Below are 225,399 nucleotides of genomic sequence, written 5' to 3'. Positions count from 1 at the left end.
AATCTCACTGTGGGGTTTGAACCCCCTGCCCCCCCTTCCCAAATTCACCCCCTCCCCAAAATTGCCCCAAATCCCAAAAATCGGCCCCAAATCTCCCCCTGGAGCCCCCAAACCCCTCAGTTTATCCCCAAATCCCCCCGCCCCTCCCAAATTGCCCCAAATCCCTTAAATTAGCCCCAAATCTCCCCCTGGAGCCCCCACCCCCTCCCCATATTCCTCCTGTCCCCACATTGCCCCAAAATCCCTTAAATTGTCCCCAGATACCCCCAACCCCCCTCCAAATTGCCCCAAAATCCCTTAAATTAGCCCCAAATCTCCCCACGTGGTTGCACCCAGGCGTTTATTGCAAGCTCCGCCCCCGCCCCCCCAGTCCAGCTCCCTATTGGTCGGGAGTGAGAGGTGCTCAGCTCCAATTGGTCGGGGGGCGTGAAGGGGGCGGGGTCAGGGCTGGCTATGGGGCAGGGTGGGGGGCAGCCGTGGGGCTGGCCGTGGGGCAGGGTGGGGGGCAGGTGTGGGTCCAGCCGTGGGTCAGGTCTGGCTGTGGGGCAGCCGTGGGGCAGCCGTGGGGCAGATCTCTCCATGGGTCTGTCCGTGGGGCAGCTGTGGGGCTGGCTATGGGGCAGGGCAGGGGGCAGGTGTGGGGCTGGCCGTGGGTCAGGTCTGTCCGTGGGGCAGCCGTGGGTCAATCTGTGGGTCAGCTATGGGGCAGCTGTGGGTCAGATGTGTCCGTGGGTCTGTCCGTGGGTCACCTATGGGGCAGCTGTGGGTCAGGTCTGTCCGTGGGTCTGTCCGTGGGGCATCTATGGGGCAGCTGTGGGTCAGGTCTGTCCGTGGGTCTGTCCGTGGGGCATCTATGGGGCAGCTGTGGGTCAGATGTGTCCGTGGGTCTGTCCGTGGGGCACCTATGGGGCAGCCGTGGGGCAGATCTGTCCGTGGGTCTGTCTGTTGGTCCCTCCGTGGGTCAATCTGTGGGGCTGTCCGTGGGGCTGTCCATAACTTTGTCCGTGGGTCCGTCCGTGGGGCATCCATGGGGCGGCCGTGGGTCAGGTCCGTCCGTGGGTCCGTCCGTGGGTCCGTCCGCGCCCCCCCCCCCTCACGCCCCCCCTCGCACCACGCCCGGGCGTTGCAGAACATCCTCAGCCACGGGGCCGGGGCGCCCCCCCCGCCCCCGATTTTCGGGGTCCCCCCCCCACGCCGGGGGCCCCCAGGGCCACTGCCAGGCGCGCACCCCCGCTCGGGGTGGGGCATGACGGCGAGGTGGCGGCCGCAGGGGGAGCAGAGCGCCGCCGCGCCCCCCCCCGAGCCGTTGGGGTTCAGGGGGTACTCGGCCGTGGGGCGCCCCGCGTCGTCCACGTAGCGCAGGGGGACCAGGCCCCCCCCAGCGCCGCCGACAGCCCCCCGGGTCGCGGAACTGGAAGCGGCCTTTGGGGGGGGGGAGAAAAAAGGGGGGGGAAGAAAGGAGGGGGTGGAAAGGGGGGTAGAAAAAAAGGGGGAGAAAAAAAGGGGGGAAGAAAAAAGGTGGGGGGAGAAAAAAAGGGGGGGAAAGGGGGGAAGAAATGGGGGGGGAAGGGAAGGGGGGAAGAAGGGGGGAAGGGGAGGGGAGAAAAAAAGGGGGGAAAGAAAGGGGGTGGAAAGGGGGGGAAAGGGGGGGAGAAAAAAAGGGGAGGGGAAAAGGGGGGAAGGGGGGAGAAAAAAAGGGGGGGAAGGGGAAGAAGGGGGGAAGGGGAGGGGAGAAAAAAGGGGGGGGGGGGGGAAGAAGGGGGGTGGGAAGGGGAGGGGAGAAAAAAGGGGGGGGAGAAAAAAGGGGGGGGGGAAGAAATGGGGGGAAAGGGAAGGGGGGGAAGAAGGGGGGAAGGGGAGGGGAGAAAAAAGGGGAGGGGAAAAGGGGGGGGAAAGGGGGGGAAGGAGAGGGGAGAAAAAAAGGGGGGGAGAAAAAAAGGGAGGGGAAAAAAGGGGGGGAAGGGGGGGAAAATGGGGGTAGAAAGGGGGGTGGAAAGGGGAGGGAGAAAAAAAGGGGGGAGAGAAAAGGGGGAGAAAAATGGGGGGAGAAAGAAAGGGGAGGGGGACAGAAAAAGGGGGGATAATGGGGGGGGAGAATGGGGGGGAAGGGAGTGTTAGAACAGACCCCCAAATCCCCCAAAGGGCACCCGGTGCTCCCAGTGCCCCCCCCCAGTGCTCCCAGTGCCCCCTTAACCCCAGTGCCCCCATAGCCCCCAGCCCACCAAAACCCCCACCCCTCCCAGTGTCCCCCAGTCTTCCCAGTGCCCCCATAACCCCCAAAACCCCCCCGCCCCCCACCCCCCATGACCCCCCCACCCCCTATAACCCCCCGTGCCCCCCCCCGCCCCACGGCCCCCCACCTTCCCCGTGGGCCCCCCACAACCCCCCATAACCCCCCTACCCCAATCCCCCCATAACCCCCCATAACCCCATTGCCCCCCACCCCCCCATGACCCCCCCGACCCCCCCGTGCCCCCCCCCCCCCCCATGACCCCCCCCCACCTTCCCCGTGGGCCACCCAGCGCCCCCCACAACCCCATAACCCCCCATAACCCCCTACCCCAATCCCCCCATAACCCCCCATAACCCCCCGCCCCCCACCCCCCCATGCCCCCCCCCCCCCCCGCGCCCCCCCCGCCCCGGGGCCCCCCACCTTCCCCGTGGGCCACCCAGACGCCCAGCACGGCGCCCTCCATCCCGCGCAGCATCAGCGCCGGCCCCGGCTCCACGCGCACGGCCACGAAGCGCGACTCGAAGCGCCCCGAGGCGTTGGGGGCCAGCACCACCGCGGGGGGGCCGCCCCCTCCGCCCCCTCTGCGGGACCCCCCAATGTCAGCGTGGGGGGGAGATCCCGCGGGGAACACCCCTGCCCCATAGGAGCCTGCCCCACCCCATAGCACCCCCACCCCCCCAAAGGACCCCCCACCCCACCCCCACCCCATAAGCCCCCCCACCCCATAATACCCCCCCCAAAGGATCCCCCCCATAAACCCCCCCCCAAAGGACCCCCCCACCCCATAATACCCCCCAAAGGATCCCCCCATAAGACCCCCCCAAAGGATCCCCCCCATAAGACCCCCCACCCCATAATACCCCCCCCAAAGGATCCCCCCATAAACCCCCAAAGGACCTCCCCACCCCATAATACCCCCCCCAAAGGACCCCCCACCCGATAATACCCCCCAAAGGATCCCCCCAAAGGACCCCCACCCCACAAACCCCCCCCAAAGGACCCCCCCATAAGACCCCCACCCCATAATACCCCCCCAAAGGATCCCCCCCATAAACCCCCCCAAAGGACCCCCCACCCCATAATACCCCCCCAAAAGATCCCCCCCATAAACCCCCCCAAAGGACCCCCCCCCATAAACCCCCCCCCAAAGGACCCCCCCCCATAAGAACCCCCCACCCCATAATACCCCCCCAAAGGACCCCCACCCGATAATACCCCCCAAAGGATCCCCCCAAAGGACCCCCCACCCCATAATACCCCCCATAAGACCCCCCCACCCCATAATACCCCCCCCACAGGACCCCACTCATAAGACCCCTCCCCCAAAGGCCCCCCCCCCACATAAGACCCCCCCCATAGGAACCCCCATCCCATAATGTCCCCCCACAGGACACCCCCAAACCCTTAAGACCCCCCCACCCCCTAAGACTACCCCCATATAGGAACCCCCACCCCATAGGACCCCCCTACCCATAAGACCCCCACCAAAGGACCCCCCTGCCCATAAGACCCCTTCCATAGAACCCCCCAACCCATAGGACCCCCCCCCAACCATAAGACCCCCCCGTAGGAACCCCCATCCCATAATGCCCCCCCATAGGACCCTCCCTACCCTTAAGATCCCCCCATAGGAACCCCCACCCCATAAGAACCCCCCATCCATGAGAACCCCCCAAAGGAACCCCCTTACCCATAATACCCCCCATAGGACACCCCCAACCCACAGGACCCCCCCCCATAAAACACCCCCCATAGGACACCCCACCCCATAGAAACCCCCCCCCAACCCGTAAGACCCCCACCCATCCCAGCAACTCCAGCAGCTGGCACCATAACCCCCCCCATAACCCCATAACCCACCCCATAACCCCCCAATGACCCCCCAATGCCTTACCGGAGCACCCATGGGTGGCCCCCACCCACCCCAGCAGCTGGCACCCGTTGCAGACACCCCACAACCCCCTCACCCTATAACCCCCCTATAACCCCATAACCAACCACATAACCCCCCCCATAACCCCCCAATAACCCCCGTGCCCCCCCCCATTAGCGGAGCACCCATGGGTGGCCCCCACCCACCCCAGCAGTGCCAGCAGCTGGCACCCGTTGCAGACACCCCACAACCCCCTCACCCTATAACCCCCCTATAACCCCATAACCAACCCCATAACCCCATAACCCACCCCATAACCCCCCAATAACAGCCCCCAAGGCCCCCCCACCTTACCGGAGCACCCATGGGTGGCCCCCACCCACCCCAGCAGCGCCAGCAGCTGGCACCCGTTGCAGACGCCCAGGCTGAAGGTGTCGGGGCGCCGGCGGAAGCCCTCCAGGGCCGCCCGCACCCGGGGGTTGAAGCGGGCGGAGGCCGCCCAGCCTGGGGGGTGGGGGACGACACAAATTAGGGGGGGGGTCAGGGGTAATATGGGGAATCCCCAAGTTGGGGGGAACCCCAAAATTGGGGGGAAACCAAAAATTGGGGGGGGAACCAAAAATTGGGGGAGGAACCAAAAATTGGGTGGGAAACCCCCAAACTGGATGGGAAATCCTAAACTTGGAGGGGAAATCCCCCGGATTGGATGGGAAACCCCAAGACTTGTATGGGAAAACCCCAAAATTGGGTGGGAAATCCCAAAACTCGATTGGGAACACCCCAAAATTGGATGGAAAAACAAACAAAAAAAAAAACAACAAAAAAAATTGGATGGAGAATCCTAAACTTGGAGGGGAAACCCCAAATTTGGATGGGAAACCCACAAAAATCAGATGGGAAACCCATAAAATTGGATGGGAAATACCAAAATTAGATGGGAAATCCCAAACTTGGGTGGGGAATCCCAAAACTTGTGTGGGCAACCCCAAAACTTGGGTGGGAACACCACAAAATTATATGGGAACACCCCAAAATTGGATGGGAAATCCCAAACTTGGAGGGGAAACCCAACATCGGGTGGAAAACCCCCATAATTGGAGGGGAAACCCCAAAATTGGATGGGAAATCCCAAACTTGGGTGGGAACACCCCAAAACTTGGAGGGGAAACCCCCAAAACCGGATGTGAAATCCCAAAACTTGAACGGGAACACCCCAAAATTGGATGGGAAATCCCAAAGTTGGGTGGGAACACCCCAAAACTTGGAGGGGAAACCCCCAAAACCGGATGTGAAATCCCAAAACTTGAATGGAAACACCCCAAAATTGGATGGGAAAGCCCAAAATTGGAGGAAATGCCAAAATTATATGGGAAAACCCAGAATTTGAATGGGAAACCCCAAAACTTGAATGGGAACCCCCAAATTGGATGGCAAACCCCAAAATTTATATGGGAACACCCCAAAACTTACATGGGAAATACCTAAATTGGATGGGAACACCCCAAAATTAATGGGAAATCCTCAGCTTGGAGAGAAAACCCCAAAACTTAAATGGGAAACCCCCAAATTGGATGGGAAACCCCCATACTTATATGGGAACACCCCAAAACTTACATGGGAAATACCCAAATTGGATGGGAAACCCCAAAACTTTTATGGGAAACCCCAAAATTGGATGGGAACACCCCCAAATTGGATGGGAAACTCCCATACTTATATGGGAACACCCCAAAACTTACATGGGAAATACCCAAATTGGATGGGAAACCCCAAAACTTTTATGGGAAACCCCAAAATTGGATGGGAACACCCCCAAATTGGATGGGAACACCCCCAAACTTATATGGGAACACCCCAAAACTTTTATGGGAAACACCCAAATTGGATGGGAAGCCCCAAAATTTATATGGGAACACCCCAAAACTTACATGGGAAATACCCAAATTGGATGGGAAGCCCCAAAATTTACATGGGAACACCCCAAAACTTACATGGGAAATACCCAAATTGGATGGGAAACCCCAAAACTTATATGGGAACACCCCAAAACTTACATGGGAAATACCCAAATTGGATGGGAAACCCCAAAACTTTTATGGGAACACCCCAAAACTTTTATGGGAACACCCCAAAACTTCCATGGGAAATACCCAAATTGGATGGGAAACACCCAAATTGGATGGGAAACCCCCAAATTGGATGGGAAACCCCCATACTTATATGGGAACACCCCAATACTTTTATGGGAAACACCCAAGTTGGATGGGAAACCCCAAAACTTTTATGGGAAACCCCAAAATTGGATGGGAACACCCCAAAATTAGATGGGAAGCCCCAAAACTTTTATGGGAAAACCCCAAAATTTGGGGTGGGAACACCCCAAGATCGGAGAGGGAACCCCAAAACCTTGTGACACCCCCAAACCCAGCACCAACAAGCCCCCCCCCCAACACCCCCATATCAGGACAGGGGACCCCCAAACTTCCCCATATCGGGGGGGGGGGGAACCTCTATGGGGTTACCCCAAAAATTTGGGGGGGGGGGGGGGGGTCTCACCCCTGGCAGACCCCAGGACGTCGCCGTAGCTGAACCCCCACGAAGACGAGCCCCCGAAAAGCGTCGAGGGTGGCGGTGCCGGCGCACAGGTCCTGGGTGGTGACGTCCCAAACCTGGGGGGGACAGCGGGTGCGTGGGGACCCCCCCCACCCCATAATGGGGAGGGGTCCTTAGGGTGCTGGGGGGGGGGGGGGGGTGCGGATTTTGGAGTGGGGGGGGTCCCCTCACCTGGAAGCCGGCCATGACGAAGGCAGCCGCCATCTCCCGGTCCCCGTTGCTGCCCTCCTCCCGCAGCACGGCCACACGGGGGCCCGGCAGGTCTGGGGGGGGCAGGGGTGTCACCCCCCCCCGTGTCACCCCCCCTAAAGAGGCCTTGACCCCCCCCCCGGCACCATCCCAGGGACCCCTCAGACCCCAATGTCCTCCTAAAGATCCCACATCCCACAGAACCCCATAACCCCCCCATAACCCCCCCATAACCCCATAACCCCCCTATAACCCCCCAGACCCCAATAACCCCCCCCCCAACCCCAATAACCCCCCCGGACCCCCATAACCCCCCGAGACCCCAATAACCCCAGGACCCCCCATTCCCCTATGCCCACCTCATAACCCCCATGGTCCCCCCATGACCACCACGGCCCCCCCAGATGCCCCCAGACCCCCATTACCCCATACCCCCCATATCCCCCATACCCCTACGCCCACCCCACAACCACCATGACCCCCCAGATGCCCCCAGACCCACATACACCCCATATCCCCTCATACCCCCCATGTCCCCCATACCCCTACGCCCACCCCATGACCACCATGGCCCCCCAGAAGCCCCCAGACCCCCATATTCCCCCCGAACCCCCATACCCCTACATCCACCCCAAGACCACCATGGCCCCCCAGATGCCCCCAGACCCCCTATTCCCCCATTACCCCATATCCCCCATACCCCTACACCCACCCCATAACCACCATGGCTCCCCAGAAGCCCCCAGACCCCCATTTTCCCCCATACCCCCCATGTCCCCCATACCCCTACGCCCACCCCACGACCATCATGGCCCCCCAGATGCCCCCAGACCCCCATTACCCCATACCCCCCATGTCCCCCCTACCCCTATGCCCACCCCATGACCACCATGACCCCCCAGAAGCTCCCAGACCCCCATTACCCCGTACCCTCCATGTCCCCCATACCCCTACGCCCACCCCACGACCACCATGACCCCCCAGCTCCTCCCCAGACCCCCCCCCGCGACCCCCTCGGGCCCCCCTCCCCGACCCTCACCCAGGTGTTTCAGCAGCGACGGCTCCTCCAGGGGGTCGAAGGGGGCGCTGAAGGTGGGCCCCCAGCGGCGGCGCAGCCCGGCCTCCTCCTGCGCCACGCAGCTGCCGGTGGCCTGCTCGCGCTCCAGCCGGAAGCTGGTCTCCTCCCACAGCCCCCGCAGGTCCCCACGGGCTCGGCCAGCACCTCCTCGCCCGCCACCGTCACCCGCACCTGGAGGGGCGGGGGCGTGGGGACGTCGGGGACGAGCAACGTCGTGGGTGCCACCAAGGTCGACATCGTGGCCAACGCCGTGGCCAACGTCGTGGTTGACATCAAGGTCGACGTCACGGCCAACATCATGGCCAAACGACATCATGGCCAACAACATGATTGACATCATGGCCAACGTCGTGACCAATGTCATGGTCAACATCATGGCCAACGTCATGGTCGACATCATGGTCAACATCATGGTTGATGTCATGGTCGATGTCATGGTCGACATTATGGCCAACGTCATGGTCAACGTCATGACCAATGCCGTGGCCAACACCATGGTTGACATGATGGCCAATGTCATGGTCAATGCCGTGGCCAACGTCATGGTGGACATCATGGTCAACGTCATGGCCAATGGCATGGTCAACATCATGGCCAACGTCATGGTTGACATCATGGCTGATGTCATGGTCGACATTATGGCCAACGTCATGGTCAACGTCATGACCAATGCCGTGGCCAACACCATGGCTGACATCATGGCCAATGTCATGGTCAATGCCATGGCCAACGTCATGGTGGACATCATGGTCAACGTCATGGCCAACGTCATGGTCGACATCATGGCTGATGTCATGGTCGACATTATGGCCAACGTCACGGTCAACGTCATGACCAATGCCGTGGCCAACACCATGGTTGACATCATGGCCAACGTCATGGTCAATGCCATGGCCAACGTCATGGCCAACATCATGGCCAATGGCATGGTCAATGCCATGGTGGACGTCATGGCCAACGTCATGACCAATGCCGTAGCCAACATTATGGTTGACATCACGGCCAACGTCATGGTCAATGCCATGGCCAACATCATGATGGATATCGTGGTCAACATCATGGCCAATGTCATGGTCAATGTCATGGACAATGCCACGGCCAACGCCACCAGCACTGCCACGTGAAGGGGACAGGGGACACAGGACATGGGGACGTGCCCATGGCCACCTCCCGTCCCACCCAGCCCCCGGGGCCACCCAGGGCCACCTCCGCCCCATCCCCCCGTCCCCTCACCATGGCATCGGGCCCGTAGGGGCCGCTGTGGCCGATGGGGACGCAGCGCACACCGGCCTCCTGGTAGCGGCGGCACACGGCCACGCTGCCGCCCACCGGCACCTCCAGCACCAGCCCCGGCTCCTCGGCAAACAGCACGGCCAGCGCTGCGGGGACAGGGGACACAGGGACGGGGGGACGTGGGGATGTGGGACATGGCGATATAGGATATGGAGATATAGGGCATGGGGATATAGGACGTGACGACATGGTGATATGGAACGTGGGGATGTGGGGGTATGGGACATGGGGAAATGGGACGTGGGGACACGGTGATATAGGACATGGGGGCATGGGGATATGGGGTGTGGAGATATGGGGCATGGGGACATGGGGCATGGGGACGTGGAACATGGGGACATGGTCATATAGGACACGGGGACATGGGATGTGGGGACATGAGGATATGGGACACGGAGATATAGGACGGGGACACGGTGATACAGGACAGGGGGACATGGGATGTGGGGACGTGGGGATATGGGACGTGGGGCGGGAAACAGCATCAGGTGTGGGGCGTGGGACGGGGACGTGAGACACGGGGACATCATGGGGACATCGTGGGGACATCGTGGGGCCACGGAGCGTCAGACATGGGGTGTAGGACACGGGGACAGTGGGGATATAGGACGTGGGGACGTGGGGCATCGGGTGTAGGATGTGGGATGAGGATAGGGGACACGGGGACACAAAACAGGGGCTCCCCAAGCTGGGGATGTCCCGAGGGGGTTCCCTGGGGTGGGGACATCCCGGGGGGCGTCTTGGGGGGGGAGGGACGACACTCACGGGCGGTGCCGGGGGTCGGGGGCGATGTCCAGCTGGAGGCCACAGTTGCCCGCGAAGGCCATCTCCAGCGCGCAGCCCAGCAGCCCCCCGTCGCTGACGTCGTGCCCCGCGCTCAGCGCCCCTTCTGGGGGGCAGCGTCAGTCCTGAGCCCCCCCAGACTCCTCCCACCCCGTGGGACCTCCCCCCCCCCCCCCCAAATATCTCCCCATGCGCTCCCCCAGACCCCAAAGGGGGTGCCCAAAGCCCTGCACCCAGCCCAAAATTTCCCCCATCTGAAATAAGTGCCCCCCCCCCCCCCCGCCATGGGGTACCCTGAAATTCTTCATGGCCCCAAATTGACCTGCACACCCCAAATCCCTGCTGGAACTCCCCCAAATCTCCTTCATTCCCCCCAAACTTCCCCCATCCACCCCAAATCCCCCTCTTCAACCCCAAATCCCCGTCTTCCACCCCCAATTTCCCCCACCCACCCCAAATCCCTGTCTTCCACCCCAAAATTCCCCCACCCACCCCAAATCCCCCTCTTCCACCCCAAATCTCCTTCATCTACCCCCCAAACTCCCCCCACACCCCAAATCCCTCCATCCACCCCAAACTTTCCCCACTCCCCCCAAATCTCCTTTTTCCACCCCAAATCCCCTCCGCCCCCCAAATCCCACCCCCCGCCCGCCCCAAACTGCCCGTCCCCCCATAAATCCCTTATAAGCCCCCCACACACACCAGCACCCACCTTCCAGGAGCTTCTGGGTGACCCCAAAAGCGGCCCCCAGGACCCCCGGCTCGTCCAGGTCGGGGCAGGCGTCCCCCAGCTGCGAGAAGACCTGGGCCAAGGCGCTGCCCCCAAGCGGTGCCGCCCGGGGCTCAGCTGCACCCACAGCAGCACCCCTGGGTGACCCCGACACCCCGTGAGTCCGGGGAGCACCCTTGGGGTCTCCACACCCCCTCCAGGGCACCCAACGGGGGTCACGGGCACCCCAATGGGCTCCCCCTGGGGGGTAAAAGGTGTCCCCGGGCACCCCGAAGACCTCGTGGGGGGGAGTTGGCCTCCAAAGCCACCCCAAAGCCTCCATGGAGGAGGTCCCGGCCTCCAAGGCCACCCAAAAACCCCACAGAGGAGATGGAGGAGGTCCTGGCCTCATTGAGGCCACCCCAAAGCCTCCATGGAGGAGGTCCCAGCCCCCAAAGCCACCCCAAAGCCTCCATAGAGGAGATGGAGGAGGTCCCAGCCTCATTGAGGCCACCCCAAAGCCTCCATGGAGGAGGTCCCGGCCTCCAAAGCCACCCTAAAGCTTCCATAGAGGAGATGGAGGAGGTCCCAGCCTCATTGAGGACACCCCAAAGCCTCCATGGAGGAGGTCCCGGCCTCCAAAGCCACCCCAAAGCCTCCATAGAGGAGATGGAGGAGGTCGCGGCCTCTTTAAGGCCACGTAAAAGCCCCATAGAGGAGGTCCCGACCTCCTTGAGGCCACCCAAAAACCCCATAAAGGAGGTCCTGGCCTCCTTGAGGCCACCTCAAAGCCTCCATGAAGGAGAGCCCGGCCTCCAAAGCCACCCCAAAGCCCCATGGGGGAAATGGAGGAGGTCCTGGCCTCCATGAGGCCACCCCAAAGCCCCCATGGGTGGGGTCCAGCCCCCACGGGACACCCCACGACCCCCGAGCCACTGACCTTTGCCATCGGGACACTTGAGGTCAGGGGTGACGGTGGCCGTGATGTCGGGGCAGACGGCATAGGCGGAGATCACCAGGGTGCCTGGTCAAGGGTCAAGGGGTCACAGAGGTCAGAGGTCAGGGAGAGGGGTCACGGTGCCATGGTGATGGCACCCTGTGGCCCGTCACGAGGGTGGTGGCACCCATGGGTCCTGGAGTTGTGGCACCCATAAGCCATCCTCATGGACCCATCATGGTGGTGGCGCCCATAACCCACCATCATGGTGATGACACCCATGGGTCCTGGTGCCATGACACCCAAAACCCATCATCATGGACCCACTGTGGTGGTGACACCCATGGGTACTGGTTTCATGACACCCATAACCCATCCTCATGGACCCATCATGGTGGTGGCACCCATAAACCACCATCATGGTGATGACACCCATGGGTCCTGGTGCCGTGACAACCAAAACCCAACATCATGGACCCCTCACAGGGGTGACACCCATCGGTCCCGACCCCATGACACCCATAACCCAACATCACGGACCCATCATGATGGTGGCACCCATAACCCACCATCACGATGATGACACCCACGGGTCCTGGTGTCATGACACACATAACCCAGCCTCACTGACCCATCACGATGGTGGCACCCATGGGTCCTGGTGCTGTTGACACCCAAAACCCAACCTCATGGACCCATCATGATGGTGGCACCCATAACCCACCATCATGGTGATGACACCCATGGGTCCCAGCCCCACGACACCCACAACCCACCACCACATCTCCATCACGGAGGTGACCCCCACCACCCCTCACCCCCTCCGCAGCCCCCCGGTGCCCCCGCGCCCCCACCCCGCGCCGGGACTCACCGGGCGCCATGACGGTGTCGGTGCCCACGCGGGCGGCCATGCTGAGCGAGTCCTTGCCCCCGTCGATGGCCACCCCCAGGCGGTGCAGGAGCTCCACCAGCCCCTCGCACGCCGCCACCAGGGCCCCCCCTCGGCCCCCGTCTTCGCGCCCCACATCCAGTTGCCCGAGCACTTCACGTCCTGGGGGACACGGGGACACGGCGGGGTTAGGGGGGACATGGGGACCATCGCTCCCGTGGCCATGCCGCGACCACGTCATCATTCCTGCGGCCACGTCGTGACCAAGTCATGATCCCTTGGCCACGTCATGACCATGTCATGGAGCCCCTGACCACGTCACGACCACGTCATTGCTCCCGTGACCACGCCATTACTCCCGTGACCATGCTGTGATGACGTCATTGCTCCCGTGGCCAAGTCACGACTATGTCCTTGTTCCCATGACCATGCCATTGCTCCAATGACCACGTCATGGCCATGCCCTTGCTCCCACGACCATGCCTGTGCTCCCATGACCATGTCATTGCTTCGATGACCATGTCATGGCCACGCCACTGCTCCCATGACCATGCCGTGATGATGTCATTGCTCCCGTGGCCATGTCACGACCATGCCATTACTCCCATGACCATACCATGATGACGTCATTGCTCCTGTGGCCACGTGGTCATGGCCACGCCATCGCTCCCTTGACCATGCCCTTCCTCCCATGACCACGTCATGACCATGGCATTGCTCCCATGACCACGTCATGACCATATCCTTGCTCCCATGACCATGCCCTTGCTCCCATGACCACGGCATTGCTCCCGTGACCACGCCATGACCATGCCCTTCCTCCCATGACCATGCCATGACCATATCCTTGCTCCCATGACCATATCCTTGCTCCCATGACCATGCCCTTGCTCCCATGACCACCTCATGACCACGCCATCACTCCCGTGACCATCCCACGACCATACCCTTGCTCCAACGACCACGTCACGACCACGCCATCGCTCCCTTGACCATGCCACGACCGTGCCCTTGCTCCCATGACCACACCACGACCACACCACCTCTCCCACGGCCACGCCGTGACCACGCCACTCCTGCCGTCACCGCGCCATGGCCGTGCTCACCTTCAGCTCGGTGATGCGGGCGAAGACGAGGTTGGTGAGCGCCTCGGTGAGCGCCAGGCGGGCGCCGGCGGCCGGGTCCAGCAGCCCCTTGATGGGCTGCTCGCCCAGCGCCGTGGCCGCCCCCACGGTGTCGAAGTGGGACAGGGCCACCACGGCCACGTCGGCCAGCGGCGTGTGCAGGGGGCCCACGCACTGCTGCTGGGCCACCAGCCCCGTCACCGAGCGGTCCACCTGGGGACCGGGACAGGAGTCAGAGGGTGGGACGTGGACGTGGGGACACGGTGGGGACACGGTGGGGACACGGTGGGGACACGGTGGGGACAGGGGTTGGGGTGTGTCGTGGGGGACGTGGAGGGGGACGTGGAGGGGATGGGGACACACTGGGGGGACGTTGGTTGGGGCACGTCATGGGGGACATGGAGGGGACACGCTGGGGACATGGACACACCCGGGGACATTGGTTGGGACACGTCATTGGGAAGGGGGACACGGGGACATGGACACACGTGGGGGGACGTCAGCTGGGACACGTCATGGGGGACGTGGGGGGGACACGTTGGGGACGGGGACACACTAGGGGACATCGGCTGGGACACGTCATGGGGGACATGGAAGGGGACATGTGGGGGACAAGGGACATGGGGGGGGGCTATCAGCTGTGACATGACAGGGGGTGACACATGGGGACACACTGGGGACACGTTGGGGACATTTCGGGGACACACTGGGGCCACGTTGGGGACATTTTGGGGCTACCAAAGACCCGCCTGCAGGGGGGACCTGGCTCACCACCACCAGCTGGGGGGGACGTGGGGGACACGGAGGGGACCCTGGCCATGGGGGGAGGTGACACGGAGGTGACACAAAGAAAGGGGGGACACACGGGGGGGACACACGGGCACCTTGTTGGTGAGGTAGCGCTTGCTGGCCACCGCCGGGAGCCGCAGCACCCGCTCCAGCGCCTGGCGCACCCCCAGCCCCAGGGGGAGCTCCAGGGGGCGCAGGGTGGGGGTCACCCGCTGCAGCACAAACTCCTGGGGGGGGGGGGGGGAACATAAAAAAAAAAGGGGGGGGGGACAGGGTCACATCCTGACACCCCCAGGGGGCCCCCAATGTGCCAGGGGGTCCCTGATGTCACCGCCTGGGGAGGGGACCCAGGTTCTCGGGGGGTTCCAGCAATAAAATTAGGGGGGGGGTGTCACTTATGGGGTGTCCCTGAATATTGGGGGGGGGGGTACTCAATGTGGGGGGGGGTCACAGGGTCACCTGGGGGCGCCCAAAGTCCCCCAGGGGGTCCCCGATGTCACCGCCTGGGGAGGGGTCCCCGGTTCCTGGGGGCTTCCAGGAACAAAATTAAGGGGGGGGGGGACACACTTATGGGGTGTCCCCAAATACTGGGGGGGGGTCCTCAGTGTAGTGGGGGGCCATGGGTGTGAAGGGGGGGGGGTCACTCCATCAAGGGTGCCCCATTTTTTGGGGGGGGGGGGCTCCTGATGTCACCCCAAATCTGGGGATCGCCAGCCCCAAGGGACTGGGGGGCAGGGTCCTGATGTCACCCTGGGGGGGGGGGGGTCCCCATTTTGCCCCACCCCCTCACCTTTTGGGGCATCTTGCCCAGCACCCACTCCAGCTCCAGGTTGACGGGGGTGGGCAGCCCCTCGTGGGACCCCCTCGGGCACCGGCGCCTCCAGGTCATCGACCAGCACGATCTGGGGGGGACGACACACAAAGGGGGGTCAGCAGGGAGGGGGCACCCCAAAAACATCCCCGCCCCCTTCCCCTGTCCCCCTGGACACATTCCCAGCCCTTGGGGACCCCAAAGCCCCCCTCCCTGCCTCCAAGGTGACCCCAAAGCCCCCCACATGCCCCCCCCTTGCCCCCCCCCATACCCACCCGTCCCCAATGACACTCCCCAACGTCCCCATGTCCCCCCCACCCCTTCATCCCCAATCCCCCTGCCCCCAACACAACCCCAAATCCCCCCCAACCCTGTGCCCCCGCAATGTCCCCAAGCCCCCCCATGTCCCCGTGCCACCCCCATGCCCCCCCCATGCCCCCCCGTCCCCGCTGACGCTCCCCATCGTCCCCATGTCCCCCCACATCCCTCCGTCCCCAATCCCCCTGCCCCCCCCATGCCCCCAACCCCACCCCCACCCCCCATAACCCCCGTCCCTCCCCCCAGGGCCCCCCCATGCCCCCCCTTCCCCCCCGTGCCCCTCCATCCCCACTAACCCCTCCCCAATGTCCCCATGACCCCCCCCCCGCCACGTCCCCGTGTCCCCCCCACGGCCCCATATCCCCCCATCCCTCCGCCCCCCCCCCGTCCCCAAATCCCTCCCCACCCCTCCACCCCCATACCCTTATGTCCCGCCCCGTGTCCCCGTGCCCCCCCCCCGTGCCCCCCCCATCCCCACTAACCCTCCCCAATGTCCCCACGTCCCCCCACATCCCTACGTCCCCGTGTCCCCCCCGATGGCCCCGTATCCCCCCATCCCTCCGCCCCCGATCCCCCCATGCCCCCCCCCCTACCCCCCCCAACTCTGTGCCCCCCCCCCGTGCCCCCCCCCCCGTACCCGCCCGTCCCCGCTGATGCTCCCCACGACGCTGAGGGGACAGCGCTCGCGCTGGGCCAGGCTCCGCAGCAGCCCCAGGTGGGGGGGGGGGCGCAGCAGCAGCGCGTTGGACTCCTGGTACTCGGCCCCCCACAGCTCCAGCACGCTCAGGGTGGGGTCCCCCCGCTGCGCCCCCAAAAGGCCCTATAGCACCTTGTGACCCCATGGGGGGGTTGGGGGGGCTAGGGGGGCTGGGGGGTACGGGAAGGGGGGTGGAGGGGATTGGGGGGGCTCTGGGGGTTGGGGGAGGGCTCTGGGGGGTGGTTGGGGGGTTGGGGGTCCCCCACTGCGCCCCCTGCAGCACCCCGTGACCCCATGGGGGAGTGGGGGGGGCTGGGGGGGCTGGGGCGGGTACGAGGAAGGGGGTGGAGGGGATTGGGGGGGGGCTCTGGGGGTTGGGGGGGATCTAGGGGGTGGTTGGGGGTTGGGGGTCCCCCGCTGCGCCCCCAAAACGGCCCTACAGCACCCCGTGACCCCATGGGGGAGTGGGGGGGCTGGGGGGGTACGGGAAGGGGGGTGGAGGGGATTGGGGGGGGCCCTGGGGGTTGGGGGGAACTAGGGGGTGGTTGGGGGTTGGGGTCCCCCCGCTGCACCCCCAGAAACGGCCCTATAACACCTTGCGACCCCATGGGGGGTTGGGGGGGCTGGGGGGTCAGGGGAGGGAGGGGCAAGGGATTAGGGGAGGAGGGGGGCCCCTGGGGGTTGGGGGGCTCTAGGGGGTGGTTGGGGGTTGGGGGTCCCCCCGCTGCACCCCCAAAAACGGCCCTACAGCACCCCGTGATCCCATGGGGAGGTTGGGGGGGCAGGTGGGGGGTCGGGGGAGGGAGGGGCAAGGGATGGGGGAGGAGGGGGGGACTCTGGGGGGTGTTTGTGGGGTTGGGGGTCCCCCCTGCACCCCAAAAATAGCCCTACAGCTCCCTGCAATCCCACGGGGGGGGGCAGCGGGGCTGGGGGGGGCTGGGGGGGGCACAGGAAGGGGGGAGGGATTGGGGGGATCTTTGGGGGGGGGAACTGGGGGTCTCTGTGGGGTTGGGGGTACCCGGGGGTGTTTGTGGGGTCAGGGGGCACCCAGGGGTCTCCATGGCAGTGGGGGGCACCCAAGGGGGTCCCCTATGGGGCTGGGGGGGCACCCAGGGGGTTCCCATCCCCATGGAGCACCCAGGGGGGTCCCTGTGGGGCTGGGGGGACACCCAGGGGGCCCTTATGGGGCTGGGGGGGCACCCAGGGGGTTCCCATCCCCATGAAGCACCCGGGGGGGTCCCTGTGGGGTTGGGGGGCACCCAGGGGGTCCTTATGGGGTTGAGGGGTACCACCCCACTTAAGGGGCACAAAAGGGGACGAGCCCACGGGGGGGGGGGGCACCCATGGGTGTCACCGGGGGCGGGGGGGGGGCGGTACCTGGAAGCGGCTGGCGTAGATGACGGCCCCCGCCGGCTCGCTCAGCTCCTTCAGCACGTTCCCTGGGGACGGGGGGGGGGGGACAGGGGGTCACCGTGTGACCCCCGTGTCACCCCAAATGTCCCCCTCCTGTCCCTGTGTGACCCCCTCATGTCCCTGGGTGACCCCTGTGTCCCCAGGTGACCCCACATGCCCCCCTCGTGTCCCCATGTGACCCCACATGCCCCCCTCCTGTCCCCATGTCCCCGCGTGACCCCCCGTGTCCCCATGTGACCCCATGCATCCCCCTTGTGTCCCCGTGTGACTCCACACGCCCTCCTCCTGTCCCCATGTGACCCCACACGTCCCCATGTCCCCGTGTGACCCCACGTGTCCCCCTCATGTCCCCGTGTGACCCCATGTGTCCCCGTGTGACCCCATGCATCCCCCTTGTGTCCCCATGTCCCCGTGTGACCCGTGTCCCCCTCATGTCCCCATGTCACCCCACATGCCCCCCTCACGTCCCCATGTCCTCGTGTGACCCCACGAATTCCCCTTGTGTCCCTACGTGACCCCTCCGTGTCCATGTCCCCGTGTGACCCCCGTGTCCCCATGTGACCCCACATGTCCCCCTCCTGTCCCCATGTCCCCGTGTGACCCCACGTGTCCCCGTGTGACCCCATGCATCCCCCTTGTGTCCCCATGTCCCCGTGTCACCCCACATGCCCCCCTCACATCCCCATGTCCCTGTGTGACCCCACACGTCCCCCTCCTATCCCCGTGTCCCCATGTGACCCCCATGCCCCCAGGTGACCCCCGTGCCCCCTACCGTTGCCCCCCGCCCCCTGGTCATGGATGCTGCAGATGGGGTTGTGCTCGCCGCTCTCCACGCAGCCCCGCAGCACCCGGTTCATCTTCTGCTCCATCTCGGGGTCCCCCCGCTGCACCGCCCCCAGGTCCCGCTCCTCCGCGTTGTCCCCCTGCACCTGGGGGGGGGCACAGGGGACACCGTGGGGACACCGCAGGGATACCCAAGGGCACCCTGGGGACACCCAGAGACACCCTGGGAACACCTAGGGGGCACTTGGGGACATCCTGTAGGCACTCGGGGACACCCAGGAACACCCTGGGGACACCTGGGGCACCCTGAGGACACTCGGGGACACCCTCGGGACACCTAAGGGACACCCAAGAATGCTATAGGGACACTTGGGGACACCCTGGGGACACCTGGGGACATGATGGGGATACTTGGGGACACCCAGGGGACACCACGGGGTCCCCCGCTGCACCGCCCCCAGGTCCCACTCCTCTGTGTTGTCCCCCTGCACCCGGTGGGGACAGGGGACACCGTGGGGACACTGGGGCGACACCGCGGGGACACCCAGGGGCACCCTGGGGATGCCCAGAGACACCCTGGGGGCACATAGGGGGCACTTGGGGACATCCAGGAACACCCTGGAGACACCCGGGGGCACCCAGGGACACTGTGGGGACACCTAAGGGACACTTGGGGGCACCCTGGGGACACCCAGGGACACTATAGGGACACCCAAGAATGCTATAGGTACACTTGGGGACACATGAGGAAACCCAGGGACACCCTGGGGACACCCTGGGGACACCCAGGGACACCCCAGAACACGCTGAGGACACCCAGGGACACTGTGGGGACCACCTGGGGACACCCTGGGGCCACCACAGGGACCCTATGGGGTCCCCCCCCGCAAGGCACCCCGGGGTTGGGGACACCCCGGGGAAGGGCCACCGAGGGGCCAGGGTGGCCCCGAAGCGGGGATGAGGACACGAAGGGACCCTTGGGGACCCCCTGGGGACATTGGGGACCCCCTTACCTGGATGGAGGAGGCGGCGCCGCCCCCGACCCCGATGCGGTACACGGGGCCCCCCACCTTCACCACCAGCATCCCTGGGGGTGGGGGGACACGGGTAAGACCCCTTGCCCCCCCCGGGGGATTTGGGGTCCCGGAGGAGGTTTGGGGTCCCATGGGGGGGATTTGGGGGTCCCAGGGGTGGTTTGGGGGGGGTAGGGGGGGATTTGGGTCTCATGGAGGGATTTGGGGATCCATAGGGGGGCTTCGGGGTCCTGGGGGTGGTTTGGGGGGTGTAGGAGAGGGATTTTGGGGGTCCCGGGGTGGGATTTTGGGGGTCCCATAGGGGTTTGGGGTCCCACGGGGGATTTCGGATTCCCGTAGGGGTTTGGGGGTCCCAGGGTAGGATATGGGGGCCTTGGGGGGGGGATTTGGGGTTCCCGTGGGGGCTTTGGGGGTCCCACACGGTTTTGGGGTCCCCATAGGGGTTTGGGGTTTCCATAGGGGTTTGGGGTCCTGTAGTGGATTTGGGGGTCCCGAGGGGGGGGGTTTGGGGTTCCCATACGGTTTTGGGGTCCCGTGGGGGATTTGGGGTTTCCGTATGGGATTTGGGGGTCCCGGGGGGATTTAGAGTTCCCATATGGTTTTGGGGTCCCGAGGGGGGGATTTGGGGTTTCCGTAGGGATTTGGGGTTCTATAGGAGATTTGGGGGTCCGGGGTGGGATTTGGGGTTCCCAGGGGGGGATATGGGGTTCCCACAGGGGTTTGGGGGTCCCGGGGGGGGATTTAGAGTTCCCATATGGTTTTGGGGTCCCGGGGGGGGGGGATTTGGGGTTTCCATAGGGGTTCGTGGTCCTGTAGGGGATTTGGGGGTCTCGGGTGGGGTGGGGGGGATTTTGGATTCCCATAGGGGTTCGGGGGTCCCAGGGTAGGATTTGCGGGGGGGGGGTGTCGTCTCTCACCGGGCTCGGGGGGCTCCTTGCGCACATGGCGTCCTCGATGGCGCCCAGCCCCCCGCTGAACATGATGGGCTTCACCCACTCGCGCCGCTCCCCCCCCGGCAGCACCTGCCCGAAGGAGCGGGCGAACCCTGGGGGGGGGGCACCTGGCGTCACCCGGCATCACCCGGTGTCACCCGGACCCCCCCCCAACGCCCCCCGCCACCACCGGGGTCCCTGAGGCTGGTGGTGACCCCAAACGTCCCCCCCCAATTGCCCCCAAGATATGCAGGGCACCCAAGGGTGCTCGAGGGACCCCAAAATGTCCCCAAGGGTCCCCAACGTCATTAAGGGTGCCCAAATGTCCCCAAATGTCCCCAGGGGTCCCCAAATGTCCCCAGGGGTCCCCAACCTCCCGCAAAGGTCCCCAAACGTCCCTAAATGTCCTCAAATGACCCCTAGGGTCCCCAAATATCCCCGTCCCCAAGGGTGCCCAAGGGACCCCAAATGTCCCCAAGGGTGCCCAAGGGTCCTGAGGGGTCCCCAAGTGTCCCAAGGGGGTCCCCAAATGCCCCAAGGGGGTCCCCAAATGTCACAAGAAGGTCCCCAAGTGTCCCAAGGGGTCCCCAAAAATCCCAAGGGAGACCCCAAAAGTCCAAAGGGGTCCCCAAAATGTCCCAAGAGGGTCCCCAAGCGTCCCAGTGGGGTTCCCAAGCGTCCCAAAGGGTCCCCAAAAGTCCCAAAGGGTCCCCAAGCGTCCCAATAGGGCCCCCAAAAGCCCCAGTGGGGTCCCCCAAAGTCCCAATGCGGTCCCCAAGCGTCCCAAAGGGGTCCCCAACACCATGGGGACCTTTGGGTGCCCCTTGAGGGTCTGCAAATGTCCCAAGGGGTCCCCAAGGCCACGAAGGTCCCTGCAGACCCCCAGAGGGTCCCTGATGTCCCCAAATCCCCCCAGGCCCCCCCTCACCGGCCAGGACGGGCTCCCCAAATTTGTTCCCGTAGTCGCTGGCGCCGTCGCTGGCCCCGATGGCCACCTCGAGGGGGTGGGCGAAGGATTTGGGGTACGGCAGCGTCCCGTCCTCCCAGGGCAGGGGGTAATCTGGGGGGGGGATAGGGGGGTCACGGGGGTCTTGGAAGAGTCAGGGGGGTCTGGGGGGTCTTGGGGTGGTCCCAGCCAGGAGGATTTGGGGGTCCCAGGGGAGGTTTGGGGGATCACAGGGGAATTTAGGGGTCCTAGAGGAGGTTTGGGGGGGCCCTAAGAAGGATTTTTGGGGGGTCTGGGGGGGGTTGGGGGGTCCCGGGGTGATTTGGGGGTCCCGTCCTCCCAGGGCAGGGGTAGTCTGAGGGGGGATACTGGGGTCGGGGGTGTCCTGGGGTCTTGGGGTGATCCCCGCCAGGAGGATTTGGGGGTCCTGGGGAAGGTTTGGAGGTCCTGGGGTGGGATTTTGGGGTCCCAGGAGGGATTTGGGGGATCCCAAGGGGGATTCGGGGGTCCCGGCGTCAGATTTGGGGGTCCTGCGGTGCGATTTGGGGGTTCCATTGGGGATCTGGGGGTCCCAGGGTAGGATTTGGGGTCCCAGGGTAGGATGTTGGGGTCCTAGGGGTGATTCTGGGAGTCCCGGAGTGGGGATCTGGGGGTCCCACGGTAGGATTTGGGGGATCCCTGGGGGAACCGGGGGTCCCGGCGCGTAATTTCGGGGGGTCCCGGGGGGATTCGGGGTCTCACCAGGCAGCAGCAGGTTGCCGAAGCTGTACCCGGCGGTGCCGGCGATGACGTGGGCCCCGCGCCCGGTGCACTGCACGTCCCGGATGCGGCCCCCGGTGCCCGTGGTGGCCCCGCTGAAGGGGGCGACGGCTGGGGGGAGGGGCCACGTCAGGCCACGCCCTTCCCCCAGGCCACGCCCACGTGGCCACACCCAAAATAGACCCCGCCCCCAGCCCTACACCCACCCATTGCCATAACCCCTATGGGGGCCAACCAGGACGTGGCTGGCCACGCCCCCAAATTTAAGCCACACCCACAAGTTTAGACCACGCCCCCAACCGTAAGACCACGCCCATGCGACCACACCCAAATCAGGCCCCGCCCCCAACCCTACACACACCCACGGCCATATCCCCTACAGGGGCCGACCAAGACCAGGTGGGCCACACCCCCATTTTAAAGCCACGCCCCCGACTTTAGGCCACGCCTCCCATCCCAGGCCACGCCCCCCCAAGATGGCCGACCGGTGGGGAAGTTGTGCGTCTCGGCGGTGAAGATGACGTGCCGGGTGGTCGTCCTCTTCTCGAAGGGGCTCGGCCGGGCCGGGTCCTGCGGCCACAGCGCCGTCACCGGCACGCCCCGGATGGCGCTGAGGGGACACGGGTGTCACCCATGGGTGCTGGGACACCGCGACCCCCTTGGCGTGGTCACCCGTGGGTGGTGGGACACCTCAACCTCCTTGTCATGGTCACCCATGGGTGACAGGACCCCATAACCACCATGCCGTGGCCACCCATGGGTGATGGGACCCCATAACCACCAGGCCATGGCCACCCATGGGTGACGGGACCCCCATAACCACCAGGCCATGGCCACCCATGGGTGACGGGACCCCATAACCACCATGCCATGGTCACCCAACTGTTGACGGGACCCCACAACCACCATATAATCACTGCCCAACGGTTGACGGGACCCCATAACCACCACACCATGAGCACCCACGGGTGACAGAACCCCACAATGACCTTGCCATGAGCACCCATGGGTGATGGGACCCCATGACCTCAATGTGATCGTCACCCAACGGTTGATAGGACCCCATAACCACCACATTATCACCACCCATGGGTGTCAGGACCCCATAACCTCCACGTGATGGTCACCCATGGGTGACGGGACCCCATAACCACCATGTCATGGTCACCCATGGGTGACGGGACCCCATAACCACCACGTCATGGTCACCCAACTGTTGATGGGACCCCACATCCACCACACCATGACCACCCACGGGTGAGGGGACCTCATGACTTCCTTGCCATGAGCACCCATGGGTGACAGGACCCCATAACCACCATGCTGTGGTCACCCAACAGTTGATAGGACCTACAACCACCATATGACCTCAATGTGATCGTCACCCAACGGTTGATAGACCCCACAACCACCATATAACCACCACCCATGGGTGACAGGACCCAAGAACCACCACACCATGAGCACCCATGGGTGAGGGGACCCCACAACGACCTTGCCGTTAGCACCCATGGGTGACGGGACCCCATAACCACCACGTCATGGTCACCCAACAGTCAATAGGACCCTACAACCACCATATAATCACCGCCCAACGGTTGACGGGACCCCAAAACCACCCTGCCGTGACCCCCCCACGGGTGATGGGACCCCACGACCACCTCGCAGGGGCCACCCATGGGTGCCGTGGGCCCACCTGCTGTTGTCACAGAACTTGATGACGTTGTTGGGGTTGCTGGAGCGCTGCGTCCCCACCAGGCTCTGCAGCAGCGACTGCGGCACCTCGCGGCCGTCCACCACCAGGCGGCCCCGGAAGAACCAGTGGCGGCTGTGCTCGCTGGGGACATGGGGACAGGGGACACGGGGACACCCTCATGGGTGGTGGCATTCATGGGGGACACGGGGACATGGGCAGGTGGGGACATGGGGACACGGTCACGGGGGGACACGGGGACAGGGGACACGGTCACGGGGGGACACGGGGACATGAGGACAGGGGGCATGGTCATGGGGGGACAGGGGACACGAGGACATGGGGACATCCTCATGGGTGGTGGCATTCATGGGGGACACGGGGACATAGGGATGTGGGGACAGGGTCAAGTGGGGACATGGGGACAGGGGACACGGTCACAGGGGGACACGGGGACATGAGGACAGGGGACATGGGGACAGGGGACACGAGGACACGGGGACACCCTCATGGGTGGTGGCATTCATGGGGGACATGGGAACATGGGGACAGGGTCAGGTGGGGACATGGGGACATGAGGACAGGGGACATCCTCATGGGTGGTGGCATTCATGGGGGACACGGGGACACATAGGGACACGGGGACAGGGTCAGGTGGGGACATGGGACACAGTCACGGGGGGACATGGGGACAGGGGACACGGTCACGGGGGGACACGGGGACATGAGGACAGGGGACATGGTCACAGGGGGACACGGGGACACGAGGAAATGGGGACATCCTCATGGGTGGTGGCATTTATGGGGGACACGGGGACATAGGGACATGGGGACAGGGTCAGGTGGGGACACAGGGACACGGTCACGGGGGGACATGGGGACAGGGGACATGGAATATGGGGACACAGGGACATGGGGACATGAGGACAGGGGACATCCTCATGGGTGGTGGCATTCATGGGGGACACGGGGACACATAGGGACACGGGGACAGGGTCAGGTGGGGACATGGGACACAGTCACGGGGGGACATGGGGACAGGGGACACGGTCACGGGGGGACACGGGGACATGAGGACAGGGGACATGGTCACAGGGGGACACGGGGACACGAGGAAATGGGGACATCCTCATGGGTGGTGGCATTTATGGGGGACACGGGGACATAGGGACATGGGGACAGGGTCAGGTGGGGACACAGGGACACGGTCACGGGGGGACATGGGGACAGGGGACATGGGAATATGGGGACACAGGGACATGGGGACACAGTCACGGGGACATCCTCATGGGTGGTGGCATTCATGGGGGACATGGGGGCACAGGGACACGGGGACACGGTCACGGGGGGACAGGGGACATGGGGACATGGGGACATCCTCATGGGTGGTGACATCCACGGGGGACATGGGGACACGCTCAGGAGGGGACATGAGGACAAGTTCCTGGGTGGTGGCACCCCCGGGGGACACGGGGACATGGAGACACAGGGGCATGGGGACACGGTCAGGTGGGGACACAGGGGGACATAGGGACACGGGGGGGGGGACATAGGGACACGGGGGGGATGTGGGGACACGGGGGGGACGTGGGGACACGGGGGGGGGACACGAGAGCGGGATGGCATCGGGGACGTCGGCATGGGACAGGGAGGATATGGGGACACGGGAAGGAATGGGGGGGGGCCATGGGGACGTGGGGGGGATTTGGGGACACGGGGGGGGACCCGGGGGTGTCACCTGTTGGACTGGGCCAGGTCGAAGCACTCCACGGTGGTGGGGTTGCGGCCGGCGGCGCGGAAGAGCCGGGTGTAGTACTGCACGTCCCAGGGGTCGAAGGCCAGCCCTGGGGGGGGACGCGGGGGTCCCCAAATGTCCCCAGGTGTCCCCAAGGACCCCCCCCACCTCCCCAAGTGTCCCCAAGGACCCCCGCTGACACCCCCCCCGGTGTCCTCACAGCGTCCCCGTGTCGCGCCGCGCTCCCGGGTTCCCGGTCTCCCCCGTGTCCCGTACCCATGTCCCCTTGTCCCCAATGTCCCCCACGTCCCCAACCCCCCCCCATGTCCCCAAATCCCCCCCCATCCCCAAATCCTCCCCAAACCCCCCATCCCCAAATCCCCCCCAAATCCCCCCCCACGTCCCCAAATCCCCCCCAACCCCCCCATGTCCCCTCCCCGTGTCCCCAAATCCCCCCCCACGTCCCCAAGATCCCCCCCCGCGTCCCCAAGATCCCCCCCCACATCCCAAATCCCCCCCAAATCCTCCCCAACAACCCCCCGATCCCCCCAAATCCCCCCCCATCCCCAAATCCCCCCCCCCGTCCCCAAATCCCCCCCCAGGTCCCCAAGATCCTCCCCCCCGCGTCCCCAAGATCCCCCCCAAATCCCCCCCCACATCCCCAAATCCCCCCCCAAATCCTCCCCAACAACCCCCCGATCCCCCCAAATCCCCCCCCCCACGTCCCCAAACCTCCCCCGTCCCCCCCCACGTCCCCAAATCCCCCCCAAATCCCCCCCCACGTCCCCAAATCCCCCCCAACCCCCTCCAATCCCCCCCCCACGTCCCCAAATCCCCCCCCCGTGTCCCCAGATCCCCCCCCCCGCATCCCCAAATCCCCCCCCACGTCCCCAAATCCCCCCCCCGCATCCCCAAATCCCCCCCAACCCCCTCCAATCCCCCCCCCCCCCCGTCCCCAAATCCCCCCCCCCGCGTCCCCAAATCCCCCCCCAAATCCCCCCCCCGCCGTACCCAGCTCTCGATCCGCCTCCTCCAGGGCCCGGGCGCCCCCCCCGAGGACGTCGATGGCGGTGACGGGGGGGGGCCGCGCGGGGACCTCGAAGGAGCGCAGGGGGTGGGGGTAGCGCTGCTCTGTCAGGGGGTCCCCCAGCGCCCGCAGCAGCCGCCCCGACGCCCCCGCCGGGGGCTCGCCCTCGAACTGGGGGGGGGGGACAGGGGGGTGTCACCGGGGGGGGGGACACCCGGGGGGTGGGGGACGCTATGGGGTGTATGGGGACTGGGGGGTGGAGGGGACTGGGGGGGGTATGGGGACTTGGGGGGGCACCCTGGGGACATGGGTGGGTGTCATCGGGGGGGGGCACCCGGGGGGGGGTTGGGGACACCCTGGGGACATGGGGGTGTCACCGGGTGGGGGGCACCCGGGGGGTGGGGGACACTATGGGGTGTATGGGACTGGGGGGGGTATGGGGACTTGGGGGGGGGGCATCCTGGGGTGGGGGTGGGGCACCCTGGGGACATGGGGGTGTCACCGGGGGGGGGGCATCGCGGGTGGGGACACCCAGGGGGGTGGGGACATGGGTGGCACCAAGGGGGGGGGACATCGGGGGGGTGGGGACACTATGGGGTGTATGGGGACTGGGGGGTGGAGGGGACTGGGGGGGGGTATGGGGACATGGGTGTCATCGGGGGGGGGACACCCGGGGGGGGTGGGGGGCACCCTGGGGACACGGGGGTGTCACCAGGGGTGGGGGGAGGACATTGGGGGGGGGGACACGTTGGGGGGGATGTAGGGGACTGGGGGGTGTGGGGGGACTGGAGGACATTTGGGGATGTGGGGGTATGGGGTGTGGATGGGGGACACTTGGGGACACCACGGGGACAGGGGGAGGGGACGGGGGGACCCTGGGACGTTTGGGGACGTGGGGAGGGGACGGGGGGGACATCTGGGGACACAGGGAGGGGACCCTGTCACCAGTGACCCCAATGTCCCCCATGCCCCCGATGTCCCCAACGCCCCGATGTCCCCAACACCCCCATGTCCCCCCCGGTGCCTCCGATGTCCCCAACACCCCCCTGTCCCCCCCGGTGTCCCCGCTGTCACCTGCAGCAGCAGCCGGCGGGACAGCTCGAGGCGCTGGACGCGGCGCAGCCCGGCCGCGTGGCACAGCGACACCGCGTTGGTGGAGGCGGCCGTCGAGAAGTTCAGCCTGGGCACCCACGGGACCCTCAGGGCACCCATGGGACTCCCACGACACCCATGGGACCCCCCCCCCGGCAACCATAACCCCCACGACCCCCATAGGACCCCAATGGGACCCCAGAACCCAAAGGACCCCCCCATGGCACCCATGAGGCCACAGCACCCCAGGGCACCCATGGGACCCCCAGGACCTCCATAGGACCCCCCTGGCACCCATGGGACCCCCAGGAACCCCATAGGGCCCCACAGGACCCCCCCATGGGATCCCAGAACCCGCAAGACCCCCATAGCACCCATGAGGCCACAGCACCCAGGGCACCCATGGGACCCCTCCAGCACCCATGGGACCCCCACAGCACCCATAACCCCCACAACCCACATAGGACCCCCAGGGGACCCTCCAATGGGACCCCAGAATCCAAAGGACCCCCCCATGGCACCCGTGAGGCCACAGCACCCCAGGGCACCCATGGGAACTTCCCAGCACCCATGGGACCCCCCGGCACCCATGGGACCCCCCCCGGCACCCATAACCCCCACGACCCCCATAGGACCCCCAGGGGACCCCAGAACCCAAAGGACCCCCCCATGGCACCCATGAGGCCACAGCACCCCAGGGCACCCATGGGAACCTCCCAGCACCCATGGGACCCCCTGGCACCCATGGGACCCCCAGGAAACCCATGGGACCCACAAACCCCATAGGACCCCCATGGTACCCATAAGACCACAGCACCCCAGGGCACCCATGGGACCCCCACGGCACCCATGGGACCCCCGGACCCCCCCATGGGATCCCAGAACCCGCAAGACCCCCATAGCACCCATGAGACCACAGCACCCCAGGGCACCCATGGGACCCCTCCAGCACCCATGGGACCCCCACAGCACCCATGGCACCCCCACAGCACCCATGGCACCCCAGAGGACCCCCCAATGGGATCCCAGCATCCGCGGGAACCCCATAGCACCCATGAGGCCACAGCACCCCTGTAACACCCATGGGACCCCTGTAACACCCATGGGACCCCCCCAGCACCCATGGGACCCCCAGGACCCCCCCCGAACCTCTCCCAGCACCCATAGGACCCCCAGAGGACCCCCAGGATCCCCCTAGGACCCCTCCCAGCACCCATAGGACTCCCTAAGGACCACCCCCCTGCACCCATGGCCCCCCCCCAGCACCCACAGGCCCCCCCCAGGACCCCCCCAAGCCCCCCCCCAGCGTCCATGGGCCCCCCCCAGCACCCACAAGACCCCCAGAACCACCCCCCCGAACCCCCCTCCAGCACCCATAAGACCTCCCAGGACCCCTCCTAGGACCCCTCCCAGCACCCAGAGGACCCCCCGGACCCCCCTCAAGCCACGCCCCCCACACCCATGCCCTCCCCCCCCAGGACCCCACCCAGCACCCACAGGACCCCCCCAGGATCCCCCCCAGCACCCATAGCCCCCCCCCAGCAACCATAGGACCCCCAAGACCTCCCCAGGACCCCCCCCCAGCACCCATAGGACCCCCAGGAACCCCCCAAGCCACCCACCAGCACCCATAGCCCCCCCCAGCAACCGTAGGACCCCCCCAAGGACCACCTCTAGCACCCATGCCCCCCCCAGCACCCATAGGGCCCCCCCAGGATCCCCCCCAGCACCCGTAGGACCCCCAAAACCCCCCCAGGACCCCCCCCCAATACCCATAAAACCCCCCCAGGATACCCCCCCAGCACCCATAAGACCCCAGGATCCCCCCCCAGGACCCTCCCCAGCACCCATAGGACCCCCAAGACCCCCCCGCAGGACCCCCCCCAGCACCCATAGGACCCCCAGGACCCCCCTAGGACCCCTCCCAGCACCCATAGGCTCCCCCCCAGCACCCATAGGACCCCCAAGACCCCCCCCAGGACGTCCCCCAGCACCCAAAGGACCACCCCAGCACCCATAGGACCCCCAGGATCCCCCCCAGCACCCATAGGACCCTCAAAAGCCCCCCAAGACACCCCCCCCAGTACCCATAAGACCCCCCTAGGACCCCCCCAGCACCCATAGGACCCCCAAGACCCCCCCAGGACCCCTCCCAGCACCCATAGGGCCCCCAGGAACCCCCTTAGGACTCCTCCCAATACCCATAGGCTCCCCCCCAGCACCCATAGGACCCCCAGGATCCCCCCCCAGCACCCATAGAACCCCCAGGAACCCCCCAAGCCACCCCCAGCACCCATAGCCCCCCCCAGCACCCATAGGGCCCCCCCAGGATCCCCCCCAGCACCCATAGGGCCCCCCAGGATCCCCCCCAGCACCCATAGGGCCCCCCCAGGATCCCCCCCCGCAGGACCCCCCCACAGCACCCATAGGACCCCCAGGACCCCCCTAGGACCCCTCCCAGCACCCATAGGCTCCCCCCCAGCACCCATAGGACCCCCAGGACCCCCCCAGGACCCCCCCCAGCACCCATAGGACCCCCAAACCCCCCCCAGGACCCCCCCCAATACCCATAAGACCCCCCCAGGATCCCCTCCCAGCACCCATAAGACCCCCAGGACCCCCCCAGGACCCCTCCAGCACCCATAGGCTCCCCCGCAGCACCCATAGGACCCCAAGACCCCCCCCAGGACCTCCCCCAGCACCCATAGGCCCCCCCCAGCACCCATAGGACACCCCCCCCAGTACCTGGGCCCGATCTCCAGCAGCAGCTGGTGGGCGCGGGGGCGCAGGAAGCTCTGGGGGGCCACGTCCGCGCCCCCCCCGAAGGAGCTCCCGAAAAGCCAGTGCAGGACCCGTGTCTCCTCGGGGCCGGGGGGGGCAGCGCCTGCGGGACCCCCCCCCCCCCCAAATTAGCCAGGGGCCCCCCAAAATTCTCTGTGCGCCCCCCCCCCAAGCACCTCATTCCCCCCAAAACCTATTCAGGACCCCCCCAAGTTACTTGGACCCCCCCCCCAAATTACCCGGGACCCCCCCCAAATTAGCCAGGGATCCCCCAAAACTCTCTGTACCCCCCCCGGAGACCCCCAAAACCTACTCGGGACCCCCCCCCAAATTACCCGGGACCCCCCCCCCCAAATTAGCCAAGGGTCCCCCAAAATTCTCTGTGCCCCCCCCCAAGACTCCCCATGTTCCCCTAAAACCTACTCAGGACCCCCCCAAAATTAGTTGGGACCCCCCCAAGCCCCCATATCCCTGCGCCCCCCCCATGTCCCCATGCCCCCCCCTGTGCCCCCCCATCCCCATGACCCCCCAAGCCCCCACTTCCCTGCACCCCCCCACATCCCCGTGCCCCCCCCATGTCCCTGTGCCCCCCCCCGTGCCCCCCTGGGCCCCCCCATGTCCCCATCCCCCCCCCTTCCCACGTCCCCCCCCCCCCATATCCCTGCCCCCCCGCCACGTCCCCGTGCCCCCCCTCCCCACGCCCCCTGTAGCCCCCCCGTCCCCATGTCCCCCCCCACCCCCATATCCCTGTGCCCCCCCATGTCCCCATGCCCCCCCTGCGCCCCCCCCATCCCCATGACCCCCCCAAGCCCCCATTTCCCTGCACCCCCCCACATCCCCGTGCCCCCCCCTTGCCCCTATACCCCCCTGTGCCCCCCGAGCCCCCCCATGTCCCTATGCCCCCCCCCCCACGCCCGTAGCCCACCCCGTCCCCATGTCCCCCCCTACCCCCATATCCCCGTGCCCCCCCCCATGTCCCCATGCCCCCCCCTTGCTCTTACGCCCCCCCCCCGCCCCGTGCCCCCCCCCGCACCCCCCCCGTACCGTCCCAGGCCACGTTGTAGCACAGCTCCGTGGTCACCGCCGTCACCCCCGGCTCCGCCGCCCGGGCTGCCCGCAGGGGGGGAGCGCGGCCCCCCCCCGACGGGGGGGGCTTCAGGCTCCTGCCCCCCCCCCCAACATCCTTGGGGTCCCCCCCCGGCCCCGCCGCCGTCTCGGGGGGGCCCGGCCGCACGTAGAAGTGGAGCACCTGCATGTCTTGGGGGGGGGGGGGGGTGGGGTCAAAATTTTAGGGACCCCCCCTCAGAGAGACCAAAGCCCCCCCCCCCCGGCGGACCCCCAAAACCCCTGGGGACTCCAATCCCCCCCCGTAGCCCCCCCAAACCCTAAAGCCCCCCCCCCGAGATCCTCAACCCCCCCCCCAAGACCCCCTGACCCCCCCCAGCTACCCTCAAAGCCCCACCCCCCCCCGCAGGGACCCCCAAACCCCAGGACCCCCCCAGGACCCCCCAAAACCCCAAGGACTCCGCCAGGGACCCCCCCAGGGATCCACAACCCCCCCCACAGGGACTCCGCAGGACCCCCCAGGGACCCTCAAACCCCCCCAAAGACCCCAAAGACGCCCCCCAGGACCCCAACCCCCCAAGACCCCAAGGACCCCCCCAAGGACCCCTCAGGACCCCTAAACCCCAAGGATCCCCCCAAGGTCCCCCCCAGGCCCCCCCCCAGGACCCTCAACCCCCCCCCAGGGACCCCCCAGGATCCCAAAACCCCCAGGACCCCCCCAGGGCCCCCCCAGAAAACCCAAGGACCCCCAGGACCCCCAAAAAATCCCAAGGATCCCCCCAGGGACCCCCCAGGACACCAAACCCCGCCCAAAACCCCAAGGGCCCCCCAGACCCCCCCCAGGACCCTCAAACCCCCCCAAAAACCCCATGGACCCCCCCAGGGGCCCCCCAGAAAACACAAGGACCCCCCCAGGGACCCCCCAGGATCCCAAAACCCCCAGGACCCCCCCAGGGCCCCCCCAGAAAACCCCAAGGGCCCCCCCAGGGACCCCCCAGGACCCCCAAAACCCCCCAAAACCCCAGGGCCCCCCCCAGGGCCCCCCCAAAAACCCAAGGACCCCCCCAGGGCCCCCCCAGGGCCCCCCCCAGGGACCCTCAACCCCCCCCCTAAGGACCCCCCCCGGGACCCCCGAGCCCCCCCCACCCCCCCGCCCCCCTCCATCACTCCCACGTGCCCCTACCGGCACGTGGTACCCCCCCCCCGTTACTTCACGCCAGCAAGAGGGGGATCCCCGCGTGCAGCCCCCCCCCAACATCCCTCCTACGTCACGGGGGGGACCCCGATGACGTCACGCGCGCGCCCCCCCCCCCCCCCTTACCGCGCGCCGCCGCCGCCTCTGCCCCCGCCGCCGCCGCGGAGCCGGGACCAGACGGGAGGGGGCGGGGCTACGGGGAGGGGGCGTGGTCACGGCAAGCCACGCCCCCTCCGGTTCTAAGCGCGGGAAATTGGCCACGCCCACAATGGGCCGTAACGGGGCGAGGGGAGGGCAAAGGGGGGGAGCAATGGGGGGGGGGGGGGCGCAAATGGGGGGGGTCCCAAGGGGGAGGTGGGGGGGGGGCCCCCAGGGGGGGATGGGGGGGGGTCCCAAAGGGGGGGGGCAATGGGGGAGGGGGTCCAAGGGGGGGGGGGTCCCAATGGGGGGTGAGGAGGGGGGGTGGAGGTGGGGTCCAAAGGGGGGGGGTGTCTCAAAGGCGGGGGGGGGGGTTCAATAGGGGTGGGTCTCAATAGGGGGTCCCAAGGGGGGGGGGGGAGGGGGGTCAATGCGGGAGGGTCCAAGGGGGGGGTCCCAAGGGAGGGGGGTGGAGAGGGGGGAGGTCCCAAGGAGGAGGTCAATGGGGGGGGTCCCAAGGGGGGGTGGAGGTGGGGTCAAAGGGGGGGGCATCTCAATGGGGGGGGGGTTCAATAGGGGGGGTTCCAAGGTGGGGGGGGCTTCAAGGGGGAGGGTCAATGGGGGGGCTTTTAGGAGGGGGGTCCCAAAGAGGGGGATGGGGGGGGTCAATGGAGGGGGCTTCGGGGGGGGGATTCAAGGGGAGAGATCCCAAAGAGGGGGGGCCAAAAAGGGGAGGGGTCCCCGGGGGGGGGGGGCAGGGAGCGAGGGTCTAAGGGGGGGGGGGTCTAAGAGGGGGTCCCAATGGGGGGGGGTCCAAGGGGGGGTGGGTCAATGGGGGGGGTCCCACGGGGGGGGTCCCAAGGGGGATGAGGGGTCACTGGGGGGGGGGGTCCAAGGGGGGTGGGGAAGTGGGGGTCCCAAGGGGGGGGGGGCAAAAGGGGGGGGAGTCAAGGTGGGGGCTCCAAGGGGGGGGAGGGGCGCCGTGCCCCCCCTCCCCCCCCCTTGTAGGGGGGGCGGGTTACCCAGAAGCCTTTGCGGCGCCACCTCCCCCCCACACCCCCCAAGGCCGGGGGGCGGGGAAGGTCACGCGTGACGTCAGCGGTGACGTCAGGGTCACCGCGGGGCCCGGTGGCCTTGGGGCGGGCGGCGGCCCCTCCCCTCCGCGCTTGCCCCCGGCGGACCCCGGAAGTCTCCGCCCACGGGGCGGGGTTATGCAAATGAAAACCATATATGGTATAGATCGGGGGCGTGGTTTGGCCCATTGGGACACGCCCCCGTTGCCATGCGCACTGCGCGTGCGCGCTCATGTCCACCTCCCCTCGTGGGCTTCCCCCCGCCCCCCCCCCCCCCGCTGCGCATGCGCAGTGGGGCCGGGGCCCGGCCGCCATTCCGCGGCTCCGTGGGCCCGATCCTGGTGGCCCCCGTGTCCCCAAATCCTGGTGGCCCTAAATACCCGTGTCCCCAAATCCTTGGTGTCCCCATATCCCCAAATTCTGGCGGCCGTACGTCCCTGTGTCCCAAATCCCCAGTGGTCCCAGGTTCCCGTGTCCCAAATCCCTGGTTGTCCTGTGTCGCCAAATTCTGGTGGCCCTGGTGGCCCTAAATACCTGTGTCCCCAAATTCTGGTGAACCCATGTCCCCAAATCCTTGGTGTCCCCGTGTCCCCAAATCCCTGGTGGCCCTAGGTACCTGTGTCCCCAAATCCTGGTGACCCCCAGGTTCCCGTGTCCCCAGTCCCTGGTGGCCTCCCAGGTCACCATGTCCCCAATCTCTGGTGGTCCCATGTCCCCAAATCCTGGTGGCCCTAAGTACCCGTGTCGCCAAATCCTGGTGGTCCCAGGTCCCCATGTCCCCAGATCCTGGTGGCCCTATGTCCCTGTGTCCCCAAATCCCTGGTAGCCAGCCCCGTAGTGACCCTCTCCCCACATTTGTCACCCCAAATAAACACACACAACCCTGCAGGCCACGTGTCCCAGTGTCCCCAAAGCCACTGTGTCCCCATAGCCACATTCCTCAGCCCCCGGTGTCCCCGAAGCCACCGTGTCCCTTGTCCCCATGTCCCATCACAAAGCACGCAGGGGTTGAGCAGGAGCCACCTTTATTCCATGGGACAGGGGACAATGGGGGCAAGAGACAGGGGACAATGGAGACAAGGGACAGGGGACAATGGGGACAGGGGACAATGGGGACACACACAGGGGAAACCAAGGAAGGAGCTGGATGGGGACAAGAGGGGACACAGGGAGGGGGGACGAGGTTGGGGGTGGTGGGGACAGGAGGAGGAGGGGATGGAGATGATGGGGATGAACCGGGAACGGGGGGACACCTGGGGGTGTTGGTGACACTTGGGGACACTTGGGGTCACCTGGGGATGAGAGGAGATGGGGGACACCCAGGGACGTTGGGGACACCTGGGAATTTGGGGACATCTGGGGATCTGGGGACACCTGGGGATCTGGGGACTCCTGCGGGTGTTGGGAGACACCTGGAGATATCGGGGACACCTGGGGACATGCGGGGACGTTGGGGATACCCAGGAATTTGGGAACACATGGGGATTTGGGGACACCAGGGGATGTTAAGGGACATGTGGGGACACGGAGATGTTGGGGACACCTGGGGATTTGGGAACACCTGGGGATTTGGGGATGTGGAGACTCCTGGGGGTTCTGGGGACACTTGGGGACATTGGGGACACGCGGGGATGTTGGGGACACACGGGGGATTTGGGAATACCATGGGATGGTGACGGACACCTGGGAACACCCGGAGACATTGGGGGGACATGTGGGGATTTGGGGACACCTGGGGAGGTCGCGAGACACCAGGGGACTTTGGGGACACAGGGAGACGTTGGGGACACCCGGGGACACCGGGGGACACCTGGGGACACCAGGGGACATGCGGGAACATTGGGAACATGCGGGGCCGTTTGGGAAACACGGGGTCATCGGAGACACCAGGGGATGTCGGGGAACGCCTGGGGATTTGGGGGTCTCTTGGGGATGTTGGGAGACACCTGGGGACTTTGGGGACACCTGGGGACATTGGGGACATTGGGAACACATTGGGGCCGACGTCGCTCAGATGGCGATACTGTTCTCGATGGCGGCGGGGTCGAGGTAGGGGTAGGGCAGGGGCAGGGCGGCGTTGCGGCGCTGGACGCGCCGGGAGATGCGGGCCAGGCGGCGCTGGAAGGCGCCCAGCAGGCGCCGCGGGGCCTCCTCCGTGAAGTGCTCCTCGGGGTACGAGCCCAGCGGGCGCTGCGGGCACCGGCATCCATGGGTGGGGTGGGGAGGGGTCCCAGGGGGAATGGGGAGGGGTCCCGGGGGGGGAATGGGAGAGGCGTTGGGGAAGGGAGAGGTCCCTCGGGGTCTCTTCGGGCTCAAGGGGCCCCGTGGGGTCCCTTGGGGAATGGGGAGGTCCCTTGGGGTTGCTTGGGGAATGGGGAGGTCCCTTGGGGTCTCTTTGGGGTATGGGGGTCCCTTGAGGTCCCTCGGGGATGTAGGGGTCCCTTGGGGTCCCTTAGGAACATGGGTGTCCCTTTAGGGTCTCTTGGGGTCCCTTGGGGTCCCTTGGGGAATGAGGAAGTTCCTTGGGGTCCCTGGGGGATGTGGGGTTCCCTTGGGATCTCTTGAGGCCATGGGGGTCCCTTGGGGTCTCTTGGGGATGTTTGGGGTCCCTTGGGAACATGGGGGTCCTTTGGGGTCCCTCAGGCAGTGGGGAGGTCCCTTGGGGTCCCTCGGGGATGTGGGGGTTCCCTTGGGGTCCCTGGGAGATGGGGGCATCCCTTGGGGTCTCTTGGGGATGTTTAGGGTCCCATGGGGAAGGTTGGGGACCCCTGGGGATGTTGGGGACCCTTGGGGGACATTGGGGACAGTTGGAGTCCCTTGGGGGCGAGGGGGGGCTCCCACCCCGGCTCACCCGCTCGCCGGCCTCGTAGCTGACGACGCTGAGCAGGGCGAGGAGGGCGCCGGTGGCCGCGGGGGACGGGAGGGTGGCCAGGAAGCTCTCGGCGGTGGCCCCGGCCTTGCTCCGCGGCGGGGGGCACCGCATGGTCCCCGGCGAGTTGGGCATCCAGGCGTAGAAGTCGTACTGGGGGCGGGGGCAACCACGGGTCCTTCCGGGGCCACCTGGGGCCTCGTCCCCTCCCGTGGCCACCGTGGGGTCCCCCAGGGCCACCTGGGTCCTTGTCCTGTCCCGTGGCCACCCCATAGACACCCCCAGGGCCACCTGGGGCCCTGTCCTCTTCTATGGACCCCATGAGTTCCGTGGCCACCAAATGGTCCCCCAGGGCCACCTGGTTCCTCGTCCTGTCCCGTGGCTACCAAATGGTTCCTCCGGGGCCACCTGGGGCCCTGTCCTGTCCCACGGCCACCACAGGGTCCCCCAGGGCCACTGAGTCCCTGTCCTCTTCTATGGACCCCATGAGTCCCAGGGCCACCTGGGTCCTCGTCTGGTCCCATGGCCACCAAATTGACCCCCAGGACCACGTGGGGCCTTGTCCTGTCCTGTGGCCACCATGGGGTCCCCCAGGGCCACCTGAATCCCTGTCATCTTCTGTGGACCCCGTGAGCCCTGTGGCCACCACATGGTCCTCCTATGGCCACCTGGGTCCTCACCCTGTCCCCTGGTGTCCCCGCCACATCCCCAGGTGTCCCCACCACGTCCCCAAGCGTCCCCCGCGTCCCCAGGTGTCCCCCCCACGTCCCCAGGTGTCCCCCACGCCCCCAGGTGTCCCCACCACGTCCCCAGGTGTCCCCCATGCCCCCAGGTGTCCCCGCCACGTCCCCCCCTATCGCTACCTGCCCGCTGTTGACGGCGGCGTGCTGCGCGGAGCAGCGGAAGATGATCATGGTGAGGAACTTCACCAGCTCGGGGCGGCTGCAGAGCTTCGCCGGGAAACCTGGGGGTGGCACCGCCGGGTCACCCCATGACGTCACCGGTGACGTCATCGCCACGGGTGGCTCGTGTCCTCCCACCGCCCCCAGTGGCCGTGGCCGTGACGGTGGCACCTTGGCCGTGACCCCATCTTCATGGCCTTTGTTGTCACCGTCGCTGTGAGGTGACCGTGGCCGTAGTGTCACCGTGGCCATCGCCATTGTTGTCACCGTGGCCGTGACCGTGGCCAGGATTGTCACCGTCAACAAGGCCATCATGATGGGGCCACGGTGATGGCCGTGATGGTCACCACGTCACCCAGACTGTCACCACGATGGGATCGTGACCGTGGTGGCCGTGACGTGACCGTGACCATGGCCTTGAGCATCACCATGGCCATCACCGTGATGTGAGCATGACTGTGACCATGGCCACAACCATCCTCATAACTGTCACCATGGCCATGGCCACCACCACGATCGTCACCGTGATGTGACCATGACCATGGCCATGGCTGTGGCCTTCATCATGATCAGGATCATGGCCTGAGCATCACCAGGATGCGACCATGACAGTGACCGTGGCCACGATCATCATTATGACCATCACCATGATATCGCCATGACCATGACCATGGCCATCACCACGACCCCGACCGTCACCAGCCTCGTACCCGACTTCTCGTTGCCCAGCACGGCGTAGGTGAAGATCTCGCCCACCCAATCCTGGAGCTCGGGGTCATCGACCACGTCACTGTCCTCGTGGTAGTAGAGACCCACGATGCCCTCCACGAAGCTTTAGGACACACAGGGATGCCGGTGGGACATGGGGACGGGGCCATGCTCGCCATCCCCGTGTCCCCACCCCATATCCCCATCCTGGTGGTCCTCATCCCCATGGCCCCATCCCTGTAGGTCCTCATCCCCATAGTCCTCTCCCTGTTGTCCCCATGACTGATGTCCCCAGCCCCATGTCCCCATCCCCAACGTCCACATCCCCATGTCCCCATCCCCAACGTCCACATCCCCACATCCCCATCCCCAATGTCCCCATCCCCAATGTCCCCATCCCCACACCACCATCCTGATGCCCCCATCCCCATGACCCCATCACAATGTCCCCAGCCCCAATGTCCCCATCCCTGTGCCCCCTCCCCGTTGTCCCCTTGCCCCCCACCTCTCGATGGCCCCCCAGATCTCGAGGGCGTCGTCCCGATAGTGGTAGTTGGGGACGTCGGCGACGCCGCGCCGCTCGATGTCATCGGGGACGCACAGCTCCGCGTAGGTCAGGGCCGCCGTGGCGCGGGCCACCAGCTCCAGCGCCCCCTCCCTCCCAATGGCCGAGGCCTGGGGGACGTCACCCGTCATCTCCTGGTGTCCCCACCCCGGGGACCCGTTGTCCCCATGTCCCCCAGACCCGGCTGACCTGGTCGATGATGCCCCCGGGGTTGAGGAGTTTGTCCCTGGCCAAGATGTTGATGTGGAAGGTGTAGCGGCTGTGGGGCAGCAGGAGCTGGGGGCAGGGGGACAGGGGGACATGGGGACATCAGAGGTGGGACGTGGGACGTGGAATATGGGGATGTGGGGACATGGGGATATGGGGACATGGGGACATCAGACGTGGGACGTGGGACATGGAATATGGGGACGTGGGGACATGGGGACATCAGAAGTGGGACACAGGACATGTGGACATCAGATGTGGGATATTTCTGGGTTCAGGTTTGGGGTGCAGGTTTTGGGGTGCATTTTTTTGGGGTGCAGGTTTTTAGGTTGAGGTTTTAGGGTTCAGGTTTGGGATTCAGGTTTTTGGGTGCAGGTTTTTGGGGTTCATTTTTTTGGGTGCAGGTTTTTAGGTTGAGGTTTTAGGGTTCAGGTTTGGGATACAGGTTTTGGGGTTCAGCTTTTTGGGCGCAGGGTTTTAGATGCAGGTTTTGGGGTTCATTTTTTTGGGTGCAGGTTTTTAGGTTGAGGTTTTGGGGTTCAGCTTTTTGGGTGCAGGTTTTTGGATTCAGTTTTTTGGGTGCAGGTTTTTGGGTGCAGGTTTTGCGGTTCAGTTTTTTGGGTGCAGGTTTTGGGGTTCAGTTTTTTGGGTGCAGGTTTTTAGGTTGAGGTTTTTGGATTCAGTTTTTTGGGTGCAGCTTTTTGGGTGCAGGTTTTTAGGTTGAGGTTTTAGGGTTCAGGTTTGGGATACAGGTTTTGGGGTTCAGCTTTTTGGGTGCAGGTTTTTGGGTGCAGGTTTTTGGGTTCAGGTTTGGGATACAGGTTTTGGGGTTCAGCTTTTTGGGTGCAGGTTTTTGGATTCAGGTTTTTGGGTGCAGGTTTTTGGGTGCAGGTTTTGGGATTCAGTTTTTTGGGTGCAGGTTTTGGGATTCAGTTTTTTGGGTGCAGGTTTTTAGGTTGAGGTTTTAGGGTTAAGGTTTGGAATACAGGTTTTGGGGTTCAGCTTTTTGGGTGCAGGTTTTTGGATTCAGTTTTTTGGGTGCAGGTTTTTGGATTCAGTTTTTTGGGTGCAGGTTTTTGGGTGCAGGTTTTTGGGTGCAGGTTTTGGGATTCAGTTTTTTGGGTGCAGGTTTTTAGGTTCAGGTTTTAGGGTTCAAGTTTTTGGGTTCAGCTTTTTGGGTGCAGGTTTTTGGACTCTTTTTTTTCGGTGCAGGTTTTTGGGTGCAGGTTCTTGGGTGCGGGTTTTGGGGTGCGGGTTTTGGGGTGCAGGTTTTCAGGTGCGGGTTTCAGGGCCCACCTTGTACAGCGGGTGGCAGGCGGGCAGGTGCATGGTGGCGATGGCGAAGACCTCGGCCAGGAAGTGGGTGAGCAGCAGGTGGATGACCACCTCGTGCAGCTGCACGTGGGCGCTGCGCACCCACAGCTTGGCCAGCTCCCAGCTCCACGGCGCGTCCGTGGGCACGAACACCGGCGCCTCCGGACCGGGGTGCTGCGACAGCTGGGGGGGGGACACGGGGACAACGGGGTGGGGGGCGTGGGGACATGGAGATATGGGACAAGGGGACATTGGGGTGGAGGACATGGAGACATGGGATGGGGGGACGTGGGGACATGGGGACATTGGGGTGGGGAACGTGGGATGTGGAGATATGGGACAGAGGGACGTGGAGATATGGGACACGGGGACATGGGGATATGGGACATGGGGACATCGGGGTGGGGGGTGTGGGGACATGGGGACATTGGGGTGAGGGGTGTGGGAACGTGGGGACATCAGGTTGGGGACATGGGGATATGGGGACATTGGGTTGGGGACGTGGGGATGTGGAGATATGGGACATGGGGACATCAGGGTGGGGGGCGTGGGGACATGGGATGTGGCAATGTGGGGCATGGGGATGTGGGATGGGGGAAAGTGGGGACATGGGGACATGGAGATATGGGACATGGGGACGTGGGATGGGGGGAATTGGGGACATGGGGACGTGGAGATAGGGGACATGGGGACATCGGGGTGGGGGATGTGGGGACATGGGACAGGAGGACACAGGGACGTGGAGATGTGGGACATGAGAACATGGGATGAGGGGAAATGGGGACATGGGGACGTGGGGACATGGGGACATTGGGGTGGGGGACGTGGGGACATCAGGGTGGGGGACATCGGGGTGGAGGACGTGGGGTCATGGAGATATGGGACAGGGAGACATGGGGATATGGGGACATGGAGATGTGGAGATAGGGGACATCGGGACATGGAGATATGGGACATGGGGATGTGGGGACATGGGGACGTGGAGATATGGGACATGGGGACGTGGGGACATGGGGATGTGGGGACATGGGGACGTGGAGATATGGGACATGGGGACGTGAGACGTGGGGAATTGAGGACAATGGGAACATGGGACAGGGGGAATAGGACATGGGGACATGGGATAGGGGGGTCACCATGGGGATATGGGACGTGGGGACGTGGGGCCACGGGGCCGTACCTGGATGGCGAGGGGCAGCAGCCTCCCCGCGGGGCTCAGCCACAGCAGGCAGAGGGGGGCGGCGGTGAACTGGGGCTCGTCCCCGATGCGCCCCGTGGGCAGCCCCTCCAGCAGCGCGTAGTCCGCCACGAACACGCGCCCCCCCTGCGCGGCCACCGTCGGACCCCCGCACCAGGACCCCCGGCCCGGGACCCCAGTGCTTGGCACGTCCCCCCCCCCCGCCAGTGATTGGGACCCCAACCCTTGGGAACCCCCATTTCTGGGACCCCAACCCCTGGGATCCCAATCCCTGGGGACCCCCAATGTCTGGGACCCCCAATCCCTGGGACACCCAATTAATGGGACCCCAGTCCCCACCCCCCAATTCCTAGGACCTCAATCCCTGCCCACCCCCAAATCCTAGGACCCCCAATCCCTGGGACCCCAATCCCTGGGGACCCCAAATGTCTGGGACCCCCAATCCCTGGGACCCCCAATCTCTGGGACCCCCAATCTCTGGGACCCCCAATTCCTGGAACCCCCAATCCCTGGGACCCCCAATCTCTGGGATCCCCAATTAATGGGACCCCAGTCCCCACCCCCCAATTCCTAGGACCTCAATCCCTGCCCCCACCAAATCCTAGGACCCCCAATCCCTTGGAACCCAATCCCTGAGCCCCCCAATTTCTGGGACCCCAATCCCTTGGACCCCTAATTTCTGGGGACCCAATCCCTGGGACTCCCAATCCCTGGGACCCCCCCAATCCCTGGGACCCCCCAGTCCCTGGGACCCCCCAGTCCCTGGGACCCCAACCTCTGGGACCCCCAATTCCTAGGACCCCCAATCCCTGGGACCCCAACCCCTGCCCTCCCCAATCCCTGGGACCCCAATTCCTGAGACCCCAATCCCTGACCAATTCCTGGGACCCCCAATCCCTCTTCCCCCCCCCCCCCCCCCCCAATTCCTGGGACCCCAACCCCTGGGATCCCCAACCCAAAGGAACACCCAAACCAAGAGCCCCCAATCCCTGGGACCCCAATCCCTGGGACCCCAATTCCTAGGACCCCAAATCTTGCCCCCCCAACTCCTGCCCCCCCCCGTGCCCCCCCAAAACCCCCCCAGTGCCCCCACCTCCATCTCCCGCTGCAGGCAGGTGTCGGGGCCCAGGCTGGGCGCCACCATGGCGGGGGTGACAGCGAAGTTGGGGGGCAGGCGGGGGCAGCGGCGCAGCAGGACGGGGTTCACCCCGCTCAGGTACTGCTCCCCGAAAAAGGCGTCGTCCCGCCAGTGCCGCACCACGTACTCTGCGGGACCGGCACCGGGTCCCCCACGGCCCCACAGCGGGGACCCCAAAACCCCACGGGGAGGGACCCCAAAACCCCCGATAATAGGGGACCCCAAAACCCCTCAGCAGGAAACCCCCAAACCCCACAGCAGGGACCCCAAAACCCCACAGCAGGAGACCCCAAACCCCTGATAATAGGGAACCCCAAAACCCCCCAGCAGGAGAACCCAAAACCAGGATGTGGGGGCCCCAAAACCCCTGATAATAGGGGACCCCAAAACCCCACGGCAGGAGACCCCAAAACCTGGCCGTGGGGGGCCCTAAAAGCCCTGATGATAGGGGACCCCGAAACCCCACAGCGGGGGCCCCAAAACCTCACAGTGGGGAAACCTCAAAACCCCCGATAATAGGGGACCCCAAAACCCAACAGCAGGGGACCCCAAAAGCCCTGACACCAAGGGAACCACAAAACCTGGACCCTGGGGGACCCCAAAACCCATAACACCGGGGGAACCCCAGTTCCCAGCTAGTGGGGGACCCCAGAACCTCACACTGGGGGTCCCCAAACCCCAGACATTTGGGGTTCCCCAAGCCCCAAACATTTGGGGTCCCTCAAACCTTGACACTGGGATCCCCCCCAAACCCCACATCCCAAACACTGGGGGGACCCCAAAACTCAGCCACAGGGCCTACCCTGCCGGGGGGGGGGTGGGTTATCAGGGGGTTTGGGGTGCTAGGGGGTTTTTGGGGTGCTAGGGGGTTTTTGGGGCACGGGGGGGGCACACACCGCTGGTGGGGGTCCCCGGGCACCCCAAAGCCTCGTGGAGGTCATCGAAGCTGCGCCAGGAGCCCCCCCCGTGAAGACCCCGGAGCCGCACCCGGACCTGGCTGGGGACAGGGGATTATAGAGTTATGGGGTCGTGGGGGGTATATGGGGTTATGGGGACACGGGGACAGGGGTTGTGGGGTCGTGGGGACACAGGGATATGGGGTTGTGAGGTTACGGGTTCGTGGGGTTATGGGGTTAATGGGGTTGTGGGGTTATGGGGTCGTGGGGTTATGGGGTCGTGGGGACATGGGGACGGGGATATGGGGTTGTGGGGACAGGGGGATATGGGGATATGGGGTTGTGGGGTTATGGGGACAGGGGTATGGGGGGTTAGGGGGTTATCAGGACAGGGGGACGGGGGGTTATGGGGTTGTGGGGTTATGGGGACATGGGGACAGGGGGATATGGGGTTGTGGGGACAGGGGGATATGGGGTTGTGGGGTTATGGAGGTGTATGGGGATATGGAGACATGGGGTCGTGGGGTTGTGGGGTTATGGGGATATATCGGGATATGGGGTTATGGGGTTGTGGGGATGGGAATATGGGGTTATGGAGTTATGGGGTCATGGGATTATGGGGTCATGGGGTTATGAGGACAGGGGGATATGGGGTTATGGGGACATGGGGGACATGGGGACATTGGGGACACAGGGTTATGGGGACACAGGGACACGGGGATATGGGGTTATGGGGTCAGGGGGACACAGGGATGTGTGGATATGGGGTTATGGGGACACGGGGCCATTTGGGGGCCTTTGGGGCCATTTGGGGCCTTTTGGGGCCACTCACGCGGCGGCGATGCGGGCGGCCACGGTGGCGCGGTGTCCCAGGGGGAAGGCCAGGCCGGGGGACAGCGGGGGGGGGCCGGGGGGGCCGGGGGGGGGGCCCGGGCACAGGAGGGGGGGCAGCGCCCGCAGGCACCACGGCCACCCCGGGGCGAAGGGCTCCCACCTGGGGGCGCGGGGCCCAGTAAGACCAGTAAGACCGGTAACGCCCTGCCAGCGCCCCCAGTAATGCCCCCCCGGTGCCCCCCAGTTCTCCCAGTGCCCCCCCAGTTCTCCCAGTAACACCCCAGTGCCTCCCAGTGGCGCCAGAAACCACCTTAGTGTCCTCCCAGTGCTCCCCAGTAAGACCAGTAACCCCCTCAGCGCCCTCCCGGTGCCCCCCAGTTCTCCCAGTGCCTCCCAGTGACTCCCCCAGTCCCCTCCCAGTCCCCCCCAGTCCATCCCAATCCCCTCCCAGTCCATCCCAATCCCCTCCCAGTCCCCTCCCAGTCCATCCCAATCCCCTCCCAGTCCCTCCCAGTCCCTCCCAATCCCCTCCCAGTCCCTCCCAATCCCCTCCCACTCCCCCCCAGTCCCTTCCCTGTTCCCTCCCAGTCCATCCCAATCACCTCCCAGTCCCCTCCCAGTCCCCCCCATTCCCCTCCTAGTCCATGCCAGTCCCCTCCCAGTGTCCCCCATTCCCCTCCCAGTCCCCTCCAGCCCTCTCCCCAGCCCCCCCCAGCCCCTCCCAGTGCTCCCAGTCCCATACTGGAAGGCCTCCCTGCGCTCCCGCAGCTCCTCCAGGCGGTGCTGCAGCAGCAGCGGCTCCGAGGCGTCCTCCCGGGGCGTGCGGGCTGGGGACAGGGACAGGGACATGGGGACATCGGGGGGACATTGGGGGGACATGGGGACATCGGGGGGACAGGGGGACATTGGGGACATGGGGGACATTGGGGGGACAGGGGGACATTGGGGGGACATTGGGGGGACATTGGGGGGACATTGGGGGGACGGGGACATGGGGACGTGGGGACAGGGACATGGGGACATTGGGGGGACATGGGGACATCGGGGGGACATGGGGACAGGGACATGGGCATATGGGGACAGGGACGATCCCCACGGTGTCCCCATGTCCCTGTGGTGTCCCCATGTCCCACGTCCCCATGGTGTCCCCATGGTGTCCCCACCGTGTCCCCAAGGTGTCCCCGTGCCCCCCCCCATGTCTCTACAGTGTCCCCACAGTGTCCCCATGCCCCCCCACCCCCATGTCCCCACGGTGTCCCCGTGTTCCCCCAATGTCCCCATGTCCCATGCACCCCACAGTGTCCCCATGTCCCCAAGGTGTCCCCACGCCCCCCCCCCCCTTACCCCGCCGTGTCCCCAAAGTGTCCCCCCGCCCCCCCATGTCCCCACGGTGTCCCCGTGTCCCACATCTCCTTGGTGCCCCCACACCCCCACAATGTCCCCACGCCCCCCCCACGTCCCCACAGTGTCCCCAAGGTGTCCCCACGCCCCCCCATGTCCGCCCCCCCCGTGTCCCCACGGTGTCCCCATATCCCCACGGTGTCCCCCTGCCCCCACGATGTCCCCACGCCCCCCCCACGTCCCCACAGTGTCCCCAAGGTGTCCCCACACCCCCCCACTTGCCCCCCCCCCCCCCCGTACCGGTGCCCTCGCGCAGCTCCAGGCAGCCGCTCTCCAGCCAGCGGTAACAGGGGAAGGTGGCCTCGGGGGGGGGGTCCCCGGGGGGGTCCCCGCCATCGGTGTCCCCAGGGGTGTCCCCGGGGGGGGAGGTGACGGTGACATGGGCGCAGAACCAGCGGTCGGGGACCAGGGCCCCCCCCAGGGGCTCCTTGTGCAGCCGCAGCAGCAGCAGCGACCCCAGGGGGGGCCCCGGGGGCACCTCGGCCACCACCGTCTGGGGGGGGGGGGGTCACCCCCTGCTCCCAGGGCTCCCAGTTCAGCCTAGTGCCCACCAGTGTCCCCCTCTGCCCCTTTCAGCCCCCTCAGCGCCACCCCCAGTGCTCCCAGTGCTCCCAGTATCCTCGAGCTCCCCCTCCCCAGTTCATCCCAGTCCCTCCCAGTGCCCACCAGTCTCTCCCAGTCACCCCCGGTCTCCCATAGTGCCCTTCCAATCCCTTCCCAGTCCCTCCCAGTGCCCCCCCTCTGCCCCTTTCAGCCCCCCTCAGCGCCACCCCCAGTGCTCCCAGTACCCTCCAGCTCCCCCTCCCCACTGCTCCCAGTCCCTCCCACTCCCTCCCAGTGCCCCCAGACCCCTCCAGCTTCCCCTCCCCAGTGCTCTAAGTCCCTCCCAGTGTTCCCCAGTGTCCCTCCCCGTGCCCTCCAGTCTCTCCCAGTCCCCTCCCAGTGCCCATCCAATTCCCTCCCAACCCCTCTCAGTGCCTCCCAGTCCCTTCCAGTCCCTCCCAGTGCCCCCAGTCCTCTTCAGCTCCTCCTCCCCAGTGCTCCCAGTCTCTTCCAGTGCCCCCCAGTCTCGCCCAGTTCCCCCCCAGTGCCCATCCAATTCCCTCCCAGTCCCTCCCAGTGCCCTCCAGTCCCCTCCAGCTCCCCCTCCCCAGTGCTCCCCAGTGTCCCTCCCCAGTCCCCCCCAACCCCCTCCCCAGTGCTCCCAGTCCCTCCCAGTGCCCCCCAGCGCACTCACGGAGCCGGGCTGCAGGCGGTGGCCGGGCCAGGCGAGGTGGCAGGGGGGGCTCTGTCCCCTCGTCCCCACCAGGGTGACGGTGACGGGCGCCAGCGTCCCCGAGCCCCACTGCGTCCCCGTCGTCACCCGCAGCCGGTACCGGGGGGGGCCCGGGGGGGCCTCGGGGGTCTCTGGGGGGGTGTTGGGGGTCTCCGGGGGGACATCGGGGGTCTCCGGGGATTCCAGTGTCACGGGGGAGCCTGGGGGTCCTGGGGGTTTTGGGGTCCTTGGGGACACCGGGGTCCTGAGGGTCCTTGCGGTCCTGGGGGTCTTGGGGGTCACCGGGTTCCTGCTGGGTCCTTGGGGTCCTGGGGGTCCTTGGGGACACGGGGGTCCCGCTAGGTCCTGGGGGCCCTTGGGGTCTTGGGGACACTGGGGTCCTGGGGTCCTCGGGGTCTTGAGGGACCTGGGGACCTATGGGTCCTGGAGGGTCCTTGGGGACAGCGGGGTCTTGGGGGTCCTTGGGGACTCTGGTGTCCCGCTAGGTCCTGGGGGGTCCTCGGGGGTCCTCAGGGACACTGGGGTCCTTGGGGGTCTTCGGGGTCCTTGGGGACTCTGGTGTCCCGCTAGGTCCTGGGTGTCCTTGGGGTCCTGGGGGGTCCTCAGGGACACTGGGGTCCTTGGGGACACTGGGGTCTTGAGGGTCCTGGGGTCCTATGGGTCCTGGAGGGTCCTTGGGGACAGTGGGGTCCTGGTGGTCTTGGGGTCCTTTGGGCACACCGGGGTCCCGCTGAGTCCTTGGGGTCCTGGGGGACACCGGGGTCCTGGGGGTCTTGGGGTTCTCGGGGTCAGCGGGGTCCTGCTGGGTCCTGGGGGTCCTCAAGGACACCAGGGTCCCACTGGGTTCTGGAGGTCCTTGGGGTCAGGGGGGTCCTTCTGGGTTCTTGGGGTCCGGGGGGTCCTTGGGGTCCCTGGGGACACCGGGATCCCTCCACGCTCCCGGTCCTCCTCCGCTTCCCTGTGCCGCTCCCCCAGTTCCCAGCCTTGTCCCAGTCCCTCCCAGTCCCTCCCAGTGCCCACCGCACCGACCAGTCCGAGCGGTCCCTGGCCCCCCCATCCCAGTCCCCACCCACCCACAGACCCCAGTCCCACCCAGTTCCTCCCAGTGCCACCTAGTTCCGCAGACCCCAGTCCCTCCCAGTAAGACCAGTTCCGGCCCTGATTTCATCAATGGCCTTTCACCCAGTTCCACCCAGTTCCACCCCAGTTAAACCCCAGTCCCACCCCAGTTAAACCCCAGTCCCACCAGTAAGCCTCGCACCCTTTCCCACCCCTCTTACACCACTGGGCCCAGTAAGACCAGTTCCAAACCAGTTCCAAACCAGTTCCAGCCCAGTTTGGGCCACCAGGACCAAGCCCCATCCCAGTCACGCCCCAGTTCCGACCCCAGTTCCCACCACTGGGCTGGGCCCATATCCCAGTTTGGCCCAGTTTGACCCAGTAGGGCTGGGGCCCAGCCCAATGCTCCCCTGTTACACCATTGCACCAGTATGACCAGTTCCAGCTGAGCCATCTAGGTTCTTACTGGCCCATACTGGTGCACATTGTGCCATTTAGGTTCTTACTGGTCCATACTGGTGTACATTGGACCACTTAGGTTCTTACTGGTCCATACTGGTGCACACTGGCCCATTACACGTCACAAGCCCCACACATGTGTTCCCATCCCCACACGCGTGTGCCCATCCCCTTACATGTGTTATGATCACCGTACGTACATGCCCACCTTGCACACGCGTGTCCCCATCCCCTCACACGCGTGTCCCCATCCCCACACGCGTGTCCCCATCCCCACACGTTACGATCCCTGACCACGCGTGTGCCCACCCCCTTACACGCGTGTCCCTCCCCACACACGTGTGCCAATCTTCTTACACGTGTTATGATCCCACACACACGTGTTACCATCCCCACACACGTCCATCCCCTTGTGATCCCCACACACACGTGTCCATCCCCTTACACATTACAATCCCCGCACACACGTGTTCCCACCCCTGCACACGCGTGTTCCCAACCCCACATGCACACATCCGTGTCCATTCCCACATATTTTTAATGCCTGCAGACGCGTGTGCCCATCCCCTTACATGTCATGATCCCCACACACGTGTGCCCATCCCCACACACGCGTGTCCCCATGTCCACATGTGTGTTCCCAACCCTTTACATGTCATGATCCCCACACACGTGTCCAACCCCGCACACGTGTGCCCATCCCTGTACACATGTCCCCAACCCCCCCACATGTCCCCATCCCCACACACGTGTCCCCACCCCCTTACATGTTACGATCCCTGCACACGCATGTGCATCCCCACATGCATGTTCCGACCCACGCACACGCACCCAACTCCTTTATTAGCCACCTGGGTGCCACCAGGGTTGGGGACACTGGGGGACATGGGGGGGGAGGGGCACCTGGGGGTGTTGGGGCCACCTGGGGACAGGTGGGGACATGGGGGGGGGGGGCACCTGGGGACTTTGGGGGACACCTGGGGATTTGGGGACACCAGGGGCGTTGGGGACATGGGGGGGGACATGTAGGGACTTTGGGGGACCCGGGGACATGTGGGAAGATGGGGGACACCTGGGGGACGTTGGGGACACCCGGAGCCGTTGGGGACACATGGAAATGGGGGACACCCAGGGGTGCTGGGGATCTGGGGGACACCAGGGATTTGGGGGTCTCTTGGGGATGTTGGGAGACACCTGGGGACACCGAGGACACGTGGAAATGGGGGGACACCTGGGGACGTTGGGGATGTGGGAGACACCAGGGGATTTAGGGACACCTGGGGGTCTTGGGGACACGCAGGGATGTTGGGGACATTGGAGACACCTGGGGATTTGGGGACACCTGGGGACATGGGAGACACCTGGGATTTGGGGACACCTGAGGAATCTGGCGATGTGGGGACGCCTGCGGTTGTTGGGGATATGGGGAACACTTGGGGATTTGGGGACACCAAGGGATATGGGGACTCCTGAGGGTCTTGGGGACACCTGGGGACACCAGGGGACATTGGGGACGATGGGGCCGAAGTCGCTCAGATGGCGATGCCGTTCTCGATGGCGGCGGGGTCGAGGTAGGGGTAGGGCAGCGCTGGGGACATTGGGAACACCTGGGGATTTGGGGACGTGGGAGACACCTGGGGGGTCTTGGGGACACCGGTGGACTTTGGGGACGTTGGGGCCGACGTCGCTCAGATGGCGATGCTGTTCTCGATGGCGGCGGGGTCGAGGTAGGGGTAGGGCAGGGGCAGGGCGGCGTTGCGGCGCTGGACGCGCCGGGAGATGCGGGCCAGGCGGCGCTGGAAGGCGCCCAGCAGGCGCCGCGGGGCCTCCTCCGTGAAGTGCTCCTCGGGGTACGAGCCCAGCGGGCGCTGCGGGCACCGGCACCCATGGGTGGGGGGCACGGGGTGGGGCGGGGACGTAGGGGGGTCCCTTGGGGGATGTGGGGTCCCAGGGGGTGCCTTGGGGTGAGGTTGGTGTCCCTGGGGATCCCTTGGGGTGAGGTTGGGGCCATGGGGATCCCTTGGGGCCATGGGGGTCCCTTGGGGTCCCAGGAGGATGTAGGGGTCCCTTGGGGTGAGGTTGGGGTCCCAGGGTGTCCCTTGGGGGATGTGGGGTCCCAGGGGGTCCCTTGGGGTAAGGTTGGGGCCATGGGGTTCCCTTGGGGCCGGGGGGGTCCCTTGGTGTGAGGTTGGGGTCCCTGGGGGTCCCTTGGGGCCATGGGGTCCCTTGGGTCCCAGGAGGATGTGGGGGTCCCTTGGGGTGAGGTTGGGGCCCCAGAGGGTCCCTTGGTGCCATGGGGGTCCCTTGGGGTCCCAGGAGGATGTGGGGGTCCCTTGGGGTGAGGTTGGGGTCCCAGGGGTCCCTTGGGGGAGGTTGGGGCCATGGGGGTCCCTTGGGGATGTGAGGGTCCTTTGGGGTGAGGTTGGGGTCCCTTGTGGATGTGGGGGGTCCCTTGGGGTGAGGTTGGGGTCCTTTGGAAATGTGGGGGTCCCTGGGGGTCCCTTGGGGGATGTTGGGGCCACGGGGGTCCCTTGGGGGTCCCAGGGGCATCTCTTAGGGCCATGGGGGTCCCTTGGGAGAGGTCGGGGTCCCTTGGGAACATGGGGATCCCTGGGGGTCCCTTGGGAGATTTTGAGGTCCCGGGGGGGGGTCCGGGGGGGTCCTGGGGGGGGCTCACCATGTCGAGGGGCTCGTTGCGCAGCACCCAGAGGACCCCGAGGGTGATGCAGGTGGTGTTGACGGCGGGCAGCGCACCCAGGAAGTCGGCCTCGCTCAGCGGCGCCTTGCTCCGGGGGGGCGGCCTCCGCATGGCCGCCGGCAGGTTGGGCATGAAGGCACCCAGCTCGAACTGCGCCGGCACGGGCACCCATGGGACACCGGCACCCCAGGGGACCCCCAGCACCCATGGGTCCCGCGCACTCGTGGGACTCCCAGCACCCATTGGACTCCCAGCACCCATTGGACCCATGGCGCCCATAGCACCCGTGGGAGTCCCAGCACCCATGGGACCCGTGGCGCTCATAACACCCGTAGCACCCATGGGATCCCCAGCACCCACTGGATTCCCAGCACTCGTGGGACCTGCGGCGCTCATAGCACCCATAGCGCCCGTGGGATCCCAAGCACCCACAGAGCACATGGGATCCCCAGCACCCGTGGGACCCACAGCACTCATAGCACCCATGGGATCCCCAGCACCCGTGGGACCCGCAGTGCCCAGACTCCCAGCACCCACGGGACCCATGGCACTCATAGCACCCATGGGACCCACAGCGCTCATAGCACCCATAGTGCCCATGGGATCCCCAGCACCCATGGGACTCCCAGCACCCGTGGGACCCGTGGTGCCTGTCAGGCTCCCAGCACCCGTGGGACCCACAGCATTCACAGCACCCATGGGATCCCCAGCACCCACAGCACCCAATGGAGTCACGGTGCCCATAGTGCCCACGGCACCCACAGCTCCCATGGGACCACCCCCCCAGCACCCATAGGGCCTGCAGCACCCACAGCGCCCGTGGTACCTGCAGCCGCTGCAGCACCCGCAGCACCTCAGAGCACCCGCAGCACCCACGGCACCCGCGGTCCCTGCAGCATCCGTGGGGCTCAGAGCACCCGCAGCACCCACGGCACCCCACAGCTCCCATAGCGCCCCCCCAGCACCCCATAGCACCCCCACCACCCCCTCCACACCCCATAGTGCCCCACATTGCCCCCAATACCCCCCCATAGCACCCCATATCGCCCCCCACACACCCCATAGTGCCCCATACTGCCCCCCAACACCCCATAGCACCCCCCAGCACCCCCCCACCCCATAGCACACCATAGCGCCCCCCAGCACCCCATAGAACCCCATAGTGCTCCCCACACACCCCATAGCAGCCCCCCAACATTCCCCCCACACCCCATAGCATGCCACAGAGCCCCCGAGCACCCCATAGCACCCCCAACACCCCATAACACCCCCCCAACACCCCCCATATTGACCCCCCCCACCCCATAGTGCCCTTCCCACATCCCCTCCTACACCCCATAATGCCCCCCAACACCCCATGGCACCCCCAACACCCCCTTCCACACCCCACATTGTTCTCCCCATAGCACCCCATAGCAGCCCCCCACACCCCATAATGCCCCATAGCAGCCCCCCAACACCCCATAGCGCCCCCAACACACCCCGTAAAACCCCTCCAACACCCCCATAGCACCCCCAACACGCCTCAGAACTCCCCATATCGCTCTCCCCACACCCCATAGCGCCCCCCCGCCCCATAGCAGCCCCCCAACACCCCACCCCCCCACCCCATAGCACGCCATAGCATCCCCCCAACACCTCATAGCACCCCTCACACACCCCATAGTGCCCCATAACAGCCCCCCAACACCCCATATCACCCCCCTAACACCCCCCCCACCCCATATTCCCCCCCCGAACACCCCATAGCACCCCCCCCACCCCATAGCCCCCCACGGCCCCCCACCTGGCCGCTGTTGGTGGCAGCGTGGTACGCGGAGCAGGTGTAGATGATCATGGTGACGAAGGTGACGAGCTCCCGCAGGGTGCGCAGTGACGAGGGCACGCCTGGGGGGGGGGTTCGAAGCTTGCACGAGGGCCCCCCGGGACCCTTGCACGCGCGCGTGCGACACGCGGGGCCCTACCGGAGCGGCGGCGGCCGAGGAAAGCCTTGTGGAAGATCTCGACCACCCAGGCCTGCAGCTCGGGGTCGTCGCGCACGGCCGCGTCGCACGGGTAGTAGAGGCGCACCATGCCGTCCACGAAGCTGGGGGGGGGCAGGGGGGGGGGCGTGAGAGGGCACGAGGGGGCACAGGGGGGACACACAAGGGGGCACAAGGACCAACGAGAGTGCACGAGGAGGCATGAGGACGAACGAGGACAAATTAGGGGGCACAAGGGGGATGCACAAGGAGGCACGAGGGTAAATGAGGGGGCACGAGGACAAATGAGGGGGCACAAAAGGGCACAAGGGGGATGCACGAGGGGGCACAAGGGGGCACAAGGACACGCGAGGACAAATCACGGGGCATGAGGATGAACGAGGGGGCACAAAAGGGTACGAGGGGGACGCACAGGTACAAATTAAGGGGCATGAGGATGAATGAGGTGCACGAGGAGGCACAAGGACAAATGAGGATGCACGAGAGCGCACAAGAGGGATGCACGAGGACACACAAGGAGACGGGAGGACGCGTGGGAGCACATGAGGACGCGGGAGAAAGACATGAGGACGCACAGGGAAGACACGGGGACAGACAAGGGCACACAGGGAGGACACGAGGATACACAAGGACTCACGAGGATGACACAAGGATGCACGGGGAGGACATGAAGACACAGGGGGAGGCACAGGGAGGCCACGAGGAGGCACGAGGATGCACAGGGATGCATGGGGAGGAAACAAGGATGCACGGGGAGGACACGAGGACAAACAGGGAGGACACGAAGAGGCATGAGGAGGCATAAGGGCAACCTGAGGAGGCACAAGGAGGACACGAGGGGACACAAGGATGCACGAGGACACACGGGGAGGACGTGAAGAGGCACAAGGATGACGCGAGGACGCACAGGGAGGACACGAGGAGGCACGAGGACACACAGGGAGGACACAAGGATGCACGGGGGGGTGGCCCCCACCTGCGGATGGCGGCCCAGAGGCGCCGGGCGTCCTGCCCGTAGTGGTAGCCGCGGGTGCGGGTGACGCCGCGGCGCCGGAGGTCGCGGGGCAGCACCAGGTCCCCGTAGCGCAGCCTCCGCAGCCCCCGCGCCACCACGCGCAGCAGCCCCCGGCGCCCCAGGGCGATGGCCTGGGGAGGGGGGAATGGGGAGGGGGGGATCAGCAGAAGCCCCCCAGCTGCCCCCTCCAGTCACCCCAATTCAGCCCCAAATTGCCCCAACGTGGCCTCAAATCGCCCCAATCTGGCCCCAAAGCATCCCCAATTGCCCTGTTGTGGCCCCAAGTCTCCCCAATTCAGCTCCAGTTCAGCCCCAAGTCACCTCAATTCAGCCCCAAATTGCCCCAATGTGGCCCTAAATTGCCCCAATTCATCCCCAAATCATCCCCAATGACCCCAATTCAGACTCAAATCGCTCCAATGTGGCCCCAAATTGCCCCAGTCACCCCAGCACAGCCCCAAATCATCCCCAGTTGCCCCAATCCATCCCCAAATTGTCCCAAATCACCTCAAATTGCCCCAAGTCACTCCAATTTACCCCCCAATACCCCCAAATTGCCCCAACTCACCCCCAAAAGCCCCAAATCACCCCCCAGGCCCCCTCCTGTCTCCCCCCTAAATCCTCCCAAGACCCCACCACTCTCCCCCCAGACACACCTCAGAGCTCCCCCTTGCCCTCTTGGGGACCCACCCAAGCATGCCCCCCCCCCCCCCAAGGGTGCCCCCCACCCATGGAACCCCCCCCCCGGACCCACCCGGTCGAAGACACCGCCGGGGTTGAGCAGGAAGCGTCGCGCCAGCACCGCGATGTGCACCGTGTACCGTGTGTGGGGCAGCAGCAGCTGGGGGGGGGGGGGACAAGGGGGGGGGCTTTGTGCCAGTTGGCTGGGGAACCACCCCACCCAAAAAAATGGGAACTCCTCCTGATACCTGGGACCCCCTCTCAAAAAATGAGAGGCCCCAACCTGGTCCCGTCCCCCACCCGAAACACCTGGAACCCCGCATCTGGGACCCCCCCCAATACCTGGGACCCCCCTCCCCAATTTCTCCATGACCCCCATGGGACAGGTGCCCCCCACGTCCCCCCTGTGTGCCCCCATGTCCACGTGTCCCCCCCCCCATGTCCCCACACCCCCCCCATTCCTCCCATTTCCCCATTACCCCCCACACCCTTCCCCATTTCCCCAAAGTCTCCCCCATTTCCTCACGCCCCCCCATTCCCCCAATGTCCCCCCCCAATTTCCCTGATGCCCCTCATGCCCCCACATTCCCCCAATACCACAGCATCCCCCCCATTTCCCCAAAGTCCCCCGTTCCCCCAATACCCCCCACACTCCCCCAATGCCCCCTCACTTTTTCTGATGGCCCCCCCACGTCCCCAATGCTCCCCCATTCCCCCAATACCCCCCCATTCCCCCCATTTCCCCAATACCCCCCCACGCCCCCCCATTTCCCCAAAGTCCCCCCCTTACCCCAAAGTCCTCCCCATGTCCCCAATGCCCCCCATTCGCCCTATTTCCCCCCCCATTCCCCCAATTTCCCCCCAAATTTCCCCAATGGCCCCCATTCCCCCAATTTCCCCCCAAATTTCCCTGATGCCCCCCCCCCACCCACCTTATGCAGGGGGTGGCGGGGCGCCAGCTGCCGCCGGGTGGCCAGGGCGAAGACCTCCCCCAGGAGGTGGGCGCGGAGGAGGTGGGAGACGGCCTCGTGGACGTGGAACTCGGCGCTGCGCACCCACGCCTTGGCCAGCGCCCACAGCCACGGGGGGTCCCGCGGCAGGAACACGGGGCCCGGCTGCTGCGATAGCTGGGGGGCAGGGCCCTGACGTCACGAGCCGCGGGGGGGGGGGGGCGGGGGAGAGGGCGCCCCCCACCCCACCCCCACCCCCACCCCGCGCCGGCGGCGAAAAGCGGCGCCGTTCGTAAAAAAAAGAGCGGCGCCATTCATAAAGAGGCAGGTTCCATTCATAAAACGGGAGGCTCCATTCATAAAAACCCGCCGCGCCATTCATAAAAGCGGACGCGCCATTCATAAAAAAAAAAAAGCGGGGCCGTTCCTGAACAGAGACGCACCGCCCACGCAAAAGCCGCGCCCACGCCCATTCACAAAAAATGCCGCGCCCGGGGAGGCACGCCCTCCCCTCCCGCCCCGCCATTCATAAATCCCACGCCCCCGGAGCCCCCCCCCCCTCCCCCCGCTGGGTGAATGGGGAATAGGGGGGAACCCCCACAGCCCCAAATTCCCCCTTTCTGCCCTAAAACCGTGCCCACCCCAGTCTTTTGTGTCCCCCCCCGACCCCATTTACACCCCCCCGACCCTTGTGCCCCCCCCCCCAGACCCCATTTCCCACCCCGAAACCCCCGTGTCCACCCCCCAACCCCTTGACCCCCCTCCCAGACCCAATTTACCCCCCCATCAGACCCCATTCCCCACCCTGAGACCCCTGTGTAGCCCCCCCAGACCCTAGCCCCCCCCCCGGACCCCATTTCTCCCCTAGCCCCCCCTAGCCCTCATTCCCTCCCCCACACGCCCGTGTCCTGCCCAGCCTCCCCCTTCTGCCCTAACCCCCCACCCCCCCAGCCCCCATTTCCCCCCAGCCCCCCATAACCCCTTCTACCCCCCCATCCCCATTTCCCAGTGCCCCCCCCCAGCTCCCATGACCCCCCCCCAACCCCCCCGTGCCCCCCTCCCCACCTGGATGGCGAGGGGCAGCAGCTTCCCGTCGGGGCGCTGGTGCAGGAGGCAGAGGGGGGCGCAGACGAACGTGGGGCTCCCGTCGATGAGCACCCCGGGGATCCCGTCCAGCACCGAGTAGTCGGCCAGGTACACGTCCCCCTTCTGGGGGGGGGGGGGGTGTCACCACGGGGCAACACCCCCCCCCCCCCCACCGCCCCTTAACCCCTCCCCCAGGGGGCCCCAAGTCCCCTCCTGGACACCCCCCAGTATCCCCGTCCTGTAGGGGGCTTTTTGGGGTGCTGAGGTCACTGTATCGCCCCCCCCAAGGATTCTTCCCATGGGTTTCAGGGGCCCTGTCCCCCCCAGGACCCCCAAATCCCCTCCTGGAGCCCCAAATTCCCCCCCAGGTCCCCATCCCCTCCTGGACCCCCAAATCCCCCCCCCAGGTCCCCATCCTTCCCTCAGACCCCCAAATCCCTCCCCAAGTCCCCATCCCCAAACCCCCAGGTGTTGTGTCGTCCCCCCCCCCCCCCCCCCCAAGGTCCCCATCCCCTTGTGGACCCCCAAGACCCCCCTCCTGTACCTCCAACCCCCCCCACAGGTCCCTGTCCTGTCCCCCCAAATCCCTCCCCCTAAGTCCCTGTCCCTTCCTGGACCCCCAAATCCCCTCCCAGACCCCCAAGTCCCCCCCCCCCCCCCCCAGGTCTCTGTCCCCTTCCTGGACCCCCAAATCCTCCCCCAAGTCCCCCTCCTCTTCCTGGACCCCCAGACCCCCCCAGAGCCCCCCCAGTGCCCCCACCTCCATCTCCCGCTGCAGGCAGGTGTCGGGGCCCAGGCTGGGCGCCACCATGGGGGGGGTGACGGCGAAGTTGGGGGGCAGGCGGGGGCAGCGGCGCAGCAGGACGGGGTTCACCCCGCTCAGGTACTGCTCCCCGAAAAAGGCGTCGTCCCGCCAGTGCCGCACCACGTACTCTGCGGGACCGGCACCGTGTCCCCCATGGCCCCACAGCGGGGACCCCAAAACCCCACAGGGGGGACCCCAAAACCTGGATATGGGGGCCCCAAAACCCCTGACACTGGGGGAACCCTAAAAGCCCTGATAACAGGGGACCCCAAGCTCTCTGATAATAGGGGACCCCAAAACCCCACAGCAGGAATCCCCCAAACCCCTGGTAATAAGGGATCCCAAAATCCACCAGCAGAGGACCCCAAAAATCGATTGCAGGGATCCCTAAAACCCCTGAGACCAGGGGATCCCAAAACCCCACAGCGGGGACCCCAAAACCCCTAACACCAGGGGGACCCCAAAAGCCCTGATGCACAGAGTCCCCAAAACCAGGATGCGGGGGGTCCCCAAAACCCCTGACACCAGGGGTCCTCTGGTGTCTGGGCACTGTGGGGACCCCAAAACCCTGACAATGGGGTCTCCCAAAACCTGGCCACCAGGAGGAGGTGCCGCCGGTCACGCGTGTGCCGTGGCAGCGGGCGGGGTGCACACGCGTGTCCCCGTGTCCCTGTACCGGTCACACGTGTCCCCATCCTCCCGTACTCCACACGCGTGTCCCTGTGTCTCCATACCACACACACGTGTCCCCGTGTCCCCATACCGCACACGCGTGTCCCCGTGTCCCCATACCGGTGACGGGCGTGCGGTAGAAGCAGAAGACGCGCGTGATGGCCTCGATGCTCTCCCAGGACATCGGGCGGTCCAGGAAGCCCTTGAGCTTCGTCTCCAGGTTCCTGGGGACACAGGGACACATGGCACGGGGGCACACGGACATGGGGACAAAGGGACGCATGGACATGTAGCACGGGGACACGGGGATAAAGGGACGTGGGGCACGGGGACACGTAGTTTTGGGGCTCATGGGCGTGGGGACATGGGGACAAAGGGACATGAGGCACGTGGCATGGGGACAAAGGGACACGGGGACAAAGGGACACGGGGACAAAGGGACACGGGGACAAAGGGACACGGGGACAAAGGGACACGGGGACAAAGGGACACAGTTTTGGGGCTTGGGGACATGCGGACACGTGGCACAGGGACACGAGGATAAAGGGACATGGGACGTGGTGACATGGGGATAAAGGGACACACGGACACGGGGACAAAGGGACATGGGGACATTGGGATAAAGGGACATGTGGCACGGGGACACTTGGCCATGGGGCTTGGGGACATGAGACCATGGGGACAAACAGGCACAGGGACACGAGGATAAAGGGACATGGGGACACGTGGCATGGGGACATGGGAAAAGGGGGACACGTGGCCGTCAGGCATGGGGACACGGGGATAAGGGGACATATGGGACATGGGGACACCGGGATGTGAGGACACGTGGCTGTGGGACATGGGGACGTGTGGCCATGGGGTATGGGGACACGTGGGGACATCGGGATTTGGGGGACATGTGGCCATGGGGTATGGGGACATGGGGATTTGGGGACACGGGGACAAAGGGACACGGGGACACGTGGGGCCATTGGGATTCAGGGACACGAGGCCATAAAGCCACGTGGGGCCAAACGGCCACGGGGCCACGATGCCCAGGCAGACACATGGAAGGGGCGTGGCTGGGCTGCTGGGGTCAGAGGTCAGGGATCACTGGGGGTCAGATGTCAGGGGTCACACGGGGTCAGAGGTCACTCACACGGCCCCCGCCCGCAGGTAGAAGGCGGCCGCCTTGGGCAGGGAGAAGTCGAGGTCGGGGTCGGGCGCCGAGCCCAGGGGCAGCGCCCAGGGGAGGCCGGGGGCGAAGGGGGCCAGCCTGGGGGGGGGCGGGGGGGGGGAGGTGAGTGACCCCCACCCCCCCCGGGGGTGAGAGCCCCCCCCCCCGAAACACAGCCCCCCCATAAGATCGCCTATAGAGCCCCCGGAACGGAGACCCCCCCCACCCCCATAAACCCCCCCATAAGCAACCCTAAAACAAGGGCTCCCCCCGTAGCCTCCCCCAAAATAAAGCCCCCCCATAGCCCTCCCAAAATAAAGCCCCCCCCATAACTCCCCCTAAAGACCCCTCCCCCAAACACAGCCCCCCCATAAGCTCCCCTATAGAGCCCCCCAAAATGGAGACCCCCATAAGCACCCCTAAAACACGGCCTCCCCCCGTAGCCCCCCCAAATAAAGACCCCCCCCATAACCCCCCCAAAGACCCCCCCAAAACACAGCCACCCCATAAGATCCCCTATAGAGCCACCCCAAAACAGAACCCCCCCCATAAAGCCCCCCATAGGCACTCCTAAAACACGGCCTCCCCCCATAGCCCGCCCCCCCCAAAATAAAGCCCCCCGTAGCCCCCCTGAAATAAAGACCCCCCCCCCACCACCACCAATAATGTCCCCAAGGGGACCCCAACACCCCCCGGAGGGGGGGGGGGATACAGTAAAGGGGGGGGCACAAGGACATGGGGGGGGACACAAGGGACAGGAGGGGGGGGGACAGGAGGGGACTTTTTTGGGGGGGGGGGGGGGGGGGGACAGAAGGTGGCATTTTGGGGGACAATTGGGGGGGGGCAGGAGGGGACCCAGAGGACATTTTGGGGGGGAGTGTGTGGGGGGGGGACGACACAGGACAGGACATTGAGGGGGGGACAGGAGGGACACTTGGGGGGGGGCAGGAGGGGACATTTTTTTGGGGGGGGGGGACAGGACCCAGGGGACATCTGGGGGGACACCAGGAGCCCACAGGGGTCCTGGGGACAGGAATGGGGGGCACAAAGGGGACAAGGGGGGCTGGACGACACAGGTGACAAAATGGGGGGGGGGACACACGGGGGGGGGGGGGGGGGCACACACTCACCGGTACCGCCGCTGCTGCTGGGCGAGGGCACGGCGCCGGTGACGCCGCAGCAGGGGGTGACACTCCTGGGTGGGGGTCTTGGCTGGGGGGGGGGGGGACACGAGGTGACAATTTGGGGACAAAGGGGGGGGGGACAAAGGGGGGGGGGGGGTGACAAAGGCCACCGGGCCCCACCTGAGCCCTCGGGCAGCTCCCAGGTGCCAAAACCCCGCAGCCAGCGGTAGCAGGGGAAGGAGTAGCACGGGGCCACCTCCTCGGTGTCCCCAATGTCCCCCGCGGCGTAGGCGGCCTCGAGGTCATCGCCGGGGTCATCGGGGTCATCGTAGGGGTCGTCGGGGTCACAGGGGTCGTCAGGGTCGCAGGCGGCCCCAAGGTTTTCGGGGTCGGAGGGGGCGTCGGGGTCAGCGAGCTCCTCGTCGGTGTCACTCGCGTCACCGATCTCGTCCTCGGTGTCGTCGTCGTCCTCGGTGTCATCGTCACCGTCGGTGTCCTCGTCCTCCGTGTCCCCATCTTTTGGGTCCTCGTCCCCGTTTTTTGGGTTCTTATTCCCATTTTTGGAGGCCTCGTCCTCATTTTTTGGGCCCTCGTCCCCATCTTTTGGATTCTTGTCCCCAACTTTCAGGTTCTTGTCCCCATTTTTGGGGACCTCGTCCTCATTCTTCATGTTCTTATCCTCATTTTTTGGGTCTTCACCCCCATTTTTTGGGTTCTCATTCCCATTTTTGGGTCCTTGTCTCCATCTTTTGGTTCTTGTCCCCACTTTTTGGGTCCTCGTCCTCATTTTCGGGTTCTTGCCCCCAGCGTCCCCAGCTTTCGGGTCCTCATCCCGGGGGTCCTCGGGGTCCCCCTTGCCCCCACGTCCCCTCGGGCCACACGCGGAGCCCCTCAAGGAACCAGGAGCTCTGGGGCAGGCGCCCGTAGGGCTCCTTGTGCACCCGCACCAGCAGCAGCGGCCCCAGCGCCCGCGGGGCCACCACGCGGTACTCGCGCTCCTGCGGGGACATTTGGGGACATTGGGGACATCGGGGACACCGGGATCCCCACGCCCCCCCCGTCCCCTCCCAGAGTCAGGGTGGCCCCACGGGATCCCGAATCCCCCTTCGCTGGTAAATTGGGGTGGTCCCAGTGGCACCCCGCTGTCCCCAAGTGTCCTCAGCCACCCGATGGCCTCCTCCCCCCCCAATGTCCTCCCCCCCAGTGTCCCCAGGGTGGCCCCAATAGGGACCAGGGGGTCCTCAGTCCCTCCGTGTCCCCCAAAACCCAGAGACTGGGGTGTCCCCAGCCCCCAGAGTCCCCCCGACAGGGAGCGGGGTGTCCCCAACCCCCCTGGCATCCCCCCCACTGTCCCCAGGTGTCCCCAGCCCCAGGTGTCCCCCAAAACCCAACAGGGACAGGGGTGTCCCCAGCCCCCCAATGTCCCCAAAGTCCCCCCAATAACAACCGGGGTGCCCCCAGCCCCCCAGTGTCCCCAAGTGTCCCTCATGTCCCCCAACAGGAATTGGGGTGCCCCCAGCCCCCCAACATCCCTTCACATCCCCATGTCCCCAGATCCTCCAATGTCCCCCAAGAACCTACAAGGACCGGGGTGCGCCCAGCCCCCTGGGTGCCCCCAGCCCCCCAATGTCACCCAATGTTCCCATGTCCCTCAAGACCCTACAAGGACCAGGGTGCCCCCAGCTCCCCAATGTCCCCATGTCCCCCAATGTCCCCCAAGACCCTAGAAGAGCTGGGGTGCCCCCAGCCCCCCGATGTCCCCCAATATTCCCATGTCCCCCAAGACCCTACAAGGACCGGGGTGCCCCCAGCCCCCCAATGTCCCCATGTCCCCCAATGTCTCCCAAGACCCTACAAGAGTTGTGGTGCCCCCAGCCCCCCAACACCCCTGGGTGCCCCCAGCTCCCCGATGTCCCCTAACATCCCCATGTCCCCCAGAACCCTACAAGGACCGGGGTGCCCCCAGACCCCAGCCCCCCCCCCTCACCGTCCCACAGCAGAAGTCCGGCCCCCAGCCGTCCAGGCGGGTCTTGGGGCTGGCCCCCCGGGTCCCCACCAGGGTCACGGCGATGGAGTCGGCGGTGCCAGACCCGGGCTGGCTCCCAGTGTGCACCCGCACCCGGTATGAAGCCATAGCTGCCCGCCCCCGGCCCGCCGCGGCTTTAGGATGCCCCGAGACCCCGCCCCCTTAAAGCCCCGCCCCCTTAAAGCCCCGCCCATTTGAGTCACACCCGCTCGAGGCCCCGCCCCTTGAAACACCTACCCCTTGGAACACTGCCCCCAGTTGAGAAACCAACCCCTGGAGCCCCGCCCCATGAAGCCCCGCCCCCTTGAGCCCCGCCCCCCGAGGCCCCGCCCCTCCAGGCCCCGCCCCCTTGAGGCTCCACCCATTGGAACGCTGCCCCATTGGAACAGTGCCCATTGAGAAACCAACCCCTGGAGCCCCGCCCACCGAGGCCACGCCCACTGAGACCACGCCCCCGGGAATCCCGCCCTCGAAGCCCCGCCCGCTGGAGCCCCGCCCCTCGAGGCCCCACCCCTTGGAACGCTGCCCCATTGGAACACCGCCCATTGAGAAACCACCCCCTGGAGCCCCGCCCACTAAGGCCACGCCCCTCCGAGGCCACGCCCCCCGAAGTCACACCCACCTGAGGCCCCTCCCCCTGAAGCCCCGCCCCTTGAAACCGCTCCCCCACAGAACACCGCCCATTGAGAAAACAACCCCCGAGACCCCGCCCCCTTAAACCCCGCCCCCTTAAACCCCGCCCCCTCCAATCCCCGCCCCCTTTAAGCCACGCCCCCAAGACCCCGCCCACTCGGGTTCCCGCACCACGAGGCCCCGCCCCCCTTGAGGCCCCGCCCCCTTGAGACAGCGCCCCTCCCTCCCCTCCCCTCCTGGCTGCGGGCGTTGCTAGGGGCGTGGCCACGGGCGCGGCCCTCTCCGCCAAGCGCCGTGACGTCACTCCTCCCGGCCTCACCCTCCCCTACGCGCATGCGCGGGGCGGGGAGGGGTTGAGAGGGGAGGTGCTTCCGGGTTGGCCGCGGCGTCACTTCCGGCCCCGGCGCTTCCGGGCGCGATGGACCCGGAGTTCGACGACGTCGTGTCCGTGGAGGACCTGATGGTGAGGCCCCGCCGCCCGAGGCCCCGCCCACTCAGGCCACGCCCCCGGGCCTGACCACGCCCCCTCGGACCCCACGAGCCCGCTCCCCCGCTGCCCCCGGCCCCCCACGGGGCGCCGCGCCCCCTCCCCCTTCACTAGCCACGCCCCCGTGCTGACCACGCCCACCGCGACCACGCCCCCGCTTCCCCAAGCCACGCCCCCGGGGTCGCGCGTGGCCCCGCCCCCACTTGGCTCCGCCCCCAGCCCCACCAGCCCCGCCCGTTGGGTAGTGCTTAGCTCCGCCCCCACAGCTTAGGCCACGCCCCCTCACAGGACACGCCCCCTCCCAGAGCCCCGCCCCTCCTCGGGGTTCCCGGACCAGCCAAGCCCCTCCCTTAGCCACGCCCCCGGGGCTTGGCCCCGCCCCCAGCTCAGCTGCACAGGAGCCAAACCCCGCCTGGGCTCGACCACGCCCCTGGCCACGCCCCACCCGTGACCACGCCCCCTTCTGGCCACGCCCTCTTCTGGCCACGCCTCCTTTGCCCACCCCTCCCTACCCCACCCCCTCCCTGTGCCCAGCCCCACCCTGCCCCTTTCAAGCCCCGCCCTTCCTTAGCCACGCCCGCTTCTGACCACACCCCATCATTGACCACGCCCCCTCCGGCCACGCCCCTCCCGGCCACGCCCCTCCCCGTGCCCACTCCTCCCCATGCCCACCCCCAGACCCCACCCCCTCCCTGACCTCACCCCTCCTTGACCACGCCCTTCATTGACCACGCCCCCCGGCTACGCCCCCTCTGGCCCCGCCCCCTCCTCTGGCCCCGCCCCCAGGCCCTGGAGCGCCGCTACGCGGCCGAGAGCCGCTCGGGGGCCCCGTCCCGGGCCTGCACCTTCGAGTACGCCTGGGGGCTGCTGCGCAGCCCCTACGGGGCCGACGTGGCCAAGGGGCTGGCGCTGCTGCGAGGTACGGGGGGCTGTGGGGTCGGGGGGGTTTATAGGGTCGGGGGGTCGTGGGGGTGTTGTGGGGTCTGGGGGTTTTGGGGGGATGGGGGGTGTGGGGTTATGGGGGGGTTATGGGGGGATGGGGGGATGGGGGCTGGCGCTGCTGTGAGGTACGGGGGGGTTATAGGGTCGGGGGGTTTATAGGGTCGGGGGGTCGGGGGGGTTGTGGGGTCTGGGGGTTATGGGATTATGGGATTATGGGGGGGTTATGGGGTTATTGGGGGTTATGAGAGTATGGGGGGCTGGCGCTGCTGCAAGGTAAGGGGGGGCTGTGGGGTCGGGGGGTTATAGGGTCAGGGAGGTTGGGGGGTTATGGGGGGGTTATGGGGTTTTGGGGGAGTTATGGGGTCTGGGGGGCTGGTGCGCAGCCCCTACGGGGCCGACGTGGCCAAGGGGCTGGCGCTGCTGCGAGGTGCGGGGGGTTGTGGGGTCGGGGGGTGGTTATGGGGTCAGGGGGGTTGTGGGGGGGTTGTGGGGTCTGGGGAGTTATGGGGCAATTATGTGGTTTGGGGGGGTTATGGCGTTATGGGGGCTGGCGCTGCTGCGAGGTACGGGGGGTTGTGGGGTCGGGGGGTTATGGGGTTGGGGGGGTTATAGGGTCGGGGGGTTGGGGGGGTTATGGGGTCTGGGGGTTTTGGGGGGATGGGGGGGTATGGGGTTATGGGGGGTATTGGGGGGCTGGCACTGCTGTGAGGTATGGGGGGGTTATGGGGTTTGGGGGGCGTTTATAGGGTCTGGGGGGTTGTGGGGGGGTTATGGGGGTCTGGGGGGTTATGGGGGGTTATGGGGGGCTGGTGCTGCTGTGAGGTACGGGGGGTACGAGGGCGTTATGGGGTTTTGGGGGGTTGTGGGGTTGGGGGGGGCATGGGGAGTTATTGGGGGGATATGGGGGTCTGGGGGTTATGGGGTTATTGGGGGGTGTGGGGGATTCAGGGGATAGGGGGATATGGGGGAATGGGGGGGTTATTGGGGTCTGGGGGGTTATGGGGGGGGGTATGGGGGGGCTAGCACTGCTGCGAGGTGCGGGGGGGCACGGGGGGCTTGTGGGGTTTCGGGGGGTTATGGGGTTTCTGTTTGGGGTTATGGGGTCAGGGGGGTTGTGGGGGCATGGGGGGTTATTGGGGGGATAGGAGGTGTGGGGGGTTATGGGGGTATGGGGGGCTGGCACTGCTGCAAGGTTCCGGGGGGGGTTTTGGGGTTTTGGGGGGGGGTGGTTATGGGGTTTCTGTTTGGGTTTATGGGGTCAGGGGGTTGGGGGGTTATGGGGGGGGTTATGGGTCGTACGGAGGGATAGGGGGCTATGGGGTAGTATGGGGGGGGATAAGGGGCAGTATGGGGGCCCGGGGGGCCCCACACGCCCCGGTGTCCCCCGATGTCCCCGACGCCCCGCTGTGCCCCCCCCCAGAGCTGATGGCGGACGGGACGCCGGAGGAGAAGCGCGACTACGTGTACTACCTGGCCCTGGGCAACTACCGCCTGAAGGTGGGGACACGGGGACACAGGGACAGCGGGGACAGCGGGGGCATTGGGGACATTAGGGACATCGGGGGCATCGGGGGCATTGGGGGCATCGGGGTCATGGGGGGTGTTGGGGACATTGGGGACATTGGGGCCAAGGGGGGCGCTGGGGACACTGGGGACACGGGGACAGGGATGGGGACATCGGGGGGACACGGGGACATGGGGATCGGGGGCATCGGGGACATTGGGGACATGGCGGGCATCGGGGTCATGGGGGGTGTTGGGGACATCGGGGTCATGGGGACACTGGGGACGTGGGGGGCGTTGGGGACACGGCTGGGGGCTTTTGGGGCCACCCAGGACTGGCCCTCACAGTGTCCCCTCCCCTTTGTCCCCCCCGTGTCCCCCCCCATGTCCCCCACCATCACCCATGTCCCCTGTCCCCCTGTGTCCCCCCCATGTCCCCCATGTCCTCCCGTCCCCCCATGTCCCCCTCACGTCCCCTGACCCCCCATGTCCCCCCCATGTCCCCCCCATGTCCCCCCCATGTCCCCCCATGTCCCCCCCACGTCCCCATGTCCCCCCCATGTCCCCCCCATGTCCCCCCTGTGTCCCCCCCCCATGTCCCCATGTCTTCCTGTCCCCCCTATGACCCCCCCCCCGTGTTCCTCCATGTCCCCTGACCCCTGTGTCCCCCCCCATGACCCCCCCGGCCCCCCCATGTCCACCCGTGTCCCCCTGTCCCCCACATGTCCCCCCATGTCCCCCCCGTGTGTCCCTTGTCCCCCCCATGTTCCCCCCATGTCCCCCACGTCTTCGTGTCCCCCCCATGTCCCCTGACCCCCCCGTCCCCCTTATGTCCCCTGTCCCTCCTGTGTCCCTTGTCCCCCCCTCGTCCCCCCCATGTCCCCCTGTGTCCCCCCTGTGTCCCCCCCATGTCCCCCCCATGTCCCCATGTCCTCCTGTCCCCCCCATGACCCCCCCGTGTCCCTTCATGTCCCCTGACCCCCCCGTCCCCCCCATGTCCTTTGTCCCCCCCATATCCCCCCATGCCCCCCTGTGTCCCCTGACCCCGTGTCCCCCCCATGTCCCCCCATGTGTCCCCCATGTGTCCCCCATGTCCTCCTGTCCCCCCCATGTCCCCCCCATGTCCCCCCCATGTCCCTGTCCCCCCCGCCCCCCCCAGGAGTACGAGCGGGCCCTGGGCTACGTGGGGGCCCTGCTCCAGGCTGAGCCCCAGAACTCCCAGGGGCTGCGGCTGCAGCGCCACATCCGCGCCCGCATGCACCGAGGTGAGCGCCCGCAGCGCCCTATAGCGCTCTATAGCACCCTATAGCGCCCTATAGCGCCCGCAGCGCCCCCACAGCGCCCCAGAGCACCCTATAGCACCCCACAGTGCCCTATAGCACCCTATAGTGCCCCACAGCACCCTAGAGCACCCCACAGCACCCCACAGTGTCCTATAGTGCCCCACAGCGCCCTATAGCGCCCTATAGCACCCCACAGCGCCCTATAGCACCCCACAGCACCCTATAACACCCCACAGTGCCCCACAGCGCCCTATAGCACCCTATAGGGCCCCACAGCGCCCTATAGCACCCTGTAGGGCCCCACAGCGCCCTATAGCACCCTATAGCACGCCACAGTGCCCCATAGCGCCCCACAGCACCCCACAGCGCCCCACAGTGCCCTATAGCACCCTATAGTGACCCATAGTAACTCATAGCACCCTATAGCACCCCACAGCGCCCCACAGCACCCTATAGCACCCCACAGCACCCTATAGCACCCCATAGTGCCTGCACAGCACACCCACAGTGCCCCCACAGCACCCTATAGCGACCCACAGCATCCTATAGCACGCCCACAGTGCCCCACAGTGCCCCATCATGACCCACAGTGCCCCATGGTGCCCTATAGTGCCCTATAGCACCCCCACAGCGCCCCCTAGTGCCCTATAGCACCCCCACAGCCCTCCATAGTGACCCATAGCACCCCCACAGTGACCCCATAGTGCCCTACAGCACCCCCACAGTGACCCCATAGTGCCCCATAGCACCCCCACAGCACCCTCTAGTGCTCTATAGCACCCCTGTAACACCCCACAGCACCCCACAGCGCCCCCCAGCACCCAGGGGTGGTGGCGCGCCCCCACGCATGACGCGTCCTCACGTGTGTGTCCTGTGTCCCCTGTGTGTCCCCCAATGTCCCCGTGTCCCCCCCCCATTGTCCCCATGTGTCCCCAATGTCCCCATATCCCCCCCATGTCCCCCCAATGTCCATTTGTCCCCATGTCCCCCCCATGACCCCAAATGTCCCCATGTCCCCCCAATGTCCCCATGTCCCTACCATGTCCCCGTGTCCTCCCCTGTCCCCACCATGTCCTTGTGTCCCCCCCATGATCCCAAATGTCCCCATGTCCCCCCAATGTCCCCCTGTCCCCCCAGACGGGCTGCTGGGCGCGGCCATCGTGGGGGCGTGGCGCTGGGCGTGGCCGGCCTGGCCGGGCTGCTGGGATTGGCCATCTCCCGCGCCCGTCACTGACGTCACCGCGTCCCCAACGTCCCCGTGGGATCCCCAGATTGTCCCCAGTGTCCCCATGTCCCTGATGACCCCGATGTCCCCAACCCATCCCCAATGTCCCCAACCTGTCCTCGTGTCCCCAACGTCCCCAACCCGTCCTCAATGTCCCCAACCCGTCCCCAATGTCCCCAATGTCCCCAACCTGTCCTCGTGTCCCCAACGTCCCCAACCCATCCCCAATGTCCCCAACCTGTCCTCGTGTCCCCAACGTCCCCACCCCATCCCCAATGTCCCCAATGTCCCCAACCTGTCCTCGTGTCCCCAACGTCCCCAACCCGTCCTGTCCCCAATGTCCCCAACCTGTCCTCGTGTCCCCAACGTCCCCAACCCATCCCCAATGTCCCCAACCTGTCCTCGTGTCCCCAACGTCCCCACCCCATCCCCAATGTCCCCAATGTCCCCAACCTGTCCTCGTGTCCCCAACGTCCCCAACCCGTCCCCAATGTCCCCAACCTGTCCTCGTGTCCCCAACGTCCCCAACCCATCCCCAATGTCCCCAACCTGTCCTCGTGTCCCCAACGTCCCCACCCCATCCCCAATGTCCCCAATGTCCCCAACCTGTCCTCGTGTCCCCAATGTCCCCAACCCATCCCCAATGTCCCCAACCTGTCGTCGTGTCCCCAACGTCCCCAACCCGTCCTCAATGTCCCCAACCCGTCCCCAATGTTCCCAATGTCCCCAACTTGGCCCCAATGTCCCGAACCCACCCCCATTGTCCCCAACCTGTCCTCAATGTTCCCAATGTCCCCCACCCCATCCCCAATGTCCCCAACCCATCCCCATGTCCCCAACCCAACCCCGGTGTCCCCATTGTCCCCAACCCATCCCCAACCTGTCCCCAGCCTGTCCCCAATGTCCCCAACCTGTCTCCAATGTCCCCAACCCGTCCCCATTGTCCCCAACTTTTCCCCATGTCCCCATTGTCCCCAACCCGTCCCCAACGTCCCCAACCCATCCCCACGTCCCCAACCCCTCACTGTCCCCAAGTCCTGTGTCCCCTTGTCCCCAACACCCTCCCATTTCCCCATGTCCCCTCCCCGTGTCCCTGTCCCCCCTCCCCGGCCTCGGTGGCACAGTGACAACTTGGAGGTGGCAACGGCACGGTGACAATGCGGTGGTGATGACGATGATAAGGTGACAACGCGGTGACAACACGGAGGTGGCAATGACACGGTGGTGGCACAGTGGCAGCACAGTGAGGAAGGTGACAGTGTGGTGACAACGCGGTGGCATCACGGCTACCCTTGGGGACATCCTGGTGACATCCTGGTGACAACGCGGTGGCATCACGGCCACCCTTGGGGACATCCTGGTGACAAGACGAGGCACAGCAGTGGCACGGTGACACGGGGACGGTGGCAGAAGGACAGCGCGGTGACACGATGGTGACATGGTGGGGACAACGTGGGGGCAACGGCGACAAGCCGGGGATGACGTATGGTGACAAGCTGGGGACAACGTGGGGACAACGTGACGGCGGCAACATGGGGACAACGCGGTGGCACCGCAGGGACAAGGCGGTGACGACGGCGGCGCGGTGGCAGCGTGGTGACACGAGGGACACCGGCAGGGGACACGCGAGTCCCCCGCAGCCCCCAGTGCCTTGGGGACAGCCCCGAGGTCCCCGTGCCTTGGGGACAGCTGCGTCCCCTCCGTCCCCCCCTGTAAATAATAAAGCAGCGCGGGCTCGGGGCATGCTTGTCCTTGTCACTGTGCTTGTCCCCAAACTGTCCCTGCCCCATCCCCATCCTGTCCCTGTCCCCATCCTGTCCCCATCCCCATCCTGTCCCTGTCCTGTCCTTGTCCCCATCCCCGTCCTTGTCCCTGTCCCCATCCCCATCCTGTCCCCATCCCCATCCTGTCCTAGTCCCTGTCCTGTCCTTGTCCCCGTCCCCGTCCTTGTCCCTGTCGAATCCTGTCCCCACCCTGTCCCTGTCCCCATCCCAATCCCTGTCCCAATTTTGTCCCAATCTTGTCCCCACCCTGTCCCTGTCCCCATCCCGTTCCCATCCTGTCCTTGTCCCTATCCCTGTCCCAATCCTGTCCCCATCCTGTCCCCAGTCCCGTCTCTTGTCCCCATCCATGTCCTTGTCCCCATCCTGTCCCTGTCCCCGTCCTGTCCCTGTCCCCATCCCAATCCTGTCCCCACCCTGTCCCTGTGCCCATTCCAATCCCTGTCCCAGTTCTGTCCCCATCCTGTCCCCATCCCTGTCCCCATCCTATCCTTGTCCCCATCCCAATCTTGTCCCCATCCTGTCCCTGTCCTTGTCCCCATCCCAATCCTGTCCCCATCCATGTCCCCATCCTGTCCCTGTCCCTATCCTGTCCTTGTCCCCGTCCCAATCCTGTCCCCATCCTGTCCTTGTCCCTATCCCATCCCCATCCTGTCCCCATCCCTGTCCTTGTCCCTGTCCCCATCCTGTCCCCGTCCCCCCACCCGCGGGTGCCGGGCGCGTGCCGAGCACCCAGCCGGACGCTGCCGCTTCCGATGACGCCGCCGGTGACACCCTTGGGGACATGGCGGGGGGGGAACAGGACCCCATATACAGGGAGGACACCGGGAGGGGCCCTGTTGGGGTCCCATGGCCCCCCAGTGTCCCCGTCACTCTCCCCGTCACTGTCCCCGTCATTGTCCCCGTGTCCCCGTCACTGTCCCCGTGTCCCCGCCACCGGCGTCAACAGGAAGGGGCCGGGGGGGGCGCAGGAAGGGTGGGGGCGGACGCGGCCCCCGCAGGAAGGGGCCCGGGGGCCGGGGGCACCTCGCCCTGGGGGGGACCCACGGGGGGAGCAGGGGGAGCAGCGCCGCCAGCGCCCCGTGGAGCCCGTTGTCCTATGGGGTCATAGCCCCATTGACCCCATTGCCCTATAAACCCCATTGCCCTATGGGGTCATCCCCCATGGAGCCGTCACCCCATGGACCCCATTGTCGCATGGGGTCATCGCCCCATAGACCCCATTGTGCCATGGAGCCCATTGTCCTATAGAACCCGTTGCCCCATGGATCCTTCACCCCATAGACCCCATCCCCCATAGATCCTTCACCCCATAGACCCCATCACCCCATAGACCTGCGGCCCCATAGACCCCATCACCCCGTAGACCCCATAAACCCCATTCCCCATTAATCCATCACCCCATGGATCCTTCACCCCATAGACCCCATAGACCCCATCACCCCATAGCTCTGTCACCCCATAGATCCATCACCCCATAGCCCCCATTGCCCCATAGGCCCCATAGACCCCATCACCCCATAGATCTGTGACACCATAGGCCCCATAGACCCCATCACCCCATAGACCCCATTACCCCATAGATCTGTGGCCCCATAGACCCCATCACCCCATAAACCCCATTCCCCATGGAGCCATCACCCCATGGATCCTTCACCCCATAGATCCGTCACCCCATAAACCCCATTCCCCCAAACCCCACTCCCCACCCCCCTTTTATCCCCCCCCCCGTGTCTCCCCCTATTGTCCCCACCCCCCGCCCCCCCTTTGTCCCCACCCCTCCCCCCCCCCCCCGAGGCCACTGCCGCTGCCACCGCCGCCACGGGCGCCGTGAGTCCTCGTGTCCCCGCGCGCTGCCACCCCCTGTCCCCGACCCCGAGACCCCCTGTCCCCATCCTGTCCCCGGTGTCCCCATCCCGACCCCGAGACCCTGGCATTCCTGACCCCGGTGTCCCCAGCCCCGACCTCGGTGTCCCCAACCCCGAGACTCCGGTGTCCCCTTGAGCGTCCCCCAGCCGAGACCCCGGTGTCCCCTTGATTGTCTCCAACCCCAATCCCGGTGTCCCCTTCATTGTCCCCAACCCCGACCCTGGTGTCCCCTTGAGTGTCCCCAGCTGAGACCTCTGTGTCCCCCCAAGTGTCCCCAACCCCAGTGTGCCCTTGATTATCCCCAACCCCGAATCCGGTGTCCCCAGCTGAGACCCCGGTGTCCCCTCGAGTGTCCCCATCCCAACCCTCGGTGTCCCCAACCCCAACCCCAGTGTCCCCTCGATTGTCCCCTTGAGTGTCCCCAATCCCAGTGTCCCCAACCCTGTGACCCTCTGTGTCCCCAACCCCGGTGTCCCCTCGAGTGTCCCCAACCCCGGTGTCCCCAACCCTGAGACCCCCGGTGTCCCCAGCCGAGCCCCCAGTGTCCCCAACCCCAGTGTCCCCAACCCCCGTGTCCCCCCGAGTGTCCCCAACCCCGGTGTCCCCGACCCCGGTGTCCCCGTCCCCGATGCCCCCTGCGCCCCCGCCCTGGGCTGGGGGTGGCCCTGGGGGTGGCCGCGGGCGCCGTGGGGTGGGCGCTGCTGGTGGCCTCCCTGCCCCACGGCGCCTGGGGGTGGCGGGGGCCAGGCCACCGCCGTGGCCGCCGTCACCGTCACCCGCGGGCTCTGGAGCGACTGCGCCACCGACGCCACCGGGGTGACGTCCTGCGTGCCCCTCGTGTCCCTGCTCACCCTGCCCGGTGAGGGGTTATGGGGTTTGGGGGGGGGATATGGGGGATGTAGGGACATTGGGGACATTGAGGGGACATGGGGAAATGGGGGGATATAGGGGATATGGCATCGTGGGGGGGATATGGGAGGGATATGGGGACATGGGGTGGATACGGGGGATATGGGGTCATGGGGGATATGGGGACATTGGGGACACTGGGGGGACATGGAAGGGATATGGGGGATATAGGGACATTGGGGACATTGGGGGGACATGGGGAAATGGGGGAGATATGGGGGATATGGGGTCGTGGGGGATATGGGGACATTGGGGACATTGGGGGGACATGGGGACATGTGGGGTGTGGGGGTGTGGGGTGGCATCCTGCATGCCCCTCGTGTCCCTGCTCACCCTGCCCAGTGAGGGGTTATGGGGTTTGGGGAGGGGGGATATGGGGGATTTAGGCTCATCGGGGGGGCATGGGGCCATGGGGGGGTATGGGGTGATATGGGGGCTAAGGGGGACCATGGGGCTATGGGGGGACCATGGGCGGGTCATGGGGCGGGGGGGGGGCGCTATGGGGTCATGAAGGGGCTATGGGGTGCTATGGGGCTATGGGGGGCATGGGGCTATGGTGGGAGTATGGGGCGATATGGGGGCTATGGGAGGGCTATGGGGGGTCATGGGGCCATGGGGGTCCCTGACCCCCCCCCCCCCCCCCCAGGATACCTGCAGGGCAGCCGGGCGCTGGCTCTGGGGGCCGCGGTGCTGGGGGCCCCGGGGCCGCTGCTGCCCCTCCTGGGGGCTGCGGGGGGCAACGGCGGGGCCGGGCCGCGGGGGGGTCCTGCTGCTGCTGGCCGGTACGGGGGGGCACGGGGGGGGCACGGGGGTGCGTTGAGGGGGGTTATGGGGGGCTATGGGAGGCTATGGGGGGGCAAAGGAGCTATGGGGAAGAGTGTGGGGGGTTATGGGGGGGTTATGGGGTCTGGGGGGGGGGCATGGGGAGGGTATGGGGGGCCATGGGCGATGGGGGGGCATGGGGGGCAATGGGGGGCTCATTGGGAGGGGCATGGGGGGCTATGGGGGGTTATGGGGGGTTGTGGGGGGGGGCAAAGGGGCTGTGGGGAGGGGTGTGGGGGAGCTATGGGGGGGCTATGGGGGGGCTATGGGGGTTGGGGGGGGGCACGGGGGGGGCACAGGGGGGCACGGGGGGGCACAGGGAGCTATGGGGGGGCCATGGAGGGCTATGGGGGGGTTGCGGGGGGTTATGGGGGGACTAGGGGCAGTTTATAGGGGATTATAGGGGGCTACGGGGGGGCTCATAGGGGGCTATGGGGGGGTTACGGGGGGCTGGGGGGGGGGGTTACAAGGGGTTCGGGAGGGGGTCTGGGGCCTGCACCCATGGGTGCCCCCCCCGTGCCCCCCCCCCCCCTTCCCCAGGTCTGGGGGCGCTGGGGGCGGCCGCATGGTTCGGGGCCGCCGTCAGCCAGGAGTTCTTCGACCCCCAGCACGCGGGCGTCAGGTGGGGGGGGGGGGGGGGGGAAATTGTGGAGGGGAAGGGGGGAGGTTCATTGTGGGTTATGGGGGGGCATGGGGGGGGTCTCGTGGGGGGGCAAGGGGGTGGGGGGTCCAATGGGGGGGGGCGTGGGGGGGAGGGGGGGTTTGGGGGGGTTTGGGGGGGGCTGTGAGGGGGTATGGGGGGGTAAGGGGGTGCGGGGGGGTCTCAAGGAGGGGTCAGGGTGATTGGGGGTTCCCATGGGGGGGGGGTTGGAGGTGGGGGGGGGGGTCCGGGGAATTTGGGGGGAGGGTCAGAGTGGTCGGGGGGTCTGGAGGGGAATGGGGTGGTCCCACGGGGGACCCCGCCCCCTGAAACCCCGCCCCCTGAAACCCCGCCCCTCCAATCCCCGCCCCCTTTAAGCCCCGCCCCCAAGACCCCGCCCACTCGGGTTCCCGTACCACGAGGCCCCGCCCCCTTGAGGCCCCGCCCCCTCGAGACCGCGCCCCTCCCTCCCCTCCCCTCCTGGCTGCGGGCGTTGCTAGGGGCGTGGCTAACGCCGTTGCTATGGGCGTGGCTACGCCCGCCGCCTTACGCGTTGCTATGCGCGTTGCTAGGGGCGTGGCCACGGGCGCGGCCCTCTCCGCCAAGCGCCGTGACGTCACTCCTCCCGGCTTCACCCTCCCCTACGCGCATGCGCGGGGCGGGAAGGGGTTGAGAGGGGAGGTGCTTCCGGGTTGGCCGCGGCGTCACTTCCGGCCCCGGCGCTTCCGGTTGCGATGGATCCGGAGTTCGACTACGTCGTATCCGTGGAGGACCTGATGGTGAGGCCCCGCCCCCCGAGGCCCCCGCGCTCAGGCCGCGCCCCCGGGCCTGAGCACGTCCCCTAGGACCCCCGAGCCCCCTCCCCCGCTGCCCCCCGCCCCCCGGGAGCGCCTCGGCCCCTCCCCCTTCACTAGCCACGCCCCCTTGCTGACCACGCCCACCGCGACCACGCCCCCGCTTTCCCAAGCCACGCCCCCCGAGGTCGCGCGTGGCCCCGCCCCCACTTGGCCCCGCCCCCAGCCCCCCCAGCCCCGCCCGTTGGCTCCGTTAGCCCCGCCCCCACAGCTTAGGCCCCGCCCCCACAGGCCACGCCCCCTCACAGCCCCCAGCCCTTCCTCGGGGTTCCCGGACAAGCCCCGCCCCTCCCCTTAGCCCCGCCCCCTTGGCCCCGGCCCCGCCCCCAGCTCAGCAGCACAGGAGCCAAACCCCGCCCGGGCCCCTGGCCACGCCCCACACGTGACCGCGCCCCCTTCTGGCCACGCCCCCTTTGCCCACCCCTCCAAGTGCCCACCCCCAGACCCCGCCCCGACCACGCCCCCTTGCGACCACGCCCCTCTGTGCCCACCCCCTCCCCCTCCCCGTGCCCACCCCCCACTGTGCCCCTTCTAAGCCCCTCCCCTTCTTAGCCACACCCCGTGACCACGCCCCTTCTGACCTCGCCCCCTCATAGCCACACCCGTCGGAGGCCACGCCCCCTCCCGGCCACGCCCCTCCCCATGCCCACCCCTCCCCATGCCCACCCCCAGACCCCACGCCCCTCCCTGACCTCACCCCTCCTTGACCACGCCCCTCAATGACCACGCCCCTCCCCGACCACGCCCCCTCCGGCCACGCCCCCTCTGGCCCCGCCCCCTCCTCTGGCCCCGCCCCCAGGCCCTGGAGCGCCGCTACGCGGCCGAGAGCCGCTCGGGGGCCCCGTCCCGGGCCTGCACCTTCGAGTACGCCTGGGGGCTGGTGTGCAGCCCCTACAGGGCCAATGTGGCCAAGGGGCTGGCGCTGCTGCAAGGTGCAGGGGGGTTATGGGGTCGGGGGGTTTATAGGGTCGGGGGGGTTGGGGGGGGTTGTGGGGTCAGGGGGTATTAGGGGGATATGGGGGTCTGGGGGATTATGGGGTTATGGGGGGGTTATGGGGGGCTGGCGCTGCTGCGAGGTGCGGGGGGGTTATGAGGTGCGGGGGGTTATAGGGTCGGGGGGGTGTTATAGGGTCGGGGGGTTGTGGGGGGGTTATGGGGTCCAGGCGGTTATGGGGGGGTTATGGGGGTCTGGGGGCTGGTGCGCAGCCACTACGGGGCCGACGTGGCCAAGGGGCTGGCGCTGCTGCGAGGTACGGGGGGGTTATGGGGTCGGGGGGGTTATAGGGTCGGGGGGGTCGGGGGGGTTGTGGGGTCTGGGGGTTATGGGGTTATGGGGGCGTTATGGGGTCATTGGGGGTTATGGGAGTATGGGGGGGCTGGCGCTGCTGCGAGGTAAGGGGGGCTGTGGGGTTTCGGGAGGGTTATGGGGTCGGGGGGGGTTATAGGATCGGGGGGTTGGGGGGGTTGTGGGGTCAGGGGGGTATTGGGGGGATATGGGGGGTCTGGGGGGTTATGGGGTTATGGGGGGGTTATGGGGTTATGGGGGGGTTATGGGGTCTGGGGGCTGGTGTGCAGCCCCTACGGGGCCGACGTGGCCAAGGGGCTGGCGCTGCTGCGAGGTAAGGGGGGTTATGGGGTCAGGGGGGGGTTTATAGGGTCGGGGGGTTGGGGGGGGTTGTGGGGTCAGGGGGGGTATTGGGGGCATATGGGGGTCTGGGGGGTTATGGGGTTATGGGGGGGTTATGGGGGGCTGGCGCTGCTGCGAGGTGCGGGGGGCTGTGGGGTCCGGGGGGGTTATGGGGTCGGGGGGGGTTATAGGGTGAGGGAGGTTGGGGGGTTATGGGGGAGTTATGGGGTCCGGGGGCTGGTGCGCAGCCCCTATGGGGCCGACGTGGCCAAGGGGCTGGCGCTGCTGCGAGGTACGGGGGGTTATGGGGTCGGGGGGGGGTTTATAGGGTCGGGGGGCATTATAGGGTCAGGGGTGTTGTGGGGGTGTTGTGGGGTCTGGGGGGTTATGGGGCGATTATGGGGTTTATGGGGTTATTGGGGGGGTTATTGGGGGGGGGGGCTATGGGGTTTTGGGGGGGTTGTTGGAGTCTGGGGGTTATGGGGGGTTATGGGGGCATAGGGGAGGTTATTGGGGTCTGGGGGTTGTGGGGGCTATGGGGGAGGATACGGGGCAGTATGGGGGTCCGGGGGGCCCCACACGCCCCCGGTGTCCCCCGCTGTCCCCAACGCCCCTGCTGTGCCCCCCCCCCCCCCCCAAGAGCTGATGGCGGATGGGACACCGGAGGAGAAGCGCGACTACGTGTACTACCTGGCCCTGGGCAACTACCGCCTGAAGGTGGGGACACGGGGACACGGGGGGACACGGGGACATGGGGGACATCGGGGTCATCGGGGTCATCGGGGTCATCGGGGTCATGGGGGACATCGGGGTCATGGGGGGTGTTGGGGACATTGGGGCCACGGGGGGCGTTGGGGACATGGCCGGGGGGGCTTTTGGGGCCACCTGGGGCTGGGTGACACCGGCAGGACAAAGGGGACGCTGGCCCTCACGGTGTCCCCTCCCCTTGTCCCCCCGTGTCCCCCCATGTCCCTGTCCCCCCCGTGTCCCCCCATGTCCCTGTCCCCCCCGTGTCCCCCCCCCATATCCCCCCATGTCCCCCCATGTCCCCTGACCCCCCCGTCCACCCTCTGTCCCCTGTCCCTCCCGTGTCCCTTGTCCCCCCCATGCCCCCCATGTCCCCCCCCATGTCCCCCCGTGTCCCCCCCTTGTCCCCCCCATGTCCCCCCCGTCCCCCCCATGTCCCCTGTCCCCCCCATGTGTCCCCCATGTCCTCCTGTCCCCCCCGTCCCCCCATGTCCCTGTCCCCCCCGCCCCCCCAGGAGTACGAGCGGGCCCTGGGCTACGTGGGGGCCCTGCTCCAGGCTGAGCCCCAGAACTCCCAGGGGCTGCGGCTGCAGCGCCACATCCGCGCCCGCGTTCGCCGAGGTGAGCGCCCCGCAGCGCCCTATAGCGCCCTATAGCGCCCCACAGCGACCCCATAGTGCCCTACAGCGCCCCACAGAGCCCCATAGAGTCTCATAGCACCCCCATAGCACCCGCACAGCACCCTATAGCGCCCTATAGCACCCCCACAGCGCCCCATAGTGCCCTATAGCACCCCCACAGTGACCCCATAGCACCCTATAGCACCCCCACAGCGACCCCATAGTGCCCTACAGCACCCTACAGTGCCCCATAGAGTCTCATAGCACCCCCATAGCACCCGCACAGCACCCTATAGCGCCCTATAGCACCCCCACAGCGCCCCATAGTGCCCTATAGCACCCCCACAGTGACCCCATAGTGCCCCATAGCACCCCCACGGCGCCCTATAGTGCCCTACAGCGCCCCACAGAGCCCTACAGAGTCTCATAGCACCCCCATAGCACCCCCACAGCACCCTATAGCGCCCTATAGCACCCCAACAGCGCCCCATAGTGACCCATAGCACCCCCACAGCACCCTATAGCACCCCCACAGCACCCTATAGCGCCCTATAGCACCCCCGCAGCACCCCATAGTGCCCCACAGCACCCCCACAGCCCCCTATAGCACCCCCACAGCACCCTATAGCACCCTATAGCACCCCAACAGTGCCCCATAGTGCCCCATAGCACCCCCACAGCACCCTATAGCACCCTATAGCACCCCCGCAGCGCCCCATAGTGACCCATAGCACCCCCACGGCACCCCATAGCGCCCCCAGCACCCAGGGGTGGTGGCGCGCCCGCACGCGTGACGCGTCCTCACGTGTGTGTTCTGTGTCCCCTGTGTGTCCCCCAATGTCCCCGTGTCCCCCCCATTGTCCCCATGTGTCCCCAATGTCCCCATATCCCCCCCATGTCCCCCCAATGTCCACTTGTCCCCATGGCCCCCCATGACCCCAAATGTCCCCATGTCCCCCCCAATGTCCCCGATGTCCCCCCAATGTCCCCCCGTCCCCCCCATGTCCCTGATGTCCCCATGTCCCTACCATGTCCCCATGTCCTCCCCATGTCCCCACCATGTCCTTGTGTCCCCCCCATGACCCCAAATGTCCCCATGTCCCCCCCAATGTCCCCCTGTCCCCCCCAGACGGGCTGCTGGGCGTGGCCATCGTGGGGGGCGTGGTGCTGGGCGTGGCCGGCCTGGCCGGGCTGCTGGGATTGCTCATCTCCCGCGGCCGTCACTGATGTCACCGCGTCCGCAACGTCCCCGCGGGGGCCCCGTGGGATCCCCAGATTGTCCCCAGTGTCCCCGTGTCCCTGATGACCCCGATGTCCCCAACCCGTCCCCAATGTCCCCAACTTGTCCTCGTGTCCCCAACATCCCCAACCCGTCCTCAATGTCCCCAACCCGTCCCCAATGTCCCCAATGTCCCCAACTTGTCCTCGTGTCCCCAACGTCCCCAACCCATCCCCAATGTCCCCAACCCGTCCTCAATGTCCCCAATGTCCCCAGTGTCCCCAACCCATCCCCAATGTCCCCAGCCTGTCCTCGTATCCCCAACGTCCCCAACCCGTCCTCAATGTCCCCAACCCATCCCCAATGTCCCCAATGTCCCCAACTTGTCCTCGTGTCCCCAACGTCCCCAACCCATCCCCAACGTCCCCAACCCATCCCCAATGTCCCCAACTTGCCCCCATGTCCCCAACCCGTCCCCATTGTCCCCAACTTGTCTTCGAGTCCCCAGTGTCCCCAACCCATCCCCAACGTCCCCAACCCATCCCCAATGTCCCCAACTTGCCCCCATGTCCCCAACCCGTCCCCATTGTCCCCAACTTGTCTTCGAGTCCCCAATGTCCCCAACCCGTCCCCAACGTCCCCAACCCATCCCCAATGCCCCCAACTTGTCCCCATGTCCCCAACCCGTCCCCATTGTCCCCAACTTGTCTTCGAGTCCCCAATGTCCCCAACCCGTCCCCAACGTCCCCAACCCATCCCCAATGCCCCCAACTTGTCCCCATGTCCCCATTGTCCCCAACCCGTCCCCAAACTGTCCTCGTGTCCTCGATGTCCCCAACCCATCCCCATCCTGTCCCCAACCTGTCCCCATGTCCCCATTGTCCCCAACTTGTCCCCAACTTGTCCCCAACCCGTCCCCATGTCCCCGTTGTCCCCAATCCAACCCCAATGTCCCCAACTTGCCCCTATGTCCCCAACCCGTCCCCAACGTCCCCAACCCATCCCCACGTCCCCAACCCCTCACTGTCCCCAAGTCCTGTGTCCCCTTGTCCCCAACACCCTCCCATTTCCCCATGTCCCCTCCCCGTGTCCCTGTCCCCCCTCCCCGGCCTTGGTGGCACAGTGACAACTTGGAGGCGACGACGACACGGTGACAATGCGGTGGTGACAGCGATGATAAGGTGACAACGCGGTGACAACACGGAGGTGACAATGACACGGTGGTGGCAGCACAGTGAGGACGGTGACAGCGTGGTGACAACGCGGTGTCATCACGGCCACCCTTGGGGACATCCTGGTGACAAGACGAGGCACAGCAGTGGCACGGTGACACGGGGACGGTGGCAGAAGGACAGCGCGGTGACACGATGGTGACAAGCTGGGGACAACGTGGGGACAACGTGACGGCGACAACGTGGTGACAACGCGGTGGCACCGCAGGGACAAGGCGGTGACGACGGCGGCGCGGTGGCAGCGCGGTGACACGAGGGACACCAGCAGGGGACACGCGAGTCCCCCGCAGCCCCCCAGTGCCTTGGGGACAGCCCCGAGGTCCCCGTGCCTTGGGGACAGCCGCGTCCCCTCCGTCCCCCTGTAAATAATAAAGCAGCGCGGGCTCGGGGTGTGCTTGTCCTTGTCACTGTGCTCGTCCCCAAACTGTCCCTGCCCCATCCCCGTCCTGTCCCCGTCCCCGATCTGTCCCTGTTCCTGTCCCCAACCTCTCCTTGTCCCTGTCCCCATCCCCATCCTGTCCCCATCCCCATCCTGTCCTAGTCCCTGTCCTGTCCTTGTCCCCGTCCCCGTCCTTGTCCCTGTCCCAATCCTGCCCCACCCTGTTTGCCCCATAGACCCCCCCACATACCCCATCACCCCATAGATCTGTGACCCCCATGGATCCTTCACCCCATGGACCCCATTGCCCCGCAGACCCCAGAGACCCAATCACCCCATAAACCCCCCGTTCCCATTAATCCAGCACCCCACAGACCCCATCACCCCACAGACCCCACCACCCCACAGATCTGTGACCCCAGAGATCTGTCACCCCATAGCCCCCACAGACCCCACAGTCACCCCACAGACCCCATTCCCCCAAACCCCACACCCCATCCCCCCTATTTATCCCTCCCTCTTCCCCCCCCCTTTATCCCACCCCCTTTATCCCCCCCCTTGTCCCCACCCCTCCCCGTCCCCATAAAGCCGCCCCCCCGAGGCCACCGCCGCTGCCACCGCCGCCACGGGCGCCGTGAGTCCTCGTGTCCCCACGCGCTGCCACCCCCTGGCCCCGACCCCGAGACCCCCTGTCCCCAACCCCAACCCCCGTGTCCCCGACCCCAAGACCCCGGTGTCCCCAACCCTGACCTCGGTGTCCCCTCGAGCGTCCCTGACCCCGGTGTCCTTGACCCCGACCTCGGTGTCCCCAACTGAGACCCCGCTGTCCCCGTCCCCGGTGTCCCCATCCCGTCCCTGGTGTCCCCAACCCTGGTGTCCCCGACCCCGGTGTCCCCAACCCCATCCCCGGTGTCCCCATCCTGACCCCAGTGTCCCCAGCCGAGACCCTGGTGTCCCCAACCCCGAGACCCAGTGTCCCCATCCCGACCCCGGTGTCCCCTCGCGTGTCCCCAGCTCCAACCCTGGTGTCCCCTCAAGTGTCCCCTTGGCTGTCCCCATCCCGACCCCAGTGTCCCCAACCTTGAGACCCTCGGTGTCCCCAACCAAGCCCCCAGTGTCCCCCCGAGTGTCCCTGACCCCAAACTCAGTGTCCCCTCAATTGTCCCCAACCCCAACCCCAGTGTCGCCAGCCCCCGGTGTCCCCAACCCTGAGACCCTCGGTGTCCCCAGCTGAGCCCCGGTATCCCCCTGAGTGTCCCCATCCCAACCCCGGTGTCCCCAACCCCGAGACCCTCAGTGTCCCCAACCCCGGTGTCCCCAACCCCGAGACCCTCAGTGTCCCCAGCCCCGGTGTCCCCAACCCCGGTGTCCCCAACCCCGGTGTCCCCCGAGTGTCCCCAGCCCCGGTGTCCCCAACCCCAGTTTCCCCAACCCCGGTGTCCCCCCGAGTGTCCCCAGCCCCGGTGTCCCCAACCCCGGTGTCCCCCCGAGTGTCCCCAGCCCCGGTGTCCCCAACCCCAGTGTCCCCCGAGTGTCCCCAGCCCCGGTGTCCCCAGCCCCGGTGTCCCCAACCCCGGTGTCCCCAACCCCAGTGTCCCCCGAGTGTCCCCAACCCCAGTGTCCCCCCGACTGTCCCCAGCCCCGGTGTCCCCAACCCCGGTGTCCCCAACCCCGGTGTCCCCCGAGTGTCCCCAACCCCGGTGTCCCCGACCCCGGTGTCCCCGTCCCCGATGCCCCCTGCGCCCCCGCCCTGGGCTGGGGGGTGGCCCTGGGGGTGGCCGCGGGCGCCGTGGGGTGGGCGCTGCTGGTGGCCTCCCTGCCCCACGGCGCCTGGGGGTGGCGGGGGCCAGGCCACCGCCGTGGCCGCCGTCACCGTCACCCGCGGGCTCTGGAGCGACTGCGCCACCGACGCCACCGGGGTGACGTCCTGCGTGCCCCTCGTGTCCCTGCTCACCCCTGCCCGGTGAGGGGTTATGGGGTTTGGGGGGGGGGGGATATGGGGGATTTAGGGACATCGGGGACACTGGGGGGACATGGGGACAAGGGGGGATATGGGGGATATGGGGTCGTGGGGGGGATATGGGGACATTGGGGACACTGGGGAGGATATGGGGACGTGGGGGGGGTCTGGGGGTGTTGGGGGGACATGGGGCCTGTGGGGACACAGGGGGCTTTGGGGGGACATGGGGGGTACTTTGGGGCACACAGAGGGACATGGGGGGGACAACATGGGGGGGGCTACGGGGACATATGGGGACATGGGGAGGGGGCCACAGGGCCGGGGGGGCTATGGGGCCATGGGGGGCTCTGGGAGGACTATGGGGTCATGGAGGGGCTATGGGGGGCCATGGGGCTATGGGGGGCATGGGGCCATGGGGGGTGCTCTCGGGGGGCTCTGGGGGGTCATGGGGCTATGGGGGGGCCATGGGGCTATGGGGAGGGCATGGGGCCATGGGGGGGGGTGCTCTCGGGGGGCTCTGGGGGGTCAGGGGGCTATGGGGAGGCCGTGGGGCTATGGGGGGGCATGGGGTCCCTGACCCCCCCCCCCCCCCAGCATACCTGCAGGGCAGCCGGGCGCTGGCTCTGGGGGCCGCGGTGCTGGGGGCCCCGGGGCCGCTGCTGCCCCTCCTGGGGGCTGCGGGGGGCAACGGCGGGGCCGGGCCGCGGGGGGTCCTGCTGCTGCTGGCCGGTACGGGGGGGCACGGGGGGGGCACGGGGGGGTGCGTTGAGGGGGTTATGGGGGGCTATGGGAGGCTATGGGGGGCAAAGGAGCTATGGGGAGGAGTGTGGGGGGTTATGGGGGGGTTATGGGGTCTGGGGGGGGCATGGGGAGGGTATGGGGGGGCCATGGGCGATGGGGGGGGCATGGGGGGCAATGGGGGGCTCATTGGGAGGGGCATGGGGGGCTATGGGGGGTTATGGGGGGTTGTGGGGGGGGCAAAGGGGCTGTGGGGAGGGGTGTGGGGGAGCTATGGGGGGCTATGGGGGGGGCTATGGGGGTTGGGGGGCACGGGGGGGCACAGGGGGGCACGGGGGGGCACAGGGAGCTATGGGGGGGCCATGGAGGGCTATGGGGGGGGTTGCGGGGGGTTATGGGGGGCTAGGGGCAGTTTATAGGGGATTATAGGGGGCTACGGGGGGGCTCATAGGGGGCTATGGGGGGGTTACGGGGGCTGGGGGGGTTACAAGGGGTTCGGGAGGGGGTCTGGGGCCTGCACCCATGGGTGCCCCCCCCCCCCCATGCCCCCCCCCCCCCTTCCCCAGGTCTGGGGGCGCTGGGGGCGGCCGCATGGTTCGGGGCCGCCGTCAGCCAGGAGTTCTTCGACCCCCAGCACGCGGGCGTCAGGTGGGGGGGGGGGGGGGGGCGGGGGGGCACGGGGGGGGGGGCACGCGGGGGTCATCTGGGGGGGGGCGGGGGGGCGGGGGGGAAATTGTGGAGGGGAAGGGGGGAGGTTCATTGTGGGTTATGGGGGGGCATGGGGGGGTCTCGTGGGGGCAAGGGGGTGGGGGGTCCAATGGGGGGGGCGTGGGGGGGAGGGGGGGGGGGGGGTTTGGGGGGGGCTGTGAGGGGGTATGGGGGGGGTAAGGGGGTGCGGGGGGGGGGGTCTCAAGGAGGGGTCAGGGTGATTGGGGGGTTCCCATGGGGGGGGGTTGGAGGTGGGGGGGGGGGGGGTCCGGGGAATTTGGGGGAGGGTCAGAGTGGTCGGGGGGTCTGGAGGGGAATGGGGTGGTCCCACGGGGGACCCCGCCCCCTGAAACCCCGCCCCCTGAAACCCCGCCCCCTCCAATCCCCGCCCCCTTTAAGCCCCGCCCCCAAGACCCCGCCCACTCGGGTTCCCGTACCACGAGGCCCCGCCCCCTTGAGGCCCCGCCCCTCGAGACCGCGCCCCTCCCTCCCCTCCCCTCCTGGCTGCGGGCGTTGCTAGGGGCGTGGCTAACGCCGTTGCTATGGGCGTGGCTACGCCCGCCGCCTTACGCGTTGCTATGCGCGTTGCTAGGGGCGTGGCCACGGGCGCGGCCCTCTCCGCCAAGCGCCGTGACGTCACTCCTCCCGGCTTCACCCTCCCCTACGCGCATGCGCGGGGCGGGAAGGGGTTGAGAGGGGAGGTGCTTCCGGGTTGGCCGCGGCGTCACTTCCGGCCCCGGCGCTTCCGGTTGCGATGGATCCGGAGTTCGACAACGTCGTATCCGTGGAGGACCTGATGGTGAGGCCCCGCCCCCCGAGGCCCCCGCGCTCAGGCCGCGCCCCCGGGCCTGAGCACGTCCCCTAGGACCCCCCGAGCCCCCTCCCCGCTGCCCCCCGCCCCCCGGGAGCGCCTCGGCCCCTCCCCTTCACTAGCCACGCCCCCTTGCTGACCACGCCCACCGCGACCACGCCCCCGCTTTCCCAAGCCACGCCCCCCGAGGTCGCGCGTGGCCCCGCCCCCACTTGGCCCCGCCCCCAGCCCCCCCAGCCCCGCCCGTTGACTCCGTTAGCCCCGCCCCCACAGCTTAGGCCCCGCCCCCACAGGCCACGCCCCCTCACAGCCCCCAGCCCTTCCTCGGGGTTCCCGGACAAGCCCCGCCCCTCCCCTTAGCCCCGCCCCCTTGGCCCCGGCCCCGCCCCCAGCTCAGCAGCACAGGAGCCAAACCCCGCCCGGGCCCCTGGCCACGCCCCACACGTGACCGCGCCCCCTTCTGGCCACGCCCCCTTTGCCCACCCCTCCAAGTGCCCACCCCCAGACCCCGCCCCGACCACGCCCCCTTGCGACCACGCCCCTCTGTGCCCACCCCCTCCCCCCTCCCCGTGCCCACCCCCCACTGTGCCCCTTCTAAGCCCCTCCCCTTCTTAGCCACACCCCGTGACCACGCCCCTTCTGACCTCGCCCCCTCATAGCCACACCCGTCGGAGGCCACGCCCCCTCCCGGCCACGCCCCTCCCCATGCCCACCCCTCCCCATGCCCACCCCCAGACCCCACGCCCCTCCCTGACCTCACCCCTCCTTGACCACGCCCCTCAATGACCACGCCCCTCCCCGACCACGCCCCCTCCGGCCACGCCCCTCTGGCCCCGCCCCCTCCTCTGGCCCCGCCCCCAGGCCCTGGAGCGCCGCTACGCGGCCGAGAGCCGCTCGGGGGCCCCGTCCCGGGCCTGCACCTTCGAGTACGCCTGGGGGCTGGTGTGCAGCCCCTACAGGGCCAATGTGGCCAAGGGGCTGGCGCTGCTGCAAGGTGCAGGGGGGTTATGGGGTCGGGGGGTTTATAGGGTCGGGGGGTTGGGGGGGTTGTGGGGTCAGGGGGGTATTAGGGGGATATGGGGGTCTGGGGGATTATGGGGTTATGGGGGGGTTATGGGGGGCTGGCGCTGCTGCGAGGTGCGGGGGGTTATGAGGTGCGGGGGGGTTATAGGGTCGGGGGGTGTTATAGGGTCGGGGGGTTGTGGGGGGGTTATGGGGTCCAGGCGGTTATGGGGGGGTTATGGGGGTCTGGGGGGCTGGTGCGCAGCCACTACGGGGCCGACGTGGCCAAGGGGCCGGCGCTGCTGCGAGGTACGGGGGGGTTATGGGGTCGGGGGGGTTATAGGGTCGGGGGGTCGTGGGGGGGTTGTGGGGTCTGGGGGTTATGGGGTTATGGGGGCGTTATGGGGTCATTGGGGGTTATGGGAGTATGGGGGGGCTGGCGCTGCTGCGAGGTAAGGGGGGCTGTGGGGTTTCGGGAGGGTTATGGGGTCGGGGGGGTTATAGGATCGGGGGGTTGGGGGGGTTGTGGGGTCAGGGGGTATTGGGGGGATATGGGGGGTCTGGGGGGTTATGGGGTTATGGGGGGGTTATGGGGTTATGGGGGGGTTATGGGGTCTGGGGGCTGGTGTGCAGCCCCTACGGGGCCGACGTGGCCAAGGGGCTGGCGCTGCTGCGAGGTAAGGGGGGTTATGGGGTCGGGGGGGGGGGTTTATAGGGTCGGGGGGTTGTGGGGGGGTTGTGGGGTCAGGGGGGTATTGGGGGGATATGGGGGTCTGGGGGTTATGGGGTTATGGGGGGTTATGGGGGGCTGGCGCTGCTGCGAGGTGCGGGGGGGTTATGAGGTGCAGGGGGGTTATGGGGTCGGGGGGTGTTATAGGGTCGGGGGGTTGTGGGGTCCAGGCGGTTATGGGGCGATTATGGGGGTTGGGGGGGGTTATGGGGTTATGGGGGGCTGGCGCTGCTGCAAGGTGTGGGGGGGTTATAGGGTCGGGGGGGTTGGGGGGGGTTATGGGGTCGGGGGGGTTATAGGGTTGGGGGGGCTATGGGGGGGTTATGTGGTCCGGGGGGTTATGGAGCGATTATGGGGTTTGGGGGGTTATAGGGTTATGGGGGGGTTATGGGGGGCTGGCGCTGCTGTGAGGTACGGGGGGGTTATGGGGTGGTTACGGGGTTTTGGGGGGGTTATGGGGGGTCTGCGGGGGTTATTGGGGGGGGGTTATGGGGTTTTGGGGGGTTGTTGGGGTCTGGGGGTTATGGGGGGTTATGGGGGCATAGGGGAGGTTATTGGGGTCTGGGGGGTTGTGGGGGCTATGGGGGGAGGATACGGGGCAGTATGGGGGTCCGGGGGCCCCACACGCCCCCCGGTGTCCCCCGCTGTCCCCGACGCCCCCGCTGTGCCCCCCCCCCCCCAAGAGCTGATGGCGGACGGGACACCGGAGGAGAAGCGCGACTACGTGTACTACCTGGCCCTGGGCAACTACCGCCTGAAGGTGGGGACACGGGGACACGGGGACATGGGGGGACACGGGGACGGGGGGGGTCGGGGGCATTGGGGACATTGGGGTTATTGGGGGTGTTGGGGACATTGGGGTCATGGGGACATTGGGGACATCGGGGGCGTTGGGGACATCGGGGTCATGGGGGGTGTCGGGGACATTGGGGACAAGGGGACGGGGATGGGGACATCGGGGGGACACGGGGACGGGGGGGTCGGGGACATCGGGGACATTGGGGCCACGGGGGCGTTGGGGACATGGCCGGGGGGGCTTTTGGGGCCACCTGGGGCTGGGTGACACCGGCAGGACAAAGGGGACGCTGGCCCTCACGGTGTCCCCTCCCCTTGTCCCCCCTGTGTCCCCCCATGTCCCCCCCATGTCCCCTGACCCCCCGTCCACCCTCTGTCCCCTGTCCCTCCCGTGTCCCTTGTCCCCCCCATGCCCCCCATGCCCCCCATGTCCCCCCCCATGTCCCCCCGTGTCCCCCCTTGTCCCCCCCATGTCCCCCCCGTCCCCCCCATGTCCCCTGTCCCCCCATGTGTCCCCCATGTCCTCCTGTCCCCCCATGTCCCCCCCATGTCCCCCCCATGTCCCTGTCCCCCCCACCCCCCCCAGGAGTACGAGCGGGCCCTGGGCTACGTGGGGCCCTGCTCCAGGCTGAGCCCCAGAACTCCCAGGGGCTGCGGCTGCAGCGCCACATCCTCGCCCGCGTTCGCCGAGGTGAGCGCCCCGCAGCGCCCTATAGCGCCCTATAGCGCCCCACAGCGCCCTGTAACACCCTATAGCAGCCCCACAGTGCCCAATAGTGACCCACAGCGCCCCATAGTGCCCTATAGCACCCCCACAGTGACCCCATAGTGCCCCATAGCACCCCCACGGCGCCCTATAGTGCCCTACAGCGCCCCACAGAGCCCTACAGAGTCTCATAGCACCCCCATAGCACCCCCACAGCACCCTATAGCGCCCTATAGCACCCCAACAGCGCCCCATAGTGACCCATAGCACCCCCACAGCACCCTATAGCACCCCCACAGCACCCTATAGCGCCCTATAGCACCCCCGCAGCACCCCATAGTGCCCCACAGCACCCCCACAGCCCCCTATAGCACCCCCACAGCACCCTATAGCACCCTACAGCACCCCAACAGTGCCCCATAGTGCCCCATAGCACCCCCACAGCACCCTATAGCACCCTATAGCACCCCAACAGTGCCCCATAGTGCCCCATAGCACCCCCACAGCACCCTATAGCACCCTATAGCACCCCCGCAGCGCCCCATAGTGACCCATAGCACCCCCACGGCACCCCATAGCGCCCCCCAGCACCCAGGGGTGGTGGCGCGCCCGCACGCGTGACGCGTCCTCACGTGTGTGTTCTGTGTCCCCTGTGTGTCCCCCAATGTCCCCGTGTCCCCCCATTGTCCCCATGTGTCCCCAATGTCCCCATATCCCCCCCATGTCCCCCCAATGTCCACTTGTCCCCATGGCCCCCCCATGACCCCAAATGTCCCCATGTCCCCCCCAATGTCCCCCCGTCCCCCCATGTCCCTGATGTCCCAATGTCCCCCCAATGTCCCCATGTCCCTACCATGTCCCCATGTCCTCCCCATGTCCCCACCATGTCCTTGTGTCCCCCCCATGACCCCAAATGTCCCCATGTCCCCCCCAATGTCCCCCTGTCCCCCCCCAGACGTGCTGCTGGGCGCGGCCATCGTGGGGGGCGTGGTGCTGGGCATGGCCGGCCTGGCCGGGCTGCTGAGATTGCTCATCTCCCGCGGCCGTCACTGATGTCACCGCGTCCGCAACGTCCCCGCGGGGGCCCCGTGGGATCCCCAGATTGTCCCCAGTGTCCCCGTGTCCCTGATGACCCCGATGTCCCCAACCCGTCCCCAATGTCCCCAACCTGTCCTCGTGTCCCCAACGTCCCCAACCCGTCCCCAACGTCCCCAACCCGTCCTCAATGTCCTCAACCCATCCCCAATGTCCCCAACTTGCCCCTATGTCCCCAACCCGTCCCCAACGTCCCCAACCCATCCCCACGTCCCCAACCCCTCACTGTCCCCAAGTCCTGTGTCCCCTTGTCCCCAACACCCTCCCATTTCCCCATGTCCCCTCCCCGTGTCCCTGTCCCCCCTCCCCGGCCTTGGTGGCACAGTGACAACTTGGAGGCGACGACGACACGGTGACAATGCGGTGGTGACAGCGATGATAAGGTGACAACGCGGTGACAACACGGAGGTGACAATGACACGGTGGTGGCAGCACAGTGAGGACGGTGACAGCGTGGTGACAACGCGGTGGCATCACGGCCACCCTTGGGGACATCCTGGTGACAAGACGAGGCACAGCAGTGGCACGGTGACACGGGGACGGTGGCAGAAGGACAGCGCGGTGACACGATGGTGACAAGCTGGGGACAACGTGGGGACAACGTGACGGCGACAACGTGGTGACAACGCGGTGGCACCGCAGGGACAAGGCGGTGACGACGGCGGCGCGGTGGCAGCGCGGTGACACGAGGGACACCAGCAGGGGACACGTGAGTCCCCCCGCAGCCCCCCCAGTGCCTTGGGGACAGCCCCGAGGTCCCCGTGCCTTGGGGACAGCCGCGTCCCCTCCGTCCCCCCTGTAAATAATAAAGCAGCGCGGGCTCGGGGCGTGCTTGTCCTTGTCACTGTGCTTGTCCCCAAACTGTCCCTGCCCCACCCCCGTCCTGTCCCCGTCCCCGATCTGTCCCTGTTCCTGTCCCCAACCTCTCCTTGTCCCTGTCCCCATCCCCATCCTGTCCCCATCCCCATCCTGTCCTAGTCCCTGTCCTGTCCTTGTCCCCGTCCCCGTCCTTGTCCCTGTCCCAATCCTGTCCCCACCCTGTCCCTGTCCCCATCCCAATCCCTGTCCCAGTTTTGTCCCAATCTTGGCCCCATCCCGTCCCTGTCCCCATCCCGTTCCCATCCTGTCCTTGTCCCTATCCCTGTCCCAATCCTGTCCCCATCCTGTCCCCAGTCCCGTCTCTTGTCCCCATCCATGTCCTTGTCCCCATCCTGTCCTAGTCCCTGTCCTGTCCCTGTCCCCGTCCCCATCCTGTCCTTGTCCCTATCCCCGTCCTTGTCCCTGTCCCAATCCTGTCCCCATCCTGTCCTTGTCCCTATCCCCGTCCTTGTCCCTGTCCCAATCCTGTCCCCATCCCTGTCCTTGTCCCTGTCCCCATCCTGTCGCCGTCCCCCCCACCCGCGGGTGCCGGGCGCGTGCCGAGCCCGCGGACGGACGCTGCCGCTTCCGATGACGCCGCCGGTGACACCCTTGGGGACACGGCACGGGGGGGGGGGGGTCGAAACAGGACCCCATATCCGGGGGGACAACGGGGGGCCCTGTTGGGGTCCCACGGCCCCCCAGTGTCCCCATCACTCTCCCCGTCACTCTCCCCGTCACTGTCCCCGTCATTGTCCCCGTGTCCCCGTCACTGTCCCCGTGTCCCCGCCACCGGCGTCAACAGGAAGGGGCCGGGGGGGCGCAGGAAGGGTGGGGGCGGACGCGGCCCCCGCAGGGAAGGGGCCCGGGGGGGCCGGGGGCACCTCGCCCGGGGGGGGACCCACAGGAGGGACCCACGGGGGGAGCGGGGGGAACAGCGCCGCCGGCACCCCGCGGAGCCGTCACCCCATGGGGCCGTCACCCCACGGAGCCCATTGTCCTATGGATCCCATTGTCCTATGGACCCCATTGTCCTATGTGGCCATCACCCCGTAGACCCCATTGTCCTATGGACCTCATTGTCCTATGGGGGCCGTCACCCCATGGAGCTGTCACCCATGGACCCCCTTGTCCCATGGGGTCATCGCCCCATAGACTCCATTGTGCCATGGAGCCCATTGTCCTATAGACCCCATTGTCCTATAGACCCCATTGTCCTATGGGGCCATCACCCCCTAGACCCCATTGTCCTATAAACCCCATTGTCCTATGGGGTCATCCCCCCTCGACCCCATTGTCCTGTGGGGCCATCACCCCATGGAGCCCATTGCCCCCTCAGCCCCATTCCCCCATGGATCCTTCACCCCATGGACCCCATTGTCCCATGGAGCCATCACCCTATAGACCCCATCACCCCACAGACCCCATAACCCTATTGTTCCATCACCCCATAGACCCCCATTGCCCCATAGACCCCCCCACATACCCCATCACCCCATAGATCTGTGACCCCCATGGGTCCTTCACCCCATGGACCCCATTGCCCCGCAGACCCCAGAGACCCAATCACCCCATAAACCCCCCGTTCCCATTAATCCAGCACCCCATAGACCCCATCACCCCACAGACCCCATCACCCCACAGACCCCACCACCCCACAGATCTGTGACCCCAGAGATCTGTCACCCCATAGCCCCCACAGACCCCACAGTCACCCCACAGACCCCATTCCCCCAAACCCCACACCCCATCCCCCCTATTTATCCCTCCCTCTTCCCCCCCTTTATCCCACCCCCCTTTATCCCCCCCTTGTCCCCACCCCCGCCCCCCCCTTGTCCCCACCCCTCCCCGTCCCCATAAAGCCGCCCCCCCCCCCGAGGCCACCGCCGCTGCCACCGCCGCCACGGGCGCCGTGAGTCCTCGTGTCCCCACGCGCTGCCACCCCCTGGCCCCGACCCCGAGACCCCCTGTCCCCAACCCCGACCCCCGTGTCCCCGACCCCGAGACCCCGGTGTCCCCAACCCTGACCTCGGTGTCCCCAACTGAGACCCCGCTCTCCCCGTCCCCGGTGTCCCCATCCCGTCCCTGGTGTCCCCAACCCTGGTGTCCCCGACCCCGGTGTCCCCAACCCCATCCCCGGTGTCCCCATCCTGACCCCAGTGTCCCCAGCCGAGACCCTGGTGTCCCCAACCCCGAGACCCGGTGTCCCCATCCCGACCCCGGTGTCCCCTCGCGTGTCCCCAGCTCCAACCCTGGTGTCCCCTCAAGTGTCCCCTTGGCTGTCCCCATCCCGACCCCAGTGTCCCCAACCTTGAGACCCTCGGTGTCCCCAACCGAGCCCCCAGTGTCCCCCCGAGTGTCCCTGACCCCAAACTCAGTGTCCCCTCAATTGTCCCCAACCCCAACCCCAGTGTCGCCAGCCCCCGGTGTCCCCAACCCTGAGACCCTCGGTGTCCCCAGCTGAGCCCCCGGTATCCCCCTGAGTGTCCCCATCCCAACCCCGGTGTCCCCAACCCCGAGACCCTCAGTGTCCCCAGCCCCGGTGTCCCCAACCCCGGTGTCCCCAACCCCGGTGTCCCCCCGAGTGTCCCCAGCCCCGGTGTCCCCAACCCCAGTTTCCCCAACCCCGGTGTCCCCCCGAGTGTCCCCAGCCCCGGTGTCCCCAACCCCGGTGTCCCCCGAGTGTCCCCAGCCCCGGTGTCCCCAACCCCAGTTTCCCCAACCCCGGTGTCCCCCCGAGTGTCCCCAGCCCCGGTGTCCCCAACCCCGGTGTCCCCCCGAGTGTCCCCAGCCCCGGTGTCCCCAACCCCAGTTTCCCCAACCCCGGTGTCCCCCCGAGTGTCCCCAGCCCCGGTGTCCCCAGCCCCGGTGTCCCCAACCCCGGTGTCCCCAACCCCAGTGTCCCCCCGAGTGTCCCCAACCCCAGTGTCCCCCGAGTGTCCCCAGCCCCGGTGTCCCCAACCCCGGTGTCCCCAACCCCGGTGTCCCCCGAGTGTCCCCAACCCCGGTGTCCCCGACCCCGGTGTCCCCGTCCCCGATGCCCCCCTGCGCCCCCGCCCTGGGCTGGGGGTGGCCCTGGGGGTGGCCGCGGGCGCCGTGGGGTGGGCGCTGCTGGTGGCCTCCCTGCCCCACGGCGCCTGGGGGTGGCGGGGGCCAGGCCACCGCCGTGGCCGCCGTCACCGTCACCCGCGGGCTCTGGAGCGACTGCGCCACCGACGCCACCGGGGTGACGTCCTGCGTGCCCCTCGTGTCCCTGCTCACCCTGCCCGGTGAGGGGTTATGGGGTTTGGGGGGGGGGGATATGGGGGATTTAGGGACATCGGGGACACTGGGGGGACATGGGGACAAGGGGGGATATGGGGGATATGGGGTCGTGGGGGGATATGGGGACATTGGGGACACTGGGAGGATATGGGGACGTGGGGGGGGTCTGGGGGTGTTGGGGGGGGGACATGGGGCCTGTGGGGACACAGGGGGCTTTGGGGGGACATGGGGGTACTTTGGGGCACACAGAGGGACATGGGGGGACAACATGGGGGGGGGCTACGGGGACATATGGGGACATGGGGAGGGGGCCACAGGGCCGGGGGGGGGGCTATGGGGCCATGGGGGGCTCTGGGAGGACTATGGGGTCATGGAGGGGCTATGGGGGGGCCATGGGGCTATGGGGGGGGCATGGGGCCATGGGGGGGTGCTCTCGGGGGCTCTGGGGGTCATGGGGCTATGGGGGGGCCATGGGGCTATGGGGAGGGCATGGGGCCATGGGGGGGGGGGTGCTCTCGGGGGGCTCTGGGGGGGTCAGGGGGCTATGGGGAGGCCGTGGGGCTATGGGGGGGGCATGGGGTCCCTGACCCCCCCCCCCCCCCAGCATACCTGCAGGGCAGCCGGGCGCTGGCTCTGGGGGCCGCGGTGCTGGGGGCCCCGGGGCCGCTGCTGCCCCTCCTGGGGGCTGCGGGGGGCAACGGCGGGGCCGGGCCGCGGGGGGTCCTGCTGCTGCTGGCCGGTACGGGGGGGCACGGGGGGCACGGGGGGTGCGTTGAGGGGGGTTATGGGGGGCTATGGGAGGCTATGGGGGGGCAAAGGAGCTATGGGGAGGAGTGTGGGGGGTTATGGGGGGGTTATGGGGTCTGGGGGGGGCATGGGGAGGGTATGGGGGGGCCATGGGCGATGGGGGGGCATGGGGGGGCAATGGGGGGCTCATTGGGAGGGGCATGGGGGGCTATGGGGGGTTATGGGGGGGTTGTGGGGGGGGGCAAAGGGGCTGTGGGGAGGGGTGTGGGGGAGCTATGGGGGGGCTATGGGGGGGCTATGGGGGTTGGGGGGCACGGGGGGCACAGGGGGGCACGGGGGGGCACAGGGAGCTATGGGGGGGCCATGGAGGGCTATGGGGGGTTGCGGGGGGTTATGGGGGGCTAGGGGCAGTTTATAGGGGATTATAGGGGGCTACGGGGGGGCTCATAGGGGGCTATGGGGGGGTTACGGGGGCTGGGGGGTTACAAGGGGTTCGGGAGGGGGTCTGGGGCCTGCACCCATGGGTGCCCCCCCCCCGTGCCCCCCCTTCCCCAGGTCTGGGGGCGCTGGGGGCGGCCGCATGGTTCGGGGCCGCCGTCAGCCAGGAGTTCTTCGACCCCCAGCACGCGGGCGTCAGGTGGGGGGGGGGGGGGGGCGGGGGGGCACGGGGGGGGGGCACGCGGGGGGTCATCTGGGGGGGGCGGGGGGGCGGGGGGGAAATTGTGGAGGGGAAGGGGGGAGGTTCATTGTGGGTTATGGGGGGGGGCATGGGGGGGGGTCTCGTGGGGGGGCAAGGGGGTGGGGGGTCCAATGGGGGGGGCGTGGGGGAGGGGGAAATTTGGGGGGGTTTGGGGGGGCTGTGAGGGGGTATGGGGGGGTAAGGGGGTGCGGGGGGGTCTCAAGGAGGGGTCAGGGTGATTGGGGGGTTCCCATGGGGGGGGGTTGGAGGTGGGGGGGGGGGGTCCGGGGAATTTGGGGGAGGGTCAGAGTGGTCGGGGGGGGGGTCTGGAGGGGAATGGGGTGGTCCCACGGGGGGTTTTGGGGGTGCCGGGGGTTCGAGGTGGTTTTTTTTGGGGGGTGGGGTCACGTTCTTGTCCCCCCCCCAGGTACGAGCCGGGCCCGGGGCTGTTCCTGGCCGCGGGGGGCGGTGCTGGCCGGGGCGGGGGGGCCGTGCTCATCGCCTCGGCGCGGGGACCCCCCGGCACAGGACCCCAGGTGAGGGATCCCCTCCCCAAAACGGGACCTCCCCCCCTAAAATTTAGACCCCCCCCCAAAAAAAAACCCGCCCCCCCCCCAAAAACAACCCCCACAACTCCGCCCCTCCCCAAAATAGGAACCTCCCCCCCAAAATGGGACCCCCCCCCCCAAAATGGGACACCTCCGCCCCATCTGGGACCCCCCCCCCCTTGGTAGAATACCCCCACAAAGTGGGAGCCCCCCGAAAAAAAATGGACACCCCTCCCCCGCACAACTCGAACCCCACAGCCGTGACCCCCCCCCCATAAAAAAGGGGACCCCTCCCCAAGCATATTCCCCCCCAATGGGGGGGGGGGCAAGGTTTCCCCCCCCAGCGTGGGCCACCTCGAAAAATGGGGACCCCCCCCCAAAATGTGCCCCCCCATAGTGGGAACCCCCAAAGTGCCCCCCCAAATTATGACACCCCCCCCAGTGGGACCCCTGCCCCAAAGTGGGACCCCCCCCCCCCAAAGTGCTCCCCCCAAAGTACTCCCCCAAGTGGGATCCCCCCAGACAGGGACCCCCATAAATTGTGACCCCCCCCCCAAAACTGTGACCCCTCCCATCACTATGCCCCCCCCATATGACCCCCCCAGCAGAGAGCCCCTTTGCCCCCCCCCCCCCCCCAAAAAAAACCCTCCCTTTCCTGCTGGGGAGGGGCCGAGGTTTGGGGGTACCCCCCCATTAACCCCGTGCCCCCCCCCCAAATTTCCTGCAGCCACCCCCTCGGGGCCCCCCCGGCCCCGGGGCGCCTCCGCCGCCAGCCTGGGGGACAAATATGGGCGCAATGCCTACGTGTGACCCCCCCGCAATGGGGAGCACCACCCCCTCCCCCTCCGGGAGGACCCCCCCCCCCCCAAGGACAGTGGGACCCCCAAAGGACAATGGGGACCCCCCCCCAAAGGAAAATGGGGACCCCCTCCAAAGGAAAATGGGGACCACCCAAGACAATGGGGACCTCCCGCCCGGACTTTGGGGACTCCCCCAGGACAACGGGGACCCCCCAGGACCATGGGGACCCCCCCGAAGGATAATGGGACCCACAGGACCATGACGATACTCCCCCCTGGATGATGAGGCCCCCCCCAAAAAATGGGGATCCCCCCAGGACTCTGGGGACCCCTCCCAGACAATGGGGAACCCCTGGACAATGGAGAACCCCCCAAAAATGGGGACCCCCCATGGACTTTGGGGAACCCCCCCGAATGATGGGACCCCCCCCCCCCCGGAAAATGGGGGAGGTCTTTTTTTTTTGGGGGGGGGCTTTTGGGTGGGGTCTGTATGGGGGGGGGGGGGGGCTGTTCCTGTCAATGGTAATTACAGCGTTAATGATGAGGCGCTGCCCTAGTGCTCCCAGTATACACCAGTGCTCCCAGCGCCCCCCAGTGCTACCAGTATCCTCCCAGTATCCCCCCCAGTGCTCCCAGTGTCATCCCAGTATCCCCCCCAGTGCTCCCAGTATCCCCTCTAGTGCTCCCAGTATCCTCCCTGTGCCCCAGAGGGCTCCCAGTATCCTCCCAGTGCTCCCCCAGTATCCACCGCCCAACCTCCACCACCGGTCTCCTCGACGTTCATGACCGTGACCACGGAGCTCTGCACCCATGGCCATAGGGTAGCTCAATACCTGCACCCGTGGCCATGCCCATGCCCATGACCATGGAGCTCTACACCAATGACTGTGACCATGGAGTTCTACCACGACCATGCCCATGCCCATGAAGATCTACCCCCATGACCATGACCATGAAGCTCTGCACCCATGACCGTGACCATGCCCATGAAGCTCTACACCCATACCCTTAACCATGAAGCTCTACGCTCATGACCACGATGACCATGCCCATGAAGCTCTTCACCCTCTTCAACTCTTCATGACCATGACCATGGAGGTTCGTGCTCATGACCATGAAACTCTACCCCCATGACCGTGACAGTGAAGCTTTGCACCCATGACCGTGAAGCTCTACGCCCATGACCATGAAGTTCTACACCCATGGCTGTAACCATGAAGCTCGGCCATGACCACGACCACACTCATGAGGCTCTACACCCATGCCCATGAACCTCTACAGCCATGGCCATGAAGCTCTGCACCCATGAACATGACCATGACCGTGAAGCTCTGCACCCATGACCATGATGACCATGACCATGAATGTCTACACCCATGCCAATGCCCATGAAGCTCTACACCCATGGCCATACCCATGAAACTACACACCCACGAACATGACCGCGATCATGACCGTGACCATGAAGTTCTACACCCATGGCCATGCCCATGAAACTGCACACCCATGAACATGACCGTGATCATGACCATGACCATGGAGCTCTACACCCATGACCCGCCCCCCCCCACCCCCCCCCCCACGTCATGTGCTCCTCCCTCCCGATAAATGCGATTGTTTTCCCGGCCGAGCCTTCGCGTCCTCCTTTTACAGCCCCCCGTGGCCTCCAGCAGGGCCTCCAAGGTGATGGGGGCCGGGCCTTCATCGGCCATAAACCTCCCCAGGGCTGGCTGGCCACGTGACCGCCCTGCTCGTTATCTCGGCCCTAACGAAGGCTCAGAGATAACACCGAGGCTCGCGGGATTTCCTGGGCCTCCTTCCTGTTGGCCTCTGCTCCTGGCCCAAAAAGCGCAATTTTTGGTCAGAAAACCCCCGTTTTTTTCAGTTTTTTTTAGAATAAAAATATTTTTCAGAATTTTTATCAGCCAGTGGTGATTCACGGCAATTCCTGGAGCAGCCCACAATAATAATAATAATTATCATTTTTATTATTATAATTGCCATTGTCATTATTATTATTATTATTACTATAATAATAATATTATTATGACTATTACTATTATTACTACTATTACTTTTATTCTTACTCTTTTTCTTCTGATTATTTTTATCATTTCCTGAGTCCCTGAGTAGGTGTTCTGTCATTTCTATGCAAAAGAAGCAAATTTTGGGGGTGCCTGTGTCCTGGAGGATGGAGATTTACCCAGGGTGCCTTTATGATGCCTTTATTTAATTTTAATTTTAATTTTAATTTTAATTTTAATTTTAATTTTAATTTTAATTTTAATTTTAATTTTAATTTTAATTTCTAATTTTAAATTCTAATTTTAGTTCTAATAACCTGATTCCGTTTTAATTCTAGTTCCAATTCTAATTCTAATTCTAATTCTAATTCTAATTCTAATTCTAATTCTAATAATTCTAATTCTAATTCTAATTCTAATTCTAATTCTAATTCTAATTCTAATTCTAATTCTAATTCTAATTCTAATTCTAATTCTAATTCTAATTCTAATTCTAATAACCTGATTTCATTTTTAATCCTAATTTTAATTCTAATTTTATTTGTAGTGCCTCAATTTCATTTTAATTCTAATTTTTGTTTCTGACTTTAATGCCTTTGTTTCAGGTAATCCAGGCCTTGGGAACTGCATGCCCATGCCTCTCCCTAGTTGAATCCAGTCAGGATGTAGGAAGACTCTTGATTTTTTTGAATTTTAACTTATTTTCAGTCTTTTGGCATCCCTCTGCTTCTTGCTACCACATCTTGGCTCAGTGCCAATGGGCAATAAACTCTCAGAAATGTGTTTTTTTATTTATTTTTTATCACATAGTATTGCAAATCAGGGAAACGCCTGGCTTGGACGCTCTGCGGAATCAGCAAAACTGTAAACCTTTAAAAATAAATAAAAATAAGCCATTTACGGCAGCGTGCAGCTGCCATTGGCCAGGTTTGTTAACAAATGACGTGCCCGGCTGATAACGAGACGGAATAAAACCAGGAATTACGGCCTCAAAACCGCAGCTGGAAAGGAAGGCGGGAGGGCTGTAAGGTGCGTTACTGAATTTATTGCTTTCCTGTTTTTCTAGAAATTATGCTCCGCGGCTCCATCGTGGGAGAGCAGACGTTTAGAGCTCAAATTTCTTCATTTTTGGTGCTTCCATAATTGGCAATTAAAAAAAAAAAAGTGAATTTTATGGTTGGTTGGGAGGGCCACCTTGCGCAAAAAATTGATTTTAATAAACTTTAATATTGATATTTTACCACCCCCCATTGATTAATGCTATATTTTAGGGCTCTTTTTTAAGGCTCTTATTCAATATTTAGCCAATAAGAAAGAAAATTGAAGAGAGGAAGATTTGTATTGTTTAGTGCTTTAAATGCATTTTTTTTCTATATAACCGGAATTTCTTGGGGTGCTGGAGCATGGGAGGAGAAGAGATGTAAAAAGTTCAACCTGCTTTTTCACCAAAAAAAAAAGCTTTTTCAAAAGAATTCCCTTTGAGTTATTATTCTGAAATAGAAAAGTATTTTGGACTTATAATTTTTTATTTTTATTTTTTACAAATAAATGTGGTACTCTTTGCAAGGGCAAATCAATATCCTCCTGTAGAAAACACAAATTTTTAGTTGTTTGAAAAAATACTTTTTTCAAAAGTTTTTTTTTTTTTTGAAAACATATTTTTTTCAAAACCCGATTTTTCATTTTTGGTTCTTGAATTTCAGTAAAGATTGGCAAAAAAATCTGTAATTAGAAATAGTCAAAAATTCTGTGTTGAACATGCTTTTGCAGGAAGATGTAATGAATAACGATGTCCCCCACGTGGTTTGAATTGTTTGGAATGTGAGAATTATTGAAATTAATGCTTTTTAAAAATGCTATTTAAAAAAGATTTTCATTTTTTTTAATGCATACATTAAGGGCATAATTTAAAATAGAAATAATTGCCAGCTTTTCAAAAAAATTGTTGTTTTTTTTTGGTTTCCTCACACAACGGTGTTTCTCCATAGATGGGAAAGGCGAAATTCAGCAAATTGGAAATAATTTTTATCACCCTCTTCTGCTTGGTGGTGGCTGTGGCTTGCGTCCTCATTGGCATTTTGGCGACGAGGGAAGAGGGAACAGAAGATACCAGTAAGTGTCAATTTTGGGGAAAAAAAATCACAATCTTGGAATTTTCAGATTAGCTTGGCAAAAATCCAATAAAGAAAAACAATGGAAATTTGCAGAAATTGGATTCTGGAGCTGAATGGGAAGGATTCCTTTGGAAACTGAGGGAATTCTTGTAATGCCTGTTGTTGGGGTCTTGGAAAATGTGGGAAAGCAAGAAAATGTGCATTCTTTTCCTTGTGTTTTTGCAAAAATTTACAGCGTTCTCTTCTTGGCAAGTCTCCCATTTTAATCATTAACCAAAGGTAAACCAGAGTCACATGCTGATAGCAGGAAATAACCAAAAATGTTAATTTTTATTATTTTATTACATCAGAAATCACTCAGAAACATCCTGAAAAAAATGAAAAAATGCAGGTTTTCTCTTTTTTTTTTTTTTTTTGTCGGTCGTAAAATTTTGTATAGCTGGAGACGTGGCCGCTGTTTGGAGGGGACGTTGGTGGTTGGGTGCTCTGGGGGCGAGAACCAAAAACCAGTTACGAGGGCATGGGAATAATTTGTGTTTTGGGTAATTTAAACGGTGTGAAATGTTCGTCCATGACCCGAAATTAACCTCTGGGTTCCTTCGCCTCACAGCATTTTCCCCAACCTGCCCGAGCGTGACAGCAGCCGAGAGGATCGACTGCATCCCGGATCAAGTCGCCACCAAGGTCTGGAAATACCCAAAAAAGGCATAAAAAAACAGGTTATAGCCAAAACCCAGGGCTGAAATTACTCACATTTCATAATGCTAAAATACATTATTTATATAAAAGCATCTTTTTAAACATTTTTTCAACCTGCAAGTGCCTAATTTTTCTTGGTAGTGTGCAAATACCAATTTTAACAACCAATTTTAACAAGTTTTAACAACCAATTTTTAAACCAATGTTTAACCAATATTTAAAAGTTTTAAACCAATGTTTAAACAAATACTTAAAAATTTTAAACCTGTGTTTCACCCATATTCAAAAATTTTAAATTAAAAACTTAAATTGAAAAAACACTATTTTTTAAACCAGCAAGAAAGCCCACACCATGGGTTGGGGTTGGGAACAAAATTAGGCCCAAATGAAGCAATTTGGGAAAAATTTCCTCTAGGCTTTGCTGCAACCTGGCTTCATGGCAAATCATGATATGCCAGAAGTGCTTTTTTTTTGCTGTGATGTCAGAAACGAACTCTATAATTATTTAATAATAATTTAATTATTAAATATTGCCGGATTTGAGAAGAAGAGGGAAATCTCGTTGCCATCACATCGCCTTTTTATGGCAAGTCCCACGTTGTGCGTCATTCCTACCATTTCATATCATAGGCATTAAACATTGCAGAATTTGAGGATAAAAACAGAGAATTTGGGAATTCTTCTGCCCACAGCAGTGCAGCAAAGATTTGGTGAAATTTTATTTATTTAAATTTCACGTTGTGCATTACCCATAAGAGTCCACTGATTTTTAAGCATCGAAAATTTCTTTCCTTATTGAAGACTGTAAAGTTGATTTGATGGAATAATTGAATAATTCTATAATAAGAAACAGAAGGCAAGTTTTTGTTGCCTTTTTTTCACTATTAAGTAGATTTTTGGCTAAATGTTGGCTGGGAAATTTTCAGTGTGTGGAAGCTCGTAGAGCCAGTTAGCATACATCTTCCTTTTCTTTTTCATCCAAAATACCCAAACAAAACAAACAAACGAAAAAATGAGCTCATAAAACTAGAATTATTGAGCAGAGAGGGATGGGGAGAAAATAGCCATTTTCTAGCCAGCCACAGGACCAAGGGAAATGTGCTGGAATACGAGCTTGATGCGACTTGCGAACACGCCCTGGTATCACCTACCATGACCAGCACGCATGCTAGTTGGAGATTTCATCGTTCTTTTTCTGATAAAACCCTGCTCGATCTGGGGAATTTTACACACATACCAGCACGTGTACAGTCATGCCTTGCCTTGATCCTGGGGGCAGAGCTCAATGTTCAGCAGTTATTGCCGCTATCGAGGTTATCTCTGGATAAGCTCTTTATTTTTGGCCCTGGTGCCTCTATCGGCATTTGGGAGGTCGCTTTTATAGCCCGGAGGGCAGGGTGAACTTAAATATTTATGTAAAATTATAACTTTGATAATAGCACGGGCCCTTTCTTCGGGTGGACTCTGCTCCATCACCTGTGGTGGATGTGAACGATGTGTTCTCTACGATACGTGCTATAAAGCATACACTCTAAATTCCTACTTAAATGTGCTTATTTAAGCATTAATATTTAAATATTCTCCTCTAATATTCTTATTTAAATAGAAGGTATAATTGGAAGGTAGCAGAAAGTTGGAGAAAGAGGATGTTGGATGCCCCAGTGTGGGATAACCAGTTCACTTCTAATATTCAGTAGTTGTTTTCTGATATTTAATAGTTGTTTTCTGATATTAAATATTCATTTTAGTAATTTTCTGATATTCAATAGTTGTTTTGGCAGGCAGTTGAAATACTTTATAATCAATTTGGATACAAAGTGAATTTTGGTTTATCTTGGGTGGTTTTGTAGGCACATCTATGTTCGCTGCAAAATTGAGCCAAAATTCATAAAAATGAGCATTTCTTGGGCTTTTGCACAAAATTGGGGGAAATTGGTGTGGTTTTGAGCTGCTCCAAATCCTGCCTGGTTCTGCATTGACTGAAATGGGGAGAAATCGGCGTTGGGAAAGTCCTGGAGATCTTCACATTGGGTTGAGGACACTGGTGGACCTTTGTTCCCCATGAAATTCCCTGGGTATCATCACAACGATGCTTTGACCCCAGGAATGACGCATATTGCTAATGATAACAAAGATAATTGGATGCTTAAAGTAACAGAAGGCCCATATCTTGCTTTCAAACGTGACACTCATTCACAACGCGGGTGAACAACTTAATTCCTTCCAGAAAAGTGAAGGTATTTATTGGGCTGGAAAGTTTTATTGGTTTATTGGGCTGGAAGGGTTGCTGTCACTACTCCAACACGTGTGCTGTACATGACAGACTGAACTGCTTTTATTTTTTTATTTATTTTTATGCCTTTGCTTTAAATAAAGTCGATTTTATCTCCTTTTGAGGCTATGAGGAGCTAATTTGAAAATTTCTGGTATTTCAACATGAGGTTGGAATGATCTATGCATCAGGTGCTCCATTTGGAGACACTTATAAGCCACAAAGGAAGCAATTGATTTGTCTTTATACCAAAATTATTGCTTTTTTCATTATTTTTTAAAACACTGCTTCAATGCTAAAAATTTTAAAGCAGAAATTTTAAAAACATTCCTTCATTTGCTTTAAAACACTCCTCAGCCTACGACCTTTCTTATCCTATCTGCCATGGCAATCATTTCTTTAAAAAACATAATTTGCTTGTGGCATTAAGGAAGAACAAATGTTCCCAAATCCTCTTTATTTATTTATTTTCAGAACTAATGAGCAAATTTCTAGTTTCAATCCCCCAAAACTCTTCTTGGCACCCAACTGACCTGATAGGATGTTCGGAGATGGAGCTGGGTGGATGGAAAATACTATATAGGGTTTTTGGTGGATGTACCTCGTGTGAATTTCGTAAATTTTATGACATGGGATTTAGTTGTGGAAAAAAATCACCTTTTTTGCTTTGTTTCGGACCAGAACCTGTGCAACCTCCGTGGCTGCTGCTGGAGCCCCCAGAGCGACACCAGCGTGCCCTGGTGCTACTTCTCCTCCAACCATGGCTACAAAATGGGGGGACAAGTGCAGTCAACTCCACAGGGTGAGTTCACACACCAAGAACTGGGAACACACGGATCCCAATAAAATCAATGATTTTATAATTTGTTTATTTTAATTTCCCCACCCCAAGGGTTCCAAGTTTTGTTGAACCGGCTCTCGTCACCGTCACTTTTCGGGAATGACATCAACACCGTGCTCCTCACTGCAGAATATCAGACACAAAATCGCTTTCGGTTCAAGGTGAGTTTTTCCAAGTTTAATGTGTTTTTTTTTTTTTTTTTTTTTTTTTTTTACAAAATTTTGGCCTGGGTGGTGCACAAGGGAGATTCTACAAGATTATAAAGGAATTAATTTGATTTAGTAATGAATCCTCTTTCTTGCTCTGTGACGCCTACCAAAAATTAGCACTCCCAGTGCTTCAAATGAAAAAATTTGGACCAGGAGAAACCTTTCTTGTACCCGGAGGAGCAATGGGTACAAAATCCTTAACACGACAGCATTCATGCAGAAAAAAAATCCCCCAAAATAGTTTTTTTTTTTCTTTAATCCTACTTCCATTTTTCCCCCTTTTCATCAGAAAAGAGTTTGGGTCAAGTACTTTTATTAATTTCATTATGGCTTTAGAACATCCAAAGCACGTTGTGTAAAATTCAGTGGCCGTTGATGGATTTTGAGCCTGGGCTGGACTTCTCTTGCCCTATTTTTGTCCTTTTTAAATTTTTTTTGGGGGGGATGAAGGGCGTTTGCCACACGTTTTCCTGCCAGAAATGTGGAAGTTGGGGTGGGTTTGCTATAACCAGCCAATATAGGACGTACAGAAAGACTGGAAGTGAGATGCTGTGAAATGCCTAAAAATATTATTATGCAGAATTTGAGCATAATTAGTCATGGGAAAAATACTCTCAGATCAAGTAATGATGGGAAATGTCTAAATATATGTATGAATATATATCTGACTCCAGTCAGATCACCTCCATAACTGGTCTCTAAGGCCCCTTCCATCCACGATTCCCAGTCCATCGCAGTCAGATCTCTTCCATAACTGGTCTCATCAGATGTTAAATCTGGAAAGTGTTAAATTCATTAATGTTTAACGTCCCAGTGTTCCTTTACAGATCACTGACCCCCAAAACAAAAGGTTTGAAGTCCCCCACGAGCACGTGGGGACCTTCAGTGGATCAGCGGCCTCCAATTTAAAATACAAAGTTGATGTCCAGGACAATCCCTTTAGCATCAGGGTCACCCGAGTAAGCAACGGAGCAGTTCTGTGAGTAACTTCGGAGCTTTTTATTTACAATATCGTGACATCATCCTCTTTTTTTTGGTTGGTTTGTTTGCTTTGGTTTTGAGTTTTTTTTTTTTGGTTGATTTATTTTATTTTATTTTATTTTATTTTATTTTATTTTATTTTATTTTATTTTATTTTATTTTATTATTTTATTTTCTACTCTATTTTATTTTATTTTGAAGGTATGGTCACATTGGGTGCTCTTTCGGGCATGCCAGCTCCTCCTTTTCTTCTTTTGATGGATGAACAGCATGGAAATATTCTTTCAATGTAAAATTGGAGATATTCTTTGCAAAATTTGGGCGATGGGGAGCTCCATCTCACGGGATCTTTTGCCCTGTTGCTTCTGCATCCTCTTTTCCCCTTAATCTTGGGGAAATCTTCACAGCTACTTAGTGCCATAAATTCAGGGCAATTATTCCTCAGTTCCTCAGTCACTACAAATCCTTGGCAGCACTTAAAATCGCTATTTTTTACGCTCAATCTGCAATTGTCAACCATCAATATCAGGCCATGCCTTATGCATATGATATGGGACTTTTCCCTACCAGCCAGCAGTAAGCTATTTCTAGTGAAATAGGAATAAAATGTGAAAAGTGAAGCATTTAAATCCCTTTATTTCCTTAGGAAAATAAAAAAAAAAAACACAACACCCAAACAGGAACTAAACCTGAACCAACATTAAAAGGCGGAAGCACCTGGAGGAAATATTTATTAAACCAATTAAGAAGTGATTATCAGCCTGACCACTAGCAATTCTTCGAGTTTAATTAGCTAGGATTTGCTTTCGTCCTTCGGGCTTTATATTGTTTACTTTGTTAAAAGCCTTACTAAGGACTAATTTGCTGTTAATGACAGAGCTGGTGTTCAGGAAGCCACCTCTGATTTAACTGAGGCGTGGAGGGGTGAACACGTCATTTAATCCAGGGGGACCTGCTTGAAATAACACTCCGGAGGGTTGTTTATATTATCCTTAGTCTTTTTATTTAATTGAGAGCAAAACAAAGTTGCTTTTCATGAAAAAAAGAAGTTCACCACTAATGATTTATTGTTTAAACACACAGTATTTTTATTGTGGTATGTAAAAAAATACGGTTTTGGCCATAATATGTCGCCCAAGTGACAAAATCACTTTCTTCAAAATTCAAATTCGAACTTTTTTTTTCTTTTGAAATCAACGGCTTGGGATTTATTTATTTATTTATTTTGCATTTAGCGACACGAACGGATCTGACTTTCCCATTTTATCCCAAATTCCTCCAGGTTCGACACCTCCATCGGCCCGCTGGTGTACGCCAACCAATTCTTGCAGCTCTCCATCAAACTCCCCAGCAGCAACATCTACGGCGTGGGCGAGCACGTGCACAAGCAATTCCAGCATGATGTCAACTGGAAAACCTGGCCCATGTTCAGCCGGGACTCTGCTCCTTCAGGAGTAAGTAAATCTTATTATATTTACTTTGCGCAAATCCTGCGATCCAGACATATTGCGCAGTTGGCACCTCACCAAAATCCATTTTATTTTACTTTATCACTTATATTTTTTCTGCTGAGTGCTGCATGTGATTGCAAAATGGTATATATATAACCAAGTAAAATTGCCAGTGGAATTTCGGTCAATATTTGCAGTGATTTGGTCAATTTGTGCAGTATTGCAACATGCTGCCTATCAGCTCATGAGCATCGAAATCTTACACTTTTTTTTTGCTGATAAAAAGAATAAAAAACAGCCTGGGTGTGCATCGCCACATGCAGAACTCGGTCGGTACACCACTTTCCCTCGTAGCTCAGGAAATAATGCATTTGGCAGCTGTTGCTTTACAAAACATAATAGCTCTATCAGCTGTTTATGTATTTTTTCTACTTATTTTTTTGTTCCCCCACACATTTTTTTTTTTCCCAAAGTGGTCCAGCTTCCAAGAAGCAGATTATTACATTTTTGGTTTGGATTCCCGTACATAATATATTTTTGTTTGTTTCTTTGGGGAAAATAGTCAAATAATTATCACTATGGTTATTCATATCTTTGGGGCTTTTTGAGAAAAAGGAAATATCTGCTAGAGTGTGCTAGTCCTTGACGAGGTAATATTGCAAAAATTAAAAAAAAAAATCGAGAGAATTACATTTCTGGTGTAATTTCTGGGCGCGATAAAGTGAGATTGTTGCAGCACTGATCCTCCTGTTGAAATAGGATTCAGGAGAATGGCTCAGTGCCTGCAATTAATTAATATTTTAAAAGAAGTATATTTCATAATGTTGAAATGTTGCCTATGGGCTGCTACAACTATTTTGTTTTTTCAACCCAAAACTAAGGCAAGTTGTTTCTTAATTTTCTACAACAAAATGCATTGCAGAAATGGTTGTGTTTATTTTCTTTCCATCCATGTTCAAATTTATAATCTTCATCCTTTTAATAATTGCTAATCAGAGGTTTGAAGTCTTATCTGTATGGCTCCAAGGGAGGCAGGTTTTCCCCAAATATGGGCTTTCGGTGAATTTTGAGCAAATTTTACATTCCCATTTTGAGAAGCTTAACCTCACAGGTGGTATGTTTTTTCTCTGAGATATTGGGTTTTTAATCATCTTTTCTGTTTTCCTTCAAGAACATGGATAACTTATATGGTGTTCAGACTTTCTTCTTGTGTTTGGAAGACAAAAGTGGAGCTTCTTTCGGTGTTTTCTTGATGAACAGCAATGCGATGGGTAAGCACGCCTTCTCCACAGCTTTACTCATTGCAAAAAAAATCCCCATTTTTGGATGATCTGCAGGGCTGTTGCACTGCAAATCTGCTGAACTGGTGTCAATTTTTTAAAAAGAGTCAATTTTTCGAAAAAAGCTCTCTTAAAATGTGTAACAGCAGTCATTGCAAGGATTTACTCGTTTCCTATGCAAATAGCTCACAGTTATTCTTAAGATTTTGTTGACCACTGCCATGGGCATTTTTGTTTGGGGTCAGGGGTGTTTTTGCTAGAGAGATTAAAATCAGAACCTAATTTTAAAATAACTTTAAACAGCACTTGTAAATATATGCCCTTAATTTTCCTTCATTAAGGCAAATTGGGCTTATTTTCCTTAGTTAAGGAACATGGTGCTTATTTGGATGCTGAAGTTGAAATATTCAAGTGTCCTGAGGCTGAAAATTTAATGAGAAGAAGTTGGATTTCTCTTTTTGGACTGTAAAGGACTGTAAATATGAACATTTTAAGAAATTAAGATAATTAACATTTTTTAAAGAAGCTGAACATTTTTCGTTTTAAGCTCAAGTAACTTAGCTTTTGGGTTTACTTGATTTTTTATATCTCATATCATCATAACAGTTACTGGAGATTTAGGAAATATCCCATCCCATTTTTGTGTGTTTTTTGGCTTGCAGAGTTCGCCCTGCAACCAGCGCCAGCTGTCACTTACAGAACAATTGGCGGAATTCTGGATTTTTATGTCTTCTTAGGCGACACTCCCGAGCAAGTGGTGCAGGAGTACGTGAAGGTAGGCATCCACCCTTGGGGGCACCCAAGCCCTGGGCAGTTGGTTCTTGGTAATGCTGCTTTGGTCAGGGTTGATTTTTGGCCAGATGTTGTCCAACCTTTGGCTTTGCTCTTTGCAAATCATCGTTATTGATGTTGAGTTAATAATTGTGTTGAGTGTTGAGCGTTGAACATTGAGCGTCGAACATTGACCGTTAGAGCATTAAAGTTCTGAGGATTAAAATATTAAATAACAAATCATTAAATATTGTAATTTTTTTTAAAAAAAAGCTTATTCTTTTATGTAAGACAGCAAATAAGTGGATATAATGCCAGCAAACAGAATGAGTTGCCACTTTTAAGAATAATATAATAACTTGATGGGTAACAATTGATACGTCGTTCTTGGCAACATCTTTTTCATTTGGCTTTTTCTGGGGGGAAAAAAGCACAGAAAAATTTCACAGTTGACGGGAATCGCTTCAAATGTGGCCTCTCACGCTCCAGTTGAATCCCTTTGAGGAGTGCAAATTTAGGGAATCAGACCCAAAAAGTTCATCCCTTTTCGGTTTTAATTTCCAGCTGGTCGGATTGCCGGCGTTGCCTTCCTATTGGGCTCTCGGGTTTCAGCTTAGTCGTTATGATTATGGGTCTCTGGATGAGGTGAAGGCGGTTGTGGAGCGGAACAGAGCAGTTGGACTTCCTTACGTGAGTAAAAATGTGACTTTTCATAGAGAAGGCAGCAAAATTGAACAAACAACTAAAATATCTATTTTTCCCAATATCTGATTTTCTGATGCTCTCAGAAGCCACAGAACATCAGCATCAAGAGCCAATTTTTCCCAGTTTTGTGAAAAAAACAAGACTGGTGAATAATCATTAAAAATAGACACCTGCACCCAGTTGATTGTATCAGCTGATTTTCCAGAAATTTTAATCAAAATGCAGCACATCCCAGAGTCAAGTATTGCTTCTTTTCTTTCAGGATGTTCAATACACAGATATTGATTACATGGAAGCAAGGAAAGATTTTACTTATGACAAAGTGAAATTCACAGACCTCCCTAATTTTCAAAGGTATCTGCACGACTATGGGCAAAAATATGTTCTCATACTGGTAAGCATTTATTATTATTGGTAATAATTATAATAATATATTTTACTATGACATTACATCAAATACATAATGTTATATATTGTGTATTATTCAAAAGAAATGAATTATTTTTCCTTTTTAAATAATATCAGGATAATTGAACATTGCTACACTTGACATCCTTAGAGTTGCTGGGCTCAGTAACAATGGGTGCACATTTTCTGTAGTATTGTATTTTTCTTCCATTTTTTTAGGATCCAGCTATTAGCACTGAGCGTCTTGAGAACGATTTACCCTACCTATCCTATGACAGGGGAGAAAGCAAGAAAGTTTGGATTAACGAATCCGATGGCGTAACACCCTTAGTTGGCGCGGTAAGGAAATATTTCCATTTTTTTTTTAGCAATTTTCTGTACATTAGGTCAAAAGGAAAAGAAAGATTTTAAATGGCCAGGAGATGCCAGCAGCCAATATTGATTTATGATTATTATGATTATTTTCAATTATCACAGAGCAATTTCCCCTTTAGTGCTTTGAAAATTTCTTTAGAACAAGTTTACAAATGTATCTACTTACCGCACAATTTTGCATAACTTGATTTTGACTTAAAAAAAATGACTTTTGAGCTGAAAATTCAATACATTAACAACTTCTTTCTATGTGTAAATACTCTTTTGCAATCCATATCTCAAAAGTCTTCTCCTGATGCCTGTATCAACACTGTCCTGCAAAAATAATATTTCTCAGTTTTAATACCCAGAATGTTTTGTTTTTTTCCATAACACCATCAAAAGTTTTATTTTTTCAATTAATATATTTTTTTTTTATTTAGGTGTGGCCAGGCAGAACCGTCTTCCCAGATTTCACCAGTCCCACCTGCACCAGCTGGTGGGTGTCAGAGTGTCAAGAGTTTTACAAGGAAGTGCCATATGATGGGCTCTGGATTGTAAGGAATTCACCATTTTTTTGATTTTCGTAAAAAGGAAAAAAAAAGTCAATTTTATGGCTTGTTTTATTCTGCAATGAATTTGGAGAACGGTTTATGGTGAATAACCTGAAATCCATGCAGTATTTGTACATCTCTTCTGTAATTTTGATTTTTCATTTAATTTTAATTTAAAAATTTTAATTTAAAAGCTTTTAATTAAAAAACTTAAATTTTACCCTAATGCATTGGATACTTGCTTCCTTCAGTCAAGGCATATTCAGCGTAATTTTATTTATCAAAGAATAATGGTGACCACGATCATAATTCCTATGGTAGCTTTTATTTTTAATGAACTATGCCTTTAGGTAGAGAAAAAGTGAACACCTTTTGTAGGATTTGGGATTTTTACTGGGTAAGGACGTTTTTCTTTTCAGGCTGGAACACGCAGCCAGAGGGTTGTTTTTATTTTGTGCAAATATTTGGGAATTTGTAGAAAAATAACACAGGATTTGGGAAAAGCTGCAATTTATCCAGTTTGGGTGAAATCCTGCCATCACCACTTTGCTCCAAATTCATCATTCTGACATTCAGAAAGACTTTTTTGATGATTTTGTACATTGGTGTTGTGGTTGCTGGAGGAAAAAAATAACTAGTATTTTTTGTGCTTCTTGTGCGCTCCGGTCAGCAGCTACAAGTTGCTTTGCAATGACATAGTTGGCTGAAAGTCCAAAAAATATCGGTGTTGGGAATGTTTTAGCCTCAATTTGAAATTGGAATTTGCCATTTTTCAGGATATGAATGAAGTAGCCAACTTTGTTCAAGGCTCAAGTAATGGTTGTAAGCAGAATGAATTAAATTACCCACCTTACACGCCCCGTAAGTCTGTCGTCTTTAGCAAAAAAAAATAATAAATCTTTTAGCAAAAATTCTGTGGATAATTGTGTTATCAGTTAAAAGGATATGGAGGGATTTTACTGTGGGTTTTATAGATTTTTTGAGTACTTTTATTGACTGAAAGTAAATATATACCAAATGCCAGGTCAAAGATGTGGTTTATATGGCTCACTAGAAAAGAATATCTTGTTTTACACCCATCAGAATAATAAATGAAGGTTGTCAGTGCCTTAATCGTATATAATAATTGTATCTTTTGTTGTTTTATTACCATCTATATCACCTACTATTTCAATGTCAATAATTAGAGGTGCAGGCAATGCTAAAGAGGAACTGAAATTCTTGATCAAGCCAGACCTTTGATCATTGCTAGACAATGGGCATGGCCAGATCAAATGGTTCAGAAATTTTGGGGTATAGTTTTTGGGCGAGTCCTTCCTGGCATGAGAAATACAGCTTGAAGCTGGATTTAATGTTATGAAATTGAAAATTTGGTGTACGTTAGCCTCACGCTGGTAAATCCCATCCCATTGGCAATGCTCAGGAGTGTGCAGGGAATTATTTTGCTTTCTATGTGGATTGCTGTGAGATACAGAAAGTTTGAAGGCAGAATACTTCTTTGTATGTAATTAAAAGTAAATCAATTAAATTCAATCCATTAAAATACATTTCCTAAACTGCTCTATTGCAGGAATTCTTGACCGACTCTTGTATTCCAATACACTCTGCATGGATGCAGTGCAAAATTGGGGGAAACAATATGATGTCCACAACCTTTTTGGATACTCCATGACTCTGTCAACACAAGAGTAAGGAAGACTTCTTAACATCTCAAATTAAAAGTAAATAAATAATAATAATCAGAGTGTCATAGAACCATTACGGTTGGAAACGACCTTCCAGAGTAGAGCCAATGCCCTTGATCTTGGGCAATTCACTTCCCAAGGAACCCAATCTGTGGGTCGATAGGAATTATCAGGCCTCTGCATCTCCAATCTTTCCACAATGGGCATTCAAAATTGCATTTTTGAAATTCAAATTAAATTTTTGAGTCAAAATTCAAAGCCCTAGCACTGGATTTTGGTGACGCAGTTCTGCGCATAGAGCAAAGCTGAAAGGAGACCCAGGCTTTGTTTTTTAGACTTAAAATGTGATGAAGGTTGGCAGGCAAAAGTGAAAGGGTTCTTTAAGGTTGGTGAAATTATTGATGCTAGTGAAATTAATGATGATAGTGAAATTAATAAAAATAATAATTTAGTTAATAGACACCTTAAAAATTAGGGGAGTCTGTGTCCTTAGCTTATTTATCATTGTAAATCAGTGAATATAAGTGTAGGTAGAGCTACTCATCTCCATACCCTCTTTATTCTTTGCCCAGTTCCACTCTTTTTTGATTTTTCAGAGCCATCAAAACTATATTTCCTGGGAAACGAAGCTTCCTTCTTACAAGGTCTACTTTTGCGGGGTCTGGGAAGTACGCGGGACACTGGCTGGGAGACAACGCCGCCACGTGGGATCAGCTCAAATGGGCGATTCCCGGAATGCTGGAATTCGGGCTCTTTGGAATCCCTTATGTACGAAATGGTCATTTTTGGTACCTTTTTACAACAAAAATTTAAATTATGCCCTATCAAGCTTGATATATATAAACCCATCTGTGTAAAAGTCTTATAGTAGAACTGTGGAATGGTTTTTGTTGGAAGGGACCTCTAAAGATCATCTAGTTCAACCTAATTCCACCTTTCAAAGCTTAAAATTAATCCCTTTGGGAGTCTATTTAAATATTTTCTTCCCAGGAATAACTGATTTTATCTTTACACCATTTCCCTCTATTGAATATGTGTGTGTATGGATATCAAATATAAGATTTGGTGTTTCAAGCCACCTCATACCTCTGGGAAAGTCTTTAAATGCAATTATTAATGAAATGCCCACATCCCTTTCCAGGATGTGGGCATTTTTCTTTGAATTTCTGTGACCTTGGTACTATTATGCTAATTTATGCATATTAGCACCAATGAGCAGTTTTAGCTTGGAGTCGGTTTAGCTTTCTGTAGGACCTATATTTGAATAATTCTAACTCCACGTGCACAGATGTTGGGCTGAAAAGTATTTACTGAAAAGTCAATTTCTACCTGGCTACTTCGTGTAATATCTCCAGAATTCTGGGGTTCAAACAGAGGAAAACACAATGGAAAATATAAAATTTAGGTACAGATGAAAGATTTGGAGAAATGGGATGTAAAAATGGGATAAATGGCTCTATGACCCTAGGCATCAATTAGGGATGAACAGAAAAATCTCCGTATCTTTAGAGGATTTTTGGTAGAGATGTGCCGTGTGCTCAACACATTCTGGTTTTATTTTAAGATTGGAGCAGATATTTGTGGTTTCTTTGATGACGTCTCAGAAGAACTTTGCCGGCGATGGATGCAAGTAGGAGCATTTTACCCATTTTCCAGGAATCACAACACCGAACTATGCCAAGTAAGTTGTACATCCTGTTACAGAGATTCATCTTGTGATAAGCTATCGCATTTCTGTTCTGGTAGTTAATACTAAATTAAATTCAGAATCTGTGAAAATAAATTCAGAATCTGTGAAAATAACTTCTGAATTCTGAAAATAACTTCTGAATTCTGAAAAATAACTTCTGAATTCTGAAAAATAAATTTCTACCACTAATAGTTAGACAGTAGACTGGTTTGAAATTGGTGCAACCTTATGCTTAGGAAATCCTTGCTGCAAATAATTTAGGGTTCAGAAAGGTTTAGCTTTATAAGGATTAATTGTAGGCACCAGAGAATATGCTTGGCATCGTTTCATTTTTGTAAATCTACATCTGACATCAAATTTCATACCCATTGGTGTCCACGAATGTGTTGTGCTTGCCAGAACATCCTGATTTTTGGCAGCACCCCATAGACCACAGAAATTAAAATCGCTTTTTGATTACTTTCAGCCCCAGGATCCTGCCTACTTTGGAGCCGATTCGATTTTGGTGAAAACCTCAAAGCACTACTTGAACATCCGCTACACGCTGCTGCCCTACCTGTACACGCTCTTCTACAAAGCTCACACTCAAGGAGACACGGTGGCACGGCCAGTTTTGCATGAGTATGTTCCCAAATCCATTCTTTTTTCTTAGAAAGAAAGAATTCTATCCCACATCTGTTCTTCCTAGAAAGAAGTTAACCATGTCTAGTTTGTGAAAGATACTGCGCATTGGAATATGCACAATGTCTGAATTTTGAAATACAATTTTAGAGTAATCTGGAGAGTCATCAAATCCATCTATAATTTCTGCACACACATCATAATTATCAGTTACTCTAAGAGTTTCTATGAAATTTCATTAGCAGCTGACTAAATTATTCTCTGTCAGCATGTCTGTTTTACAAATTTAATTTTCCTGCCTTTATTCCTATTTATTTTCTTGAAGCTTTTAAACTACCTTAAGAAACACACCCAGACACACTTATGCACAGGCGTAATTAATGCAGACTAAATTAATAAGCTATGTATTTACCTAAGATTAAGCACAATTAATGCCATTGCCTTCCTTTTTGCTTAGGTTTTATTCTGATGAAGCAACGTGGAGTGTGGACAAGCAGTTCCTGTGGGGTCCTGGCCTGCTCATTAGCCCCGTACTTGACCAAGTAGGTTTCACTGTCTCAATGTTTGATATTATTTGATATTTGACATCTTGATATCAAGTCCCGTCATGAATTCCCGAGGAACCTCAAGTCAAAAACTTCAGCTTTCTTACAGCAAATTGCAGCAGAACCCCCTCAACAAGTTGAATTCCTTGACCATCTATCCCCCTAATTCTTTTATTCCTTCGGTTTGAAATTGCCTTCTGATTTTCTGAGTTTTGGGAAAATATTGTTACTCAGCCTAAAAGTAAGGAGGAAGATCAGATTTTTTCTCATTGTCAGCTTTATTACGATTTTGGAAAATTTGGCCTATTGGATTAATTTGCATTCAAATATGAAATTTGTCTCTGTTTTTTCCTTATAGGGGGTGGACACAATTGAAGCATATATTCCTGATGCTGTCTGGTACGATTATGAAACGGTAAGGAAATAGGGTACAGAAATGTGGAGAGTTGCTGATTTTTAGCATTATACCACAGTGATCTCTGCTGGTTTACTTTGGGACCATCGGCAACAATATGGATAGTCTCAGGACTAAAACCTTTTAAGAAAAGGAGGGATTAAGATGAATTGAGGAATTAAGAATTAAGTCAAAAGGGAGAGTTAAGGAACTAGGAATTAAGCCAAAAGAAAGAATTGGGAATTAAGGAATTGGGAATTAAGTAAAAGGAAGAATTTAGGAACTGGGAATTAAGCCAAAAGGAAGAATTTAGGAACTGGGAATTATGTAAAAAAAGCACTAAAGAATGGGAATCAAGTCAAAAGGAAGAACTAAGGAAGTGGTAATTGATTCAAAAGAAAAAATTGAGAGGAATTAAGGAACTGAGGAATTAGAGAGAAGAAAGGAAGAATTAAGAAGAAATAAGGAATTAAAACAGCAGTGGGTGATGTAACCTAATTCTTCTTTATCCCTCTCCGCAAGGGCGCAAAACTGTCCGTCAGGAAGCAGAAAACGCCGCTCTACCTGCCCGCGGACAGGATGGGGCTTCACCTGCGAGGTGGCTATGTTTTTCCTACCCAGCAGCCAGCGATCACCACTGTTGCAAGGTATGTCCAAGGGTGGAATATGATCCTTCACTAAACTGGCAGGAAAATGGGATTTCAAGGAAGGGGCTTAGGGTCATCTGCTTTCAGGAAAAAAAAAAAAAAAAGGAAAAAAAGGAAAAAAAGTAGTATTTGGAGCATTATTATTTAGCAGCATTTTAGCACTATTATTATCTAGTAGTACTTAACATTTGAAACTTGGAAATTAAGGACAGTCATCATTCATTTTCATGACCAATGACGTAGTATTTCTTATAATTAACTAGAGAAGATTTTTCTCTTTTCGTTCTTTTTCTTTTTTCTCTCTTTTCTCCTTTTGCAAACTTTCAGTGGATTTTATTCTTTTACTTGAAAATCATCAAACACGTAAACCCTGGATAACCAGGGACCAACACAAGACAATTCTCAAAGTTCTGAAGCCCCGTTGAGCTCTACACTCTTAAAATGAACATTAAAGACTTTTTATTTTATTTTACTTTAAAGACTGTTTATTACACATCTAAAATGTATTTATTAATAAATTGTGGGGTTTTGTTTTTGGTCCACAGCCGTAAGAATCCTATGGGACTGATCATTGCGCTGGATGACAACGAAGAAGCAACTGGGGAGTTGTTCTGGGATGATGGAGAATCCGCACGTGAGTCTTGATCAGCTCTTGTTAGTTCAGGAAAAATGGCCCAAAAATATTTGTAGGGTTGTTGTAGAGTTTTTGGGTTGGAAGGGTCCTTAAAGATCATCTACACGTTCATGATATGCACCCATGCATATGCACACATGTTCTGATATGCACCCAAATGAGTTTCAGTGGGAGAAATACCACGCAACCCCTGTTCACCAAGAAAATTTGGTTAAAGATGAAAACTTTTACATTTCTGACCTTTTTGGAATCAGTTAAATTCCTGGGGACATCAGCAAAAATGTTGTTAACTCAAAAGGTATGCTTACTGACACCAAAATTTTTAAGGCAGCTGCTTCCCATGTTCATGAATTTGAATAACATACCAATATAAAAAAAATATATATATTTTTTTATTTTAATCTTGAAGTGAAGGATTTTTTGGCGAATGAAGAATGTTGAATTTTCTAAGGAATTTCTGATTATTTAGGCATCCCATTATCATTTAATTAGAAAGACTTTGGATACTTAAATCCTTCAGGAGCTTTTGAAGCCTCTTTGCCCTTCATGGAATTCATGCTCCTACATCTAAGAGATATTCTGCAGTGTATAATATCATGACTTGATAGGTAATTCCTAAACTTGAAAAAGACTAAAAAAATCACAGAGATTTCAGGAAAATAAAAGGATATTGACATCCTGGGTCAATTCCACAAAAGACGGAAATTGGCAGAATGCATTTTATTTATTTATTTTTTAATGCCTTTCATTCTGTGCTGCAACCAAAATTTATTTTTCTGTATTTTAGCTTCCGATGGCAGTAGAAACTACATTTTCTATGAGTTCAAAGTTTCCAATGTAAGTATACATATGTTTTAGAAAAATTAATTTTCATTTCCAATGTTAAACTTCTATGGGTATTCTCTTTTCCTTTCCCTATTTTCCTACAATATTACTAAGAAATGGAGTATTTGGTAAAAGTCTAAGAGGTGTCATTTTCAAAATATTATCGCTAATGAAATTATTTATAATATCTGAAAAATTCCAATTTCTTGATATATTATAGAGTGAGAAAAAACACCTGATTATAGAATTTATAAATTCTATAAATTTATAAAGTCTGTAAAGGAGAAAAGCTGTAAAACATCATCAGCAGGTAGAATTTGAAAGGAGATTAATACAATGCTTGTGAGTCTCAAAATCTGACAAATTGACAGAAATCCTTGTATATTGGAAAAAAAATGAAGCTGAATATCTCCGATGAGTGAGGGGAAGAGCGGAATTAAAATCTGGGGAAACACTGGCAATTCAATGCAATTATTTCATTGTTTCTCAGAACACGTTGCAATTGAACGTCATAAACAACAATTACTCCGACCCGAACAACCTGGTGTTCGAAGAAATCAAAATTTTGGGATTGCAGGAGGAACTGATGACAGTCACGGTGCTGCAGAACAATGTTGAGCAAGTTTCTTCTCATAACATCACCTATAATCCTACAGACAAGGTAAAGAATGGGAGGAAAACTGGAATTAAATTTTTCTGGAGTCATATATATTAGATATATAAATACTATATGTTATATATATAATTATATAAATGTATATATATAAAATAATTATAATATATTATTATATCTGTTGGGTATATATTACAGTAGAGAGTGGCCAGTAGTATTGTAAGTCTTTGGTATATGCAGATTTTACTGCAGAAAAACAAAGTATAATTTCATTAAACTCACGTATTTAGGTGGCAGATCTGATTTGCTCTCAGACATTGCGAACAAAAAAATGTTTGTTATTTATTTACGTGGGTCAATTACATTTATAAGGGGGGGGAACAGATTTAGAATTTTAGTTAATGTTGCAGGAGGGAGGTAATATTTGCCTTCTTTACCACTTAATCAAATAGTTTTCAAATCGTAAATATAAAAGGTAAAAAATCAATTGGTTTAAAAAACTTAAGCATTTAGTTAAGAGCTGTGCGATTCTCTTCAGCCCTAGTGTGCTTCCATGTGAGTTGAGGGGTCGGAGCTTTTCCAGATCTGTGCGTGAATTTGGCAACATTTAACATCGGGTGAAATTTAACGGTTGAAATTATTTAACATTTGGAAAAATCAGAGTGCATAAAATGTCATGTTGGGCAAGTTCTTGTTTCTGCAGATCTTAAAAAAGAAAAAAAAAAAGACAATAATGAATGGGATACACAACTTATTGTTAATTTTTGTTAATATTGTAAATTTTTAATTGCTTTATTGTTAATTTTTATAGTTTGCTGTTATAAAAGGGCTCCAGCTTGATTTAGGCAAATCGTACTCCTTAAGATGGACTCTAGGAACCCGCGTCTCTGAAAAATTTGATTGTTATCCCAGCGCAGGGGCCACCAAGGAACTATGCGAACAACGCGGCTGCACCTGGGCTGTAAGCAAAGATTTATCCTGTTTTAAGAATTAAACTTTTTTTTTTTTTACAAGAAAAAGTTCAAATTTTCCTTCTGTCAGATCGCCTCAGAAAACTGTGCTTCATTGAAGCTGTTTTAAACCAGTTCTGAAGTCTGAAAATTAGAAGAAAATCTGGTGTTTTGGAAAATACAGTATATAATAATAATATAGTGTATATTATTATAATGGTGTATTTCTATGATTATAGAAAATAATAGGAATATTAGAAAAATAGAAAATAATATTATTGCTATAAATATATTCTATAGATTATTATAGAAATAATAATAGAGTTATAAAAAATAGAAGAAACTTGATATTCTTACCTCCATTGGGCTCTGCCACTGCCAACAAGACCTGCGATGCATCAGGTTTGGGATTTTTTGCATTTTTTTTTTTTTTAAATATTAAGCTTCCATTGTTGAAACACATTCAGCTAAATTCAATTCCTCGAGAAATCCAGAATGAGAAGAGATCCTTGAATCTCGAGGGAATCTTCCACTCTCTGTGAATGTAACGGGTCATGCCCCCGTTGGATATATCCAAACCATAATTCCTGTTCCTGGAGATTTTTAGGTTTTATTTCTGGATTGTTGTGCATGGTTGTGATGACCGTGACAGCGTGATCACAGGCTGGAGTGGTGGACGAATTGCCTGAAATTTGTCATTATTAGATGTATTTGTCGTTATTAGAAATATTTGGGGAATTTTAGATATTTGAGAATGGCTCTTCGTGCAGAAGCATGTTTGGCCAAGTTATGAACTATTTTAAATGTTTTCTTAAGTTGAGTGAGGCCTTGAATTTGGTGACAAAAGGTGCAAAAATACTCATTAGGAGATAAAATGCAATGAGAAGGCACAGATTTGTTTGTACAAATAGGAGAAATGGTGATTATTGAGAGCTGATGCATTAACCAACGTCAGCGCTTGGAATAATTTGAGGGTGAATTCTTGACTGGAACGAATTCATTATTTCTAAAACAGTGTGGATAATAATAACAATCTGCCTTTATTGCTTAACACTGGGGACAAAAATGTGTTATCTGGAAAAAAAACAAAAACTTTTGGAATCCTTGCTGCTTAAAACTAAATTAAAAAAGAAAAGCAAGTGACTCCTTCACTAATTGGCCACGTGCTTGCATTTTCAGGAAGACACCTCCGGTTCTGGTTTGAACATTCCCTACTGCTATTACGGCTCTGACAACAGTTACTCCATCTCCAATGTCCAATACACGGCGTCGGGGCTGGCGGCCAACCTCACCTACACAAACACCACGGCCAGGGCCTTTGAGAGGTCCACGTCGCCCATCAGCACGCTTCGCTTGGAGGTGATATACCACAGCAACGACATGCTCCAGTTTAAGGTATTTCTCCCAGTTTCTGGTCCTCCGCCAGCCAAATTCATTATATTTCTCAGAATGACGTTTTTTGTCAGTTTAGTGTTGCATGGGTGGTGCACTCTCATCAAAATGAGTTTCTTTTTTTAACCAAATGCATGGTTAATGGTTAGACTTGATGATTTTGGAGGTTTTTCCCAAACCAAGCGATTCTGTGTGATTCTGCATGATTCTGAGCAATTCTGCAAGATTCTGTGCAATTTAAAGAGCATTTATTGCTCTTAGGCCATATCTTGTTTTTCGTGGAGGAATTTCATCCCATTTTTTCTACTGGAAAATCATAGATCGAGCATACAATGTCAATGTGTACGTGGGATGTCATACAGAACTGGAACTGAAGAGATTTAATCAATATAATCAGTTCTGTTATGAAACATGACTTTTTCTTGACCGTTCAACTTCTGAAACCTTTAATATCTTATCATTTAGATTATAATTTATTACTCTATGTTTAATAAAATAACTCTAAATTGGGTATATTATTAAAACGAGCAGACATAGTCTTGAATCAAGTCGTGTCATCCTACATACTGCAGAAAACCCAAAGAGGAATCTCTTAAAATTACCTAAAAATTGAACCAAAAATGTGAAATCCATCATACCTAAAAATACACTTAAGATATTTGAATAATTAAGAGTCATTCCTTGTCCAAAATAAAATCTTATTGCTCTTTATTTTCCAGCCCCAATAGTTTGAAGGAATTTGAGAAAGGAATATGCACTGAAGGAAACCATTTAACAGATTTACTAATTTTTAAAGTAATTCTTATCATTATTGGCAAGGTTTTGAACAACTCTGTGTCTGACTTGGAGTCTTCCAGTCTGTAAATTAATTTTATCTAATTCAATAGGAATACTGCTTTTGCTATTTTTTATCCTGAATTTCTGAAAATACAGGTTGCTTATTTATCCTTTTTTTCCTTTTTGGATTCTGTGTGCATTGACCTGAATTAATTTTCCCTGCATAGATTTATGATTATGCAAATAAAAGGTATGAGGTGCCGGTCCCGCTGAATCTCCCCAGCACCCCAACGAGCTCAGCCGAGCAGCGACTCTACGACGTAACGCTCCAGACAAAGCCGTTTGGGATCCAGGTTCGACGCAGGAGCACTGGGACCGTTATGTAAGCCACGCTCACTCCATTCATGTCGGGATTTTGAGTTGAAATTTTCTTTATCTTCTCTCCTTCCTTTTCCCTTCCTCTCTTTTTTATTTTTTTAATTTAATTTTATTTATTTATTATGTATTTTTTTATTTCCCTACAAAGAGTTTCCTTTCCCATATGTAATGCCACGTATAAGTTTTTGTATCCATCCCAATAAATGCCCACATCTGTCCAAAGCTAAACTCTGCTAAATTGGCAATCACTCAACTTTTTCTTAAGTCTGAGATAATTAACCCAGAGGAAAACAGAACTCTCTATTTCAGTAACAGGGCAATTAATAAATGAAACAATATTAATTTCTTTCCTTGGTGAAGCACGCACCAGCCCTAGAACAATGAAGTTAGCAGCTGGAGGTCTTACTCCTTTCAAGCTAAATATTTTTTGCCATTCTTTAAAGTAATCAGAATTTAATTACAAGTTGAGTTAATTTGTGCCAACAAGAATAAATGATATGTTCTGTAATTCAGCCTCCCACATCTATGTCAGTCATTGGAAGATCTTTACTGGGTTGTAACTCAGTTTTTAACAGTAAAAAAGCTGATTTTTGTCTGTTTTGAAATGATCTGCCCCAAAAAAGAGAAAATAAATTAAGCTCAATAAATAAATAAAAATAATAAAAAAGCAACCACCAAACCTTCTAATGTTTTCTAATCTTTCTTGATAACCAAAACAATTTTATCCCAACTTTTGTGCATAGTAAGACATTTAGAAAAGAGTTGGCCTTGGAAGGGTCGCCAGCCATGCACGATGCTAAAATCACCATTTTGTTGTATTTTGCCCCATTCTAGCTGGGATTCGCAGCTGCCCACGTTCACGTTCAGCGACATGTTCATCCAGATTTCTACCCGCCTGGCCTCCCAGTACTTGTACGGCTTTGGCGAAACCGAGCACACCATGTATCGCCGGGACATGAACTGGCACACGTGGGGGATGTTCACCAGGGACCAGCCTCCTGGCGTAAGTGACAACAAATTCCGATTTTTTCCAAAAAAAATGATGTTTTTTGTTTGGCGTCGACCAGTGTTGATTTGGCTACAGGTGGGTGTCCTCCTATGCGCACCTCAGTGCCTAGACCAGACCTTGGCAAACTCCTGTGATGCTGGGATTCAATTAGGACATAAAATCCAAAATTTTGTGTCTACGTGCATCTGTGTAGTTGTCTGCATAACCCAAATATTTTCAAGGGATTAATTGTGTAATAGCAGCGCTGTATTTTAGCTCAAATTTCCAGCTCAGGTCTTGAACCATCTTGAGAAAATGAAAAAATAAGAGAAAGCCGCTTGTCTTGAAGCTACAGGCTACCTGGAAATACTTCAAAAGAATAAGTTTTCTCCTAGAAAACCTATTTTTAGCAATTTTTAAAGGCAGGAATACATTTGCTTCCCTCCTTCCAAATTTTGTGTAGCTTGACCTCAAAATTTGAGGCTGACAGTGATCGCTCCTGGTCAACGTCTACCGCAGTATGATTTTGAATGTTTTTGGTTGCTGTTGTGCATCTGATCATTTATTTGTAAAGTATCATTTCTTGGGATATGCAAATAAGCAGAAGGTTCATGATGTCATTCCAATAAAAATTACTTTTTTTGCAGTACAAGTTGAATTCCTATGGTTTCCAGCCATTCTACATGGGTCTTGAAGAAGACGGCAATGCCCATGGAGTTCTCTTGCTCAACAGCAATGGAATGGGTAAAATAAAAATAAAAATCATTATTTTCACCACGTGTTTTTTTAAAGCTCAGGTTCTGAGACAGCAGCTTGCTCAGGCATTTGTTGCCTCACTGCCTGATCTCTGTTTTCAGACGTGACGTTCCAGCCCACGCCAGCTCTGACATATCGCACAATTGGGGGAATTCTGGACTTTTACGTGGTTTTGGGTCCAACACCAGAGAGCGTTGTTCAGGAATACACTGCGGTATGATTCCTGCTACAAATTCAAAGTATTTTTTTTTGTTGTTGTTCTGTTTTCACCTGCTTGCATTAAATGTTCTTTCTTCTTCATTTGTAGCTGATCGGGCGACCAGTCTTGCCACCCTACTGGGCACTGGGATTCCAGCTGTGCCGCTATGGATATGAAAATGACTCCGAAGTTGCCCAATTAGTGGAAGACATGAAGGCGGCCAGAATACCCTACGTACGTTGAGAAACAATAAAGCCTGTCAATTCTTGGCCACCTCCTTTCCTCTTGGCCTCCTCCTTCTTGACAGGAAATGACCAAAAAAAGCCCTTTATGTTGATTATTTATTTATTTATTTATTTATTCTTTCTTTCTTTATTTATTTTTGTGAACCACAGGATGTCCAGTACACAGATATTGATTATATGGAACGGCAATTGGACTTCACGCTTAGCCCGCAATTTGCTGGATTACCAAATCTAGTTAATAAAATAAGAGAAGAAGGAATGAGGTTTATCATAATCCTGGTGAGTTTGGACTTCTTCTTTTCAGTTGCAGTCTGGGATTGAATAATGCAGAATACGCTTAGCAGGATTTCTGTATTTGTCTTTGGAACATAAAATTAATATGATATTCCCTGTAATCTTAGGATCCAGCCATATCTGGAAACGAAACCAATTACCTTGCCTACGAAAGAGGCTTGCAGAAGGATGTCTTCATAAAGTGGCCCAATTCCAACGAAATTGTCTTTGGAAAGGTGCAGTTCTTAAAAAACATTTTTTTTGTATTTTATCCAAACCAGCATCATGCCAGCCAAGACGTTAAAAGACTTCCAATATCACATTAATTCCCGAATTTAGGTGGCACAAATCAAAACACCTTTGGTTTGAGTCACCACTGGAGAACATAGCAAGCTGTTATATAAATCTACATATTTATATAGATTATTTTGAATCTATTATTTTAAATAGATATGTTTATATAGATTATAAAGCCATATATTATACCCAGTTTCATTTGGTTAATTTAATGTGTTCTTCCTCCTATTAGGTCTGGCCGGATTATCCCAACGTGCAAGTTAATAACACACTGGATTGGGATACCCAGGTGGAAGTAAGCATGAGTACTTTTTGTCAATAGTCACAAACAGGGCAGGAACGCCAAAGTTATCAGATTATGGCAAAAAAAAAAATGATGATAAAACTGAGTTGGCGGAACAGGACAGACCAAAAAAAAAAAAAAAAAGAAAATCAAAAATACCACAGGCATGAGATGCAGAAAATGTCAAGCCTGTCTTCCAGAACATCTAAAAAATGTAGCAAAAGCAATTTTTTTAGCCAAATTCCATTGTTTTAGCAGTGGGACGCTTTCAGTCATGAGTCTATGCTTTATATATATAATATATATATTTTTTTCCTACAATTTTCACAGCTCTACCGAGCGTATACAGCTTTCCCAGACTTCTTCCGCAATTCCACAGCTGAATGGTGGGCAACAGAAATCATGGAAGTCTACGATAATCCCCGCAATGCATCGCAGAGCTTGAAGTTTGATGGCATATGGATCGTAAGTGTAAAAAATTATTCGATTTCTGACACTTTTTATTGTGCCTTATTATTGGAATGGTCCATGGAAGTTTAGAAAGCCCTTTTCTTCTTAACAGCATCAATATTTTTTTGTTGAAACACTGGACTTCCTCAAATCTTCATTATTTACTACTTTATTATTGATTACCTACATAATAGCTCTTTTGCAAAGCTGTTAATCTTCCACCAGGTCCTAAAATCCATGTATTTTTTGCAATAGGAAACTATTATTTTCAACCAATGAGGCCAAATGACTGGTTTAGTTTGCTTCTTAACGTAAGTGGACCTACAATAGTTTTAGTATCTATTAAATGTTAATAAATTACTGCAACAAAAGACCTGAATGTCTAGAAATACAGCAAAATATTTGATATTTGCCTGTTTTCCAGCTCCAGAGTGCCACAGGCACCAAAGACACCTGCTACCAGTACAAAGGTTTTAGGACCTGATAAATCTGTAGCTGTATTTTCTGTAGTTCTTTCAATTTCACACAGAGAAATATTGGTCCTTTGCAGGAAACGTGACTGTTAAAGAAGAATTTCTTAAAGTTGAAGTCCTGACCTTCGATTAATCCCAATTAATTTGATGTGGGGAAATGCGATACTCAGAATCTGGCTATGAAGTTATCCAATGAAAAAGGATAATTAATTAAAGGATGAAAAATATTAAAGGATGAGAAATATTAAAGGATAAAAAAAAAAGATAAAAAATATTTGGCAAGCTAGAGCAGCCCAAAGGAGCCAAGTGCCCACATTGAGGCGGAATTTGTTCATCTCGTTTTTTTTACTTTGTTTTCAGGACATGAACGAACCATCCAGCTTTGTTCACGGGGCTGTTTGGGGCTGTAGAGACAATGAGCTAAATAACCCACCATATGTGCCTGGTAAGTCTGATCACAGTAAAGATATTTTAAAATATTTAAAAACATTTTGAGACATTTAAAAATAAATATATTTTAAGACATTTAAAAATAAAGAAATTTTAAGGTATTTAAAAATAAAGATGTTTAAAAATAGGTGGTGTTTTGGTAGTTATCTTATATTTAGATACTTCATTTTGGACGTGCCCAAGGATGCAGCTTTTGGGGTTTTGCTGTTTTCTTGGATTAATAGTGAAATTTGTGACAAAAACTTTCCAAAATATCCTTGTGCCTCCTCTGATTGTGTAAAATTATGAACCCCAATTGAGGAATTCTCTTGGAATATTTGCTGTTCTATTAATACTGGAGAAGGGTGGAATCGATTAGTAATAGCTTACTATTAGTAACACCTTTATTGGGATATTTCTCTTGTTTCCTGATGTCCTGAAATACTACACACCATTTCTCAGTATTTGGCAGAGACTGAGTCTTCAGAAATAGGCTTTCCTCCCCAGTTTTCTGTGTATATTTTGCTGATACATCAGTAATAATAAAGTTTTGCAGTATACATTAGTAATTATAAAGTTTTGCAGGATATATTCTGTTTACTCTTTGATCCTCTTTAGGAGGATCCTCAAGGTACACTTTAGCAATTAATTCCCTTGCAGAAGCCTACATGGGAATTTTAGGAATTTCTGGATTTGCTGAACTTCAGAAATCCAACTTCAGAAAACCTAAAAAATGTCAGAAATAAATAAAATAGCCATAAAATAAAATAAATAGCCATGCCTGTGCCTACCAGGAAGCGAACCCCAATGGAGGGTACATCATCGAAGTGCAAATCATTTAATTCCTGTTAAAACAGAAGCGTTTTTGCTCCCTTTCTGTAGTTTTGGGATGGAGGGAGGAGGGGCTGGCTTACAAGACGCTGTGCATGGAAGGCGAGCAGCAGCTCCCGGATGGCACCCGCGTTCGTCACTACGACGTCCACAACCTCTACGGGTGGTCACAAACCAAGCCGACCTTAGAGTAAGTTGCGTTTTTTGGGGCTTCCTTCCCCAAAACCCATTGCAAATGAAGGTTGTGTGCCTACGTTCTGATGACCGTTCTCTTTCCCAGCGTCTTGAGGAACATAACGAAGGAGCGGGGCATCATCGTCACCCGCTCAACGTACCCCAGCAGCGGGAAGTGGTCGGGGCATTGGTTGGGGGACAACACCGCGGCCTGGAACCAGCTGGAGAAGTCAATTATCGGTGAGTCGACCGAGAAGGGTCCATAGTCCAATTATTGCTCATTTCCTTCCTCATAATCACATTGGTTTAGTCTAAAAGGGTTGAACCATCATGGCCAACTCCTTTTTGACCTCTTTGATTAAGAAACTCTTCACCGTTTATGCAGAAATTGGGTTTGGTGTGCCAATTTGCCCGCATTCTCCTCAAATTCCTCTCTGCTTTCCCCTGATCCTGTCCTTGTTGCCCCAGATTTCTTTGCTTTTTCTTCTGCTTTGCTTCTTAAGATATGAAGGAATTGTGGGTATTCTCTTATTTTTCTAATTCTGCATTGTGTGGTCTATGCAACGCTCACTCCACCTGATGAGCACGCGCGTCCTTACCGACTCGTGTTTTCTTTGCAGGCATGATGGAGTTCAGTCTCTTCGGAATATCCTATGTAAGCCCCTGATTTATTACCTTACATCTCAATTACCTCAACAATTATCGACAATATTCAACTCTTATCAATAGAAAATTATCGACTATTGTCGATCGACTTTAGTCGACAATTATCAATAGACAAATATCGACTTTTATCGACTATTCGCAATAGAAAAATATCAGCTTTTATCGATTATTCTCAATAGACAAATATTGACTATTGTCAGTTGACTTTTATCAACAATTATCACTAGACAAATTTCGACTTTTATCAACTCTTCTCAATAGACAGTTCTGGACTATTATCCGTCAACAATTATTGACAATAAACAACAATAATTGCCATTGGGCAATCTCTGACTTTTCAGACAGGAGCAGATATCTGCGGTTTCTTCTCGGACTCGGAGTACGAGCTGTGCTTGCGCTGGATGCAGCTGGGCGCCTTTTACCCGTATTCGAGGAACCACAACGGGGAGGGCTCCAAGGTGAGCATGAGCCATGGCCAGCCCCAACGCCTGCATTCATTTTCCCCAAAAATCCCATTTTTAGGTCAGTGCACCCCATCTGCAAGATGCTGATCATTATTTTTCAAGGGTGTCAATTCCTTATTTAACCAGACCACATCTACAAGACTAAAATAGCATTTTTTTTTCACATAGGCCATTTTTGTTGAATCATATCACGCTTACTAAAGTGGTTACTTTCATGGCTTTCTGCATTTAAAGGGGCAAAAATGACTTCAGTGTTGTCATCCTTAATTCTTCATCATTTTGAAGCAAACTAGAAAATGGAGCAGTGACATGGGATTCCTGAGTATCCAAAATTCCTTTATTTTGTTCACTTCTTGCCATAAAATATTGTATTCCTTTTATGAATAAATGAAAACAGCTGTCTCAATGCTGAGTTGTGAATAGATAGATGAAACAGGTGCTTATTTGATGAATATTATGATGAATAGGTATGTGAAATAACCAGAAAAATGTCAAAAATAGAAACAGGAATTTTATCCTGCTTAGGTCTAGCAGAGTAGAATGTCTGGCTCTAATAAAAGAAATGATAAATAAACATCAGTGCCCTAAATTAGGGGAGGAGAAGGAATTTGCAAGGCTGCACCTGGCTCTCCTAAATTATATTTTTTCTGTGCTCAGTTTGAGGCAGGTTTGACAATTGTCACCAATCAATTATATCAATTATATCAATTCAAGGGGGATGTATAAGATGAAAACTTTGCTCAGTGTGAACTCTTATGTAAACACAAATTAATTCTTCGACCTAGGCCTTTTTTTTTTCCCCCGTTTCTTCCAAATAATACCTCTTGGACAATGAGCTCCTCTTCTTTAGAGGCAAGATCCCGTTTCCTGGAATTCAACGTTTGAAGACATTTCCCGGCACGTGCTGAATATCCGATACAGCCTCCTGCCCTACCTCTACACGCTGATGTACCAAGCCAACGCTCACGGCAGCACCGTGGTCCGCCCCCTACTCCACGAGTAAGCGCGATCCTCTCGCCTCTGCTAACCATGAATTTCCACCAGAAAATCCAGAGGATTTCCATAATCCCCCTCAAAATGTTTCCGCTTCATCACATTGCTCTTTTCCCTCCAAATTTGCACCAATTGAGAACGCGTGTTTTCAGCGTTGACTTGCTGTGGCTGCTCAGGTTCTTAATTTCCCACAATGCTGGATTATTCCTCTTATTTTTTATCAAATTCAAATAGATGAAATTATTTATGAACAGGTAATGATTATTACCTGTTATTACCAGTAGCATGCTTACAGTTGAGGAACCAGTAGTTTTACTGAGGAAAAAAGGCTTCAACAGGGAAACATTTTGCAAAAATGGTTAACAAAACAGTGTATGACCACTTCTAATTTATTTATTTTTTGAAAAAATTGCAGGTTTGTGGAAGACAGGACAACATGGGACATACAGAAACAATTTCTGTGGGGCCCAGCACTGCTCATCAGCCCTGTACTGGAACAGGTAAATGCTGATAGAAATACTGGAAAAATTAGGAAAAAGTAATGAAATATCAGAAAACAAGAAAAATATTCAACGTTACTTTAGCTAAACTTCACTTTTTGGCTTGAATTAGACCCAAAGCAAAAATCTTTAATTCCAGGGTGCTGTAACGGTGAATGCGTACCTCCCAAATGCCCGCTGGTATGATTACCACACAGTAAGTAATTAAAAATATATATATATATTTTTTTTTTCTCCTGGTATGTTTTGAGAAGAGCAGAGTGGGAGTCCACCACATGCTTGTTTTCTGCATGCAGAATTTAAGCTGTTCTCCTGAAAAATGCTGAATTTAAGCCGTTGTCCTGAAAAAGCCATAGCTGTTGCTGCATTTAAAAGCTGTGCAGCGACAATTTTCTTGATATTTTTGGAGGCGTTAATAAAATTTCATTTTTCAAAGTTTCAAGCAAAGAATTCAGCAGGGGGCCCATCTTTTCTGGCGTTATGATTTTTTATTTTTTTTTAATTTTGGGTTTGTTTCGGTTTTGTTGGAGTTTTATTGAGGTTTTGGTGTTTATTTTGGGGGGTTTTGTTTCTTTGTTTTTTTGGTGTGTTTGCTTCTCTGTTTTCTGTTTTTATCCATCACTAGGACGAGTATATTGGCTTTAGGGGAGAATTCAGAAATTTACCCGCTCCTATTGATCACATCAACCTCCACATCCGTGGCGGGCACGTCCTTGTGCAGCAGAGCCCTGCTAACACCACCGCTTACAGGTAAAATACAAAGGGTCACCACTCCAATTTTGGCTTTTTAAGGGAAATATTTAGTAGCACGGCAAATAAATAATTAAATTGGGGCAGCTTTTTTTTTGCTGTCACATTTTTAAGTGGGAAAAGCAAAATTTTCCTTTGTGATGAGCAACGTGCTTGGAAGCGTCCCTGTCTTGATTCAATACCAGCATTGCTCAGGACATCAATTTTAGGGCAATTTTCTTCTTTTTTGGGCTTCCTAAATGCAATGCTACGGAGCAGAGAAGGCTGGTGGCAGCTAAATTGCATGCAATGTCTATAATATAAACTTTAACTTTGATACCTCTTATGAGATATAAAATAAAATATAAATATAAAATGGGATTACCGAAGAAAAATGTCTTTTTTTTTCATAGCCGAAAAAACCCGTTGTCACTTATTGTTGCTTTGAATGACAGTCAGCTTGCAGAAGGTCAGCTTTATTGGGACGACGGAGTGCGCATTGGTAAGTGCAAAGATGCTCATTTACACAAAAAAATCCCCCAAAGTCAGCACCCACAATGTGCAAATATTGTTTTTCTTTATTTCTGTGGACTGTGAACATGAACACTGAATTTTCATTTTGGGGATATTGTGCAACAATTGCAAAACAAGGCTGTCTTCAAAGGGATGGAGCAGAAAAAAAATACAGGAAAATGATTAAAATGATAACATGTAAAACAATAAAAATGGTAAAATGATGCTAAATTATAAGCATAATGTTGTTATTTAGAGAATTTGAATTTTGCAGAAATTAAATTGTGCCTTGGACCTAAGGGAACATACAGAAGAGGGATTTGTTCTCCACCCTATAGGAAGCACAACCGTAGATGAAGTGGGAAGCTTTAACTCATTTTCCTTAATATTAATAAATTCAAATTATCTTCAGATAAGAGAGATTTAGAAGTCTGCCACGTATTAGCTTAAAAGCTAGCAAACGGGATTATCCCAATTAATGCACAAAATTGTGGGTTTTAGCATACCAGCACGTAGCAGGCTGCACGATGCATACGCAAGTATATAGCACATACAGCACAAGATTTCTATTAAATTTAAAAAATAAATTGACTATATTTCACTTTATTTTGGTCTTTTAACAGATGCGTATGAGGATGGTGTCTATCTGCTGACCTCATTTACTGCTCGTCAGGTTTGTAACAAAAACTCCCTGGGCTGCAGTGCCCAGCCTGGTTGCTGCTTTACGTTTAACGAACATTACATTTGGGACTTTTAATGTTTTGATATCTTTGTGCTAGCTCTTATTTAGTGTCGTGACAACCGGTGTAGAGCTCTAATTGTTGATTTTTAAGGAACGTTTGCTTGGGCTTGCAAGGCTGCAATAGCACGTCCAGGAAGGATAAGGTCATTTTGTACCTGCACCAGTATAAGTTGGAGCAACTTAATTTACTTTGGGGGGCTATTTTCCATAAATATTTATATTTATTTTTATATTATATATATATTCATTTCTGTCTATATAATATATTTATTTATGATAAAGCTGTATAGATTTATATACCTTCTATAGCCTCTACATCTCTATAGCCTGCATCAGTATAAATAGGAGCAATTTATTTTTCTTTGGGGGGTTATTCCCCAAATATATAACATATATGTATTTTATATATATGTGTATATATATATGTATGTATATATGTGTATTATATGTATATTATATATATACACACATTTATTTATATATATATTACTATTATAATATTCCTAATGTAATATATATTTACTTAAATATTATACACACATATATATACACCCACAAATTCTCCTGCTATACCCGAAGGAGCTGAGAAGCGTTTTGCGTCCTGGTGCTGCTATAATGCAATTAACATCACCAATTTTTACTAAAAAGAAACTTAAAATAGCACAGCTATTTTAGCCTGTTTCTACGACATTGTGACCATGAAAAGATTCTTTAAACGTGAGAAAAAAAAAAAAAATGCTGATTTCCTTCTCCTTCTCCCTTTCAGAACACCTTAGAGATAAAGGTTTTGCACCGGGGCTACGCTGACCCGAACAATTTGAAATTTACCACTGTGAAAACTTTGGGGCTGGCCACGGCCGTGACGCAGCTGACGGTTTTGGAGAACGGCATAGAAATCCCATCCGCCCACTCGGTGTCCTACAACACCACGACGCAGGTAAAGAGGCCGTTTAGGGTTGACGGCGAATTGAATTTAGGGGACGCGGCGTATGTCAGTTCTCATTCCTTTTCTGCCTGATGGCGGAAAAAGGAATGATTACATCACAAGATGCTGAATATACAGAAATATTAGATCAAAAATCTTATAACATAAAAACATTAGGTTGTTTTGTTACATAGTTTACGTAACATTATTTATACAATAGTGAATATTATACAGGTAAAATACAAATTATATAGAATTATTATGTCAAAAAAGGATATAAAATAAAAATACTAGGTTGCTTTGTTACGTATTTTACATAACATTGTTTATATAATGTTGAATGTTTATAATTAAACACATTATAATTCATATAACATGATCAACCAATATTACATTATATATATAAACAGCTTATATAATCAAAAATGATGAATTAAGAAAAGTGAACCCTCCTTTTTTGCCATTCTGCCCTGGATGGAGAAAGAAGAAATTCTTAAACACAGTCACAATACTCCAAGTTTTTATGTTAAAAAAACAAAACCAAAAAAAACCTGACATCTCACTATCAAAAGAAGGGGAGGGGATGAGAACCTCATGATGTGGAATGAAGACATTTATGGCATTTAGGCAAATTTTCGGTAATGTGAGCTATATGAGCAGCAAAAAAGCAAGATGTCTTCAGATCCGATTAACTCGCTGATTTGATTTTATTTGTTAATTTCTTTTGCTTTCTAAAGGTCCTTTTAACCACCCAGCTCGCACTTGAATTAGGCAAAGACTACACGTTGCAATGGAGCTAAAAGCCTGCAGCCGTCCCTGGCGGCGAAGCTGAGCCAAACCTCCTCATGTGCCCAAATTTTTCCCTTCTCCTCCTTTAAAATACTTTGCACTATTAAAATATATTAGTTATAATCAGTTGGTTTTCCGTTTTTATGTCGGACTTGTTCCGAGCTCGTGAATTCGGCCAAGCTGGGGATTGGCAGGAGGAGGTGACTCCAACCAACCTCGGTGACTCCAAATTTACAAGGGCCCAGTTTCAGCAGGGCTTGGGATCGGGTTCAATTACGGGATCATCCAATGGGATCATCGGGATCATGGGGTTCAATTATGGGATCATCCAATTATGCGCTCAGCTTGCAGAGCCAAAAATGTCGACCTGGGTTGAAATTGCCCTGGGGTTGATCAAAGGGGTCCCCTGGCACCCAAAGGGGTCCTCCTCGTGTCAAGAAATCACTCTAAAAACCCGTGGGTTCCCGATTGACATCCCAGCATGTTGGGAGCAGCCTCAGCGGAGGCCCTGCGTTGCAGCCCACCCATTTTGGTGGTTGAAGCTCAATGTCCCAGGCTGTGGGAGGGCCCCAAAAGGGCTGGTGGCCCCAGGACAGTGTTTGTTAGCCATTTGGCCCCATATGTGCCCATTTCTCCTCCGAAACGAGGCCGACCTGCCCCATGGTGGCCTGAGGACAGAGCCTCAGGGTGGTGGTACAGGCATGTGGGTGTCAGGGCCCCCACCGCTGCCTTGGGCCCTGCTTCCCCAGGGATGCTGCGATGCTTTCGGAGACTTCGGACCTGGCTGGAAAACAACCTTCGCCCCCATCCTAACGAGCGAGCCTCGTAAAAAAACACACAACAGCCTTTTGTGACTCCATCGTGTTTTCCTCCACCTCCTTCCTGAGGCCATTGTGTCAGGAAGAAAGATGGATATCTGCAAAAAAACAGAGACAAGATTACAGTTTTTTAATTTTTTTAGCCTTCTTTACCCTCACACACACATCCCATGGATGACTTCAGGTCCTGACACCGAGGTCAGGATGGCTCCTCCTAGCGATGGAGGAGCCAAAGGTTTTGGGCTGGACTGAGCCAACCCCTGGCTCAAAACTCAGATCTCTTCCCAGAGACCCCACTGACCCCATAACTGCTTTCCTACAAGGACCGAGCCCCCCAGAATGATGCCGATGTGGATCACGCACCTCTTTATTCCACCTCTGATGGCCTCCTTGCTATTCTGGTCAATCAAAGCCCGGGTTTTATTGTGGCCAGGGCCACAAAATGGAGAACCCCGGCCTGGTTTTCGGTGCTTCGGGTCGGGCTGACGTTGGTGGTCTGGGCACGGGTGGCAGCGGGTGGGTGCTCTTGGTGCTGTGCATCGATAACATCTTCTTCTGAGGATCTTTCAGCACCGTCCAGAAGGTCTCAGGCCTCGTTTTTAACAGTTCTTCTGCCTCGTCTCCTGGTGGCTGCAGCCTGAAGATGTTGTAGGCGGATTCCTCAGGGAGGCTGGCCTCTGAGCTCGCTGGTGATAACACGCTGATCACAGGAAATGACAGCGCTGTGGGGCCTCGAGGCCGGGGGAGCTTTCTTTCCCTTGTAAGATTTTCTCCCTCACAGGGAGGAAATTTCCCCGCTCCTCCTCCTGCTCTCCGCCTCAAGTCTCCATCTGTCTTTCCGCGTCCCGCCTTGCCTTTGGGCGCTGATTTTTGCTCCTTGCGAGGAGGCAGCCCCGGGATCACCAGCAGCCTGACAAAAGAACAAAGAAGCCACGATGGTTTTGGGGCCGCATCCTGTACCCCCATGCAGCACTTAATGCTGCAGCCCTGAAATCGGGGGGGCTCCTGGTGGCCTCATCCCCCCCGTCCGGAGCCTCCAGCCTCACCTGCAGGGAGCCTCCCCCGGCTTCTCCCTTTCACCCTGCTGAGCTGGGTGAAGAGAGGAGCCAGCAGCTGCTTTGTCTCTCCCAGCTTGGCTGAGAAGAGGCAAAGCCCCTTCTTTCTTCTTCTCCTTGCTCCAGGCTTTGTGATGCTCCTGGGGTGGTGTTTTGCGCATGCTCTCCATTTCAAACCTGGCAAAAGAAGACATCAGCGTGACCCAGGGCACGCCACAATCACCCCTTTTCACAGGGCCATAAAGGCCCTGTCCCCAAGGACCGTTCTGGTAATGGGCTCGCCCAGCAAAGAGGTCCAGGCCTCGATGGGAAGCAGACGTTGTCTGAATTCCTCCGTCTGCCCCATCAGATCCACCTCACTGGCTGGGCACCCATGGGCACAAGGAGAAAACGCTACCGAACCGGAGCAGCGGCCACGGCCACAAATATACTCACTCAGGAAAGACGATGACATGTCCAGTGAAGGTCAGCGAGGCCAAGGGTGCCACCCGCGACACCACCATGTCCATTAGGTGGGGGATCTGCAATGGAGGAGCATGGAGATGGCAAATGAACTCTGCCTGGCCAAGGCACTTGGTGGTGGAGGAGCCCAGGGCTCGGGTTGGTTGGCCACCCCAAGAGGTTGGCCAAGAGCTCCAACCCAAGTGGTCTTGGTGGGCCGAGGGCAAGCATTGCTACTGCACCCTTGTGAGGCTGCCCAGGCCATGGGGAAAACAAAACCCTCACCTTGAAAACGGCCTTCTGAAGGTTCTCCTTCCCGGACAGCTTCTCCAGGAATTCGTAATAAAATTTCATTTGCACTCTCGTGCCTTCGATGAGGAGCACCCCTACGTCTTTCAGGACGAGGGCGATGTTCTCCCCCTTCCCCAGGCAGCGAGAGATGAGGGATGTAGTGCCTCGAATGCAGTTCTCCACTTTCTGCTGCGACATGCAGGCGTTGGCGGCCACCTCAGCCACTTTGAGGGGCTCCAGCTCCTTATGGCCTGGAAAACGACATGAGACGGATGGAGTCAGTCACCAGCAGCCTTTCCCTGCGTGTTTCCCAGGTGCTGCTTATTGCAGTCATCAGCCAGAAAGGCTTTGCTTTGGGACCTGCTCTGTGCAGGGGACGCTTTGCTTTTTTTTTGGGAAGCATCTGAAATCCAGGGAGGGGATCATCCAGGCAGCAAGGGATTAACCCGACGTCTTACCTGGCAGGTACTCCTTGTCGTCCGTGAGGTTGTGGGTGATGACAAGATTCCTGGCCAGGCGGAACGTGGGCATCAGGAAAATCACAGTCTCGTTCCCATCCTTGACCCATCTGGGGACAATGTCGAAGGAGCCGAGGGCAGGAATTCGGACACCCTGCAAGTGGAAGAGAACAGAAGGGCCAATGGTTAAGGATCAGCTAGAGGTGGCCTCATCCAGGGACGGTGGTTTGGGTCCTGCTGTGCCCTTCCCGCTCTTGGGAGCCAGGCTGAGGGGATCCAGGGACTTCCAGCGACTGGGATCAGCCCTCAGAGACCACACCACCTACCACAAGCAACATCGCACTTGTGCAATACCTATTGGTCCCTCGGTAGGGACTTCTGGGGCGAGTTTCCTGCTTTTGAAGAGGGGAATGAGGGGGACATGGGTGCCAACCCACCTGGCGCAGCTGGAGATGTTCTTGGATATAGACGGACACTGCATCCCAGACAGATATTCGCTCTGGAAGGCAAAGAAAATCAGGTCATGCACCGCTTCCCGTGGCTACCACCCTTCCATCACCCCAAGACCCGCAGTATGAAAAGAGCCGTCGCATCTCCGACCCCAAAAAGAGACCCTCCGCAGAGCCGGGTCCTCCCCACAGAAAGCCCCAAACGTGGGTCAGCCACGCTCCCGCGGTGCCGGGGGTGCCCGTACCTTTGGAGGTGATGTTGGGCATGAGGCACGAGCTCTGCATCCCGTCCCAGAAGCGGACCCGGGTCCGCCTCACGTAGGGTTGCGCCTCGTCGGCAAACGTCACGCGTCGGCTCATCCTTGCCTTCACTCTCCGGATGCGTCTCCAGAGTGAAGGCCCCAGCTCCCAGCCGCCCCTTTTATACCCTGCCGGGGAGTGACACGGCCACTGCTCCATTGTGACACGGCCACCGCTCCATTGTGACACGGCCACTGCTCCATTGTGACACGGCCATGTGGCCATTGTGACACGGCCACCGCTCCATTGTGACATGGCCACGTGGCCACCACTAACATCATGACTGCCACCATGACCACCGTCACCATGACCACCATCACCGTGACCGCCACCAACATGACCACCACCATGACCACCAATATGACCACTGACAGGACCACCAATGTGGCCACCACCACCGTGACCACTACCGACATGGTCACCACCACCACAGTGACGTGAGTCGTAAGGGACAAAAAGCTCCCAAAACAGAAGACATTTTATGGCCGTGCCTACCACATTTAGCACCCCAGACTGAGGTTTGGGGCATGGAAACGATGGTTTGCACCCCAAAACTGAGACTTTGGGGCGTAAAATGAAGCTTTAGGTTCTCCAAATGAGGCTGTGGACTATGAAAATAAGGCTTTGGATCCGAAAAATGAAGCTTTGGGCTCTGTAATGAGGCTTTGGATCCTAAAAATGAGGCTTTGGATCCTATAAAGTTGAGGGGTTGGGCCCTAAAATAATGATTGGTGGCCTGTATTGAAGGCTTCATTCTGAAAATGAGGCTCTGGCCTCTAAAGAGAGGGTTTGGGCCCCCAAAATGAGGCTTTTGACACTGGAAATGTAGGTTTTAGTCCCTCCAAATGGGGTTTTGTAGCCAAGAATTAGGCACTGGATCCTAAATATGAAGCCGGGAGCTGTAAAACAAGGCTTTCGTCACCAACAGTGAGGGTTTGGAGCCTGGAAATGGGGCTTTGAATGCTAAAAGTGAGTCTTTAGGCCCCTAAATGAACGTTTGGGCCTAAGAATGGAGGTTTCAACCCCCAGAATGAGGCTTTGGGCCCTAAAATTGAGGATCCGGACATGAAAAATGCCGTTTGCAGCTTAAAAGGGAGGCTCTGGACTCAGTAATGCAGCTTTCAGCCATACGAATGAGGCTTTGGAGCCTAAAATGGGAGGTTTTATCCTAAAAATGACAAGATCCCAAACGGAGCCTCCGGGCCTTAAAAATACAGGGCTGAGCCCCCAAAATGAGGCGTTAGGCCCCCAAAACTGGGGGTTTTAGCACCCAAAAGGAGGCATTAGGCCCCCAAAACTGGGGGTTCAAACCTCTCATGTGAGACGTTAGGCCCTCAAAACTGGGGGTTTGAGCACCCAAAAAGAGGCATTAGGCCCCCAAAATTGGGGGTTTTAGTGCCAAAAATGAGGCAACAGACCACCAAAATGCCCCCCCCCCCCCCAAAAGGACCCCCCCCCAACGGGTTCCAGGTGTCCCCCCAGGTGTCTGGGTGCCCCCCCCATGACACCCAGATGTGACCCCCCTCCCCCATGGGACCCTCGTGCCCCCCCCATAGGACCCACATGAGCCCCCCCTCCACTCCCCCCCCAAGACTCGCAGCCTCCCGGTGTCCCCTCCCCCTTCCCCCCCCCCCCCCCCTCCCCCCCTGTGGCTGTCCCAAGGCTGAGCCAGGTACGGAGTTTTATTATATTATTTATTATAAGGAGTTTTATTGAGGTTTTGGTGTTTCTTTATTTTGGAGGGGGTTGTTTCTTTGTTTTTTGGTGTGTTTGCTTCTCTGTTTTCTGTTTTTCTCCGTCACTAGGACGAGTATATTGGCTTTAGGGGAGAATTCAGAAATTTACCCGCTCCTATTGATCACATCAACCTCCACATCCGTGGCGGGCACGTCCTTGTGCAGCAGAGCCCTGCTAACACCACCGCTTACAGGTAAAATACAAAGGGTCACCTCTCCAATTTTGGCTTTTTAAGGGAAATATTTAGTAGCACGGCAAATAAATAATTAAATTGGGGCAGCTTTTTTTTTGCTGTCACATTTTTAAGTGGGAAAAGCAAAATTTTCCTTTGTGATGAGCAACGTGCTTGGAAGCGTCCCTGTCTTGATTCAATACCAGCATTGCTCAGGACATCAATTTTAGGGCAATTTTCTTCTTTTTTGGGCTTCCTAAATGCAATGCTACGGAGCAGAGAAGGCTGGTGGCAGCTAAATTGCATGCAATGTCTATAATATAAACTTTAACTTTGATACCTCTTATGAGATATAAAATAAAATATAAATATAAAATGGGATTACCGAAGAAAAATGTCTTTTTTTTTTTCATAGCCGAAAAAACCCGTTGTCACTTATTGTTGCTTTGAATGACAGTCAGCTTGCAGAAGGTCAGCTTTATTGGGACGACGGAGTGCGCATTGGTAAGTGCAAAGATGCTCATTTACACAAAAAAATCCCCCAAAGTCAGCACCCACAATGTGCAAATATTGTTTTTCTTTATTTCTGTGGACTGTGAACATGAACACTGAATTTTCATTTTGGGGATATTGTGCAACAATTGCAAAACAAGGCTGTCTTCAAAGGGATGGAGCAGAAAAAAAATACAGGAAAATGATTAAAATGATAACATGTAAAACAATAAAAATGGTAAAATGATGCTAAATTATAAGCATAATGTTGTTATTTAGAGAATTTGAATTTTGCAGAAATTAAATTGTGCCTTGGACCTAAGGGAACATACAGAAGAGGGATTTGTTCTCCACCCTATAGGAAGCACAACCGTAGATGAAGTGGGAAGCTTTAACTCATTTTCCTTAATATTAATGAATTCAAATTATCTTCAGATAAGAGAGATTTAGAAGTCTGCCACGTATTAGCTTAAAAGCTAGCAAACGGGATTATCCCAATTAATGCACAAAATTGTGGGTTTTAGCATACCAGCACGTAGCAGGCTGCACGACGCATACGCAAGTATATAGCACATACAGCACAAGATTTCTATTAAATTTAAAAAATAAATTGACTATATTTCACTTTATTTTGGTCTTTTAACAGATGCGTATGAGGATGGTGTCTATCTGCTGACCTCATTTACTGCTCGTCAGGTTTGTAACAAAAACTCCCTGGGCTGCAGTGCCCAGCCTGGTTGCTGCTTTACGTTTAACGAACATTACATTTGGGACTTTTAATGTTTTGATATCTTTGTGCTAGCTCTTATTTAGTGTCGTGACAACCGGTGTAGAGCTCTAATTGTTGATTTTTAAGGAACGTTTGCTTGGGCTTGCAAGGCTGCAATAGCACGTCCAGGAAGGATAAGGTCATTTTGTACCTGCACCAGTATAAGTTGGAGCAACTTAATTTACTTTGGGGGGCTATTTTCCATAAATATTTATATTTATTTTTATATTATATATATATTCATTTCTGTCTATATAATATATTTATTTATGATAAAGCTGTATAGATTTATATACCTTCTATAGCCTCTACATCTCTATAGCCTGCATCAGTATAAATAGGAGCAATTTATTTTTCTTTGGGGGGTTATTCCCCAAATATATAACATATATGTATTTTATATATATGTGTATATATATATGTATGTATATATGTGTATTATATGTATATTATATATATACACACATTTATTTATATATATATTACTATTATAATATTCCTAATGTAATATATATTTACTTAAATATTATACACACATATATATACACCCACAAATTCTCCTGCTATACCCGAAGGAGCTGAGAAGCGTTTTGCGTCCTGGTGCTGCTATAATGCAATTAACATCACCAATTTTTACTAAAAAGAAACTTAAAATAGCACAGCTATTTTAGCCTGTTTCTACGACATTGTGACCATGAAAAGATTCTTTAAACGTGAGAAAAAAAAAAAAAAAGCTGATTTCCTTCTCCTTCTCCCTTTCAGAACACCTTAGAGATAAAGGTTTTGCACCGGGGCTACGCTGACCCGAACAATTTGAAATTTACCACTGTGAAAACTTTGGGGCTGGCCACGGCCGTGACGCAGCTGACGGTTTTGGAGAACGGCATAGAAATCCCATCCGCCCACTCGGTGTCCTACAACACCACGACGCAGGTAAAGAGGCCGTTTAGGGTTGACGGCGAATTGAATTTAGGGGACGCGGCGTATGTCAGTTCTCATTCCTTTTCTGCCTGATGGCGGAAAAAGGAATGATTACATCACAAGATGCTGAATATACAGAAATATTAGATCAAAAATCTTATAACATAAAAACATTAGGTTGTTTTGTTACATAGTTTACGTAACATTATTTATACAATAGTGAATATTATACAGGTAAAATACAAATTATATAGAATTATTATGTCAAAAAAGGATATAAAATAAAAATACTAGGTTGCTTTGTTACGTATTTTACATAACATTGTTTATATAATGTTGAATGTTTATAATTAAACACATTATAATTCATATAACATGATCAACCAATATTACATTATATATATAAACAGCTTATATAATCAAAAATGATGAATTAAGAAAAGTGAACCCTCCTTTTTTGCCATTCTGCCCTGGATGGAGAAAGAAGAAATTCTTAAACACAGTCACAATACTCCAAGTTTTTATGTTAAAAAAACAAAACCAAAAAAAACCTGACATCTCACTATCAAAAGAAGGGGAGGGGATGAGAACCTCATGATGTGGAATGAAGACATTTATGGCATTTAGGCAAATTTTCGGTAATGTGAGCTATATGAGCAGCAAAAAAGCAAGATGTCTTCAGATCCGATTAACTCGCTGATTTGATTTTATTTGTTAATTTCTTTTGCTTTCTAAAGGTCCTTTTAACCACCCAGCTCGCACTTGAATTAGGCAAAGACTACACGTTGCAATGGAGCTAAAAGCCTGCAGCCGTCCCTGGCGGCGAAGCTGAGCCAAACCTCCTCATGTGCCCAAATTTTTCCCTTCTCCTCCTTTAAAATACTTTGCACTATTAAAATATATTAGTTATAATCAGTTGGTTTTCCGTTTTTATGTCGGACTTGTTCCGAGCTCGTGAATTCGGCCAAGCTGGGGATTGGCAGGAGGAGGTGACTCCAACCAACCTCGGTGACTCCAAATTTACAAGGGCCCAGTTTCAGCAGGGCTTGGGATCGGGTTCAATTACGGGATCATCCAATGGGATCATCGGGATCATGGGGTTCAATTATGGGATCATCCAATTATGCGCTCAGCTTGCAGAGCCAAAAATGTCGACCTGGGTTGAAATTGCCCTGGGGTTGATCAAAGGGGTCCCCTGGCACCCAAAGGGGTCCTCCTCGTGTCAAGAAATCACTCTAAAAACCCGTGGGTTCCCGATTGACATCCCAGCATGTTGGGAGCAGCCTCAGCGGAGGCCCTGCGTTGCAGCCCACCCATTTTGGTGGTTGAAGCTCAATGTCCCAGGCTGTGGGAGGGCCCCAAAAGGGCTGGTGGCCCCAGGACAGTGTTTGTTAGCCATTTGGCCCCATATGTGCCCATTTCTCCTCCGAAACGAGGCCGACCTGCCCCATGGTGGCCTGAGGACAGAGCCTCAGGGTGGTGGTACAGGCATGTGGGTGTCAGGGCCCCCACCGCTGCCTTGGGCCCTGCTTCCCCAGGGATGCTGCGATGCTTTCGGAGACTTCGGACCTGGCTGGAAAACAACCTTCGCCCCCATCCTAACGAGCGAGCCTCGTAAAAAAACACACAACAGCCTTTTGTGACTCCATCGTGTTTTCCTCCACCTCCTTCCTGAGGCCATTGTGTCAGGAAGAAAGATGGGTATCTGCAAAAAAACAGAGACAAGATTACAGTTTTTTAATTTTTTTAGCCTTCTTTACCCTCACACACACATCCCATGGATGACTTCAGGTCCTGACACCGAGGTCAGGATGGCTCCTCCTAGCGATGGAGGAGCCAAAGGGTTTGGGCTGGACTGAGCCAACCCCTGGCTCAAAACTCAGATCTCTTCCCAGAGACCCCACTGACCCCGTAACTGCTTTCCTACAAGGACCGAGCCCCCCAGAATGATGCCGATGTGGATCACGCACCTCTTTATTCCACCTCTGATGGCCTCCTTGCTATTCTGGTCAATCAAAGCCCGGGTTTTATTGTGGCCAGGGCCACAAAATGGAGAACCCCGGCCTGGTTTTCGGTGCTTCGGGTCGGGCTGACGTTGGTGGTCTGGGCACGGGTGGCAGCGGGTGGGTGCTCTTGGTGCTGTGCATCGATAACATCTTCTTCTGAGGATCTTTCAGCACCGTCCAGAAGGTCTCAGGCCTCGTTTTTAACAGTTGTTCTGCCTCGTCTCCTGGTGGCTGCAGCCTGAAGATGTTGTAGGCGGATTCCTCAGGGAGGCTGGCCTCTGAGCTCGCTGGTGATAACACGCTGATCACAGGAAATGACAGCGCTGTGGGGCCTCGAGGCCGGGGGAGCTTTCTTTCCCTTGTAAGATTTTCTCCCTCACAGGGAGGAAATTTCCCCGCTCCTCCTCCTGCTCTCCGCCTCAAGTCTCCATCTGTCTTTCCGCGTCCCGCCTTGCCTTTGGGCGCTGATTTTTGCTCCTTGCGAGGAGGCAGCCCCGGGATCACCGGCAGCCTGACAAAAGAACAAAGAAGCCACGATGGTTTTGGGGCCGCATCCTGTACCCCCATGCAGCACTTGATGCTGCAGCCCTGAAATCGGGGGGGCTCCTGGTGGCCTCATCCCCCCCGTCCGGAGCCTCCAGCCTCACCTGCAGGGAGCCTCCCCCGGCTTCTCCGTTTCACCCTGCTGGGCTGGGTGAAGAGAGGAGCCAGCAGCTGCTTTGTCTCTCCCAGCTTGGCTGAGAAGAGGCAAAGCCCCTTCTTTCTTCTTCTCCTTGCTCCAGGCTTTGTAATGCTCCTGGGGTGGTGTTTTGCGCATGCTCTCCATTTCAAACCTGGCAAAAGAAGACATCAGCGTGACCCAGGGCACGCCACAATCACCCCTTTTCACAGGGCCATAAAGGCCCTGTCCCCAAGGACCGTTCTGGTAATGGGCTCGCCCAGCAAAGAGGTCCAGGCCTCGATGGGAAGCAGACGTTGTCTGAATTCCTCCGTCTGCCCCATCAGATCCACCTCACTGGCTGGGCACCCATGGGCACAAGGAGAAAACGCTACCAAACCGGAGCAGCGGCCACGGCCACAAATATACTCACTCAGGAAAGACGATGACATGTCCAGTGAAGGTCAGCGAGGCCAAGGGTGCCACCCGCGACACCACCATGTCCATTAGGTGGGGGATCTGCAATGGAGGAGCATGGAGATGGCAAATGAACTCTGCCTGGCCAAGGCACTTGGTGGTGGAGGAGCCCAGGGCTCGGGTTGGTTGGCCACCCCAAGAGGTTGGCCAAGAGCTCCAACCCAAGTGGTCTTGGTGGGCCGAGGGCAAGCATTGCTACTGCACCCTTGTGAGGCTGCCCAGGCCATGGGGAAAACAAAACCCTCACCTTGAAAACGGCCTTCTGAAGGTTCTCCTTCCCGGACAGCTTCTCCAGGAATTCGTAATAAAATTTCATTTGCACTCTCGTGCCTTCGATGAGGAGCACCCCTACGTCTTTCAGGACGAGGGCGATGTTCTCCCCCTTCCCCAGGCAGCGAGAGATGAGGGATGTAGTGCCTCGAATGCAGTTCTCCACTTTCTGCTGCGACATGCAGGCGTTGGCGGCCACCTCAGCCACTTTGAGGGGCTCCAGCTCCTTATGGCCTGGAAAACGACATGAGACGGATGGAGTCAGTCACCAGCAGCCTTTCCCTGCGTGTTCCCCAGGTGCTGCTTATTGCAGTCATCAGCCAGAAAGGCTTTGCTTTGGGACCTGCTCCGTGCAGGGGACGCTTTGCTTTTTTTTTGGGAAGCATCTGAAATCCAGGGAGGGGATCATCCAGGCAGCAAGGGATTAACCCGACGTCTTACCTGGCAGGTACTCCTTGTCGTCCGTGAGGTTGTGGGTGATGACAAGATTCCTGGCCAGGCGGAACGTGGGCATCAGGAAAATCACAGTCTCGTTCCCATCCTTGACCCATCTGGGGACAATGTCGAAGGAGCCGAGGGCAGGAATTCGGACACCCTGCAAGTGGAAGAGAACAGAAGGGCCAATGGTTAAGGATCAGCTAGAGGTGGCCTCATCCAGGGACGGTGGTTTGGGTCCTGCTGTGCCCTTCCCGCTCTTGGGAGCCAGGCTGAGGGGATCCAGGGACTTCCAGCGACTGGGATCAGCCCTCAGAGACCACACCACCTACCACAAGCAACATCGCACTTGTGCAATACCTATTGGTCCCTCGGTAGGGACTTCTGGGGCGAGTTTCCTGCTTTTGAAGAGGGGAATGAGGGGGACATGGGTGCCAACCCACCTGGCGCAGCTGGAGATGTTCTTGGATATAGACGGACACTGCATCCCAGACAGATATTCGCTCTGGAAGGCAAAGAAAATCAGGTCACGCACCGCTTCCCGTGGCTACCACCCTTCCATCACCCCAAGACCCGCAGTATGAAAAGAGCCGTCGCATCTCCGACCCCAAAAAGAGACCCTCCGCAGAGCCGGGTCCTCCCCACAGAAAGCCCCAAACGTGGGTCAGCCACGCTCCCGCGGTGCCGGGGGTGCCCGTACCTTTGGAGGTGATGTTGGGCATGAGGCACGAGCTCCGCATCCCGTCCCAGAAGCGGACCCGGGTCCGCCTCACGTAGGGTTGCGCCTCGTCGGCAAACGTCACGCGTCGGCTCATCCTTGCCTTCACTCTCCGGATGCGTCTCCAGAGTGAAGGCCCCAGCTCCCAGCCGCCCCTTTTATACCCTGCCGGGGAGTGACACGGCCACTGCTCCATTGTGACACGGCCACCGCTCCATTGTGACACGGCCACCGCTCCATTGTGACACGGCCACTTGGCTCCACTGTGACATCATGACTGCTCCATGACATGGTCACGTGACCACCATAACATCATGACTGCCACCATGACATGACCGTCAACATGACCACCATCATGACCACCAACATGACCACCACCATGATCACCAATATGACCACTGACAGGACCACCAATGTGGCCACCACCACCGTGACCACTACCGACATGGTCACCACCACCACAGTGACGTGAGTCGTAAGGGACAAAAAGCTCCCAAAACAGAAGACATTTTATGGCCGTGCCTACCACATTTAGCACCCCAGACTGAGGTTTGGGGCATGGAAACGATGGTTTGCACCCCAAAACTGAGACTTTGGGGCGTAAAATGAAGCTTTAGGTTCTCCAAATGAGGCTGTGGACTATGAAAATAAGGCTTTGGATCCGAAAAATGAAGCTTTGGGCTCTGTAATGAGGCTTTGGATCCTAAAAATGAGGCTTTGGATCCTATAAAGTTGAGGGGTTGGGCCCTAAAATAATGATTGGTGGCCTGTATTGAAGGCTTCATTCTGAAAATGAGGCTCTGGCCTCTAAAGAGAGGGTTTGGGCCCCCAAAATGAGGCTTTTGACACTGGAAATGTAGGTTTTAGTCCCTCCAAATGGGGTTTTGTAGCCAAGAATTAGGCACTGGATCCTAAATATGAAGCCGGGAGCTGTAAAACAAGGCTTTCGTCACCAACAGTGAGGGTTTGGAGCCTGGAAATGGGGCTTTGAATGCTAAAAGTGAGTCTTTAGGCCCCTAAATGAACGTTTGGGCCTAAGAATGGAGGTTTCAACCCCCAGAATGAGGCTTTGGGCCCTAAAATTGAGGATCCGGACATGAAAAATGCCGTTTGCAGCTTAAAAGGGAGGCTCTGGACTCAGTAATGCAGCTTTCAGCCATACGAATGAGGCTTTGGAGCCTAAAATGGGAGGTTTTATCCGAAAAATGACAAGATCCCAAACGGAGCCTCCGGGCCTTAAAAATACAGGGCTGAGCCCCCAAAATGAGGCGTTAGGCCCCCAAAACTGGGGGTTTTAGCACCCAAAAGGAGGCATTAGGCCCCCAAAACTGGGGGTTCAAACCTCTCATGTGAGACGTTAGGCCCTCAAAACTGGGGGTTTGAGCACCCAAAAAGAGGCATTAGGCCCCCAAAATTGGGGGTTTTAGTGCCAAAAATGAGGCAACAGACCACCAAAATGCCCCCCCCCCCCCCAAAAGGACCCCCCCCCAACGGGTTCCAGGTGTCCCCCCAGGTGTCTGGGTGCCCCCCCCATGACACCCAGATGTGACCCCCCTCCCCCATGGGACCCTCGTGCCCCCCCCATAGGACCCACATGAGCCCCCCCTCCACTCCCCCCCCAAGACTCGCAGCCTCCCGGTGTCCCCTCCCCCTTCCCCCCCCCCCCCCCCCCCCCCCCCTGTGGCTGTCCCAAGGCTGAGCCAGGTACGGAGTTTTATTATATTATTTATTATAAGGAGTTTTATTGAGGTTTTGGTGTTTCTTTATTTTGGAGGGGGTTGTTTCTTTGTTTTTTGGTGTGTTTGCTTCTCTGTTTTCTGTTTTTCTCCGTCACTAGGACGAGTATATTGGCTTTAGGGGAGAATTCAGAAATTTACCCGCTCCTATTGATCACATCAACCTCCACATCCGTGGCGGGCACATCCTTGTGCAGCAGAGCCCTGCTAACACCACCGCTTACAGGTAAAATACAAAGGGTCACCACTCCAATTTTGGCTTTTTAAGGGAAATATTTAGTAGCACGGCAAATAAATAATTAAATTGGGGCAGCTTTTTTTTTGCTGTCACATTTTTAAGTGGGAAAAGCAAAATTTTCCTTTGTGATGAGCAACGTGCTTGGAAGCGTCCCTGTCTTGATTCAATACCAGCATTGCTCAGGACATCAATTTTAGGGCAATTTTCTTCTTTTTTGGGCTTCCTAAATGCAATGCTACGGAGCAGAGAAGGCTGGTGGCAGCTAAATTGCATGCAATGTCTATAATATAAACTTTAACTTTGATACCTCTTATGAGATATAAAATAAAATATAAATATAAAATGGGATTACCGAAGAAAAATGTCTTTTTTTTTCATAGCCGAAAAAACCCGTTGTCACTTATTGTTGCTTTGAATGACAGTCAGCTTGCAGAAGGTCAGCTTTATTGGGACGACGGAGTGCGCATTGGTAAGTGCAAAGATGCTCATTTACACAAAAAAATCCCCCAAAGTCAGCACCCACAATGTGCAAATATTGTTTTTCTTTATTTCTGTGGACTGTGAACATGAACACTGAATTTTCATTTTGGGGATATTGTGCAACAATTGCAAAACAAGGCTGTCTTCAAAGGGATGGAGCAGAAAAAAAATACAGGAAAATGATTAAAATGATAACATGTAAAACAATAAAAATGGTAAAATGATGCTAAATTATAAGCATAATGTTGTTATTTAGAGAATTTGAATTTTGCAGAAATTAAATTGTGCCTTGGACCTAAGGGAACATACAGAAGAGGGATTTGTTCTCCACCCTATAGGAAGCACAACCGTAGATGAAGTGGGAAGCTTTAACTCATTTTCCTTAATATTAATGAATTCAAATTATCTTCAGATAAGAGAGATTTAGAAGTCTGCCACGTATTAGCTTAAAAGCTAGCAAACGGGATTATCCCAATTAATGCACAAAATTGTGGGTTTTAGCATACCAGCACGTAGCAGGCTGCACGACGCATACGCAAGTATATAGCACATACAGCACAAGATTTCTATTAAATTTAAAAAATAAATTGACTATATTTCACTTTATTTTGGTCTTTTAACAGATGCGTATGAGGATGGTGTCTATCTGCTGACCTCATTTACTGCTCGTCAGGTTTGTAACAAAAACTCCCTGGGCTGCAGTGCCCAGCCTGGTTGCTGCTTTACGTTTAACGAACATTACATTTGGGACTTTTAATGTTTTGATATCTTTGTGCTAGCTCTTATTTAGTGTCGTGACAACCGGTGTAGAGCTCTAATTGTTGATTTTTAAGGAACGTTTGCTTGGGCTTGCAAGGCTGCAATAGCACGTCCAGGAAGGATAAGGTCATTTTGTACCTGCACCAGTATAAGTTGGAGCAACTTAATTTACTTTGGGGGGCTATTTTCCATAAATATTTATATTTATTTTTATATTATATATATATTCATTTCTGTCTATATAATATATTTATTTATGATAAAGCTGTATAGATTTATATACCTTCTATAGCCTCTACATCTCTATAGCCTGCATCAGTATAAATAGGAGCAATTTATTTTTCTTTGGGGGGTTATTCCCCAAATATATAACATATATGTATTTTATATATATGTGTATATATATATGTATGTATATATGTGTATTATATGTATATTATATATATACACACATTTATTTATATATATATTACTATTATAATATTCCTAATGTAATATATATTTACTTAAATATTATACACACATATATATACACCCACAAATTCTCCTGCTATACCCGAAGGAGCTGAGAAGCGTTTTGCGTCCTGGTGCTGCTATAATGCAATTAACATCACCAATTTTTACTAAAAAGAAACTTAAAATAGCACAGCTATTTTAGCCTGTTTCTACGACATTGTGACCATGAAAAGATTCTTTAAACGTGAGAAAAAAAAAAAAAATGCTGATTTCCTTCTCCTTCTCCCTTTCAGAACACCTTAGAGATAAAGGTTTTGCACCGGGGCTACGCTGACCCGAACAATTTGAAATTTACCACTGTGAAAACTTTGGGGCTGGCCACGGCCGTGACGCAGCTGACGGTTTTGGAGAACGGCATAGAAATCCCATCCGCCCACTCGGTGTCCTACAACACCACGACGCAGGTAAAGAGGCCGTTTAGGGTTGACGGCGAATTGAATTTAGGGGACGCGGCGTATGTCAGTTCTCATTCCTTTTCTGCCTGATGGCGGAAAAAGGAATGATTACATCACAAGATGCTGAATATACAGAAATATTAGATCAAAAATCTTATAACATAAAAATATTAGGTTGTTTTGTTACATAGTTTACGTAACATTATTTATACAATAGTGAATATTATACAGGTAAAATACAAATTATATAGAATTATTATGTCAAAAAAGGATATAAAATAAAAATACTAGGTTGCTTTGTTACGTATTTTACATAACATTGTTTATATAATGTTGAATGTTTATAATTAAACACATTATAATTCATATAACATGATCAACCAATATTACATTATATATATAAACAGCTTATATAATCAAAAATGATGAATTAAGAAAAGTGAACCCTCCTTTTTTGCCATTCTGCCCTGGATGGAGAAAGAAGAAATTCTTAAACACAGTCACAATACTCCAAGTTTTTATGTTAAAAAAACAAAACCAAAAAAAACCTGACATCTCACTATCAAAAGAAGGGGAGGGGATGAGAACCTCATGATGTGGAATGAAGACATTTATGGCATTTAGGCAAATTTTCGGTAATGTGAGCTATATGAGCAGCAAAAAAGCAAGATGTCTTCAGATCCGATTAACTCGCTGATTTGATTTTATTTGTTAATTTCTTTTGCTTTCTAAAGGTCCTTTTAACCACCCAGCTCGCACTTGAATTAGGCAAAGACTACACGTTGCAATGGAGCTAAAAGCCTGCAGCCGTCCCTGGCGGCGAAGCTGAGCCAAACCTCCTCATGTGCCCAAATTTTTCCCTTCTCCTCCTTTAAAATACTTTGCACTATTAAAATATATTAGTTATAATCAGTTGGTTTTCCGTTTTTATGTCGGACTTGTTCCGAGCTCGTGAATTCGGCCAAGCTGGGGATTGGCAGGAGGAGGTGACTCCAACCAACCTCGGTGACTCCAAATTTACAAGGGCCCAGTTTCAGCAGGGCTTGGGATCGGGTTCAATTACGGGATCATCCAATGGGATCATCGGGATCATGGGGTTCAATTATGGGATCATCCAATTATGCGCTCAGCTTGCAGAGCCAAAAATGTCGACCTGGGTTGAAATTGCCCTGGGGTTGATCAAAGGGGTCCCCTGGCACCCAAAGGGGTCCTCCTCGTGTCAAGAAATCACTCTAAAAACCCGTGGGTTCCCGATTGACATCCCAGCATGTTGGGAGCAGCCTCAGCGGAGGCCCTGCGTTGCAGCCCACCCATTTTGGTGGTTGAAGCTCAATGTCCCAGGCTGTGGGAGGGCCCCAAAAGGGCTGGTGGCCCCAGGACAGTGTTTGTTAGCCATTTGGCCCCATATGTGCCCATTTCTCCTCCGAAACGAGGCCGACCTGCCCCATGGTGGCCTGAGGACAGAGCCTCAGGGTGGTGGTACAGGCATGTGGGTGTCAGGGCCCCCACCGCTGCCTTGGGCCCTGCTTCCCAAGGGATGCTGCGATGCTTTCGGAGACTTCGGACCTGGCTGGAAAACAGCCTTCGCCCCCATCCTAACGAGCGAGCCTCGTCAAGAAAACTCATCAGCCTTTTGTGACTCCATCGTGTTTTCCTCCACCTCCCTCCTGAGGCCATGGTGTGAGGAAGAAAGATGGGTATCTGCAAAAAAACAGAGACAAGATTACAGTTTTTTTATTTTTTTAGCCTTCTTTACCCTCACACACACATCCCATGGATGACTTCAGGTCCTGACACCGAGGTCAGGATGGCTCCTCCTAGCGATGGAGGAGCCAAAGGTTTTGGGCTGGACTGAGCCAACCCCTGGCTCAAAACTCAGATCTCTTCCCAGAGACCCCACTGACCCCGTAACTGCTTTCCTACAAGGACCGAGCCCCCCAGAATGATGCCGATGTGGATCACGCACCTCTTTATTCCACCTCTGATGGCCTCCTTGCTATTCTGGTCAATCAAAGCCCGGGTTTTATTGTGGCCAGGGCCACAAAATGGAGAACCCCGGCCTGGTTTTCGGTGCTTCGGGTCGGGCTGACGTTGGTGGTCTGGGCACGGGTGGCAGCGGGTGGGTGCTCTTGGTGCTGTGCATCGATAACATCTTCTTCTGAGGATCTTTCAGCACCGTCCAGAAGGTCTCAGGCCTCGATTTTAACAGTTGTTCCGCCTCGTCTCCTGGTGGCTGCAGCCTGAAGATGTTGTAGGCGGATTCCTCAGGGAGGCTGGCCTCTGAGCTCGCTGGTGATAACACGCTCATCACAGGAAATGACAGCGCTGTGGGGCCTCGAGGCCGGGGGAGCTTTCTTTCCGTTGTCGTCAGCTTTTCTCCCTCACAGGGAGGAAATTTCCCCGCTCCTCCTCCTGCTCTCTGCCTCAAGGCTCCGTCTGTCTTTGCTCGTCCCGCCTTGCCTTTGGGCGCTGATTTTCTCTCCTTGCGAGGAGGCAGCCCCGGGATCACCGGCAGCCTGACAAAAGAACAAAGAAGCCACGATGGTTTTGGGGCCGCATCCTGTACCCCCATGCAGCACTTGATGCTGCAGCCCTGAAATCGGGGGGGCTCCTGGTGGCCTCATCCCCCCCGTCCGGAGCCTCCAGCCTCACCTGCAGGGAGCCTCCCCCGGCTTCTCCCTTTCACCCTGCTGGGCTGCTTGTTCTGTCAGCTCCGTGGGGGCAAGGGAAGGAAGTCCAGGACCTTCGCCTAGAATGGGGAAGGAGAGGTGTCAGAAGAACGGTTCTGCGATGCTCCCATCCCCGGGGACGTGCAGGGTGCTGAGGCTGCTCCCAGAGGCTGCTGTGCCCCCCTCGCAGCCTCCGTCTCCAGGGGCCTCATTCCTCCTTGGCACCAGCCCTTGCCCAGCTCATTTCTAGGCCAGGAGCTGTTTTTTGGGGGCCAAGTTCTGGCAGAGAGGAGCTGGCTACAGCCAATTTTAGGGGGTGTCTTGATCCCTGTCCTCCTGCAGCACCCAGGGCCGGGCACCTCAGGCACCTCGCACACGGGGGCTCCATTTTGGAGGCCCAGAGACAAGAGGCTGTGGTGCAAGGCAATGCGTTTTCTCACCAGGTGGGTCCCTGTGCTCTGGAGAGGAGCCAGCAGCCGCTTTGGTCTCCCAGCTTGGCCGAGAAGAGGCAAAGCCCCTTCTTTCTTCTTCTCCTTGCTCCGGGCCTTCTGATGCTCCTGGGACGGTGTTTTATGCAGGATCTCCATTTCAAACCTGGCAAAAGAAGACATCAGCGTGACCCAGGGCACGCCACAATCACCCCTTTTCACAGGGCCATAAAGGCCCTGTCCCCAAGGACCGTTCTGGGAAATGGGCTCGCCCAGCAAAGAGGTCCAGGCCTCGATGGGAAGCAGACGTTGTCTGAATTCCTCCGTCTGCCCCATCAGATCCCACCATGTCCATTAGGTGGGGGATCTGCAATGGAGGAGCATGGAGATGGCAAATGTCCTCTGCCTGGCCAAGGCACTTGGTGGTGGAGGAGCCCAGGGCTCGGCTTGGTTGGCCACCCCAAGAGGAAGAGGTTGGCCGAGAGCTGCAACCCAAGAGGTCTTGGTGGGCCGAGGGCACCCCCACGTCCTTCAGGACGAGGGCGATGTTCTCCCCCTTCCCCAGGCAGCGAGAGATGAGGGACGTGGTGCCTCGCATGCAGTTCTCCAATCTCTGCTGGGACATGCAGGCGTTGGCGGCCACCTCAGCCACTTTGAGGGGCTCCAGCTCCTTATGGCCTGGAAAACGACACGAGACGGATGCAGTCAGTCACCAGCAGCCCTTCCCCGCATGTTTCCCAGGTGCTGCTCCTTGCAGTCATCAGCCAGAAAGGCTTTGCTTTGGGACCTGCTCCGTGCAGGGGACGCTTTGCTTCTGAGAAGCATCTGAGATCCAGGGAGGGGATCACCCGTGCGGCAAGGGATTCACGCACCCTCTTACCTGGCAGGTAATCCTTGTCGTCTGCGAGGTTGTGGGTGACGACGAGGTTCCTGGCCAGGCGGAATGTGGCCATCAGGAAAATCACACTCTCATGCCCGTCCTTGACCCGTCTTGGGACAACGTCGAAGGAGCCGAGGGCAGGAATTCGGACACCCTGCAAGCGGAAGAGAACAGAAGGGACGAAGCTTAAGGATCAGCTGCAGGTGGTCCCATCCAGGGACGGTGCTTTGGGTCCTGCTGTGCCCTTCCCGCTCTTGGGAGCCAGGCTGAGGGGATCCAGGGGCTTCCAGCGACTGGGATCAGCCCTCAGAGACCACACCACCTACCACAAGCAACATTGCATTTGTGCGATACGTGCGGGTCCCTCGGTAGGGACTTTTGGGGTGAGTTTCCCGCTTCTGAAGAGGGGAACGAGGGGGACGTGGCTGCCAACCCACCTGGCGCAGCTGGAGGTGTTCTTGGCTATAGACGGACACTGCATCCCAGACAGATATTCGCTCTGCAAGGCAAAGAAAAGCAGGTCACGCACCGCTTCCCGTGGCTACCACCCTTCCATCACCCCAAGACCCGCAGTATGAAAAGAGCCGTCGCATCTCCGACCCCAAAAAGAGACCCCCCGCAGAGCCGGGTCCCCCCCACAGAAAGCCCCAAACGTGGGTCAGCCACGCTCCCGCGGTGCCGGGGGTGCCCGTACCTTTGGAGGTGATGTTGGGCATGAGGCACGAGCTCTGCATCCCGTCCCTTCTCCGTTTCACCCTGCTGGGCTGCTTCTTGCATGTCAAATGCTGTGCATCGATAACATCTTCTTCTGAGGTTCTTGCAGCACCCTCCAGAAGGTCTCGGGCCTCGTTTTTAACAGTTCTTCCGCCTCGTCTCCTGGTGGCTGCAGCCTGAAGATGTTGTAGGCGGATTCCTCAGGGAGGCTGGCCTCTGAGCTCGCTGCTGATAACACGCTGATCACGGGAAACGACAGCGCTGTGGGGCCTCGAGGCCGGGGGAGCTTTCTTTCCGTTGTCATCAGCTTTTCTCCCTCACAGGGAGGAAATTTCCCCGCTCCTCCTCCTACTCTCCGCCTCTGGCTTAGGGTTGGGCCCTAAAATAACGATTGGTGGCCTGTATTGAAGGCTTCATTCTTCAAATGCGGCTCTGGCCTCTAAAGAGAGGGTTTGGGCCCCAAAAATGAGGCTTTTGACACTGGAAATGTAGGTTTTAGTCCCTCCAAATGGGGTTTTGTAGCCAAGAATTAGGCACCGGATCCTAAATATGAAGCTGGGAGCTGTAAAACAAGGCTTTCGTCACCGACAGTGAGGGTTTGGAGCCTGAAAATGGGGCTTTGAATGCTAAAAGTGAGTCTTTAGGCCACTAAATGAATGTTTGGGCCTAAGAATGGAGGTTTCAACCCCCAAAATGAGGCTTTGGGCCCTAAAATTGAGGATCCGGACATGAAAAATGCCGTTTGCAGCTTAGAAGGGAGGCTCTGGACTCAGTAATGCAGCTTTCAGCCATACGAATGACGCTTTGGAGCCTAAAATGGGAGGTTTTATCCGAAAAATGACAAGATCCCAAACGGAGCCTCCGGGCCCTAAAACTACGGGGCTGAGCCCCCAAAAGGAGGCATTAGGCCCCCAAAACTGGGGGTTTTAGCCCCAAAAATGAGGCATTAGGCCCGCAAAACTGGGGATTTTGGCCCGAAAATGAGGCATTAGGCCCCTGAAACTGGGGATTTTAGCCCCAAAAATGAGGCATTAGGCCCCCAAAACTGGGGATTTTGCCCAAAAATGAGGCATTAGGCCCCCAAAACTGGGGATTTTAGCCCCCAAAATGAGGCATTAGGCCCCCAAAACTGGGGGATCAAGCCTCTCATGTGAGACATTAGGCCCTCAAAACTGGGGGTTTGAGCACCCAAAAAGAGGCATTAGGCCCCCAAAACTGGGGCTTTTAGCCTCAAAAATGAGGCATTAGGCCCCCAAAACTGGGGGTTTGGGCCCCAAAATGAGGCATTAGGCCCCCAAAACTGGGGGTTTTAGCACCCAAAAGGAGGCATTAGGCCCCCAAAACTGGGGGTTTTAGCCCCCAAAATGGGCATTAGGCCCCCAAAACTGGGAGTTTTAGCCTCAAAAATAAGTCATTCGGCCCCCAAAACTGGGGATTTTAGCCCCCAAAATGAGGCATTAGGCCCCCAAAACTGGGGATTTTGGCGAAAATGAGGCATTAGGCCCCCAAAACTGGGGGATCAAGCCTCTCATGTGAGACATTAGGCCCCCAAAACTGGGGGTTTCAGCACCCAAAAAGAGGCATTAGGCCCCCAAAATTGGGGGTTTTAGTGCCAAAAATGAGGCAACTCACCCTGCCGGGGGGGGACACGGCCCATTTCTCCTCCGAAACGAGGCCAACCTGCCCCATGCTGGCCTGAGGACAGAGCCTCAGGGTGGTGGTACAGGCATGTGGGTGTCAGGGCCCCCACCGCTGCCTTGGGCCCTGCTTCCCAAGGGATGCTGCGATGCTTTCGGAGACTTCGGACCTGGCTGGAAAACAGCCTTCGCCCCCATCCTAACGAGCGAGCCTCGTCAAGAAAACTCATCAGCCTTTTGTGACTCCATCGTGTTTTCCTCCACCTCCTTCCTGAGGCCATTGTGTCAGGAAGAAAGATGGATATCTGCAAAAAAACAGAGACAAGATTACAGTTTTTTTATTTTTTTAGCCTTCTTTACCCTCACACACACATCCCATGGATGACTTCAGGTCCTGACACCGAGCTCAGGGCACCCATTTCCCTCATTTTTTCCCTCATATTTACCCCATCACCAGACCCTGGCCATCAGCAGGGTTTTGCCCCTAAACTCTGACAGGCCCACCCAAAAAAAGCCTTGCTCTTCCAAAAAACGCTTCAAAAGCAGCACCCAGCTGCAAAGAAACCCTCTCCTCTATGGCCAAAGAGCTTTTTTAGGCCTTTCAAACCCTGAAAAATGGCGCCTGCTGTTGTCTGCGTGGCAACAGAAGAGAAATTGAAGGACTGGAGTCTAGCGATGGAGGAGCCAAAGGGTTTGGGCTGGACTGAGCCAACCCCTGGCTCAAAACAGATCTCTTCCCAGAGACCCCACTGACCCCATAACTGCTTTCCTACAAGGACCGAGCCCCCGAGAATGATGCCGATGTGGATCACGCACCTCTTTTGCCACCTCTGATGACCTCCTTGCTATGCGGGGCGATCAAAGCCCGGGTTTTAGTGTGGCCAGGGCCACAAAATGGAGAACCCCGGCCTGGTTTTCGGTGCTTCGGGTCGGGCTGACGTTGGTGGTCTGGGCACGGGTGGCAGCGGGTGGGTGCTCTTGGTGCTGTGCATCGATAACATCTTCTTCTGAGGATCTTGCAGCACCGTCCAGAAGGTCTCGGGCCTCGATTTTAACAGTTGTTCTGCCTCGTCTCCTGGTGGCTGCAGCCTGAAGATGTTGTAGGCGGATTCCTCAGGGAGGCTGGCCTCTGAGCTCGCTGGTGATAACACGCTCATCACAGGAAATGACAGCGCTGTGGGGCCTCGAGGCCGGGGGATCTTTCTTTCCCTTGTAAGATTTTCTCCCTCACAGGGAGGAAATTTCCCCGCTCCTCCTCCTGCTCTCTGCCTCAAGGCTCCGTCTGTCTTTGCTCGTCCCGCCTTGCCTTTGGGCGCTGATTTTCTCTCCTTGCGAGGAGGCAGCCCCGGGATCACCGGCAGCCTGACAAAAGAACAAAGAAGCCACGATGGTTTTGGGGCCGCATCCTGTACCCCCATGCAGCACTTGATGCTGCAGCCCTGAAATCGGGGGGGCTCCTGGTGGCCTCATCCCCCCCGTCCGGAGCCTCCAGCCTCACCTGCAGGGAGCCTCCCCCGGCTTCTCCCTTTCACCCTGCTGGGCTGGGTGAAGAGAGGAGCCAGCAGCTGCTTTGTCTCTCCCAACTTGGCCGAGAAGAGGCAAAGCCCCTTCTTTCTTCTTCTCCTTGCTCCGGGCCTTCTGATGCTCCTGGGACGGTGTTTTATGCAGGATCTCCATTTCAAACCTGGCAAAAGAAGACATCAGCGTGACCCAGGGCACGCCACAATCACCCCTTTTCACAGGGCCATAAAGGCCCTGTCCCCAAGGACCGTTCTGGGAAATGGGCTCGCCCAGCAAAGAGGTCCAGGCCTCGATGGGAAGCAGACGTTGTCTGAATTCCTCCGTCTGCCCCATCAGATCCCACCATGTCCATTAGGTGGGGGATCTGCAATGGAGGAGCATGGAGATGGCAAATGTCCTCTGCCTGGCCAAGGCACTTGGTGGTGGAGGAGCCCAGGGCTCGGCTTGGTTGGCCACCCCAAGAGGAAGAGGTTGGCCGAGAGCTCCAACCCAAGAGGTCTTGGTGGGCCGAGGGCACCCCCACGTCCTTCAGGACGAGGGCGATGTTCTCCCCCTTCCCCAGGCAGCGAGAGATGAGGGACGTGGTGCCTCGCATGCAGTTCTCCGCTCTCTGCTGGGACATGCAGGCGTTGGCGGCCACCTCAGCCACTTTGAGGGGCTCCAGCTCCTTATGGCCTGGAAAACGACACGAGACGGATGCAGTCAGTCACCAGCAGCCCTTCCCCGCGTGTTTCCCAGGTGCTGCTCCTTGCAGTCATCAGCCAGAAAGGCTTTGCTTTGGGACCTGCTCCGTGCAGGGGACGCTTTGCTTCTGAGAAGCATCTGAGATCCAGGGAGGGGATCACCCGTGCGGCAAGGGATTCACGCACCCTCTTACCTGGCAGGTAATCCTTGTCGTCCGTGAGGTTGTGGGTGACGACGAGGTTCCTGGCCAGGCGGAATGTGGGCATCAGGAAAATCACACTCTCATGCCCGTCCTTGACCCGTCTTGGGACAACGTCGAAGGAGCCGAGGGCAGGAATTCGGACACCCTGCAAGCGGAAGAGAACAGAAGGGACGAAGCTTAAGGATCAGCTGCAGGTGGTCCCATCCAGGGACGGTGCTTTGGGTCCTGCTGTGCCCTTCCCGCTCTTGGGAGCCAGGCTGAGGGGATCCAGGGGCTTCCAGCGACTGGGATCAGTGGGTCCCTGGGTAGGGACTTTTGGGGTGAGTTTCCCGCTTCTGAAGAGGGGAACGAGGGGGACGTGGCTGCCAACCCACCTGGCGCAGCTGGAGGTGTTCTTGGCTATAGACGGACACTGCATCCCAGACAGATATTCGCTCTGCAAGGCAAAGAAAAGCAGGTCACGCACCGCTTCCCGTGGCTACCACCCTTCCATCACCCCAAGACCCGCAGTATGAAAAGAGCCGTCGCATCTCCGACCCCAAAAAGAGACCCCCCGCAGAGCCGGGTCCCCCCCACAGAAAGCCCCAAACGTGGGTCAGCCACGCTCCCGCGGTGCCGGGGGTGCCCGTACCTTTGGAGGTGATGTTGGGCATGAGGCACGAGCTCTGCATCCCGTCCCTTCTCCGTTTCACCCTGCTGGGCTGCTTCTTGCATGTCAAATGCTGTGCATCGATAACATCTTCTTCTGAGGTTCTTGCAGCACCCTCCAGAAGGTCTCGGGCCTCGTTTTTAACAGTTCTTCCGCCTCGTCTCCTGGTGGCTGCAGCCTGAAGATCTTGTAGGCGGATTCCTCAGGGAGGCTGGCCTCTGAGCTCGCTGCTGATAACACGCTGATCACGGGAAATGACAGCGCTGTGGGGCCTCGAGGCCGGGGGAGCTTTCTTTCCGTTGTCATCAGCTTTTCTCCCTCACAGGGAGGAAATTTCCCCGCTCCTCCTCCTACTCTCCGCCTCTGGCTTAGGGTTGGGCCCTAAAATAACGATTGGTGGCCTGTATTGAAGGCTTCATTCTTCAAATGCGGCTCTGGCCTCTAAAGAGAGGGTTTGGGCCCCAAAAATGAGGCTTTTGACACTGGAAATGTAGGTTTTAGTCCCTCCAAATGGGGTTTTGTAGCCAAGAATTAGGCACCGGATCCTAAATATGAAGCTGGGAGCTGTAAAACAAGGCTTTCGTCACTGACAGTGAGGGTTTGGAGCCTGAAAATGGGGCTTTGAATGCTAAGAGTCTTTAGGCCACTAAATGAATGTTTGGGCCTAAGAATGGAGGTTTCAACCCCCAAAATGAGGCTTTGGGCCCTAAAATTGAGGATCCGGACATGAAAAATGCCGTTTGCAGCTTAGAAGGGAGGCTCTGGACTCAGTAATGCAGCTTTCAGCCATACGAATGAGGCTTTGGAGCCTAAAATGGGAGGTTTTATCCGAAAAATGACAAGATCCCAAACGGAGCCTCCGGGCCCTAAAACTACGGGGCTGAGCCCCCAAAAGGAGGCATTAGGCCCGCAAAACTGGGGGTTTTAGCCCCAAAAATGAGGCATTAGGCCCCCTGGGGATTTTAGCCCCAAAACTGGGGATTTTGCCCGAAAATGAGGCATTAGGCCCCCAAAACTGGGGATTTTAGCCCCCAAAATGAGGCATTAGGCCCCCAAAACTGGGGGATCAAGCCTCTCATGTGAGACATTAGGCCCTCAAAACTGGGGGTTTGAGCACCCAAAAAGAGGCATTAGGCCCCCAAAACTGGGGGTTTTAGCCTCAAAAATGAGGCATTAGGCCCCCAAAACTGGGGGTTTGGGCCCCAAAATGAGGCATTAGGCCCCCAAAACTGGGGGTTTTAGCACCCAAAAGGAGGCATTAGGCCCCCAAAACTGGGGGTTTTAGCCCCCAAAATGGGCATTAGGCCCCCAAAACTGGGAGTTTTAGCCCCCAAAATGAGGCATTAGGCCCCCAAAACTGGGGATTTTGGCCCGAAAATGAGGCATTAGGCCCCCAAAACTGGGGATTTGGGCCCGAAATTGAGGCATTAGACCCCCAAAGCTGGGGGGTTTTAGCCCCCCAAATGGGCATTAGGCCCCCAAAACTGGGGGTTTTAGCCTCAAAAATGAGGCATTAGGCCCCCAAAACTGGGGGTTTCAGCACCCAAAAAGAGGCATTAGGCCCCCAAAACTTGGGGTTTTAGCCCCGAAAATGAGGCATTAGGCCCGCAAAACTGGGGATTTTGGCGAAAATGAGGCATTAGGCCCCCAAAACTGGGGATTTTAGCCCCCAAAATGAGGCATTAGGCCCCCAAAAGTGGGGGATCAAGCCTCTCATGTGAGACATTAGGCCCTCAAAACTGGGGGTTTCAGCACCCAAAAAGAGGCATTAGGCCCCCAAAATTGGGGGTTTTAGCGCCAAAAATGAGGCAACTCACCCTGCCGGGGGGGGACACGACCCATTTCTCCTCCGAAACGAGGCCAACCTGCCCCATGCTGGCCTGAGGACAGAGCCTCAGGGTGGTGGTACAGGCATGTGGGTGTCAGGGCCCCCACCGCTGCCTTGGGCCCTGCTTCCCAAGGGATGCTGCGATGCTTTCAGAGACTTCGGACCTGGCTGGAAAACAGCCTTCGCCCCCATCCTAACGAGCGAGCCTCGTAAAAAACCACACAACAGCCTTTTGTGACTCCATCGTGTTTTCCTCCACCTCCTTCCTGAGGCCATTGTGTGAGGAAGAAAGATGGATATCTGCAAAAAAACAGAGACAAGATTACAGTTTTTTTATTTTTTTAGCCTTCTTTACCCTCACACACACATCCCATGGATGACTTCAGGTCCTGACACCGAGCTCAGGGCACCCATTTCCCTCATTTTTTCCCTCATATTTACCCCATCACCAGACCCTGGCCATCAGCAGGGTTTTGCCCCTAAACTCTGACAGGCCCACCCAAAAAAAGCCTTGCTCTTCCAAAAAACGCTTCAAAAGCAGCACCCAGCTGCAAAGAAACCCTCTCCTCTATGGCCAAAGAGCTTTTTTAGGCCTTTCAAACCCTGAAAAATGGCGCCTGCTGTTGTCTGCGTGGCAACAGAAGAGAAATTGAAGGACTGGAGTCTAGCGATGGAGGAGCCAAAGGGTTTGGGCTGGACTGAGCCAACCCCTGGCTCAAAACAGATCTCTTTCCAGAGACCCCACTGAGCCCATAACTGCTTTCCTACAAGGACCGAGCCCCCCAGAATGATGCCGATGTGGATCACGCACCTCTTTTGCCACCTCTGATGGCCTCCTTGCTATTCCGGGCGATCAAAGCCCGGGTTTTAGTGTGGCCAGGGCCACAAAATGGAGAACCCCGGCCTGGTTTTCGGTGCTTCGGGTCGGGCTGACGTTGGTGGTCTGGGCACGGGTGGCAGCGGGTGGGTGCTCTTGGTGCTGTGCATCGATAACATCTTCTTCTGAGGTTCTTGCAGCACCCTCCAGAAGGTCTCGGGCCTCGTTTTTAACAGTTCTTCCGCCTCGTCTCCTGGTGGCTGCAGCCTGAAGATCTTGTAGGCGGATTCCTCAGGGAGGCTGGCCTCTGAGCTCGCTGCTGATAACACGCTGATCACGGGAAACGACAGCGCTGTGGGGCCTCGAGGCCGGGGGAGCTTTCTTTCCGTTGTCATCAGCTTTTCTCCCTCACAGGGAGGAAATTTCCCCGCTCCTCCTCCTGCTCTCTGCCTCAAGGCTCCGTCTGTCTTTGCTCGTCCCGCCTTGCCTTTGGGCGCTGATTTTCTCTCCTTGCGAGGAGGCAGCCCCGGGATCACCGGCAGCCTGACAAAAGAACAAAGAAGCCACGATGGTTTTGGGGCCGCATCCTGTACCCCCATGCAGCACTTGATGCTGCAGCCCTGAAATCGGGGGGGCTCCTGGTGGCCTCATCCCCCCCGTCCGGAGCCTCCAGCCTCACCTGCAGGGAGCCTCCCCCAGCTTCTCCCTTTCACCCTGCTGGGCTGGGTGAAGAGAGGAGCCAGCAGCTGCTTTGTCTCTCCCAACTTGGCCGAGAAGAGGCAAAGCCCCTTCTTTCTTCTTCTCCTTGCTCCGGGCCTTCTGATGCTCCTGGGACGGTGTTTTATGCAGGATCTCCATTTCAAACCTGGCAAAAGAAGACATCAGCGTGACCCAGGGCACGCCACAATCACCCCTTTTCACAGGGCCATAAAGGCCCTGTCCCCAAGGACCGTTCTGGGAAATGGGCTCGCCCAGCAAAGAGGTCCAGGCCTCGATGGGAAGCAGACGTTGTCTGAATTCCTCCGTCTGCCCCATCAGATCCCACCATGTCCATTAGGTGGGGGATCTGCAATGGAGGAGCATGGAGATGGCAAATGTCCTCTGCCTGGCCAAGGCACTTGGTGGTGGAGGAGCCCAGGGCTCGGCTTGGTTGGCCACCCCAAGAGGAAGAGGTTGGCCGAGAGCTCCAACCCAAGAGGTCTTGGTGGGCCGAGGGCACCCCCACGTCCTTCAGGACGAGGGCGATGTTCTCCCCCTTCCCCAGGCAGCGAGAGATGAGGGACGTGGTGCCTCGCATGCAGTTCTCCGCTCTCTGCTGGGACATGCAGGCGTTGGCGGCCACCTCAGCCACTTTGAGGGGCTCCAGCTCCTTATGGCCTGGAAAATGACACGAGACGGATGGAGTCAGTCACCAGCAGCCCTTCCCCGCGTGTTTCCCAGGTGCTGCTCCTTGCAGTCATCAGCCAGAAAGGCTTTGCTTTGGGACCTGCTCCGTGCAGGGGACGCTTTGCTTTTTTTTTGGGAAGCATCTGAAATCCAGGGAGGGGATCATCCAGGCAGCAAGGGATTAACCCGACGTCTTACCTGGCAGGTACTCCTTGTCGTCCGTGAGGTTGTGGGTGATGACAAGATTCCTGGCCAGGCGGAACGTGGGCATCAGGAAAATCACAGTCTCGTTCCCATCCTTGACCCATCTGGGGACAACGTCGAAGGAGCCGAGGGCAGGAATTCGGACACCCTGCAAGCGGAAGAGAACAGAAGGGCCAATGGTTAAGGATCAGCTGGAGGTGGCCTCATCCAGGGACGGTGGTTTGGGTCCTGCTGTGCCCTTCCCGCTCTTGGGAGCCAGGCTGAGGGGATCCAGGGGCTTCCAGCGACTGGGATCAGTGGGTCCCTGGGTAGGGACTTTTGGGGTGAGTTCCCCGCTTCTGAAGAGGGGAACGAGGGGGACGTGGCTGCCAACCCACCTGGCGCAGCTGGAGGTGTTCTTGGCTATAGACGGACACTGCATCCCAGACAGATATTCGCTCTGCAAGGCAAAGAAAAGCAGGTCACGCACCGCTTCCCGTGGCTACCACCCTTCCATCACCCCAAGACCCGCAGTATGAAAAGAGCCGTCGCATCTCCGACCCCAAAAAGAGACCCCCCGCAGAGCCGGGTCCCCCCCACAGAAAGCCCCAAACGTGGGTCAGCCACGCTCCCGCGGTGCCGGGGGTGCCCGTACCTTTGGAGGTGATGTTGGGCATGAGGCACGAGCTCTGCATCCCGTCCCTTCTCCGTTTCACCCTGCTGGGCTGCTTCTTGCATGTCAAATGCTGTGCATCGATAACATCTTCTTCTGAGGTTCTTGCAGCACCCTCCAGAAGGTCTCGGGCCTCGTTTTTAACAGTTCTTCCGCCTCGTCTCCTGGTGGCTGCAGCCTGAAGATCTTGTAGGCGGATTCCTCAGGGAGGCTGGCCTCTGAGCTCGCTGCTGATAACACGCTGATCACGGGAAACGACAGCGCTGTGGGGCCTCGAGGCCGGGGGAGCTTTCTTTCCGTTGTCATCAGCTTTTCTCCCTCACAGGGAGGAAATTTCCCCGCTCCTCCTCCTACTCTCCGCCTCTGGCTTAGGGTTGGGCCCTAAAATAACGATTGGTGGCCTGTATTGAAGGCTTCATTCTTCAAATGCGGCTCTGGCCTCTAAAGAGAGGGTTTGGGCCCCAAAAATGAGGCTTTTGACACTGGAAATGTAGGTTTTAGTCCCTCCAAATGGGGGTTTGTAGCCAAGAATTAGGCACCGGATCCTAAATATGAAGCTGGGAGCTGTAAAACAAGGCTTTCGTCACCGACAGTGAGGGTTTGGAGCCTGAAAATGGGGCTTTGAATGCTAAAAGTGAGTCTTTAGGCCACTAAATGAATGTTTGGGCCTAAGAATGGAGGTTTCAACCCCCAAAATGAGGCTTTGGGCCCTAAAATTGAGGATCCGGACATGAAAAATGCCGTTTGCAGCTTAGAAGGGAGGCTCTGGACTCAGTAATGCAGCTTTCAGCCATACGAATGACGCTTTGGAGCCTAAAATGGGAGGTTTTATCCGAAAAATGACAAGATCCCAAATGGAGCCTCCGGGCCCTAAAACTACGGGGCTGAGCCCCCAAAAGGAGGCATTAGGCCCCCAAAACTGGGGGTTTTAGCCCCGAAAATGAGGCATTAGGCCCCCAAAACTGGGGATTTTGGCCCGAAAATGAGACATTAGGCCCCCAAAACTGGGGATTTTAGCCCCCAAAATGAGGCATTAGGCCCCCAAAAGTGGGGGATCAAGCCTCTCATGTGAGACATTAGGCCCCCAAAACTGGGGGTTTCAGCACCCAAAAAGAGGCATTAGGCCCCCAAAATTGGGGGTTTTAGCGCCAAAAATGAGGCAACTCACCCTGCCAGGGGGGGGACACGACCCATTTCTCCTCCGAAACGAGGCCAACCTGCCCCATGCTGGCCTGAGGACAGAGCCTCAGGGTGGTGGTACAGGCATGTGGGTGTCAGGGCCCCCACCGCTGCCTTGGGCCCTGCTTCCCAAGGGATGCTGCGATGCTTTCGGAGACTTCGGACCTGGCTGGAAAACAGCCTTCGCCCCCATCCTAACGAGCGAGCCTCGTCAAGAAAACTCATCAGCTTTTTGTGACTCCATCGTGTTTTCCTCCACCTCCCTCCTGAGGCCATTGTGTCAGGAAGAAAGATGGATATCTGCAAAAAAACAGAGACAAGATTACAGTTTTTTTATTTTTTTAGCCTTCTTTACCCTCACACACACATCCCATGGATGACTTCAGGTCCTGACACCGAGCTCAGGGCACCCATTTCCCTCATTTTTTCCCTCATATTTACCCCATCACCAGACCCTGGCCATCAGCAGGGTTTTGCCCCTAAACTCTGACAGGCCCACCCAAAAAAAGCCTTGCTCTTCCAAAAAACGCTTCAAAAGCAGCACCCAGCTGCAAAGAAACCCTCTCCTCTATGGCCAAAGAGCTTTTTTAGGCCTTTCAAACCCTGAAAAATGGCGCCTGCTGTTGTCTGCGTGGCAACAGAAGAGAAATTGAAGGACTGGAGTCTAGCGATGGAGGAGCCAAAGGGTTTGGGCTGGACTGAGCCAACCCCTGGCTCAAAACAGATCTCTTTCCAGAGACCCCACTGAGCCCATAACTGCTTTCCTACAAGGACCGAGCCCCCCAGAATGATGCCGATGTGGATCACGCACCTCTTTTGCCACCTCTGATGGCCTCCTTGCTATTCCGGGCGATCAAAGCCCGGGTTTTAGTGTGGCCAGGGCCACAAAATGGAGAACCCCGGCCTGGTTTTCGGTGCTTCGGGTCGGGCTGACGTTGGTGGTCTGGGCACGGGTGGCAGCGGGTGGGTGCTCTTGGTGCTGTGCATCGATAACATCTTCTTCTGAGGTTCTTGCAGCACCGTCCAGAAGGTCTCGGGCCTCGTTTTTAACAGTTCTTCCGCCTCGTCTCCTGGTGGCTGCAGCCTGAAGATCTTGTAGGCGGATTCCTCAGGGAGGCTGGCCTCTGAGCTCGCTGCTGATAACACGCTGATCACGGGAAACGACAGCGCTGTGGGGCCTCGAGGCTGGGGGAGCTTTCTTTCCGTTGTCATCAGCTTTTCTCCCTCACAGGGAGGAAATTTCCCCGCTCCTCCTCCTGCTCTCTGCCTCAAGGCTCCGTCTGTCTTTGCTCGTCCCGCCTTACATTTGGGCGCTGATTTTCTCTCCTTGCGAGGAGGCAGCCCCGGGATCACCGGCAGCCTGACAAAAGAACAAAGAAGCCACGATGGTTTTGGGGCCGCATCCTGTACCCCCATGCAGCACTTGATGCTGCAGCCCTGAAATCGGGGGGGCTCCTGGTGGCCTCATCCCCCCCGTCCGGAGCCTCCAGCCTCACCTGCAGGGAGCCTCCCCCGGCTTCTCCCTTTCACCCTGCTGGGCTGGGTGAAGAGAGGAGCCAGCAGCTGCTTTGTCTCTCCCAACTTGGCCGAGAAGAGGCAAAGCCCCTTCTTTCTTCTTCTCCTTGCTCCGGGCCTTCTGATGCTCCTGGGACGGTGTTTTATGCAGGATCTCCATTTCAAACCTGGCAAAAGAAGACATCAGCGTGACCCAGGGCACGCCACAATCACCCCTTTTCACAGGGCCATAAAGGCCCTGTCCCCAAGGACCGTTCTGGGAAATGGGCTCGCCCAGCAAAGAGGTCCAGGCCTCGATGGGAAGCAGACGTTGTCTGAATTCCTCCGTCTGCCCCATCAGATCCCACCATGTCCATTAGGTGGGGGATCTGCAATGGAGGAGCATGGAGATGGCAAATGTCCTCTGCCTGGCCAAGGCACTTGGTGGTGGAGGAGCCCAGGGCTCGGCTTGGTTGGCCACCCCAAGAGGAAGAGGTTGGCCGAGAGCTCCAACCCAAGAGGTCTTGGTGGGCCGAGGGCACCCCCACGTCCTTCAGGACGAGGGCGATGTTCTCCCCCTTCCCCAGGCAGCGAGAGATGAGGGACGTGGTGCCTCGCATGCAGTTCTCCGCTCTCTGCTGGGACATGCAGGCGTTGGCGGCCACCTCAGCCACTTTGAGGGGCTCCAGCTCCTTATGGCCTGGAAAACGACACGAGACGGATGCAGTCAGTCACCAGCAGCCCTTCCCCGCGTGTTTCCCAGGTGCTGCTCCTTGCAGTCATCAGCCAGAAAGGCTTTGCTTTGGGACCTGCTCCGTGCAGGGGACGCTTTGCTTTTTTTTTGGGAAGCATCTGAAATCCAGGGAGGGGATCATCCAGGCAGCAAGGGATTAACCCGACGTCTTACCTGGCAGGTACTCCTTGTCGTCCGTGAGGTTGTGGGTGATGACAAGATTCCTGGCCAGGCGGAACGTGGGCATCAGGAAAATCACAGTCTTGTTCCCATCCTTGACCCATCTGGGGACAACGTCGAAGGAGCCGAGGGCAGGAATTCGGACACCCTGCAAGCGGAAGAGAACAGAAGGGACGAAGCTTAAGGATCAGCTGGAGGTGGCCTCATCCAGGGACGGTGGTTTGGGTCCTGCTGTGCCCTTCCCGCTCTTGGGAGCCAGGCTGAGGGGATCCAGGGGCTTCCAGCGACTGGGATCAGTGGGTCCCTGGGTAGGGACTTTTAGGGTGAGTTTCCCGCTTCTGAAGAGGGGAACGAGGGGGACTTGGCTGCCAACCCACCTGGCGCAGCTGGAGGTGTTCTTGGATATAGACGGACACTGCATCCCAGACAGATATTCGCTCTGCAAGGCAAAGAAAAGCAGGTCACGCACCGCTTCCCGTGGCTACCACCCTTCCATCACCCCAAGACCCGCAGTATGAAAAGAGCCGTCGCATCTCCGACCCCAAAAAGAGACCCCCCGCAGAGCCGGGTCCCCCCCACAGAAAGCCCCAAACGTGGGTCAGCCACGCTCCCGCGGTGCCGGGGGTGCCCGTACCTTTGGAGGTGATGTTGGGCATGAGGCACGAGCTCTGCATCCCGTCCCTTCTCCGTTTCACCCTGCTGGGCTGCTTCTTGCATGTCAAATGCTGTGCATCGATAACATCTTCTTCTGAGGTTCTTGCAGCACCGTCCAGAAGGTCTCGGGCCTCGTTTTTAACAGTTCTTCCGCCTCGTCTCCTGGTGGCTGCAGCCTGAAGATCTTGTAGGCGGATTCCTCAGGGAGGCTGGCCTCTGAGCTCGCTGCTGATAACACGCTGATCACGGGAAACGACAGCGCTGTGGGGCCTCGAGGCCGGGGGATCTTTCTTTCCGTTGTCATCAGCTTTTCTCCCTCACAGGGAGGAAATTTCCCCGCTCCTCCTCCTACTCTCCGCCTCTGGCTTAGGGTTGGGCCCTAAAATAACGATTGGTGGCCTGTATTGAAGGCTTCATTCTTCAAATGCGGCTCTGGCCTCTAAAGAGAGGGTTTGGGCCCCAAAAATGAGGCTTTTGACACTGGAAATGTAGGTTTTAGTCCCTCCAAATGGGGGTTTGTAGCCAAGAATTAGGCACCGGATCCTAAATATGAAGCTGGGAGCTGTAAAACAAGGCTTTCGTCACCGACAGTGAGGGTTTGGAGCCTGAAAATGGGGCTTTGAATGCTAAAAGTGAGTCTTTAGGCCACTAAATGAATGTTTGGGCCTAAGAATGGAGGTTTCAACCCCCAAAATGAGGCTTTGGGCCCTAAAATTGAGGATCCGGACATGAAAAATGCCGTTTGCAGCTTAGAAGGGAGGCTCTGGACTCAGTAATGCAGCTTTCAGCCATACGAATGACGCTTTGGAGCCTAAAATGGGAGGTTTTATCCGAAAAATGACAAGATCCCAAATGGAGCCTCCGGGCCCTAAAACTACGGGGCTGAGCCCCCAAAAGGAGGCATTAGGCCCCCAAAACTGGGGGTTTTAGCCCCGAAAATGAGGCATTAGGCCCCCAAAACTGGGGATTTTGGCCCGAAAATGAGACATTAGGCCCCCAAAACTGGGGATTTTAGCCCCCAAAATGAGGTATTAGGCCCCCAAAACTGGGGGATCAAGCCTCTCATGTGAGACATTAGGACCTCAAAACTGGGGGTTTCAGCACCCAAAAAGAGGCATTAGGCCCCCAAAATTGGGGGTTTTAGTGCCAAAAATGAGGCAACTCACCCTGCCGGGGGGGGACACAGCCCATTTCTCCTCGGAAACGAGGCCAACCTGCCCCATGCTGGCCTGAGGACAGAGCCTCAGGGTGGTGGTACAGGCATGTGGGTGTCAGGGCCCCCACCGCTGCCTTGGGCCCTGCTTCCCAAGGGATGCTGCGATGCTTTCAGAGACTTCGGACCTGGCTGGAAAACAGCCTTCGCCCCCATCCTAACGAGCGAGCCTCGTCAAAAAACACAACAGCCTTTTGTGACTCCATCGTGTTTTCCTCCACCTCCTTCCTGAGGCCATTGTGTGAGGAAGAAAGATGGATATCTGCAAAAAAACAGAGACAAGATTACAGTTTTTTTATTTTTTTAGCCTTCTTTACCCTCACACACACATCCCATGGATGACTTCAGGTCCTGACACCGAGCTCAGGGCACCCATTTCCCTCATTTTTTCCCTCATATTTACCCCATCACCAGACCCTGGCCATCAGCAGGGTTTTGCCCCTAAACTCTGACAGGCCCACCCAAAAAAAGCCTTGCTCTTCCAAAAAACGCTTCAAAAGCAGCACCCAGCTGCAAAGAAACCCTCTCCTCTATGGCCAAAGAGCTTTTTTAGGCCTTTCAAACCCTGAAAAATGGCGCCTGCTGTTGTCTGCGTGGCAACAGAAGAGAAATTGAAGGACTGGAGTCTAGCGATGGAGGAGCCAAAGGGTTTGGGCTGGACTGAGCCAACCCCTGGCTCAAAACAGATCTCTTTCCAGAGACCCCACTGAGCCCATAACTGCTTTCCTACAAGGACCGAGCCCCCCAGAATGATGCCGATGTGGATCACGCACCTTTTTTGCCACCTCTGATGGCCTCCTTGCTATACGGGGCCATCAAAGCCCGGGTTTTAGTGTGGCCAGGGCCACAAAATGGAGAACCCCGGCCTGGTTTTCGGTGCTTCGGGTCGGGCTGACGTTGGTGGTCTGGGCACGGGTGGCAGCGGGTGGGTGCTCTTGGTGCTGTGCATCGGTAACATCTTCTTCTGAGGTTCTTGCAGCACCGTCCAGAAGGTCTCGGGCCTCGTTTTTAACAGTTCTTCCGCCTCGTCTCCTGGTGGCTGCAGCCTGAAGATCTTGTAGGCGGATTCCTCAGGGAGGCTGGCCTCTGAGCTCGCTGCTGATAACACGCTGATCACGGGAAATGACAGCGCTGTGGGGCCTCGAGGCCGGGGGAGCTTTCTTTCCGTTGTCATCAGCTTTTCTCCCTCACAGGGAGGAAATTTCCCCGCTCCTCCTCCTGCTCTCTGCCTCAAGGCTCCGTCTGTCTTTGCTCGTCCCGCCTTACATTTGGGCGCTGATTTTCTCTCCTTGCGAGGAGGCAGCCCCGGGATCACCGGCAGCCTGACAAAAGAACAAAGAAGCCACGATGGTTTTGGGGCCGCATCCTGTACCCCCATGCAGCACTTGATGCTGCAGCCCTGAAATCGGGGGGGCTCCTGGTGGCCTCATCCCCCCCGTCCGGAGCCTCCAGCCTCACCTGCAGGGAGCCTCCCCCGGCTTCTCCCTTTCACCCTGCTGGGCTGGGTGAAGAGAGGAGCCAGCAGCTGCTTTGTCTCTCCCAACTTGGCCGAGAAGAGGCAAAGCCCCTTCTTTCTTCTTCTCCTTGCTCCGGGCCTTCTGATGCTCCTGGGACGGTGTTTTATGCAGGATCTCCATTTCAAACCTGGCAAAAGAAGACATCAGCGTGACCCAGGGCACGCCACAATCACCCCTTTTCACAGGGCCATAAAGGCCCTGTCCCCAAGGACCGTTCTGGGAAATGGGCTCGCCCAGCAAAGAGGTCCAGGCCTCGATGGGAAGCAGACGTTGTCTGAATTCCTCCGTCTGCCCCATCAGATCCCACCATGTCCATTAGGTGGGGGATCTGCAATGGAGGAGCATGGAGATGGCAAATGTCCTCTGCCTGGCCAAGGCACTTGGTGGTGGAGGAGCCCAGGGCTCGGCTTGGTTGGCCACCCCAAGAGGAAGAGGTTGGCCGAGAGCTCCAACCCGAGAGGTCTTGGTGGGCCGAGGGCACCCCCACGTCCTTCAGGACGAGGGCGATGTTCTCCCCCTTCCCCAGGCAGCGAGAGATGAGGGACGTGGTGCCTCGCATGCAGTTCTCCGCTCTCTGCTGGGACATGCAGGCGTTGGCGGCCACCTCAGCCACTTTGAGGGGCTCCAGCTCCTTATGGCCTGGAAAATGACACGAGACGGATGGAGTCAGTCACCAGCAGCCCTTCCCCGCGTGTTTCCCAGGTGCTGCTCCTTGCAGTCATCAGCCAGAAAGGCTTTGCTTTGGGACCTGCTCCGTGCAGGGGACGCTTTGCTTTTTTTTTGGGAAGCATCTGAAATCCAGGGAGGGGATCATCCAGGCAGCAAGGGATTCACGCACCCTCTTACCTGGCAGGTACTCCTTTTCGTCCGTGAGGTTGTGGGTGATGACAAGATTCCTGGCCAGGCGGAACGTGGGCATCAGGAAAATCACAGTCTCGTTCCCATCCTTGACCCATCTGGGGACAACGTCGAAGGAGCCGAGGGCAGGAATTCGGACACCCTGCAAGCGGAAGAGAACAGAAGGGACGAAGCTTAAGGATCAGCTGGAGGTGGCCTCATCCAGGGACGGTGGTTTGGGTCCTGCTGTGCCCTTCCCGCTCTTGGGAGCCAGGCTGAGGGGATCCAGGGGCTTCCAGCGACTGGGATCAGTGGGTCCCTGGGTAGGGACTTTTAGGGTGAGTTTCCCGCTTCTGAAGAGGGGAACGCGCGGGACTTGGCTGCCAACCCACCTGGCGCAGCTGGAGGTGTTCTTGGATATAGACGGACACTGCATCCCAGACAGATATTCGCTCTGCAAGGCAAAGAAAAGCAGGTCACGCACCGCTTCCCGTGGCTACCACCCTTCCATCACCCCAAGACCCGCAGTATGAAAAGAGCCGTCGCATCTCCGACCCCAAAAAGAGACCCCCCGCAGAGCCGGGTCCCCCCCACAGAAAGCCCCAAACGTGGGTCAGCCACGCTCCCGCGGTGCCGGGGGTGCCCGTACCTTTGGAGGTGATGTTGGGCATGAGGCACGAGCTCTGCATCCCGTCCCTTCTCCGTTTCACCCTGCTGGGCTGCTTCTTGCATGTCAAATGCTGTGCATCGATAACATCTTCTTCTGAGGTTCTTGCAGCACCGTCCAGAAGGTCTCGGGCCTCGTTTTTAACAGTTCTTCCGCCTCGTCTCCTGGTGGCTGCAGCCTGAAGATCTTGTAGGCGGATTCCTCAGGGAGGCTGGCCTCTGAGCTCGCTGCTGATAACACGCTGATCACGGGAAATGACAGCGCTGTGGGGCCTCGAGGCCGGGGGAGCTTTCTTTCCGTTGTCATCAGCTTTTCTCCCTCACAGGGAGGAAATTTCCCCGCTCCTCCTCCTACTCTCCGCCTCTGGCTTAGGGTTGGGCCCTAAAATAACGATTGGTGGCCTGTATTGAAGGCTTCATTCTTCAAATGCGGCTCTGGCCTCTAAAGAGAGGGTTTGGGCCCCAAAAATGAGGCTTTTGACACTGGAAATGTAGGTTTTAGTCCCTCCAAATGGGGGTTTGTAGCCAAGAATTAGGCACCGGATCCTAAATATGAAGCTGGGAGCTGTAAAACAAGGCTTTCGTCACCGACAGTGAGGGTTTGGAGCCTGAAAATGGGGCTTTGAATGCTAAGAGTCTTTAGGCCACTAAATGAATGTTTGGGCCTAAGAATGGAGGTTTCAACCCCCAAAATGAGGCTTTGGGCCCTAAAATTGAGGATCCGGACATGAAAAATGCCGTTTGCAGCTTAGAAGGGAGGCTCTGGACTCAGTAATGCAGCTTTCAGCCATACGAATGACGCTTTGGAGCCTAAAATGGGAGGTTTTATCCTAAAAATGACAAGATCCCAAACGGAGCCTCCGGGCCCTAAAACTACGGGGCTGAGCCCCCAAAAGGAGGCATTAGGCCCCCAAAACTGGGGGTTTTAGCCCCAAAAATGAGGCATTAGGCCCCCAAAACTGGGGGTTTTAGCCCCGAAAATGAGGCATTAGGCCCCCAAAACTGGGGGTTTTAGCCCCAAAAATGAGGCATTAGGCCCGCAAAACTGGGGATTTTGGCCCGAAAATGAGGCATTAGGCCCCTGAAACTGGGGATTTTAGCCCCAAAAATGAGGCATTAGGCCCCCAAAACTGGGGATTTTGCCCGAAAATGAGGCATTAGGCCCCCAAAACTGGGGATTTTAGCCCCCAAAATGAGGCATTAGGCCCCCAAAACTGGGGGATCAAGCCTCTCATGTGAGACATTAGGCCCTCAAAACTGGGGGTTTGAGCACCCAAAAAGAGGCATTAGGCCCCCAAAACTGGGGGTTTTAGCCTCAAAAATGAGGCATTAGGCCCCCAAAACTGGGGGTTTGGGCCCCAAAATGAGGCATTAGGCCTCCAAAACTGGGGGTTTTAGCACCCAAAAGGAGGCATTAGGCCCCCAAAACTGGGGGTTTTAGCCCCAAAATGGGCATTAGGCCCCCAAAACTGGGGGTTTTAGCCCCCAAAATGGGCATTAGGCCCCCAAAACTGGGAGTTTTAGCCCCCAAAATGAGGCATTAGGCCCCCAAAACTGGGGATTTTGGCCCGAAAATGAGGCATTAGGCCCCCAAAACTGGGGATTTGGGCCCGAAATTGAGGCATTAGACCCCCAAAGCTGGGGGGTTTTAGCCCCCCAAATGGGCATTAGGCCCCCAAAACTGGGGGTTTTAGCCTCAAAAATGAGGCATTAGGCCCCCAAAACTGGGGGTTTCAGCACCCAAAAAGAGGCATTAGGCCCCCAAAACTTGGGGTTTTAGCCCCGAAAATGAGGCATTAGGCCCGCAAAACTGGGGATTTTGGCGAAAATGAGGCATTAGGCCCCCAAAACTGGGGATTTTAGCCCCCAAAATGAGGCATTAGGCCCCCAAAAGTGGGGGATCAAGCCTCTCATGTGAGACATTAGGCCCTCAAAACTGGGGGTTTCAGCACCCAAAAAGAGGCATTAGGCCCCCAAAATTGGGGGTTTTAGCGCCAAAAATGAGGCAACTCACCCTGCCGGGGGGGGACACGACCCATTTCTCCTCCGAAACGAGGCCAACCTGCCCCATGCTGGCCTGAGGACAGAGCCTCAGGGTGGTGGTACAGGCATGTGGGTGTCAGGGCCCCCACCGCTGCCTTGGGCCCTGCTTCCCAAGGGATGCTGCGATGCTTTCGGAGACTTCGGACCTGGCTGGAAAACAGCCTTCGCCCCCATCCTAACGAGCGAGCCTCGTCAAGAAAACTCATCAGCCTTTTGTGACTCCATCGTGTTTTCCTCCACCTCCTTCCTGAGGCCATTGTGTCAGGAAGAAAGATGGATATCTGCAAAAAAACAGAGACAAGATTACAGTTTTTTTATTTTTTTAGCCTTCTTTACCCTCACACACACATCCCATGGATGACTTCAGGTCCTGACACCGAGCTCAGGGCACCCATTTCCCTCATTTTTTCCCTCATATTTACCCCATCACCAGACCCTGGCCATCAGCAGGGTTTTGCCCCTAAACTCTGACAGGCCCACCCAAAAAAAGCCTTGCTCTTCCAAAAAACGCTTCAAAAGCAGCACCCAGCTGCAAAGAAACCCTCTCCTCTATGGCCAAAGAGCTTTTTTAGGCCTTTCAAACCCTGAAAAATGGCGCCTGCTGTTGTCTGCGTGGCAACAGAAGAGAAATTGAAGGACTGGAGTCTAGCGATGGAGGAGCCAAAGGGTTTGGGCTGGACTGAGCCAACCCCTGGCTCAAAACAGATCTCTTTCCAGAGACCCCACTGACCCCATAACTGCTTTCCTACAAGGACCGAGCCCCCCAGAATGATGCCGATGTGGATCACGCACCTCTTTTGCCACCTCTGATGGCCTCCTTGCTATGCGGGGCCATCAAAGCCCGGGTTTTAGTGTGGCCAGGGCCACAAAATGGAGAACCCCGGCCTGGTTTTCGGTGCTTCGGGTCGGGCTGACGTTGGTGGTCTGGGCACGGGTGGCAGCGGGTGGGTGCTCTTGGTGCTGTGCATCGATAACATCTTCTTCTGAGGATCTTTCAGCACCGTCCAGAAGGTCTCGGGCCTCGTTTTTAACAGTTCTTCCGCCTCGTCTCCTGGTGGCTGCAGCCTGAAGATCTTGTAGGCGGATTCCTCAGGGAGGCTGGCCTCTGAGCTCGCTGCTGATAACACGCTGATCACGGGAAATGACAGCGCTGTGGGGCCTCGAGGCCGGGGGAGCTTTCTTTCCGTTGTCATCAGCTTTTCTCCCTCACAGGGAGGAAATTTCCCCGCTCCTCCTCCTGCTCTCTGCCTCAAGGCTCCGTCTGTCTTTGCTCGTCCCGCCTTGCCTTTGGGCGCTGATTTTCTCTCCTTGCGAGGAGGCAGCCCCGGGATCACCGGCAGCCTGACAAAAGAACAAAGAAGCCACGATGGTTTTGGGGCCGCATCCTGTACCCCCATGCAGCACTTGATGCTGCAGCCCTGAAATCGGGGGGGCTCCTGGTGGCCTCATCCCCCCCGTCCGGAGCCTCCAGCCTCACCTGCAGGGAGCCTCCCCCGGCTTCTCCCTTTCACCCTGCTGGGCTGGGTGAAGAGAGGAGCCAGCAGCTGCTTTGTCTCTCCCAACTTGGCCGAGAAGAGGCAAAGCCCCTTCTTTCTTCTTCTCCTTGCTCCGGGCCTTCTGATGCTCCTGGGACGGTGTTTTATGCAGGATCTCCATTTCAAACCTGGCAAAAGAAGACATCAGCGTGACCCAGGGCACGCCACAATCACCCCTTTTCACAGGGCCATAAAGGCCCTGTCCCCAAGGACCGTTCTGGGAAATGGGCTCGCCCAGCAAAGAGGTCCAGGCCTCGATGGGAAGCAGACGTTGTCTGAATTCCTCCGTCTGCCCCATCAGATCCCACCATGTCCATTAGGTGGGGGATCTGCAATGGAGGAGCATGGAGATGGCAAATGTCCTCTGCCTGGCCAAGGCACTTGGTGGTGGAGGAGCCCAGGGCTCGGCTTGGTTGGCCACCCCAAGAGGAAGAGGTTGGCCGAGAGCTCCAACCCAAGAGGTCTTGGTGGGCCGAGGGCACCCCCACGTCCTTCAGGACGAGGGCGATGTTCTCCCCCTTCCCCAGGCAGCGAGAGATGAGGGACGTGGTGCCTCGCATGCAGTTCTCCGCTCTCTGCTGGGACATGCAGGCGTTGGCGGCCACCTCAGCCACTTTGAGGGGCTCCAGCTCCTTATGGCCTGGAAAATGACACGAGACGGATGGAGTCAGTCACCAGCAGCCCTTCCCCGCGTGTTTCCCAGGTGCTGCTCCTTGCAGTCATCAGCCAGAAAGGCTTTGCTTTGGGACCTGCTCCGTGCAGGGGACGCTTTGCTTTTTTTTTGGGAAGCATCTGAAATCCAGGGAGGGGATCATCCAGGCAGCAAGGGATTAACCCGACGTCTTACCTGGCAGGTACTCCTTGTCGTCCGTGAGGTTGTGGGTGATGACAAGATTCCTGGCCAGGCGGAACGTGGGCATCAGGAAAATCACAGTCTCGTTCCCATCCTTGACCCATCTGGGGACAACGTCGAAGGAGCCGAGGGCAGGAATTCGGACACCCTGCAAGCGGAAGAGAACAGAAGGGCCAATGGTTAAGGATCAGCTGGAGGTGGCCTCATCCAGGGACGGTGGTTTGGGTCCTGCTGTGCCCTTCCCGCTCTTGGGAGCCAGGCTGAGGGGATCCAGGGGCTTCCAGCGACTGGGATCAGTGGGTTCCTCGGTAGGGACTTTTGCGGTGAGTTCCCCGCTTCTGAAGAGGGGAACGAGGGGGACGTGGCTGCCAACCCACCTGGCGCAGCTGGAGGTGTTCTTGGCTATAGACGGACACTGCATCCCAGACAGATATTCGCTCTGCAAGGCAAAGAAAAGCAGGTCACGCACCGCTTCCCGTGGCTACCACCCTTCCATCACCCCAAGACCCGCAGTATGAAAAGAGCCGTCGCATCTCCGACCCCAAAAAGAGACCCCCCGCAGAGCCGGGTCCCCCCCACAGAAAGCCCCAAACGTGGGTCAGCCACGCTCCCGCGGTGCCGGGGGTGCCCGTACCTTTGGAGGTGATGTTGGGCATGAGGCACGAGCTCTGCATCCCGTCCCTTCTCCGTTTCACCCTGCTGGGCTGCTTCTTGCATGTCAAATGCTGTGCATCGATAACATCTTCTTCTGAGGTTCTTGCAGCACCGTCCAGAAGGTCTCGGGCCTCGTTTTTAACAGTTCTTCCGCCTCGTCTCCTGGTGGCTGCAGCCTGAAGATGTTGTAGGCGGATTCTTCAGGGAGGCTGGCCTCTGAGCTCGCTGGTGATAACACGCTGATCACGGGAAATGACAGCGCTGTGGGGCCTCGAGGCCGGGGGAGCTTTCTTTCCGTTGTCATCAGCTTTTCTCCCTCACAGGGAGGAAATTTCCCCGCTCCTCCTCCTACTCTCCGCCTCTGGCTTAGGGTTGGGCCCTAAAATAACGATTGGTGGCCTGTATTGAAGGCTTCATTCTTCAAATGCGGCTCTGGCCTCTAAAGAGAGGGTTTGGGCCCCAAAAATGAGGCTTTTGACACTGGAAATGTAGGTTTTAGTCCCTCCAAATGGGGGTTTGTAGCCAAGAATTAGGCACCGGATCCTAAATATGAAGCTGGGAGCTGTAAAACAAGGCTTTCGTCACCGACAGTGAGGGTTTGGAGCCTGAAAATGGGGCTTTGAATGCTAAAAGTGAGTCTTTAGGCCACTAAATGAATGTTTGGGCCTAAGAATGGAGGTTTCAACCCCCAAAATGAGGCTTTGGGCCCTAAAATTGAGGATCCGGACATGAAAAATGCCGTTTGCAGCTTAAAAGGGAGGCTCTGGACTCAGTAACGCAGCTTTCAGCCATACGAATGAGGCTTTGGAGCCTAAAATGGGAGGTTTTATCCTAAAAATGACAAGATCCCAAACGGAGCCTCCAGGCCCTAAAACTACGGGGCTGAGCCCCCAAAAGGAGGCATTAGGCCCCCAAAACTGGGGGTTTTAGCCCCAAAAATGAGGCATTAGGCCCCCAAAACTGGGGGTTTTAGCCCCAAAAATGAGGCATTAGGCCCCCAAAACTGGGGATTTTGGCCCCCAAAATGAGGCATTAGGCCCCCAAAACTGGGGATTTTGGCCCCCAAAATGAGGCATTAGGCCCCCAAAACTGGGGGTTTTAGCAACCAAAATGAGGCATTAGGCCCCCAAAACTGGGGATTTTAGCCCCCAAAATGGGCATTAGGCCCCCAAAACTGGGGGTTTTAGCTCCAAAAATGAGGCATTAGGCCCGCAAAACTGGAGATTTTGGCGAAAATGAGGCATTAGGCCCCCAAAACTGGGGATTTTAGACCCCAAAATGAGGCATTAGGCCCCCAAAACTGGGGGTTTCAGCACCCAAAAAGAGGCATTAGGCCCCCAAAATTGGGGGTTTTAGTGCCAAAAATGAGGCAACTCACCCTGCCGGGGGGGGACACGGCCCATTTCTCCTCCGAAACGAGGCCAACCTGCCCCATGCTGGCCTGAGGACAGAGCCTCAGGGTGGTGGTACAGGCATGTGGGTGTCAGGGCCCCCACCGCTGCCTTGGGCCCTGCTTCCCAAGGGATGCTGCGATGCTTTCGGAGACTTCGGACCTGGCTGGAAAACAGCCTTCGCCCCCATCCTAACGAGCGAGCCTCGTCAAGAAAACTCATCAGCCTTTTGTGACTCCATCGTGTTTTCCTCCACCTCCTTCCTGAGGCCATTGTGTCAGGAAGAAAGATGGATATCTGCAAAAAAACAGAGACAAGATTACAGTTTTTTTATTTTTTTAGCCTTCTTTACCCTCACACACACATCCCATGGATGACTTCAGGTCCTGACACCGAGCTCAGGGCACCCATTTCCCTCATTTTTTCCCTCATATTTACCCCATCACCAGACCCTGGCCATCAGCAGGGTTTTGCCCCTAAACTCTGACAGGCCCACCCAAAAAAAGCCTTGCTCTTCCAAAAAACGCTTCAAAAGCAGCACCCAGCTGCAAAGAAACCCTCTCCTCTATGGCCAAAGAGCTTTTTTAGGCCTTTCAAACCCTGAAAAATGGTGCCTGCTGTTGTCTGCGTGGCAACAGAAGAGAAATTGAAGGACTGGAGTCTAGCGATGGAGGAGCCAAAGGGTTTGGGCTGGACTGAGCCAACCCCTGGCTCAAAACAGATCTCTTTCCAGAGACCCCACTGACCCCATAACTGCTTTCCTACAAGGACCGAGCCCCCCAGAATGATGCCGATGTGGATCACGCACCTCTTTTGCCACCTCTGATGGCCTCCTTGCTATTCCGGGCGATCAAAGCCCGGGTTTTAGTGTGGCCAGGGCCACAAAATGGAGAACCCCGGCCTGGTTTTCGGTGCTTCGGGTCGGGCTGACGTTGGTGGTCTGGGCACGGGTGGCAGCGGGTGGGTGCTCTTGGTGCTGTGCATCGATAACATGTTCTTCTGAGGATCTTTCAGCACCGTCCAGAAGGTCTCGGGCCTCGTTTTTAACAGTTCTTCCGCCTCGTCTCCTGGTGGCTGCAGCCTGAAGATCTTGTAGGCGGATTCCTCAGGGAGGCTGGCCTCTGAGCTCGCTGCTGATAACACGCTGATCACGGGAAACGACAGCGCTGTGGGGCCTCGAGGCTGGGGGATCTTTCCTTCCATTGTCATCAGCTTTTCTCCCTCACAGGGAGGAAATTTCCCTGCTCCTCCTCCTGCTCTCTGCCTCAAGGCTCCGTCTGTCTTTGCTCGTCCCGCCTTGCCTTTGGGCGCTGATTTTCTCTCCTTGCGAGGAGGCAGCCCCGGGATCACCGGCAGCCTGACAAAAGAACAAAGAAGCCACGATGGTTTTGGGGCCGCATCCTGTACCCCCATGCAGCACTTGATGCTGCAGCCCTGAAATCGGGGGGGCTCCTGGTGGCCTCATCCCCCCCGTCCGGAGCCTCCAGCCTCACCTGCAGGGAGCCTCCCCCGGCTTCTCCGTTTCACCCTGCTGGGCTGGGTGAAGAGAGGAGCCAGCAGCTGCTTTGTCTCTCCCAACTTGGCCGAGAAGAGGCAAAGCCCCTTCTTTCTTCTTCTCCTTGCTCCGGGCCTTCTGATGCTCCTGGGACGGTGTTTTATGCAGGATCTCCATTTCAAACCTGGCAAAAGAAGACATCAGCGTGACCCAGGGCACGCCACAATCACCCCTTTTCACAGGGCCATAAAGGCCCTGTCCCCAAGGACCGTTCTGGGAAATGGGCTCGCCCAGCAAAGAGGTCCAGGCCTCGATGGGAAGCAGACGTTGTCTGAATTCCTCCGTCTGCCCCATCAGATCCCACCATGTCCATTAGGTGGGGGATCTGCAATGGAGGAGCATGGAGATGGCAAATGTCCTCTGCCTGGCCAAGGCACTTGGTGGTGGAGGAGCCCAGGGCTCGGCTTGGTTGGCCACCCCAAGAGGAAGAGGTTGGCCGAGAGCTCCAACCCAAGAGGTCTTGGTGGGCCGAGGGCACCCCCACGTCCTTCAGGACGAGGGCGATGTTCTCCCCCTTCCCCAGGCAGCGAGAGATGAGGGACGTGGTGCCTCGCATGCAGTTCTCCGCTCTCTGCTGGGACATGCAGGCGTTGGCGGCCACCTCAGCCACTTTGAGGGGCTCCAGCTCCTTATGGCCTGGAAAATGACACGAGACGGATGGAGTCAGTCACCAGCAGCCCTTCCCCGCGTGTTTCCCAGGTGCTGCTCCTTGCAGTCATCAGCCAGAAAGGCTTTGCTTTGGGACCTGCTCCGTGCAGGGGACGCTTTGCTTTTTTTTTGGGAAGCATCTGAAATCCAGGGAGGGGATCATCCAGGCAGCAAGGGATTAACCCGACGTCTTACCTGGCAGGTACTCCTTTTCGTCCGTGAGGTTGTGGGTGATGACAAGATTCCTGGCCAGGCGGAACGTGGGCATCAGGAAAATCACAGTCTCGTTCCCATCCTTGACCCATCTGGGGACAACGTCGAAGGAGCCGAGGGCAGGAATTCGGACACCCTGCAAGCGGAAGAGAACAGAAGGGCCAATGGTTAAGGATCAGCTGGAGGTGGCCTCATCCAGGGACGGTGGTTTGGGTCCTGCTGTGCCCTTCCCGCTCTTGGGAGCCAGGCTGAGGGGATCCAGGGGCTTCCAGCGACTGGGATCAGTGGGTTCCTCGGTAGGGACTTTTGGGGTGAGTTTCCCGCTTCTGAAGAGGGGAACGAGGGGGACGTGGCTGGCAACCCACCTGGCGCAGCTGGAGGTGTTCTTGGCTATAGACGGACACTGCATCCCAGACAGATATTCGCTCTGCAAGGCAAAGAAAAGCAGGTCACGCACCGCTTCCCGTGGCTACCACCCTTCCATCACCCCAAGACCCGCAGTATGAAAAGAGCCGTCGCATCTCCGACCCCAAAAAGAGACCCCCCGCAGAGCCGGGTCCCCCCCACAGAAAGCCCCAAACGTGGGTCAGCCACGCTCCCGCGGTGCCGGGGGTGCCCGTACCTTTGGAGGTGATGTTGGGCATGAGGCACGAGCTCTGCATCCCGTCCCTTCTCCGTTTCACCCTGCTGGGCTGCTTCTTGCATGTCAAATGCTGTGCATCGATAACATCTTCTTCTGAGGTTCTTGCAGCACCCTCCAGAAGGTCTCGGGCCTCGTTTTTAACAGTTCTTCCGCCTCGTCTCCTGGTGGCTGCAGCCTGAAGATCTTGTAGGCGGATTCCTCAGGGAGGCTGGCCTCTGAGCTCGCTGCTGATAACACGCTGATCACGGGAAACGACAGCGCTGTGGGGCCTCGAGGCCGGGGGAGCTTTCTTTCCGTTGTCATCAGCTTTTCTCCCTCACAGGGAGGAAATTTCCCCGCTCCTCCTCCTACTCTCCGCCTCTGGCTTAGGGTTGGGCCCTAAAATAACGATTGGTGGCCTGTATTGAAGGCTTCATTCTTCAAATGCGGCTCTGGCCTCTAAAGAGAGGGTTTGGGCCCCAAAAATGAGGCTTTTGACACTGGAAATGTAGGTTTTAGTCCCTCCAAATGGGGTTTTGTAGCCAAGAATTAGGCACCGGATCCTAAATATGAAGCTGGGAGCTGTAAAACAAGGCTTTCGTCACCGACAGTGAGGGTTTGGAGCCTGAAAATGGGGCTTTGAATGCTAAAAGTGAGTCTTTAGGCCACTAAATGAATGTTTGGGCCTAAGAATGGAGGTTTCAACCCCCAAAATGAGGCTTTGGGCCCTAAAATTGAGGATCCGGACATGAAAAATGCCGTTTGCAGCTTAGAAGGGAGGCTCTGGACTCAGTAATGCAGCTTTCAGCCATACGAATGAGGCTTTGGAGCCTAAAATGGGAGGTTTTATCCGAAAAATGAAAAGATCCCAAACGGAGTCTCCGGGCCTTAAAAATACAGGGCTGAGCCCCCAAAATGAGGGGGTTTTAGCATTAGGCCCCCAAAACTGGGGATTTTGGCCCGAAAATGAGGCATTAGGCCCCCAAAACTGGGGATTTGGGCCCGAAATTGAGGCATTAGACCCCCAAAGCTGGGGGGTTTTAGCCCCCCAAATGGGCATTAGGCCCCCAAAACTGGGGGATTTAGCCTCAAAAATGAGGCATTAGGCCCCCAAAACTGGGGGTTTCAGCACCCAAAAAGAGGCATTAGGCCCCCAAAACTTGGGGTTTTAGCCCCGAAAATGAGGCATTAGGCCCGCAAAACTGGGGATTTTGGCGAAAATGAGGCATTAGGCCCCCAAAACTGGGGATTTTAGCCCCCAAAATGAGGCATTAGGCCCCCAAAAGTGGGGGATCAAGCCTCTCATGTGAGACATTAGGCCCTCAAAACTGGGGGTTTCAGCACCCAAAAAGAGGCATTAGGCCCCCAAAATTGGGGGTTTTAGCGCCAAAAATGAGGCAACTCACCCTGCCGGGGGGGGACACGACCCATTTCTCCTCCGAAACGAGGCCAACCTGCCCCATGCTGGCCTGAGGACAGAGCCTCAGGGTGGTGGTACAGGCATGTGGGTGTCAGGGCCCCCACCGCTGCCTTGGGCCCTGCTTCCCAAGGGATGCTGCGATGCTTTCGGAGACTTCGGACCTGGCTGGAAAACAGCCTTCGCCCCCATCCTAACGAGCGAGCCTCGTCAAGAAAACTCATCAGCTTTTTGTGACTCCATCGTGTTTTCCTCCACCTCCCTCCTGAGGCCATTGTGTCAGGAAGAAAGATGGATATCTGCAAAAAAACAGAGACAAGATTACAGTTTTTTTATTTTTTTAGCCTTCTTTACCCTCACACACACATCCCATGGATGACTTCAGGTCCTGACACCGAGCTCAGGGCACCCATTTCCCTCATTTTTTCCCTCATATTTACCCCATCACCAGACCCTGGCCATCAGCAGGGTTTTGCCCCTAAACTCTGACAGGCCCACCCAAAAAAAGCCTTGCTCTTCCAAAAAACGCTTCAAAAGCAGCACCCAGCTGCAAAGAAACCCTCTCCTCTATGGCCAAAGAGCTTTTTTAGGCCTTTCAAACCCTGAAAAATGGCGCCTGCTGTTGTCTGCGTGGCAACAGAAGAGAAATTGAAGGACTGGAGTCTAGCGATGGAGGAGCCAAAGGGTTTGGGCTGGACTGAGCCAACCCCTGGCTCAAAACAGATCTCTTTCCAGAGACCCCACTGAGCCCATAACTGCTTTCCTACAAGGACCGAGCCCCCCAGAATGATGCCGATGTGGATCACGCACCTCTTTTGCCACCTCTGATGGCCTCCTTGCTATGCGGGGCCATCAAAGCCCGGGTTTTAGTGTGGCCAGGGCCACAAAATGGAGAACCCCGGCCTGGTTTTCGGTGCTTCGGGTCGGGCTGACGTTGGTGGTCTGGGCACGGGTGGCAGCGGGTGGGTGCTCTTGGTGCTGTGCATCGATAACATGTTCTTCTGAGGATCTTTCAGCACCGTCCAGAAGGTCTCGGGCCTCGTTTTTAACAGTTCTTCCGCCTCGTCTCCTGGTGGCTGCAGCCTGAAGATCTTGTAGGCGGATTCCTCAGGGAGGCTGGCCTCTGAGCTCGCTGCTGATAACACGCTGATCACGGGAAACGACAGCGCTGTGGGGCCTCGAGGCTGGGGGATCTTTCCTTCCATTGTCATCAGCTTTTCTCCCTCACAGGGAGGAAATTTCCCCGCTCCTCCTCCTGCTCTCTGCCTCAAGGCTCCGTCTGTCTTTGCTCGTCCCGCCTTGCCTTTGGGCGCTGATTTTCTCTCCTTGCGAGGAGGCAGCCCCGGGATCACCGGCAGCCTGACAAAAGAACAAAGAAGCCACGATGGTTTTGGGGCCGCATCCTGTACCCCCATGCAGCACTTGATGCTGCAGCCCTGAAATCAGGGGGGCTCCTGGTGGCCTCATCCCCCCCGTCCGGAGCCTCCAGCCTCACCTGCAGGGAGCCTCCCCCGGCTTCTCCGTTTCACCCTGCTGGGCTGGGTGAAGAGAGGAGCCAGCAGCTGCTTTGTCTCTCCCAACTTGGCCGAGAAGAGGCAAAGCCCCTTCTTTCTTCTTCTCCTTGCTCCGGGCCTTCTGATGCTCCTGGGACGGTGTTTTATGCAGGATCTCCATTTCAAACCTGGCAAAAGAAGACATCTGCGTGACCCGGGGCACGCCACAATCACCCCTTTTCACAGGGCCATAAAGGCCCTGTCCCCAAGGACCGTTCTGGGAAATGGGCTCGCCCAGCAAAGAGGTCCAGGCCTCGATGGGAAGCAGACGTTGTCTGAATTCCTCCGTCTGCCCCATCAGATCCCACCATGTCCATTAGGTGGGGGATCTGCAATGGAGGAGCATGGAGATGGCAAATGTCCTCTGCCTGGCCAAGGCACTTGGTGGTGGAGGAGCCCAGGGCTCGGCTTGGTTGGCCACCCCAAGAGGAAGAGGTTGGCCGAGAGCTCCAACCCAAGAGGTCTTGGTGGGCCGAGGGCACCCCCACGTCCTTCAGGACGAGGGCGATGTTCTCCCCCTTCCCCAGGCAGCGAGAGATGAGGGACGTGGTGCCTCGCATGCAGTTCTCCGCTCTCTGCTGGGACATGCAGGCGTTGGCGGCCACCTCAGCCACTTTGAGGGGCTCCAGCTCCTTATGGCCTGGAAAATGACACGAGACGGATGGAGTCAGTCACCAGCAGCCCTTCCCCGCGTGTTTCCCAGGTGCTGCTCCTTGCAGTCATCAGCCAGAAAGGCTTTGCTTTGGGACCTGCTCCGTGCAGGGGACGCTTTGCTTTTTTTTTGGGAAGCATCTGAAATCCAGGGAGGGGATCATCCAGGCAGCAAGGGATTCACCCACGTCTTACCTGGCAGGTACTCCTTTTCGTCCGTGAGGTTGTGGGTGATGACAAGATTCCTGGCCAGGCGGAACGTGGGCATCAGGAAAATCACAGTCTCGTTCCCATCCTTGACCCATCTGGGGACAACGTCGAAGGAGCCGAGGGCAGGAATTCGGACACCCTGCAAGCGGAAGAGAACAGAAGGGCCAATGGTTAAGGATCAGCTGGAGGTGGCCTCATCCAGGGACGGTGCTTTGGGTCCTGCTGTGCCCTTCCCGCTCTTGGGAGCCAGGCTGAGGGGATCCAGGGGCTTCCAGCGACTGGGATCAGTGGGTTCCTCGGTAGGGACTTTTGGGGTGAGTTTCCCGCTTCTGAAGAGGGGAACGAGGGGGACGTGGCTGCCAACCCACCTGGCGCAGCTGGAGGTGTTCTTGGCTATAGACGGACACTGCATCCCAGACAGATATTCGCTCTGCAAGGCAAAGAAAAGCAGGTCACGCACCGCTTCCCGTGGCTACCACCCTTCCATCACCCCAAGACCCGCAGTATGAAAAGAGCCGTCGCATCTCCGACCCCAAAAAGAGACCCCCCGCAGAGCCGGGTCCCCCCCACAGAAAGCCCCAAACGTGGGTCAGCCACGCTCCCGCGGTGCCGGGGGTGCCCGTACCTTTGGAGGTGATGTTGGGCATGAGGCACGAGCTCTGCATCCCGTCCCTTCTCCGTTTCACCCTGCTGGGCTGCTTCTTGCATGTCAAATGCTGTGCATCGATAACATCTTCTTCTGAGGTTCTTGCAGCACCGTCCAGAAGGTCTCGGGCCTCGTTTTTAACAGTTCTTCCGCCTCGTCTCCTGGTGGCTGCAGCCTGAAGATCTTGTAGGCGGATTCCTCAGGGAGGCTGGCCTCTGAGCTCGCTGCTGATAACACGCTGATCACGGGAAATGACAGCGCTGTGGGGCCTCGAGGCCGGGGGAGCTTTCTTTCCGTTGTCATCAGCTTTTCTCCCTCACAGGGAGGAAATTTCCCCGCTCCTCCTCCTACTCTCCGCCTCTGGCTTAGGGTTGGGCCCTAAAATAACGATTGGTGGCCTGTATTGAAGGCTTCATTCTTCAAATGCGGCTCTGGCCTCTAAAGAGAGGGTTTGGGCCCCAAAAATGAGGCTTTTGACACTGGAAATGTAGGTTTTAGTCCCTCCAAATGGGGGTTTGTAGCCAAGAATTAGGCACCGGATCCTAAATATGAAGCTGGGAGCTGTAAAACAAGGCTTTCGTCACCGACAGTGAGGGTTTGGAGCCTGAAAATGGGGCTTTGAATGCTAAAAGTGAGTCTTTAGGCCACTAAATGAATGTTTGGGCCTAAGAATGGAGGTTTCAACCCCCAAAATGAGGCTTTGGGCCCTAAAATTGAGGATCCGGACATGAAAAATGCCGTTTGCAGCTTAAAAGGGAGGCTCTGGACTCAGTAATGCAGCTTTCAGCCATACGAATGAGGCTTTGGAGCCTAAAATGGGAGGTTTTATCCTAAAAATGACAAGATCCCAAACGGAGCCTCCAGGCCCTAAAACTACGGGGCTGAGCCCCCAAAAGGAGGCATTAGGCCCCCAAAACTGGGGGTTTTTCCCCAAAAAAGAGGCATTAGGCCCCCAAAAGTGGGGGTTTTGGCCCCCAAAATGAGGCATTAGGCCCCCAAAACTGGGGGTTTTAGCAACCAAAATGAGGCATTAGGCCCCCAAAACTGGGGATTTTAGCCCCCAAAATGGGCATTAGGCCCCCAAAACTGGGGGTTTTAGCTCCAAAAATGAGGCATTAGGCCCGCAAAACTGGAGATTTTGGCGAAAATGAGGCATTAGGCCCCCAAAACTGGGGATTTCAGACCCCAAAATGAGGCATTAGGCCCCCAAAACTGGGGGTTTCAGCACCCAAAAAGAGGCATTAGGCCCCCAAAATTGGGGGTTTTAGTGCCAAAAATGAGGCAACTCACCCTGCCAGGGGGGGACACGGCCCATTTCTCCTCCGAAACGAGGCCAACCTGCCCCATGCTGGCCTGAGGACAGAGCCTCAGGGTGGTGGTACAGGCATGTGGGTGTCAGGGCCCCCACCGCTGCCTTGGGCCCTGCTTCCCAAGGGATGCTGCGATGCTTTCGGAGACTTCGGACCTGGCTGGAAAACAGCCTTCGCCCCCATCCTAACGAGCGAGCCTCGTCAAGAAAACTCATCAGCCTTTTGTGACTCCATCGTGTTTTCCTCCACCTCCTTCCTGAGGCCATTGTGTCAGGAAGAAAGATGGATATCTGCAAAAAAACAGAGACAAGATTACAGTTTTTTTATTTTTTTAGCCTTCTTTACCCTCACACACACATCCCATGGATGACTTCAGGTCCTGACACCGAGCTCAGGGCACCCATTTCCCTCATTTTTTCCCTCATATTTACCCCATCACCAGACCCTGGCCATCAGCAGGGTTTTGCCCCTAAACTCTGACAGGCCCACCCAAAAAAAGCCTTGCTCTTCCAAAAAACGCTTCAAAAGCAGCACCCAGCTGCAAAGAAACCCTCTCCTCTATGGCCAAAGAGCTTTTTTAGGCCTTTCAAACCCTGAAAAATGGTGCCTGCTGTTGTCTGCGTGGCAACAGAAGAGAAATTGAAGGACTGGAGTCTAGCGATGGAGGAGCCAAAGGGTTTGGGCTGGACTGAGCCAACCCCTGGCTCAAAACAGATCTCTTTCCAGAGACCCCACTGAGCCCATAACTGCTTTCCTACAAGGACCGAGCCCCCCAGAATGATGCCGATGTGGATCACGCACCTCTTTTGCCACCTCTGATGGCCTCCTTGCTATTCCGGGCGATCAAAGCCCGGGTTTTAGTGTGGCCAGGGCCACAAAATGGAGAACCCCGGCCTGGTTTTCGGTGCTTCGGGTCGGGCTGACGTTGGTGGTCTGGGCACGGGTGGCAGCGGGTGGGTGCTCTTGGTGCTGTGCATCGATAACATGTTCTTCTGAGGATCTTTCAGCACCGTCCAGAAGGTCTCGGGCCTCGTTTTTAACAGTTCTTCCGCCTCGTCTCCTGGTGGCTGCAGCCTGAAGATCTTGTAGGCGGATTCCTCAGGGAGGCTGGCCTCTGAGCTCGCTGCTGATAACACGCTGATCACGGGAAACGACAGCGCTGTGGGGCCTCGAGGCTGGGGGATGTTTCCTTCCATTGTCATCAGCTTTTCTCCCTCACAGGGAGGAAATTTCCCTGCTCCTCCTCCTGCTCTCTGCCTCAAGGCTCCGTCTGTCTTTGCTCGTCCCGCCTTGCCTTTGGGCGCTGATTTTCTCTCCTTGCGAGGAGGCAGCCCCGGGATCACCGGCAGCCTGACAAAAGAACAAAGAAGCCACGATGGTTTTGGGGCCGCATCCTGTACCCCCATGCAGCACTTGATGCTGCAGCCCTGAAATCGGGGGGGCTCCTGGTGGCCTCATCCCCCCCGTCCGGAGCCTCCAGCCTCACCTGCAGGGAGCCTCCCCCGGCTTCTCCCTTTCACCCTGCTGGGCTGGGTGAAGAGAGGAGCCAGCAGCTGCTTTGTCTCTCCCAACTTGGCCGAGAAGAGGCAAAGCCCCTTCTTTCTTCTTCTCCTTGCTCCGGGCCTTCTGATGCTCCTGGGACGGTGTTTTATGCAGGATCTCCATTTCAAACCTGGCAAAAGAAGACATCAGCGTGACCCAGGGCACGCCACAATCACCCCTTTTCACAGGGCCATAAAGGCCCTGTCCCCAAGGACCGTTCTGGGAAATGGGCTCGCCCAGCAAAGAGGTCCAGGCCTCGATGGGAAGCAGACGTTGTCTGAATTCCTCCGTCTGCCCCATCAGATCCCACCATGTCCATTAGGTGGGGGATCTGCAATGGAGGAGCATGGAGATGGCAAATGTCCTCTGCCTGGCCAAGGCACTTGGTGGTGGAGGAGCCCAGGGCTCGGCTTGGTTGGCCACCCCAAGAGGAAGAGGTTGGCCGAGAGCTCCAACCCAAGAGGTCTTGGTGGGCCGAGGGCACCCCCACGTCCTTCAGGACGAGGGCGATGTTCTCCCCCTTCCCCAGGCAGCGAGAGATGAGGGACGTGGTGCCTCGCATGCAGTTCTCCGCTCTCTGCTGGGACATGCAGGCGTTGGCGGCCACCTCAGCCACTTTGAGGGGCTCCAGCTCCTTATGGCCTGGAAAATGACACGAGACGGATGGAGTCAGTCACCAGCAGCCCTTCCCCGCGTGTTTCCCAGGTGCTGCTCCTTGCAGTCATCAGCCAGAAAGGCTTTGCTTTGGGACCTGCTCCGTGCAGGGGACGCTTTGCTTTTTTTTTGGGAAGCATCTGAAATCCAGGGAGGGGATCATCCAGGCAGCAAGGGATTAACCCGACGTCTTACCTGGCAGGTACTCCTTTTCGTCCGTGAGGTTGTGGGTGATGACAAGATTCCTGGCCAGGCGGAACGTGGGCATCAGGAAAATCACAGTCTCGTTCCCATCCTTGACCCATCTGGGGACAACGTCGAAGGAGCCGAGGGCAGGAATTCGGACACCCTGCAAGCGGAAGAGAACAGAAGGGCCAATGGTTAAGGATCAGCTGGAGGTGGCCTCATCCAGGGACGGTGCTTTGGGTCCTGCTGTGCCCTTCCCGCTCTTGGGAGCCAGGCTGAGGGGATCCAGGGGCTTCCAGCGACTGGGATCAGTGGGTTCCTCGGTAGGGACTTTTGGGGTGAGTTTCCCGCTTCTGAAGAGGGGAACGAGGGGGACGTGGCTGGCAACCCACCTGGCGCAGCTGGAGGTGTTCTTGGCTATAGACGGACACTGCATCCCAGACAGATATTCGCTCTGCAAGGCAAAGAAAAGCAGGTCACGCACCGCTTCCCGTGGCTACCACCCTTCCATCACCCCAAGACCCGCAGTATGAAAAGAGCCGTCGCATCTCCGACCCCAAAAAGAGACCCCCCGCAGAGCCGGGTCCCCCCCACAGAAAGCCCCAAACGTGGGTCAGCCACGCTCCCGCGGTGCCGGGGGTGCCCGTACCTTTGGAGGTGATGTTGGGCATGAGGCACGAGCTCTGCATCCCGTCCCTTCTCCGTTTCACCCTGCTGGGCTGCTTCTTGCATGTCAAATGCTGTGCATCGATAACATCTTCTTCTGAGGTTCTTGCAGCACCCTCCAGAAGGTCTCGGGCCTCGTTTTTAACAGTTCTTCCGCCTCGTCTCCTGGTGGCTGCAGCCTGAAGATCTTGTAGGCGGATTCCTCAGGGAGGCTGGCCTCTGAGCTCGCTGCTGATAACACGCTGATCACGGGAAACGACAGCGCTGTGGGGCCTCGAGGCCGGGGGAGCTTTCTTTCCGTTGTCATCAGCTTTTCTCCCTCACAGGGAGGAAATTTCCCCGCTCCTCCTCCTACTCTCTGCCTCTGGCTTAGGGTTGGGCCCTAAAATAACGATTGGTGGCCTGTATTGAAGGCTTCATTCTTCAAATGCGGCTCTGGCCTCTAAAGAGAGGGTTTGGGCCCCAAAAATGAGGCTTTTGACACTGGAAATGTAGGTTTTAGTCCCTCCAAATGGGGGTTTGTAGCCAAGAATTAGGCACCGGATCCTAAATATGAAGCTGGGAGCTGTAAAACAAGGCTTTCGTCACCGACAGTGAGGGTTTGGAGCCTGAAAATGGGGCTTTGAATGCTAAAAGTGAGTCTTTAGGCCACTAAATGAATGTTTGGGCCTAAGAATGGAGGTTTCAACCCCCAAAATGAGGCTTTGGGCCCTAAAATTGAGGATCCGGACATGAAAAATGCCGTTTGCAGCTTAGAAGGGAGGCTCTGGACTCAGTAATGCAGCTTTCAGCCATACGAATGAGGCTTTGGAGCCTAAAATGGGAGGTTTTATCCTAAAAATGACAAGATCCCAAACGGAGCCTCCAGGCCCTAAAACTACGGGGCTGAGCCCCCAAAAGGAGGCATTAGGCCCCCAAAACTGGGGGTTTTAGCCCCAAAAATGAGGCATTAGGCCCCCAAAACTGGGGATTTTGGCCCCAAAAATGAGACATTAGGCCCCCAAAACTGGGGGTTTTAGCAACCAAAATGAGGCATTAGGCCCCCAAAACTGGGGATTTTAGCCCCCAAAATGGGCATTAGGCCCCCAAAACTGGGGGTTTTAGCTCCAAAAATGAGGCATTAGGCCCGCAAAACTGGAGATTTTGGCGAAAATGAGGCATTAGGCCCCCAAAACTGGGGATTTCAGACCCCGAAATGAGGCATTAGGCCCCCAAAACTGGGGGTTTCAGCACCCAAAAAGAGGCATTAGGCCCCCAAAATTGGGGGTTTTAGTGCCAAAAATGAGGCAACTCACCCTGCCGGGGGGGGACACGGCCCATTTCTCCTCCGAAACGAGGCCAACCTGCCCCATGCTGGCCTGAGGACAGAGCCTCAGGGTGGTGGTACAGGCATGTGGGTGTCAGGGCCCCCACCGCTGCCTTGGGCCCTGCTTCCCAAGGGATGCTGCGATGCTTTCGGAGACTTCGGACCTGGCTGGAAAACAGCCTTCGCCCCCATCCTAACGAGCGAGCCTCGTCAAGAAAACTCATCAGCCTTTTGTGACTCCATCGTGTTTTCCTCCACCTCCTTCCTGAGGCCATTGTGTCAGGAAGAAAGATGGATATCTGCAAAAAAACAGAGACAAGATTACAGTTTTTTTATTTTTTTAGCCTTCTTTACCCTCACACACACATCCCATGGATGACTTCAGGTCCTGACACCGAGCTCAGGGCACCCATTTCCCTCATTTTTTCCCTCATATTTACCCCATCACCAGACCCTGGCCATCAGCAGGGTTTTGCCCCTAAACTCTGACAGGCCCACCCAAAAAAAGCCTTGCTCTTCCAAAAAACGCTTCAAAAGCAGCACCCAGCTGCAAAGAAACCCTCTCCTCTATGGCCAAAGAGCTTTTTTAGGCCTTTCAAACCCTGAAAAATGGCGCCTGCTGTTGTCTGCGTGGCAACAGAAGAGAAATTGAAGGACTGGAGTCTAGCGATGGAGGAGCCAAAGGGTTTGGGCTGGACTGAGCCAACCCCTGGCTCAAAACTCAGATCTCTTTCCAGAGACCCCACTGACCCCATAACTGCTTTCCTACAAGGACCGAGCCCCCCAGAATGATGCCGATGTGGATCACGCACCTTTTTTGCCACCTCTGATGGCCTCCTTGCTATGCGGGGCCATCAAAGCCCGGGTTTTAGTGTGGCCAGGGCCACAAAATGGAGAACCCCGGCCTGGTTTTCGGTGGCTGGGGTCGGGCTGACATCGGTCTTCTGGGCACGGGTGGCAGCGGGTGGGTGCTCTTGGTGCTGTGCATCGATAACATCTTCTTCTGAGGTTTTTGCAGCACCGTCCAGAAGGTCTCGGGCCTCGTTTTTAACAGTTCTTCCGCCTCGTCTCCTGGTGGCTGCAGCCTGAAGATCTTGTAGGCGGATTCCTCAGGGAGGCTGGCCTCTGAGCTCGCTGCTGATAACACGCTGATCACGGGAAACGACAGCGCTGTGGGGCCTCGAGGCCGGGGGAGCTTTCTTTCCGTTGTAAGATTTTCTCCCTCACAGGGAGGAAATTTCCCCGCTCCTCCTCCTGCTCTCTGCCTCAAGGCTCCGTCTGTCTTTGCTCGTCCCGCCTTGCCTTTGGGCGCTGATTTTCTCTCCTTGCGAGGAGGCAGCCCCGGGATCACCGGCAGCCTGACAAAAGAACAAAGAAGCCACGATGGTTTTGGGGCCGCATCCTGTACCCCCATGCAGCACTTGATGCTGCAGCCCTGAAATCGGGGGGGCTCCTGGTGGCCTCATCCCCCCCGTCCGGAGCCTCCAGCCTCACCTGCAGGGAGCCTCCCCCGGCTTCTCCCTTTCACCCTGCTGGGCTGGGTGAAGAGAGGAGCCAGCAGCTGCTTTGTCTCTCCCAACTTGGCTGAGAAGAGGCAAAGCCCCTTCTTTCTTCTTCTCCTTGCTCCGGGCCTTCTGATGCTCCTGGGACGGTGTTTTGCGCATGCTCTCCATTTCAAACCTGGCAAAAGAAGACATCAGCGTGACCCAGGGCACGCCACAATCACCCCTTTTCACAGGGCCATAAAGGCCCTGTCCCCAAGGACCGTTCTGGGAAATGGGCTCGCCCAGCAAAGAGGTCCAGGCCTCGATGGGAAGCAGACGTTGTCTGAATTCCTCCGTCTGCCCCATCAGATCCCACCATGTCCATTAGGTGGGGGATCTGCAATGGAGGAGCATGGAGATGGCAAATGTCCTCTGCCTGGCCAAGGCACTTGGTGGTGGAGGAGCCCAGGGCTCGGCTTGGTTGGCCACCCCAAGAGGAAGAGGTTGGCCGAGAGCTCCAACCCAAGAGGTCTTGGTGGGCCGAGGGCACCCCCACGTCCTTCAGGACGAGGGCGATGTTCTCCCCCTTCCCCAGGCAGCGAGAGATGAGGGACGTGGTGCCTCGCATGCAGTTCTCCGCTCTCTGCTGGGACATGCAGGCGTTGGCGGCCACCTCAGCCACTTTGAGGGGCTCCAGCTCCTTATGGCCTGGAAAATGACACGAGACGGATGGAGTCAGTCACCAGCAGCCCTTCCCCGCGTGTTTCCCAGGTGCTGCTCCTTGCAGTCATCAGCCAGAAAGGCTTTGCTTTGGGACCTGCTCCGTGCAGGGGACGCTTTGCTTTTTTTTTGGGAAGCATCTGAAATCCAGGGAGGGGATCATCCAGGCAGCAAGGGATTCACGCACCCTCTTACCTGGCAGGTACTCCTTTTCGTCCGTGAGGTTGTGGGTGATGACAAGATTCCTGGCCAGGCGGAACGTGGGCATCAGGAAAATCACAGTCTCGTTCCCATCCTTGACCCATCTGGGGACAACGTCGAAGGAGCCGAGGGCAGGAATTCGGACACCCTGCAAGCGGAAGAGAACAGAAGGGACGAAGCTTAAGGATCAGCTGCAGGTGGTCCCATCCAGGGACGGTGCTTTGGGTCCTGCTGTGCCCTTCCCGCTCTTGGGAGCCAGGCTGAGGGGATCCAGGGGCTTCCAGCGACTGGGATCAGTGGGTCCCTGGGTAGGGACTTTTGGGGTGAGTTTCCCGCTTCTGAAGAGGGGAACGAGGGGGACGTGGCTGGCAACCCACCTGGCGCAGCTGGAGGTGTTCTTGGCTATAGACGGACACTGCATCCCAGACAGATATTCGCTCTGCAAGGCAAAGAAAAGCAGGTCACGCACCGCTTCCCGTGGCTACCACCCTTCCATCACCCCAAGACCCGCAGTATGAAAAGAGCCGTCGCATCTCCGACCCCAAAAAGAGACCCCCCGCAGAGCCGGGTCCCCCCCACAGAAAGCCCCAAACGTGGGTCAGCCACGCTCCCGCGGTGCCGGGGGTGCCCGTACCTTTGGAGGTGATGTTGGGCATGAGGCACGAGCTCTGCATCCCGTCCCTTCTCCGTTTCACCCTGCTGGGCTGCTTCTTGCATGTCAAATGCTGTGCATCGATAACATCTTCTTCTGAGGTTCTTGCAGCACCGTCCAGAAGGTCTCGGGCCTCGTTTTTAACAGTTCTTCCGCCTCGTCTCCTGGTGGCTGCAGCCTGAAGATCTTGTAGGCGGATTCCTCAGGGAGGCTGGCCTCTGAGCTCGCTGCTGATAACACGCTGATCACGGGAAACGACAGCGCTGTGGGGCCTCGAGGCTGGGGGATCTTTCTTTCCGTTGTCATCAGCTTTTCTCCCTCACAGGGAGGAAATTTCCCCGCTCCTCCTCCTACTCTCCGCCTCTGGCTTAGGGTTGGGCCCTAAAATAACGATTGGTGGCCTGTATTGAAGGCTTCATTCTTCAAATGCGGCTCTGGCCTCTAAAGAGAGGGTTTGGGCCCCAAAAATGAGGCTTTTGACACTGGAAATGTAGGTTTTAGTCCCTCAAAATGGGGGTTTGTCGCCAAGAATTAGGCACCGGATCCTAAATATGAAGCCGGGAGCTGTAAAACAAGGCTTTCGTCACCGACAGTGAGGGTTTGGAGCCTGAAAATGGGGCTTTGAATGCTAAAAGTGAGTCTTTAGGCCCCTAAATGAATGTTTGGGCCTAAGAATGGAGGTTTCAACCCCCAAAATGAGGCTTTGGGCCCTAAAATTGAGGATCCGGACATGAAAAATGCCGTTTGCAGCTTAAAAGGGAGGCTCTGGACTCAGTAATGCAGCTTTCAGCCATACGAATGAGGCTTTGGAGCCTAAAATGGGAGGTTTTATCCTAAAAATGACAAGATCCCAAACGGAGTCTCCGGGCCTTAAAAATACAGGGCTGAGCCCCCAAAAGGAGGCATTAGGCCCCCAAAACTGGGGGTTTTAGCCTCAAAAATGAGGCATTAAGCCCCCAAAACTGGGGGTTTTAGCCCCAAAAATGGGCATTAGGCCCCAAAACTGGGGGTTTTAGCACCAAAAATGAGGCATTAGGCCCCCAAAACTGGGGATTTTAGCCCCCAAAATGAGGCATTAGGCCCCCAAAACTGGGGGATCAAGCCTCTCATGTGAGACATTAGGCCCTCAAAACTGGGGGTTTGAGCACCCAAAAAGAGGCATTAGGCCCCCAAAACCTGTGGTTTTAGCACCAAAATGAGGCATTAGGCCCCCAAATCTGGGGGTTTGGGCCCCAAAATGAGGCATTAGGCCTCCAAAACTGGGGGTTTTAGCACCCAAAATGAGGCATTAGGCCCCCAAAACTGGGGGTTTTAGTCCCCCAAATGGGCATTAGGCCCCCAAAACTGGGGGATCAAGCCTCTCATGTGAGACATGAGGCCCTCAAAACTGGGGGTTTCAGCACCCAAAAAGAGGCATTAGGCCCCCAAAATTGGGGGTTTTAGTGCCAAAAATGAGGCAACTCACCCTGCCGGGGGGGGACACGACCCATTTCTCCTCAGAAACGAGGCCAACCTGCCCCATGCTGGCCTGAGGACAGAGCCTCAGGGTGGTGGTACAGGCATGTGGGTGTCAGGGCCCCCACCGCTGCCTTGGGCCCTGCTTCCCAAGGGATGCTGCGATGCTTTCGGAGACTTCGGACCTGGCTGGAAAACAGCCTTCGCCCCCATCCTAACGAGCGAGCCTCGTCAAGAAAACTCATCAGCCTTTTGTGACTCCATCGTGTTTTCCTCCACCTCCCTCCTGAGGCCATTGTGTGAGGAAGAAAGATGGATATCTGCAAAAAAACAGAGACAAGATTACAGTTTTTTTATTTTTTTAGCCTTCTTTACCCTCACACACACATCCCATGGATGACTTCAGGTCCTGACACCGAGCTCAGGGCACCCATTTCCCTCATTTTTTCCCTCATATTTACCCCATCACCAGACCCTGGCCATCAGCAGGGTTTTGCCCCTAAACTCTGACAGGCCCACCCAAAAAAAGCCTTGCTCTTCCAAAAAACGCTTCAAAAGCAGCACCCAGCTGCAAAGAAACCCTCTCCTCTATGGCCAAAGAGCTTTTTTAGGCCTTTCAAACCCTGAAAAATGGCGCCTGCTGTTGTCTGCGTGGCAACAGAAGAGAAATTGAAGGACTGGAGTCTAGCGATGGAGGAGCCAAAGGGTTTGGGCTGGACTGAGCCAACCCCTGGCTCAAAACTCAGATCTCTTTCCAGAGACCCCACTGACCCCATAACTGCTTTCCTACAAGGACCGAGCCCCCCAGAATGATGCCGATGTGGATCACGCACCTTTTTTGCCACCTCTGATGGCCTCCTTGCTATGCGGGGCCATCAAAGCCCGGGTTTTAGTGTGGCCAGGGCCACAAAATGGAGAACCCCGGCCTGGTTTTCGGTGCTTCGGGTCGGGCTGACGTTGGTGGTCTGGGCACGGGTGGCAGCGGGTGGGTGCTCTTGGTGCTGTGCATCGATAACATCTTCTTCTGAGGTTCTTGCAGCACCGTCCAGAAGGTCTCGGGCCTCGTTTTTAACAGTTCTTCCGCCTCGTCTCCTGGTGGCTGCAGCCTGAAGATCTTGTAGGCGGATTCCTCAGGGAGGCTGGCCTCTGAGCTCGCTGCTGATAACACGCTGATCACGGGAAATGACAGCGCTGTGGGGCCTCGAGGCCGGGGGATCTTTCTTTCCGTTGTCATCAGCTTTTCTCCCTCACAGGGAGGAAATTTCCCCGCTCCTCCTCCTACTCTCCGCCTCTGGCTTAGGGTTGGGCCCTAAAATAACGATTGGTGGCCTGTATTGAAGGCTTCATTCTTCAAATGCGGCTCTGGCCTCTAAAGAGAGGGTTTGGGCCCCAAAAATGAGGCTTTTGACACTGGAAATGTAGGTTTTAGTCCCTCAAAATGGGGGTTTGTAGCCAAGAATTAGGCACCGGATCCTAAATATGAAGCTGGGAGCTGTAAAACAAGGCTTTCGTCACCGACAGTGAGGGTTTGGAGCCTGAAAATGGGGCTTTGAATGCTAAAAGTGAGTCTTTAGGCCCAATAAGGAACGTTTGGGCCTAAGAATGGAGGTTTCAACCCCCAAAATGAGGCTTTGGGCCCTAAAATTGAGGATCCGGACATGAAAAATGCCGTTTGCAGCTTAGAAGGGAGGCTCTGGACTCAGTAATGCAGCTTTCAGCCATACGAATGAGGCTTTGGAGCCTAAAATGGGAGGTTTTATCCTAAAAATGACAAGATCCCAAACGGAGCCTCCGGGCCCTAAAACTACAGGGCTGAGCCCCCAAAAGGAGGCATTAGGCCTCCAAAACTGGGGGTTTTAGCCCCAAAAATGAGGCATTAGGCCCCAAAACTTGTGGTTTTAGCCCCGAAAATGAGGCATTAGGCCCCCAAAACTGGGGGTTTTAGCCTCAAAAATGAGGCATTAGGCCCCCAAAACTTGGGGTTTTAGCCCCCAAAATGAGGCATTAGGCCCCCAAAACTGGGGATTTTGGCCCGAAAATGAGGCATTAGGCCCCCAAAACTGGGGATTTTAGCCCCCAAAATGAGGCATTAGGCCCCCAAAACTGGGGGATCAAGCCTCTCATGTGAGACATTAGGCCCTCAAAACTGGGGGTTTCAGCACCCAAAAAGAGGCATTAGGCCCCCAAAATTGGGGGTTTTAGTGCCAAAAATGAGGCAACTCACCCTGCCGGGGGGGGACACGGCCCATTTCTCCTCCGAAACGAGGCCAACCTGCCCCATGCTGGCCTGAGGACAGAGCCTCAGGGTGGTGGTACAGGCATGTGGGTGTCAGGGCCCCCACCGCTGCCTTGGGCCCTGCTTCCCAAGGGATGCTGCGATGCTTTCGGAGACTTCGGACCTGGCTGGAAAACAGCCTTCGCCCCCATCCTAACGAGCGAGCCTCGTCAAGAAAACTCATCAGCCTTTTGTGACTCCATCGTGTTTTCCTCCACCTCCTTCCTGAGGCCATTGTGTCAGGAAGAAAGATGGATATCTGCAAAAAAACAGAGACAAGATTACAGTTTTTTTATTTTTTTAGCCTTCTTTACCCTCACACACACATCCCATGGATGACTTCAGGTCCTGACACCGAGCTCAGGGCACCCATTTCCCTCATTTTTTCCCTCATATTTACCCCATCACCAGACCCTGGCCATCAGCAGGGTTTTGCCCCTAAACTCTGACAGGCCCACCCAAAAAAAGCCTTGCTCTTCCAAAAAACGCTTCAAAAGCAGCACCCAGCTGCAAAGAAACCCTCTCCTCTATGGCCAAAGAGCTTTTTTAGGCCTTTCAAACCCTGAAAAATGGCGCCTGCTGTTGTCTGCGTGGCAACAGAAGAGAAATTGAAGGACTGGAGTCTAGCGATGGAGGAGCCAAAGGGTTTGGGCTGGACTGAGCCAACCCCTGGCTCAAAACTCAGATCTCTTTCCAGAGACCCCACTGACCCCATAACTGCTTTCCTACAAGGACCGAGCCCCCCAGAATGATGCCGATGTGGATCACGCACCTCTTTTGCCACCTCTGATGGCCTCCTTGCTATTCCGGGCGATCAAAGCCCGGGTTTTAGTGTGGCCAGGGCCACAAAATGGAGAACCCCGGCCTGGTTTTCGGTGGCTGGGGTCGGGCTGACGTTGGTGGTCTGGGCACGGGTGGCAGCGGGTGGGTGCTCTTGGTGCTGTGCATCGATAACATCTTCTTCTGAGGTTCTTGCAGCACCGTCCAGAAGGTCTCGGGCCTCGTTTTTAACAGTTCTTCCGCCTCATCTCCTGGTGGCTGCAGCCTGAAGATCTTGTAGGCGGATTCCTCAGGGAGGCTGGCCTCTGAGCTCGCTGCTGATAACACGCTGATCACGGGAAACGACAGCGCTGTGGGGCCTCGAGGCCGGGGGATCTTTCTTTCCGTTGTAAGAGTTTCTCCCTCACAGGGAGGAAATTTCCCCGCTCCTCCTCCTTCTCTCTGCCTCAAGGCTCCGTCTGTCTTTGCTCGTCCCGCCTTGCCTTTGGGCTCTGATTTTCTCTCCCTGCAAGGAGGCAGCCCCGGGATCACCGGCAGCCTGACAAAAGAACAAAGAAGCCACGATGGTTTTGGGGCCGCATCCTGTACCCCCATGCAGCACTTGATGCTGCAGCCCTGAAATCGGGGGGGCTCCTGGTGGCCTCATCCCCCCCGTCCGGAGCCTCCAGCCTCACCTGCAGGGAGCTTCCCCCGGCTTCTCCCTTTCACCCTGCTGGGCTGGGTGAAGAGAGGAGCCAGCAGCTGCTTTGTCTCTCCCAACTTGGCTGAGAAGAGGCAAAGCCCCTTCTTTCTTCTTCTCCTTGCTCCGGGCTTTGTGATGCTCCTGGGGTGGTGTTTTGCGCATGCTCTCCATTTCAAACCTGGCAAAAGAAGACATCAGCGTGACCCAGGGCACGCCACAATCACCCCTTTTCACAGGGCCATAAAGGCCCTGTCCCCAAGGACCGTTCTGGGAAATGGGCTCGCCCAGCAAAGAGGTCCAGGCCTCGATGGGAAGCAGACGTTGTCTGAATTCCTCCGTCTGCCCCATCAGATCCCACCATGTCCATTAGGTGGGGGATCTGCAATGGAGGAGCATGGAGATGGCAAACGTCCTCTGCCTGGCCAAGGCACTTGGTGGTGGAGGAGCCCAGGGCTCGGCTTGGTTGGCCACCCCAAGAGGAAGAGGTTGGCCGAGAGCTCCAACCCAAGAGGTCTTGGTGGGCCGAGGGCACCCCCACGTCCTTCAGGACGAGGGCGATGTTCTCCCCCTTCCCCAGGCAGCGAGAGATGAGGGACGTGGTGCCTCGCATGCAGTTCTCCGCTCTCTGCTGGGACATGCAGGCGTTGGCGGCCACCTCAGCCACTTTGAGGGGCTCCAGCTCCTTATGGCCTGGAAAACGACACGAGACGGATGCAGTCAGTCACCAGCAGCCTTTCCCCGCGTGTTTCCCAGGTCTCTCCGCCTCTGGCTTAGGGTTGGGCCCTAAAATAACGATTGGTGGCCTGTATTGAAGGCTTCATTCTTCAAATGCGGCTCTGGCCTCTAAAGAGAGGGTTTGGGCCCCAAAAATGAGGCTTTTGACACTGGAAATGTAGGTTTTAGTCCCTCAAAATGGGGTTTGTAGCCAAGAATTAGGCACCGGATCCTAAATATGAAGCTGGGAGCTGTAAAACAAGGCTTTCGTCACCGACAGTGAGGGTTTGGAGCCTGAAAATGGGGCTTTGAATGCTAAAAGTGAGTCTTTAGGCCCAATAAGGAACGTTTGGGCCTAAGAATGGAGGTTTCAACCCCCAAAATGAGGATTTGGGCCCTAAAATTGAGGATCCGGACATGAAAAATGCCGTTTGCAGCTTAAAAGGGAGGCTCTGGACTCAGTAATGCAGCTTTCAGCCATACGAATGAGGCTTTGGAGCCTAAAATGGGAGGTTTTATCCTAAAAATGACAAGATCCCAAACGGAGCCTCCGGGCCTTAAAAATACAGGGCTGAGCCCCCAAACCTGGGGATTAGGCCCCCAAAACTGGGGGTTTTTCCCCAAAAAAGAGGCATTAGGCCCCCAAAAGTGGGGGTTTTGGCCCCCAAAATGAGGCATTAGGCCCCCAAAACTGGGGGTTTTAGCCCCCCAAATGAGGCATTAGGCCCCCAAAACTGGGGGTTTTAGCCCCCATAATGAGGCATTAGGCCCCCAAAACTGGGGATTTTGGCCCGGAAATGAGGCATTAGGCCCCCAAAACTGGGGATTTTGGCCCCAAAAATGAGGCATTAGGCCCCCGAAACTGGGGGTTTTAGCACCAAAAATGAGGCATTAGGCCCCCAAAACTGGGGATTTTGGCCCCCAAAATGAGGCATTAGGCCCCCAAAACTGGGGGTTTTAGCCCCCAAAATGAGGCATTAGGCCCCCAAAACTGGGGGTTTTAGCCCCAAAAATGAGGCATTAAGCCCCCAAAACTGGGGATTTTGGCCTGAAAATGAGGCATTAGGCCCCCAAAACTGGGGATTTTAGCCCCCAAAATGAGGCATTAGGCCCCCAAAACTGGGGGATCAAGCCTCTCATGTGAGACATTAGGCCCTCAAAACTGGGGGTTTCAGCACCCAAAAAGAGGCATTAGGCCCCCAAAATTGGGGGTTTTAGTGCCCAAAATGAGGCAACAGACCACCAAAATGGCCCCCCCTTTTGTACCCTGCCGGGGGGGGACACGGCCCATTTCTCCTCAGAAACGAGGCCAACCTGCCCCATGCTGGCCTGAGGACAGAGCCTCAGGGTGGTGGTACAGGCATGTGGGTGTCAGGGCCCCCACCGCTGCCTTGGGCCCTGCTTCCCAAGGGATGCTGCGATGCTTTCGGAGACTTCGGACCTGGCTGGAAAACAGCCTTCGCCCCCATCCTAACGAGCGAGCCTCGTCAAGAAAACTCATCAGCCTTTTGTGACTCCATCGTGTTTTCCTCCACCTCCTTCCTGAGGCCATTGTGTCAGGAAGAAAGATGGATATCTGCAAAAAAACAGAGACAAGATTACAGTTTTTTTATTTTTTTAGCCTTCTTTACCCTCACACACACATCCCATGGATGACTTCAGGTCCTGACACCGAGCTCAGGGCACCCATTTCCCTCATTTTTTCCCTCATATTTACCCCATCACCAGACCCTGGCCATCAGCAGGGTTTTGCCCCTAAACTCTGACAGGCCCACCCAAAAAAAGCCTTGCTCTTCCAAAAAACGCTTCAAAAGCAGCACCCAGCTGCAAAGAAACCCTCTCCTCTATGGCCAAAGAGCTTTTTTAGGCCTTTCAAACCCTGAAAAATGGCGCCTGCTGTTGTCTGCGTGGCAACAGAAGAGAAATTGAAGGACTGGAGTCTAGCGATGGAGGAGCCAAAGGGTTTGGGCTGGACTGAGCCAACCCCTGGCTCAAAACTCAGATCTCTTTCCAGAGACCCCACTGAGCCCATAACTGCTTTCCTACAAGGACCGAGCCCCCCAGAATGATGCCGATGTGGATCACGCACCTTTTTTGCCACCTCTGATGGCCTCCTTGCTATGCGGGGCCATCAAAGCCCGGGTTTTAGTGTGGCCAGGGCCACAAAATGGAGAACCCCGGCCTGGTTTTCGGTGGCTGGGGTCGGGCTGACATCGGTCTTCTGGGCACGGGTGGCAGCGGGTGGGTGCTCTTGGTGCTGTGCATCGATAACATCTTCTTCTGAGGTTCTTGCAGCACCGTCCAGAAGGTCTCGGGCCTCGTTTTTAACAGTTCTTCCGCCTCGTCTCCTGGTGGCTGCAGCCTGAAGATCTTGTAGGCGGATTCCTCAGGGAGGCTGGCCTCTGAGCTCGCTGCTGATAACACGCTGATCACGGGAAATGACAGCGCTGTGGGGCCTCGAGGCCGGGGGATCTTTCTTTCCGTTGTCATCAGCTTTTCTCCCTCACAGGGAGGAAATTTCCCCGCTCCTCCTCCTACTCTCCGCCTCTGGCTTAGGGTTGGGCCCTAAAATAACGATTGGTGGCCTGTATTGAAGGCTTCATTCTTCAAATGCGGCTCTGGCCTCTAAAGAGAGGGTTTGGGCCCCAAAAATGAGGCTTTTGACACTGGAAATGTAGGTTTTAGTCCCTCAAAATGGGGTTTTGTAGCCAAGAATTAGGCACCGGATCCTAAATATGAAGCTGGGAGCTGTAAAACAAGGCTTTCGTCACCGACAGTGAGGGTTTGGAGCCTGAAAATGGGGCTTTGAATGCTAAAAGTGAGTCTTTAGGCCCAATAAGGAACGTTTGGGCCTAAGAATGGAGGTTTCAACCCCCAAAATGAGGCTTTGGGCCCTAAAATTGAGGATCCGGACATGAAAAATGCCGTTTGCAGCTTAGAAGGGAGGCTCTGGACTCAGTAATGCAGCTTTCAGCCATACGAATGAGGCTTTGGAGCCTAAAATGGGAGGTTTTATCCTAAAAATGACAAGATCCCAAACGGAGCCTCCGGGCCTTAAAAATACAGGGCTGAGCCCCCAAACCTGGGGATTAGGCCCCCAAAACTGGGGGTTTTTCCCCAAAAAAGAGGCATTAGGCCCCCAAAAGTGGGGGTTTTGGCCCCCAAAATGAGGCATTAGGCCCCCAAAACTGGGGGTTTTAGCCCCCATAATGAGGCATTAGGCCCCCAAAACTGGGGATTTTGGCCCGGAAATGAGGCATTAGGCCCCCAAAACTGGGGATTTTGGCCCCAAAAATGAGGCATTAGGCCCCCAAAACTGGGGGTTTTAGCACCAAAAATGAGGCATTAGGCCCCCAAAACTGGGGATTTTGGCCCCCAAAATGAGGCATTAGGCCCCCAAAACTGGGGGTTTTAGCCCCCAAAATGAGGCATTAGGCCCCCAAAACTGGGGGTTTTAGCCCCAAAAATGAGGCATTAAGCCCCCAAAACTGGGGATTTTGGCCCGAAAATGAGGCATTAGGCCCCCAAAACTGGGGATTTTAGCCCCCAAAATGAGGCATTAGGCCCCCAAAAATGGGGGATCAAGCCTCTCATGTGAGACATTAGGCCCTCAAAACTGGGGGTTTCAGCACCCAAAAAGAGGCATTAGGCCCCCAAAATTGGGGGTTTTAGTGCCCAAAATGAGGCAACAGACCACCAAAATGGCCCCCCCTTTTGTACCCTGCCGGGGGGGGACACGGCCCATTTCTCCTCCGAAACGAGGCCAACCTGCCCCATGCTGGCCTGAGGACAGAGCCTCAGGGTGGTGGTACAGGCATGTGGGTGTCAGGGCCCCCACCGCTGCCTTGGGCCCTGCTTCCTAAGGGATGCTGCGATGCTTTCGGAGACTTCGGACCTGGCTGGAAAACAGCCTTCGCCCCCATCCTAACGAGCGAGCCTCGTCAAGAAAACTCATCAGCCTTTTGTGACTCCATCGTGTTTTCCTCCACCTCCTTCCTGAGGCCATTGTGTCAGGAAGAAAGATGGATATCTGCAAAAAAACAGAGACAAGATTACAGTTTTTTTATTTTTTTAGCCTTCTTTACCCTCACACACACATCCCATGGATGACTTCAGGTCCTGACACCGAGCTCAGGGCACCCATTTCCCTCATTTTTTCCCTCATATTTACCCCATCACCAGACCCTGGCCATCAGCAGGGTTTTGCCCCTAAACTCTGACAGGCCCACCCAAAAAAAGCCTTGCTCTTCCAAAAAACGCTTCAAAAGCAGCACCCAGCTGCAAAGAAACCCTCTCCTCTATGGCCAAAGAGCTTTTTGAGGCCTTTCAAACCCTGAAAAATGGCGCCTGCTGTTGTCTGCGTGGCAACAGAAGAGAAATTGAAGGACTGGAGTCTAGCGATGGAGGAGCCAAAGGGTTTGGGCTGGACTGAGCCAACCCCTGGCTCAAAACAGATCTCTTTCCAGAGACCCCACTGAGCCCATAACTGCTTTCCTACAAGGACCGAGCCCCCCAGAATGATGCCGATGTGGATCACGCACCTCTTTTGCCACCTCTGATGGCCTCCTTGCTATGCGGGGCCATCAAAGCCCGGGTTTTAGTGTGGCCAGGGCCACAAAATGGAGAACCCCGGCCTGGTTTTCGGTGCTTCGGGTCGGGCTGACGTTGGTGGTCTGGGCACGGGTGGCAGCGGGTGGGTGCTCTTGGTGCTGTGCATCGATAACATCTTCTTCTGAGGTTCTTGCAGCACCGTCCAGAAGGTCTCGGGCCTCGTTTTTAACAGTTCTTCCGCCTCGTCTCCTGGTGGCTGCAGCCTGAAGATCTTGTAGGCGGATTCCTCAGGGAGGCTGGCCTCTGAGCTCGCTGCTGATAACACGCTGATCACGGGAAATGACAGCGCTGTGGGGCATCGAGGCCGGGGGAGCTTTCTTTCCGTTGTCATCAGCTTTTCTCCCTCACAGGGAGGAAATTTCCCCGCTCCTCCTCCTGCTCTCTGCCTCAAGGCTCCGTCTGTCTTTGCTCGTCCCGCCTTGCCTTTGGGCGCTGATTTTCTCTCCTTGCGAGGAGGCAGCCCCGGGATCACCGGCAGCCTGACAAAAGAACAAAGAAGCCACGATGGTTTTGGGGCCGCATCCTGTACCCCCATGCAGCACTTGATGCTGCAGCCCTGAAATCGGGGGGGCTCCTGGTGGCCTCATCCCCCCCGTCCGGAGCCTCCAGCCTCACCTGCAGGGAGCCTCCCCCGGCTTCTCCCTTTCACCCTGCTGGGCTGGGTGAAGAGAGGAGCCAGCAGCTGCTTTGTCTCTCCCAACTTGGCTGAGAAGAGGCAAAGCCCCTTCTTTCTTCTGGTCCTTGCTCCAGGCTTTGTGATGCTCCTGGGGTGGTGTTTTGCGCATGCTCTCCATTTCAAACCTGGCAAAAGAAGATATCAGCGTGACCCAGGGCACGCCACAATCACCCCTTTTCACAGGGCCATAAAGGCCCTGTCCCCAAGGACCGTTCTGGGAAATGGGCTCGCCCAGCAAAGAGGTCCAGGCCTCGATGGGAAGCAGACGTTGTCTGAATTCCTCCGTCTGCCCCATCAGATCCCACCATGTCCATTAGGTGGGGGATCTGCAATGGAGGAGCATGGAGATGGCAAATGTCCTCTGCCTGGCCAAGGCACTTGGTGGTGGAGGAGCCCAGGGCTCGGCTTGGTTGGCCACCCCAAGAGGAAGAGGTTGGCCGAGAGCTCCAACCCAAGAGGTCTTGGTGGGCCGAGGGCACCCCCACGTCCTTCAGGACGAGGGCGATGTTCTCCCCCTTCCCCAGGCAGCGAGAGATGAGGGACGTGGTGCCTCGCATGCAGTTCTCCAATCTCTGCTGGGACATGCAGGCGTTGGCGGCCACCTCAGCCACTTTGAGGGGCTCCAGCTCCTTATGGCCTGGAAAACAACACGAGACGGATGCAGTCAGTCACCAGCAGCCCTTCCCCGCGTGCTCCCCAGCTGCTGCTCCTTGCAGTCAACACCCAGAAAGGCTTTGCTTTGGGACCTGCTCCGTGCAGGGGACGCTTTGCTTCTGAGAAGCATCTGAGATCCAGGGAGGGGATCACCCGTGCGGCAAGGGATTCACGCACCCTCTTACCTGGCAGGTAATCCTTGTCGTCTGCGAGGTTGTGGGTGACGACGAGGTTCCTGGCCAGGCGGAATGTGGCCATCAGGAAAATCACACTCTCATGCCCGTCCTTGACCCGTCTGGGGACAACGTCGAAGGAGCCGAGGGCAGGAATTCGGACACCCTGCAAGCGGAAGAGAACAGAAGGGCCAATGGTTAAGGATCAGCTGCAGGTGGTCCCATCCAGGGACGGTGCTTTGGGTCCTGCTGTGCCCTTCCCGCTCTTGGGAGCCAGGCTGAGGGGATCCAGGGGCTTCCAGCGACTGGGATCAGCCCTCAGAGACCACACCACCTACCACAAGCAACATTGCATTTGTGCGATACGTGCGGGTCCCTCGGTAGGGACTTTTGGGGTGAGTTTCCCGCTTCTGAAGAGGGGAACGAGGGGGACGTGGCTGCCAACCCACCTGGCGCAGCTGGAGGTGTTCTTGGCTATAGACGGACACTGCATCCCAGACAGATATTCGCTCTGCAAGGCAAAGAAAAGCAGGTCACGCACCGCTTCCCGTGGCTACCACCCTTCCATCACCCCAAGACCCGCAGTATGAAAAGAGCCGTCGCATCTCCGACCCCAAAAAGAGACCCCCCGCAGAGCCGGCTCCCCCCCACAGAAAGCCCCAAACGTGGGTCAGCCACGCTCCCGCGGTGCCGGGGGTGCCCGTACCTTTGGAGGTGATGTTGGGCATGAGGCACGAGCTCTGCATCCCGTCCCTTCTCCGTTTCACCCTGCTGGGCTGCTTCTTGCATGTCAAATGCTGTGCATCGATAACATCTTCTTCTGAGGTTCTTGCAGCACCCTCCAGAAGGTCTCGGGCCTCGTTTTTAACAGTTCTTCCGCCTCGTCTCCTGGTGGCTGCAGCCTGAAGATCTTGTAGGCGGATTCCTCAGGGAGGCTGGCCTCTGAGCTCGCTGCTGATAACACGCTGATCACGGGAAACGACAGCGCTGTGGGGCCTCGAGGCCGGGGGAGCTTTCTTTCCGTTGTCATCAGCTTTTCTCCCTCACAGGGAGGAAATTTCCCCGCTCCTCCTCCTACTCTCTGCCTCTGGCTTAGGGTTGGGCCCTAAAATAACGATTGGTGGCCTGTATTGAAGGCTTCATTCTTCAAATGCGGCTCTGGCCTCTAAAGAGAGGGTTTGGGCCCCAAAAATGAGGCTTTTGACACTGGAAATGTAGGTTTTAGTCCCTCCAAATGGGGTTTTGTAGCCAAGAATTAGGCACCGGATCCTAAATATGAAGCTGGGAGCTGTAAAACAAGGCTTTCGTCACCGACAGTGAGGGTTTGGAGCCTGAAAATGGGGCTTTGAATGCTAAAAGTGAGTCTTTAGGCCCAATAAGGAACGTTTGGGCCTAAGAATGGAGGTTTCAACCCCCAAAATGAGGCTTTGGGCCCTAAAATTGAGGATCCGGACATGAAAAATGCCGTTTGCAGCTTAGAAGGGAGGCTCTGGACTCAGTAATGCAGCTTTCAGCCATACGAATGAGGTTTTGGAGCCTAAAATGGGAGGTTTTATCCGAAAAATGACAAGATCCCAAACGGAGTCTCCGGGCCTTAAAAATACAGGGCTGAGCCCCCAAAAGGAGGCATTAGGCCCCCAAAACTGGGGGATCAAGCCTCTCATGTGAGACATTAGGCCCTCAAAACTGGGGGTTTCAGCACCCAAAAAGAGGCATTAGGCCCCCAAAATTGGGGGTTTTAGTGCCAAAAATGAGGCAACTCACCCTGCCGGGGGGGGACACGGCCCATTTCTCCTCCGAAACGAGGCCAACCTGCCCCATGCTGGCCTGAGGACAGAGCCTCAGGGTGGTGGTACAGGCATGTGGGTGTCAGGGCCCCCACCGCTGCCTTGGGCCCTGCTTCCCAAGGGATGCTGCGATGCTTTCGGAGACTTCGGACCTGGCTGGAAAACAGCCTTCGCCCCCATCCTAACGAGCGAGCCTCGTCAAGAAAACTCATCAGCCTTTTGTGACTCCATCGTGTTTTCCTCCACCTCCTTCCTGAGGCCATTGTGTCAGGAAGAAAGATGGATATCTGCAAAAAAACAGAGACAAGATTACAGTTTTTTTATTTTTTTAGCCTTCTTTACCCTCACACACACATCCCATGGATGACTTCAGGTCCTGACACCGAGCTCAGGGCACCCATTTCCCTCATTTTTTCCCTCATATTTACCCCATCACCAGACCCTGGCCATCAGCAGGGTTTTGCCCCTAAACTCTGACAGGCCCACCCAAAAAAAGCATTGCTCTTCCAAAAGAGCCTCCGGGCCTTCAAAATACAGGGCTGAGCCCCCAAAATGAGGCGTTAGGCCCCTAAAACTGGGGGTTTTGGCCCAAAAATGAGGCATTAGGCCTCCAAAACTGGGGGCTTTGGCCCAAAAATGAGGCATTAGGCCCCCAAAACTGGGGGTTTTAGCACCAAAAATGAGGCATTAGGCCCCCAAAACTGGGGATTTTGGCCCGAAAATGAGGCATTAGGCCCCCAAAACTGGAAGTTTTAGGCCCCAAAATGAGGCATTAGGCCCCCAAAATGAGGCATTAGGCCCCCAAAACTGCAAGTTTTAGGCCCCAAAATGAGGCATTAGGCCCCCAAAACTGGGGATTTTGGCCCAGAAATGAGGCATTAGGGCCCCAAAACTGGGGGATCAAGCCTCTCATGTGAGACATTAGGCCCTCAAAACTGGGGGTTTGAGCACCCAAAAAGAGGCATTAGGCCCCCAAAATTGGGGGTTTTAGTGCCAAAAATGAGGCATTAGGGCCCCAAAACTGGGAGTTTTAGCCCCTAAAATGAGGCATTAGGCCCCCAAAACTGGACGTTTTAGGCCCCAAAATGAGGCATTAGGCCCCCAAAATGAGGCATTAGGCCCCCAAAAATGAGGCATTAGGCCCCCAAAATGAGGCATTAGGCCCCCAAAACTGGAAGTTTTAGGCCCCAAAATGAGGCATTAAGCCCCCAAAACTGGGGATTTTGGCCCAGAAATGAGGCATTAGGGCCCCAAAACCGGGGATTTTAGCCCCCAAAATGAGGCATTAGGCCCCCAAAACTGGGGGATCAAGCCTCTCATGTGAGACATTAGGCCCTCAAAACTGGGGGTTTGAGCACCCAAAAAGAGGCATTAGGCCCCCAAAACTGGGGATTTTGGCCCCAAAAATGAGGCATTAGGCCCCCAAAACTGGGGGTTTTAGCCCCCAAAATGAGGCATTAGGCCCCCAAAACTGGGGGAAGGTGATATATGGAGTAAGAATCCGCGTCAATTATGTGGCCGATGATAATAAAGAAGGGGGAGACGTGGGAGTGCGGCCGCGGGGGTCGACGAGCCCCACGGCTGGTGATAACATCGGGCTCTTAACGATGAGGCCATCAGGAATGTAAAGAGTTTTTAGGGGGGAACAAAGAAGGGCGATCGGGGAGACGCCACGGCGCCTCGCCTTGCCCCTTGTCCCGCCATTAAGGCACGGGGGTTGCTGGGGGCGGGGTGGGGGGTTGCCGGGCGAAGTTTTTCGCCCAGTGAAGAGCGAGTGGGAAAGGAGTGGTGTGGGGCGAGTGGTGTGAGAAGGGAGCCCGTCCTCGGTGCGGGTTGCAACGCGATATGATGGAGGTCTGTCGTCGATAAAGTAGTAGGAGCTACTGCTGCTGAAAGGACCCCGGTGGCCGTGGGGTCGTCCCGCCACAAATGGCGCCCGAACAGGGACCTGAAGGAAAACAAACAGGGACCTGAAGGAAAACAAACAGGGACCTGAAGGAAAACAAACAGGGACCTGAAGAAAAACAAGCAGGGACGTGAAGAAAACGAGCAGGGACCTGAAGAAAACGAGCAGGGACCTGAAGGAAAACAAACAGGGACCTGAAGAAAACAAACAGGGACCTGAAGAAAACAAGCAGGGACCTGAAGAAAACAAGCAGGGACCTGAAGAAAAACAAGCAGGGACGTGAAGAAAACGAACAGGGACCTGAACAACAGGAACAGGGACAAGCTGGCAGAACAGGGACCAGGACAGGAACAGGGACACCGATCGCCTGATGAAGATGGGTTCGGCCAAGCTCAGCAAACAGCTCAAAGGAGCTCGCAGGGAAAGTCGCTGGAAATGGGCGCCCGGGAGCTGGAAGGGAGCTCAAGCTGAGAGGAGCGGAGCCGCGCACGCAGCCGCCCCTCGCTGCCCGGAGGTAAGCGGTCGGACATTATGGGGAATTGTTCGCCCTTTAGGAACGAAGGCTGTCCCGGTAACCTCACGGCTCGTTCCCTTTTATTAATAGCCGGGCAGTTTGTGATCCTGAAACGTGGGGAGCGAACTGAGGGCGAGGGTGCGGGACCCCGCTACGAAAAACGACGGGGCTGGGGCGGGATCGCTCGGCAAATGGCGGGCAGCCTCTGAGGCCTTTAAGAGCCGTGTGGGGCCACGGTGAGACACGGGGGGGGTTGCCAGGCAGGGAGGGAGCTGCGGGCTCGTCCCGCTTCTGCCACACCGTGGCTGGGCTTTGCTCTTACACCCCCCGGTGCCACGGACGTGCCTTTTGAGCCAGGCCCCGCAGGCTCCGAAAAGGAGCCGGCTCTTTCCCTTCGGTCCGGGAGGTGATTCAAAGATCGGAAATCCAATTTCTTTAAGCGATATATTTAATGATAATGATATCATTAGCAGCGCTGGCCGCACGGGGGATCTCTCCGCCTGTCGCGCATGCCCGAAGTGAAAAGCCTTCCCCAATTTATACAGCAGAGTGGTGAATATTTTATCAACGCCTATACATATTCATTACCTAACCCCGCCTACTCTCGCTTCTCATGCTAATTAGTTGGTTTTTTTGTGTGTGTGTGTCCTGCGGCTGCGCAGATTCTCTCGGTGGTCTCGGGCAGGGGTCGTCGAGCTGTGGTCGGTGGTCTCAGGGAGGAAGGCAGTAAGTCTTCCTCACAGCGTACTTTGGTCAGGATTCTGCTGAGTTAGCTTTCTTCCTAACCGCAAGGACTGTTTTTTTTTTTTTTCCGATTCTTCTGCTTGTTATTTTCTTATCTTGGATTCCAACGTCTTGTTCGAGATGTATTGCCCGCGTATGTCCTATTTCGAGATACATTGCCCGTACATCTGTTCCCTGGCCTATACCTAATGTTCAGTTTTCCTTTAATATTTACATTCTTAACCCTTTCTTATCTGGAATCGCCTCAGCTTCCCTAACTTCACCTACTGGTTCCAAAACCCAGTTTACATACTTTTTGATGACGGGACCCTCCCCAGTTTCCCCACTGAGTGGGTAATGCAGGTTCACAATCTGTCTGATGCTTCCCAGACAATGCCTGGCCTTCAGTTGCCGGCCTGTTAAATATCAAATTTCTTTTGACTTTTTTTACTGTTTGAAGTGGTAATGTTTCTTCACTTATCTGACTTAACGCCGTGGTTTTCACCTAATTGTTCTACAGAGTCCGGCTGTCTGCATTTTACGAGGTCGCCTGCTAAGTTTTCGTATCACTGCAAGCATATCTCGATAACCCCATTCCTTACCTTTAAATAACGTAACTCTGCAAAAACAACATTTTTATTCCCACACCTGGAACTCCCCGGCGTTTGCGGTCAAGGAAAGGGATGGAAAACAGAGGCCGGTGTCTGAGGAAAAATGAACGGAGGCACGGAAGATCTGGGGGCGCTTCAGCCGAGATTGCCAGCTCCAGCCGCGCTCCCCCAGGCACGGACATGAATAGCGATAGGCTTAACGGGTTTTTTGTTAAACTCTCGCCAGATTTTGGAAAACTTTGCCGCGTTTGTGTTTCAATCGATACCTTTTCTGATCGTACATGTGTACAGGTGCTCGGGTTTCTTATGAATAAAAAAAAAAGCAATGTTCTGTATATTTAGAAAATTTGAAGGGTGTGTGTGTGGGTAGAGCGCGCCCAGCGCTCTTTACTTGCCTTTTATAAATATTAAAGATCATATAAATATATTTATCATATAAATATTAAAAATCAGTCATACTGAGCTGTGTCTTCATTTATAACAGGAATGAGGCTTTGGACCCTGAAACAAGAGGTTTTATCCTGAAAATGACAAAAGATCCCAAACGGAGCCTCTGGGCCCTAAAACTACGGGGCTGAGCCCCCAAAAGGAGGCATTAGGCCCCCAAAACTGGGGGTTTTAGCCCCAAAAATGAGGCATTAGGCCCCCAAAACTGGGGATTTAGCCCCCAAAATGAGACATTAGGTCCCCAAAACTGGGGATTTTGGCCCGAAAATTAGGCATTAGGCCCCCAAAACTGGGGGTTTTAGCCCTCAAATTGAGGTATTAGGCCCCTGAAACTGGGGATTTTGGCCCCCCAAATGGAGGCATTAGGCCCCCAAAACTGGGGGTTTTAGCCCCATAAATAAGGCATTAGGCCCCCAAAATGGGATTTTGGCCCCCAAAATGAGGCATTAGGCCCCCAAAACTGGGGATTTCGGCCCCCAAAAGGAGGCATTAGGCCCCCAAAACTGGGGGTTTTAGCCCCCCATATGAGGCATTAGGCCCCCAAAACTGGGGATTTTGGCCCCAAAAATGAGGCATTAGGCACCCAAAACTGGGGGTTTTAGCCCCCAAAATGAGGCATTAGGCCCCCAAAACTGGGGATTTTGGCCTCCCAAATGAGGCATTAGGCCCCCAAAACTGGGGGTTTTAGCCCCCAAAATGAGGCATTAGGCCCCCAAAATGGGATTTTGGCCCCAAAAATGAGGCATTAGGCCCCCAAAACTGGGGATTTTGGCCCCCCAAATGAGGCATTAGGCCCCCAAAAGTGGGGATTTTAGCCCCAAAAATGAGGCATTAGGCCCCCAAAAGTGGGGTTTTTAGCCCCCCAAATGAGGCATTAGGCCTCCAAAACTGGGGATTTTGGCCCGAAAATGAGGCATTAGGCCCCTGAAACTGGGGATATTGGCCTGAAAATGAGGCATTAGGCCCCCAAAACTGGGGATTTTGGCCCCCCAAATGAGGCATTAGGCCTCCAAAACTGGGGATTTTAGCCCCAAAAATGAGGCATTAGGCCCCCAAAACTGGGGATTTTGGCCCGAAAATGAGGCATTAGGCCCCCAGTCAGACTGAGCTGTGTCTTCATTTATAACAGGAGTGAGGCTTTGGAGCCGGAAATGAGAGGTTTTATCCTAAAAATGACAAGATCCCAAACGGAGCCTCCGGGCCCTAAAACTAGGGGGCTGAGCCCCCAAAATGAGGCATTAGGCCCCCAAAACTGGGGGTTTTAGCCCCAAAAATGAGGCATTAGGCCCCCAAAACTGGGGATTTAGCCCCCAAAATGAGACATTAGGCCCCCAAAACTGGGGATTTTGGCCCGAAAATTAGGCATTAGGCCCCCAAAACTGGGGGTTTTAGCCCTCAAATTGAGGTATTAGGCCCCCAAAACTGGGGATTTTGGCCCGAAAATGAGGCATTAGGCCCTCAAAACTGGGGATTTAGCCCCCCCCAAATGGAGGCATTAGGCCCCCAAAACTGGGGGTTTTAGGCCTCCCAAATGAGGCATTAGACCCCCAAAACTGGGGGTTTTAGCCCCCAAAATGAGGCATTAGGCCCCCAAAATGGGATTTTGGCCCCCAAAATGAGGCATTAGGCCCCCAAAACTGGGGATTTTGGCCCCGCAAATGAGGCATTAGGCCCCCAAAAGTGGGGATTTTAGCCCCAAAAATGAGGCATTAGGCCCCCAAAATGGGATTTTGGCCCCCAAAATGAGGCATTAGGCCCCCAAAACTGGGGATTTTGGCCCCGCAAATGCGGCATTAGGCCCCCAAAAGTGGGGATTTTAGCCCCAAAAATGAGGCATTAGGCCCCCAAAAGTGGGGATTTTAGCCCCAAAAATGAGGCATTAGGCCCCCAAAAGTGGGGTTTTTAGCCCCCCAAATGAGGCATTAGACCTCCAAAACTGGGGATTTTGGCCCCCAAAATGAGGCATTAGGTCTCCAAAACTGGGGATTTTAGCCCCAAAAATGAGGCATTAGGCCCCCAAAACTGGGGATTTTGGCCCGAAAATGAGGCATTAGGCCCCCAAAACTGGGGGTTTTAGCCCCCAAAAGGAGGCATTAGGCCCCCAAAACTTGGGGTTTTGGCCCCGAAAATGAGGCATTAGGCCCCCAGTCAGACTGAGCTGTGTCTTCATTTATAACAGGAGTGAGGCTTTGGAGCCGGAAATGAGAGGTTTTATCCTAAAAATGACAAGATCCCAAACGGAGCCTCCGGGCCCTAAAACTAGGGGGCTGAGCCCCCAAAATGAGGCATTAGGCCCCCAAAACTGGGGGTTTTAGCCCCAAAAATGAGGCATTAGGCCCCCAAAACTGGGGGTTTAGCCCCCAAAATGAGACATTAGGCCCCCAAAACTGGGGATTTTGGCCCGAAAATTAGGCATTAGGCCCCCAAAACTGGGGGGTTTAGCCCTCAAATTGAGGTATTAGGCCCCCAAAACTGGGGATTTTAGCCCGAAAATGAGGCATTAGGCCCCCAAAACTGGGGGTTTTGACCCCCCAAATGAGGCATTAGGCCCCCAAAACTGGGGATTTTGGCCCCAAAAATGAGGCATTAGGCCCCCAAAACTGGGGATTTAGCCCCCAAAATGAGACATTAGGCCCCCAAAACTGGGGATTTTGGCCCGAAAATTAGGCATTAGGCCCCCCAAAACTGGGGGTTTTAGCCGTCAAATTGAGGTATTAGGCCCCCATAACTGGGGATTTTGGCCCGAAAATGAGGCATTAGGCCCCTGAAACTGGGGATTTTGGCCCCCCAAATGAGGCATTAGGCCCCCAAAACTGGGGGTTTTAGCCCCATGAATAAGGCATTAGGCCCCCAAAATGGGATTTTGGCCCCCAAAATGAGGCATTAGGCCCCCAAAACTGGGGATTTCGGCCCGAAAATGAGGCATTAGGCCCCTGAAACTGGGGATTTTGGCCCCAAAAATGAGGCATTAGGCCCCCAAAACTGGGGGTTTTAGCACCCAATATGAGGCATTAGGCCCCCAAAACTGGGGATTTGGGCCCGAAAATGAGGCATTAGGCCCCCAAAACTGGGGATTTTAGCCCCCAAAATGAGGCATTAGGCCCCCAAAAGTGGGGTTTTTAGCCCCAAAAATGAGGCATTAGGCCCCCAAAACTGGGGATATTAGCCCGAAAATGAGGCATTAGGCCTCCAAAACTGGGGGGTTTATGCCCAAAAATGAGGCATTAGGCCCCCAAAACTGGGGGTTTTGGCCCGAAAATGAGGCATTAGGCCTCCAAAACTGGGGGTTTTAGCCCCCAAAATGAGGCATTAGGCCCCCAAAACTGGGGATTTTGGCCCCGAAAATGAGGCATTAGGCCCCCAAAACTGGGGATTTTGGCCCCCAAAATGAGGCATTAGGCCTCCAAAACTGGGGATTTTGGCCCGAAAATGAGGCATTAGGCCCCCGAAACTGGGGATTTTGGCCCCAAAAATGAGGCATTAGGCCCCCAAAACTGGGGGTTTTAGCCCCAAAAATGAGGCATTAGGCTCCTGAATGTGGGGGTTTTAGCCCCCAAAATGAGGCATTAGGTCCCCAAAACTGGGGATTTTGGCCCCCAAAATGAGGCATTAGGCCCCCAAAACTGGGGATTTTGGCCCCCCAAATGAGGCATTAGGCCCCTGAAACTGGGGATTTTGGCCCCCAAAATGAGGCATTAGGCCCCCAAAACTGGGGGTTTTAGCCCCCAAAATGAGGCATTAGGCCCCCAACACTGGGGGTTTTAGCCCCAAAAATGAGGCATTAGGTCCCCCAAACGGATTTTGGCCCCCAAAATGAGGCATTAGGCCCCCAAAACTGGGGATTTTGGCCCCCCAAATGAGGCATTAGGCCCCCAAAACTGGGGGTTTGGGCCCGAAAATGAGGCATTAGGCCCCCAAAACTGGGGATTTTGGCCCGAAAATGAGGCATTAGGCTCCTGAAAGTGGGGGTTTTAGCCCCCAAAATGAGGCATTAGGCTCCTGAAAGTGGGGATTTTAGCCCCCAAAATGAGGCATTAGGCCCCCAAAACTGGGGATTTTAGCCCCAAAAAACAGGCATTAGGCCCCCAAAACTGGGGATTTTGGCCCGAAAATGAGGCATTAGGCCCCCAAAACGGGATTTTGGCCCCCAAAATGAGGCATTAGGCCCCCAACACTGGGGGTTTTAGCCCCAAAAATGAGGCATTAGGTCCCCCAAACGGGATTTTGGCCCCCAAAATGAGGCATTAGGCCCCTGAAACTGGGGGTTTTAGCCCCCAAAATGAGGCATTAGGCCCCCAAAACTGGGGGTTTTAGCCCCCAAAATGAGGCATTAGGCCCCCAAAACTGGGGATTTTGGCCCCAAAAATGAGGCATTAGTCCTCCAAAACTGGGGTCTTAGCCCCATAAATAAGGCATTAGGCCCCCAAAACTGGGGGTTTTAGCCCCAAAAATGAGGCATTAGGCCCCTGAAACTGGGGATTTTGGCCCCAAAATGAGGCATTAGGCCCCCAAAACTGGGGATTTTGGCCCCCCAAATGAGGCATTAGGCCCCCAAAACTGGGGTTTGGGCCCGAAAATGAGGCATTAGGCCCCCAAAACTGGGGATTTTGGCCCGAAAATGAGGCATTAGGCTCCTGAAAGTGGGGATTTTGGCCCCCAAAATGAGGCATTAGGCCCCCAAAACTGGGGGTTTTAGCCCCCAAAATGAGGCATTAGGCCCCCAAAACTGGGGATTTTAGCCCCAAAAAAGAGGCATTAGGCCCCCAAAACTGGGGATTTTGGCCCGAGAATGAGGCATTAGGCCCCCAAAACGGGATTTTGGCCCCCAAAAGGAGGCATTAGGCCCCCAAAACTGGGGATTTTGGCCCCCAAAATGAGGCATTAGGCCCCCAAAACTGGGGATTTTGGCCCCCAAAATGAGGCATTAGGCCTCCAAAACTGGGGATTTTGGCCCGAAAATGAGGCATTAGGCCCCCGAAACTGGGGATTTTGGCCCCAAAAATGAGGCATTAGGCCCCCAAAACTGGGGGTTTTAGCCCCCAAAATGAGGCATTAAGCCCCCAAAACTGGGGTCTTAGCCCCATAAATAAGGCATTAGGCCCCCCAAAACTGGGGATTTTGGCCCCCAAAATGAGGCATTAGGCCCCCAAAACTGGGGATTTTAGCCCCAAAAAAGAGGCATTAGGCCCCCAAAACTGGGGATTTTGGCCCGAAAATGAGGCATTAGGCCCCCAAAACGGTCTTTTGGCCCCCAAAAGGAGGCATTAAGCCCCCAAAACTGGGGGTTTTAGCCCCAAAAATGAGGCATTAAGTCCCCCAAACGGGATTTTGGCCCCCAAAATGAGGCATTAGGCCCCTGAAACTGGGGATTTTGGCCCCCCAAATGAGACATTAGGCCCCCAAAACTGGGGGTTTGGGCCCGAAAATGAGGCATTAGGCCCCCAAAACTGGGGGTTTTGGCCCGAAAATGAGGCATTAGGCTCCTGAAAGTGGGGATTTTTGCCCCCAAAATGAGGCATTAGGCCCCCAAAACTGGGGGTTTTAGCCCCCAAAATGAGGCATTAGGCCCCCAAAACTGGGGATTTTGGCCCCAAAAATGAGGCATTAGTCCTCCAAAACTGGGGTCTTAGCCCCATAAATAAGGCATTAGGCCCCCAAAACTGAGGTTTTAGCCCCCAAAATGAGGCATTAGGCCCCCAAAACTGGGGATTTTGGCCCCCCAAATGAGGCATTAGGCCCCTGAAACTGGGGATTTTGGCCCCCAAAATGAGGCATTAGGCCCCCAAAACTTGGGGTTTTAGCCCCCAAAATGAGGCATTAGGCCCCCAAAATGGGATTTTGGCCCCCAAAATGAGGCATTAGGCCCCCAAAACTGGAGATTTCGGCCCCCAAAATGAGGCATTAGGCCCCCAAACCTGGGGTTTTGGGCCCGAAAATGAGGCATTAGGCCCCCAAACCTGGGGGTTTTAGCCCCAAAAATGAGGCATTAGGCCCCAAAACGGGATTTTAGCCCGAAAATGAGGCATTAGGCCCCCAAAACTGGGGATTTTAGCCCCAAAAATGAGGCATTAGGCCCCCAAAAGTGGGGTTTTTAACCCCAAAATGAGGCATTAGGCCCCCAAAACTGGGGATTTTAGCCCGAAAATGAGGCATTAGGCCTCCAAACCTGGGGGGGTTTATGCCCAAAAACGAGGCATTAGGCCCCCAAAACTGGGGGTTTTGGCCCGAAAATGAGGCATTAGGCCTCCAAAACTGGGGGTTTTAGCCCCCAAAATGAGGCATTAGGCCTCCAAAACTGGGGGTTTTAGCCCCCAAAATGAGGCATTAGGCCCCCAAAACTGGGGATTTTGGCCCGAAAATGAGGCATTAGGCCCCCAAAACTGGGGATTTTGGCCCCCAAAATGAGGCATTAGGCCTCCAAAACTGGGGATTTTGGCCCGAAAATGAGGCATTAGGCCCCCGAAACTGGGGATTTTAGCCCCAAAAATGAGGCATTAGGCCCCCAAAACTGGGGGTTTTAGCCCCAAAAATGAGGCATTAGGCTCCTGAATGTGGGGGTTTTAGCCCCAAAAATGAGGCATTAGGTCCCCGAAACTGGGGATTTTGGCCCCAAAAATGAGGCATTAGGCCCCCAAAACTGGGGGTTTTAGCCCCAAAAATGAGGCATTAGGCTCCTGAATGTGGGGGTTTTAGCCCCAAAAATGAGGCATTAGGTCCCCAAAACTGGGGATTTTGGCCCCCAAAATGAGGCATTAGGCCCCCAAAACTGGGGATTTTAGCCCCAAAAAAGAGGCATTAGGCCCCCAAAACTGGGGATTTTGGCCCGAAAATGAGGCATTAGGCCCCCAAAACGGGATTTTGGCCCCCAAAAGGAGGCATTAGGCCCCCAACACTGGGGGTTTTAGCCCCAAAAATGAGGCATTAGGTCCCCCAAACGGGATTTTGGCCCCCAAAATGAGGCATTAGGCCCCTGAAACTGGGGGTTTTAGCCCCCAAAATGAGGCATTAGGCCCCCAAAACTGGGGGTTTTAGCCCCCAAAATGAGGCATTAGGCCCCCAAAACTGGGGATTTTGGCCCCAAAAATGAGGCATTAGTCCTCCAAAACTGGGGTCTTAGCCCCATAAATAAGGCATTAGGCCCCCAAAACTGGGGGTTTTAGCCCCAAAAATGAGGCATTAGGCCCCTGAAACTGGGGATTTTGGCCCCAAAATGAGGCATTAGGCCCCCAAAACTGGGGATTTTGGCCCCCCAAATGAGGCATTAGGCCCCCAAAACTGGGGGTTTGGGCCCGAAAATGAGGCATTAGGCCCCCAAAACTGGGGATTTTGGCCCGAAAATGAGGCATTAGGCTCCTGAAAGTGGGGATTTTTGCCCCCAAAATGAGGCATTAGGCCCCCAAAACTGGGGATTTTAGCCCCAAAAAAGAGGCATTAGGCCCCCAAAACTGGGGATTTTGGCCCGAGAATGAGGCATTAGGCCCCCAAAACGGGATTTTGGCCCCCAAAAGGAGGCATTAGGCCCCCAAAACTGGGGATTTTGGCCCCCAAAATGAGGCATTAGGCCCCAAAACTGGGGATTTTGGCCCCCAAAATGAGGCATTAGGCCTCCAAAACTGGGGATTTTGGCCCGAAAATGAGGCATTAGGCCCCCGAAACTGGGGATTTTGGCCCCAAAAATGAGGCATTAGGCCCCCAAAACTGGGGGTTTTAGCCCCAAAAATGAGGCATTAGGCCCCCAAAACTGGGGTCTTAGCCCCATAAATAAGGCATTAGGCCCCCAAAACTGGGGATTTTGGCCCCCAAAATGAGGCATTAGGCCCCCAAAACTGGGGATTTTAGCCCCAAAAAAGAGGCATTAGGCCCCCAAAACTGGGGATTTTGGCCCGAAAATGAGGCATTAGGCCCCCAAAACGGTCTTTTGGCCCCCAAAAGGAGGCATTAAGCCCCCAAAACTGGGGGTTTTAGCCCCAAAAATGAGGCATTAGGTCCCCCAAACGGGATTTTGGCCCCCAAAATGAGGCATTAGGCCCCTGAAACTGGGGATTTTGGCCCCCCAAATGAGACATTAGGCCCCCCAAAACTGGGGGTTTGGGCCCGAAAATGAGGCATTAGGCCCCCAAAACTGGGGGTTTTGGCCCGAAAATGAGGCATTAGGCTCCTGAAAGTGGGGATTTTTGCCCCCAAAATGAGGCATTAGGCCCCCCAAAACTGGGGGTTTTAGCCCCCAAAATGAGGCATTAGGCCCCCAAAACTGGGGATTTTGGCCCCAAAAATGAGGCATTAGTCCTCCAAAACTGGGGTCTTAGCCCCATAAATAAGGCATTAGGCCCCCAAAACTGAGGTTTTAGCCCCCAAAATGAGGCATTAGGCCCCCAAAACTGGGGATTTTGGCCCCCCAAATGAGGCATTAGGCCCCTGAAACTGGGGATTTTGGCCCCCAAAATGAGGCATTAGGCCCCCAAAACTTGGGGTTTTAGCCCCCAAAATGAGGCATTAGGCCCCCAAAATGGGATTTTGGCCCCCAAAATGAGGCATTAGGCCCCCAAAACTGGAGATTTCGGCCCCCAAAATGAGGCATTAGGCCCCCAAACCTGGGGTTTTGGGCCCGAAAATGAGGCATTAGGCCCCCAAACCTGGGGGTTTTAGCCCCAAAAATGAGGCATTAGGCCCCAAAACGGGATTTTAGCCCGAAAATGAGGCATTAGGCCCCCAAAACTGGGGATTTTAGCCCCAAAAATGAGGCATTAGGCCCCCAAAAGTGGGGTTTTTAGCCCCCAAAATGAGGCATTAGGCCCCCAAAACTGGGGATTTTAGCCCGAAAATGAGGCATTAGGCCTCCAAAACTGGGGGGGTTTATGCCAAAAACGAGGCATTAGGCCCCCAAAACTGGGGGTTTTGGCCCGAAAATGAGGCATTAGGCCTCCAAAACTGGGGGTTTTAGCCCCCAAAATGAGGCATTAGGCCTCCAAAACTGGGGGTTTTAGCCCCCAAAATGAGGCATTAGGCCCCCAAAACTGGGGATTTTGGCCCGAAAATGAGGCATTAGGCCCCCAAAACTGGGGATTTTGGCCCCCAAAATGAGGCATTAGGCCTCCAAAACTGGGGATTTGGGCCCGAAAATGAGGCATTAGGCCCCCGAAACTGGGGATTTTAGCCCCAAAAATGAGGCATTAGGCCCCCAAAACTGGGGGTTTTAGCCCCAAAAATGAGGCATTAGGCTCCTGAATGTGGGGGTTTTAGCCCCAAAAATGAGGCATTAGGTCCCCGAAACTGGGATTTTGGCCCCAAAAATGAGGCATTAGGCCCCCAAAACTGGGGTTTTAGCCCCAAAATGAGGCATTAGGCTCCTGAATGTGGGGGTTTTAGCCCCAAAAATGAGGCATTAGGTCCCCAAAACTGGGGATTTTGGCCCCCAAAATGAGGCATTAGGCCCCCAAAACTGGGGATTTTAGCCCCAAAAAAAGAGGCATTAGGCCCCCAAAACTGGGGATTTTGGCCCGAAAATGAGGCATTAGGCCCCCAAAACGGGATTTTGGCCCCCAAAAGGAGGCATTAGGCCCCCAAAACTGGGGGTTTTAGCCCCAAAAATGAGGCATTAGGCCCCCAAAACTGGGGATTTTGGCCCCCAAAATGAGGCATTAGGCCCCTAAAACTGGGGATTTTGGCCCCCAAATGAGGCATTAGGCCCCCAAAACTGGGGGTTTGGGCCCGAAAATGAGGCATTAGGCCCCCAAAACTGGGGGTTTTGGCCCGAAAATGAGGCATTAGGCTCCTGAAAGTGGGGATTTTTGCCCCCAAAATGAGGCATTAGGCCCCCAAAACTGGGGGTTTTAGCCCCCAAAATGAGGCATTAGGCCCCCAAAATGGGATTTTGGCCCGAAAATGAGGCATTAGGCCCCCAAAACTGGGGATTTTGGCCCCCAAATGAGACATTAGGCCCCCAAAACTGGGGGTTTGGGCCCGAAAATGAGGCATTAGGCCCCCAAAACTGGGGGTTTTGGCCCGAAAATGAGGCATTAGGCTCCTGAAAGTGGGGGTTTTAGCCCCCAAAATGAGGCATTAGGCTCCTGAAAGTGGGGGTTTTAGCCCCCAAAATGAGGCATTAGGCCCCCAAAACTGGGGATTTTAGCCCCAAAAAACAGGCATTAGGCCCCCAAAACTGGGGATTTTGGCCCGAAAATGAGGCATTAGGCCCCCAAAACGGGATTTTGGCCCCCAAAATGAGGCATTAGGCCCCCAACACTGGGGGTTTTAGCCCCAAAAATGAGGCATTAGGTCCCCCAAACGGGATTTTGGCCCCCAAAATGAGGCATTAGGCCCCTGAAACTGGGGGTTTTAGCCCCCAAAATGAGGCATTAGGCCCCCAAAACTGGGGGTTTTAGCCCCCAAAATGAGGCATTAGGCCCCCAAAACTGGGGATTTTGGCCCCAAAAATGAGGCATTAGTCCTCCAAAACTGGGGTCTTAGCCCCATAAATAAGGCATTAGGCCCCCAAAACTGGGGGTTTTAGCCCCAAAAATGAGGCATTAGGCCCCTGAAACTGGGGATTTTGGCCCCAAAATGAGGCATTAG

General features: G+C 56.6%; 24 protein-coding genes and 1 long non-coding RNA gene across 39 annotated transcripts; 8 read left to right on the top strand and 17 right to left on the bottom strand.

Annotated features, from left to right (window-relative positions):
• Nucleotides 1-321: 321 nt before the first annotated feature.
• Nucleotides 322-33,082, bottom strand: LOC125181727 (phosphoribosylformylglycinamidine synthase-like). The gene is given in 37 exon segments (XM_066985259.1): nt 322-1,227; nt 1,230-1,396; nt 1,398-1,422; nt 2,654-2,803; nt 4,467-4,610; nt 6,663-6,700; nt 6,702-6,775; nt 6,891-6,982; nt 7,948-8,115; nt 8,118-8,157; nt 9,220-9,368; nt 10,058-10,168; nt 10,775-10,888; nt 10,891-10,929; nt 11,712-11,795; nt 12,580-12,702; nt 12,705-12,759; nt 13,704-13,934; nt 14,606-14,737; nt 15,301-15,373; nt 15,375-15,412; nt 16,277-16,441; nt 17,714-17,775; nt 18,522-18,678; nt 19,546-19,619; nt 20,484-20,516; nt 20,519-20,611; nt 21,427-21,558; nt 22,186-22,314; nt 22,689-22,813; nt 23,900-24,040; nt 25,635-25,740; nt 26,643-26,829; nt 27,733-27,838; nt 30,496-30,634; nt 31,576-31,788; nt 32,918-33,082. Coding segments are annotated over 36 exon segments (4,041 nt in total). The 5' UTR covers nt 31,787-31,788; nt 32,918-33,082; the 3' UTR covers nt 322-1,093.
• A 1,928-nt stretch (nt 33,083-35,010) lies between these two features.
• LOC106049819 (polyunsaturated fatty acid lipoxygenase ALOX15B-like) lies at nt 35,011-50,426 on the bottom strand. The gene is made up of 15 exons (XM_066985135.1): nt 50,375-50,426; nt 47,272-47,627; nt 46,275-46,527; nt 45,376-45,460; nt 44,632-44,793; nt 43,800-43,900; nt 42,859-43,031; nt 41,748-41,891; nt 40,550-40,750; nt 39,236-39,322; nt 38,987-39,156; nt 38,484-38,605; nt 37,735-37,835; nt 36,854-37,024; nt 35,011-36,192 (listed from the first exon to the last, which is right to left on the bottom strand). The coding sequence occupies exons 1-15, from the start codon at nt 50,424-50,426 to the stop codon at nt 36,013-36,015; spliced, it is 2,358 nt and encodes a 785-aa protein (XP_066841236.1). The 3' UTR covers nt 35,011-36,012.
• LOC136786329 (polyunsaturated fatty acid lipoxygenase ALOX15B-like) lies at nt 49,653-61,928 on the bottom strand. Of its 3 annotated transcripts, none has more exons than XM_066985226.1 (13): nt 61,181-61,928; nt 61,007-61,088; nt 59,859-59,975; nt 58,838-58,941; nt 58,001-58,173; nt 57,220-57,363; nt 56,137-56,331; nt 55,278-55,364; nt 54,485-54,654; nt 53,491-53,612; nt 53,313-53,413; nt 51,506-51,676; nt 49,653-50,696 (listed from the first exon to the last, which is right to left on the bottom strand). In XM_066985226.1, the coding sequence occupies exons 1-13, from the start codon at nt 61,785-61,787 to the stop codon at nt 50,517-50,519; spliced, it is 2,253 nt and encodes a 750-aa protein (XP_066841327.1). In that variant the 5' UTR covers nt 61,788-61,928; the 3' UTR covers nt 49,653-50,516. The 3 variants fall into 3 exon arrangements, with proteins under 3 accessions (XP_066841327.1, XP_066841328.1, XP_066841330.1); XM_066985229.1 differs by lacking the exon at nt 49,653-50,696 and adding an exon at nt 52,353-52,416 and having other exon boundaries at nt 51,540-51,676; XM_066985227.1 differs by lacking the exon at nt 59,859-59,975.
• LOC136787853 (arachidonate 12-lipoxygenase, 12R-type-like) lies at nt 61,828-63,279 on the bottom strand. The gene is made up of 2 exons (XM_066985231.1): nt 62,988-63,279; nt 61,828-61,998 (listed from the first exon to the last, which is right to left on the bottom strand). The coding sequence occupies exons 1-2, from the start codon at nt 63,132-63,134 to the stop codon at nt 61,828-61,830; spliced, it is 318 nt and encodes a 105-aa protein (XP_066841332.1). The 5' UTR covers nt 63,135-63,279.
• A 689-nt stretch (nt 63,280-63,968) lies between these two features.
• LOC136787852 (mitochondrial fission 1 protein-like) lies at nt 63,969-69,274 on the top strand. Its single transcript, XM_066985230.1, is given in 6 exon segments — nt 63,969-64,122; nt 64,933-65,065; nt 66,509-66,585; nt 67,751-67,856; nt 69,012-69,032; nt 69,035-69,274. Coding segments are annotated over 6 exon segments (456 nt in total). The 5' UTR covers nt 63,969-64,077; the 3' UTR covers nt 69,109-69,274.
• Nucleotides 69,275-73,478: 4,204 nt separating this feature from the next.
• Nucleotides 73,479-81,809, top strand: LOC136787929 (mitochondrial fission 1 protein-like). Of its 3 annotated transcripts, XM_066985351.1 has the most exons (8): nt 73,479-73,608; nt 74,305-74,440; nt 75,021-75,102; nt 75,693-75,899; nt 76,774-76,906; nt 78,242-78,318; nt 78,864-78,969; nt 80,098-81,809. In XM_066985351.1, exons 4-8 carry the CDS (start codon nt 75,855-75,857, stop codon nt 80,193-80,195), a joined length of 459 nt encoding a protein of 152 aa, XP_066841452.1. In that variant the 5' UTR covers nt 73,479-73,608; nt 74,305-74,440; nt 75,021-75,102; nt 75,693-75,854; the 3' UTR covers nt 80,196-81,809. The 3 variants fall into 3 exon arrangements, with proteins under 3 accessions (XP_066841452.1, XP_066841453.1, XP_066841454.1); XM_066985352.1 differs by lacking the exons at nt 73,479-73,608; nt 74,305-74,440; nt 75,021-75,102 and having other exon boundaries at nt 75,580-75,899; XM_066985353.1 differs by lacking the exons at nt 73,479-73,608; nt 74,305-74,440; nt 75,021-75,102; nt 75,693-75,899; nt 78,242-78,318 and having other exon boundaries at nt 76,472-76,906.
• Nucleotides 81,810-85,696: 3,887 nt separating this feature from the next.
• On the top strand, nt 85,697-91,170 carry LOC136787930 (mitochondrial fission 1 protein-like). Its single transcript, XM_066985354.1, is given in 6 exon segments — nt 85,697-86,003; nt 86,877-87,009; nt 88,431-88,507; nt 89,129-89,153; nt 89,156-89,233; nt 90,204-91,170. Coding segments are annotated over 6 exon segments (456 nt in total). The 5' UTR covers nt 85,697-85,958; the 3' UTR covers nt 90,302-91,170.
• A 1,907-nt stretch (nt 91,171-93,077) lies between these two features.
• Nucleotides 93,078-99,295, top strand: LOC136787920 (claudin-7-like). Of its 2 annotated transcripts, XM_066985335.1 has the most exons (5): nt 93,078-94,470; nt 95,070-95,204; nt 95,768-95,849; nt 96,319-96,425; nt 97,164-97,301. In XM_066985335.1, exons 1-5 carry the CDS (start codon nt 94,239-94,241, stop codon nt 97,247-97,249), a joined length of 642 nt encoding a protein of 213 aa, XP_066841436.1. In that variant the 5' UTR covers nt 93,078-94,238; the 3' UTR covers nt 97,250-97,301. The 2 variants fall into 2 exon arrangements, with proteins under 2 accessions (XP_066841436.1, XP_066841435.1); XM_066985334.1 differs by lacking the exon at nt 96,319-96,425 and having other exon boundaries at nt 93,080-94,470; nt 97,167-99,295.
• A 577-nt stretch (nt 99,296-99,872) lies between these two features.
• On the top strand, nt 99,873-134,898 carry LOC106049821 (maltase-glucoamylase-like). Its single transcript, XM_048056424.2, has 48 exons — nt 99,873-100,292; nt 101,252-101,375; nt 101,988-102,061; nt 105,030-105,150; nt 105,241-105,350; nt 106,226-106,377; nt 107,662-107,833; nt 109,002-109,101; nt 109,773-109,885; nt 110,446-110,571; nt 110,849-110,980; nt 111,214-111,333; nt 111,792-111,905; nt 112,679-112,763; nt 113,473-113,590; nt 114,184-114,355; nt 115,152-115,268; nt 115,744-115,898; nt 116,356-116,440; nt 116,802-116,858; nt 117,360-117,484; nt 118,030-118,118; nt 118,906-118,955; nt 119,434-119,604; nt 120,368-120,517; nt 121,686-121,901; nt 122,903-123,057; nt 123,888-124,056; nt 124,689-124,785; nt 124,899-125,011; nt 125,105-125,230; nt 125,392-125,520; nt 125,643-125,750; nt 126,044-126,106; nt 126,425-126,559; nt 127,378-127,462; nt 128,329-128,467; nt 128,558-128,691; nt 129,072-129,106; nt 129,459-129,575; nt 130,432-130,580; nt 130,990-131,074; nt 131,214-131,270; nt 131,700-131,824; nt 132,217-132,305; nt 132,940-132,989; nt 133,825-133,995; nt 134,721-134,898. The coding sequence occupies exons 2-48, from the start codon at nt 101,252-101,254 to the stop codon at nt 134,781-134,783; spliced, it is 5,442 nt and encodes a 1,813-aa protein (XP_047912381.2). The 5' UTR covers nt 99,873-100,292; the 3' UTR covers nt 134,784-134,898.
• LOC136787917 (coiled-coil domain-containing protein 81-like) lies at nt 134,513-139,315 on the bottom strand. The gene is made up of 8 exons (XM_066985330.1): nt 138,530-139,315; nt 138,273-138,334; nt 137,836-137,989; nt 137,372-137,628; nt 137,081-137,166; nt 136,637-136,822; nt 135,954-136,500; nt 134,513-135,688 (listed from the first exon to the last, which is right to left on the bottom strand). Exons 1-7 carry the CDS (start codon nt 138,837-138,839, stop codon nt 136,011-136,013), a joined length of 1,545 nt encoding a protein of 514 aa, XP_066841431.1. The 5' UTR covers nt 138,840-139,315; the 3' UTR covers nt 134,513-135,688; nt 135,954-136,010.
• Nucleotides 138,876-143,590, top strand: LOC136787806 (maltase-glucoamylase-like). Its single transcript, XM_066985134.1, has 8 exons — nt 138,876-139,021; nt 139,513-139,553; nt 140,177-140,256; nt 140,390-140,514; nt 140,909-140,997; nt 141,632-141,681; nt 142,517-142,687; nt 143,413-143,590. The coding sequence occupies exons 1-8, from the start codon at nt 138,876-138,878 to the stop codon at nt 143,473-143,475; spliced, it is 765 nt and encodes a 254-aa protein (XP_066841235.1). The 3' UTR covers nt 143,476-143,590.
• LOC136787918 (uncharacterized) lies at nt 143,205-147,492 on the bottom strand. The gene is made up of 8 exons (XM_066985331.1): nt 147,222-147,492; nt 146,965-147,026; nt 146,528-146,681; nt 146,064-146,320; nt 145,773-145,858; nt 145,329-145,514; nt 144,646-145,192; nt 143,205-144,380 (listed from the first exon to the last, which is right to left on the bottom strand). The coding sequence occupies exons 1-7, from the start codon at nt 147,433-147,435 to the stop codon at nt 144,703-144,705; spliced, it is 1,449 nt and encodes a 482-aa protein (XP_066841432.1). The 5' UTR covers nt 147,436-147,492; the 3' UTR covers nt 143,205-144,380; nt 144,646-144,702.
• Nucleotides 147,493-147,570: 78 nt separating this feature from the next.
• On the top strand, nt 147,571-152,275 carry LOC136787805 (sucrase-isomaltase, intestinal-like). The gene is made up of 6 exons (XM_066985133.1): nt 147,571-147,702; nt 149,077-149,201; nt 149,594-149,682; nt 150,317-150,366; nt 151,202-151,372; nt 152,098-152,275. The coding sequence occupies exons 1-6, from the start codon at nt 147,571-147,573 to the stop codon at nt 152,158-152,160; spliced, it is 630 nt and encodes a 209-aa protein (XP_066841234.1). The 3' UTR covers nt 152,161-152,275.
• On the bottom strand, nt 149,741-159,047 carry LOC136787923 (coiled-coil domain-containing protein 81-like). 2 transcript variants are annotated; one of them, XM_066985342.1, is made up of 9 exons: nt 158,508-159,047; nt 156,035-157,996; nt 155,778-155,839; nt 155,341-155,494; nt 155,052-155,138; nt 154,473-154,626; nt 154,016-154,112; nt 153,330-153,879; nt 149,741-153,064 (listed from the first exon to the last, which is right to left on the bottom strand). In XM_066985342.1, exons 2-7 carry the CDS (start codon nt 156,072-156,074, stop codon nt 154,046-154,048), a joined length of 564 nt encoding a protein of 187 aa, XP_066841443.1. In that variant the 5' UTR covers nt 156,075-157,996; nt 158,508-159,047; the 3' UTR covers nt 149,741-153,064; nt 153,330-153,879; nt 154,016-154,045. The 2 variants fall into 2 exon arrangements, with proteins under 2 accessions (XP_066841443.1, XP_066841442.1); XM_066985341.1 differs by lacking the exons at nt 149,741-153,064; nt 153,330-153,879; nt 154,016-154,112 and having other exon boundaries at nt 154,489-155,138.
• Nucleotides 159,048-159,235: 188 nt separating this feature from the next.
• On the bottom strand, nt 159,236-163,929 carry LOC136787921 (coiled-coil domain-containing protein 81-like). 3 transcript variants are annotated; one of them, XM_066985336.1, is made up of 6 exons: nt 163,387-163,929; nt 162,565-162,875; nt 160,730-161,311; nt 160,473-160,534; nt 160,090-160,243; nt 159,236-159,887 (listed from the first exon to the last, which is right to left on the bottom strand). In XM_066985336.1, the coding sequence occupies exons 3-6, from the start codon at nt 160,767-160,769 to the stop codon at nt 159,418-159,420; spliced, it is 726 nt and encodes a 241-aa protein (XP_066841437.1). In that variant the 5' UTR covers nt 160,770-161,311; nt 162,565-162,875; nt 163,387-163,929; the 3' UTR covers nt 159,236-159,417. The 3 variants fall into 3 exon arrangements, with proteins under 3 accessions (XP_066841437.1, XP_066841439.1, XP_066841438.1); XM_066985338.1 differs by having other exon boundaries at nt 160,730-161,128; XM_066985337.1 differs by lacking the exons at nt 162,565-162,875; nt 163,387-163,929 and having other exon boundaries at nt 160,730-161,681.
• A 188-nt stretch (nt 163,930-164,117) lies between these two features.
• Nucleotides 164,118-166,647, bottom strand: LOC136787926 (coiled-coil domain-containing protein 81-like). The gene is made up of 4 exons (XM_066985347.1): nt 165,617-166,647; nt 165,360-165,421; nt 164,977-165,130; nt 164,118-164,769 (listed from the first exon to the last, which is right to left on the bottom strand). Exons 1-4 carry the CDS (start codon nt 165,654-165,656, stop codon nt 164,300-164,302), a joined length of 726 nt encoding a protein of 241 aa, XP_066841448.1. The 5' UTR covers nt 165,657-166,647; the 3' UTR covers nt 164,118-164,299.
• A 142-nt stretch (nt 166,648-166,789) lies between these two features.
• LOC136787927 (coiled-coil domain-containing protein 81-like) lies at nt 166,790-172,403 on the bottom strand. Of its 2 annotated transcripts, XM_066985349.1 has the most exons (8): nt 171,861-172,403; nt 169,855-171,349; nt 169,598-169,659; nt 169,215-169,368; nt 168,921-169,007; nt 168,310-168,495; nt 167,625-168,173; nt 166,790-167,113 (listed from the first exon to the last, which is right to left on the bottom strand). In XM_066985349.1, exons 2-7 carry the CDS (start codon nt 169,892-169,894, stop codon nt 168,163-168,165), a joined length of 540 nt encoding a protein of 179 aa, XP_066841450.1. In that variant the 5' UTR covers nt 169,895-171,349; nt 171,861-172,403; the 3' UTR covers nt 166,790-167,113; nt 167,625-168,162. The 2 variants fall into 2 exon arrangements, with proteins under 2 accessions (XP_066841450.1, XP_066841449.1); XM_066985348.1 differs by lacking the exons at nt 166,790-167,113; nt 167,625-168,173 and having other exon boundaries at nt 168,360-169,007.
• Nucleotides 172,404-172,595: 192 nt separating this feature from the next.
• On the bottom strand, nt 172,596-177,485 carry LOC136787928 (coiled-coil domain-containing protein 81-like). Its single transcript, XM_066985350.1, has 6 exons — nt 176,943-177,485; nt 176,122-176,431; nt 174,091-174,489; nt 173,834-173,895; nt 173,451-173,604; nt 172,596-173,243 (listed from the first exon to the last, which is right to left on the bottom strand). The coding sequence occupies exons 3-6, from the start codon at nt 174,128-174,130 to the stop codon at nt 172,774-172,776; spliced, it is 726 nt and encodes a 241-aa protein (XP_066841451.1). The 5' UTR covers nt 174,131-174,489; nt 176,122-176,431; nt 176,943-177,485; the 3' UTR covers nt 172,596-172,773.
• A 188-nt stretch (nt 177,486-177,673) lies between these two features.
• LOC136787922 (coiled-coil domain-containing protein 81-like) lies at nt 177,674-181,934 on the bottom strand. 2 transcript variants are annotated; one of them, XM_066985340.1, is made up of 6 exons: nt 181,392-181,934; nt 180,571-180,880; nt 179,173-179,754; nt 178,916-178,977; nt 178,533-178,686; nt 177,674-178,325 (listed from the first exon to the last, which is right to left on the bottom strand). In XM_066985340.1, exons 3-6 carry the CDS (start codon nt 179,210-179,212, stop codon nt 177,856-177,858), a joined length of 726 nt encoding a protein of 241 aa, XP_066841441.1. In that variant the 5' UTR covers nt 179,213-179,754; nt 180,571-180,880; nt 181,392-181,934; the 3' UTR covers nt 177,674-177,855. The 2 variants fall into 2 exon arrangements, with proteins under 2 accessions (XP_066841441.1, XP_066841440.1); XM_066985339.1 differs by lacking the exons at nt 180,571-180,880; nt 181,392-181,934 and having other exon boundaries at nt 179,173-180,219.
• Nucleotides 181,935-182,122: 188 nt separating this feature from the next.
• LOC136787925 (coiled-coil domain-containing protein 81-like) lies at nt 182,123-183,810 on the bottom strand. Its single transcript, XM_066985346.1, has 4 exons — nt 183,622-183,810; nt 183,365-183,426; nt 182,982-183,135; nt 182,123-182,774 (listed from the first exon to the last, which is right to left on the bottom strand). Exons 1-4 carry the CDS (start codon nt 183,659-183,661, stop codon nt 182,305-182,307), a joined length of 726 nt encoding a protein of 241 aa, XP_066841447.1. The 5' UTR covers nt 183,662-183,810; the 3' UTR covers nt 182,123-182,304.
• A 77-nt stretch (nt 183,811-183,887) lies between these two features.
• Nucleotides 183,888-190,752, bottom strand: LOC136787919 (uncharacterized). 3 transcript variants are annotated; one of them, XR_010826979.1, is made up of 9 exons: nt 190,210-190,752; nt 188,078-189,698; nt 187,821-187,882; nt 187,438-187,591; nt 186,826-187,231; nt 186,534-186,719; nt 185,849-186,397; nt 185,028-185,337; nt 183,888-184,020 (listed from the first exon to the last, which is right to left on the bottom strand). XR_010826979.1 is itself a non-coding variant. In XM_066985333.1 (7 exons), the coding sequence occupies exons 2-7, from the start codon at nt 188,115-188,117 to the stop codon at nt 185,905-185,907; spliced, it is 1,341 nt and encodes a 446-aa protein (XP_066841434.1). In that variant the 5' UTR covers nt 188,118-189,698; nt 190,210-190,752; the 3' UTR covers nt 185,360-185,904. The 3 variants fall into 3 exon arrangements, 1 of the variants encoding a protein (XP_066841434.1); XR_010826978.1 differs by lacking the exon at nt 183,888-184,020 and having other exon boundaries at nt 184,588-185,337; XM_066985333.1 differs by lacking the exons at nt 183,888-184,020; nt 185,028-185,337 and having other exon boundaries at nt 185,360-186,397.
• Nucleotides 190,753-190,940: 188 nt separating this feature from the next.
• Nucleotides 190,941-194,720, bottom strand: LOC136787924 (coiled-coil domain-containing protein 81-like). 2 transcript variants are annotated; one of them, XM_066985344.1, is made up of 6 exons: nt 194,575-194,720; nt 193,752-194,061; nt 192,440-193,021; nt 192,183-192,244; nt 191,800-191,953; nt 190,941-191,592 (listed from the first exon to the last, which is right to left on the bottom strand). In XM_066985344.1, exons 3-6 carry the CDS (start codon nt 192,477-192,479, stop codon nt 191,123-191,125), a joined length of 726 nt encoding a protein of 241 aa, XP_066841445.1. In that variant the 5' UTR covers nt 192,480-193,021; nt 193,752-194,061; nt 194,575-194,720; the 3' UTR covers nt 190,941-191,122. The 2 variants fall into 2 exon arrangements, with proteins under 2 accessions (XP_066841445.1, XP_066841444.1); XM_066985343.1 differs by lacking the exon at nt 194,575-194,720 and having other exon boundaries at nt 192,440-194,498.
• A 693-nt stretch (nt 194,721-195,413) lies between these two features.
• Nucleotides 195,414-197,811, bottom strand: LOC136787916 (coiled-coil domain-containing protein 81-like). The gene is made up of 4 exons (XM_066985329.1): nt 196,802-197,811; nt 196,545-196,606; nt 196,162-196,315; nt 195,414-195,954 (listed from the first exon to the last, which is right to left on the bottom strand). The coding sequence occupies exons 1-4, from the start codon at nt 196,839-196,841 to the stop codon at nt 195,485-195,487; spliced, it is 726 nt and encodes a 241-aa protein (XP_066841430.1). The 5' UTR covers nt 196,842-197,811; the 3' UTR covers nt 195,414-195,484.
• An 8,481-nt stretch (nt 197,812-206,292) lies between these two features.
• On the bottom strand, nt 206,293-211,301 carry LOC136787915 (uncharacterized). Of its 2 annotated transcripts, none has more exons than XM_066985327.1 (8): nt 210,604-211,301; nt 209,546-210,127; nt 209,289-209,350; nt 208,852-209,005; nt 208,244-208,649; nt 207,952-208,137; nt 207,267-207,815; nt 206,293-206,755 (listed from the first exon to the last, which is right to left on the bottom strand). In XM_066985327.1, the coding sequence occupies exons 2-7, from the start codon at nt 209,583-209,585 to the stop codon at nt 207,323-207,325; spliced, it is 1,341 nt and encodes a 446-aa protein (XP_066841428.1). In that variant the 5' UTR covers nt 209,586-210,127; nt 210,604-211,301; the 3' UTR covers nt 206,293-206,755; nt 207,267-207,322. The 2 variants fall into 2 exon arrangements, with proteins under 2 accessions (XP_066841428.1, XP_066841429.1); XM_066985328.1 differs by having other exon boundaries at nt 209,546-209,944.
• Nucleotides 211,302-212,633: 1,332 nt separating this feature from the next.
• Nucleotides 212,634-214,842, top strand: LOC125181916 (uncharacterized). Its single transcript, XR_007160594.2, has 2 exons — nt 212,634-213,046; nt 214,290-214,842. It is a non-coding gene; the product is annotated as an uncharacterized lncRNA (long non-coding RNA).
• The last annotated feature ends 10,557 nt before the right edge of the window (nt 214,843-225,399 follow it).

Source organism: Anser cygnoides, chromosome 31 (assembly GCF_040182565.1).
Source record: "Anser cygnoides isolate HZ-2024a breed goose chromosome 31, Taihu_goose_T2T_genome, whole genome shotgun sequence".
Classification (NCBI taxonomy): Eukaryota; Metazoa; Chordata; class Aves; order Anseriformes; family Anatidae; genus Anser; species Anser cygnoides.
The sequence above is the reverse complement of the archived record's forward strand: the minus strand, read 5'-3'. Positions and strand labels throughout refer to the sequence as shown.

Excerpts from the sequence above, each read along its gene's own strand:
- LOC106049819 (XM_066985135.1), bottom strand. The coding sequence starts at position 50,426 with ATGTCCCCAGCGCTGCCCTACCCCTACCTCGACCCCGCCGCCATCGAG. Across the intron at positions 39,323-40,549 it reads CCTGCCACCCGCTGTACAAG|CTCCTGCTGCCCCACAGCCG; the intron begins GTGGGCCCTGAA and ends CCCTGCCCCCAG. Across the intron at positions 37,836-38,483 it reads GCTGGGCAACGAGAAGTCGG|GTTTCCCGGCGAAGCTCTGC; the intron begins GTACGAGGCTGG and ends TGCCACCCCCAG.
- LOC136786329 (XM_066985226.1), bottom strand. The coding sequence starts at position 61,787 with ATGAGGACGAGGACCCAAAAAGTGGGGACAAGAACCAAAAGATGGAGA. Across the intron at positions 54,655-55,277 it reads CCGGCGGTGTCTTCGACCGG|GCCATCGCCCTGGGGCGCCG; the intron begins GTGGGTCCGGGG and ends CCCCCTCCCCAG. Across the intron at positions 50,697-51,505 it reads GCAACGAGCCCCTCGACATG|CGCCCGCTGGGCTCGTACCC; the intron begins GTGAGCCCCCCC and ends CGGTGCCCGCAG.
- LOC136787853 (XM_066985231.1), bottom strand. The coding sequence starts at position 63,134 with ATGGCTTCATACCGGGTGCGGGTGCACACTGGGAGCCAGCCCGGGTCT. Across the intron at positions 61,999-62,987 it reads CGGACTTCTGCTGTGGGACG|GAGCGCGAGTACCGCGTGGT; the intron begins GTGAGGGGGGGG and ends ATGTCCCCGCAG.
- LOC136787929 (XM_066985351.1), top strand. The coding sequence starts at position 75,855 with ATGGATCCGGAGTTCGACTACGTCGTATCCGTGGAGGACCTGATG. Across the intron at positions 78,319-78,863 it reads TGGGCAACTACCGCCTGAAG|GAGTACGAGCGGGCCCTGGG; the intron begins GTGGGGACACGG and ends CCGCCCCCCCAG. Across the intron at positions 78,970-80,097 it reads CCGCGCCCGCGTTCGCCGAG|ACGGGCTGCTGGGCGTGGCC; the intron begins GTGAGCGCCCCG and ends TGTCCCCCCCAG.
- LOC136787920 (XM_066985334.1), top strand. The coding sequence starts at position 94,239 with ATGCCCCCCTGCGCCCCCGCCCTGGGCTGGGGGTGGCCCTGGGGGTGG. Across the intron at positions 94,471-95,069 it reads GTCCCTGCTCACCCTGCCCG|CATACCTGCAGGGCAGCCGG; the intron begins GTGAGGGGTTAT and ends CCCCCCCCCCAG. Across the intron at positions 95,205-95,767 it reads GGTCCTGCTGCTGCTGGCCG|GTCTGGGGGCGCTGGGGGCG; the intron begins GTACGGGGGGGC and ends CCCCTTCCCCAG.
- LOC106049821 (XM_048056424.2), top strand. The coding sequence starts at position 101,252 with ATGGGAAAGGCGAAATTCAGCAAATTGGAAATAATTTTTATCACCCTC. Across the intron at positions 126,560-127,377 it reads AGTTTGATGGCATATGGATC|GACATGAACGAACCATCCAG; the intron begins GTAAGTGTAAAA and ends CTTTGTTTTCAG. Across the intron at positions 131,271-131,699 it reads GCTGGTATGATTACCACACA|GACGAGTATATTGGCTTTAG; the intron begins GTAAGTAATTAA and ends ATCCATCACTAG.
- LOC136787917 (XM_066985330.1), bottom strand. The coding sequence starts at position 138,839 with ATGTCACAATGGAGCGGTGGCCGTGTCACAATGGCCACATGGCCGTGT. Across the intron at positions 137,990-138,272 it reads AACATCTCCAGCTGCGCCAG|GGTGTCCGAATTCCTGCCCT; the intron begins GTGGGTTGGCAC and ends TTCCACTTGCAG. Across the intron at positions 137,629-137,835 it reads CGACAAGGAGTACCTGCCAG|GCCATAAGGAGCTGGAGCCC; the intron begins GTAAGACGTCGG and ends GTCGTTTTCCAG.
- LOC136787806 (XM_066985134.1), top strand. The coding sequence starts at position 138,876 with ATGACCACCGTCACCATGACCACCATCACCGTGACCGCCACCAACATG. Across the intron at positions 140,998-141,631 it reads GGACGACGGAGTGCGCATTG|ATGCGTATGAGGATGGTGTC; the intron begins GTAAGTGCAAAG and ends GTCTTTTAACAG. Across the intron at positions 142,688-143,412 it reads CCTACAACACCACGACGCAG|GTCCTTTTAACCACCCAGCT; the intron begins GTAAAGAGGCCG and ends TGCTTTCTAAAG.
- LOC136787918 (XM_066985331.1), bottom strand. The coding sequence starts at position 147,435 with ATGGAGCAGTGGCCGTGTCACTCCCCGGCAGGGTATAAAAGGGGCGGC. Across the intron at positions 145,859-146,063 it reads TTCAGAAGGCCGTTTTCAAG|ATCCCCCACCTAATGGACAT; the intron begins GTGAGGGTTTTG and ends CCTCCATTGCAG. Across the intron at positions 145,515-145,772 it reads CATGTCATCGTCTTTCCTGA|GTTTGAAATGGAGAGCATGC; the intron begins GTGAGTATATTT and ends TTCTTTTGCCAG.
- LOC136787805 (XM_066985133.1), top strand. The coding sequence starts at position 147,571 with ATGACCGTCAACATGACCACCATCATGACCACCAACATGACCACCACC. Across the intron at positions 149,683-150,316 it reads GGACGACGGAGTGCGCATTG|ATGCGTATGAGGATGGTGTC; the intron begins GTAAGTGCAAAG and ends GTCTTTTAACAG. Across the intron at positions 150,367-151,201 it reads CCTCATTTACTGCTCGTCAG|AACACCTTAGAGATAAAGGT; the intron begins GTTTGTAACAAA and ends TCTCCCTTTCAG.
- LOC136787923 (XM_066985341.1), bottom strand. The coding sequence starts at position 156,074 with ATGCAGAGCTCGTGCCTCATGCCCAACATCACCTCCAAAG. Across the intron at positions 155,840-156,034 it reads GCCCAACATCACCTCCAAAG|AGCGAATATCTGTCTGGGAT; the intron begins GTACGGGCACCC and ends TTTGCCTTGCAG. Across the intron at positions 155,495-155,777 it reads AACACCTCCAGCTGCGCCAG|GGTGTCCGAATTCCTGCCCT; the intron begins GTGGGTTGGCAG and ends TTCCGCTTGCAG.
- LOC136787921 (XM_066985336.1), bottom strand. The coding sequence starts at position 160,769 with ATGCAGAGCTCGTGCCTCATGCCCAACATCACCTCCAAAG. Across the intron at positions 160,244-160,472 it reads AACACCTCCAGCTGCGCCAG|GGTGTCCGAATTCCTGCCCT; the intron begins GTGGGTTGGCAG and ends TTCCGCTTGCAG. Across the intron at positions 159,888-160,089 it reads CGACAAGGATTACCTGCCAG|GCCATAAGGAGCTGGAGCCC; the intron begins GTAAGAGGGTGC and ends GTCGTTTTCCAG.
- LOC136787926 (XM_066985347.1), bottom strand. The coding sequence starts at position 165,656 with ATGCAGAGCTCGTGCCTCATGCCCAACATCACCTCCAAAG. Across the intron at positions 165,422-165,616 it reads GCCCAACATCACCTCCAAAG|AGCGAATATCTGTCTGGGAT; the intron begins GTACGGGCACCC and ends TTTGCCTTGCAG. Across the intron at positions 165,131-165,359 it reads AACACCTCCAGCTGCGCCAG|GGTGTCCGAATTCCTGCCCT; the intron begins GTGGGTTGGCAG and ends TTCCGCTTGCAG.
- LOC136787927 (XM_066985348.1), bottom strand. The coding sequence starts at position 169,894 with ATGCAGAGCTCGTGCCTCATGCCCAACATCACCTCCAAAG. Across the intron at positions 169,660-169,854 it reads GCCCAACATCACCTCCAAAG|AGCGAATATCTGTCTGGGAT; the intron begins GTACGGGCACCC and ends TTTGCCTTGCAG. Across the intron at positions 169,369-169,597 it reads AACACCTCCAGCTGCGCCAG|GGTGTCCGAATTCCTGCCCT; the intron begins GTGGGTTGGCAG and ends TTCCGCTTGCAG.
- LOC136787928 (XM_066985350.1), bottom strand. The coding sequence starts at position 174,130 with ATGCAGAGCTCGTGCCTCATGCCCAACATCACCTCCAAAG. Across the intron at positions 173,896-174,090 it reads GCCCAACATCACCTCCAAAG|AGCGAATATCTGTCTGGGAT; the intron begins GTACGGGCACCC and ends TTTGCCTTGCAG. Across the intron at positions 173,605-173,833 it reads AACACCTCCAGCTGCGCCAG|GGTGTCCGAATTCCTGCCCT; the intron begins GTGGGTTGGCAG and ends TTCCGCTTGCAG.
- LOC136787922 (XM_066985340.1), bottom strand. The coding sequence starts at position 179,212 with ATGCAGAGCTCGTGCCTCATGCCCAACATCACCTCCAAAG. Across the intron at positions 178,978-179,172 it reads GCCCAACATCACCTCCAAAG|AGCGAATATCTGTCTGGGAT; the intron begins GTACGGGCACCC and ends TTTGCCTTGCAG. Across the intron at positions 178,687-178,915 it reads AACACCTCCAGCTGCGCCAG|GGTGTCCGAATTCCTGCCCT; the intron begins GTGGGTTGGCAG and ends TTCCGCTTGCAG.
- LOC136787925 (XM_066985346.1), bottom strand. The coding sequence starts at position 183,661 with ATGCAGAGCTCGTGCCTCATGCCCAACATCACCTCCAAAG. Across the intron at positions 183,427-183,621 it reads GCCCAACATCACCTCCAAAG|AGCGAATATCTGTCTGGGAT; the intron begins GTACGGGCACCC and ends TTTGCCTTGCAG. Across the intron at positions 183,136-183,364 it reads AACACCTCCAGCTGCGCCAG|GGTGTCCGAATTCCTGCCCT; the intron begins GTGGGTTGCCAG and ends TTCCGCTTGCAG.
- LOC136787919 (XM_066985333.1), bottom strand. The coding sequence starts at position 188,117 with ATGCAGAGCTCGTGCCTCATGCCCAACATCACCTCCAAAG. Across the intron at positions 187,232-187,437 it reads CGAAAAGGAGTACCTGCCAG|GCCATAAGGAGCTGGAGCCC; the intron begins GTAAGACGTGGG and ends GTCATTTTCCAG. Across the intron at positions 186,398-186,533 it reads CCGGGGGAGGCTCCCTGCAG|GCTGCCGGTGATCCCGGGGC; the intron begins GTGAGGCTGGAG and ends TTCTTTTGTCAG.
- LOC136787924 (XM_066985344.1), bottom strand. The coding sequence starts at position 192,479 with ATGCAGAGCTCGTGCCTCATGCCCAACATCACCTCCAAAG. Across the intron at positions 192,245-192,439 it reads GCCCAACATCACCTCCAAAG|AGCGAATATCTGTCTGGGAT; the intron begins GTACGGGCACCC and ends TTTGCCTTGCAG. Across the intron at positions 191,593-191,799 it reads CGAAAAGGAGTACCTGCCAG|GCCATAAGGAGCTGGAGCCC; the intron begins GTAAGACGTCGG and ends GTCATTTTCCAG.
- LOC136787916 (XM_066985329.1), bottom strand. The coding sequence starts at position 196,841 with ATGCAGAGCTCGTGCCTCATGCCCAACATCACCTCCAAAG. Across the intron at positions 196,316-196,544 it reads AACACCTCCAGCTGCGCCAG|GGTGTCCGAATTCCTGCCCT; the intron begins GTGGGTTGCCAG and ends TTCCGCTTGCAG. Across the intron at positions 195,955-196,161 it reads CGAAAAGGAGTACCTGCCAG|GCCATAAGGAGCTGGAGCCC; the intron begins GTAAGAGGGTGC and ends GTCATTTTCCAG.
- LOC136787915 (XM_066985327.1), bottom strand. The coding sequence starts at position 209,585 with ATGCAGAGCTCGTGCCTCATGCCCAACATCACCTCCAAAG. Across the intron at positions 209,006-209,288 it reads AACACCTCCAGCTGCGCCAG|GGTGTCCGAATTCCTGCCCT; the intron begins GTGGGTTGGCAG and ends TTCCGCTTGCAG. Across the intron at positions 208,138-208,243 it reads GGCCTGGACCTCTTTGCTGG|GTTTGAAATGGAGAGCATGC; the intron begins GCGAGCCCATTT and ends TTCTTTTGCCAG.